Here is a 285660-nt window from a genome sequence, read left to right on the forward strand (position 1 = left end):
ACCCCGCGATGAGAGGCCAGCTGCACCAGGGGGCACGACTCCCAGCGGGGCGCCTGACCAGTGATCGCAGTCAGCGGTAATCCCGCCACTCTCAGATGTCCACTGTGCCCGTCGCCCGCAGAAGCCCAGGCAGAAGCCCAGGCGGCGGATGGAGCATATGTTTCCAGTGTCCGGACGTTGCAATGCCCCCCCTCGTGGGTGACGTTCTCTGCTCGTGGCGCCTGAATGTCAGCTTTCCCAGGGGAAATGTAGCCTCAGCTGGGCTCCGTGGAGAGTTCCGCCGCTCACGCGGTCAGTGCAGGAGTCAGGCTGTCACCAACACTACTTCCCCCAGTGCATTGCCCATTATTCCAACTCTCCTTGCGCCAGCCTTTTTTTTTTTTTTTTTTTTTTTTTTAAGACATTTATTGTGCAAAGGAAAGGTTACACTGCGTCACGCCAACAACCCGGAGGCAGGCCGCGATATCAACAAATGTTTTCAATTAAGGTGTACCATATTAGGAGTCATAAACAATGTCAGTATCCTACCATTCAGGGAGATACACACCCTTAACCCTGGTGAGGAGTACAAAGGTATAACCAGTGCAGAGTGGATGGTCTTACATTTTTGGGTGTCGTGGACTGGAAACGAATCCTAGGCTCACGGTCTCATCCAGTCACTCCGGCGAGTACTAGGACCGCAGCTCATGGAAAAGGTAATGCATAGGTAAATCGTCCACTACCACCTTTTCGCCCAACCCCCCCGCAACAATCGGAGGGAAACAACAAACTTCGGTGCAGAGCTATTTCAAAAAACCAACAGACATCACATCTCACATACGCAGGGGCTCGCGTACAAGGACCCGTCCGTCATAGAGGGACGACTACAAGCAGCATTGGTGGCTGCAGGAGGATCGCAAGGCAGCAGCTATGGGGCAGGGGCGGAGGGGGGGGGGAGGGTATGCGGTCGGACAAAACAGCGGGGCGCCTGGACGGGAAGGGGGGCATCATGTCAAACCCGACAGGCACGCAGCAGGCATGGGATCCGACAATAGCAACACATTCCACAGCCCTCAGGCACATCAACCAAGCATGTATCCATCCATCCCAGCAAAATGCACACAGGGCTCAAAGGTCTTGCGCCAGCCTTTAGTTCGTACAGGAGTGTCCTCTGGGGCCTTTTCCGTGTGCACCCTCGCGGCAGCAGGCGCTCATACTCTCTCTGGCAGGCCGCAAAATGGCCGCAATGCGTACCCTCCAGGTTTTGCCCGTGCTGTCTGGTTTGGAGTGCTGTCTTTGCCCTCCACTAACCTCTCATTCGATGGCACCTCCACAACTCCTCTCCCCTGCTGCGGGCCGCCTCGTGGCACGGATCGCGGTCCCAGTCACCGCAATCACGCCGGGGGGACGGAGGGATATGTAGGCTCCCCTCTGTGTTTTTCTTCCGAAGATGGAGCTCTCTCGCTCGCGCCGTGGGGGCAGTCTCAGACCCCTCCTTGATCGGGCCGAAGCTTCGTCTGCGCCCCTGCAGGAACCCGCAGAGGGCCGGGCGAATCCAGTCTCCACAGCGCCGGGGACCGGCTTGTCTTTTCAGCGCACTCCCGCACGTAAGGCGACGCAGCTCCGCCTCGCGCCCACTCCAGCTTGGGGAGCCGCGGCCCAGCGCTTCGCTCACACTTAAGCCCCGTAACTCCAGACAGGGGGGGTCTAGGGAGATCGGAGCCTCGGTGCCGGGATGCGGAGGCTTTCCGACTCAGAAATATCAGTCCCAAAAGTCGGTTTTGGTTGAAGGGTGCTCGGATAAATCCAGGATTATTGGCCGGCGTGGAGGAGCTCGAGGCTCAGGCGGCCATGTTCGTCTAGAGCCAAGCTCCGCCCCTAAACCATTCTTAAAAGATAGATAGTCTGTTATAGCAGCGCTTTGACATGGCAGGCCAAATTGGGTCATTTCGGGTTCACACTACTGCTAGTTAGGATATTCCCAGCCCTCTGCAGCAGGCACCTTAACCTAACAAACTATCTGGTGCCTGCAAACAAAATAAAGATCTCTAGGCTGGAGTAATGCCAGTCAAGTGTAAGCCATGTGTGGCTTGTGATAACTTTGCCCCAGCATAGCAGGCTAATCAAAGCACCATGCCACATTGGAGATCTGGAGTTACTTGACTGGACATTTCTTATGAATGGTTGGTAGGTTAAGGTAGTGACAACCACTTATGTATCAGGAATAGGACAAGTCATAAAAGTTGCCAGCTTAAGAACAACATGACTCAATTTCCTGTACGGTTAAGCAATCTTTTCACACAGTAATATTTTTTTACATACCATATGTACAAGGTGAGAATGGAGTTCAGCTAATGCCCACTGAATTCTTTGCCTCTTAGCTGGGACTGGGAACTAGTGTTGGTACCACCTTTGTATCCACTCCTCACACACAACATTGTGGCGTCCATTAAATCCGATCTATTATTAAAAATCTACCTACACCCCTTAACAAACTTGATCAAATCATTCAACCTGACCTTTTTCAACTATGTGAATGACACCCAAATCATTTAAAAAATGGATGGTCGGGAAGGCCTCTACAACTCAAAGCTTGAGGAATGCCTTCGGGTCAGATACACGTGGATGATCAATAACCAGCTAAAGCCAAATACTGCAAAAACAGAGTTTATGTCCTACCGACAATGACAAAAATACCTGCCTACTCTCATAGGGCCTAAGGAACATGCGGCCCACCTGAAAATATCAGAAATCTAGAGTTAACCATGGATTCTGACCTATGCTTGGTACCTCATTTTAAAGTTAAGCAGAGTGCTTTCTACACAATGAAAACACTGTGTTGCAAATTCCCATACCTTTGACACCAACAGAAACTGCAAGCCATCCTCACACTCATAATCTCCAAGCTTGACTATGTCAACAGCTTATACCTTGGCGCACCCGCATTCATCATATGCAAAATACAACTCTTCCGAAATGCTGCTGTAAGACTTCTTCTTCACTTTAAACCAAGAGAACACATGACTCCAGTCTTGCAAACACTCCAGTGGGATCATAGTAAACGTGCACATCCCAGCAAATATCTCTACTTCTCTCTCCCTCTAACTATCTAGCCGCAGATTCCTTATTTTTGAATTCTCCCTAGGCACCAGAGTGGATATAGAAAACGTTTTCAGAAGTACCTCTGCGCTTCGGTAGAGGGCATCGTGCGACCAGCAGATATGACATCAACAGAGTCCATATATGCCCCTTCCCAATGCGCTGAAGTCCGTTTCTTTGGTGACTCTATTCCATGCCGAAAACATGGAGCCACTTACAGAAACGGTCAATGGAAACAGTCTGCCAATAAAAAGATATTTCCCTCTCACTGTCTGTCAATACAGATGTCCCTGCGAGGAGGAGTTTCCCAGTATCATGCAGGAGGAATAGCCCAATGTCAAGCAGGATATTGTAGGTAGGAATCAATCAGTTCGCAGAATGGGGAGGATGGGAGGGTCGGTAAGGAATCTGCAGCTAGATCCTTGAGTAACTTGTTCATATGATACAGACATCTAGCCGCAGATTCCTTACTACTGAATTCAATACCAAAGCAAAAATCTGTTTATTGCTGAAAAAACTTTCCAGATCGAGTCTGGTGCCTGGGGAGAACTGAAAGGTAAGGGATCTGCAGCTAGATCCTGTCTCTACCAGATAAGGTGTGACCGAAGGTAAGTAACTTGTTCTTTTCATCAGACTTTAGAATTAGAAATCAAAATGTGCTTTATTTGTGCTTTCGTAACTCCTGGTACATGTTGAAATATTTGTACAGTTCATTTACAGGTATATATATTTTTTTGTGCATTAGAAACAAACTCACATCCTACAATCTTTCCTTTCGCACCCCTTGTACGCAAGGCTACTGGAATAACATGATAACAGCACCTGCCTGGTCATCATGCACAACATGGAAACACTTCCCACATTCCCACATAGCGTCACAAAACAAAGACAACGCTCTTTCAACCACACACTATCCTACATGGACTAGCTTGATGCCCTTGTAGGTAAGCACTTCAGCACCACACATAGGGTAGTAAGTGCAAATACAAATGCTGCAGTATAATACAATACTATATTTATCATTTGTGCATCACTAAAAGTTGTTTTGATCCTATTAAAATCTTTGTTTCCATCACACTTCAGAATTACAAAACAAACTGTGCTTAATTTGTGCTACAATAACTGCTGGTATATGCTGAAATATTTATACAGTTCATTTACAAGTATTTACATTTTTGTGTATTAAAAACAAATTGCCATCCTACAGTCTTTCTTTTTCACTCCTTGAATGCATGACCATTAGAATAATGCAATTCTTAGGCTGCTGCATTTTCCGCATAGTTATGAATTTGCAGCATTTGCCACATAAGCCATCATCTACTGCATAATCTGCCGATTTTAACATAAAATGTTTGTATTTCTAGCTCAAATGGTTAAAAAATTACTAAAAACGCGGCAACCTATGCTGCCGCACAGTGGAAGGTCCTTCGCAAAGGGTTATTTTGTAACTTTAGTTACTTATGGCTGTATGTAAATGTGGAACTGGTACTAATGAAGCAAAACATTTGCCTACATGGTGCTAACGTGTAAAATTGTTAAATTAATGAAGTAATACTTTCGCAAACGTGTCACATTAATGTGTATTATTTGTGTTTTCTTGCCACATACTTTAGTTAACCTTGCAGCATAATTTGGGACTCCAAATTCCTGTGGCCCTACTTGTACTCCAGCAAGATTGTCACAAAGTTCACCTTACAAAATAATCTCACTTTGAAGTCAAAGGAAGAAAAGTAAACAACATCACCACCTTAAAAGAATAAGCATCAATTTATCAAAAGACATAGACTGACATTTAACCTGTCTTGGAACACCAGCTAGAAAAAAACAAAATTTAAAAGCATTATTGCTCATTCGTCTTCTGAACTCCAGCGTGGTTATTTTTGGGATGCTGCAGCAATCCCCACCCCTGCACCTCTAATTCCGGCACTTTTATTTTTTTCTGATTAGGCAAACATTGTGCCAGGTGCCTTGGTCATTTGAGTGGTCTGGACCCGCCCTCAAATGCTCTTCCATGGAGTGACATAGAGAGGAGTGGAGTAGCATGGAGTGGACTGTTGTAGGTTGGAGTGATATAAAGTGATGTGTCTTGGAGGGTCAAACAGTGGAGGGCCGTAGAGTGTAGTGGAGTGGCGTAGATTGTAGTGGAGTGGAGTAGAGTGCTGTAAAGTGGAGTAAAATGAAGTAGAGTGGAGGGGCATGGAGTGGAGGAGCACAGAGTGGAGTGACATGTCATAGAGTCGAATGGAGAGTAGTGGCATAGAGTAAAGTGGTATAGAGTGGAGTGATGTAAAGTGAAGCGGCGTAGCAAAGAGTGAAACAGAGTGGAGTTATGTAGCATATAGTGGAGGGAAGTCGCATAGAGTGAGAGGCGTAGCATGGACTAAAGTGGCGTGGAGTGGCGTAGAGTGGCAAAGAGTATTGTGGAGTGTTATAGTGACTGGTAGCCCAGTGGCAACTAGACGTCTGCCAGGACAGAGAGGACTTCGACGGACATCGACCCCTGTGGCAAGGACCACCTCATCCCGCTCGTGGACCGAGAAGTAGACTCCCATCAATGACATCCCACCCACAGCATCCTTGAGCGCCTTCAGCGTCCTGTATCCCTTGCATCAGGACCACTTCCATTCAAACCTATAACAAAAGGATAAAGGTGCCTGGAATTGCCTGAGGACTGCTTCTACCACTGAGATAAGTGTTTCTGAGGACCTTGCTGGCCTCCTTGACTGGCTCCCTGCTGGAGTTGGTCACCCAAAGTAACTTTTTTCTTTTATAAACTTTATTTTTCAGTTGACATGTTATAGAAACATAAAACACACAAACTGGCATCAGATCATTGTACACAGGCAAATCTATGAGATTGTGAACGGCACATAGGACTACAGGCAGCATCAGGGAGGGAACGGGACCATGGGGGGAGTAAAAGTAAATAATGTGCAAACAGAGCACCGTGAGGAAGGAACCGGGCACAGCACTTTGTCGCACTGTGGACTCTACTGGGGCCGACCCTCATGCTCCCCGTCAGGCCCAGACCCAATGGCTAGATCCAACCCACTTCCCTCACTGTCAGTCGTATCCTGTGGAGAGGGTTCCCCTTCTGCTAATCCAGTAGTACACATGACCCGCCAAGCCATTAGGTCGTTCTGCAGCTTCTCATCCCTTCGAGTGAGTTGCATGTGGGCTTCCTCGGCTAGGGACCACTCACGGAAATCTTTAAGCCAGATAGGCACATCCGGGGCCTTCTGCCCCATCCAAGTTATTGCCACCCTGCGCCTGGCTAGTACCAGCATTAATTGTAGGAGTTTATACGGGAGTTTCTTTTTCCCAAAGTAACTTTAACCAATAACTAGCCAAAGTTTTTCCTCAAAATATTTCTGCCAAATTTGTTGAATTTGCCAATGCTTGATCACGGTCGAGTGAAAACATATTTACTGTACCTTGTAAAATCTGTATCTCTGGAACCCTTTGGTGGATCTTTTTTGATTTGATGTCTAAAAGTACATAAAGTCTATGTTTATAAGTTGCTTTCAGATTTCTTACGTGTCTCAGGTGTTTCTTCACAATTGTTTTGGTGCTGTTTAAATGCTTTACACTTGTTTCTTTGTGTAAGCCTTGCTGCTCAGAGCCACAGCTACCCAGGATTGAGCTAAAATGTTTAACAAACAAAACCTAGCGGTCCTAAAGGGGTCGGTAAGTGTATTACACGGTGATGTTGCACAACACCCATTATAACACACCCCATTTCCTCTCGGCCATACAACCATCATAGCAGGCACAAGTGCAATTAAATTACAAAATTTAAACTATTAATGTTTCAGTGAGAAAATAAATACTTAAATGTCAGTAAAAAAACATTGAGGGTGGATGTAGAAATCTGTTTTGTTCCTTCATTGCTATGTTGTCTTTAAAAGCCTAAATTCAAGATACATGGGCTGGCGTTTCTCCGGTTTGATCATACTTAAGTAGGTCTCTATGCCAGGGTGAGTTTTTACGTTTGAATAGTTCTGAAGTAGTGTCCTGCCTTTGCAGTGCTCCTTCAGTATTCATTTACAGCACTTCGCCTTCATTGTCTGGGAGCTTTCTGTATGTCCAATGCCTATAAGTGTAAGATTTTTTCCAGGTGCCTTGAGACTTGGCACCATGCATACCTACTTCCCATCCCAATGGGACAGTGAGCGTTAAGGACTGAGATTGAAGAAGAGGCTACATTTCAGATACAGACCGGGCAGTTTTCAGGTCAAATATTTCTGCAGCAGAAGTTAAAGATACATTTTTTTCTGAATTTGAATTGCAACAAGCTTGTTTAGTTTATAAAAAGTGTGTATTTATCAAATCTACTTTTGACCAGGAAATACTTTCAAACTGTTTTTTTTGGGGGGGGAGGGGGAATAAAATGTAATGCCACAGCACTTTATCGTCTTTTGAACAGTAAGTTTATATATAAAACCCGGGGTCAACTCACAAGATTAATTTGTTTGAATCATGTAGGAACTATTATGTGACACAATTTCTCCACCGAATAGGTGATAACAATACCTGAATGTTGTGAATGGGAATATCGGAGGTCAGGTCTGCTTGCCTCAAACCCCTGTGTGAAATTTAAAAAAATAACATGACAACCATTTGTGCTCACTGGCCACAATTACCACCTGTGAGGACCTGAAAGTGTGGAATTAAATGTACCATTCTACAATATACCATCAAGCTGTTCTTCAGTGTAATTTGTTAAGTGTTGCCAATTATCAAAACGGGCTATTGGTGCATTCATGCCTTTAATATTCGCCAATCCTAGACACTTAGTCTGTTGGATGGTGTCATTTAGAAAAATCATTTGTGTTGGAACTAAACAGGCTTTCCTGTCCCCTGAACTTGCCAAGGTTTGCCACCCCATATGGACTTCATGTTGATTGTGTCTTTCCAATAATCATAGCCTTTCAGAGCTAATTGGGTGACAAATGAGTCTGGGTATATTAGCTTAGTTTGTGTAAGCATATATTTATTTGGTAGTGTAGGGACTCATTTGAAATGAATGGTTAGTTGAACACTAGCTCGGTGCCAATAGTGATGTCCATAATGGTGATAACAGAACATTTCACCATAATTAGCAGAATTTAAGTACAGATCCTCAGATTCAAAAAAATTATATGAACATCGAATTTACATTATTAACATCCCAATCATTAGAATGTAACCCAGGCAAAATGACATCACAGACAGAAACCCCAAATACATATGGGGAAGATTTACTCAAATCTTGCGCAGTAGGCAAAAAAGCTGTGCGGCATTTCGCGAGAAGAGAGCAGGAAGGTGCCATATTTACAGAAATATAGCACTCTCCTCCCCTTTCCCTAGCGCCAGCACTGAAATTAGCTGCTGTGCACCACGCACACATCTTTGCACCATAGTGCAAGGTATACGCTGTTTTGCACTACTTTCAAGAGATTTTGCAGAGCTCAGCAAGTTTACAGCTGGTACGAAAATAGGTAAAAAAGATTTTGCATCGATTCGCATCACTTTTGTGACTCAAGCACAGCATAAAATTGTAGTAAATAGATATGGTATCTGAAGAATCTCCGTAGGATCGAATATATCAAAGGAAACTTTTTCTCAAACAATTCCATTAGTCACTGGAATAGCTGAAATGTTCATGAGGGACAAGTCTCTTTTTAGCTTACGTGAAGATGAGTGGGTCGGGGGGCCAACACCCGGTTAACCAGTTCTGTAGTAGAGCGTTCTGGAAGATAGTGGTAATTAATCAGCAAATAAATAACAGGCATTAATCCAATCCACATGAATCAGAAAAGCATAGGCGAACATTCCTGTCCACTTCATGTGAGGAGCGTTCCCCCTAGAGTTGGCCTGAGGAAACCTGCTGGCAAACCTTTCGCACTGCTTGTTGTTTATGGTCGCGAAGAGATCCAGTTTCAGAGTACCCTAAAGTTGGAAATTTCATCGTAGCTGCTTCCAGTCTAATTTCCATTCATCACATTGGGAGTTGGTTCTGCTTAAAGAATCCAGCCACTCGTTGTCCACGCATGGAACATGTTCTATTTGCAACGTTATTTTGTGCTGAATTAGCCATTTCCAGATTTCCTGGGCTTGGTCTGATGACTTGCGAGACCTGGTGCCCCCTTGTTTGGCCAGACAGAACATCGTTGTGGTGTTGTCTGTTCTCACCAGAACAGAAGTACCTTGGATTCTTGGAGGGCGCACCTGTAGTCCCAAAAAAACTGCTCTGAGTTCCAAGAGATTGATGTGCATTTGCATTTCTTGAACAGATTATCTTCCATGGATTTGCAATTCTTGGAGATGTGCTCCCCAACCATCCATTGAGGCATCCGTAGTCATAACGTAAGTGGGCTGTGACGTCTGAAATGAAAGGCCCAGAGAGATATTGTGTTCTTCCTCCCACCGTGACAGTGCCTGCCTCATTGTCTGAGAGATGAGAATTATGTCATCGAAGGAGCTGTGCACCTGAATCCACTGCATGTCCAGCTGCTCTTGGAGTGGTCTCATGTGTAAATGACAAATTGGTATCAACGTGATGCATGATGACAGCATCACCAGCAAAGATTTGTACACTCTCTCAGAAGTGGACTCTTTTGCGCACCGAAGGGCTGCCAAGTGCATTATCTTGTGCTTTCGTTCTGGAGTGGGAAAAGCCTTCATTAATCTGGTGTCCAAAACCGCTCAGAGAAATATAAGTTTCTGGCTTGGGATCGTACATGCCTTCTCTACATTGAGTTGCAAGCATAGATACTTGAACAGCAATTGACAAGTCTGTGTAGATCTTCTTGCAGAGTGGAACGTGGACCCTTTTACCAGCCAATCATCCGGGTAGGGATAAACCTGGTGGCCCTGCCTTCTCAGAAAAGCCGCCACTGGAGCCATACATTTTGTGAAAACTCTGGGAGATGAGCAAAGGCCGAAAGGTAGAACTTTGAACTGATACGGACACCCTGCCACCTCGAACCTCAGGAATTGATGTTGCTTCGCATGAATGGGAATGTGGAAGTATGCATCCAAGAGATCGAGGGATGGTAAAAATTCCCCTTTGTTCACCAATAAGAGAACCTCTTGCAGGGACAACATTCTCACCCCCATATTGCGACCTATAATTTTGTTGGGAATAAGGCTGATATCTGTATGATTGATAGGACAGTCTTTGTTGAAACTGTCCTCATCCTCTTCCTCCATGAAAGGACTGAAAACGACTCTGCTGCAGGATAACTAACGCATGTGCTGTCTCCGTAACTTTCTTGATACCCTGTAATTCGTTGACATGTTTTCCAAACATGTTTACCGCACCGAAGGGCATATCTAAGATCTTCGATTTAACTTCAGGGTGGAAGGACATTGCCCTCAGCCAGCCCTACCTACGGAGAACAGCGGCTTCTGCCATCTGTATGAAAGCAATTGAAGACAGGTCCATTGCTTACTCAATAACTTTAGAAGAAGCTCTAGCACCTTCCAGCAGGATGTCTTTCGCCTCCTTCTTTTTATCCTCGGGAAGGTGTTCAAGAAGAGGTGCATGACCTGACCACAATTGTCGGTCGTACCGACCCAAGATCGCTAAGGCATTGAGGCCTTGGTGGAAGTAGCAGCCCTAGTAGCAAATAATCTGCTGATGCTATCTAGACGTTTACCCTCTCTGTCTGGAAGCACCAAACAAGGAGATGCCAGTTTCTTGGAGCGCCTCTGTGCCGCATTCATTATTACTGAATCCGGTCGAGAGCCCAATCAAGCACGGAGGAGCAGAATCGGGTGCTTTGTATTTCTTTTCCATCCTCAGCAATACAGTCGGAACGGAGGTCGGATTCTTCATAAGTTTCAAACCTTCTTTCCATATTTAATCCACTATTGGTATGAATCGAAACAAATTTTTTGCAGGATCTTTATAATCATAGAAGAAGCATTTGGTCTGTACTATGGGCACAGGAAAATCGAATCTTTTAGAGGCCCGTTCCAGTAACTCATGAAAGCCTCCAATTTCTCCTGGAGGCAAATGCGCTGGAGGGGGAGAAGGCGATAATTGAGCAACGTAATCATCCCATTCTCGACCAACCAAGTTCGGATCCTGAATGAGTTCACCCTCCTCTGGCTGATCGTCCGCTTCCCTCTCAATGTAGTCATCTTGTATTGTAATGCACCTGGGTGCTGGTCTCTCTTCTTGAAAAGCAGGTGGTGGAGTAACCACTGGTGGTGGTAAATGAATCTGAATACCCAGTCCACCGGGCATTAACAGAACTGGAGCGTGCGTGTCCGTAAATCGCTTGTAGTAATCATGGAGCATGAGCTTAAGGTCGGTTGTAGGAAAGTGGGTTTCTGTTGCAGTAACCCCCCCACTTTTTGCCAGACTACTGATGCACTTTCACTTGATGTGCCCTGGGTCCCTGCCAATCAGGTTCCCAGGGCCGGTGTTCTTCCCCCAAAACTAACCCAATTGGCATCTCTGGCCACAGGTAAGCCCCTGGTAAGTGGTACCACAGGTACCCAGGGCACTGTGACTAGGGAAGACACCTAAGGGCTGCAGCACTTATTGTGCCACCCTTAGAGGCCCTGTACCGTTACACACACACACACTGCCTTTGTAGGCTACGTGTTTTGGTGCAGAACAAAGTGAAGAGTCGACATGGCACACATCCCTGTGTGCAATGCCTACAACCACTGCCCTGGCATAGATCAGTCACCCTTCTAGCTGTGTACCCTATACCAGTGGTGAGGGTACTGGTGCATGAGCCCTATACTCCTACAGTGTCTAAGTCCATTCTTAGACATTGTAAGTGCAGTGGTCCCATTAAGAATATATGGTGCTGGAAGCTTGTCATTACGAACTCCACAGCACCATAATGGCTACACTGAAAACTGAGAAGTTTGGTATCAAACTTCTCAGCACATTAAACCCACACTGATGCCAGTGTGGGATTTATTGAATAATGCACACAGAGATGCCCCCTGAAAACGAACCTACCACTAGTGTCCAGGTTGAGTGGCTGCTTTCTTTTTGTGTTGCATTTTTACCCTAACTGGGGTGGCGTGGTGAGCAAAATAACGATGGATTAAACCCAGATCTGTGACTGGGTGTGAATGTTTGACAATGTTCAACATTCTGTCCATCATCGTTTTGTGTTGCATTTTTACCCTAAGTGGGAAGGGTATGCACAGACGTGGGTCCCGTGCTCCCGCCACTGGAGTCAAGCTATCCTGGATGATGAGGGCTGAAAGCCCGAAACCGGTCCTAGGATGCTTGATTCCTGTCCAGGGAAGACATGGCCTGGCAGTTCGGTCAAGACTGTTCCCATGAGGCACAGGGTCAAGACTGATTTGCATATGGCTATGTCTGAACTGGGGTGGCGTGGTGAGCAAAATAACGATGGATTAAACCCAGATCTGTGACTGGGGGTGAATGTTTGACAATGTTCAACATTCTGTCCATCATCTTTTTGTGTTGCTTTCAGCTGACACCACCAGACATGTTTCTGGATCCCTGGGTCGAGAGCCTGCTGCTCTCTGCGGCCTGACACAATGCACATCCTGGGATGAGGTGCCAAGCCTCCGTTCCCAGGATGGGCAGGGTTCCCGAAGGGGGAGCTTCAAAGGCTTGCCGCCTTTGTGAGCTTCCCCAGGCCACTTGCTGCTCTCAGCAACTGGTCCTCACTGGTTCTGACCTCCACTTTTGGCAGGAGAAAAGGCTAGAAAAACAAGTGAGGAAGAGAGGTGTGCCCACCTCTGCCAACTCCACCCCTCAGGTGGGGGAGGCGAGGTAAACCACAACTCTCAGTCCACGCCATATTGAAGATGGGGGGACTCAGCCAACCAGGGACAGGCTCATGCCCCTCTCCCACTGGAGGGTGGCATAATAGGGAGTGTACTCACCCCAGGGAAGGGACCCATTGGTCCCTGCCCTTTATCTACCTGTAACACCCCTGTCCATGTCCATTCAATGCTTCAGTCTTCTTTAGTTGACGTCAACACCAGAAACTCTTTGAGAGCCTGGCGAACTACTGACACTTCTGCTGTGCTAACCAAAAGAGCTACTGCCAAAGTCCTGTTGCGCAGAATTTTATGTCATTTCCAAGGCATGCCGTTTTGCTATACCAGCTACTTTCTTTTTTTTAAATGAGTTTTTGAGTCTGAACCTTTCTCCTCTTTCTTCCCACTAACTTCAACCCCATGCGCTGGTTTACTTTTCTGTCTGACGTGTATTTCCTTTCTACAATCAATCTACTCCTTTCTGTTCCAAGAATACTGCAAAGAACAGAAATAATGTTGATACCGGTCCAGCTTTCTAAATTTGTCTCGATCCCATAAATGATATTCACCCTGACTGAACTCAAGCTGTCACTGAAATCTAATCCCAGTTTTCTCTTTTTTGTTCTACCTTTTTTAAGCTCCGCTGAAGCTTTTTCCCAACCAGAAGCCTCAAACTCATTTTTTGTTTTATCTTGCATGTTTTTGCTCAAGAACCTAAGGTAACCCAGCCTACAGTGGTGTAAACTTCTCAATTAATTTTAAGAAGCTCCAGTTCATGATCTTGATTAGGTAGAGCAGCCAAATGCTGGTGCCCTGACAAAACTGAGTCTTCTTCGGAAATGTTACTCAGAACTATCAAGAAAATGGTTTAAAAAATCCCCTGTAAATGTAATTCCTATGTCAAGAGTCGGAGCAGCTCTGTGCTCATCTTGTATTTGCTTCCAAACCTTTGGTAAAACCTCTAATTGCAGGAGTGCCTTGGGAAGGGAAATAGTGTAAATACAGGCAACATTTGTTCTCCATGTAGCACACTCTTCTACAGGTGGAGCCATACCAAGTAGACCACACAGTCAGCATTCTTTGTTTATTCTGAGGTGTCGAATGAGAATAGACTGCTTCCAATTTGTTCGTTTTGATAGCAATCCTAAATGGAATCTCTTCTCACTTTGTGGGCACTTTGCCCATAATAGTGTTGCTCGAATATGAATGTACCTTGAAAAAACAAAGACAAAAAGCGTTTGGTAAAACAGGAACAGTTGGTTTAATCAAACACTTCGGCCGGGAGCACAGTTACAGAGTCAGGGTCTGAGGACTGTCTCAATGTACAATCGTCTGGAGCACCTTTATAAACATTTCTTGTAACATCATAAAACAATTCATACATCCTGTTTAGGGACCGGAATGTGGGTCTAGTCATGGAGCCATAAATTACTCCCACCCGATGACAAATGCAGGTGGGTCTCGACCTTGCGTGGGCACAATGAGGGCCAGTGAGTAACGTGTGCTGCGTCCTGATTGGCCGAGTGTTCCTAACATCATGTGGCATCTGACTTTATGATATTTTGGGAGCAAGCACTTCTCTGGCCAAGTAGGTTTAATTGGGGCCAATCTCCCTGGACCATTGTAGTGTTGCTGCCTATCTATGGAACTAATCTGGGTTTTTCCTGTTTGTGCGTTTGTTCTGCTGGTTACGTGGTACCCCACCTGTGATCTGTCAATCATTTGCCTCAGGTCTAAGCCTGCCTGACCACGTATTTCTGACTTTGGGTTGATGCAGAGGTCATCTCTGGTGATTTCGACATTGATTCGTTTTCGTTTTTATGCATTGCGTACATCGACATCAATATTAACAATTGTGTTAAAAGTCCGTGGATTAATTGCCTGCACTGCGGGACGCACTTGTTATGCTGGGCCGGGGCTGGGCACTATTGCCCCAGTCACGGTTGATTGTCAAAGTCACCTATAGAAAGCCATTAATTGATTTAATAAAGGTCTTAAATCTGGTGTAGGCAGATTTGCTGCCTCTGGATGTGGTGTATACCTAGGCAATACAGGTCGGGTACCCCTTTGATTGCTGAAGGGACCCATCCTGATATTCTGAACAGCATGAGGTCGTTGTCCACCGAACCATGCTTCGTGTTCTTGATATCCATTCAGAATTTCTAAATCACTATAAGGTTCTCTGGGGCACATCAGCGATAATTATCGCCAGTTGTTGCTAAGCGCACCTAGTGCTAGGATAATTATCGTCGGCTAGCGTGGATTTTTATTGCTGAGATAGCGTGCTATTAGCAACGCTTATCTCAAAAGCGATAAAATTCCTAGCGCTAACTGCCAAACATGAGATTATCGCTTGAAACCCAGCGATAATCCCACGAAGTTTGGCGATAGCTTGCTGATAGGGTCTCATATACTTAGCCATGATATCCACCTTCCATAGGATATCATGGCTAAGTCAGTTTCAAAGCAGGCGTAAGGAAAGTAGCGATAACAGAGGTTATCGCTACTTTTCTTGTCGCTATGCTGCTTTGCGTGAGGCTTGATAATAGGAGAAATGTCACTTAGCGACATTTCTCCCGTTATCCTGGGGAGGAACGCCCACTTTGCATCTCATTAGAGATGCAAAGACGGGCGTTAGGAATTCAGGCGCTAAGGCAAGGTTTCACGCGATAGCGTGACCTTGCTGATATAGCGGTAAAATTATCGCTGCTTTTCGGCCGAAAACGCCCGCAAAAGTGGCGATAATTTTATATCGCCGCCTTGTAGATATGCCCCAAAATTAGCAGGTAATAAAGAGGCTTTGTATGTATGAAAGTTTCCTGTGATGGGATCTACAGGCTCAAACGTAGTAAAATTGTTCTACGTTCTAAAGGGTATGCAACATGTGCATTTATGACAGTTACAATACCCTCAGAGTTAAGAAAACCCTCCTAGCCGCAAGGTGGTGTTTAAGTTGTTCGCTGTAATTTATTCCTATCAGAATAGGCTATGCCATTGCAAAACAGGTTCTAAACATGATATTCAAAATTTAAATTTAAATGGAGGAAGTGTCTGACAAACCACAGCAGAGAGGGACCACCTATCTGAATTGAGGGAGGAAATCAATAAAACGGATGTCTCCGCTATTAGTAAAAATTGGCAAAATCTTGCACGCGTCATTTAGGATTACTCAAAGGTCGGCCCAGTGTATGAGCACACATTATATGTTTTTTGGACTCTCTACAGAACACAACACAGGATTTGGATTCTCCAGACACTCTAGTACCGCAGCCTTAGTCAACACACAAACCTGGGACAGAGAACCCGATGACCTGTAAGCTATGCACCCCATTTAGCATTGCAATGCAAGGGTTCATATTAGGCAACGATTATTCCTGTGAGACTCACAGGGGTATTTGGTATTAGTGGACTCCAAACCTCTTTTCACCATCACTAGACACACTTAACAATTCACACTAGGAATACTAGGAATACTTTTAAGATTATTAAAATCAAAAACCTATTGTAGCATACTGTACTGCTGCTGCTATGAAGATGAACAAAATAGAGGCAAAATATTGGTACTAGACAGAAATGTAAAAAATATGGCAACATTATACAAGTGAGTGAGTTTCCCTGCATCTCCTCTCCAACCCCACCCTTCCCCTCTCTAGGGTAGCTAATCTTAGCACTGAAAAGGTGTTTACCTTTCAGCTATGCACCCCCTGTAAAGGAAGATTCCTCTCTTCCTAAACAGCATTCCAACACAGCTTATTTACTCGACTTTCAGAGTCTGTTCAATGTTATTGAACCAACCAATATAGAAGCTCCAATCTCCTTTCACCTACGTATGTTCCCATGAAACCTTGTTACTGTTAAGAATAAATAGCTAGAAAATTAAGTCAATAGGTTCCACTGAAGCAGATATTAAACAATATATTTAAGCAAAATGAATTATCACATTTCAATGAACTAATGGAATGATTCCAGCTATTGTGCGTTTACCATAATACAAAATAACATGCATTTGAATAAAGAAATATAAGAAACGCAATGGAGAGTACCTAAAATAGGAAACATATGAAGATTATATCAACAGAACCAGCAGGCTAGAGCTTTCTTTCCCCAAGGCACACACCCATCCTCCCTGAGTAAATGAATTGAGCCAAACCCTAGGAACACCAAGTTAAATAAACAGCATTACTCCCATTTGATGGTGTGCTGGTGTGTTCAATAGACAGTCTGTGTGTTTGAGAGCCAATGGTAAGTCACGGAAAATGGAACTGTGTTTTAATTACTGCAAAGACTGGAAATACCCAAGTGAGAAGGATTAGCATGTCTAATGACTGCTGGGTGCTGTCAGTGACCGTTCCCACTGCGCGTCTCCTGATTGTAACCTTCATACATGGAAGCGTAAAGAAGTCATTACTGCCCAATGGGAGTCTGCACACATGCACGGCATCATCTCTCATGTGCGGTTTTCCATTGCACGTTCAGTGAAGCCCCCGCTCGTTCTATACTCCCATTGCTACAGATAGCTGGAATTTGTAATGTCTCCAGTCCCATTTTGAAGTGGACTGATCTGCAAACGTTGCCTGCCCGATCCTGAGACAGCAGTTGTATCAGAAATTAGCATTATCCCATAGTGCTGCCTAGGGCTTCTGTGTTAAACTATTTAGAGATTATCTCAATGTACAGAAAATGATGGTATGATGTTTAAAATGCATTTCTAAGCATTTGGTACAGATTTATATCAACCTCCGCCCCTATTCCCCTTGCCCCGGCAGTGAGATGCCTTCCAAACTGGAAAGGATTGGTTCGGCCAAGACTATCTGAGGAAGATCTTTGCTCTCTAGAGGGTACGTTACCATGGGACATCAGTCAATGGGAGTCTTCTCCGGGCTGCTCCAATCAAGAAGATGATCCACTCGTAGCTCTATATAGTACTGTCCCCCGTCCTTTCATGTGGCAAGTCTTGGGTGAAGGAAGAGATAGCTAAGATGCTACTTCTTTTTCATTAAATACTTTTTATTGAGTCCATCAATCGCAATATCATACCAAGTACATATAATGGGTGTACAATTTAAGGAATAAATTCCAAATGTGCAACTAAAAAGTTCTAATGTTAATGACAAGAAAAGACACAACTGTATCACATAATATGTTCAGTACATATTAACAAAGATAACAAGGGGTGACATTGGGGAAGGAGTTGGCTGAAGTAATCTACATAAGACATCTTAGATATAGACATATGTATATACAAATACTGCATCAATGAAGGAAGAGTAGTTAACATACTAAGCCATTTAGAGGTAAGCACCATAAAAACAATCAGATGTCCTTCTACCGCCCTAAAACAGCAAGTACAAGTCTTGATGCATCTGGAAGGACATCCCAACCACCTCAGACCAGCAAGGAAGGACATCTCTTGATGCGCCTGGAAGGACATCCCTACCACCTCAGACCAGCAAGGAATGACATCTCTTGATGCGCCTGGAAGGACACCCCTACCACCTCAGACCAGCAAGGAAGGACATCTCTTGATGCGCCTGGAAGGACATCCCTACCACCGCAGACCAGCAAGGAAGGACATCTCTTGATGCGCCTGGAAGGACATCCCTACCACCTCAGACCAGCAAGGAAGGACATCTCTTGATGCGCCTGGAAGGACATCCCTACCACCTCAGACCAGCAAGGAAGGACATCTCTTGATGCGCCTGGAAGGACATCCCTACCACCTCAGACCAGCAAGGAAGGACATCTCTTGATGCGCCTGGAAGGACATCCCTACCACCTCAGACCAGCAAGGAAGGACATCTCTTGATGCGCCTGGAAGGACATCCCTACCACCTCAGACCAGCAAGGAAGGACATCTCTTGATGCGCCTGGAAGGACACCCCTACCACCTCAGACCAGCAAGGAAGGACATCTCTTGATGCGCCTGGAAGGACATCCCTACCACCTCAGACCAGCAAGGAAGGACATCTCTTGATGCGCCTGGAAGGACATCCCTACCACCTCAGACCAGCAAGGAAGGACATCTCTTGATGCGCCTGGAAGGACATCCCTACCACCTCAGACCAGCAAGGAAGGACATCTCTTGATGCGCCTGGAAGGACATCCCTACCACCTCAGACCAGCAAGGAAGGACATCTCTTGATGCGCCTGGAAGGACATCCCTACCACCTCAGACCAGCAAGGAAGGACATCTCTTGATGCGCCTGGAAGGACATTTCTACCACCCTTGGGACAGCAACAACTTTTCTTGGTGCATCGCAAAGGGCTTTTGTACCACCCGAGGCCAGCAATGGCATTTCAAGAAACATCTGGAAAAGCATTTCTACCACCCAGACCAGCAACAGCGTTTCTGCATGCAGCTGGAAAGACATTTCTACCACCCCAGGCTAGCAAGGACATTTCATGATACATCTGGAACGCCATTTCTGCAACTCCGGCCAGCAACGACTTTTCTTAGTGCATCGGGAAGGGCATTCCTTCCACCCGAGGCCAGCAAGGGCATTTCAAGATACATCTGGAAAGTATGTCTACCATCCCAGAGTAGCAAGGGGATTTCTTGATGCATCTGGAAGGACATTTCACTGGGCTGCAACGCTTGCTTTAACAGAAGGCAACTCTCAAACCCATGGCAAGAGACAAAGCGTTTTATGGCTTATCCTTAAGGAAGAACACTGGCAGCATTTGGCGTCTCAACATCTGGGAATTAGGTGTGATCACGCTGATGTAAAAGGCATGTCCCTTTGGGCGTCCAACCAATAGGCAAGCCTTGTTGAAGCCTTCTTTTTAGACCATGGCTGCTGAATGCAGACCCGTACTGACAGATTATCCTGTGCAGGTTCAAAGGGGATGCTAGGTCCTTTCAGCCGGAGCCAAATAATTATATTAAAAATGGGGAAAAATTATGGCTGAAGCAGTACATTTTCCGAATTTACTGTCGGGGAAAAAAAACATGAGTTTAACAAGTCTCTCTGACGAATATCTTATGAAATATTCCAAGTATGGAGAGGCTTTGAAATGGCCATATTCTGCCATGTGAATTTTTCTTTGGGGATACTAAAAGCTGTGAAGAGCTATCAGAAATCGGAACATGCTCCTACCAGAAGGTCATCCGCCTTCAAACGATATCTATGGGGGTTGCCAGGCGACAGAAAGATGCTACTAATGAGCACCAATGTCTTCTCAACTTTTTTATATGAAAAAGAACAACCTCAGGTGCAACCACTGTAAAAACTTAAAAACACATATGTGTATCAAATTTAAAACTCAACGAACAATGATTGATGCTTTGCAGACATACTGCAGATGTGGTCAACCCGGACGGTGATTGCCCCAACCCTCCTTTTAGAGGTATTCATGGATGTGGGGCAGCAGCCTGGAAAGAATTCATCACTACAAAGAACTGAGCAGTTAATGGAGCAAGGAAACCTCGAATCTATGGGGGAAGTTCAGAATGGGTTCCAGTTATCTCAAGTATCCCCAGATTAGAGACAACATTACATGAGAGAAAGATCTGGAACGCATTGGGCCACCAGAAGTTACTCTTTGACATCATGGCCTAAGATGCCCCGCATTTAACAATTTCATGCAACTTTTTAAGCAGACGATTAACGGATTAATTAGGCGCATCAGTATTAGTAAAGGAGCTTCAAAGCTCTGTCTAAAAATTGATAGAATACTCTGTGCTCCATCACAGCTTCATCACTACCTTTCTGCTTCCGAACTGCATTAAATGTGAAAACGATGTATGATGGGAAACACAAAGAAGATTCTATGGGGATTATTTAGTATATGTTATGCAGATACCTGTAAGGCACTGCGCAATTTTGCTCTGCACCTGCAGGCTTATATGTATATCGACGCAATTGCCTGCATCGCTTTCTGCCTCTTCAAACCTTGTGGAAAACCCTTCATAAATAATAGCCCAGGTATCTGTGAAATACGCAAGACGTGACGGAGTGGCCGCTCCAATACTTCTGTCAGAGATCGCTAAAGGTGGACCACTGTGCCTCCCGGAACGCAGTTTATGTTGCAGTTGTGGTTGGCCAGCTGATCATTTTTAAGTGATGTTAAGGTGTGTCATCCCTTGTGACGTCATGAAGTGAGATGATTTCTCAATGTGAGGATGTGATATAGAAGGAAGAGGAGGTGATACTCAAAAGAGGAGGAAAAAGGAAGTTGTGAGATTACGTGAGCTGTTGCGCGACAAATGATTACAAGATTAAGCTTCAATTGAGAAAACGTTTCTATTGGATGTAACGATTAATTATTCTTCAGTACTACAGCTGGACTGACACAAATCCTCAATACTTAACCAGAAGAACTGTTTTTCGGATTTTTTAGCATTGATTTAGTCTGTTAGTGACTGTTGGACGTGACTGAGCACTTTCAAGAGTTTGGAGCCTGTTCTATACATATTAGTTAGACTTTGTGTTAAACATTGTATTCATTTTTATGGAATGCATTTTCTGTACCTATTTAGGCAGGGTTTTGTAAACAGTTTAATTTTGCCACCACATAAATTAACAGCAAAAAATCCCCACTCTTACATTACCTTCTGTTTAGTTGATAATGATCTATAACCTTCATTGTAGCAGAGACATCCAGTAGAGATGTATATCATATGTCACAGAAAGCCATCACAAATACATTTGTAAAAGTAAATGTATGCGCAGTAAATGTTAACATTTCATTTTAAAACCAACTTTAAACACATACTTTTTAACATGCATTATTTTGTAAGAACTAGGACTTCCAGAAATGTTGAGATCTGTACTGGAGGACGATGGAGGAACCAAGCACAGAGCTGGAAGGTGTCTCTGGTCGTGCACCGCTCCCTGTCCACTTGCTGCCATTGCTTCACCTTTCTGGTGCCTTCAACCCTCTTCTTCTTCCTCCTCCTCCTCCGGCGCCTCTTCCTCCGGCTCCAGCTCCGCCTCTGACTCTGTCTCCTCCTCCTCCTCCCCCTCCTCCTCCTCCTCAGTCTCTGTCTCCTCATCATCTTTGCTTCCTCTCCCAATATTCCGTATGCTGCCAATAAAAGGAAACATTCGGTGAACTGGAATATGTGGGGTGCGGTCACCTAGAGAAGAGTCCATCATGTGTCTAGGCTTTCAATGCATACTGGTGACATGATGTGGTATTCTGAGCAGTGAAGTTTTAAGCACGTTGAGTTATGCGCCCCATCACACCTTTCACCGATGGGTTAGACACAAGACTTTTCTCCAAGAGTACACCTTCTCCCTCCCCTCACTTTTGTGGTCAATTACCTGGGGGGAGGGGCGGCATTCATAAAGTGCGGTGGTCTTTCACAGAGGTTTAGAGCTGAGGACCCATTCTACACGAGAAGAGTCATCATCAGTTTGAGGCCAGGTCTTTGGGTTCCTTGGCAATCAGTAGTTACCGGAAAGTATCTGCGGAGGGACTGTTTACCAGCGGCATCTATATGCTGGAGGTACAGTTGCTTGACTACTTCCTGTAAACACTTGACTCTCCAGGGGCAGCAATATCACACTGGTAAGACTTACTTTAGGAGGCCATAGCGGCTAGAACTCCTTCAGCATGTCACAGTAAATTACAAGCAACAAACTCAACGTTCAGTAAGGGAGGTCAATAAAAAAAAAGAAATGGTATTCATTCATAAATAGATAAGAAGGGCGGGTACAATTAAGATAAATATATTTGCAATTTGCTCTCACCCATGGGAATACCCACTTGTAGAAAGAAATTCAACATATAATCTTAGATGTCACACGCTGTCAAAATCTGACACTTGGTGGTGGTTGCAAGGTTTCGATCGATGCTATCCGGCATCCACTGCTTCCACCACTGCTAAATACGTCCCCAACAAATCCTAAAAGGCTTTGCAAAAGCTCACCGAAAACTGTGAGTCTCGCAAACATCTTGTACCTTTCCAACCCTGCCAAGCAGGAATTTACTTGATCTTCTAATCCACACAACTCCAAGATGAGACCAGCCTAATTCTTTTCTTTCCAACATCTTCTCCACACCATCCTAAAAACTCAAATAGGAGCAATCACCTTATCGCACCATGCTGCAGTCTCACCCACACTCGAGAATACATTCATTTGCAACACCAACCATAGATGATGAATGATCCATTCCCATTCTCTTTGAAGACTCAAAATTATGCAAACCTCAAAACCTTTACCGAAGCATTCTTCAACAACAGTTGAAAGTCAATCTGCACTGAAACGGCCAGGCGTGCAGATGATGGAATCCTAGAAGCTGAAATCATTGTCCCAGATGTTAAAAAGAAAGAAGCTGCAAAAGAATCCAAAACCCTACTGGAGAAGATAAAGGAACTTGAAAATCACTACAGATACACTCGAAGGAATTCGCGAGTGGATCTAGATTTTTTACAGATGAGGGGGGAGGAACTGGGAGGGGTGAATGGGCCCTCTCCAGTAATCACCCCCACAACACAGGTCACAACGCCTGACCCAAACGGTCTCACTAAAGACCAAATTCCCGCTTACTCTTGTAAAGAAAAAAAAGAGGTGGTAAGAGGTGGTAATTCTAGGAGTACAGCAGACCATTCGGTGGGGAAATTTAAATTACACCCTGTAGGAAAGTGGGTTTCTGTTGCAGTAACCCCCCCACTTTTGCCTGGCTACTGATGCACTTTTTCTTGGTGTGCTCTGGGTCCCTGACAATCAGGTTCCCAGGGCCTGTGTTCTTTCCCCCAAAAAACCCAATTGGCATCTCTGGTCACATGTCAGCCCCTGGTAAATGGTACCACAGGTACCCAGGGCGCTGTGACCAGAGAAGGCCTCCAAGGGGTGCAGGACTCACTGTGCACCCTTAGAGGTCCTGTACCCTGACACTCACACACTGCCTTTGCAGGCTGCGTGTCTTGGTACAGAACAAAGTGAAGAGTTGTGTGCCATGCTCACAAAACACTACCCTGGCATACATCAGTCACCCCTCTAGCTGGGTGCCCTAGGCCAGTGGTGAGGGTACAGTTGCATGAGTCCTGTACCCCTACAGTTCCCAAGTCCATTCTTGGACATTGTAAGTGCAGTGATGCCAATAAGAGTAAATGGTGCTGGAAATTTGTCATTACGAACTCCACAGCACCATAATGGCTACACTGAAGACTGGGATGTTTGGTATCAAACTACTCAGCACATTAAACCCACACTGATGCCAATGTGGGATTTAATGTAAAATGCACAACAGAGGGCATCTTAGAGATGCCCCCTGAAATTCGACCAACTACTAGTGACCTGACTGAGTGGCTGCTTAGGCTGCCACCACCAGACATGTTTCTGGACCCCTTGGTCGAGAGCCTGCTGCTCTATGGGGCCTGAAACAATGCACATCCTGGGACGATGTGCCAAGCCTCCTACCCCAGGAAAGGCAGGGTTCTGGTATGCCGCCTTTGTGAGCCTCTCCAGACCATTTGCTGCTTTCAGCAACTGGTCCCCACTGGTTCTACCCCCACTTTGGGCAGGAGAACCGGCGGGAAAAACAAGTGAGGAAGGGAGGTGTGCCCACCCCTGCCAACTCCACCCCTCAGGTTGGGGAGGCGAGGTGAAGCACAACCTCGAGTCTCCACAATCTTGAGGATGGGGGGACCCAGCCAACCAGGGACAGGCTCCTGCACCCCTCCCACTGGAGAGTGGCAGAATACGGGGTGTACCCACCCCAGGGAAGGGACTCACTGGTCCCTGCCCTTTACCTACCTGTAACACCCCTAAATCTAGTATTTAGGGGGCACCCTGAACCTTGCTTCCTGAGATTAAGAAACCACAAGAAAAGATAAAAAGAAGGACCGAAGAGCCGTGCAGAGATAACAAGAGGAGGACGCCCACTGACTTGGCCCCAGCCCTACCGGCCTGTCTCCCCTCGAACCTGCTCCAGCGAAACCCCGGTGTGTCCTGGAGCCAGCAACCTCGAAAACCCTGGAGGACCTGCCTGCTTTCACTTCCAAGACTGAAATCTCCTGTGAACACTGGACTTGTTCAAACTGCAGCTTCTGGCGCCAGGCAGAGACCGCGAATCCAGCCCACTCTGCACCCGCCGAATCCGGAGGTCACCCTGGCAATCCTGACCCGAGATCCGGCGACCCCTGACCTGCCTCAAGCCCCCAGACGACACCTGCAGCCTCAATCCAGAGGACCCCGCCTACCGCGACCAGAGTGGATAAGAAAATCTGACGTCCCAAGGCACCCCTGCACCCGACTCCCCACGGCCTTGAGTGCCCAACTCGACAGTGCCCAACCAACCCTCCACATCCCAACTTACCCCTCGAAGTGGTGGTCGCACCCAAAAGATCCTCGTCCCCGAGCCTACAGTGTTTCTTTGTCCTGGAGGTTCTCCATTGGAAATAACAGGGCACTGACCTGAAAACAGCACCCTGCACCCGGCCGCCCTAGTGCCGCTGAGGGTGTACCTTTGGTGCTACTTCGGTCCCCAACTTGACCTGAGCTCAACCCTAGGAGCTTTGCTCCCACAACCCCGTGGCCTGTCTGCTAGCAGCCACCAACAGGAGACCCTCTATCCTCCGTAGGATAACATTGGGCCTCAACACATTACATCCGGCCGCCTGGGTGCAATCTCAGTGCATCACTGACTCTGGGGGACCCGTGAGTCTAACCCCAGAACCTTAACTCCCACAGTCGTTTACTTACCTGCAAACCGATAACCTGTTTTCCCTCCATAGGATAACATGGACAATTTTTCTTCCAAAAAAACGACTAAGTGTGGAGTTTTGAAAACTAGAAATATTCTTTAAAAATCGTACAAATAACCAAAACGTGTTTTCTCACCTGTTTGCAGGAAATGTCCCAGTGCTGAATCTAGGTATCCAGCACTGGGTTAGAAAAAGTAACGTAAAAGTAACTTACCTGCAATTTGTTGAAAAGCCTATTCATTCCAATGTATTATATTAGTAACTTATTACTGCAAAGTATTTTATGCTTACCTGTACCAGGCTTGCTTGGTTCTAGAAATAAAACAACAGTATAATTTTATATACAAAAACAATTGGCCTAGAGTTCAGTTCTTGAGTGTGTGAATTCATTTGCTGACTGAGTGTGTACATCAAATGCTTAACAGTGTCCTCTGATACTGCCTTACTGCTCGACCAAGCTACCACAAATAGAGAGTAAGGTTCTATCTAACTTTAACCTCTGCCTACCTTTGGGGACTCTTGGACTCTATACACACTGTACCTCACTTTGGTGCAGTATATATAAAGCCAGTTTCTTACACACCCTCACTAAGATCATTCTTTAAAGTGCGGGAAATGGAAAAAATACCTAACAGTATAACCTCTGGCCCAGCCACTGGTACCAACAGTACGGACCACCCTGAGGTCGGGGCAATAAATGTCTTGCCTCTAGTAAATAGGTTTCAGGTCTTGTTGGAAGAGGTGTAAGCCACAAAAATATAATGGAGTCAGGGGCGACCCCACTCGAAGTAGTGGTGGGTACATCACCAAAGCCCATGAATCAGGAAGATATAGGGGGTCTCTTGCTCACGCTCTCAGAAGAGTTTAAAAATAATTAAATCAAGCTAAAATCTGTGAAGCCTGTGAGACCCTTGAACTTACATGAACGGACCTAACTGAAAGAATCAGTAATAAGGAAACATCCATAGAGGTTATGAAAGACGAAGTAGTCAGTAATAGCAGAGAGATTCAAAACCTTAAGGTGGGACAGAAAGTACTTAAAGAGAAGATAGAAGCTTTAGAGAACAATTCCAGGAGGAATAATCTAAGGGTCCTCAACATTCCAGAGGGCAAAGAAGGCGGAAACCTGAAGGAGTTCTTTGTAAATTTGATAAAAGAATACATACCGGCAGCTCACAAATTAGATCTCCAACCGGACATACAGCGAGTAAACAGGGATCCCTTTAAAAGAAACCCCAATAGAGACAAACCTAGAAAAATCCTCATAAATTTCAACACCAATTCATTCAAAGAACAAATATGTCGGAAGCATTGAAAGTAGGTTCATGCACAGAAGATTAATGGACTTTTCGCATTCATTCAGACATAGCGAAAGAAACACAAAAAAGACAATGGGAGCTAGGTAAACACATGCAAGTCTTTAGGAGCCACTGTCCAACTGAAATTTCCAGCCACATTAAGAATAATGTGGAATAATAAAATGTACAATATAAAAGCCAATGGAAGTTGAGAGTTTAATTAAGCAAATAAAAACGCATCATTAGGTCAAATGTCCATAGATAAATTAAGGATACACACATATTCCGGAGAAACGAGAGCTGATGGGTGTGCTGAACTGCCGAGTTTGGTGAAAGAGAGGGTTCCCCTGGGTGGGGGAGGGTAGGTTTAGGGGGGGTGAGGTGTTTCACATTAGATGTAAATAGTAGGAAAGGTGTGCACTGGGTGGGGAGCAAGTGGGAGGAAAGAAATACATACTCCTCATATGTGACAAATGAGTATAAGATGAAGGTGCTGGGAGTTGGATGGGCCAGGAAACAGTAGCTAAGACGCACAGCATGAGGATTTTAACATGGAACACAAATGGCTTACGAGCGCCAGGTAGAAGAAGGAGAATCCTCCAATTCTAAAAACAATCAAATAAGGACATCATGAGGGGCGTGGCTAGCAGCCAAGCAAGATGGCCGCAGCCTAACGGAGCTCCGAGGGTGAGGCCGACTCCCCTGCCATCCGTACACTGATCCGCCTCTTTAACTATCCCCAACTGCGCTGGGCTGGTAGCCTGCAAGAAGCGGCGCCGACTGAGCCGCCTCCGGGGCTCCTACGTGCTCGTGAGCCTGATCGGCGTCGACCCGCTAGTGGCGGCCTGCGCCGCCGGCCGCGACCGGGGCCTGGATTATACTGAGAGCCGACCGCGGTGTGAGGGAGCCTGGGCAGTGGCTGTACCCAGAAACGACCGGAACGACTGACGACGGCGGCGCTGGGGCGGACCGGGATCGCCCGCGCCCTGCGGCCAAGTGGAAGCGCCCCGGACTGTGCGGGGGGGAATATTGTCCCCGTGCTCCAGCGCGGGGGGGGCTCGCCCTGAGGAACTGTGTCCGGCGCCGTCACCAGCACAGCCCCGTGGAAGGCGTAAGTGGGGGCCTGCAGAGGAACGCTGTGGAGTGGCCCCCGGGCTGCTGCAGTGAGCCGGGGCCGGGGACTGTGGCCGCTCCTGAAGATGACCGAGGTGTGTCGCCGGACTGAGGGAGGCAGCGCTGGGGCAGACCGCGATTGTCCGCGCCCTGTGGCCTGGTGGGAGCGCCCCGCATTGGGTGCAGTCTGCGGCGGTCCCTGCGGTGGGAGTACCGCTGCCGTGATCCGCAAGAGGGAGGCTCGCCTTGCGAGGCTGGGACCGACGCTGTGATCCCCGGGGGGGCTGCCCCGTCATCTGCTGTGCGGCTGCCCCGGCGCGGCCCCGTGGAAAAGGTGTGTGAGGGCCTGAAGAGGAGGGCTGCGGCGTGGCCTCCGGGTTGCTGTGGTGGGCCGGTGGCCGTCCGGTTGTTTGGAGGCTTGATTGCCGCTCCCGAGCTGTGTGGTGACCTTGCCCCCCCCGGCCGGCTGGGTGACGAGAAGAAACGTCCCGGGACGGCTCCCGCCGGCCCCAAGATGTCCGGGAAGGGGAATCGCACGCACCAGCAGAGCAAGCTGGACAAATTTGCCTACAATAAAGACGCGGCCGCGGGGGCCGGGAGGACGGACGGGGCTGCTGCAGAGGCAGAAGCGCCTAAGGTAACACTGGAGGACATAATGCTTGCCCTTAACAAAGTGCAGACCACGGTGGGATCCATCTCCACGGATGTGTCCTTGCTCAGGGCGGACTTCCAAAAAATGTCGTCCAGGGTCACGGACGTGGAACGCACCACGGCGGCTTTGACGAGCGACACTACCCTCCTGCTCCAAAGGGTGTCCCAGTTGGAGGCTGAAACGAAACAAATGGCGGCGAAGATGGACGATCAGGAAGGGCGCTCCCGGCGTAATAACGTCCGAATAACGGGAATTCCCGAGAGTGAAGGGAAATCCGCCATGGACTTGTACATAGAGGACTTAATAAAAACCAGACTGCAGCCTCGGGGTCTCTCGTCGTTCTTCTCGGTGGAGCGCACCCACAGAGTGCCTGGGGGTAAGCCCAAGGTTGGGGCGCCCCCTCGACCGGTGCTGGCCCGCATCTTCAACTACCGCGACAGGGATGTCATCCTCCAGACGGCCCGGGTGGCGCCACCGTTACGGATTCAGAACTCGATGGTGTCGTTCTTCCCGGACTTCACGGCGGCGGTGGCGGCGCGGCGGAGAAGCTTCCTGGAGGTCAAGAAGACGCTGAGGGCCCGCGAACTGCCTTACTCCATGGTCTTTCCGGCGCGCCTCCGGGTGGTGGCGGAGGGCAAGACCCTGTTCTTCGAGACGCCGGAGGAGGCGCACGACTGGCTCGAGGGCTGGAGGCCGGCGGGCGGCCCTGGGAGATCGGACAGGCGGAGGCGGCGAACAGAGGGGACGGCGGACGCCGGCGACCTGGATCCGGGAGGGGAGACTTCAGACCGACCCTAGTAGGCAGTGAGACTCCGTGCTGAATGCTCGTTACTGCCTTCGGGGGTGCCTCGAACTGGAGGCCTTGTGGGACTAGACGGCGCCGGCTCACCGATATTTCATTGGGTGATCAGTTGAACTTCGTCCAAAGGGGAGTACTTGGTCTTCCTCGGACCGCCCGCTCCACTACACGCAAGTACTGTTTTGGGACTTGGGATCTGAGCACTCTGCTGAGTTGGGGTGGCGGGCAGTTTGGAGTCCGTATGGCAGGGAGGCAGGGAGGGGGTGGGGGGGTAAGGGAATGTTCGCAAGTTTTGTTTTACAGTTTTTGTTTATAATGTCACATATGTTTCAACACACAGTACACGCACCATGCAATGCAGGCACGGCCTGTGCCGCTCCGTTCATAGCATCAGCTCTGCGCTGCTCCTGCCGCGGGAATGGCTGACACAACGCTAGGGCGGTCCGCTGGGGTCCCCCTCATTCCGGCGCAGCCTCTCTCCCTCCTTACGTGGAACGTGCGCGGCTTAGGCGATAAGATTAAGAGGGGTTTGGTCCTCCAGAGTCTCAAGAGATGCTCCCCTGCGGTGGTCCTGTTGCAGGAGACCCACCTAATGGGCACTGCTAGTAAAGCGATGGATAGATGGGGGTACAAGATGGTGATACACTCTGACTTCTCCTCTGGTTCCCGCGGGGTGGGTATAATGGTAAAGAAACAGTCCCCATTAATCATACAAGGCACTCGGGCCGACGGATTGGGGAGATTTGCGGCGCTGCATGCCCAATGGGAGGGACGCCCCCTGAATATTGTTTCGGTTTACATTCCTCCTGCCCTGCATGCTGCGACTCTTCCCGCGCTGAGCAGCTTCTTGCTTGATCTACCGGAGGGAGAGCTCATAGTGGGCGGCGACTTTAACGCGGTGGTAGACGGCCTGCTTGACCGCCACCCGGAGCGGGCTGATGGAGGGGGAGCGTCTCGCCTCGGGAGTTTCTTCGAGGCACTCGGACTGACAGATATATGGAGGCTTCACCACCCAACACAACGCCACTACACATACTACTCGGGGGTGCATAAAAGTTTGACCAGAATAGACTACTTCCTGGGTTCGCAGGGCAGTCTCCAGTATGTAGACAGCGTGGAAATCAGGCCCAGGGGCATATCGGATCACTCACCGATACTTCTACAATACACGCGCTACCACCTGACTAGACGCCGTGTCCCCCCCTTGCACCCGTGTTATCTCCAGGTTCCCGACATCTGCAAAACACTCGGGAAGGCTACTAGTCTCTATTTCCAAGAAAACACCTCGTCGGTAGACTCTCCGGCTACCCTCTGGGAGGCGTACAAGGCGGTCCTGAGAGGACACGCGGTCGCCTCCATTGCGGCGCACCGGCGCGCGCGGCATCTTGAGCTACAGTCGCTAGAGGCGGATCTTGCCGCGGCAGAGGCACGCCAGGCCGCACATCCATCGCCTGCGACCTCCCGGGGATTACAGGTGGCGCAGGTGAAATATAAGGAGCACCTGGCGGACTGTACCAGGCGACGGTTAGAGGCCACACGACACAGAATCTACGATGTCGGGGACAAGACAGGGAAGCTGTTGGCATGGTTAGATAGAAGGGAGGGTGGCTCCAGGTGGATTGCGCAGCTCATTTCGGGGGAGGGTCAGAGGGCAACTGACCCGCGTGATATAGTGAACACCCTGGCGGGCCACTTCGCTGCGGTCTACTCCTCCGCTTCTTCCATGTCAGAGGAGGAGGCGATGTCGTATGTTCGAGATCTGGATATGCCCAGGTTAGCCCCTGCCGCGATGACGGCCCTGGAGGCCGATCTGACGGTAGACGAAATACAAGCTGCGGTGGGAGCGCTTCAGTCGGGTAAGACGTTGGGTCCCAACGGCATCCCGGTTGAGCTATACAAGAGGTTGATAGGGACGCTAGCTCCTCACCTGCTCACTATGTTTACCGATAGTCTGCGACGTGGCGAACTCCCGCCGGATCAGCGCACGGCAACCATTGTGGTCATCCCAAAGCCTGGCAAGCCGGCGGAGGAGTGCACCTCCTACCGCCCCATCTCGCTCCTTAACGCAGAGGCCAAGATTCTGGCCAAGCTGCTGGCGGCTAGGCTGACGCCGCACCTCGCCGACATTATACATCCGGACCAGTCTGGCTTTATGCCCGGCAGAAGTACGTCCCATAACTTGCGGCGTCTGCATGGTGTGTTGGCCCGGACGGGTCGGGTGGGTGAGCCGGCGGTGCTTCTGTCGTTGGACGCGCAAATGGCGTTCGACATGGTCGAATGGCCCTTCCTGTTCGCGGTCCTTCGCCATCTGGGATTCGGGCCCAAATTCTGCGCCTGGATTCGTCTCCTGTACACTAAGCCGTTGGCTCATGTTGCGGCCAACGGGCATATGTCCGGCGACTTCCCCCTGTCGCGGGGCACGCGCCAAGGTTGCCCCCTGTCGCCCCTATTGTTTGCCCTTGTGTTGGAGCCGCTGGCGGCGTGGATACGCTGGGAACCCTCGATAAGGGGACTCCGATGGTCAGATGGCTGGGAGGACAGGGTTTCTCTCTACGCAGATGACGTCCTATTGTACTTGGCCTCCCCGCGGCGCTCCATCCTCACGCTGCTCAATATATGCAGGGTCTTTGGCAAGGCGTCGGGGTACACGATAAATTGGTCCAAATCCGTCATGAACGTGCTGTGTGGCCCTCCACCGCAATTACCAGCGGATTGCCCCCTCAGGGTGGCGGAAGGGTCGTTCAAGTATTTGGGTATGCACATCACTGCGGACCCGGTAGTATTCTATCAGAAGAATCTTCAGCCCCCATTGGACCGTCTTCGTCGGGACGTCCGTCACTGGGGAGCGCTGCCGCTGACCCTACTGGGGAGGGCGGCGCTCTTTAAGATGATGTCCCTGCCTCGCTTCATATACGTGCTCGAAAACACGCCATATCCAGTGCCCCCGGCGTACTTCCGCTCAATTGCGGCGCAGGTGTCTAGTCTTCTGTGGCACAACCGACCGGCGCGTATTGCACAGTCCAAGCTTACCCGCGGCTGGTACGACGGGGGGATAGCGCTGCCCGACATCCAACTTTACTACTGGGCGACGCAACTCAAGGTCATCAATTATTGGCTCCATGCCCCGCACTCGGATCCGGCGTTTAAAGCGGATAGAGCCATATTGGGCACGAGAGGTATGTTGTCGCCCCTGTACGATGGGAGGCTCGGTCCAGAACTCATTGGCCCCCTGCGACAGACAGTGGCCGTGTGGCACGCGGCCCAGGCCCGGCTGGGATGGAGAGGAGTTTTGACCCAGCTCACACCCCTGTGGGATGCGAAACGGCTCGGGAGACTTAGGCATAGCAGGGGCTTCGATAAATGGGATGACATTGGGATCTCCACAGTGGGCGACATGTGGCACAAGGGTGCAGTGATCACCTTCGCGCGCCTACAGCAACAGTACGAGCTGGCGCCTATGGAATGGTTCCGATACACGCAAATTAAACACGCGCTGCTCGCCGCTTTGGGGCCTGGAGCCTCAGTTCCGGAGGTGTCGCCACTGGAGGATAGGCTGCTCACAGATTATATGCCCCAGCGGGCAACATCATTCACGTACCGGAAGCTGATAAATAATCTCCCGGACCCTATGGGCACCCTGCGGGAGAGGTGGTCCAGTGATGTCGGGGACTTTGATGACCCAGACTGGAGGGAGGCGTTGGCGTCCCCCCGGGAGGCAGGGATACCTTCCAGGCTTCGGTTGGTACAGCTCCGGATTCTGCATAGGTCCTACTACACCAGGTACACACTCCACAAAATAGGAAGAGCACCCCACCCATTCTGCCTGCGCGGCTGCGGGGAGGAGGGCACCTTCTACCACACCATCTGGGAGTGTCCTAAAATCCAAGAATACTGGAGGCGAGTGATGCGTACGCTGTCCCAGGCGGGGGGTGTGTCGCTTGCACCGGAACCCAGGCGCTGCCTGCTGAATGTATGGGAGCCTAACGACCTGGGCAGGCAGGCTCAGTGTTGGGCCACAGTGGGAATCGTGCTAGCTAAACGGAACATAGCGCAGAAGTGGGGGGTGGGAGAGGTGCCGCTGCTGTCTGTATGGGGGCGTGACATGGATAGGGCTATGATAGCCGAGCGCTCAGTGTACATAGGGAGGGGGTGTCCCCAAAAATGGTCTAAAATATGGGGGGCATGGAACACATATCGGGGAGATATATGCGAGCCACCACCAACGCTTGATGATGAAACCCTTGATGCGGACTGAGGTGCTGACCTCTATGGTACACATTTGGGGTGTGACTGTTGGGGATGGGCGCCTGTGTGGGGGGATTGCTGGGAGGTGGGGGGCTGCACCGTTTCAGACTTTGTTATATGCTGGACAACGACTAAATGATCGACAATTGCTGTACTGTACTGTGTTAAAAGAAAATAATAAAAATTGTTTTAAAAAAAAAAAAAATAAGGACATCATAATGCTACAAGAGGCACACATCAAGAAGAGTGGGAAGGGAAAATAAAGGGTCATAAATGAATCAATCAATTTGCATGCACAAATCAAAACTGTAATGAGAAAGGAGTGGCAATATTGTTAAAAAAATTCAGCCCAAGCTAAAATAGTAAAAGTGACCTCAGATCCCAAAGGGAGATGGTTAATCGTTACGGTTAGAATTAATAACATTATATATTCCCTTATAAGTTACTATGGTCCAAACATAGATGATACAATCCCGCTTCAAGAACTTTTCCAACAGTTATTAGACAACGGGAATGTTATCATAATGGGTGGAGATTTCCATGTTTTATTAGGCCCCGCACTGGATAAATCCTCCCCTAGACTGCTGGTTAATACACCCAAAATGAGGGAATTTATGCAGAATTTAATGAAGACCCTGGGTTTGATAGATCCCTGGCGACATAAGGCGGGTAAGAATAAGGACTTTACACACCACAACAAGAAATATGGCCACGCTTCACATATAGATGATTTTTTGATAGACACCAGACTGAAAAACAGGATTAAAGAAATTATCATCTTCCAGAGCACCTTTTAGACCACTCCACAGTAAAATTGAAGCTATCTTTGGATAGCGGCGTAACAGGGTCTAGATGGACGATGGATAGGTCCTGCTAGAGGAGCAGGAGGTAATAAGTAAACTGAAGCAGGATACCTTCGAATGTGTTTAGATAAATAGGGATTCTGACCCCTTAAGAGTAATATGAAATGCTTACAAAGCCTTTATTCAAGGGAGGCTGATCAAGTACCCAGCGCATAGGAGGAGAGGAAACAATAACAAAGGGAGAGAGAACGAGAGGAAAATGACTGTACGATATAGAGACCTAAATAAGACAGATAATGTCATTATAATAACTAATATACAAACGCAGATTGACGAAGTTAAAAACGAGCTAACTGAACACTTGGAGGAGATAGTAAAAAAAAAAATGGAATGCCAGCAAACTAGCATATTAAGAATATGACAAGGGTTGAAGCAAATTGTTGGCCTAGAAGACAAGGGGTGATATGGTTCGGAGTTCAATCAAAGAAGTAGTTTTGGAAGAGACTGGTGAACCATGCCAAGACGATCAGGACATTGGCATAGCTTTCACCTGTTTTTTTCAAAATTTAAATACAGAGGATTCTTTAGCAACAGATGAACAGATTAATGATTGGCTGCAAAAGGATCCCTTACCAAACCTAGCTCAAAATAAAGAGGAATATCTCAATAAACAAATCTGCTCTGAAGAAGTGTTTAAAGCAAATAAACTTTAAAAAAAGGAAAAGTTCCAGAGCCAGATGGAATTTCAAATGACTTATATAAAGGTTTGGCAGAGGAAATCACCCCGGTATTGACCACTCTATTTAACACTATATACACAGATGAAGTTCCCGTCCCAGAAACATGAAATGAAGCCATAACAACACTAATTTTAAAACCAAACTAAAATCCTAAAAAAATTGAATAATACAGGCCTATATCTTTACTTAATAATGACTATAAATTATACACAAATATTTTGGCCACAAGATTGGATAATGTAATGGGAGAACTGATTAATATATCTCAAAAAGGGTTTATGAAGAACAGACAGTTACATGACTTAGTCGATGATCTAGTGTGTGCTATAGATTTAGCCATAGCTAAAGATCTCCCATTAGCAATCATGACAGTTGACGCCACAAAGGCTTTTTACAGGGTGAGCAGGCATTTTTTATATGCAGTCATAGGACTAAATGGGCTTGGGAATAAATCTCAAAATGCAATTAAAAACATATATAGATGCCTCTCTGCGAGGATTTTAGTTAATGGCTCCCTCACTTCTCAACTCAAAATAGGCAGAGGTACCCGTCAAGGCTGTCCCTAACCCCCTTATTATTTAATTTATACATTGAACCTATGGCGAGAAGAATTAGGGGAGAGCAGAGAATTTTGCCATTCCAATATCAGGACTGGATTAAGAAAGAGGCTCTCTATGAAGATGACCTGCTGATTTACACAAAAGATCTGAAAAGTGCCTTCCCTATCATCTTGAACACTCTGAAAGACTTTGGGAATGTAGCCGGGTACCCGGTTAGTGAAGAAAAAACTGAGGTAATGTCTTGGAATATACCTGTAGCTCTCACCCTGGAAAAAAACGGAAAAAAGAAATCAGGTATCTAGGAGTTCAGGTGGTTAAAAAACTGGAAGATATGGCCCAAGTAAACTGCACAAGACTTATGAGGGCAACTAAGAGGCTACCAAAGCTATGGTCTCATCTCTCCTTATCCATTACAGGAAGAACAAACTTGATCAAACTGATGATTTTACCAAAGTTCACCTATATATTTAATGCATTAACTCTACACTTCGAGACTAAGCGGTTAAAGAAAATACAAGGGGATGTGAGTAGTTTTATATGGGCTAATTAAGGCGTACAAATGACCTGGAAAAAGTTATGTAAGAAAAAACTGGATGGTGGGATAGCTCTTCCAGATTTCCAGTTGTACTGTTGGGCCTTTCAATTAAAAAATTCTAGATTATTGCTAACGAAGAATTACCAACAGCTCCATCGCGGCTACAGTGCTTTAGCAAAAGATCTGGCAGAACAAGGAAACTACTTCCTCTTTAAATTTGGGCACCCTAAATATTTCAAAAAGGTACGATTAAGAGTGCTAACAGCAGCATGTAAGCTATGGATTCAGGTTAGGAGAATCCTAGGAATGCCATATTAAAGCCAAATGGCCCCAATTTGGAAATCCCCCGGTACTCCACTGTGCCTTCAAGATTAATTAGCCACCCCACAATTGGACGAGGGAATAGAGAAATGGGGTCAGATCACAGACAAGGACACGTTAATATCCTGGGACTATCTAACAAGAAAAACAAATAATAGGCTGTCCAGGTTTAAATATATGCAATTAGTGAGCTAGACTTGAGATCAATCGAATGTGGGACTTATAACGGACTGGGGGAATACATTTGTAGTAGTGACCAGCAAAAAAAGAGGTGGCCAAGTGTTACTGGATGTTGGTGCAAGAAGATGGTCCCAACACATTGTCATAAAAAAGGTGAAAATAAGACCTACCCGCAACAGATTTAATATCCCTCTGGCACGGATCCATGGCTACACTTTGGTCTTTTATTAGATATGCACCCTTAAGAAGAAATCATCTGTTCACTCTACACAAGGCTTACTAGTCCCCTAAGTAATTACCAAATTGGGAGAAAAAAAATTAAGTGTTGCCTGAAATGCAATTTGGAGAAAGCAAATGATGTACACAAGTTATGGCAATGCCGTGGAATCCAATCCAAGGAAGTGGGTAACGTCCTGACAGCGGTTATAACAAAAAAGGAATAGAGGTAAGTCTGTCTTTGATCTTATTTGGGGTTTTAGAGGGAGTCCGATTAAAAGGGAAGAAAAGGAAACTGCAAGATCAATTACTTCTCATCCTAATAATAATAGCACGCACGGAAATCTGCATTAACTGGGTTTCAAGGACTCTACCATCCTGTTCGAATTGGCTAAAGTTCGCAAAGCGTATTGGTAGATTGGGCTGTATAACCGGGTCCAAAAAGAGGGTTAGTACTTGGGAGCCCATCTTATCTTATTTTTCAAATCATGCTTGGTGATAGGAAGTCTAATGGTCCAAGGATTAAGACATTTTCAACCAAGTAGAGGTAGGGTGGGGTGACCCCACAACCTCTAAAATTAGTTGAAAGACGGTGTATCAGGAGGAGTTAATACCCAGCAGGCTGTGGGTGCACAACTCCAGTAGCTGATCATACATCTCTTATATATTTGTCACATATGAGGACCAAAAACAAAAGCATTCATAAAGACATCACAACTCTAGACACCAATGCGCAAACCTCAATATATGTGAATGGTGTGCTAGCAAAATGTTTGTCCATCACCAGAGGTACAAGGCAAGTAACTCAATTTTCCCACCTTCTCTTTAGCATCGCCTACGAACCACTCCTGGCAAAAGTCCGCCCAATTAAAATATAGATGGCGTAATCCAAATTTACAATCAGGTAATGAGTTACAAGATATAGAGGGTCATGTCAAAGATGGGATTGACGCTCTGCCTAATGCCAATCAGGGCCTGTCCCTTCAACCTGTATCACTGAGGTTGATTGACTGCCGGGGGATCGTCACTTTGGATATAAACTTGAGGGGTCGAGGTCTGAGAGTTAAGCCACTCAGCACAAACGGTGAACAGATTTTGAGGATTAAGAGAAATGCAGACACACCATCGATACATACCTTTAAGTCAGCTATCATTAATTAGGGTACTGTTAAGCCCAATGATGAGTGGAAGCTCTTAAAATTATTTTAGCCCGTGTATGGCACAGGTTATAATTGGCAAGAATGTAAATTATCACAAGGCGGGCTGCACAGTATATACGGTACAAATTCCAAAACTTAAATCATACATGAGAGAGAACTAGGGGTCTCTAAAATTAAAGTGTGCCACTGGATTAGATATTTGAGACACTGCCTCTTGTCAATTAGAGAGGATTTACAATGGGTGAAAGTTGCCCTTCTCCTCAAGAATCTTTTGATTATATTAAATTGACTTTATCTGATAGATCCTTGGCTGATGCCTTGATTGCATTAGACCAACACTCTCTCCCTGGTACGGATCATCTATAGTTTAAATTAAACTCACCCTACTTGTTGCAAGCAAAAGGGAATTTGTTTAAAGGGAGGTTGTCTGCCCCTCTTAATCACAGTGTGGCTGCAGCCACAATTCGTCCTGGTGCTAGTGGTAGTGGGACTGTGTCTAAAACCTATGAGATTGATTGACTCACAGTTGGTGGAGACAACTTTTTCCATGTCTGAAGGAAGTCTTTGTTGGTTCCCCAAGAGTGTTACACAACATGATCGGTGGCTCTTCAACATGGACCATCTTTGATTTTGGAGCCAGGACAGTTGGACCAGCTCCTAATATCCAATGTGTCATCCGCCCAAGCCTGAACTTTACCTCAAACCATACGTATACAGCTTCTATTCTTTCCGTATCCGGCCCTTTTAGGGATCGTGGGGAATGCAGATTATGGGCCTGACGTAGGTAAAACCGAAATACCGAGTCCTTAATAGCAAATTTTACCGATTCGCTATTAAGGACTCGCAAAATTGAATGTAGATAGGAATCGCTAAAATATTAGCGATTCCTTAACATTCCTTAATAACGAATCCCAAATTGAGATTAGCTAATAAGGAATACCTACCCATTCATTCCTATGGGCTAGGAGGCCCATATGAATGAATGGGAAGATATTCACTATTAGCGATTCGGTATTAAAGAATGGCAAATAGCGGGTGCTAGTTCAAGGGTGCCAGGGTGTCAAACGAACACCCTGTTGCACCCCTGAAATGTGCATGTGTGCACATGTGGCGCACATACATGCCCTAAGGGCATGAATGTGTGCCACATGGCACTTTAAAAAAAGCAAAAAAGTGTTTTTTTAAAGGAAATCGCTAATTACCACCAACTTGAAGTTGGTGGTAATTAGCGATTCCTTAAGGCTAAAGTGCACTTACTTTTGTGCTACTTACATTGCATTTAAGGAATCGCAATTACCGATTCCTTAAATGCAAGAGCAAAATAAGGAATCGCTATTTTACGATTCCTTATTTTGCTAGTAGGTTTAAACTCAACTACGTTGCTCGCAGCCAAATAGCGATCGGTAACGCTGGAATTCTGCTAATTTCAGCGTTACCGATCGCTATTTGGCCACCTACATCTGGCCCATTGTCTTGTAATGTCACAAGCCTACAAACACATTTGTCAGGTCCTAACTGGGAAGAGCTCGTATAGAACTATCGTGTTTTCATTTTCCCGGAGATCTGGGCATAGGAACAGATCTTTAGATCGGGGTTTGTTAATTTTGGTGTTGAAGCTAAACCTTCTGTTTTTGGAAAAGCCTCAGTTGGCCTTGCTCTCTGGGTCAAATTAACATTAGGTCGGAAACTGAAAATGTTAGCAATTCCATTGATGGATCTTTTAGGCCTTTTGATTGCATATCATTCAGGGGTTAGGCTTGGTTTAATATATGTGTACAACCGTAGCATGTCCAGGAACAAGGAATCCTGAATGTTTTGAAATTGATTGTCGATAAAGATCTGCCGTCTAGGGGTGCACTGCTTGCAGGCGACTATTAAAGTTACTGTGAACCCTGTGGCAGGCATGAACACAATGAACAGGAAGACAAGGTTTGGGCAATTTCTACTCTATGCTCCTATTAAACATTGCCCTGCTACAGCCATTCAGTTAATGCCTCTGGCCTTGGAGAAAGGTTTAAGAGCCTTAAATGGCCTTAGCACTTCTTTTTTTAACAATTTTATCTTTCATTTTGAGATGAAAACAGGTAAAGATGACACAGTGCACAGTCGCCAGAAATAATAAATCAGACTCATACATAACAGGAAGAACACATCATATACAGCCGCATACAAAGGAAATTGTTATCCGAAACAGCTGCCACTCCAATCCTTCGCACAGTGTTCACATTTCTACAGAACCGTCGTCAGGTTCAGAGGAAGACATGACGTGCATGCAGATGCGTACAGTCTCTTAGACATCGACATATGGAGGCCTCCTGTCCTGTGCAGTTGCTTCTGGGTGCACGTGCCCTTTACAAATACACGCTACGTTGTGTTATAGATAGACCAAACCTTCCACTACCACATATTTATCGAAGGAGAGAGTGTGTGTTTCTATAATTGCACCACACAGAGTCGTGCTGCCAGGAGTAGTTGGGGTATAAGGCGGCCCTGGTAGGTCATTGAGGGAAAAACTCTATCGACACCCAGATCGCCTAACAGAATTGATTAGGGTTTGAGTGGGAGGTGGACATTGGTGATGGTTTGCACTGTGCTCTGTATCTCCACCCGGAAAGACTGAATCATGAGGCAGGACCACCATGTATGTAAAAAGGTTAAACTCTCACCGCAGCCCTTCCAGCACAAACCAGAACCCCCAAACATCTTGGCCAAGCGAACAAGTGTTAGGTACCACTGACTACTTCCTCTTAGATATTGGGCTCTAGTGAACATGGAAGTCTTTGACGGCAGCAACCGTGTACATTATCCCATGCCACTTTCCTTAAATGGTTTTTTTATATGTTGATTTGGATAGGATTGATGTGAAGGAAGTAAGCATTCATATAACTTCCAGCAATCACAGAGGGGTTAAATGGACCACCTTAATTAATAGCCCTGCTGCTTTGGTGGAGATTTACGGGAATGTTTTAGAATCCATGGTGCCTTAAGTGGATCCTTCCCAGGAGACATTGCGATTTTTAATATTCACACTGCTGCTAGTTGCAATGACTGGGAACATGCAAACTGAAGGAACCTGCTGGAGGCTGTAGCCAGCAGGGATAACCATATTTTTTGTCATATAGTGACTTATGGGAATCGGTATGCTTCTTTTCAGGTCAAGTTTTAACTATCAATCAATCAATCAATCAATCAGGGGCTTCTAAAGCGTGCTACTCACCTGTGAGGGTCTCAAGGCGCGGGGTGCAGCTCCGGGTCAGTTGAAAAGTCAGGTCTTGAGGCTTTTCTTGAAGGTGTACAGGGTGGAGGAGTATCTGATGTTGACTGGGAGCTCGTTCCAGGCCTTGGCGGCGACGTAAAAGAAGGCTCTTCCACCTGCTCTGGTTCTGCGGGTGCGAGGGGTCTCTGCTTGGGCGAGGTCAGAAAAGCAGAGGTGTTTTTTGGGGTAAGTGCAAAGAGACTGTTTCGTTGAGGTATTTGGGTCCAATGTTGTGGAGGGATTTGTAGGCGTGGGTGAGTAGCTTGAAGGTTACTCTCTTCTCGACGGGGAGTCAGTGGAGGTCACGCAGGTGGTGGGTCATATGCTTATGTTGTGGGGTGCCGAGGACGAGTCTGGCTGTGGTGTTCTGGATGGTCTGGAGTTTGTGTAGCAGGGATATGTTGATTCCAGCATGAAGGGCATTTCCATAGTCCAGTCTGCTAGTTATGAGTGCGTAGGTGACGGTCTTTCTGGCTTCGGGGGGATCCACTTGAAGGTCTTGTGAAGGGAGTTGAAACAGGTGGAGGAGATGGCTTGATCTTGTGAGTCATGGTGAAGGAGGAGTCTAGAATGATGCAGAGGTTCCGCGTGTGGTCCGTCGGGGCGAGTGGGTTTCCGAGCGCAGAGGGCCACCAGGTGTTGTCCCAAACGGTGGGGGAGGGTCCAAGGACAAGGATCTCTGTCTTCTTCAAGTTGAAATTTAGGCAGCTGTTGGTCATTCAGGCTACGACATCTTTCATTCCTTCCTGGAAGCTGAGTCTGGTGTCTTCTGGGTACTTTGTGAGGGAGAGGATGAGCTGGGTGTCATCAATCTCACCAGGAGCATGGGAGCCGCACTTCTCGGAACTCCACTCACTAGCCGATTCCCATTCTTGTGCTCCTTCCTTAGTCGCCCCGCATCTTAAGGTCGACACACTAAAGGATACCAAAAAGATACTGTAAATTACTCGGGCTACATCCCAGTTCATCAATATTTTGCACAACATGCCACCTCAGCTTGGAGCTAGCCATAGGCAAGCAGTCTTGACCCTGCTCCAATGGGAACAGTCCAGACCAAACTGCCAGGCTAGATTCTCCCTGAATCTGAACAAAAGAAACCCAGGACCGGTCTCGCCTAGTTGGGGCTCATCAGCCAAGTATACCTTGGTTGCAGTGTGTAGTTAAAGAGCCACTCTTGTGGTTTGGCACCCTATGATAACCTATGATAACCTTCAACTACCACCATTTTAACTGACTTTAGTATGTTATTATACCCTAGCCTGGATATATGAGACGGTCCTGCATATGCCTGCTACTCTTCTGTCTTGTAATCTTGCTGTTTTTCAGAGGGAGCTGTCATGGAGTAAACTAGTCTTGCCAAGGGATGTGCATTTGAAAGCGTGAGAGGGAGAGAGAGGGAGAGAGGGAGAGAGAGGTGTGGAATGTACTCTTTGGTTTCGAAGTGCAGTGTTGTGGGCAGTAATGCACACATGTGCATTGTGTTGTACATTGGTGAGAATTATGAGCTCTTACTATTGGCTTTGACATGGCCTCATATCATCTTGTTTTCTGACTTTACCTTGCTTATGAGTTCTGACTATTGGCTCTGACATGGCCTCATGTCATCTTGTTTTCTGACTTAGCCTTGCTTATGAGTGCTTGCTATTGGCTTTGACATGGCCTCATGTCTGCCTTTGCCTTGCTGCTCGCACGTAGCTGCAAAGTGGGGAGGGCAGGTTTCTCCTCTTCACTTGTTTTTCGCTCCTCACTGACCAGAGTGAACTGGAATATGTTGTAGGAAGTGTCTGTGGAATGTACAACTCTGCCTCGGAGTCAAAATACAAGAGCTTGGCCAGCCTTCGTCTTGGCCTTGACGCAGACGGGTACAGCCAGCTCGTTATTTTTCTAATGAGAAGGGGGCGAGGTTTTCTAGAAGCTTCGACTCACATTGAGTAATTGTATTAAAGCTGGGAGCCTTCGGGGGAAAGGTGGAAGTTCACCACAGAATAGACGTATTGCTATGGAGAAGATGGAACTTGAGTCCTGATTGAAACTCCTTCCTGGGCTTTTGACGGGTTTCCCAAGCTTGAGTTGGCAAGGATGATGCAAATTCAGTCGGTGAGGTGTTCCCAACCATTTTGTATACATTTTCTACACCTTGCTATATTTGTATATACTGAATTTCATTTTACTTGTTCATTTAAAAGTGTTTGATACCTGAGAATCTGCATTTATTGATATATTTGGCTTACCTTTTTAAACATTGCATTAATAAACTTGTGTGTGTTATTTTAAAAAGCACCTGAATTTGTCTATTTGCCTCCAGAGTGGGAGTGCAGGGTTTGGGTGTGTCCTTTTAGAGAAAACCACACTCATTACATGCTCAAAAGTGTATATAATTTAAAGGTGCAGTGGTAAATTTGCCTCCCGGGTGGGTATGCAGGGTTTGGGTGTGTCCTTTGTGTGAAAAGCACATTCATTACATCTTGGCGTCACTTTCACAGGATTTGAACGTTGAATTATAAAAGGGGAAAATGCTTTCTAAAATGCTTATAGAGTCACAGATGCCAAATGAGTTATTTCAAAGGGAGCTGGTCTCTCTCAAAGTAGGAAAACAATTTGGTATTTCAGACAAAGACAGTGGTGAATGTGTTGTTTAGCATGTATCAAAAATTTGAACATTCAGAACAAGAATGTAGTGAGCCGAAAAGAGAGTTGGCTGATTTTCAATTTGAAAATAAGTTTTGGAAAACAGAATTAAACATGTACCAGGCTCTGAAGCCATTTGCTTTGACCAGCGATGAGTCATATGTGAAAAATGTGAACTTAGAGAACGTGCCAGTTAATCTGCAGGCTTCACAGACGGTCTTAATTAATTCTTTTGAGGAGGTTATTCAGGCAGAAAGGAAAGTGCAGGGAGATAGACAGTCCAGTCTGTTAGCGATCGCTGGTTCCAGGCATAAATCAGACATGGTAATGAATGATGAATCTTGCTTTACATGGAAAAATGCTATTTTGAAAAGAGAAATGTAGCGGTGTGCATTTGGATCTGCACAACAGACTGTGCAGAATGTTTCAAACATGTGGTCAGTTCTGAAGTGTGACAGTGTATCTTGTGTGCCAGTCCAAGAGCAGTGTGCTCTTTATAGTTACTGTGAAGAACAGGGAAAGAAAAGTATGCTTTTAAAGTTGTGGACTGTAACATTTCATAACGCTGAACAAATACAGATGCTTTTGCGCATTGAAAGATACTGAGCAGATGGCAATAGAACACAATGTGACTTATCAATGATCAATGGGAGGAAGCAATGGTTATGAAATGGCATATACAGACAGACTGCAGTTTTGCATGAACAGTTTGTGCAGGTCTCAATAGAAAGTCCAGGGGTGGAGATTGAAACACAGGATTCCCCAGTGAAGTGGCAGATTGTACTGCAAAGTGCATCTACTGTGCATGACAGAACATTTAATTCCCTTGCAGATGATAAGGCTAAAATCTTGGAGACAGAGCTGGTGACACTGGATTCAGATTTGGTGTGCATAACTAAATACGAACATCTAGGAGTTAAAGACCATACACACAGGTGGGCAGAAAATGAAGGAATGAATATCCCCTAGATTTACTCAGAACTGTGATTCTTATGTGTCAGAATGCACAAGCCAGACCAGTCTCACAGAAGGTGAAGAACGAGTTGAAGAAAGGAAAATTACCAGAGCAGACAGAGCAGCTGGATTGCCTTGGGCTTCTGCCAATTGATAAAGGGAGCACATATTCAGCAGTAAGTGGAGAAATAGTCAGGAAGGAGACTGCCTCAGCCCTTCTTACTGTGCAGGAAAAACAAAATAAGAGAGTTTCATCCCAATACCAAGAATTCAGAGGCTGAAGCGTGGGTAGAATTCTCAGACAATTCCCCAGAGCCAGCAGTGAACCGTGCAGACAGGAATGATAATATTGTGCCCTTAAAATTAAAACGGAGACAGGAAAAACGTGCCTTTTTGAAAAATGTTTCTTGCAAGAAGAGTGATGCCTGTTTCTTTTTCAGGTCATCATACTGCGACGTGTTGGTATGCCTGATGTCTCTGCCCGTGTCCCCGTATGGGTGGGACCCTTCCCATCCCCCCTTCCCCTCCCCTCAAGCCTGGAGTGATCACCGGACGAAGCAAGCTGACATCCTGTGGCTAAACGAACCAGATGGGGACTTACTTTGCCAAGACCGATGAACTGTTTAGGGGAGATGAAACAAAATTTGAGAAGGCTGTGTGTCTTTCACACAGAAGGACTGTGTATTTAAAGAGAAAACAGAACAGAAAACAGAACAACAAAAATGTGCTGCAATTGAAACTGTTTTATAAACATGAAGTTAAAACAAAATGCGAGAAGGCTGTGGGTCTTTCCCACAGAAGGACTGTTTATTTAAAAGAAAAAGAACAACAAAGTTGTTGTGAAATTTAGTTAAGATGAGAAGAACATAATAATGTTGCCTTTATTTTTTAGCACAAAATATATAAGTTTGGCTGCTTCAACAGTAGAAGTTCCAGTATTCGCCATTAGATACATTAGGAGCATTACCGAGTTCAAAAGCTTGATTCATTTATTTTGTGTATCCATCAAACATTTATTCCTGCTGAATATCCAGATATGCATGAGCTATTTCTACACACTTTGAATTGATTGTTACATGCTTTTATGATTTCACAGTATTATACTTGTATTTTCAGTTCAGCACATGTGTTTCTGCTTCAACATGTGCTTTATTAGTAGTTGTGCTTTTAGTTGTGAAATTAGGTTTTTCACTTGTAGTTGTGTTTTCAATTACAAAATGCAGTTCTTCAATCGTAGTTGTGTTTTTCAGTTAAGAAATGCATTGCTTTAATCATAGTTGTGTTTTTTCAGTTAAGACATGATCACTTGCTTTTATGATTTCAGTGTTTTTCAAACATAGTTGTGCCTTTAGTTAAGAGATTCAGTTTTTTGATATATGTGAATGGTGATAGTCGAAGGTCATGGGGTGGAATGTAGTGAAAGAGCCACTTTTGTGGTTTGGCACCCTATAATGACCTTCAACTACCACCATTTTAATTGACTTGAGTGTGTTATTATACCCTAGCCTGGATATATGAGACGGTCCGGCATATGCCTGCTTCTCTTCTGTCTTGTAATCTTGCTGTCTTTCAGTGGGAGCTGTAACAGAGTAGAATAGGCTTGCCAAGATTAGGAGGTGTGAGATGTGCATTTGAAAGTGTGAGAGGGAGAGAGAGGTGTGGAATGTACTCTTTGGTTTCGAAGTGCAGTGTTGTGGGCAGTAATGCACACATGTGCATTGTGTTGTACATTGGTGTGAATTATAAGCTCTTACTATTGGCTTTGACATAGCCTCATGTCAACTTGTTTTCTGAATATGACTATTGGCTTTTACATGGCCTCATGTCTGACTTTGCCTTGCTTCTGCGTACATAGCAGTGCTTGCAAGTTGTTAATTATAAGTGTTTATTATTGCCTTTGACATGGCCTCATGTCATCTTGTTTTCCGACTTTGCCATGCTTATGAGTTCTGACTATTAGCTTTGACATGGCCTCATGTCATCTTGTTTTCTGACTTTGCCTTGCTTACGAGTGCTTACTATTGGCTTTGACATGGCCTCATGTCTGGCTGTGCCTTGCTGCTCGCACGTAGCTGCAAAGTGGGGAGGGCAGGTTTCTGCTCTTCACTTGTTTTTCGCTCCTCACTGACCAGAGTGAACTGGAATATGGTGTGGGAAGTGCCTGTGGAATGTACAACTCTGCCTCGGAGTCAAAATACAAGAGCTTGGCCAGCCTCCGTCTTGGCCTTGACGCAGACGGGTGCAGCCAGCTCGTTTTTTTTCTAATGAGAAGGGGGCGAGGTTTTCTAGAAGCTTCGCCTCACATTGAGTAATGGTATTAAAGCTGGGAGCCTTCGGGGGCCAGGTGGAAGTTCACCACAGAATAGACATATTGTTGTGGAAGTGACGGAACTTGAGTCCTGATTGAAACTCCTTCCTGGGCTTTTGACGGGCTTCCCAAGCTTGAGTTGGAAAGGATGATGCAAATTCAGTTGGTAAGGTGTTCTTAACCATTTTGTATATATTTTCTACTCTTTGCTATTTGTGTATATACTGCATTTTATTTTACTTGTTCATTTAAAAGTGTTTGAGACCTGAGAATCTGTATTTACTGATATATTTGGCCTACTTTTTTAAACATTGCATTAATAAACTTGTGTGTGTAATTTAAAAAAGCACCTGAATTTGTCTATTTGCCTCCAGAGTGGGAGTGCAGGGTTTGGGTGTGTCCTTTTAGAGAAAAGCACACTCATTACAAGCTCAAAAGTGTATATAATTTAAAGGTGCAGTGGTAAATTTGCCTCCCAGGTGGGAGTGCATGGTTTGGGTGGGTCCCTTTTGTGAATAGCACATTCATTACACAGTGACACAGTGTGCACGGGACAAATGTCTGGGCATTCCCGTCCAACTTAGGGTGACACACTAAAGTATACAAAAAGGTGAGGGATGCCCAGAACTGGATCCAGTGAGCACTGCGTCACTAGAACCAAGATACACCTGGCTGATGAGCCCTAACTAGTGAGAAATCTAGCCTGAATTGCTTGTTTTCTGGTTCAGAGATGACCTGGTCTAGCCGTTCGGGATGAAATGTTCCCGTTACAGCAGGGTCAAAGCTGTTCTGCATATGGCTCGGTCCAAACTGAAGTGGCATGGTGTGTGAAATAACGATGGAATAGTATGCAGCCCGGGTAATTACCATCCATACCTTTTTGCATACTTCAGCCTTTGTTACGGTCATTACGTCCTTGCCCCATTTGATCCTCTCCTCCGATTGTATTCGCATTAAGTGACACCCTGTTAGCAATCCAGAGTCTGAGGCAGTGAAAACACTGGTTTCTGATCAAATTCCCTGTGGCCTATACAGAACAGAATCTATGATCTGGGCCCGGTACATTAATATTCTTTCAAATGCCATAATTGCAGGTGGTAATATTCCAGAGTTAAGGAGGGGCACAGAAATGATTTCCACATATATAAAAGGAAAAAAGGAGTGTCTTGCAAACTTCTGGTTGGCCCATAAGTCTGCTGGATAATCTTCAAAAAAGTATTTTGTAAGCAGTTATTGAGTAAGTTATCAGAATAGCTAGAAAAGTAATAGCCGATTATTAATCTGGAAGCAGGTTTTGACCCAGAGTGAGCACGACCAAGCAACTGTTCCGCTGTGCTCAAATGTATTAGAAGTACGCGTCTCTTAAACAGGAACATCTGAACATTGTAGTTATGGATCTTAGGGCCGCTTTTGACCTAGTTTCCCGTGCCACACTATGAGAAGTGCTTCGCTCACTAGGTGTCCTAGAGCCGGTGCAGGTGGACTCATATGGTTGCCTAAGGATAACTATATTTCAATCAGAAGTAGGGAAAAAGAAGAAGCTGTGATCCAAACGGCTTCCAGCTAGTCATTAATAATCAAAAGGAATGGATCACTTGTTGCTGGCACCAGTGGATTCATTATATGTCCACTCTGCAATTAGGTGTTTTTAACTTTTTCCCTGCACCTAATAGAATAAAAACATTTTTGAATATAGGTAGCGTGAGGAATTTTTTATTATAACCAATCACTTCACTTGAGCACTTCTCACTCCTTTATTTATTTTATTTTATTTTTTTCCCTGCTCACTACTGGAAGATCCAGTGGTTCCCTCCGGGTTGGAGGAAGCATGGGAAAAACCCAATGATAATGCTATCACGTATTTAAATATCAAGGCGGAGAACCAAGATATACCGCCCACGCATTGTCTTACGTGATTGAGGGTTTTTTACCTATATTGGAAACAGTCACCTGAACCCTGGTGCCAGCAACAAGTGATCCATTCCTTTTGATTATTAATGCCTAAGGATAACTACACACAGGTGAGATGGGGGAAATGGAATTCTCTGGGTATAATAGGGTACAAGGGGTATAAGGAAAGGTTACGTTGCTGCGTCTACAATGATATCATTAGACGTCTCAACAATTGTCATAATGATCACCCTACTCTTGCAGGGTGCAATCTTCCCACATTATTGTACACGGATGACACATCCTCTAGACCCCCCATGGGTTTAAAATGTATGTTGGTTGAATTTTCTAATTTGTGTAAAGAGCTTGGTCTTGAAATAAACACATCAAAAACAAAGGTTATGTTTTTCAATTAGCACAGGAACTTCAAAGGTCCCTAGATGATGAATGGCTCTGTACTATATAGAGCTACCGATTTTGATTAGCGGGGGGTCAAGATGTCATAGACCTTAAGCTGGGCCCCGCAGATTTGTAAAAGTGCCTTGTGCTTCAAGCATAAGGCTTGTGTTATTTAAAGTGTTCCAGTCTATGATATCAAGGGCTGGCTCTCCCCTGTTACAACTCAATCTAGCCCAATGTCTAGGGTCAGCTTTCTATGGAACCCAGACCTTGGGTCATTGTAATGTCTCATCTCTTTCGGTGCCTGAAAAGATTTGTTTTAGCCTCCTATTGAAATATCTCCTGATCCCCTCATTGTTAGACTTGGAGCCCAACAGAGATGTTGACACTTTTGCTTTGAGAATGTCAATGTACTGGACTCGCATATGTAAGCCTTTTAGTAACTCTTTAAAAGAATTGGCCTCTTAGATATAAGAGATCTATGGAACTCACCCCGAAATACAAGTGCGAGTCCCACCACGATCCTTAAGAATATATACTGGTCATACCTATGAGACAGATGTATTGTGCAGAACGTTTTTTAGACCATAAGTGAATACCTGTGTTTGACGTTTTGTAGATAAGATTTCACCACCCAGTGCTAAAAACATGTATATTCAGCTGCTTCTGGGTGGACTTCCACGTAATTATTTTATAAGAAATACTTCAGCAATACTGGAGGGGGATTGTGCGAGTCATGTCAGGAGGTTGAACCGAAAGCCCGATGGCATATACTATGCGTGACAGGGGAGGAACCGTGGCCGAAATACACACTAGTATGGCTAATAGTGGCAGAAATAGTGGCCAAAATAAATATTGCAAGGGCATGAGGTGCGATTCAACCTCCCGGAGTTACAAAGTGGAAGGCGAACCTTGATTGGTGCTCAGCAGCTGAAAAAATGGTATATCAAGGACGTGGATGCCCGAGGAATTGGGACAAGATATGGGGTCGGTGGGTTGAGTATAGAGGGACCTGAAATGTTTACACGGTGGACGATGCTACGGGTGGGAGGGTTGTATGGAGTCTCAAAAATTGTATTGAAATGTTGTGGGGACGGAACTTACTGGAGCTACGCTGTATTGAGATGACTATATTGATCACGAGCAATGTACCTGATGCCCTCACTGAAATTTGTCAAATGATTCTGTACACCAATGCGTGTTGTCAAGTATTTGGTCAATAGAAAAAAAAACATTTTTTTATAAGCACACGGGCATCCCAAGAACCTCGATCTCATCTCTGCCCGGTTTGCAAACTGTGTGCTGAAACAGAAGACCATTTATTGTTTTTTTGTAAGGTTGTATAAATGTAAGGAGGAGATGGATTGTTACAGTGGTTAAATCCTTGTGGCCCAGTCATTACCTTGTAACATTACAAATACTCAAATCAATCACCCAATACAACTTAATGTCGGCCTTAGGCCACAAAAGCGCATACCATAAAATACAATTTAAGGCAATAAAACAGCTCGACACATGAGCAGGGTCAAAAAAGCAGCAAATGGACATCGATCATCATTTTAAAACAAAACATAGGCAAAAAGCACAAGGATTAAAAAAGAAACTAAAATACAAGTCCATCAGGGAAACATGGTAATACAAAGATAGCAGCAAATTGACCGCCTTTAATCATGGTACATTACTATGAGATGTATAGATAAAAAATTTGCAAATGCAGTAACCTCTATCCCTAATGGAATAAAATAATCAATCATACAATGTCATCCATTTGCATATCACCTGCCTAAAAGACAAAAATACAAGTCACATGACCTCCACATGCATAATAAAGACCGGAGACTGCTAAAGCCAGTGGGCGAGTAGCGTTAGATCCTAAAATCAGAGCCCAGTGGTGTAATTATTTTGGCTCTAGCTAGGTTCTTACATAACGCTTGGTTTGTAAGGAACTGCTGCGCCACACAGAACAAGATTTGTCATAGGGATGAATCATTTTCATTTGTTTTTAAAGATAATTCTTTCATTGTTCTAACCAATGTATTTGTGGACGTTTATACAGGTATATGTTTTTATGGGAATTTATTAACATAAATAATCAATTTTTGATGAGGATGATTATGATGATAATGATAGAAGCCATCAAAATTCAGCCTCACAAGTTCAAACTACCTGCCTACACAAACAACATCCTTCTTTTTATTAATAACCATAAGACTCCATTACTAACTGTGTACGCTAGACCAAACATAACCTGTACCCTGCTATGTCAGGTCACAAGCTCAACTAGGATAAAACTGAAATGCTCGCCCTATCTAAGTTGTGCCTTAAATATCTTTCAGCCTGTTAGAAATTGGGGTCTCTAGTTGGCAGAGGTAGGTACCTTTGTCCAAATAGGGACCCTTGATTCTAGTCAGGGTAAGGAGGTACACTCCTAAAAAAAAACCCTGCTCACCCCCTTGGTAGCTTGGCACAAGCAGACAGGCTTATCTTAGTGTGTAAAGCATTTGTGAACCTACAGTAATACAGTGAAAACACTACAAATGGACACCACACCAGTTTATAAAAATAAGTAATCTTTATCTAAACCAATACAAGACCAAATGACAAAAATCCACAATACACTAATAAAAATATGACTTTCATATGGTAGAAATAGTTCAGTTCAAGCAAATTGTAGATGCAACATTTTTCTCACAAAGTACCTTGGATGCGTCACGCAAACGAACAAAATGGGCCGCAGGGAAGGTGATTCGTCAGTTCCTTACACTCAGGGAAGGTGATGCGTCTGTTCCTTGCTCCGGGGGAGGTGACGCGTCTGTTCCTTAATGCTGCGCTGGGGAGGTAATGCGTCGGTTCCTTACCGGAGAGGAGGTGATGCGTCGGTTTCTTACTGAGTGCCCCAGAGATGCAACAAACTTGGCACCTCGATGCGACGATCCGGAACGATGCGTGCCTTGCTCCGGGGGAGGTGATGCGTCTGTTCCTTACTACTGCGCTGGGGAGGTAATGCGTTGGTTCCTTACCGGAGAGGAGGTGATGCGTCGGTTTCTTACTGAGTGCCCCAGCGATGCAACAAACTTGCCACCTCGATGCGACGATCCTGAACGATGCGTGGATTCTTGCAGACGGACAACAAGGCTTGCGTCGGAATCCGTGCGGTGATCTCGGACTTTAGATATCGGTGCTCTCAATGCAGCGTGCAGCGAATTTTCGAGCTGCGGGCAGGCGCTGCAACAATTTCTTTGGCGATGCGTCGGAAAAAGGTGCGGATGCGTTTTGCTTCTCAAAGCTGCGTTACTTTCCCAGCTCCCAGCGGCAAACAGCCTGCAGAGGTCCAAAACAACAGCAGGCACCTCTGAGCAGGTCAGAACTCCCAGTAAGGAAGTTCCGGGGAGCTGCTGGTGAAGTCTTTGTGTCCCTGAGACTTCAGAACAGGAAGCAAGCCCAGTTTCAAGCCCTTGGAGATCTTCTTTAAGCAGGGGACACAGTAAACTGCAAAGTCCTTTTCTCCTTTCCTTGGCAGCAAGTAGCCACTGCAGGCCAACCCTGAACAGCTTCTCCGGCTCTTCTCCTTGGCAAAGGTTCCTCTTGATTCCCAGAAATGATCTAGAGTTCTGGGGTCTGGGCCCCAATATTTATACTACAAAATCATTTGTTCTCTGGTGGCAGAGAAGCCCTGTGCTTGGTCAAAACCGGTTCTGTCCTTTCTGGTGCAGCTTCCTGGCAGGAGGTGGAGACAGCATTGTGGAAGGCAGACCAGGCCCATTCAGGTGAAAGGAAATTCCTCCCCCTACTCCAAATGCAACCCAGGTCTATTCAGTCCAGCCCTGACTCATCAGGCTCTCTGGGGCCACTGCTCTTCCCCAGCCCAACACTCCAAACCCAGACAGTCAATCCACATCCTAGCAGAGGAACACTGGATGGCTGAGAAAGAAAATACCTACTTTCTAAAAGTGGTATTTTCGAAGAACAGAATGTAACAATCACCCTCAATATAAATGCATTTTAACATTCTGAGTTCAAGCATATCAAACTTTATTTTCCTACCTTGTTATGTTTATAAAGTGTTATAAGCAAACTTCCTATTCTATCATATGGAAACAGGTAGCCTTGCAATAGTGAAAAATGATATTGGCAGTAATTCACTATCAGGACATGCCACACACACCAGGGCATGTCCTACCTTTCACATACACTGCACGCTGCCCACAGGTGTACCTTGGGCCTACATTAGGGGTGACTAATATGTAAGAAAAGGGAAAGGGAAGGCCTGGCAAGTGGGTGCACTTGCCAGGTCGACATGGCAGTCCCAGACTGCACACAGGCACTGCAATGGCAGGCCAGAGTTAAATTTACAGGCTGCTTATATGGGTGGCACAATCAGTGCTGCAACCCACTAGCAGCATTTGATTTACAGGCACTGGGCACACACAGTGCACTGTACTAGGGACTGACTAGTAAATAAAATCAGCCAATCATGGAAACACCAATCCATAACAACAATTTAAAAAGGGAGCACTTGCACTTTGGCACTGAACAGCAGTAGCAAAGTGCCCAAAGCATCTAGACCAGCAAAACAGAGGCCAACACACAGCAAAAACACAGGAGGCAAAGGCGAAAAATGCAGGGGAGACCCACACCAATGGAGCCAGGTCCAACACTGCCCAAAGCATTTCTAACTGACAAGTATCCAGACAAGCCTTCTAAATATCCCTTTCTTTAATTACTTGGATCAATGTCTTTATCTTAAATGAAAATACAGTTATGGAAGATGTTGAAGACAATGTCTCTAATTAGCCTTTCTTAACTTATGATTGGGTGCACTGACACAATCAAAATGATGCTTATACCAATCATCTGATACACTTTAATAATGCTCCCTCTAAACTTCACTCCTTCCTTCTTTATGCAAAGGGCAAGCTACTCAATTCCTCTCTTTAGAAAAGGAATATACCAAGAATACACCTGTTTAAACTACATCTACCATAAGATATTAGACGTCACAAATTTGCAAGCTTCATAATCTACCCGGTAGCCATAGGATTATTGCAGTCACTTTCTCCAACAGACCCATTAAAGCCACCCTGGGTCCAACTTGAACACTATTCAATAAACCCAATCCTACTTTCATAATTTCATTCAACTATCAACAGAAGACCGTGACCTTCTGCTATATCCCCCTAACCACTAAGATTACCAATACCATCAGGTAACGGCTAATGACCAGTAAAGAGGAATGGCTAAAAACTCTCTGGATCAATGCTGAAATCTGAACCACCTTTCGAAACATTCTGGTACACCTGGATGGATCACTGTATCTACCTCTTATTTTTAAACAAACTTTATTGACATTTACAGACATGGTACAGACACAAGTGAAATAACAGTTGTGTCATTTCAGCGATGCATCACACTTGCCATGAACATACAAAGGAAACCCTGGTCTATTCACAAACTACCCTTTCTCCCTATGAGTTATGTTATAAGCTGCATATATTTAGTTACAGTTTGTCAGTGCTCACTACCACCTCCCTAGGATACATATCATACACACGGGAGGTTGTTGACTTCTGTGGAGGCAAACATTGTAGCGTGTATATGGTTGTGTGTCGTTTATCTGGAGTTCCCAGTTCTTATTGGGTTGCATTCACAGGTGATCCCATAGGAGATACTTTCGGCGATGGACGTTCCAGATTTTTAAGGCTATCCACTTAAGTCTCCCAGGCGTGGGCCTTGTCCAAGAACACAATCCCTCTCCTTGCTTCTCTCAGTAAGGCACCTCCTTCAAATCGCGCCCACTGTTCCAGTTCTCTGCACCACGTGGTCACTTGGGGTCCCCGAAGGGATCTCCGGTTTCTTGTGATTTCTCGTTTTGCTGGTATAAATTGCTAGATCCTGAAACTTGCTTGTGACCTTGGTTTTGGAGGTGTGAGGAAACCAGCTCAGTAGGCAGAGACCCGGAGTGCAAGGGACCTCCTTCTCCAATGCCTCTGCAACCGCCCACATAACCTCTCCCTAGAAGCAATGGAGTGAAAGGCAGGACCATAGCATATGCAGGAGCTCAGCGCCCAGCTCATCACATCTGAGACAAGCTACATCGGCTGCATGAAAGTGGCGGCTATTGCGTCCTGGGATGAAATAAATAGTAATTAATCACTTCAAATATGGCATTTCTGGAGATCTTGGGTACCCTGTCCAGAATGGAATCCCAGTCGATGTCGGGGATAGGGTTACCCAGGTCTACTGCCCAGAGTGCCCGCAAGTTCTCTAGGGGTCGAAGCATATCCTTCTGTATTGCCCTATATAGACATGTGACTGCTTTGAAGATGCCCGAAAAGAGGATCATGTACTGGCAGCTCTTGTGAAGGTGGGGTTCGGAGGTGCCAGTTTTCCAAAGTTTGCAAAATGCCATTGTTAATGTTGACCAAAAGTCCCCAAAAGAAAGCAATACCCTCTCTTTGAACAGGTAGCCCACCATCAGCCCCTCTCCCCCTTCGTGTCTGCCATGCTGTAGTTCGGCCAGCATGGAGACAGGTGAGTCAGGTGAGTATGGGATCCGCCTTCGTGTTTTCTGTAAGCATTTAGTTCAATTCTTGGGTATCTTCGGTTGAAGGGCGCCCCACTCTCAACAGTGCCTGGACCAAGCTGGGAAGCCCCAGCGTAAAGGGTCCTGGCTTACCATCTGGATTCTGCCTGTCCGCCAGCCAGCCTACCACCCACTGGAGTCGGGCTGCGATAAAATTTGTTTTAAAGTCAGGGACTGCCAGTCCTCCATTTGTCATCGGGCGCTGTAATGCGGCGAGTACCACGCTCCTGCAGCCCATTCCCCAAATAAAAACAGTAATTAGGTCATCCAACTCCCGGAACAGGGCGCGGGGGATCCATATCGGGTGTGTCACAAAGAAGTATAGGAGTCGTGGGAGTGCCACCATTTTCAGTAGGGCTACTCTTCCAGTAACCGATAGTGAAAATATTTTCCAAAAGTCCATAGATGACCGTAGTGACCTGAGAGCAGTCCCTATGTTTGCGCCCAGTCAGCTCGGCCATGACAGACCTTGACGCCCAGATAGGACAGGCAGCGGGGCTCTCACTGCAGCATGGTCAATACCTCCGGCGGTTTCCTGTCGGCAGTCATTGAGTACTAGTTGACGACTCACTTTTGAAGAAGTACAAGAAAATTATACAAAGCATCGTTCAGAAGATACCAGTAATAAAATGTCAAGGCCAAGTGATGCACAAACCCACATTTACAACCAAACATAAGAATAATCTAGCTCTCAATCTTTTGAAGCAAAAACTTCTCAAATGCTTACAGAAATTAAACAACTTGAATACAATTATTATCATTCAAATTCTGAATCTTCCTTAAAAAAACTTATTGACGCTAAATTCAAGTTTAATAAATCATCTACTGAAGCTGCTTCTTCCTATCTTTTAAAGAGCAGCGCTCGTTATTATGGAGGTCAAAATAAAATGGGGAAGTTACTGGCAAACTATTTGAAAATACGACGTGATCGGACTAAAATAGAATCCATAAGGAACAATACTGGTATCTCCTTATTTAAGGATAATGACATTTTAAACGAATTTGTTTCTTTTTATAAGAATTTATATACTCCTGAACAACAACCGACTTTAACTAATCTTTCTGCCTATTTTGAGTCTAATGAACATCTTCCTTCTCATGACACTGACTTTTCCTCTTTAGAATTGGATATCCCTCTCTCTGAAATTACTCATGCAATTTCAGTACTAAAAAGGGGGAAAGCTCCTGGCCCAGACGGTTTTACGATTGAATTTTATGCGCAATTCGCTAACTTACTTCTTCCTCATCTTCTTTTACTTTTTAATTCCTTTATTACAAACGGCGCTTCTTCTGGTACATTTCAGGAAGCTTTAATATGCTTAATTCCCAAGGACAGCAAGGATCCCACTCTTTGTAAAAATTACCGCCCGATTTCCCTAGTCAATCTTGATTATAAAATTTTTGCTAAACTCCTTGCTCTCCGCCTCGACCCCATCTTACCTAATTTGATTGGACCCGAGCAAGCCGGTTTTGTAAAAGGTCGTCTATCCTCCAACAACTCTAGAGTCTTTTTTAATATCCTTAGTAAAGCTTCTTCTCTTGAGTATCCCATCGCTGCCATAGCGCTCGTGCAGAGAAAGCATTTGACAGGATTGGATGGGATTTTATGTTCCACGCTCTTAAATGGATAGGGCTTTCTTCTAAATTAATCTCCTTTATTTCGTTATTGTATTCGGGTCCTAGAGCTTCCATATTTGTTAACGGTAAAATCTCAGAATATTTTCCCCTTCTGAGAGGAGTTCGTCAGGGCTGTCCCCTCTCTCCACTTTTATTTATAATTGCTTTGGAATCCTTCTTAACCAAAATTAGGCAAGATGCTCGAATTACCGGTTTTCAACTTGATACATCCCATGTTAAGATGTCTGTGTATGCGAATGATATTCTTTTATATTGTTCTAATCCTTCTACATCCATCCCGTCTTTTCTACAACAGGTTGATACGTTTTCCCACTTATCCGGCTACCGGCTTAACTCAAACAAATGTGAAGTTCTTCCTTTAAATATACTTTGCATTAAGCAAGATTTTATTTCTACTGGTTTCTCTTGGCGAACCTCTAAGATAAAATACCTAGGCCTGTGGTTTTCTTCAAACATACCGGAAACACTCAAACTAAATTTTGATCACATAACTAAAACTCTATCTGAATCTATCGATCGTTGGCATCCATTTTTTCTTTCTTGATGGGGACGACTAGATTCCATTAAAATGATGCTCTCTCCCATAGTGCTATGTATTATTTCCATGATTCCTGTACATATCCCTGGATTTTATTTTTAAAAAATTGATACTCTTCTCATGAAATTTCTTTGGAAAAACAAACCTCCTCGAATAGCTTTGTCCTCTCTAAAGAAGGTCAAATCTTCTGGCGGCCTTAAATTTCCTGACTTCAAACAATATCATTATGCGTTTTCATTAAAACAATCTTCTCGAGGGGCGTGGCTAGGCAGCCAGACATGGCGGACGTGTGCTGAGTGAGCTCCGTCCAGCCTACCGATAATCCGGCAGTTATCCTTCTTTCCCCATATGTGAAGATGCTGAGTAGCGGATAATTCACAGCTGCATCGTCACCGCGATCGCCCCGAGAATTGTTGGGGAGCCTGCGGTATCCGGAGGGAGCAGAGTGCGCGGCGCCCGGGAGCGGCCTAGTAGGGTGACGTGGAGCTGGGGCGCTATAGCTGGTTCAGCCGGAGCCGGCCGTGGGGCGCGCGGCCAGCAGGACCCGCCCATTGCCGCATGACAACGCGGAGTCGCCTGGACAGTAGCGGAGGCCCGGGTGGGCCGGAGCGTGAGCCAAGGGTGGCCCTGTGAGACGGCGACAGCCCGGGACACGGACGGCAGCAGGGCTTCGGCGGTCGGATCGGGCCGCGCGGGTAAGGAGCAGGCGGGGAGCTGCAACTGGGCCCTGTGACGGTGAGGGAGGCAGGCTTTGTTGGCGCTGGTCGCCCCGGCTTGCGGGCTCGGGACTGAAGGGGTGCTCTCCCCCCACCCCCTTAGCGGACATCGCTTCCTTGTGTAGGGGACCGGCGGAGCAGTCGGCCCGCGGGGGGGAGATAGCGCTTGAGTGACTTTGTGCCTGAATAGGGGCCCGGATGCACTGAGGCCTACCTCTCGGACTGGAGTCTGGTGGTGTGGGGGCCCCTCCTATATTCCCCCATCCCCTCGGAGCACCCAGTTGCGGGGGGGTCGGCGGTGCAGTCGGCCCGCGGGAGGAGGGACAGGTGCTTTCTTCCCCACACCAGGGCGGAGTGGGGGTCGCAGTGACCATCATATCGGCAGTCGGGCGGACCGCAGGGGACTCGCCTGCAGATTTGGTGACACCCTAGGCCTTCTGGTGACCGGGTGGGGGATCGGCGACTGAGGCGGGCCGCGGGAGCAGGGATCAGGCTGGTTGAGCTGCGAGGCAGCTTTCCCCCCCCCCCCCCACCCCCCCCCCCCAGCGCTGAGCAATACGAGGCATTTGTCAAGAATTCCTGTCATACAAGGGAAACACGCCCTTATGTAAACAGGAGAGCTGTTACATAACTCAAGGGAAACACGCCCTTATGTAAACAGGAGAGCTGTTACATAACTCAAGGGAAACACGCCCTTATGTAAACAGGAGAGCTGTTACATAACTCAAGGGAAACACGCCCTTATGTAAACAGGAGAGCTGTTACATAACTCAAGGAAAACACGCCCTATAAAGGGAGGAACCGGGAGGTACAAGGCGGTCGGATATTGTGTTTACACCGACGTACCTGCTTAGTGAAGAGCAGTGTTCCGGAGTGGTGCTCCAGTAAGGCAAGAACGGAGGTAGGTCGAGTCGTTACTCCCTGGGCCGTGTCTTGCCCCATCGTCACCTGTGAAGGACCCGGAAGCTCTACCGGATAACCATTGAGCTTCGCTTTTTGACTCGGCTGAGTCAAAGCGCAGTGGCGCTTTTGCTGGTTGGAGTCGTAACTCCCAGCCCGACCAGAGATACAGGGACTGCCAGCTGTAACGCACACCAGGAGGTGTTTGCCGCGTTACAGACTCGGAAGTCCACAGGATCGATCGAGCGGCTGCTCTCGGTTCAGTCTTCTTTGCTTGTGATTGGGGTATCGGTGACGCATCACCAGGAGGTGACTCCGCGTCCCGGTGCAGTCTGAGGAAGAGGTTGAGCGGCTGCTCCCTTCAGGTAGAGACCCCGGCTGGGTGTTTCCCTGACTCCTCGATTCTCCCCAACACTCTTCGTGCCCCTCACAGCCTACCGATTGGCATTGTCGGCCATTTCATTTCTGCCCTCTGTTGGCATACGCCGGGATCGGCGTATATGCAGAGGACGGTTAGGACCATCCGTGCTGTGGGCTGGTAACGTACTTAGCCTGGAGGATTCCAGTGACTATAACCTTTGTTTGTTCTTTGTATTTTATTTGCCTTCATTAAAAGAACTAACCCTTCACAAGTGGTTGCGTCCTCATTGTCGTGTCTGTTAAACGATTCTGAGACGTTCAGGGCGTTACAGCATTGATGGCCCTGGGCCCCTGTGTGATTCTGGAGGTGGAGGCCACGCTGAGAGGCACGGGGGTCTGCGGATTAATCATCGCCGTGGGTCCTCTATCCTCACTGGAAGGAAGCAGCGTGGACTCCGGTTGCGCCTCGGCGACGGTTGGGTGCCATATGGCGGAAATATCGGCGAGCCCCCTCCTACTGCTCACAGAGCCCGAGCACTGGTAGTGAATCCACAGCCATATAGCGGTGGGGGGCTACCGGAGAGGAGGAGGCCCTCAAGAGAGCGGTTGGGTAGGGGGGAGCAGACGCGGTTGTGGGCAGTTCCCTTTCGGCGGCACAGTCGGGCCGCGGGAGCTAGAGTTGTCCGTGCCTGTGTCCAGTCTGACTCCTCCTGGAGTGGAGAGGGACCTCGAGCGCCGCCTTGACGAGAGATAAAGGGGGGAGCGGATCGGGCAAGCAGGGCCCCATAGACAAGTTCACGGGCCCGGGGGCGGGGGTGTCCGTGGGCTCAGTCGGGGCCGTCCCGGATAATGCAGCCCTTCTGGCGGCCATCACCCAGTCAAGGGATATGCTGGACACAAAGATAGGGGCGGTTGGTACGGACGTTATGTTATTAAGGCAGGACCTGCGCTCGGCGGGAGGCTGAATCCCGGATCTCCAGGGTGGAGGACGATGTTACTACGTTGAAGCAGAGGGTCGCTAAACTGGAGACAGTCCAGAAGGGTCTTGCACTTCGCGTGGAGGATGCAGAAGGGAGGGCGCGACGCAACAACCTCCGGTTTGTTGGCTTTCCGGAGGGCAGCGAAGAGGGCAACACAGAACAATTTTTGTCGCAACGGCTGGAGAGCTGGTTCCCCCTGAGGCCCTGTCCCGATGTTTTGTGGTGGAGCGGGCTCATAGAGCGCTTGTGCAGAAACCGCCAGTGGGGGCTCATCCGCGGCCTATCATAGCCAAGCTATTGAATTACCTAGACCGGGACGCTATCCTGAAACACGCTAGGGCGCAGGACTCCTTACATTATAACAATGCCCGCATTCTGATTTTCGGACACGAGGCTGGTCCAGCAGCAGCGCCAATCCTTCACTGCGGCGAAAGCCCGCCTGCGGGAACTTAAGCTTCCATATGCCCTGCTTTATCCGGCGCGCCTCCGGGTGGTATTCCGCTCCCGCACCCATTTCTTTGACACCCCGGAGGAAGTGTTTAGATGGACAGATGAGACGGTGCGGGTGAGACCACATTCCCCGCCGGGAGGGGAGTCCGACTCGTCATCGAGCGGGAAGGCTAGGAAGGGCCCTCAGGGGCTACCCCAGAAACGCAACAGACGATCTAGATCCCGGAGGCGCTCCCGGTCCGGCGGTGTCGCCTCTCGGGGGGGCTCTGTATCGGGGAGCCAGGCTCCTGTACCCTAATATAGGATGTTGATGGGGCATTGCGGAGACGTGGTGGCTGTCTACATACGGGGAGACATGATATGGGTGGGTCTCCCAGCCACGACAATGGGGAGGGGGGACTTTCATTGTGGATATGAGCTGTGAGTTGGGGATTCATTGGTCGGGGCGGGCTACATTCCCCCGTTGGGGATGGGGCCCATTCCCGCCGCGACAGATACTTCATTGTTCTTTGAGGTATGGGGTGGGGGGATTGTTGGGGAGGGGTTGTTTTAGTTTTCAGATTGCACTTCCGATGGACTCTAGTACCTTACCATTGCACTGTCGCGATTCGCAGCTTGCTGGGCAGCGGTCTATGTATTATCATGACAGGCACGCCACAGGATAGCCACCTAACACCAGGATGTCTCAGGATTATCAGTTGGAATGTGCGGGGGCCCTGGATAAAATTAAGCGTGGGGCGATACTCCATCAGGCGAAAAGGGCAGGGGCGGATGTTTTACTGCTACAAGAAACGCATCTCCTGGGAACAAAGGCCCTATGCTTGCAGAGGTATGGCTTTCGGCATGTTTTCCATGCTGACTTCACAAGGGGCTCGAGAGGGGTGGCGATCCTGATACACCGCAGGGTTCCCTAAACACACATACGACAGTGGGGCGATCCACAGGGGCGGTATCTGTTTATCAGGGGTAGAATTGGGGAGGATCATCTAACCCTGGGTAGTGTCTATGCTCCCCCTCCGTTGCAGTGGAACCTGGTTGAGAAACTGCTCACCCTGCGTGCAGATTTGCCGGATGGAATATCCGTAGTGGGTGGGGACTGGAATGATGTGATGGTTATGGCCAAAGACAGGTCTAGAACAGGGGGTAACCTCGGGAGTGGTACTCCCACGAAACTACACTCGCTAGTTGTGGGAATGGATTGGATAGACGTATGGAGGCGAAAACATGGAGATCAGCGAGGCTATACATACCTCTCGGCGGTTCATCACTCGCTATCTCGGATCGACTACATTTTTGTCCCACGGGCGGAAGTGGATAGGGTGGTGGCAGCGGAAATTTTGCCTCGTGGTCTGTCGGATCACTCCCCGATATCCATTGAGATATGTATCGGTAGGGGGAGGCAACAGTTTCGCTGGAGATTATCCACATGGAACCTGCAAAATGCAGAATATGGGGCCCATATGAGTGAGGCGCTTGCTCGGTACTTGTCGGACAACGAGGGGTCGGTCACTAGTGCTGCGAGCATGTGGGAAGCTATGAAGCCCACCCTGCGGGGAATTGATATATCTTGGTGCGCGGCGGCTCGTAGGAAGCGTAGGGAGGAACTGGTTCAAGCAGAGGCGACAGTGGAGGCACTCGAGCGTCGGTGTCATGGGGATGGGAGGGAGCGACACGTGCGGCAATTGCTATATGCGCAGCAGAAATCGGCTGCCCTGTTGTTGGATGAGGCACGGCAGATCTGGCTGGCGACGCGCAGCCGAGTATATCAATGGGGGGACAAGTCCAGTAAAATGCTGCACCGTCTCTGTCAGGGCACCTTCCATGCCCAGGAACTTCCGGGCATTCGGGACTCGGCAGGGAGGCCGATTACAGATCCCCCGGCTCTAGCGGAGAGCTTCGCTACCTACTTTGCAGACTTATACGCCCTGCGGGAATGTTAACCGGGAATCACCATAGATAAGTTTCTTGCGGACTTGCCTCCCATCGGGGTGTCAGACGAGGTGAGGGACCAGTTGGAGGCCCCATTGACAGACGAGGAGCTGGGTGTGGCATTGGGGGAGCTTAATCCGAGCAAGGCACCGGGACCCAACGGGTTTCCTAGCGAATTCTTCCGCCGATATAGTACGCAAGTTGCCCTGTATTATCGGGCAGTAGTGGAGGAGGCCAGGGAAAGGGGGGTGCTCCCAGCGGACTGGAGGCACGCGGAAGTGGTGGTTTTCTATAAGCCGGGTCGACCCCCGGATCAACATGCCTCCTATCGCCCCATATCCCTATTAAACGTGGAGGCTAAAATATTGGCGAAAGCATTGGCAAATCGTCTTTTGCCACATATCACCACCTTAGTGCACCCAGACCAGGCGGGATTCATGCCCCAGCGGGCAACCAGACACAACATACAGAGGGCGCAGGTAGCAGTGGCAGCCATACAGAAGACGGGACAGCCGGCGGCCTTGCTACTAGCGGACATGGATAGGGCATTTGAATCTCTCAGCTGGGTCTACCTCTTCGCATTACTACGCAGAATTAACCTGGGTCCCCGCTTTCTTTCATACATAACGCTCCTCTACACGGAGCTCACGGCGGCGGTGCGAGTGCCGGGGGCGTCCTCTCTTACCTTCTCCTTGGGACGCGGTACGAGGCAGGGGTGCCCCTTATCTCCGTATCTTTTCGCTTTGGCTATGGAGCCGTTGGCTAGGTGGATACGCATGGATGCGCAGGTTCGGGGATTTGAATGGACCACGGGTCTGTCAGATCGGATTGCGCTATATGCAGACGATGTTCTGCTTTTTCTTACGGATGTGGACAGGACGGGGCTGCGGCTTCTGCGCATCATGCAAGTTTTCTGGGGAAACGTCAGGCCTGTATATGAATCCTCGCAAGTCCACCTTGTGGGCGCTGGGAGAGCGCACGAGAGTGGGTGCGTGGGCTTCCTCGGTTCAGTCGGCGGTGGGGGAACTGAAGTACTTGGGGGTGTTCTTGACGGATGTGCCGGCGGTCTCTTGGGAGCGGAATGTGGCTCCAGTGTGGGAGCACGTCCGCGCAGACATTAAAATCTGGTCTTGTATGCCTTTGACTCTGTATGGGAGATCGGCAATATTTAAGATGGTGGCGCTCCCTCGTCTCCTATATCAGCTGCAGAACCACCCATACAAGATCCAGCCCGGTTGGTTTCGACAGGTGAATTCGGTGCTAGGGCAATTCTTGTGGGACGGGGGTAGAGTGCGTGTGGCTATACGAACGTGCTTCCTGTCCACATATTGTGGAGGGCTGGCGACCTCGGACATTCTATCATATTACCAAGCTTCGCATCTTCTAGTCCTTAACGAATGGTGGTATGGGGACAGGGGAGATCCGGTGTATGCGCTGGAACGGCAGCTTATGGGGCGCCACAAGCTGCATACGCTCCTATACTCGGCGCCGTTGAGGGGTGCGCTGCCATCGGTCACACAGGTAGTGTTTCAAATCTGGAGGCAGGCTTTGCGCTGTATGGGATGGTGGCAAACCCTGATTCGGGAGACTCCCCTATGGCATAATGGGCGCCTACCTCATTTGGCGGCACTACAGGGCTTCAAGGGATGGGATGATATTGGTATCTCAACACTGGGTGATGTAACGAGAGGGACGACACTGAAATCTTTTCATGAGTTACAGAGGGAGTTCCATATGCCACGAGAGCAATTTTTTAGATATCTCCAGCTCCGGCACGCCCTATCGCCCGACTTGGTGGGACTGGAGTCGCTTCCCGATTTTAGCCCATTGGAGGCGAAAGTCTTCATGGGGGACCTACCGGATAAAAAGATCTCCAGGATCTATCAATCCCTGGTTATACACAGCTCCCCCACACTGAGCAAACTTCGGGGGGATTGGGAGGCAGACGTGGGCGCCCTAGAGGAGGAGGACTGGAGGGAGGCGCTGGCCGCCCCGCGAGTTGCAGCAATAGCTATGAGGCTCCGGTTGGTTCAATTTAAATGCCTAAACAGGGTGTATTTCACAAGAACGTGGTTGTGGCGGGCGGGACTGATTGTTTGAGGTGTGGCAGGGAGGAAGGCACATTCTTCCATACCATCTGGCAGTGCATATCGTTAGATAAGTTTTGGAGGGGAGTGTTGGCGTGCCTCTCGGAAGTGTTGGGGTGGGAGCTCCCCCGATCGCCGCGGCTGGCTATCCTTCACATCATGGAGGATATAGGGGGTAACATATACAAACGACATCTTCTGTTGCTGGGACTTACTCTGGCCAAGCGGGATATTGCAAGGGAGTGGAAGGCGTCACAAGCCCCTTCCATGACGGGATGGAAGAACGGTTTGGATTTTTGTATGGGGCTAGAGCAGCCCGTCTTTGTGGCCAGGGGGTGCCCACGCAAGCACTATAAGATCTGGAAACGGTGGGCAGACTTTCGTGGACTTTAGCTGGAGCCCCCCGTAGAGAGGGAGATCAATCCATAGGGATGGCTGTACATGGGAGTCAGTGGCCATGGGGGGGCAACGCGGGGCGCGAACGATGAAAGGGGAGAGCGCGATGGATGGAAGTGAGAGAGTAGGACTAGGTGGAGGAAGTGCGATCACAGGGTGTTGGGGGGAGGGGGGGGATTCGGGGAGGGAAGTTGAGGGCTTTTGAATATACAATTGTCTATTGCCTGTATGTACATGTATGCAGGATATGGCAGACGTCTCTGGATTACAGGGCTCTGCATGGTGATGGCTAATTTAACACAATAAAATTTGTTTTAAAAAAAAAAAACAATCTTCTCGATGGCTTTCCTTTGACCAGACTACAACTCCGCCCGTCTGGTTGAATATAGAAAATTCCTTTGTATCACCTTTTCAATTTCACGAATCTCTAACCTTTACAGACACTATCCCAGCCTTTCGAACTCCTGTCATCTCTCATACTCGTAAACTTCTTGTTCCATTACTTCCATCCTCTTATCCCTCGTTTTCCTCATTGAATCAACAGCCCATCTGGCATAATAATCTATTACGGATTAATAAGCGTACTTTTTACTGGAAGTCTTGGAGATCTAGAGGTCTGCTTTGGATTTCACAATTAGTACTTAATAACACCCCTCTATCCTTTTCGGATCTTCAGACACAATTTTCCTTACCATCTTCATGTAAAGCTCAATATGATCGTTTATATCCTTCGCTCTGCCAATATCTTCTTTCTTTACCGACTTCGTCTTCCACTTTCTCAAGTTGCTCCATGCTCTATCCCCTTCTCTTCAGTTCCTCTTCAGCATCTGCTCTCTATAATTGCTTGTCTCTTTCCTCTGATAGGAGCAAAACGAAAGTTGAATTGGCTTGGGAGAAAGATTTTCTCGAATGCTGGACAATCCCTCTCTGGGATAAGCTGTGGCTCAAAATTCATAAAACGTCCAGAGCTGCTAATACTTCTCAAACCCTTTATTATATTTACCAACGCCTCTTATTTACTCCCGCAAAGTTGGCCTCCTTCACTACAGATGCCTCTTCAACCTGTTGGTCATGCTCTGCCACAAATGCGGACTTACTACATATGCTTTTTTACTGTGCTTCTGTTAACCGTTTTTGGCATTTAGTTTGGTCTCAAATAAACAAAACTTTTAAAATAAATATTCCTTTTTCCCCCACTAATATCTTTCTAGGCTCTCTTTCACCACTTTGGCCCCAGTCGCCTTCCAATTTTAAGTTCATAGATTTGTTATTGGCAATAGCCCCTCATTTAATAACTTCTAACTGGAAGCAAGCGGATAAAGTTACCTTTAGAGCATGGTGGAACGCAGTTTGTTTTCACCATAGACTTGACACCAATTTCAATGCCCGTGTCTCTGTATCTATCAGAAGAAACCTTTTACGGTTACCTATCGCTACATATTTAACTTACATCGCCTCACACAACGCTCCAGTGGTTCAAAACTCTGATGAAGTTCGGAAACCTCAATGATTCTCTTGTTGTCTTTTGATTAGCTTATCAAATATTTTTTATTGATATTCCCTTTGATATTTTCTCTTACTGCAACTTGATTAACAACATTGTCTTTTTCCATTTACAGGAATTTTTCATGTATACTGTTTTTCTTGAAGTTTATAATAGTGTTACAGTCACAATGGTTTTTCTTCCCCTTGCTCCTTCCTTTCTTTTACCCTCTCCCTCCCCCCTTTCTTTTCCCTTTTTATTGCTTCATTGAATTATTTTTATTGTTTTTCATTATCACTTTCATGTATTATTTCTGATATACTTGCTGTTTTCTTGCCTTGTATTACATTGGAATTTTGATGAATAAACTTACTGTTAAACCTGAAAAAAAGCTGGGACATAGCCAATTTTCTTATCCTTATGGCCTTGCAAAAGATTTCTTTGGTCTAGTGGATATAATATCCCTGAGCCCAGGGATTTCAGTCAGTAAGTCCCAATGTTTTCTAAGAATTTTGTAAAGTTCTTTGCTGAACACTGTGTACTGGGTGATAAAGCCCAATGGATTTTGTTTTTTACTGTTTCAAGCTCGTTTGTGTACCTTTTTTAGTGAATCACCTTGTGCCAATTCTCTCCTCCGAATTACTAAGGATGGTCTCATCATAACCCCTATTCCTAAATCTCTGTTTTGTGTCAGAAATATTGGAGATGAAGGTATCTGCCGAGCTGCAGCTCCATCTTATGCATACCGTTTCCCCAAATGGTATAATGTCGAAGACAGATCGTGGGTGGGCACTAGAGGCATGAAGGGTGCTATTACAAGCAGTGATTTTTCAAAACACCGTGCTCTGTCTGGAATCATTTTCTACTTAGAACATTAAGTCCAAAAATGAAATCCTTTCCTTACTGTGATTGAGTGTCAAGGCTGTGACTTTGCCTGCCCGGAATATCTGTATAATGGCTGGTGCAGGCGACTGCATGCGCCTGTGTCTACCACCAGACAGATTCACTGCCATAGGCTGCAGCCTAAACCTCTCTCATAGGGGGCGGCATATTCTGTTATACCAATACCAATGTTTTATTATACCAATAGTGAAAAAAGGGACAGAAGACAAGGAGGACAGTGCCTCGATGTCCATGCGAGTGAACCTCCACTGCTCCCTTGGCTGTTGGTATACTTGGGGTGCAAAGTCCCCCTAACCTGTTAAGTCTACGCTCGATGGCCAAATGTACACCCAGAACAGGGAGCATCTTCAAGTCCATAGGGGAAAACTGTGAGAAGTTGGCCTGGTATATGCTGTCCACTGATTATAGTGGGCACCCTGTACCAGTCCAAACAACCCCTTATTGGTTAAAGACAACCTTTATTGAAAGCTATCCTAGTGGTACCTATGGAGAGCAGCCTTCAGGCTAAGTCTTGAAGGAATGTAAAGCAGCTTGTTTTACCAGTCTATAATCTCTTGAATGGCTACTAAATGAAAGACAATCACACCAGGTATATATATAAAATATATGTATTTATTTCTAAACACACCCTCCTAGTCTCTTTATGAGGCTAGAGGTCAAAACAGATAAGTTACACGTCAAATATGACAGTAAAATAGCACAAATACACGTCAGGCCCTAGGGGCGAGCCAAACCATATACTAAAATAGTGGTATAAGAACCACAACTTAACTAGACACAAGGCCTAGAGCCTGTAGAATCGCTGGGACCCCAAGGAACCACCCAAGGTAGTGACACAGGAGACCCACAGGGGCCGTGTGCAGTGTGAGAACACAGCCGTGAGCTCCCATTAGCTTCTATGGGGAAAGTCGTGGTTAGATTTTTAAAGATTAGGGACACTTAGAAATGAGTCAGGACCAAACCTTTTGGGACTTAAAAAGTTCTAGGGTCAACACCCACTCGAGCACCGGAGTACTCAAGTTACCTTACCCAGGGAAGCCGGGTGCATGGTGTCAAATGGAGTTGGGTCGCGTTGTCGTTTTCAATGGGAGTTGGCAAAGAAGTGCTGCTGCCGGGAAGATGCGAAGTGTCCGAAGAGATCCAAGCCTGGATCAAAGTCGAGAAGAACCTGAAAGCAGAGGGGACAGAGTGTGGGTCACTTGCCAGTGACCAGGAGGACAATAGGCGGATGCCCACCGATGTCGGTGATTTCAGGTGAAGAAGATGAAGCTTGACTATTCAGCCATGCGGACCAGGAGGCGTCGAGTACAACCAGGAGCTGGATTCGAGCTGTCCCACGAAGGATGTCGAGTGCTGCAACGTCGGTGCCCGGATTGGACACAACAAGCCTTGGCAACAGCAACCCACGCAGAAAAGAGAAAGATGCTTTCGTGCAGACCAGCAAGGTCTGAGGGACTCACCACTTGGTTGGGAGTCAGGGCACCTCTGGAGCAACCAGGGAAGCCCAAGGAAAATCAAAGTTGCCTTCACAAGGACCCACCAGTCGACAGACCAGGGATCGCGAAGGGACCTCGAGAGGAAACACAAAATGGCAGCCCACGTGTCACTCGGGTTGACTAGGCCGGCAATTTTCGGTGGATTTTCTGCTCGAGGTGGGGGCTACAAGTAACCCCAAGCACGACTTCAAGAGACATAGAGAAGTCAATGCACTTGCAAAAGTGCACGGTGACCAGGAGTTCCGGTTCCAAGCTACTCACGAGGCCTGCGGATCTCAGCTTTGCTGGGGACTTGGGTCGGCCTCTGAGATGTCTGGAAATCCTCTTCCTGGGCTGCAAATACTTCGGAGTCCGGCGGGAGCTTTGGAGATGCAGACCGGCAAATTGCTTTTTTGGTACCTGCCAAGCAGGGGAGTCACTCCTTGACACCAAGGGAGATTTCTTCAGTCCTCTAGTCTTTAGTAGAGTGTCGAAGTTCCAGGATTCAGCTTCAGAGTTTTGTCCAGGGATATCTAAAGTTCTGGTTACAGAGGTTCCTTAATTATACCTAAGGAAGGGGTTGGACTAACTCTGGGGACCCACCTATGGGAGGGTTTGGAAAGAGGGGTGGCTACACCCATTTCCTTTGTCCAGTTTTGTGCCAGAGCAGGGGCTGGAAGCCCCTGAACCGGTTTGAGCTGGACTATGCACAGGGACACCAAATGTGCCCACGGTGCAGGACTTCAAAGCACTCAGAGAGTGCTCCCACCCAGCCCCAATACACATAAGCCTGTCTGGGAGGTGGTTACACCTCCCTGTGACAGGAAACCTATTGTCCAGGCCCCCCCTGCCAGAGTTTCGGTCAGCAGCAGGAGGCCAGACCCATGTCTGTGGCTGCAGCATCCATTTTGTGATGCCAGGGCTCTATTAGATTTCTACCGGGTATACCAGTACTGCCATGTCTCTCCCTCTAGAAGGGTGAGATCATATCCTCACATCAAGGACTGATGTGGGGGTATGAATCCAAGGTGTTTGACACCAAACACAACATGTTTCCGCGCAGCCAGTCCAAAGTTAGCATTAACCGTTTTAGATATAATGCACTTAAGAGTATATGTTCAGGCTGAACCACTGACAACCCCGGAGAAGAGATTCCGAAGGCTGCAGAGGGGCTCAGCTCATGCCTGGGCACCCTCTCACATATCACCAAGCACCCTGCCTTCAGGATTGATAAGGCCTGCCACAGGGGTGACTGATAGGTTTCTATGTGCAGTGATAGGTGAGGTATAGTGAACCTATACCACAGTAAGGGGTGCAAGCACCACCTTACCCAGGCTGCAGTAGCAGACCTGTGGTGTCATTTTGAAGGGCTTGCCAAGGGTGGCACAATACATGCTTCAGCCCCTGGTAGGCCTCTGGGATACCTATGCCCTGGGTACATAGTATACCATATACTAGGGACACATAAGGGTATCCCAGAATCCAATCTGGAGTGTACCTAAAGTACATGCAATCAATTTAAAGAGGAAGCAGCTAGGCTGGGGACCTGAATAGCAGGGTCCCAACCAGACTAAAGTCGAAAAACAGTGAAACACCAGCAAAAAGTGGGGGTAAACATGTGAAGCAGATCCTACTCTCCTACAAACTAGAAATTATATTTGCACACACTGAACAGGGCAGAGTAGCAGCAACCCATGGCAGGACTTTGAACCAACCAGCCACCTGATAAAATATCTTAAATTAAGCGGATATTTATACAACACGTTGCAGAGCAATGATGGTATTTGGCCTCTCATATGTGCAGTCTAGATATTCTGCCCACAAGAAAAATGTGCCCTCTTCTGGACAAGAACACATCTTTGTAGGACTGTGAGTTCTTCTGTTGCGGTCTCGGGCTGTCTGTGCATACTGGAAAATATCCTGTGGGGACAGACTCCCAAGGTCACAATATTAATGAAATAATGCAAGGCGCTATGGTGTCACTTTTCACATCCTATAGCGAACCATCAACAGTGAATAGGTCAGCAACTCCATTCTAGTCTGCTAATCTGTATTTTTTCCTTTCATAAAAGCTTGCCCCACGCTGTTGCAGTTATTAGATTGCTTAGTAGAGGTATACGCATGGCCATAGTACTGGGGCCAGCAACCCCCCCCCCCTCCTTTGCATACAACAGAGTTGGTGTCATGAGTAGCAATCTGCACATTCTCTCCATCTCTGTGGCAGAATTCCCAATACACCTCTGAAACACTCTGGTGAAGCTGTGCTATATTTCAAGTGCCAAATCACTCACTCTTTTTGTTCAGCCTTTTTTCATACAATTTGTTAGAAAATACTTCTCTTACATTAATTTGCCTGTCGTGCTGCCCATCCTTAAGAGTTTTATGGCTTACCCTAAGTGTTTTCCTGCACTGAGCTCCACTGGATGTGCTCCTTGTCTTTTTTCTTAGTGTTACATGCTAAATGTACCCCCCTTTCTGAGTGAAGGCGTCCGAAGGGATGTTGCAACAGGTGAAGGTGGCAATGTGATTCTGGATTGTGGTACAGGCCTTTCTTTCCGTACCTTTATGGGTAGACTGCTTACTAACTCTCCAAAGTAAAGGTTGTCGAGTATACACAACTGTGTTTGTTGCCGTCATCATCTCTGGAACATGTCCGAGAACATGGAACATGCCCGAGAGCTACATTTTTTGTTTGTGTGATATGTGGGTCATGGGTGGAAAGGCAAAAGGGGGGACTACATGAACCTCATGTACCTGTTTCACAAGATGGTGGCCACCTTTGTGAAAGTTGGATATATTTATCTCATAAACGCCTATATCTACGTACCCCTGTCGTCAATTCCTCCTTGAAACTTGTGTAGCTGATGGGTGGGAGGGGTGGCTCTCGACATATTTTATGTATAGTTTCCTCTGCCTTGAGTGAAACTCATCCACCCCTGTTCTGTGGTCATATAGCTCAGCAACAGAATAGATGTGGCTGAAGTCTAAGGCTGGGATTCAAAGCTCAGAAGCTTGCAAAAATTTTCCAAATAACAGGGTCAGGGCTGGAGGATTCCCACACACACTTTAAATGGTGCAGACTCATCTTGAGCACCAGAAGGAGACAGGTTCTTGTGCCCTGAGCCAGTAATTGGTTCAATGTCTTGACACCAAGGAGGTCTGCACACCACTAACAGAAAAGGACCAAGTGTGAAACATCTCCTTAGTTGAAAATCTCTCTCCAGACTGGGCCCAAGTCTGTGAACCTTGAGGAGTTGCCTTGCTGTTGTTACCTGTGGATAGAGGGAGAGGCCACCTGTCTGTCAAGGACCTGGACTCAGATCCACAGGAAGTCTTGGCAAATTACTGAAGGACCTATGTGAAGCTAGAGAGAGTGAGAGAGAGTTCAAAACCAGTGAGAGTGCCATAGTCCAGCTGCAGGGGAAGAAGCTAGAATCAAGCGGAGCAACATTTGGGGTGAGGAGCAAACATCTTTGGAGATTAAAAGAGTGAGCTTACATCTTACACCATCCTGTGCAGAAGGACACCCTGTATCCTCTTCTAACAAAATCACCAGATGGCAGGCAGCCTTCACACCCATCACCTTGAATTCAGAACTCTGGCATTATTTTCCTTATACTTGCGGTTGCAGACAAACCAACATCTGAAATCCTGATTAGAGGAATACCTCTACTGAGTGTTTTCAGTATAAAAAAACATTGACTGCAAGAAGTGGGTTACTTGATACCAACCTCTACAAGGAAAAGTATCAAATTAGTAAATACTGGCTCACCACTCCATCTGTTACGACTTATGGAGAGTTAGCAGCTGAGCCGTTCACTAGTAGCTGGACTGCAGAAATTATGACTTTGTTCACCGTGTCCGACTTTGGACACTCAAGCACCGGACCTTTAGCAGCAGGAACATCGGAAAAATCTGAGACATTGCTTGTTGAAGTCCCACTTGTTTGGGTTGTGGGTTTTTGAGTGCATCTAGTATGAGGATAGACACCTTTTATTCTAGTCCTGGATTCTTTTCTGGGGTACTCAAGGATGGTGCTTGGGGTACCCAAGGCTAGTGCTTAGTCAAAGTCCCCACATCTGTATCCATTTCCCTCCTTCCCAACCCTTTGGAGAGAGTTTAGCTCTGCTAAAATCTTAAGACATTTTGAAGACCCCAGAGTGAACGCAAATCATGTCCCATTGGATAACAGCATAGGCCATAGAGGGTATACCCCCTCTATTTTATATATGTTATATTGAATGACAATAATATTGTATCCACAACATTGACCTAACACCTAAATGAGAAGGTAAGTAGATGTGAGGTAAAGACGACTAAGTATGTACTTATCCTGCGATGTAAGAGTTGGGCCAGTGTAATGTATGCAATAATATTAGAGGTCGTTAGTATCAACACGACATTGTCTTATACAACTGACATAGGGTTAGCGGAGCAGTGCCAGGAGAATAGGAGTGGATGTTTGCTCGCTAGGACTGCTATATTTGCATAACTATTAATTGCAAAAGAAAAGGCTTTGTTCATTTCAACCACTGTACACCATGAAGATCTCCTTCATGATAACACTTGCTAAGTTTTGATGACCGTCTTTGACAGTTCTAACGCTGCTAAACATAGTGTAAGGCCCATTCCAAACTGAGTATCTGATTCGACACTGGAGTGGTGTGATGATGTTAGGACCATTCACTGGTGAGCTTGACGGGAAAGCCAGAGTCTCTACCCATGGGACATGTGCCATCAAGGGAATGTGAATTCTGTTGCTAGACCCTGCTGACTTGTACAAAGGATCCATAGTTTATTTCAGAATCGTCATTACCAACCTCTGAATCTGGCTGCAAGTTTTGCGAAATCTCTCCCTTTGAAAACACATGCTGTCTCACTGATAAAAAGGAGAGGTGAGGTGGTGCAGCTGCATGCAGTTTCTACATTGAGGCTTGTCACAATTCAGTACAAGCAAGGGAAACATCTTGGACATGCAAGAGGGTTGCAATCCAGATGTGGAATGTAGATGACTATGCCTGAATCAAAAGTGCACTCCTATCTTGTCTTCCTCAAATCGGTCATTTATGATATTACCTTGAAAGGGACTTCAAAGACATGTAAGGTGGACAAGGCTTATCAAGTCAAAGGATGGGTGGCTAGCTCAAGGAACAGTGAGCTCCAGATTCTGGCTACAGTGCAGTATTTTAATCACCTCAAATAGGAATACACAAGCAGTTTCAACGTACCAGTAAAGAAATCCAATGACACAGCCGAGAAAGAAGATGACTATTAGGGTTATGGAGATCACCGCAATCGCCGTCAGTGGGATCTTAGTCCTTAGGTGGAACAACTGGAGATCTTGGGCCATTCGTACGAGAGCCGGGTCCAGCTCAACCGTACCAGTAGGCAAGGGTTCACTTGTTGTTTTCTTCGAGACCTCTGGGGCCTTCTCTTTTTCCTTATTCATTTTTGCTTTCGGCGTGGAAGGTGAGGTTTCCCCTTTGGGAGGAGCTTTTTGAATGTCTTCTGTTTGTGGCATGGGCTCTGGTTCCTCCGCTCCTTTATTAGTTTCCAGCTTGGACTGTGAATCTTCCCCAGTTGCTGCACTCTGCTTCTTGTCCTCCAGCTTGGACTGTGGACCTCCCCCAGTCGCGGCACTCTGCTTCTTTTCCTCCGGCTTGGACTGTACATATCCCCCCATCACGGCACTCTGCTTCTTTTTCTCCGGCTTGGACTGTGCATATCCCCCAATCACGCCACTCTGCTTCTTTTTCAGCAGCTTGGACAGTGAATCTCCCCCAATCGCAGGTTTACTCCCTAACGACCTTGCAGCGAAATGGTTCCTTCCTGAAGGCATCAAAACAGAAAACTGTAGTTAAGGTAGACATTTGTTAAGGGGGACAAATCACTGTCTGCTCTGATCAGACCCCATCTAGCACCATGGTCGGGCCATTGAGTGCGCCCTCTTAATCTGTGGCCCAAAGCATGCTTTCTCAAGTGAGTATGAGAATAGGAAACAACCCTGAAAAAATTTTCACCCTAATAGATGTGAAGGAAGGTAGTTCAGATCCACAGCTCATTACCACCTTCTTTTACTAAAGCGTGAATGTTCACAGAAGAACTAGCATAGACCAGTTTAATGGTCTGCGGACAACCCTTCACACCAATGCATTCACGTTCAAGTGGTTAGCAGTCTCTAGAAGTAATATACACACAATACTGGCAGGATTACAATTCTTCCATATTTCATCCTTCATATTTACACACTTTTCCTTATTGTTTCTTTATGTTTTTGTGTCTCAGATGATGTATTTCCTGATTTTGCAATCCCTCGTGTACTAATTCTAGTCGCCTACAAGGACTATCTAAAAAATAGCATAATATGTGCTTAAAAAATCCCCACTTGAGGCACTCGAAATATTTTCCCCTTATACACTTCAGGACAAACAGGAATGGTAACGAAAAAGTCCTCTGGCTAGTGGAGGAATTCTGTAATCATGTGTTGCTAGATTCCCTCTCGGTGGATAATCGCCCAGCTGAATTAAGTTCATAGTAAGAGTTGTATGGAAGAGGCATTTCTGCCCAGCTGAGGAGAACCATCTAACAGTGAATTTACCATATTATAAGCAAATTGGAGGATGTTTTGTTACCACTCAACGCTAAATCAGTCCCAGAGTAGTACACGGCTGTTACTTGTGCCCTGTTTTCTAACCACCCCCTGGGCTCCGGGTCTGGAATAAAAGGCACATAAGTCAGACGCTGTGTAGTCCTACCTCAGCTATTTGGAATGAGGTTGGGATTTGTATTGTGGAAGTCCACTGCTTTTCTAGGAATCCAAAAAGTGGCAAAAGCATAGCAGAAGCAGAAGTGACACGCCGTCTCGTTGGTAACTTACTATAGCACCATCCCAAAGATTCAATAGGAAATAAAAGCAAATACACTACTATTATCCTATTTCAAAAGTAATTGAAACCTTTAGCAGAAAGTGTGCTAACCTGATTTGAAAACATAACAAATAAAGATACAGCATCTTCTGGTTTTACCTCTTCTTGGGTCTCTCCTAATGACATGAATGTTGGTAGATGGAGAGTTGTCATAAGGTTGACCGTCAAGGAAGATCTTGACCTGGTAGGTACCGCTGTCATTCAGGAATATTGGGTTGATGAGAAGCGAACAGTTGCCGGAAGGTATAAGGGAGAGGAACATCTGAGCTCTTTCAGCGAAATAGTTGGGCTCTGGCAATGGTTCCACCAGCGAGTCTAGAGCCCGGATCACAGGAACGTGCAATCCATAGTCTTCTTTGATGACTTCCCAATCTACCCTCACCGCGCCAGGTGGGACAGCGTCATCTGCTTTATAGTGGCATGGGACGAGGAGTCTTTCTCCCTGTTCAGCAGTTATCTGGTCCTTATATAGGGTTAGGCTTTTAATTTTCAAAGCTGTAAAGGAAACAGAAAGTCTGTGTTCGTTCTTGGCTTTATCACTGAACTCATTGCACTACATGCCATTCTTAACATTTTAGGAATTTCACATTTTCTTTTTTAACTTTGCCTTCTAAGAGCTCATTTATTAATTGAGTTCCTTTCCAAAGAATTATGTTTGGAAGATTTCTTGAGCCTACCAGACAGTGTAAGACCTGTTGCGAACAAAGTCGGGCTGGTCACAGCAGGTATCGGACGTTTCCCCCCAGGAGGCTGTGTGGCCGGTTTTGCAGTGGTGGGGGCCGCTTTTGTTACTGGGGGCTGGTTTGGCAGCAGTGCTACAATATCAACCCCTATTAACAAAAGCAGCAATGCTTCACACTTCAGCCCTCCCCCGTCCCGGGGCTGGTCCGACAAAATTGGCAGGGCTGCTTTGAGTTACCAGTCTGGCCTGGATGGCGAACTTACGGCGGGCTTTGAGTCCGCTCATTGCTTACTATTTGTCGGCTTTATTGTTATTCTTATTAGCTTGTGTTTTTAATTGTTGCCTTCCTTACTATTCTTGTGTTTGTCCCATCCTCAGAGCATAGCCTCTTTATTTGTATCCTTCCCCTGCTCAATTTTAGGAAACTCAATGTTTTTCTTTTTTTCTTAAGCTCTCTATGATAGAGCATGTCTTTTCCAGTTTTCTCCCTCCTGTGCTTCTACACCCTGGCACTCATGTTGTTCTCTGGCATCTGTGTGCGTCCTTCCCCTTTGCTCCATGTTGCTCTCACTGGCTTGTGCGCCTGAACCCTGTGCTACTCTCCCTGTGCCGCTTTTCCCCTCCCTCTACCTACTACCCATTGTTTTCCTGCCTCTAACCTCTCAGATGTTGGCCCCATCTCACAGTCCAATTTTTAAATTATTTTGTAATAATGTATTATACTTGCAAAAAGTGAATTTGCTCTACTTGATGTCAAGTCAAGTCAAAGATAGCTTTATTTGATAAAAGGTATCTTAAAAGCAATAACATTCATACAATCATCAATAAAAATACGAGCTATCAGATAAACAACAATTAAAAGAAAATATGCAATCCATAATAACAATATATTCATATTTCCAGAAGATAGTGGGGGCATACTATTACTAATAAAAACTTGGTACAACAATAAAATTAATTTGATTCCAGCTTATATGCATAATGGTATATAAAGTGACAGTGCAATACAAATAAACAGACCAATTGGCCACAGGATAATAAAAGTATAGAAACATGATCATTCATTAAAATATCACACGTAGGGATTTAAACCTTACTATCCAAGCGCGCCCAAGGTACTGGGCCACGCCACAGGCAAAGAGGGTCCTTGCATCCAATTTCACAATGCGCAAAGCAACACTATGTTCATGGGTGCCCAGTTGGCTACAGATTGGTTTATGCCATCTTGTTCTAGCATTCTTATAAGCAGGGCGAGCAAACATGAGATGGTCCACACTTTCAGTTGGTACCTTACAGCAGGGACAGTCTGCTGTTGTCTGATGTGGGGCGCTCCACTTTACAGCTAGCTCTCGTACCGGGAGTGAGCCTATCCTAAACTGAATATAAAGTGCCCTGTCTCGCGGTGTCTGGATAAAATCTAAATAAGGTTCTAAAAGTATGCGCTGCTTGTGAAGATAAAATTCTTCTGTGAGCCTTCCTAATCTCAAATTGCTAAGCTCTTGGGCGTCTACCCATGTCCAATATCGCTTTTTGAGCTCAGACTTGCTAGGTGGGGTTTGGGTATCCCACGACTCCTTGAGGCCAAGCGCAAAAAGTGGTTTTTTTTTTAGATTAAGCAACCAACTGATTCTTTGGTTGCCATCTAGGGCCATCAATTCTGTGAGCGCGGAGGCATAGCTGGCAAGCTCGGGGGTCTGTCGCAGGTGGGCCCAAAATAACAAGGCCCGCAGCCTGGCTATGTCTTTAAAAGATCGCCTACCCATGTCGCTCATCAGGGGTTTTAGTGGTACCTTGCTGGGGAGCGTCACTAGATCTCTTAAGAATTTGTGTTCAGATCTGTTAATTCCATCTACGTTGTCGAAACTCCATAATTCGGCACCATAAAGGGCTGAACTAACTGCTTTGGCTGCATAGATCGTAAGAGCGGGAGCCACCTGCCTGCTTTGCGAGGAGAGATGTTCTCTAGCTAACGCTCCTGCCACACATTTGTGGCTCAGAAGCATTTTGTCGATGTGATGCCGCCAATGCATTTTCTCAGTGAGCCGGATGCCTAGATAATCGAACGTTGTGACTCGCTCTAAGCGGGTTCCATCTAAAGTAAAATTACCTCTATATGGCCCATAGGGGTTAAACACCATAAGCTTGGTTTTGGAGGTGTTAACAATTTTGGAGGTGTTAACAATCAGCCCCCTAGACTCACAGAAAAGATGGAATTTATCTAGGAGCTTTTGGAGCCCAGCCGGAGTCTTAGACATAAGGAGAGTGTCATCCGCGAAGAGCAGAGTAGGAACCCTGTCCCCTGCCAGGGAAGGGGCATCAATGGAAATTTCATGATGAAAGCTAACCACCCCGTTCATATATAAGGAGAACAGGGTGGGCACCATTACACAACCCTGGCGTACTCCTCTGTTTACAGGGATCCTATCTGTCTTCTTGTCCATTTCATATCGGTGAAAAGTTTTTTTTTATATAAAAAAGAGGCACTCAAATCATTTTTGAAGTAGCATGCATGGTCTCACACATATGCTTGATCATGCCTGTGTGTGTCGACAAAATGATGTAGCCACCAGTGGCTGCTTCACCGCATGTTTTTTCTCCTTTTGTTCATGCTGAACAGGCTACAGCAGGAGCAACAGGCATTGGCAGAGCCAAAGGGGCTCAAAGGCGAGACCTATTGGCTTTGCCAAGGCTTGTTGGTGGTGGTGGGGGAGAGTGTATATTAGTTATGATCGTATTTTACTAGGTTTTTCTATAACACTCTTCTGCCACTGAAATGGCCTTGTAGCAATCTTGTATGACTACGCCGTGGTGCATACTCTTGTTTTGATCTTCTAAATTAAGGGCCAGCTTGTTATCCTACAACCAGCAATATAAAGACTGCTCTCCCTGTGGACACTTCTTGAATATACAAATTGTGACTTTCAAACAAATGTGTATATTGGTATGACAACCACCCATTTATCACACCACAGTGCTACTGAAGTCTCGAGATATCTATATAATCATGCACACAGAACCATTCATTAGGTAAATGTACATGACAATGTAACAGCAATTTATAAAGCACAACTAATATCCAAGAAATGGGCTTATAGGTGCTGGAGATCCAACTACAAAGGTGAAACGGCCAACCACCGTGGCTCAATGGATGACATGTAATCACCTCAAGCTAAATGCTTCAAAAACTGAAATCGGGAATTGCAGTGAATGCAAAAAATATGATCCTTTAACTTTCTAGCCAGCCAAACTGGGACTTGCACTAAAAATTAGCAAAATAAGTAGGAAATATTGGCTTCTTCTGTGTCTCTATACTTTCCATGAGTACTCAAGTGGACAGACTGTCTCAATCAACGTTGTACACAATGAAAACTCTTAAACACATATTTCCACATCTTGGATTTCCTCAAGATATAAGCAACAACATCATCCATTTTCTCCAAACATGATATTGCTAACAGCATTCCACTCTAAACTAGCTTAAGGCTACAAAGAATTCAGCAACAAAACTACTTCTAAATGTAAATATACAAATCGCATCTTCCCAGGCCTAAATGCTCTACTCTGGCTCCCAACTTCAAGAAGATCCTCTTTCAAACTACTGTGCACCACACACAGAGCAATGACTGGCAAAGGACCAAAATTCATTTAAGCAAAAATCACCAAATACTCCCAACACAGGAAGTTTAGTTCCAGCACCAGCAATTCCAGTTTTAGGAATTATAAAGCACCATGATTAATAATTTATGCTTACAGGAAGACAAACAAGGGTGGCTCTACCTTCTCAGCTCAAACTGCAAAACTATTGAACTCCTTACTTACAAAGTATAGAACCACTGAGAATCACTTAGAGTTCAGAAGAATAGTTAGGATCTGGTTATTCCAATAGGGATCAACAGATAATCTACATGATTATAATCTCTGGCCTCTCATCCTACAGACAACTGCCCCTCCAGGACCCTCTAATACCAAGCAGGACCCACATCAGCAAAATACCTTTACAAACAACTCCTTACTAATTCCAGGGTTAACCACATGCCTCTAGAATCTAGCCATCCATCTCAAACTAAATCAAAACAGAATAATTCAATGAAAACTCCAGAGAAGGCCCAACCCTTCATATTTTACCAGACAAATGTTAAAGAACCAGCTATCCTGACATACCATATAACTCCATACCTCATCTTACAATAAGCCATGTATGAAATCAAAAGAAACTAAATAATCTTCCATATCAATGTAAGCAAAAACAGACTGTGTCAACACCACTAAAAGCCAAATGAAACAACCAAAGACGCAACAACATAAATCACTAGCCCACAGGTAACAACCCCTCAATCTTTCTTTTTATTCTTTATACATCCTCAGATTGATCTGCTCTCAAAATCCTACTCCCACTATATTCCTAAAATTCCGAACAAAATTCACCCAAATTTTTTAGCCAGTGATTATTCCCTCTCCATCGTTTCTATTGAATGATCCTCTAATTACAGTCTATCGTTTACATGTCTTAAAGCCTTTGAGTCTTGCCTTCTCTGCCGCATGCCTATCTGCCTTACTCTCACCTACACTTCAGCAAACTAAACATGCCTCTCCTCACAAAAATTCCAAACTTGCTTTCTGAGTAACCATCGCTCCTTGCAGTCTAGCAATATCTCCCCTTTTCTAGCCTAGTTAAGCTTCCCAGTTTAACTCATCGCTCATCTCAAAACACAAACTCACCCTCTGTGCAACCTCTTCCTGCAATCAAACATTATCCAACCTCCTGCCATCTACTCACCCTTTTCTCCACTTGCACAAATATTCACTAATAATCACCCTTAACTGCTACTAACTTAATCTACCACAAGAAGCTGGTAGAAATGTCTCTAGCAGTTTCCTAAGAGCACACATTTAACCCAATAACCAACAATCTAAAACAATAACTAATAACCACTGGACTAATCACTTAATCTGTGTTACGGAGTAGCGTGCTACTCACCATGAAGCATTTCAACACCTCGTCTGGGGTAGTACGCTCACTTACTAGAAAGTAAGGTGGCCCTACATCTCCTTCAGTAGCACTGCTCCACACCCATTAGATGCTGAAAAAAAAACAATTTGGATCAAAAAAAAATCTGAAATTAATGTCAAAAAGCAAGAAAAGCTAATAAAAAGCAAGACAATTAATTACTCAAACATTAATCTCCTGAAACGAATGTAAAATTAATAATAAATAGATGCAGAAAAATGATATGGAACCATTCTTAAGCAATGGAAGCATTTTGTTCCACTAGCGGTGGAGTGACAAGAGCGTTCTGATCTTTCGGATCCGTGGCTAATCTTGAATCTGTGATCTAGCAAACACCTTGAAGGGTGGAATAATATCACACGGCATAAAAGTATGTAAACAGGTATTCTGTTTCATGGAATTTCACAGATTACTGTAATTAATGATAAGCCATACCTAAAATCATCCCTCTCCTGTCCATCCAACACATACAATCACTGATCAGAGCAGTTGTCCTATCAAGGCTATTCTACTGCATGGCAATATACCTCAATCCCCCAAACAGAAACATTACAAAACTAGATGTCCAAAACTGACCCATACGGATCATCTTTGGTCTATAGAAAAATAACCATGTCTCCTTGTTCAGGTCACAGCTATGTTGGCCAAGTATTGAAGACCAAATTCAACCCAGGATCTTCTGTCATCAGTGCAAAAACATCCAGATATCTATAAAACCTCTTCAAGTTTCGACAAATATCAACTGTGCTAGGCTCCACCTTCATCCCACAATGAAGGCTAACAAGATTCCAAGACAACATCCTGAAAGCGTCTGGAAGAAAACTCTCTAGAACAACCTTTGCATACAAATCAAGTCAGTTCAGTTCAGTTCAAAATCTTTATTTCGATGGTTTAAAAATCATCATAAAAAGTACATATTAAAAATACAGCAACATATACAGTTATACATATCATCAATATAAAAATAACCATCAGCCGAACTGTTACAATTCATTTAGGTGCAAATAGTGAGTTAGTCTCTAGTGTTCCTTAATCTCACTGCAGCTTTCAAAAAGCTTATCACTGAACATAAAGTGTACATATCGCTTGCTTTTTGGAGAAACAACAAAGCTACCTTTGCATGTCGGAATTTTCCACGTTTTAAAATATCAATTAAAAACATTTGTCTAGGTAAACGGTAAAATGGACATAATAATACAAAATGAAGGGTGTCCTGCGGAGACAAGTTGTCGCAGCCGCAGGCACCCTTCTGCTCAATAGTTGCAGTAAAACCCGATGGATAAGATAAAATATTATGCAACAAATTGAGCCTAAAACGACACATTAAAAATCTATCCTGTTGTTTATGCAACAGGAATAGATATGGTTCCATGCCCCCTGTCTCCTTAACTAGACAATGGGCTACCACTGAGCGTTTTGATGTGAGTGCTTTAGTCTCCCTGAGGGCTTCCATTTTATCCACCAACAATCTTTTAATTTGTGTTTTACTATTTCTTGAAATTAGAGCAGGGGTGCTAAAGAGTGTGTGCTGGCCTACAGATTCTAGGGTTACTTTAACATATTTCAGCCATGGGATTGACATTCCTTTGTCTCTTTGTAAGCAGTCATTAAGAATTTCCTTGCTTAGTTCAGCATCCGGGTTTGCCCAGATGCTGAGCCAAGCCAAAACTGGTTTAGTTTTGACCAAGTCAGCAATGTATGGGATACCAAGTTCAGAGTGTGCGATTTCAGCTGGTATCGTGTGTGGGATCTTCAGTATTCTGCGAATAAATTTATCTTCTTCCATTTGCAGATATTTAACATCCCTGAAGCCCCACACCTCTGCTCCGTATACCGCTTTGGCTATACTTATTGAGTTGTATAAGGTCATTACTTGCTCGGGGGACCCGCAGCCTAATCTTTGTGCGAAATTCAGGATTGCACCACATGACGAAGCTAATTTAGAGCAGCGTTCCTCCACCAATTTATCAAATTGATTTTTTTGATCAAACAGTAGACCTAAATACGGGAAGGTATTTACTATATCCATGACATGGGTCCCAATATTGAACACTGGTTTTTTAATCGGTTTTTTGCCTGCGATCAACGCAAATGACTTGGTCAGGTTTACAGACAAATCTAATTTTTCCATAAAGTCTACAAAACCATTAATCAATATTTGGAGACTTCGCGGTGTCCGAGCAAGGAGGACTGCGTCATCCGCATATAAAAGAACAGGTATTTGACGCTTTCCTACCCTGGGACAATCGGCTGCCTTGGCTACGAGGGTTGCCTCTAAGTCATTTATATATAGTGAGAATAGGAAGGGGGCAAGAATGCACCCCTGCCTTACTCCACTTGAACACGGGAAGGTATCAGTTTGTCCCCCCTCCATGCTATAGCGCACCCTCGCCGTAGTGTTCCAGTGCAGCTCTCTCAGAATGTTTATCAATCCCTGATCAATCCCCAATGCAGTCATCATTTCCCAAAGCTTACTTCTGTTCACGTTGTCGAAAGCCGCTGCAAGGTCCATAAATCCCATGTAAATGGTCCCATTACTCGCACAGGTATATTTAGCGACCAGTAAGTATAAATTTAAACATTGATCACTGGTCGATCTTCCCGCTCTAAAACCATACTGGGTGTCAACTATTGTGTGCTGTTCTTCCGTCCAGGCCATTAGACGATTTAAAACCACCCGCCCCAAAATTTTTGCCGAAACATCAATTAGTGATATAGGTCTATAACATTGGGGATTGTCCTTATTTCCTTTTTTAAAAATAGGAACTATTAGGGCAGTGGACCATGACCTCGGGAGTCCTGTTTTAATGGCTGCGTTTAGCACTCTCATCAAAATAGGTGCCCACAGATCAACATTACTTTTATACAGATCTGGGGGAGTGCCATCTGGCCCAGGTGCTTTGTTTGAAGTTAATCCATTAATTGCTTGCGTTATCTCCGTGAGTGTGAAGTCCCGTGCCTCATTCCTGTTGCCAACCCATTCCCCTTCTTGTTTACAGGCCTTGGAATTATTATAGAGCTTCTCAAAGTGGGCTACCCATTGCTGTGGGAGTATATTTGTGCTGACGACCGGTGTGTTACAATCATACAGAGAGGGCCTATTTATGATCTTCCAGAATTCAGTAAAGTCTCTGTTTTCACCAGCCTCTCTTAAATCCGCCCATAATTCCGCTTTTAATGTGGCTTTTCTTTCTAGGATCGTTATTTTATAGATTTTCCTATGCTTTGCCACTTCCCCAATATTCCTCGGCTTTACCTTTAGGCTTGACTTTAGATTTCTTAGTGCACGTGCACAATTTACATCAAACCATCTTGGGTGACTCATTAATTTTCTGGAGCCTTTTGCCACCAAAAGTTTCCCAACGCGTTCCGTTAGCTCCCTAAAAGCGGCAACTAAGTCAGCTCCCTCAATGTGGAGGTCTAAACACTCCTCAAGCCACTTTCTCCCCTTTTGCACCAATGCAATATAAAATTCAGGGGCGTTGATTTTTGCCCATTTTAACCGCCTTCCCTGATCGGTGGGATGTAGAATAATATCCAGTTGTTTATTCATTTTAGTATGGTCTTTGTACAGTATATCTATAACCAAAGGGTTATGATCGCTGAAGGCACTCCATTTGGTATTTATCATCCCAATCAGGTGTTTAGCGAAGGTGGATATAAAAATATAGTCTATAATAGACGAACATCCCCTTCCTTTGAAGGTCGGTATCAGGGTGCCCTCAGGTTCTGGGATTACCAAGTCAATGGTATGTACTAATGAGTGTCTCCCTAATATTTTTGATATTAGTATACCCTCGACTGTGTGCTCCAAATGTGGGCCCTTTTCAAATGGGCATAGATCCCAATGGGTAGTTACCGGTGTCAAACGTGCGCAAAGATGACAATTTAGGTCCCCCATTAGGAGAACGAATAAATTATCTCCGCCTTTTCTTAGATCAGATTCCTGTTGTAGTCTAAGATCTAATTCTTCCAGCACGGCATTAGTGCCACTTCCCGGGCCGGGGTTATAGAAGTTAAATAATTGTACCCTCAGCCCATGTCCCTGGAAGGTAACTGCTTGCAAGTTATCTGAGGTCCAAGCAGGCACAGTCCATCTCCCCTTCAGGTTAACATCAGCGTATATTAATAGACCTCCCTTTGCTCTACCAGCCCTACTCTCTCGAGCTGGTACAAAGAAGGATTTATACCCCTCTAAATAATAATTATCGGGCTCAACTGCCCATGTCTCCTGCAGGGCTATTATATGGGAATCCCTTAATTGCTTCCTCCATTCTGTATTGCTTATTTTCCCAGCAAGGCCTGCAATATTCCAGGATGTTATTTTCACTATTGGGTCCTGTGTCCCGGAGAGCCTTAAGCCATGGGTAACCAATTCGTGTACCTCCCTCCCTTCTAATAGTGGATCTGTCCTCTCCCCAATCTGGTGTTGCGGGCCGATTTCTAAGTCATTGGATGTGTGCATTCCCTCTGATGTTAGTTCACTTATTTCCGTGGGCGTCTTTAATTCCTTCCCTACCAAACATACAACTGATTTAATCAGTCAATCATTTTCGTCCAATGATTGGAGGGGGCTGAATCTATTCTCCCACTGTGGGCCCAGCGAGTTTAAAGGTGGGAAATAACTGTATTCACTATTCCTTATCCAGCCTCCATCTGTACCTCCTCCTTTCCCACCTAGATTGTGAGTCAGAGGGGGCACAGGGCCATTTCTAGGATAAAAATAGGCCAGAGGCAAAGTTCGAATAGTACTAGTTGCATTTTTGTTGTAATTTCCCAGTATATACTCCACTAACTTTGGGTTCCTAAAATTTGCGATAATGCAATCCCCTTCAATGTCTTTTCCTCTGTTGCCCAACCATGGTACTCTTCTTACATGGATGATTTCTCCCCTTTCCCTCCCCTGGAGCGGTCTGTGTGCATTTAACCAGTATATAATTTTATTTTTTAGCTCTAGGTGTACCTCCCTTTGGCCCCCCCTGAGTTCAGGAACCCCAGCGAAAATCACAACATAGGGGCTTGCTTCAGGGGGTAAATTTACTCCAGGGGGGGAGGGGTAGATTTTTCCCTTGCTAATAGGTACTTTCTGCCATGCATCCGCCTGCTCATGGGACACAACCTGCCCTGACTTTACCTGCGGTCTACTAGACTGATCTTTATTTCTGAGTTGACAGTCTTCAGTGTTTTCAGGCCGACCTCTATCCTGTAACTGGTCTGCACTTATAGATGGAACATGAACCTGGGCAGTAATGCATAGCTCATTTCTAGTGCTAGTGTTATCCATGGGTGGTGGCCTTGATGGGGGATTTACAATTGGGGTTGAATTTCCAGCAGGGTTGGAGTTACTTTCCTTCAACTTAGCCTGTTTATGAAGCTCATTAGTGATTTTATCTAGTTTGCTAAAGAGTGGCTTTATTTGAGCAGTGATGAAGGATTCTAGATGTTTTTGCAAATCAGCTATAACTGGTTGTAGCCATCCTGGGGGATTTAGTGGAGTTGATGTATTTACATCTATAGGCTCGTCCTCAGTTAATTGCTTCTTCCTACACTTATTAGAAGGTTTTGACTTCTTTGCTTGCGTGAACTTGGGGCCTCTTTTAGGCAACATAGATTTATCAGAGTTGAGTTTTTTTGTTACCTTAGCAATTGGTGAATCGACCTCTATTAGTTGCTGGCCACAAGGTAAATTTTCAATTGAAATATCCGGGCTGTTACCTAACAGGCTATCACACAGATTTACTTGTGGGCCTTGCATAGGACTACTGTGTGTTTGAGTATGAGGGTTTTGCGTGGGGGTCATTGATAAGCGTCTCTGGGTGCGTTCAATTTCCCCGTTTACTGCCCCAATGACCTTCCGTAGCATTAAATCAATGGCCGTTGGGGGTGCAGAATACCCGACAAGAGTATCAGTGTTAGATGGGCCATTTGACGTAATCAGCGGGGTGCTCGCTTTACTTTTGGTAGATCTAGTTTTTGGTTTGGTAGCCATTGCCCTCTTTATGTAAACAACCCCCTTACACCCAATATGGTGAAAACTAAGTGACCAGATATTATTCAGCGTTTGTTAATCAGCAGTTACCTACTCAATACAACAATACACCTCATATATATCAGTTACTCTATTACCTGTAGCGCTACACAACCACCACACCAAGCAACATATTTAACCTAGACAGTCCGGATACCGCTACAATATTCACAGGTTTGCAACAGAAGCTCTCATATGTCATACGAGTCCAGTACCCAATAATCAATTGTGACTGGACGTGGCCCAGCCCGGCCTCCTAGTGCCTCTGAGGGCCACAGAGGGCCCGCCCTTTGCCCGGGCTTAGCCCGGCGCGTCCCGCGCGCGTCCTCGCGGGACGAGCAACCGCCCTCAGATTTAAATGCCTCCAGGCGCGGGAAAGCTCGGGAGCGGGAGCGTCACCTGGTCCCCCTGGAATGCTGGGAGATGCAGTCCCTATCGGCGGAACCCAGCCTGGCCGATCGTGGCGTTGAGGGGAAAAGCAGTGCAAGTGTGCTCAGCGGAGCACAAGCCCGGCCGCACACAAAGGATTCCAGCAACAGCCCACAGAGTCCTCGCCACCGCCCTCAGATTTAAATGCCTCCAGGCGCGGGAAAGCTCGGGAGCGGGAGCGTCACCTGGTCCCCCTGGAATGCTGGGAGATGCAGTCCCTATCGGCGGAACCCAGCCTGGCCGATCGTGGCGTTGAGGGGAAAAGCAGTGCAAGTGTGCTCAGCGGAGCACAAGCCCGGCCGCACACAAAGGATTCCAGCAACAGCCCACAGAGTCCTCGGCACCGCCCTCAGATTTAAATGCCTCCAGGCGCGGGAAAGCTCGTCAGCGGGAGCGGGAGCGTCACCTGGTCCCCCTGGAATGCTGGGAGATGCAGTCCCTATCGGCGGAACCCAGCCTGGCCGATCGTGGCGTTGAGGGGAAAAGCAGTGCAAGTGTGCTCAGCGGAGCACAAGCCCGGCCGCACACAAAGGATTCCAGCAACAGCCCACAGAGTCCTCGCCACCGCCCTCAGATTTAAATGCCTCCAGGCGCGGGAAAGCTCGTCAGCGGGAGCGGGAGCGTCACCTGGTCCCCCTGGAATGCTGGGAGATGCAGTCCCTATCGGCGGAACCCAGCCTGACCGATCGTGGCGTTGAGGGGAAAAGCAGTGCAAGTGTGCTCAGCGGAGCACAAGCCTGGCCGCACACAAAGGATTCCAGCAACAGCCCACAGAGTCCTCGCCACCGCCCTCAGATTTAAATGCCTCCAGGCGCGGAAAAGCTCGTCAGCGGGAGCGTCACCTGGTCCCCCTGGAATGCTGGGAGATGCAGTCCCTATCGGCGGAACCCAGCCTGGCCGATCGTGGCGTTGAGGGGAAAAGCAGTGCAAGTGTGCTCAGCGGAGCACAAGCCCGGCCGCACACAAAGGATTCCAGCAACAGCCCACAGAGTCCTCGCCACCGCCCTCAGATTTAAATGCCTCCAGGCGTGGGAAAGCTCGTCAGCGGGAGCGGGAGCGTCACCTGGTCCCCCTGGAATGCTGGGAGATGCAGTCCCTATCGGCGGAACCCAGCCTGGCCGATCGTGGCGTTGAGGGGAAAAGCAGTGCAAGTGTGCTCAGCGGAGCACAAGCCCGGCCGCACACAAAGGATTCCAGCAACAGCCCACAGAGTCCTCGCCACCGCCCTCAGATTTAAATGCCTCCAGGCGCGGGAAAGCTCGTCAGCGGGAGCGGGAGCGTCACCTGGTCCCCCTGGAATGCTGGGAGATGCAGTCCCTATCGGCGGAACCCAGCCTGGCCGATCGTGGCGTTGAGGGGAAAAGCAGTGCAAGTGTGCTCAGCGGAGCACAAGCCCGGCCGCACACAAAGGATTCCAGCAACAGCCCACAGAGTCCTCGCCACCGCCCTCAGATTTAAATGCCTCCAGGCGCGGGAAAGCTCGTCAGCGGGAGCGGGAGCGTCACCTGGTCCCCCTGGAATGCTGGGAGATGCAGTCCCTATCGGCGGAACCCAGCCTGGCCGATCGTGGCGTTGAGGGGAAAAGCAGTGCAAGTGTGCTCAGCGGAGCACAAGCCCGGCCGCACACAAAGGATTCCAGCAACAGCCCACAGAGTCCTCGCCACCGCCCTCAGATTTAAATGCCTCCAGGCGCGGGAAAGCTCGTCAGCGGGAGCGGGAGCGTCACCTGGTCCCCCTGGAATGCTGGGAGATGCAGTCCCTATCGGCGGAACCCAGCCTGGCCGATCGTGGCGTTGAGGGGAAAAGCAGTGCAAGTGTGCTCAGCGGAGCACAAGCCCGGCCGCACACAAAGGATTCCAGCAACAGCCCACAGAGTCCTCGCCACCGCCCTCAGATTTAAATGCCTCCAGGCGCGGGAAAGCTCGTCAGCGGGAGCGGGAGCGTCACCTGGTCCCCCTGGAATGCTGGGAGATGCAGTCCCTATCGGCGGAACCCAGCCTGGCCGATCGTGGCGTTGAGGGGAAAAGCAGTGCAAGTGTGCTCAGCGGAGCACAAGCCCGGCCGCACACAAAGGATTCCAGCAACAGCCCACAGAGTCCTCGGCACCGCCCTCAGATTTAAATGCCTCCAGGCGCGGGAAAGCTCGTCAGCGGGAGCGGGAGCGTCACCTGGTCCCCCTGGAATGCTGGGAGATGCAGTCCCTATCGGCGGAACCCAGCCTGGCCGATCGTGGCGTTGAGGGGAAAAGCAGTGCAAGTGTGCTCAGCGGAGCACAAGCCCGGCCGCACACAAAGGATTCCAGCAACAGCCCACAGAGTCCTCGCCACCGCCCTCAGATTTAAATGCCTCCAGGCGTGGGAAAGCTCGTCAGCGGGAGCGGGAGCGTCACCTGGTCCCCCTGGAATGCTGGGAGATGCAGTCCCTATCGGCGGAACCCAGCCTGGCCGATCGTGGCGTTGAGGGGAAAAGCAGTGCAAGTGTGCTCAGCGGAGCACAAGCCCGGCCGCACACAAAGGATTCCAGCAACAGCCCACCAAATCAAGTCATAGAGTGACTTCACTACCTTCAAAAATTCCCTAAAACAACTTCTACTCTGAAGACAATGCTACTTCAGAAAGCATATGTCTAACTATACCTCCTGCTTCCTTTCCTATGCTCTCATGCCCATGAGACCTCTACTGCATGACACTACGGTATCTCAAACGTTCTCCAAAAATAATAATATCCATCTACTGAACAAAAATATCTGGCAATCCCCTTTCTACTCTGTCTGCATGTCCGGACGCAACTTCCAATCTAGATCCATGCTTCCCATTTTTCCTCATCTAGCCACATTTTTCCCTTCGATAAATCGATTGATAGATTTATCTGTATCGGGTTCTCGTCTTACAATATACTGCACCGGGCAAGTGGATAGTCCCTTTCTGTCACTGTAAGTAATACTTTATTTGTTTCAATTAATTAAAATTGGTACGGAAATGTCATTGCACTTACAATATAAGTAAAAAAACAAAACATTTGTCACCCTTAAAAGATTTTGAGCGAGACGCGCGAGCGCGCAAATCAAAATGGCCGCCACCCGGTGAGCTCCTTCGCGTTTTCGCCCGTTTTTATAATAAAACGACGAAATTCTGTCAGTATATGGCTTAAAATGAGGTCGCTGCTATAATTATAAGTCAACCTGCATGGTGAGGAGGTTTCAAGCTTTTTTGGTCGTCGGAAGTGGTGTTTCTGGCTCCCTGGTTCCTGCTCCCAGCTCTGCACTGAGGTACTGCCTGGTTTGTCTGTCAAAAGGGCGGGGTATACTTCAGGAAAGGGCCTGGCTTGGGCCTAGCCACACCCCTAGTCCAGTTTAGCTGCTGCACCAGTCATTTTGAGGATTGCTTTGCATCTTTTGCTATATTTAATCATGAACTGTTCTTTTTTCTTCAAATTTCATTATTTTTTTCTCAGAAATGGATAATAAAAATCCTTTCAACAATAAAAGGAGACAGCAGGTTTCACCTCCTCCAATAAAATCAAAAGTAGTGTAGTCATCTGAACCTTCACTATCTTTAATTCTAGAGGAAATTCAGGCACTTCGTGCTAATACAGATACTATTGCGACTGAAATTAAAAATGTGCGAAAAGAAATGGCGAGTATGTCAATGAAAATATCAGATAACTCAATTAAAATACAGGATAATAAAGTCAAAGCCGATGCTTTTACCCCACTTGTGGCGAAAATATCTCCTATGTGCTCTCATCTTTTGGACATGGAAAATCGCAATAGACAATACAACCTTCGCATATTTAATTTACCAGAAGAGGTTGAGGGAAATAACTGTAGACTATACTTAGAGAGCTTAATTCCTGGTCTTTAAAATATCAAATTTCCGGAAAAATTTGAAATTGATAAGGCTCATAGAATTCCTTCACGTCGCAACCCTCAACATACCAAGCCTAGACAAATGATATTTAAAGTTCTTCGTCATCATCATTTGGTTCTGATCAGGAAAGCAGCCAGAGAAATTCCCTCATTGATGGTCAATGGTCATAAAATCTTTATTCATCAAGATTTTGCTGAGGAAACTGTTGCAATACGTAAGGGATTTACTGATCTTCGCCCTCAATTAAGAAGCCTTGGATACCAATACGGCCTTTTTGATCTTTCAACAATGCGCATTTGGAAAGATAATTTTTCAAAATCCTTTCAGCGTCCTGAAGAACTGCGACATTTTCTAGATCAACAATTACAGCATTCAATGGACACTCATGGCCCTACTACTTGACTTTTTTTTACAGTATAATCTTCTCTGACAGATTTATAAATAATTCATAGTATTTTGGGCTCTAACGGTTCCGGCCATGCTTGAAGAGCGTGTGTGCGTTTCAATGTTCATATTTGTGTATTTTGTTTGTCTTTTTTTCTATGTTTTATTTTCTCCTTTCCCTTTTTGCGTGTTCTGGAGCTACTTTCTTCTCAACATTTGTGCCTTTTTCTTACTTCCTCTTCCTAACCCTTCTCTCTTTTTTATTATGTAATGGCTAATATTAAAGTAGTGTCATTAAATGTTAAAGGTTTAGCCATTCAGTGAAGCGTACACAAATTTTAGATTATTTGGGTTGTTGCAAAGCTGACTTTTGTTTTTTACAAGAAACTCATATAGATGATAAAATCTTAAATTATATGAAGAAAAAATGGGTTGACAATATTGTTTCTTCTCCTGCTAATGTCAAAATTACAGATACGGATGGGAGATATTTAATTGTTAAAGTTAAAGTTCATGATTCTATCTTATTTCTATTAAATGTTTATGGCCCTACTGCAGATGATCCTGTTTTTTGGTCTAATCTTTCAACTGAGGTTTTAAAAATTGGTAATGTGCCTTTAATTGTTGCAGGTGATTTTAATGTCATATCTGATCCTTTATTAGATAGATTATCTCGTACTAAATTTCATCTTCCTAAGGTTTTTTTTGCTTTTAAATCATTTCTTCAAACCACTAAGTTAGTTGATATTTGGCGTCTACATTTCCCTACAGAAAAAAACGTTACATTTTTTTCAAACCCACACAACTCTCATTCTAGGATCGATTTTATATTAGTTACAAGACAGCTGATCAACTCTGTCACTACCCCTATGATTGGTAACATTAACGTCTCTGATCATGCTATGATTTCTTGTATTTTAAATTTTAATTCAACCTTTACTAAACAATCTAGTTGGAGAATGAATTCTAATATAGCTCTTAATGAACATAATAAACCAAAACTCTCCGCCATTCATGATTTTTTTCAGTTTAATCCTGAAGGTTCTACTTCAATGGTTAATAGATGGGATGCTTTTAAAGCTTATATTAGAGGGGTTACTATTTCTATTATGGCCCATGAAAATAAGACTTTTAATGCCAATATTAAAAAGTTAGAAAAACAAATAGCGAAATATGAACGACTTTTTATTACGTCTAATAATCCCCAATGTAGAGTTAAGCTGCAAAATCTTCGCTATGAATTTAATACAATTCTTAGTAAAAGAGCTGGCATTCAGATTTCTAAAGCCAAAGTTAAATTTAGTTTTAATGCAAATAGATCTGGAAGACTTTTAGCGAATTTCCTACGTATCAAAAAAGACAAAACTCAAATCATTTCTATTCATGGCTCCAATGGTAAAATTGCTTTATCTCATAATGATATTGTTAATTAATTTTTGGATTTTTACTCTAAGTTATATGATAAACCTGATTTTCATAATGATTCTTAAGTTGATTCTCTTTTATCCTCATGTGGTCTACCTAAGATTTCTCAATCAGATAAAATTGGGCTTGACTCTCCAATTACTAAGGATGACATTTTATCTGCTATAAAATCTCTTAAAAAAAATAAATCTCCGGGTCCTGATGGTATCCCGGCGGAGTTTTATAAAGAGTTTCAGTCCCATCTTTTACCTTATTTCAACTTTTTACAACGTTTGGCTCTTCAGGAATTACTTCAGGTTCTTTTACTGAGGCTTTAATTCTTCTTCTTCCCAAACCAGATAAAGACCCCACCCGTGTGTCTAATTATCGCCCTATAGCCTTAATCAAGATTGTAAATTATATGCTAAAATATTAGCCACACGATTATCCCCTGTATTAGATTCTATCATACATCCAGATCAATCAGGGTTTATGAAAAATAGACACTCTGCAAATAATACAAGAACTTTGTTACATGTCATTGAACAAGGTCATACGTTAACCATTCCTGCAGGAATTATGGCTTTGGAAGCCGAAAAAGCCTTTGATAAACTTCATTGGCAATTTTTGTTTCATGCTTTATCGTCATTTAATTTTGGTGACAATTTTATCCGCATGATTTCAGCTCTATATTTTGCTCCTACAGCTCGTTTATTTATTAATAGCCAAGTTTCAAATCAATTCTCCCTTTTTAGAGGTACTAGACAAGGGTGCCCCCTTTCCCCGCTATTATTTTTAATTGGTATTGAACCTTTTCTTGCCTCTATAAGAAAATGTGATAATATTAAAGGAATTAATATTAAGGAGGTTATTATTAAAACCTTAGCGTATGCTGACGATGTACTTTTATTTATCAGTGATCCCTTATCCTCATTTCCTTCTTTATTAGAGATTATAACAAAGTATTCTATGGTGTCTGGTTACAAATTAAAACACTAACAAAACAGAATTTTTTCCTTTAAACATTTATTGTACTCCTGATATGATTTCCATGAATGAAATTATTTGGCAAAATAATAAATTAAAATATCTTGGTATTTTATTTTCTTCATCCATAAAATCTACAATGACTTTAAACTGTAATTTTGTCTTAGATTATATGAAAGACAAAACGTCTAAATGGTCATCACTGCATCTTTCATGGTGGGGTAGAATGGAATCTATTAAAATGAATATTGTTCCTAAAATTTTTTACACCCTTGCCATGATTCCTACTCAATTTCCATTAAAATTTTATAAAGATGTTGATAAACTTCTCTCCAAATTTCTTTGGAATAACAAATCACCTCGTATTAGTTATAAAAAATTAAAAATGTCTAAATGTAATGCTGGGTTTGGTATCACAGATTTTTTTCTTTATCACAAAGCTTTTATTTTAAAACAAAGTGCTATATGGTTTAATCATTCCTTTTTACATAATCCACCTTCTTGGCTCCAAATTGAAAAATCTATTGTGAAGCCGTTTCCGTTACTCACTCTGTTAACTATGTCTAACAAATCATAATTTTTTCATAAATCTGTCATTCTCAAATCCACTAAAATGATTTTTAACGATCTAGATTCCATTTTTCTATATCCGATGTATAACACTGATGAATTATCATTATGGTATAGCAATGTTATTAAATTGAATAGAAATATTAGTTTTTGGTTTTCATGGATTAAGGCTGGTATTTTTTATCTTAAAGACGTTTATTCCAAAAAATACTTTTATACCGTTTGAGAATCTACAAACAAGGTTTGGTTTATCTCAATCTGAACTTATTAAATACGAATATTTAACTAATTCGATTTTAGATTTCTTTCCGCAAGCTATACCATCTAATGTTACAGCTGACTTATCCGTTTATATTCAAACTATATCATTGGCAGCTCATGGTGTTTCTAATTTATATAAAACATTATTTAACACTCTAGGAAGTAACATAAATATGATTGCAATGTTCTGGAATAATGAACTTTCACTTTCATTGTCTAGTGATACATGGGAAACTATATGGCTTAGTAATATATCTGGATGGTTACCTGTGTCACTTCATCAAACCAATTCCTATATTTTATTTAATTGTTTATGGACTCCATTACGTCTATTCCAAGCTAAACTTCTTCAATCCGGCACATGTTGGCATTGTAAATTACAGCCTGGCTCGTTACAACATATGCTTTATGATTGTCCTTTAACTTCAAGGTTTTGGACAGAAGTTTGGGACATTATTAAGAAGTTGTTAAATATACAGGAAGACATATCATATAAATTGCTAATATGCAAATCCGTTACTTTATCGCAGAATCTAAACAATCTTGAATGTAAACTTTTTTATTTTTTAATTTCTGTTGCGTTAAAATCCATTACCTTCTGTTGGAAAGATGTTTCAAAGTTATGAGTTCATGCTTGGTGGTCATGGGTTATTTTTACAAGAAGAGGTGCCCAGTTATCTTTTTCTGGGGTTAATCATAATTCTATTTCCTATCACTCTTTCTGGATTCCTGTTGATATTTATTTGTCATCTTAATGGTATATTTATTGCATGTTCCCCTTTTTGCATTTCTTATATTAATCGATATGTCATAGTAGCTCTATTTACAGCTCAAACAACAGTTTTGTTATTGGATGTTACCCCCCCCCCCTCCTTTTAGTTTTATAGGAATATGAATATTTTATTATCTATTGTAATGAATATGAGAATATGGTGTTGTAAGTATTGTATTGTATTAGATATTATAGCTTAATAATACTTTTTTGTATGTCTATGTTTATTGTTCATTAAGAAATTCCAATAAAAATTTTGAACACCCAAAAGATTTTGAGCAATGTCTTATGGATCATAAAATGTAGAACGATCGCTATAAAACACAAAAAATTTAATTCATATATGTAGTGTTTCTGGTCGGCCAACCTGCGGGAGCCCACTGGGCCTAGAGAGAATCCATAAAATGACTCAAGCTCCAAGAGAACTGTGGGCAAGAGGGATGTAACTATGCGACCTGATCTATCTCAGTGGACCCGTGCTTGTGGATCTTTCCGGCAGCCAGCAGGAAGCATGGAGTCAGTAAAGTGCAGGGTGCTGATGGTAAGTCGTAGTCTATGCTTATAGCTTAGCAGGCCGCCGACAAGGGGCACGGGGATGCTAAAGGACGAAAGTGTCTGGAGTGTCAAGCAAGATCAAGAGTAACCAATGGGACTCAACATACAGGTCCTATGCACAAAAGTGCGAAGTTCCAGTTGTAGATGGTTTGACTGTGCTTTTGGGTCTTACAGGCTGCCAGCAGGGGCCCCTAAAGTGCAAAGTATTGCTTGTGAAAACATGGTTTCTACTTTAAATTCAACTGCATGGGCAAAGGCCTGGATTCAATCATGATGTTGCTGCGTAGTAAATCCTTCAGGTTTGCGCCATATGCTAAAGTGCAAGGGACTGATTGTGCTTCAGAATGTCAGTTTGATGAGACCACCTGATCACTGAGAGTCAAAAAGGTGTTAAGTGCCAGTTGTAGAAGCGCAGGCTGTGCTTTTGGGAATTAGAGACAGCCACAATGGGGGGGTGGGGAGGGGTATGGGGTCACTAAAGTGCAAAGTGGTACTTGTAAAAACGTGATCACTAGTTTACATTCAGTTGCATGGGTTCAGTTATAATACTGCTGCATAGCCCTTCTGGTTTGCGCCATATGCTAGGGTACAAGGTACCGCTTGTGCTTAGAGTGTCAATTTGCAGAGACCACCTGGGTCAAACGTGTGCTACAAGACAAATGTCGCAAGCACTCAGAGTTCCACAAGAAATTAAGTGTCCCATCCTAGAGTCGTATTCTATCCATAGTATTTGAGTCCACCAATTCTCTCTTTCACGTTTATGTTTCTGTACATAAATCTGTGTACATCAATAATGCACTCTGCACAGCCAACATGTTTCGTCGTATGTCTAATAAGCCTTCGTCTTCATCAGGGCTGTGAATAATAAACAAACCACAGCATAAGTCAAAAAGTGGTACTCCAAAATGACGTACTATCATCAGCCAACATTTGGTGCACGGTCCTAAAAACTATATTGCATAAAGGTGTATGCCAAAAAAGTCAGAGTGTAAGATACTGTCCAAGGGTGGACACCACATGGAAGCCATTGTGCAGTATTATCCATTTTAAGTTACAGAAAATGAGGCTAAATTAAAGTTATGATTGCCAAATTTAAAATAATCCCATCAAACATAAACAGTATACACTGTGTGAGGCCCTGCAACATATATGTGATAAGAACGGCAAATAACTACACATGCAGCTACCCATTTCCTCGTGCTCGCCCCTCTGAGCCAAACCAGAAACCGAAAGTACAATCTTGATGATAAAAACCTGAATTGTAGTAAATGAAGTATCCTGTGTCCTAATGATGCAATACTGAGGTACAGTCAACATGCTGATGCGTTTGTAGAGCATAGGCCCTGAAATTAATGAAGAAAAAGAGACCATCAAAAGTGATAAAACGCAAATATCCACGAGCGAGGATCTGAACACGTGTGCGGGTATCCTGAAGAAGACCCCCTGCCAAAGAGACATTCAGTGTCTGCGCCCCTCACACAGGAAACGGGGGAAGGAATAGCGCGGCCCAAGAGTGAAACGTGACACGTACGTGGATAACACGTAAAGGCGTCATCCTACGTGCCGGGCGTGAGGTTTAATAACCAGCGGTGGCGAGTGGTTGGGGGGCACGCGACGCAGCACACACTGTTGTACAATAGATAGAAGGGAAAGCCCCTATTTTATGTTATTATAGGATAGATAGAAGGGAAAGCCCCCATTTTATGTTATTATAGGATAGATAGAAGGGAAATCCCCTATTTTATGTTATTATAGGATAGATATGTTATTATAGGATAGATAGAAGGGAAAGCCCCTATTTTTTATAAAAACCAAAGGCTGTTTAATATTCGTCGGGAATACAACAGAGGGGTGAGCACGAGGTATTGGGTAGCTGCATGTGTGTTTCTTTGCAGTTCCTGTCACATATATGATGCAGGTCCTCACACCTTGTATACTGTTTATGTTTGATAGGATTCTTTTGATTTGGAAATCATAACTGTAACTCAGCCTCATTTTCTGTAACAGATAAATGATAATACTGCACAATGGCTTCCAAGTGCTATCCACCCTTTGACAGTATCTCTCACTCGGACTGTTTTGGTATACACCTTTATGCAATACACTTTTTTGGACTTTGCACCAAATGGTGGGCGATGAATGGTACGTCATTTTGGAGTACCACTTTCTAACTTATGCTGCAGTTTGTTTATTATTCACAGCCCTGATGAAGGCGAAGGCTTATTAGACATATGATGAAGCATGTTGGCTGACAGAGTGCATTAGTGATGTATACAGATTGATGTACAGAAATATAAGCGTGAAAGAAAGAACTGATGGCCTTAAATAAAGACTATGGACAGCATACGACTCCAGGATGGGACAATTTCTTGGACGTTTGTCTTGTATTACAATAACCTTTGGGTCGAGGGTTATAGTTGGGGTTGTCTGGTAGCAACCCTTGTTCATGAGCACCAATTATTTTACCTTCCACGGATCTGTACGGTGAGTGCCCCAGTTTCCGCCTGGCTGTTGAAGTTTATTTGTAGCCAAGTGATTTGGCAGCTTTTTTTTTTTGTTTAAATTTGTTTATTGGTTTAACAACATCATTATATATCGTAGACTGAAGATAAGTTCTTTTCTGACCCCACTTTCATATGTACCAAGTCATTAACAAAATATACATTCCAATCAACCTGTTCTGTCTGCCTGTTGACGCATTTCCAGTTCCTCCATGGGGGATGCTACAGGTTCCCCTCGATATTTGTTCCACCTTTCCCACTTCCGATCCCATTTTTTTAAACATCCCCTAGCTACATAAACCTCCGTTTCCGCCAGCATACATCTGTCAAGCTCTGTCATCCAGCCGCTGGGCCGTGGCGCCCTACCACCCCCCCATCCCCTAGAAATCTCCCGTTTAACTAGCGTGTATCCTAACGTCGTGAATTGTTTCTCCGCTTCCGTTAGGTCAGTATCCTCCCAAATGTTTAATAGGCCCAATTTCGACGTCAAAACAAGCTCCTTATGGAGGGCTGTCTGCATATGCCTCGAGCCCTCCTCCCATATGGCACGAACCCCCGGGCAGCTCCAGAGGATGTGGTAGAACGTGGCCCTCTGGCCACACCCCCTCAAGCAGAGATCATCTGATCTGGAACCTATTTTTGCTAGCGTCTGTCCAGTCATATATGAGCGATGAAGTACCCTGAATTGGATCAGTCAGAATTTTTGCGTGATGGCTGCCTCCCGGGGGGACATAAGTGCCTCCTGCCAGTCCTCGTTATCCAACAACCCCAGGTCTTCCTGCCATTTCTCCCCGAGTCTCGCAAAATTATCGGGGAGGTTATTACACAGTTTCTTATACATGAGTGAGATTCTCTTCGAGGTTAGGGGCCCATCTAAGAGCCTATACTCCAGAGGCGTGGATTCCGGTATGTCCACCAGGGACGGAAAGGTCGCCCTTAGAGCATGTCGGATTTGCAAGTAACAAAAGGTTTCCCCACTCGCCAGGTGATATTGCCTCTGTAGTTCCTCAAATTCAATTGTAGCCCCCTGTTTAATCAAATCTTTAACCATTGATATGCCAATAAGATCCCATTTGTCGGAAACCAGGCTGATAACACAGTGTGAACATATACACAAGACTGGGTCTAAGAAGGTATATACACCATCAACTGCGGTTCAAATCCCTATATCTTTGGGTATTTTTTATACTCCCCTCTTTTCTTAGGTTGGGGTAGTCACCGACAGCCATTCACCTTCCATTTTTAATTTTTATAGTTTTATAAAAACTTAATACAGAGTTGTTACTTATGGCAATCCCCACTAATGATCCTCTCAGTGTAAGAACTCGCACGTCACATACACCGGGTGTTTTTAACAATTCTTTGAAAAAAACTTTTGAAAAAAATGTGAAGAGACAAGATGACACCTCACGTGCGCAACACCAATTGAGCTTGCCGATTGGTACTCACCAGCTCTGCCCACTTTTATCATCATCGGTTGTCATCTTGCCCAAAACAATAAATAAAGTGTCCACACAATTAACCCAAAATGTGAAGGTAACTAGTGAAATAATCACATACCAAAGTGCGACTGAAGTGTAAGAATAAAAAATGAACGGGATGCACTTTCAATAGGACCCACTTTGTTCCTCCTTATCTGTGCACCCAATTCAAAACTTAAAAAGGTTGCATGATATGCATACCATTGTATTTATGCCAACATGTTTCATCGCCAAATTATTTATAGCGATTTCTTCAGGGCAAATACAGTCGCTTGGCACCAGCCAGGGACACCTCTTAGCCTTTCATTTGGGGACCTTATTGAGCCATTGGTCTGCGTACCAGCTCCTTTTTATTTTTATTTTTTATTTTTATTTTTATAGGTCATAGCACGAGCTCCATATGTGAGTCCTCGTAGTGGATCGGCATTCAGCTGTAATGCAAATCACCCAAGGCCTCACGGAGCTCTTTATCTCCACCGGCCGGTCAGCCACAGTGCCCAACACAGTGTGCCCAATTTCTGCGTCTGCCATAGGGGCGTTGCCTTTGTGAGACTATCCGCCCAGCCCAAGCGAAAGTGTGCTTTACACCAAATCTCAAGGGTATGTAGCGTTGGTCCAAAGAATCGGCCCCTCTTTCTCCTGCCGCTGGCATACAATGCCCCCCAATACCCTGACCTATCCATTTGATAACGGTCCAAAGCGTATGCCGGGTCATCAGGAGGTTGGTAAATCCACTGATTGATGGTTGCTAGCTGCGCCGCCCAATAATACAGCTGCAGGTCCGGCAAAACGATGCCGCCATCATACCAGCTTTTACTCATTTTCTTTAGTGCCACCCTCGGGGCCTTCCCGTCCCACAACAGCGTACGGACCTCTCCATCAATTGCTCTGAAATATGAATCTGGAACCATGCGCGGACAATTTTGCAGGATATATAGGAAGCGGGGTAGAGCCAGCATCTTAAAAAGCGCCGCCCGTCCCAGCAATGACAGCGGTAGGGATCTCCATTGTTTCACATCTGCGCGTAATTTGGCCAGAGGGGGGGCCAGATTGGATTCATAAAAGAGATTTGGATCTGGCGTATGAAAGACCCCAAATATCGAAATCCCGTTGCCGCCACCTCAATCGAGCAACTCGCCGGGAGCTGGGGGACCTGACCTCTCAACATGTACAGCACGGACTTATGCCAATTAATCGAGTATCCTGAGTATTTCCCGAAATTCCTGAATATATCCAGCACCACCCTTATAGAGGTGTATGGGGAAGCCAAGTACAGCAGAATATCGTCTGCGTAGAGAGATATTCGGTCTTCCACTCCATCTGCCCATCTTAGCCCTCGGACCATTCCATCCCGGCGTACCCACGCCGCCAGGGGCTCCAGGAGGAGAGAAAATATCAGCGGGGACAAAGGGCATCCCTGCCGAGTGCCTCTTTGCAGCCTGAATATCCGGGACGTATACCCATTCACTCTCAACTGTCCCAAGACATCAGCATACAACAGCCGTACCCAGGCCATAAATTTGGGGCCGAAACCCATCTTTTCCAATACTGCAAACATGTATGGCCATTCTATTGAGTCAAAGGCCATCGAGGCGTCGAGTGACAACAGCGCAACATCCTCCTCAATGTAATCCCTTCGGGCCATTACATTATGCAGACGCCTGAGGTTAAGGGAGGTATTCCTTCCAGGCATAAACCTGGACTGATCTGGGTGCACCAATGAGGCGAGTACCGACACCAGCCTTTCGGCTAGGACCTTCGCCAATACCTTCACTTCGGTGTTAATTAGCGAGATTGGCCTGTAGGAGCCGCAAGCGTCCTTCGGTTTGCCCGATGATTTGGCAGCTTTTGAGATAAATCAATACATTTGGCAAATTTTGCCAGCTCCGTGGGGGTTCCCAGATTGAAGACCAACTTTTTTTGCCTCTCTGCATGAACGTGCACCATATTGTAGAAAGAGTGGCTTTATTAAAGTGCGGCTGTACATATGCAGATCAGGTGGACCAAAGATTTCTGCTGTGAATGACAGTGCATGCATCAGTATTTGCAAAACACTTCCAACTGCTATTTACGTCTTTGATTGGGAGAACCTTGAGTCTTGCAAAGAGGATCTGCTTGAGGATAGACTTTCTTAAGGCACTTTAAGAATGGCTGGCAGCACTTTTCTCTGTGTGAGTTCAGTATTACCGGGATGTTGCTTTTAGAGTCTTCGATGCATTTGAGGTCTTCCTGCCTGGATAAAATCTTGACTCGTTTTTCAGTGCAGTTTTTAGAGCAGTGGGGTGGTTTAGAGGGTTTTCCAAATTGTCCATGACCAGATTTAGTTTAGAGCAGGCTGTAGTCAGATACTCTGACCACAGTTTCTTCCCATTTATAAAAAAAGCCCTTCAAGATTTCTTTCATAGTATTTGGAGTTGATGCACAGACTTTACAGTAATATCGCACTATAGCTGCCTGGTTCTTCAGAGATTGATTGTTCAAACCAAAATCAAGGTGTACTAGGGAACTGCGGACATATGAGGGGCTTTGAAAGATGTGCTTGTAAGTGCGTCTTTGTGCCCGCTCTATGGTGTCCGCTAAGGCACCCGTAAAGGCTATTTGTCCATACTAGATGGAGGGTACAGTTTTGCTCTGATTGGATTCCGAATGGCTTCGGTGCTTAGCCTAAGAGATACTGAGTTCTGGACAATACCAAATTATATGGAGAACAGCTTCCATCTTTCCTTTGGTGAAAAAACCCTCCTTGGACCCTAAGCAGGTGGAAAGTTAGTGACCCATTTCCCATCTTCCGTTTCCTGCGAAGATTTTAGAGAAGGCTATGAATTAGGAAATACTATCCTTTTCAGATGCCAACCAGTTGCTTGATTCTTCTCAATATGGTTCTGGAGCAAACCATTGTACTGAATCAGCTCTGGTGGCCGCAACAGAGGAACTAAAAGGAGTAGTTGACAAGAGCGGCAGAGATGCAATAATTTTACTGGATCCCACCGCCGCCTTTGATACAGTTCATCACGCACTTCTCATCAAATTATTTCATTCAGCTGGTTTTAGGACCACTGCGCTAACATTGTGCTCGTTTCTCAACCAGGGGTGTAACACAGGCCCCGCAGCCACAGTGGTGCGGGGGGCCCCCGAGCTGCAGGGGGCCCCCTCAGCACAGTACTCAGGCCCAATAGGTCTGAATTCAATCCGAAGAGGGGGCCCCTCCTTGTGCGTGGCAGGGGGACCCCCTCAACTTTCGTTACGCCACAGTTCTCAACGATAGACAACAGTGGGTAGAGATCGGAGACGCAAGTTCCAGACCTTTTCTCTTCCCCGTGGGATGCCTCAGGGGTCTGCTCTTAGGCCCACTTTATTTCATGTGTATGTCACTCCCCTTGTTAATCTTATTCACAGTTTTGGCCTGGCTGTATTCTTTAACGCTGATGATACACAGATAGTGGTATCTATCTCATTGGATTTGGAAAAGGATGCACATAATTTCTGCAGCTGCATGGCTCAGGTTACAGGCTGGATGCAGAGAAACTGTCTCAAGCTGAACTTGGATAAAATGGAGGGTTTGCTTTTTGGAAAGGAGACCACCTTTTGGGATGCAGCTTGGTGACTTTCAGATCTAGGCGCTTTATCGAGGCCAGCGCAGAAGGCAAGAAATTTGGGGGTCATCTTTGACACCAAACTATGTTTCTCGGAACAAATCAATGCTGTGACCTCAGCAGGATTCTTCATGCTGAGGGTTCTCAAGAAAATTCTTCTGTTTATTCTGTTTGATCCACAGAAAACGGTGATGATGGCTCTCATCTTCTCAAAGATGGATTACTGCAATGCCTTATATTTAGCACTTCTAAATATCTGATAAAAAAAACTCCAGGCCTTGCAGAACGCAGCAGCAAGAACGTTACTGAAGGTCCCCAAATTTGGACCTATCTCTCATTTAATGCACGGCCTCCACTGGTTTACCAGTGGAAAAGAGGACTTCATTTAAGGCTCTGTGCATAATCCACAAGGCCCTGTACAAAGCCGGTTCGACCTTTTTTCAGGATCGGTTCTACTGGTATGTTCCATGTAGTAACCTTCGATCGATCTGTGAGCGAATGATCACTGTCCAAAGAATAAACAAAGCAAAATGGGGTGGAAGAATGCTCTTGTACTGTGAAGGGAAACTATGGAACTCCTTTCCTCTTACCTTACACTCGCAACCCACCATGCAGCAATTCATAAAACAGTTGAAGACCTGATTATTTTCTCAATAGGTCAATGAGCTACGCCAGAGGTGTGTCCTCAGGTAGGTTTTCCTGGTTATGATCCGTACAGCGCTAAGACACCTTTGGTATTCTGCAATCTATCAAATTATTTAATTCATTAATTTATGTAGGGTTGCGTGTTTTAGTTTGCACAAGGCATAGGTCGCTGCCTTGCCCTTTTCTTCTGTGCGGGTGATGTGCACCTTGGGCTTGCCTTTGCTCGCAAACCACCCCCCCAGATAGTTGTAGTTGGGAGCGGTCCTTATTTTCAGGTTTCCCAATCTCTACTGCAGCTTACGTTTATTGGGGTAGTGTTAGACCGGTCAGCCCTTTGGGTGGTCCCTCCTCATCATTATTTATTTTGTCCCACTTTTGCCTCAAACCCTGTTAGTATTTTTCCTTTTTGGGAACCACCAGACTTTTTCGTATTGATGCAGATTCAGGGAGCCATTTTATCTACCCCTGGAACTTCTGTCTGAGGGCCTGGAGCACAAAATGGTGGCCACCCATTGTCACCTGTGACATCACTGGAACCTACTAGAACCTTCTGCAACATTCTGGAACCCTGTGACAGTTGGAGGCGGTTTAGAATGTTGGGAAGCTAAGCCAGGGTTGACAGTTGGAGCTGGCAGTTGGCACCTGACTGGTGAAGAGAGAGCAGCAGAAACCTGAAGGAGGAAGGAGTGAGGCAGCAGGGGTGGAAACTTGTGCCTGGAGTGGGGTCCATAAACCCACCCTTGATACTAGTCCCTACTGACTGAGCCCAGCCTGGAGCCCTGTGTGGGAGAAAGCAAGAAAAACCATCTTAAGGACCTGGACAGCAGGAACAGGCCTTAAAAGCAAAGAACAGCAAGTTCCTGACCTGGTTACTGGTAATTACCTGAAGTCCGACGTCGAGAAGCCTGGAGACCTGGAGCCCGAGGTGGAGAAGCGGCGCTGACTGGAAAGCAGACGTCGTACCCGGAGCCGCCAGAGGTCGAGAGAGGGCGCCGACTGAGGTCGTAGAGAGTACCAGAGGTCGAGGAGGAAGTCACCTGAGGTCGAGTGTGCGGCGTCGACGGGGGAGTGAAGTCCGCCCTCCGGAGTCGCCGGAGACCGAGGTGAAGCGTGCCGGAGGTCGGGAGTGGAGATCGCACTCCGGAGTCGCCGGAACCTGAAGAGAATCGTGCCGGAGGTCGGGAGTGGAGGTCGCTTTCCGGAGTCGCCGGAACCCGAGGAGAGGAGCACCGGAGGTCGGGAGTGGAGATCGCACTCCGGAGCCGACGGAAGTCGACATCGAGCCAAGGCCGGCCGTCGTCATCGAACCGGAGCCGTACGAAGTCGACATCGAGCCAAGACTGCCCGACGTCATCGAACCGGAGGTCGACATCGAGCCGAGGCCGCCGACATCGAACCGGAACCGCCTACCGGCGTCGTCAAGAACTGACATCGAGCCGAGGCCGCCGACATCGAACCGGAACCGCCTACCGGCGTCGTCAAGAACTGTCATCGAGCCGAGGCCGCCGACATCGAACCGGAACCGCCTCACGGCGTCGACACGACTCCAGCGGCGTCGGAGCTTCATAAAAAGGGCAGTAAGTGGAATAGAGGGCGCCTAAGGCCCTGTGGAACTCTAAGAGACCATCCTAGGGGATAAAGAGGTGTTAGTACCAGCCTGGGAGTGCCAGGGGTGGACTGAGACTGATACAGTGACCTGTGTGAGGGGTTGTGTAGTTTGGGAGAGCCAGATTCCTAGATTACCCTTGATCTACCTCAGTTTTAGCCTCAGCCTTACCCAAGCTAGGTGAGACACCCTCAGGCCATCCACAAGCTGTGACTGGGCCAAATCAGCCCATAGTATTTTAAATGTGATCTGATTTTACAAATGTCATTGTTGGCTGATATTATTTATTGAGGGTACTGTATTTATTGTATTTATCTAAGTTATTCCTGTAATGTATTTATTGTCCTGAGCTAACTTATTCCTGCACAGTATTTATTCCCTCACAGTATTTATTTGACCTGATCCTATTTATTGCACCTGTAAAGTGTTATTATTTATTTGACCTGCACTTTCTAAGGAGAAGCTTGTGTACTGTGATTGTATTATTATTTATTTATTCAGTAACTAAGAGAAAAGAAGATAAACACAGAGATATTTTCATAATTTTTAAGGTGTAGTGTCGTTTTTGGAACGGATGCACGCATGGTTATTGTGTGGGTATGTCGTATGCTTAACACGGTGCCTTCCTTACCGCTCGAGCCAAGCTACCACAGCGTGTCTGGGAGAACACCACCACCACCCTTCCGGGGTGGGAGTGGGTTTTTCTAACAGGTAGTGACCGAAAATAACACATTTTTGTCTTCCTGCAGTTCGCCACTAGTTTGTTGGTGAGGTTACAGGCATTTGATGCATCCAGGGCTCTCAGCCTTTCCACTTTTGTGTGATCCATTAGTATCATATTGTCGACGTACTGCATCAAGAATAGATTCTCCTGCCTGATTTTAGGTCTAGCAGATTTGCAGTTTTTAAAGATTTTTCTAGGTCGGCGATGTACAGATTAAAGTGCATGGGCACAAGGACAAACCTTGTTTAAGGCCTTGGTCGGTGTACACTTTAGCAGTGGCCGTATTTTGACTGAGCTTGAGTCGAACACAGGTTTAGGAACAGAGTGCGATTATGGCATCCAGCAGCTTTTTTGGGATTCCCCAGCTTTTTAATTTATTCCAGAGGATTTTTCTATCCACACAGTCGAAAGCTGCAGAATAATTTGACAAAGCATGCGCATAGCGGATGGTCGTTCTGCTGGATAGCCTGCTCGGCCAGGTAGGCTAAGGCCATGATGTTATCTGTGGTAGAAGGCCTTTCCAAGAAGCCTGGTTGCTAGATGAGCAGAATGCCCAAGTCTCTGGCCCACATATCTAGATTGTTTAGTAATAGGCTTGTATAAGCCTTGGCTTCAATACCCAGCAGCGCAATCATTCTGTAATTTGTGGGGTCCATGTTATCCCCCTTTTTAGGTCTCGCCTGAGACAGCGCTTTAGCGCTGCTCTCGCAAGAGCTTTTGTAAATGGGGGATCTGGAAGTGCAAACGAGTGCTTTCAGGCCTCCAAATACAGTGCATGTGCGCCGGCCGGGCGCGCGCACCATTTGGAGGCCTGAAAGCACTCGTTTGCTCTCACTTTCGCGGCCGCACGGCAGTAAAGATCGGCAGTAAAGATTGCAATCTCTTTGTTCCCCGCATCAGTGAGATGCAAATGAACAAACAGCGTGCGGCCAAAGGTCTTATTTTTTTAAAAACAAATCAGGTCACTGCTACAGTGAAAGGAACAACAAGCATTTACAATGCAATAGGTCTCGCATTTACGCGAGTTTGAGCTATTCACATTGCAAATAACAATGCCTTTTATTTGTGTTTTCGTTTTTCAAACATAAATAAAAGGCATCGTCATTTACAATGCCAATGGCTTAAACTCGCGTAAATGCGAGACCTATTGCATTGCAAATGCTTGTTGTGTATTGGTCCTTAAATCAAACCCTTCAAAGATACCGGGACTGTGGTGAAAGCTGAGTGCTGGTAACGAGGAGTAGGAAGCAGGGGCGTAATACAGGCTCCCGCAGCGCGCGGGGGGGCCCCCCTCAGCATAGCACTCTGGCTGCAGGGCTCCTGATTGAGCCCGGAGGGTGCCCCCCAGGTGGCTTGCAGGGAGGCCCCCTGAAGGTTCGTTACGCCAGTGGTAAGAAGGGTAGAACAGACTGCGTAATCCTCCTGAAATAGGTGAGCTGCAGGCCCATTTGGGTCTTGGTCCCCATCCCTTATTATGTTCTTGAGAATTGTGGAAATGTGAATTTTCATGATCCATTATGTCCCCTATCTTAGACCCCAACGGTTCCATGTATAAGTTACAAGTACATGTATGTTCCTTCCAGTTCCAGTTATGAAGACGCAAACACATGTGCGTCCACCGTTAACATGTCAACTTTCAGATCCGCCATGAATGGGTCGGATATTCCATTCCTAAGTACAAAAGGCCACCGACTTTATATGGCTCAGTTACTCCATTTTTGCAGTTCAGGCGAGTAGGCCCTGATTCTGCCATCAAGCTTTCCCTGCTCTCTGCCTCTGACAGCTTCAGCTTGAGCTCGCATCTGTATCCATGAACTTTGTCCTACTCCCTGCGCAGCTAACGGTGCCTGACTTCGGCCTGTCTGCCTGCCAACAACTGTATTTCACCTTCAAAGATTATCTGTTTCGCTCCCTGCCCAATGCATTCCTGTCTAGTAGTTTAAGTAAACATTCTGCCAGTTACCGAGCAAAGGCCCGGCTTCTCTGTCTCTATGCAAGTAATTCATAGCCCTGTTACTATGGAAGATTCCTGCCCTCGCATTCAGTGTAGACACTTAGACGCTTGTACACGCACACACAGTCAGTATAGAATAAGATTCTATCCTAAGAAACCTTCCTTTAGGGATAACATAGTTCTTTAAACATAGGATGTTAGATATGATTTGGGATTAGGTTGACTTGACCCTCCAGACTTCTTGTCTCCACATGTAGAGCTAAATGTCAAGTCCCCTTCACCCCCTAGTTGCACGTCAATCACACGTCATGCTGCTGCGCGCGCATCTCTGCCAAGTATATCTGCTAATACTGCGAAATTATCTCATAGATCCACCTATTTTGTGACATCACAACTAATGACGTTTCTCTGTTACGCCCTATTACGCCTCTTTTCATTACGTATGTGTATTCTTATCTGTATTATCAGCTGTTACGCCTCCTGCATTTGTCTTAATGTAAATGCTTTTCATATATATATTGTTACCTGTCAATAATGTATTGTCCTTCACTTCCTGAACCTTCGTGGTGACGGAACATGAAATCCCAGATTCGAATCTGTAATGGAATAAAGCCCATTCCGAACCTCTAAATACCACGGATTCTGCCTCTTATTTTACTGAGCTATTTGTATTATGTTCCCGTATCAAATTAAGTCCCGGTAATTAAATTATTTACCACATGAATGGCGCCCGAATAGGGACACTTTCTCATCTCACGCGCCGGTGGTGCGTTGCAGGCCCGGTCTCCTGCCACAGCTGGACGGACAACAACGCGTACCAGCAGGATTTCCTGTATCTCCCTCCGGTCAAGCGGGGGCGACTGAGGCTGCGATCAACACCCAGACGAGGCGGTGAGAAGTGCGAAGTATCCCGACCAGAGCCTAGCTGAGAGAGCAAGATCCGAGGTATACAGAGGCCCACCAGTTTTCCCGAAGTCCCGAGTCGAGTCCAGTTTCCGCAGTGTTCGAGTCGAGTCCAGTCCGGTTCAAGTTCAAGTTCAGTTTCCGAGGCCTTCTGTTCCGAGCTACCCGGTGAGTACCATTACCGGGGAGGCGTTTCTGACGTGCACAAAGATTGTGCCGGTCATCAAGACGGGTTTGGGTACACAAATCCGGTCTGCACTGTTTCAGCAGTGTATCTGTACTGTTTAGCAGTATATCTAGTATGTCAAGTATGCCAAGTAACTAGTTTCCTAATGGCCATCATTATTGTTCGTTAACTGTTAAAAATGTTAAATGTTAAATGTTAAATGTTTTAGATACGTTCTGCATATTGTGGGGTGAATGACTGTTCATTATTGTTCATTATTTTTGTTTAGCTGTATTAAGTGTGTTTAAAATCAAGTATCAGATCAGTTCTCAATATGCCGCTCTTTTCAAAGTTAAGACAGATCAAGACTAGAAAAGGGGTACTCGAAGAAGCTGTTCCCATTCCTCCTAGGGACACTCCAGGGTACTTCATGTATCATAAACATGGCCTAGATGCCGTATTATTTCTCGACTTATGGGTAGACTATACCAAGGAATTGCCGGAAAAACAGAGATGGCCCGCCGCTGGGACCTGGGATGCAGATTGCATCATGAGAGTAGAGGAAGAGATATGGAAAAAGAAAGCTAGACAATCACAGAAAGATGCCATTGAATTATGGCGTAAAGAATCTCATAGACGTACAGAAAAAGCGCTCAGACTAGAAGAGAAGAGTAAGGAAAATTCAAATAAAACACAAGAGAATCTCTTAATTGACGAAGGTACACGAGTAAAGTCAGAACAAGTAAACAGACAAAGAAATGCCCTTATGAATGGTATGTATCCACTTTTGGCCGAAGGGTTACCTAAGGCTACTCCGGAAATACCAAAAGACTTGCCACCCCCATTGTTCCCGATAAAAGTACATCCCAAAGGGCATCCCCGAACCGCAGAAGATGTTTTTCTTTCTTCATATTTAGACGACGCAGTTCCCGAATATGCTAACCCCGCACCACACAGAGCGCCTGTTTTGGTGCAACGCCAAGACCCTGTGTCTGTACCTCAGCAATCACAAATTCCGACACACGTTCCGGCAAGCACATCTGTTTCTACATCTGTTCCCACAGCCGTTTCTACAGCTGTACCCACACCTATGGTTGCTGTATCAGGTTCAACGAATCCTTTTGCGTCTAGTACCCCAGATGGGGCTACTGGAGGTGCTACCAGCGTTTATTCTACACCACCCCGAATAAATAAATTTACTTTTCAAGAAGCAGCACATCCACATTCCCCACGTACCCCCAAACTTATAAACTCCCGCACGCTTAAGGAACTTCTTGTAGATTGTAGATATGACCCTGTGCCTGGTAAAGAGGACGAAATGATCTTGGCATCATTACGTATCAGACGAGCTGCAATGTATTTAGGGAAGCTACCAGGAATGACTATGCACCTAGATAATATATATCATTTTGTCCAAACAGGGCGAGATTCTGAATGTATTAACAGAGCTATGGAATATCAGAAAGTAGAGATACAAGGGGAACTGTTACGTTTCCTCATAAATTGTGTGATCAGAAATCAAGACCGACCGGGGGTAAATCCGGAAACAATGCAAATTCTTACGAGATGGAGCCAGAATATATCAGAAGGAAGACATGATAAGCAGTCATGTATAGTAGCCATGTGCCGGAAGATCCGTAAAGAAATAGAACGAATACACGAAGAGAGATTAGAGATAGACGAGCCTGAACAAGACAGAATAGAAGAGGAAGAGACAGGACCGCCAACAGGATACGTAGACACGGTGGCTTATGTAGGTAGAGGAAGATTTTCCAATAATACTAGATACTGTAATGATTCGATACGTCCGACACGTCCAGAAAGTAGCAGACATTACCAAACTCTTATAATAAATATAAGATCTCCTGAACACTTATTCCAAGCCGCTGACAACCTACTTCGAGAACGAAGAGGACATCATATACTTGATTCATTGGACGAACAAGAATTAGCCAGATCAGCAGTACTATGGGCTGACAGTCCCGGAAAATACAGTGATGATACACTAGCACGCACATTTTTAAATCTGACCCCAGACGAACAGCGTTTAGCTGGTATATACATGATTCAACATCTCCTTATTTTATATAAAAGCCAACACTCCGATCCTGGTCCTTTACCTGATATATTGACTGAATTACTCACGAATAAATGGAGAGGTTCAGGTACTGATTTAATCAAAGAAATACTAGAATTCAGAAACCAGTATATACTTTTTGTATGCCCAGAACATGTCTCACTACCCATCAAGGAAAGAACGACATATTATATGGATAGACAGAATCCCTTACGCGAAGTACACCCAATAAAGGGTGAAGACAACCTGTTTAAACGTGTATTTGTATACGCACCCATATCTAAAATAGAATTATTAGAAATGAAGAAGGTGGTACCCAGTCATGATAAAGACCCAGCGGGTTTCCACCGGGAAATTAAAGATATGTTACTCATGGGAGAGTATACCTACCCCGACATTATGAAAATATTAAAGGTTCTAATGCCAGCTGGCATTTACGAAAAACTCAAAGAAAAAGATTGGGAGGTGGGAGACCAAAAGATAGATTGGACAGCATTAGAAACTGAAGAGAGAGCCCGAGGTGCAGGTTCAGGGCTCGGGCCAAAGACTAAGGCATTACCAGGTTTACTAGTACAGGTATTGCCACGTTTATTAACTACGAAAAAGGAAGACTGGGGTGCAATCTCAGCCTGTAAACAAAAGCAAGATGAAGACACTAGTGATTACTATGCCCGATTTGAAAAATGTTTTGGTGTAAATAGTGGCATAAAAGCAAGTAGCGAATCATACCCACATCTGTTTGTGACAAAGTTAGTTGAAAACTCCCTGCCTCAAGTTAAGAATAGAATATTGAAATTTGAGAGTACCTGGCAAGGTAACACTCCGTCACAAATGTTACAAATGTTACAGTATCATCACAATAGAATTAGGGAGGAACAAGAACATGAACAAAGACGAATGAAAGACACGAAAATGAAAATGTTAGTCTCCCAGACAGTTCCAGCTGATGGTCATAAAAAGGGTATGACACAGTCCAGTGACTCAGCAGGTCCTGTGAAAGGGACATGCAACTATTGTAAACAACAAGGTCATTATGTACACAATTGTACAGTCTTAAAATACAATATTGCCAGAGGTGCTACAAAGGAAAGACCACGTCCGCTTAGACAGGATCAGAACCAACAAGGAGCCCTGCAGCATGCACAATCCATGCCAGCTCCGCAACAATCCATGCCAGCTCCGCCACAGTCTATACCGTTTGTGCCAGCTGCACCAGCGCAGCCTATTGCTACTACACAAGCTACGACACGACAGATGTATCAGACCGCACAGTATGATTACCCTGATTATCAACGATACTCATGAAACAGCCTAGAGAAGGAAGTTGACTTACCCCTTATCGAGGTTCCTGTAGATCAAGAAGGACCTTATATACACAGTGAATTATTAGGCAAGGACAGAAAATTTTTACTCGATACAGGGGCAAGCCGAACAACAATAAAACGAAGTGAAGTTCCAGGGGCACCCCTCTCAGGCTCACAGAATATTTCCCTTGGTTTTTCGGGAAAACCTATCATTAACGAAGTATCACAGCCTCTTCCACTTACGATTGGTCCCTTGACACGAACTACAGATTTATTGCTCACTAAATCATGTCCAGAAAACTTGTTAGGTATAAAAACTCTGAAAGCTCTAGGAGCTATAATATGCTGCTCTCCGGAAGGAGTACGATTGTTTTTACGTGATTTCAAAGGGCACTATGTGTCTCGAGATATGGATTCCCGACTGCAGAATTTACCTGTACACTTATGGGCACAAGGCCCTACTGATGTTGGTTGCATGAACATTACACCATATCAAGTCACACTAAAGACAGGAGTAGTATTACCACGAATACGACAATACAGGTTACCCCCAGATGCTGTAGTGGCTTTACTGCAAATCATTGACGAGCTTATTGCCCAAGGAGTGGTTGTGGAAACTGACTCCAATGTATGTAATTCTCCGATAATTCCAATTCTTAAACGAACTGATCCAAAGGCTCCGCCAGTATATCGATTAGTTATTGATCTGCGCGAATTAAATAAATGCATTGTGCCACAATTTCCTGTGGTCCCAGATATCTCGTCATTACTGACAGCCATTGATCCCGAAGCAACGTTCTTTACTGTAATTGATCTCAAAAATGCCTTTTTCAGCGTCCCAATAGATCCGGAAAGCCAATACTTGTTCGGATTTAGTTTAAATGGACGAAGTTTTAAATTCACACGCGCACCTCAAGGATTTACAGAAAGCCCCAGCATCTATAGCCAAGCACTGAAAAGAGAACTTGACAGTATACACATGCCAGTCAACACAGCACTGTTCCAATATGTTGATGATCTACTGATCACCGCTCGAAGTGAACCTGAATGTGAAAAAGCATCACTGACGGTTTTGCAATATCTGGCCGACAAGGGGCACAAGGTGTCCCCTTCTAAGCTGCAATTCTGTGTCCAGCGAGTAGTTTATCTTGGTCACTCGCTGTCCAAGGAGGGAAGGCAGCTTACACCCGACCGCATTCAGCTAATAGCTAACATGCCAATGCCCAAGACACAAAAGGAGGTGCGGGCTTTTATAGGCCTCACTTCATATTGTAGGCAGTGGATCCCTCAATATGCATTTCTAGCGAAACCACTCATTCAGTTGACAACACAGGAGGCAGCCACACCGACTGTCCTCCCTTGGACCCAGGAACACACACTAGCTTTTGAAAGCTTAAAGACAGTTTTATGTCAAGCACCAGTTTTAGCAACACCATGTTACAGCAAACATTTTACACTCTTTGTTACAGAACGCGAAGGTACTGCCTTGTCAGTACTCACACAGGAACAAGCAGGATCACACAAACCATGTGCTTATTTTTCTAGTACATTAGATCCCGTAGCTCAAGCTCTTCCTGCGTGCCTGAAATCAGTGGCAGCAACAGCTTTAGCAATCCGACAAAGTGATGCCATAGTGTTAGGACATCCATTGACAGTACAAGTACCACATGCAGTAGAGGTTCTTCTGAACCGAACGCAAACACAACACTTGACAATAGCAAGACTTACTGGGTATGAATTAACATTGTTTCAGCCACATATAGAGATTAGACGTTGCAAAACATTGAATCCTGCCACACTCCTGCCAGTAAACGGGACAGACCCACTAGCACATGACTGTATTGATGTTATTACTATTACGACGAAACCTAGACAAGACTTGACAGATGTCCCATTGTCAGATCCGGACCTAACATTGTATGTAGATGGTTCATGTATGAGAACAAGTACAGGAAATTTAGTGGCCGCGTATGCAGTCACAACAGAAACTGAAGTTATTGAAACAAATTGTATTAGCACTTTATCAGCTCAAGCAGCAGAGCTTATTGCTCTGACACAAGCCTGTATTCAAGCCACAAATAAGAAAGCCAACATATATACAGATTCACGTTATGCATTCGGAGTTGTTCATGACTTCGGCGTGCTGTGGCGAGAGAGAGGTTATTTAACTTCTCACGGTGCCCGCATTCAGCACGGACCCCTTATTCATGCTCTGTTAGACGCAATTCACCTACCCACTGCAATATCAATTATGAAATGCAAAGCTCATACGAAAGTTACTGATATCATTTCTCAAGGCAATGATCTAGCTGACAGAACAGCTAAACAGACTGCTCAAATTCACACATCGGATGTGACAAAGACTATAGTTCCGACACCAACACATTGCCTGACTGTTAAGGATCCCGCTCTTGATGTAATTGACATACAGACACATGCTACACCAGACGAGATAAAGAAATGGACTGAATCAGGAGGGATCCAAACGGACCAGGGATGGATGACGAAGGAAAAATCTGTATGGTTTCTTCCTGATTCAATGGTTCAAGTCGTTATAAATACCATACATAGTCCAGCGCATCTAGGAGAGAAAGCTATGCTAGATAGCATCCAACACATTTGGTTCAACACACATTTACGAGCAGCAGCTAAGCAAAAAGTCCGTACCTGTATGATATGTTGTCAGTTTAATCCAGGTAAAAGCATCCCCGTAGAGCAGGGTGGATTTCAGCCCCCTGATCACCCTTTTGAAGTCCTCCAGATGGATTATATCCAGATGGAACGTTGTCGAGGATTCAAATATGTTCTCGTAGTTGTATGCGCTCTTTCCCGTTGGACAGAGGCGTATCCCGTCTCAGATTACACTGCCCCGACTACTGCCAAACAGTTAGTTCGAGAAATCTTCCCACGGTACGGTTTACCACGTGTCGTCTACTCAGATAACGGCCAGCCGTTCTCATCCGAACTAATGAAACATGTTTCCCTTTTGCTAGGATATAAATGGAAGTTTCATTGTGTCCGACACCCCGAGGCAGCAGGTCTCGTGGAACGACATAATCAAACTCTGAAAATCAGATTGTCCAAAATATGTAGAGAGAAAGGTGTCGACTGGGTAGTAGCTCTACCAGTTGCACTCTTTTACATGAGAATGGTAGCGCACTCTCGAACAGGGCTATCCCCTTATGAGGTGATCTTTGGCAGACCACCAAATATGTGGGGGACGCCTATACCTCGTAAAATAACTGATGTTGACTGTAATATGCTGACCGATTACCTGGCTTCCTTGATGTCTGCACTACAATCTTGTCGTTCACAGGTAGCTGCAGCCTTTCCTGATAACACCGAGGTGAAACCCCATGACGTAGCTCCGGGGGATTTCGTTTTTGTGAGGAACTTTGACCGAAAGACTCAGCTGGAGCCTAGGTGGAGGACACCTCAACTCGTTCTGCTTACCACAAGGACAGCCGTGAAGATCGAGGGACGCAAGGGTTGGGTGCATTCAAGTCATATCAAGAAATTTCATGGACTATCCTCAGATATAGACATTGTGCCCTGCACTCCCTCACAGACTGATTCAAAACTTCCTTTGGTTGAAAAGACTAAAACTGAACTGTATAAAGTAAAATTGAGACCTAGAACGTCAGACAATTTGATTGTTTAAGTCCTCTCCAAGGTGAAGCGGTTGAATTTGTCTCTGACATGTATCCTCTAGACCTGAATAGGGAAACCAATGGAAAAATGTTGAAAAGACATACGTACTGCAAATCACTGCGTAGTCATTGTACAGTGACGTTATTAATTTTGTTTTTCTTAAGCCTTTTTATAATCATTGCAAGTATATTGTTGCACATATATTATCCTATTTCTAAACATGTCTACAATGTTACTGCCGAACATTCTTTTAGTGAATTACCACCGCATGAATTGTCTTATAGAGTTGCGCTGCGCAATAACACTTTCATTAGTATGTTACATCATTCCCATCAGACCAGCAATGCTACAAATTGTTGGATATGTGGCCAACTCCCTCCCTATCAGGATTATAAAGGAGTTTTGCCTCTCTTTCCATATCCATTCACACACAATGGCTCCTGTGGAGCATGGTTCAGTTTCATCAATTCCTTAGATTCAAACTCAGTAGTTCATCAAGACAATTGGGTATGGGGAAACCTGAACCCAGCTTTGCTTAAGGTCTGTTACCCTAACAAGGAGGGACTCCCCAAAAGAACAGGAACTGATCTAGAAAATGAAGTATATGGATTAGGTAATTTTACACTTAACCTCATGATCCTGAACGTTGAATCCGAATCTACACCAATCTTGCCCGCCATGTCAGTATTCCCAGTAAAAGGGGAATTATGTATAAGAAAGAATGGTTCCATACACCTGGGCCATAGTAAATGCACCACTGTGATACGATTCAGTGATCAAGGCAAATCTACATTTAGAGCTTCTCGTCATTCCTATTTTATATGTGGTCATATAGCATATATACGCTTACCTCTAGATTGGGATGGTACCTGTTACATAGCATTCCTTCTGCCACCTGTTTTTCTAGCCCCACCCGATTATCATAGGAATATCCGTTTAGTACACAATAGAGAACAGAGAGATCTCCCAATTGTCGATTACACTGAGACGGCATGGGAAAAATATACAGATTTCAATAAAGGTCTTTTTCCCTATATAGGTACAGTTACTAATAGTAAGCTGATACGTAGATTAACCAGGACCCTTGAAGCCGTAGTAAATGAGACTATTTCCGCCTTAGGCAACTTGACAGAGGAGCAGTCTGCGATGAGGATTGTTGTTCTTCAAAATCGTCTTGTCCTTGACGTCATCCTGGCTGATAGGGGTGGAGCTTGTAGGGTCATCGGATCAAGTTGTTGCATATTCATACCAGAAAATTCGCCATCTGTATATAAAGCTATAACTCGCCTTCATAAGATTGTAAGCCAGATACACCAGAATCCAGGAACCTGGACTTGGTCCAGTTGGTTTTGGAGCGTGTTGTCAGCCTGGGGATGGAGAATACTATCCTTCCTAGGTATTGGCTTTCTCGTACTATTCAGTTGCTGCTTATGTCTGCAATGTGGGCCAGCGATTTGTGGTCTGTGTGCCACATCGTGTATCCCACATTCAAGTTTTCGTTCAAACTCCCGGAAGAAGAAGAAAGAAGAACAAATGATGCTCTATGAGCAGATCAATGGATTAATGAAGATCGATATTTCTTGAGGTCAGTAGGGGACAAGGAGGGAATGTGGAAATGTGAATTTTCATGATCCATTATGTCCCCTATCTTAGACCCCAACGGTTCCATGTATAAGTTACAAGTACATGTATGTTCCTTCCAGTTCCAGTTATGAAGACGCAAACACATGTGCGTCCACCGTTAACATGTCAACTTTCAGATCCGCCATGAATGGGTCGGATATTCCATTCCTAAGTACAAAAGGCCACCGACTTTATATGGCTCAGTTACTCCATTTTTGCAGTTCAGGCGAGTAGGCCCTGATTCTGCCATCAAGCTTTCCCTGCTCTCTGCCTCTGACAGCTTCAGCTTGAGCTCGCATCTGTATCCATGAACTTTGTCCTACTCCCTGCGCAGCTAACGGTGCCTGACTTCGGCCTGTCTGCCTGCCAACAACTGTATTTCACCTTCAAAGATTATCTGTTTCGCTCCCTGCCCAATGCATTCCTGTCTAGTAGTTTAAGTAAACATTCTGCCAGTTACCGAGCAAAGGCCCGGCTTCTCTGTCTCTATGCAAGTAATTCATAGCCCTGTTACTATGGAAGATTCCTGCCCTCGCATTCAGTGTAGACACTTAGACGCTTGTACACGCACACACAGTCAGTATAGAATAAGATTCTATCCTAAGAAACCTTCCTTTAGGGATAACATAGTTCTTTAAACATAGGATGTTAGATATGATTTGGGATTAGGTTGACTTGACCCTCCAGACTTCTTGTCTCCACATGTAGAGCTAAATGTCAAGTCCCCTTCACCCCCTAGTTGCACGTCAATCACACGTCATGCTGCTGCGCGCGCATCTCTGCCAAGTATATCTGCTAATACTGCGAAATTATCTCATAGATCCACCTATTTTGTGACATCACAACTAATGACGTTTCTCTGTTACGCCCTATTACGCCTCTTTTCATTACGTATGTGTATTCTTATCTGTATTATCAGCTGTTACGCCTCCTGCATTTGTCTTAATGTAAATGCTTTTCATATATATATTGTTACCTGTCAATAATGTATTGTCCTTCACTTCCTGAACCTTCGTGGTGACGGAACATGAAATCCCAGATTCGAATCTGTAATGGAATAAAGCCCATTCCGAACCTCTAAATACCACGGATTCTGCCTCTTATTTTACTGAGCTATTTGTATTATGTTCCCGTATCAAATTAAGTCCCGGTAATTAAATTATTTACCACAGAATTTTAATCACACGGCAGCGGTTCCCTTGCGTGGGACTTGAAAGAGGGACTAGTTGTGTGCCGACACCTGTTTTTAGCGTGCGAGTGATAGGGTACTGTGCTCTCGAGTGGCAGTAGAGGACTGACGTTGCTGGCTCTGATGGGAGACATACAGTAGAGTGTTTGGACGTGCTTAATCCAAAACTCTACTAGGATCCCATTAGGTCTGTCATGACAGTGGCTGTTTAAGAGATTGACATACTGCCAGAATTCAGTCTGGTTATGTTGTTTCAAGAGGCTGTGGACATAAAGCCATTGCAGGTCTTCTTGTGCTTTTTTATGCTGCCATACCCTCTTGTTGTGTAGTTTTCTGGCTGTTGCACATTTGTGGCGTAGCTCCTCAGATCCCTTTCATTTGTAGAGGCGAGTGGCGGGAATCAGGGCTCTTTGACTCTCTGTCATCTTCACACTATGACATTGTCAGTAGCAGCGCTCCTTTTCTTTGGTCGCTTGGTGCACACTAGTAGTTCTTCCTTAGAGTAACTGCTACTATAGGCGGCCACTGTAAGAATGCATCCGCTCCAGAGCAGGTGGTGCTCTCCATCTGCCAGTTGCTGTTCCAGTCCGTCAGGCTCAAGGTGTCTATTTTATTACAATGTATTCCTCTGAGAAGTGTGTGAATTTCTTCCCCAGTGGGAGAGCCCGCGGTGTTTCAACTGTGAAGGCTGAGTGACTACAGAGATATAAAGACAGTTAGTGGAAGATGGTAGCCAGACTGCTGCTGCTTTATTGAAAAGTCCAAAAGTTGGCCGAGAGGGCATTACTCATAAACACGTAGTCTAGTGTTGAGATGTTTGTGAGAAGTTGGCCTGGCATATGCTGGTCACTAGTTATAGTGGCCACCTTGCACCAGTCCAATTCGACTCTTATGGTAGATAGGTTTAAGACAACCTTTTAAAGAAAGCTATCCTAGTGGTAGCTGTGGAGAGCAGCCTTCGGGCTAAGTCTCTGAGGAATGTAAAGCAGCTTGTTTTACCTTATAATCTCTTGAATTACCAAATGAAAAGGACACCACACAGGTATATATATCAAATATATATGTATTTATTTCTAGACACACTCTACTAATCTCTTTATGAGATTAGAAGTCAGGAACACATTCAAATATCAACGTTTCACAATAAGTTCAGCACAAATATGGCTGGGGCCCTAGAGGCGTACCAGACCATATACTAAAAAAGAGGTTTAGGAAAGTCGACTTGCAAGGGGACAAGGCCTAGGGCCTGTAGAATCGCTGGGGCTTCACTAATCCACCCAAGATAGGTAAGTAAAAGACCCACGGGAGACACGTGCAGTGTGAGAACACAGCAGCGGGTTCCCTATTGATTACAATGGAGCAAGTCGTGGTTGGATTTTTAACGTTTTAGGGTACTTCGAGGAAGTCTACAAGCAAGCCACTTACAAGGTAAGTAATTCGAGGGCCAACACACACTAGGGCACCGGAGTGCACGAGTTACCTCACCCAGGGAAGCCGGGTGCATAGGTGTCTTTTGGTGTCGGGTCGCGTCACTGTTTTCTATGGAAGCCAAAGAAGATTTGCTGCTTGCGAAGAAGTGTCCTGTGGAATCCAAGGCTGGATTCAAGATGAAGATGACCTGAAAGCAGAAGGGACAGTGTTCACAGTCACTTGCCAGTGACCCGGGGCCAGGAAGATGGATGCCCACGGAAGTCGGGTGATTTCAGGTGATCAAGGGAGTTTTGACTCTTCGAGCCATGAAACCTTCTGGTGACCGTGTGCTTTACAAATTCATATTAACATAACATAACATAACATAACAGCTCACGAGGACCAGGAGGCATCGACGATGACCAGCAGCTGGATTCGGAGTGTCCCACGACGTCTGCAGCTTACTGAGGTGTCGGCAACCAGATTGGAGCCAACAAGCCTTGGCAACAGCAAGTCTCGTGGAAAGTGAATAAAGTCAGTGGTGCAGACCAGCAAGGTCTGAGGGACTCACCCAGCGAGGGTAAGTGAGGGCAGGCCTGGAGCAACCAGGGAAGCCCTTTAGTTTGATCAGAAAGTCTTCAGGGGACCCACAAGCCAACGGGCAAGGGATCGCGAAGACGCCTTGTGAGGAAATGCTTCACAGGAGCCCACGGTCACTCGGGACGGGGTAGGCCTCTGATTTTCGGTGCACAACCTGCTGGAGGCTTGGGCCACAAATGGTCCAAAGCACAAGTTCGTAGAATGTCGTGAAGGGGTTGCACTCGACAATAATGCACGGTACCCGGGTATTGCTGTTCCTCGTCACTCATGGGGTCTACTCGCTTCAGCTCTGCTGGGGACTCACAATGGCCGTCGAGAAGTCAGGAAATCCACTTCCGGGGCTGCAGGGACTTCGGACTCCAGCGGGAGCGGAAAAGTTTGTGACCGTTGATTAGAGTTTTTGGTGCCTGCCAAGCAGGTGAGTCACTCCTTGACTCCAAGGGAGATTCTTCCGTCTTCCAAAGGTAGTGGAACGTCGAAGGACCAGGATTCTTCTTGTAAAGCGTCGTCCAGGGTTATCTAACTTGCAATGGCAAGGGTTCCCTATCTTATACTAAAAGAAAGGGAGGGACTAGCTTTATGACCACTCCTCTGGGAGGGTCAGGGTAGGGGTTTGGCGCCAGAGCAGGGACAGGTAGCCCCTGAACCAGTTTGATCTGGCATATGCACAGAGGAGCCTGCTGTTTCCCCAGTGCAGGACTTCAAAGCACTCTAGGAGTGCACCCACCCAGCCCCAATACACTAAATCCTGCCTGGAAGGTGGTGACACCTCCCTGTGACAAGATGCCTAATGTTGGGCCTCCTCCACTGCGAGTTTCAGTCAGCAGCAGGAGGGCAGCCCAGTGTGTGTGCTGGTGGCATCCATTTTGTGATGCCAGGGCTCTTTCAGATTTCTACCGTGTTTCCACAGTGGGTACATGTCGACCCCTCTAGAAGGGTGGGATCATACTCCCACACCAGTTACTGGTGTGGGGGTATGATTCCAAGTTGTTTGACACCAAACACGACATGTTTTGATGCAGTAATTCCAAAGTTAGCATTTACCGGTAGGTTATAATGCACTTAAGAGTATATGGTTTAACCGCATCCACAAACAGCCTCAGAGAATAGACTCTGCCAGCTGTGGAGGGGTCCTGCTCATGCAGAAGCACCCCTTCACATTGTAAACCAAGCACCCTGCCCTCAGGATTGATAGGGCCTGCCTTAGGGGTGACTGATAGGTTTATGTGTGTGTGTATGGTGAGATATAGGAACCTATACCTCAGAGAGGAGTGCTAACACTACCTCACCCAGGCTGCAGTAGCAGGCCTGTGGTGTCAGATTTAGTCTGCTTCCCAGGGGTGGCATAATACATGCTTCAGCCCCTGGTAGGCCTGTGAAGTACCTATGCCCTTGGTACCTAAGGTACCAAATACTAGGGGCTCATAAGGTACCACAGTATCCAATCACTAGTGCATCTAGTATGCACTCAAAGTTGTTTAGAGAGAACAGAGAGACTGGGGCCCTGATTAGCAGGGACCCAGCCAGACGATAGCCAGAAAACAGTGTTAACATCAGAAAAAAAGTGGGGGACAACATAAGTGCAGATCCTACTCTCCTACACAACCCCCCCCCCCGCGCAAACGCAGGGACACTAAACTAACCTTGGCCAGTTGAGTCTTCGTGATCTAAGTGGAAATACCTTGAGAGTCCATCTGCATTGGCATGTTGGGTCCCAGGTCTATGTTCCACTGTATAGTCCATCCCCTGTAGGGAAATGGACCACCTTAGCAGTTTAGGATTTTCACCTTTCATCTGTTTGAGCCATAGGAGGGGCTTGTGGTCAGTCTGAACTATGAAGTGAGTGCCAAACAAGTATGGCCTCAGCTTCTTCAGGGCCCACACCACAGCAAAGGCCTCCCTCTCTATAGCTGACCAACGTTTCTCTCTAGGGGTCAGCCTTCTGCTTATAAAAGCTACTGGCTGGTCTTGACCTTCATCATTCAGCTGAGACAGTACAGCTCCCACACCCAGCTCTGAAGCATCTGTTTGGACAATGACATTTTTTGTGTAGTCTGGACTCTGTAAAATGGGAGCAGTGCACATGCCCTGCTTCAGGTCATCAAATGCCTTTTAACAGTTAGCTGTCCACTGAACCTTTTTTGGCATTTTCTTTGAGGTAAGATCATTTAAGGGGGTCACTATAGATCCATATCCCTTAACAAACCTCCTATAGTACCCAGTCAGGCCTAAAAAGGCTCTAACCTGTGTCTGGGTTGTTTGAGCTACCCATCCCATTATGGTTTGGATTTTGCTCTGCAATGGTTGAACCTGGCCTCCACCTACAAGGTGGCCCAGGTACACAACCTGACTCTGCCCTATCTGGCACGTAGTGGCCTTGATAGTGAGGCCTGCTTTTTTCAGGGCCTCCAAAACATTTCTGAGGTGGACCAGGTGATCCTGCCGATGGAACTATAGACAGCAATATCATCTAGATAAGCTGAGCAATACGTTTCCATGCCTGTCAGAACTTTGTTCACCAACCTCTGAAAAGTGGCAGGTGCATTTTTCAAACCGAAGGGCATCACCACAAAGTGGTAGTGCCCACCAGGGGTTGAAAATGCTGTTTTGGCCTTGGCATCATCAGCTAACTTGATTTGCCAATAGCCAGCTGTTAGGTCAAATGTACTCAGATATTTGGCTGAGGCCAAAGTATCAATGAGCTCATCTGCCCTGGGAATTGGATAGGCATCAGTACTGGTGACTGCATTGAGGCCTCTGTAGTCAACACAAAACCTCATTTCTTTCTTACCACCCTGGGTATGAGGTTTAGGCACAAGGACTACTGGACTAGCCCAAGGGCTATCTGAAGGCTCAATTACATCTAGTTCCAACATTTTCTGGACTTCAGTCCTGATACAGTCCCTGACATGGTCAGGTTGCCTGTAGATTTTACTCTTGACAGGCAGACTGTCTCCAGTGTCCACCTCATGGGTGCACAGGGAAGTCTGACTAGGGGTCAGGCTAAACAGATATCTGAACTGCTGCAAAACTTGTCTGCATTCGGTTTGCTGATGGTCAGTGAGGCTGCTTGCCAAAGCAACACCATCTACTGACCCATCATCAGGGTTCTGTGAGAGCAGGTCAGGGAGAGGGTCCCTCTCCTCCTGTTCCTCATCAGTTGCCATGCTCAAACCCATGTCAGCCCTGTCCACATATGGTTTTAATCTGTTGACATGGAGCACCCTAAGGGGGCTCCTGGGAGTTCCAAGATCCACCAAGTAGGTGACTTCTCCCTTTTTCTCAACAATTGTATGGGGGCCACACCACTTGTCTTGGAGAGCTGCTGGGGCCACAAGCTCCAACACCCACACTTTCTGTCCTGGCTGATAGACAGTCAGTACAGCCTTTTGGTCATGCCAAGCTTTTTGCAGTTCTTGGCTAGCCTTCAGGTTTTTGGTTGCCTTCTTCATGTATTCAGCCATCCGGGAGCGGAGACCAAGTACATAGTCCATCACATCCTGTTTGGGAGGTTTGAGAGGTAACTCGCAGCCCTCCTTCACCAAACACAATGGACCTCTCACAGAGTGAAGTTCAAAAGGGCTGTAGCCAACCCCCTTCTGCGGGACCTCCCTGTATGCAAACAGAAGGCAGGGAAGTAAAAGGTCCCATTTTCGCCTAAGCTTTTCTGGGAGGCCTTTAATCATTCCCTTTAGGGTTTTGTTGAACCTTTCAACTAATCCATTGCATTGTGGGTGATAGGGGGTAGTGAACTTGTAGTTTACACCACACTCCTTCCACATTGCAGTTAGATACCCTGACATGAAGTTGGTACCTCTGCCAGATATAACCTCCTTAGGGAAACCCACTCTGGAGAAAACTCGAATGAGGGCTCTTGCCATCACAGGGGCTGTGGTGGTCCTGAGGGGAATTGCTTCTGGGTACCTGGTGGCATGATCCACTACCACCAGGATAAACCTGTGCCCAGATGCTGTTGGAGGGTCAAGGGGACCAACAATGTCAATCCCTACCCTTTCATAGGGAACCCCCACCACAGGTAGTGGTATCAGGGGGGCCTTTGTTGTGCCACCTGACTTGCCACTGGCTTGGCAAGTGACACAGGAGCGACAAAACTCCTTGGTGTCCTCTGACCTGTGTGGCCAATGAAAATGTGGAACAAGCCTGTCCCAGGTCTTGTTTTGGCCCAAGTGTCCTGTCAATGGGATATCATGTGCTAGGGTCAAGAGGAATCCCCTAAACTTCTGAGGTATTACCAACCTCCTGGTGGCTCCAGGGGTAGGATCTCTAGCCTCAGAATATAGGAGTCGCTCATCCCAATAAACTTTATGGGACCCACTAGCACTCCCAGCAGCCTGCTGTCTGAGGGGTTCAAGAGAGGGGCTGCACTGTTGCTCCTTACTCAGATCTTCCCTGGAAGGTCCCCCTGCCCCCAAGAAACTCAACCTGACCAGGCTCCAGTTCGTCTGGGGCAGTTCCTTCTTCAGGATCTGCTTCTCCTCCCTCAGGAGGGGAATCTGAGATCTGAGACAGAGTGGAAGGCACTGCCTTAACCCTACTGCTCCTCCTCTTGGGTAGCATCTGGTCCATAGTTTCAGGATCCCGAGCTGGTTCAGCTTTATGCATTTTGGCCTGTGACCTGGTCACAGCAAATACCTCTGCAGGTATGCCAAACATCTCAGCATGAGTCTATAACTCTATTTCAGACCAGGCTGAAGTCTCTAGATCATTGCCCAATAGACATTCGACAGGGAGGTCTGCACTGACTACCACTTTCTTGAGGTCAGTTACCCCTCCCCAGGAGAAATTCACAACTGCCAGACTATGGTTGGTCTTGACATTGCTTGCATTGGTAACCTGGTACATTTCACCCAGGATGATCTGTGCAGGGTCCACTAGATCCTCTGCCACCATGGTGACACTAGCACCTGTGTCCCTGAATGCCAAAGCCTGTTTGCCATTTATTACAGGCTGTTGTTTGTATTTGCCCAGATTACTGGGGCTCACTAGGAAGGACAAGTCAAGGTCTCCCTCACAAACCAGCAATGCCCGAGTTGGTACTCTGACTAGGCCAGAGTCCACATCAGAACCCAGGGTCAACCCTACTACACCCTTATTCTGTTACCACCTCCACCAGTAGCTGTACTAGGGGGAACAGTTGCCTTAGGGGCTTGAGTGGTGGTGGTTTGGTCTTTGGACTTGGTACAATCAGAAGTCCAGTGCCCTTTCTGTTTACAGAATTTGCACCAGGGCTTCTTTTGGCCTTTTCCCTTTGTAGACTGTGAATCCCCACCAGATGCAGATTTTTGGGGCCCTTGTGAAGACTTCTGGTCTTTTGACTTATCCCCACCTTTCACTGAGCCTTTAGGATCCTGCTTCTTTGTGTCACCCCCTTGGTTCTGGGTTTTCTGCCTCACCCTGGTTCTGACCCATTTGTCTGCCTTCTTTCCCAATTCTTTACCGGTAGGTTATAATGCACTTTATTGTATCTGGTTTAACCGCATCCACAAACAGCCACAGAGAATAGACTCTGCCAGCTGCGGAGGGGTCCTGCTCATGCAGAAGCACCCCCTCATATTGTAAAGCAAGCACCCTCCCCTCAGGATTGATAGGGCCTGCCTTAGGGGTGACTGATAGGTTTATATCTGTGTGTATGGTGAGATATAGGAACCTATACCTCAGTGAGGAGTGTTAACACTACCTCACCCAGGCTGCAGTAGCAGGCCTGTGGTGTCAGATTTAGTCTGCTTCCCAGGGGTGGCATAATACATGCGTCAGCCCCTGGTAGGCCTGTGAAGTACCTATGCCCTTGGTACCTAAGGTACCAAATACTAGGGGCTCATAAGGTACCACAGTATCCAATCACTAGTGCATCTAGTATGCACTCAAAGTTGTTTAGAGAGAACAGAGAGACTGGGGCCCTGATTAGCAGGGACCCAGCCAGACGATAGCCAGAAACCAGTGTTAACATCAGAAAAAAAGTGGGGGACAACATAAGTGCAGATCCTACTCTCCTACACAACCCCCCCCCCCGCAAACGCAGGGACACTAAACTAACCTTGGCCAGTTGAGTCTTCGTGATCTAAGTGGAAATACCTTGAGAGTCCATCTGCATTGGCATGTTGGGTCCCAGGTCTATGTTCCACTGTATAGTCCATCCCCTGTAGGGAAATGGACCACCTTAGCAGTTTAGGATTTTCACCTTTCATCTGTTTGAGCCATAGGAGGGGCTTGTGGTCAGTCTGAACTATGAAGTGAGTGCCAAACAAGTATGGCCTCAGCTTCTTCAGGGCCCACACCACAGCAAAGGCCTCCCTCTCTATAGCTGACCAACGTTTCTCTCTAGGGGTCAGCCTTCTGCTTATAAAAGCTACTGGCTGGTCTTGACCTTCATCATTCAGCTGAGACAGTACAGCTCCCACACCCAGCTCTGAAGCATCTGTTTGGACAATGACATTTTTTGTGTAGTCTGGACTCTGTAAAATGGGAGCAGTGCACATGCCCTGCTTCAGGTCATCAAATGCCTTTTAACAGTTAGCTGTCCACTGAACCTTTTTTGGCATTTTCTTTGAGGTAAGATCATTTAAGGGGGTCACTATAGATCCATATCCCTTAACAAACCTCCTATAGTACCCAGTCAGGCCTAAAAAGGCTCTAACCTCTGTCTGGGTTGTTTGAGCTACCCATCCCATTATGGTTTGGATTTTGCTCTGCAATGGTTGAACCTGGCCTCCACCTACAAGGTGGCCCAGGTACACAACCTGACTCTGCCCTATCTGGCACGTAGTGGCCTTGATAGTGAGGCCTGCTTTTTTCAGGGCCTCCAAAACATTTCTGAGGTGGACCAGGTGATCCTGCCGATGGAACTATAGACAGCAATATCATCTAGATAAGCTGAGCAATACGTTTCCATGCCTGTCAGAACTTTGTTCACCAACCTCTGAAAAGTGGCAGGTGCATTTTTCAAACCGAAGGGCATCACCACAAAGTGGTAGTGCCCACCAGGGGTTGAAAATGCTGTTTTGGCTTTGGCATCATCAGCTAACTTGATTTGCCAGTAGCCAGCTGTTAGGTCAAATGTACTCAGATATTTGGCTGAGGCCAAAGTATCAATGAGCTCATCTGCCCTGGGAATTGGATAGGCATCAGTCCTGGTGACTGCATTGAGGCCTCTGTAGTCAACACAAAACCTCATTTCTTTCTTACCACCCTGGGTATGAGGTTTAGGCACAAGGACTACTGGACTAGCCCAAGGGCTATCTGAAGGCTCAATTACATCTAGTTCCAACATTTTCTGGACTTCAGTCCTGATACAGTCCCTGACATGGTCAGGTTGCCTGTAGATTTTACTCTTGACAGGCAGACTGTCTCCAGTGTCCACCTCATGGGTGCACAGGGAAGTCTGACTAGGGGTCAGGCTAAACAGATATCTGAACTGCTGCAAAACTTGTCTGCATTCGGTTTGCTGATGGTCAGTGAGGCTGCTTGCCAAAGCAACACCATCTACTGACCCATCATCAGGGTTCTGTGAGAGCAGGTCAGGGAGAGGGTCACTCTCCTCCTGTTCCTCATCAGTTGCCATGCTCAAACCCTTGTCAGCCCTGTCCACATATGGTTTTAATCTGTTGACATGGAGCACCCTAAGGGGGCTCCTGGGAGTTCCAAGATCCACCAAGTAGGTGACTTCTCCCTTTTTCTCAACAATTGTATGGGGGCCACACCACTTGTCTTGGAGAGCTGCTGGGGCCACAAGCTCCCACACTTTCTGTCCTGGCTGATAGACAGTCAGTACAGCCTTTTGGTCATGCCAAGCTTTTTGCAGTTCTTGGCTAGCCTTCAGGTTTTTGGTTGCCTTCTTCATGTATTCAGCCATCCGGGAGTGGAGACCAAGTACATAGTCCATCACATCCTGTTTGGGAGGTTTGAGAGGTAACTCGCAGTCCTCCTTCACCAAACACAATGGACCTCTCACAGAGTGAAGTTCAAAAGGGCTGTAGCCAACCCCCTTCTGCGGGACCTCCCTGTATGCAAACAGAAGGCAGGGAAGTAAAAGGTCCCATTTTCGCCTAAGCTTTTCTGGGACGCCTTTAATCATTCCCTTTAGGGTTTTGTTGAACCTTTCAACTAATCCATTGCATTGTGGGTGATAGGGGGTAGTGAACTTGTAGTTTACACCACACTCCTTCCACATTGCAGTTAGATACCCTGACATGAAGTTGGTACCTCTGCCAGATATAACCTCCTTAGGGAAACCCACTCTGGAGAAAACTCGAATGAGGGCTCTTGCCACCACAGGGGCTGTGGTGGTCCTGAGGGGAATTGCTTCTGGGTACCTGGTGGCATGATCCACTACCACCAGGATAAACCTGTGCCCAGATGCTGTTGGAGGGTCAAGGGGACCAACAATGTCAATCCCTACCCTTTCAAAGGGAACCCCCACCACAGGTAGTGGTATCAGGGGGGCCTTTGTTGTGCCACCTGACTTGCCACTGGCTTGGCAAGTGACACAGGAGCGACAAAACTCCTTGGTGTCCTCTGACCTGTGTGGCCAATGAAAATGTGGAACAAGCCTGTCCCAGGTCTTGTTTTGGCCCAAGTGTCCTGTCAATGGGATATCATGTGCTAGGGTCAAGAGGAATCCCCTAAACTTCTGAGGTATTACCAACCTCCTGGTGGCTCCAGGGGTAGGATCTCTAGCCTCAGAATATAGGAGTCGCTCATCCCAATAAACTTTATGGGACCCACTAGCACTCCCAGCAGCCTGCTGTCTGAGGGGTTCAAGAGAGGGGCTGCACTGTTGCTCCTTACTCAGATCTTCCCTGGAAGGTCCCCCTGCCCCCAAGAAACTCAACCTGACCAGGCTCCAGTTCCTCTGGGGCAGTTCCTTCTTCAGGATCTGCTTCTCCTCCCTCAGGAGGGGAATCTGAGATCTGAGACAGAGTGGAAGGCACTGCCTTAACCCTACTGCTCCTCCTCTTGGGTAGCATCTGGTCCATAGTTTCAGGATCCCGAGCTGGTTCAGCTTTATGCATTTTGGCCTGTGACCTGGTCACAGCAAATACCTCTGCAGGTATGCCAAACATCTCAGCATGAGTCTATAACTCTATTTCAGACCAGGCTGAAGTCTCTAGATCATTGCCCAATAGACATTCGACAGGGAGGTCTGCACTGACTACCACTTTCTTGAGGTCAGTTACCCCTCCCCAGGAGAAATTCACAACTGCCAGACTATGGTTGGTCTTGACATTGCTTGCATTGGTAACCTGGTACATTTCACCCAGGATGATCTGTGCAGGGTCCACTAGATCCTCTGCCACCATGGTGACACTAGCACCTGTGTCCCTGAATGCCAAAGCCTGTTTGCCATTTATTACAGGCTGTTGTTTGTATTTGCCCAGATTACTGGGGCTCACTAGGAAGGACAAGTCAAGGTCTCCCTCACAAACCAGCAATGCCTGAGTTGGTACTCTGACTAGGCCAGAGTCCACATCAGAACCCAGGGTCAACCCTACTACACCCTTATTCTGTTACCACCTCCACCAGTAGCTGTACTAGGGGGAACAGTTGCCTTAGGGGCTTGAGTGGTGGTGGTTTGGTCTTTGGACTTGGTACAATCAGAAGTCCAGTGCCCTTTCTGTTTACAGAATTTGCACCAGGGCTTCTTTTGGCCTTTTCCCTTTGTAGACTGTGAATCCCCACCAGATGCAGATTTTTGGGGCCCTTGTGAAGACTTCTGGTCTTTTGACTTATCCCCACCTTTCACTGAGCCTTTAGGATCCTGCTTCTTTGTGTCACCCCCTTGGTTCTGGGTTTTCTGCCTCACCCTGGTTCTGACCCATTTGTCTGCCTTCTTTCCCAATTCTTTACCGGTAGGTTATAATGCACTTTATTGTATCTGGTTTAACCGCATCCACAAACAGCCACAGAGAATAGACTCTGCCAGCTGCGGAGGGGTCCTGCTCATGCAGAAGCACCCCCTCATATTGTAAAGCAAGCACCCTCCCCTCAGGATTGATAGGGCCTGCCTTAGGGGTGACTGATAGGTTTATATCTGTGTGTATGGTGAGATATAGGAACCTATACCTCAGTGAGGAGTGCTAACACTACCTCACCCAGGCTGCAGTAGCAGGCCTGTGGTGTCAGATTTAGTCTGCTTCCCAGGGGTGGCATAATACATGCTTCAGCCCCTGGTAGGCCTGTGAAGTACCTATGCCCTTGGTACCTAAGGTACCAAATACTAGGGGCTCATAAGGTACCACAGTATCCAATCACTAGTGCATCTAGTATGCACTCAAAGTTGTTTAGAGAGAACAGAGAGACTGGGGCCCTGATTAGCAGGGACCCAGCCAGACGATAGCCAGAAACCAGTGTTAACATCAGAAAAAAAGTGGGGGACAACATAAGTGCAGATCCTACTCTCCTACACAACCCCCCCCGCAAATGCAGGGACACTAAACTAACCTTGGCCAGTTGAGTCTTCGTGATCTAAGTGGAAATACCTTGAGAGTCCATCTGCATTGGCATGTTGGGTCCCAGGTCTATGTTCCACTGTATAGTCCATCCCCTGTAGGGAAATGGACCACCTTAGTAGTTTAGGATTTTCACCTTTCATCTGTTTGAGCCATAGGAGGGGCTTGTGGTCAGTCTGAACTATGAAGTGAGTGCCAAACAAGTATGGCCTCAGCTTCTTCAGGGCCCACACCACAGCAAAGGCCTCCCTCTCTATAGCTGACCAACGTTTCTCTCTAGGGGTCAGCCTACTGCTTATAAAAGCTACTGGCTGGTCTTGACCTTCATCATTCAGCTGAGACAGTACAGCTCCCACACCCAGCTCTGAAGCATCTGTTTGGACAATGACATTTTTTGTGTAGTCTGGACTCTGTAAAATGGGAGCAGTGCACATGCCCTGCTTCAGGTCATCAAATGCCTTTTAACAGTTAGCTGTCTACTGAACCTGTTTTGGCATTTTCTTTGAGGTAAGATCATTTAAGGGGGTCACTATAGATCCATATCTCTTAACAAACCTCCTATAGTACCCAGTCAGGCCTAAAAAGGCTCTAACCTGTGTCTGGGTTGTTTGAGCTACCCATCCCATTATGGTTTGGATTTTGCTCTGCAATGGTTGAACCTGGCCTCCACCTACAAGGTGGCCCAGGTACACAACCTGACTCTGCCCTATCTGGCACGTAGTGGCCTTGATAGTGAGGCCTGCTTTTTTCAGGGCCTCCAAAACATTTCTGAGGTGGACCAGGTGATCCTGCCAGATGGAACTATAGACAGCAATATCATCTAGATAAGCTGAGCAATACGTTTCCATGCCTGTCAGAACTTTGTTCACCAACCTCTGAAAAGTGGCAGGTGCATTTTTCAAACCGAAGGGCATCACCACAAAGTGGTAGTGCCCACCAGGGGTTGAAAATGCTGTTTTGGCCTTGGCATCATCAGCTAACTTGATTTGCCAGTAGCCAGCTGTTAGGTCAAATGTACTCAGATATTTGGCTGAGGCCAAAGTATCAATGAGCTCATCTGCCCTGGGAATTGGATAGGCATCAGTCCTGGTGACTGCATTGAGGCCTCTGTAGTCAACACAAAACCTCATTTCTTTCTTACCACCCTGGGTATGAGGTTTAGGCACAAGGACTACTGGACTAGCCCAAGGGCTATCTGAAGGCTCAATTACATCTAGTTCCAACATTTTCTGGACTTCAGTCCTGATACAGTCCCTGACATGGTCAGGTTGCCTGTAGATTTTACTCTTGACAGGCAGACTGTCTCCAGTGTCCACCTCATGGGTGCACAGGGAAGTCTGACTAGGGGTCAGGCTAAACAGATATCTGAACTGCTGCAAAACTTGTCTGCATTCGGTTTGCTGATGGTCAGTGAGGCTGCTTGCCAAAGCAACACCATCTACTGACCCATCATCAGGGTTCTGTGAGAGCAGGTCAGGGAGAGGGTCACTCTCCTCCTGTTCCTCATCAGTTGCCATGCTCAAACCCATGTCAGCCCTGTCCACATATGGTTTTAATCTGTTGACATGGAGCACCCTAAGGGGGCTCCTGGGAGTTCCAAGATCCACCAAGTAGGTGACTTCTCCCTTTTTCTAAACAATTGTATGGGGGCCACACCACTTGTCTTGGAGAGCTGCTGGGGCCACAAGCTCCAACACCCACACTTTCTGTCCTGGCTGATAGACAGTCAGTACAGCCTTTTGGTCATGCCAAGCTTTTTGCAGTTCTTGGCTAGCCTTCAGGTTTTTGGTTGCCTTCTTCATGTATTCAGCCATCCGGGAGCGGAGACCAAGTACATAGTCCATCACATCCTGTTTGGGAGGTTTGAGAGGTAACTCGCAGCCCTCCTTCACCAAACACAATGGACCTCTCACAGAGTGAAGTTCAAAAGGGCTGTAGCCAACCCCCTTCTGCGGGACCTCCCTGTATGCAAACAGAAGGCAGGGAAGTAAAAGGTCCCATTTTCGCCTAAGCTTTTCTGGGAGGCCTTTAATCATTCCCTTTAGGGTTTTGTTAAACCTTTCAACTAATCCATTGCATTGTGGGTGATAGGGGGTAGTGAACTTGTAGTTTACACCACACTCCTTCCACATTGCAGTTAGATACCCTGACATGAAGTTGGTACCTCTGCCAGATATAACCTCCTTAGGGAAACCCACTCTGGAGAAAACTCGAATGAGGGCTCTTGCCACCACAGGGGCTGTGGTGGTCCTGAGGGGAATTGCTTCTGGGTACCTGGTGGCATGATCCACTACCACCAGGATAAACCTGTGCCCAGATGCTGTTGGAGGGTCAAGGGGACCAACAATGTCAATCCCTACCCTTTCAAAGGGAACCCCCACCACAGGTAGTGGTATCAGGGGGGCCTTTGTTGGGCCACCTGACTTGCCACTGGCTTGGCAAGTGACACAGGAGCGACAAAACTCCTTGGTGTCCTCTGACCTGTGTGGCCAATGAAAATGTGGAACAAGCCTGTCCCAGGTCTTGTTTTGGCCCAAGTGTCCTGTCAATGGGACATCATGTGCTAGGGTCAAGAGGAATCCCCTAAACTTCTGAGGTATTACCAACCTCCTGGTGGCTCCAGGGGTAGGATCTCTAGCCTCAGAATATAGGAGTCGCTCATCCCAATAAACTTTATGGGACCCACTAGCACTCCCAGCAGCCTGCTGTCTGAGGGGTTCAAGAGAGGGGCTGCACTGTTGCTCCTTACTCAGATCTTCCCTGGAAGGTCCCCCTGCCCCCAAGAAACTCAACCTGACCAGGCTCCAGTTCCTCTGGGGCAGTTCCTTCTTCAGGATCTGCTTCTCCTCCCTCAGGAGGGGAATCTGAGACAGAGTGGAAGGCACTGCCTTAACCCTACTGCTCCTCCTCTTGGGTAGCATCTGGTCCATAGTTTCAGGATCCCGAGCTGGTTCAGCTTTATGCATTTTGGCCTGTGACCTGGTCACAGCAAATACCTCTGCAGGTATGCCAAACATCTCAGCATGAGTCTATAACTCTATTTCAGACCAGGCTGAAGTCTCTAGATCATTGCCCAATAGACATTCGACAGGGAGGTCTGCACTGACTACCACTTTCTTGAGGTCAGTTACCCCTCCCCAGGAGAAATTCACAACTGCCAGACTATGGTTGGTCTTGACATTGCTTGCATTGGTAACCTGGTACATTTCACCCAGGATGATCTGTGCAGGGTCCACTAGATCCTCTGCCACCATGGTGACACTAGCACCTGTGTCCCTGAATGCCAAAGCCTGTTTGCCATTTATTACAGGCTGTTGTTTGTATTTGCCCAGATTACTGGGGCTCACTAGGAAGGACAAGTCAAGGTCTCCCTCACAAACCAGCAATGCCTGAGTTGGTACTCTGACTAGGCCAGAGTCCACATCAGAACCCAGGGTCAACCCTACTACACCCTTATTCTGTTACCACCTCCACCAGTAGCTGTACTAGGGGGAACAGTTGCCTTAGGGGCTTGAGTGGTGGTGGTTTGGTCTTTGGACTTGGTACAATCAGAAGTCCAGTGCCCTTTCTGTTTACAGAATTTGCACCAGGGCTTCTTTTGGCCTTTTCCCTTTGTAGACTGTGAATCCCCACCAGATGCAGATTTTTGGGGCCCTTGTGAAGACTTCTGGTCTTTTGACTTATCCCCACCTTTCACTGAGCCTTTAGGATCCTGCTTCTTTGTGTCACCCCCTTGGTTCTGGGTTTTCTGCCTCACCCTGGTTCTGACCCATTTGTCTGCCTTCTTTCCCAATTCTTTACCGGTAGGTTATAATGCACTTTATTGTATCTGGTTTAACCGCATCCACAAACAGCCACAGAGAATAGACTCTGCCAGCTGCGGAGGGGTCCTGCTCATGCAGAAGCACCCCCTCATATTGTAAAGCAAGCACCCTCCCCTCAGGATTGATAGGGCCTGCCTTAGGGGTGACGGATAGGTTTATATCTGTGTGTATGGTGAGATATAGGAACCTATACCTCAGTGAAGAGTGCTAACACTACCTCACCCAGGCTGCAGTAGCAGGCCTGTGGTGTCAGATTTAGTCTGCTTCCCAGGGGTGGCATAATACATACTTCAGCCCATGGTTGGCCTGTGAAGTACCTATGCCATTGGTACCTAAGGTACCTTATAGTAGGGGCTCATAAGGTACCACAGTATCCAATCACTAGTGCATCTAGTATACACTCAAAGTTGTTTAGAGAGAACAGAGAGACTGGGGTCATGATTAGCAAGGACCCAGCCAGACTATAGCCAGAAACCAGTGTTAACATCAGAAACATAGTGGGGGCAACATAACTGCAGATTCTACTCTCCTACACAGTTGTATGATTTGGCCCTTTTTGTGAGTACCAGTCCATCTTGTGCAGTCTTCAGCTGATGTATTTTAAGGAACATACTTAAAGTACTGCATGCAGGATCAACAATGAGTTTGTCTGTGAGCTTGTCCCCTATGCTGCGGCTGTTAAAATCACCAGTTATTATCTCGCTGATGGGGTGGGCATGAATTAGGTCTTCCAGTGCCCACAGGTTCTCTTATTTTGTAAAGCCTTGGTCGGTCTTTGCAGTTGAAGGACACATTTATTAATAGTATTGATGTCATAAGCCCCTTTAGCTTCAGACTAGCCAGATTAACATAGATGGATAGACCTCGGAGGGTCTGCCGAATAAGTTGATCTTTTTGTCAGGGTGTTAGAATTCTGCAATGTGGGGATTAGTAGCAGGGACAATAAACAAGTTTCTTGTAGGCATAGCAAGTCCCCACTCTGCAGAACGTTTAATGCATCATTGCAGTTTATGGTAGACTTGAGCCTGGATATGTTCCAGGATTGAATTAATGGGGGCTTTGCCACTGCTTTATTGTGAGGTGTCATACGGTTTGCTCTTTGAATTCTAGGAATGGGTTAAAGACTTTCTTGCCAAGTTGGCTACTAGCCACCCCACCCACTTGTGCACTGTCGGGCTTGTGAGTCTGCTGTGATTCTACATGCTGCCATTGGCCTCTACGGAAAGACAGCACATCATATTCTCAGGTTAGGAAAGGTGGTACTGGATGGAACTGAATAGACACCTCCTAATATGCACTTCACTTGCTGCTGCTCCGGCTTTGTGTTGGTGCTTCCCATGGGCATGTGCTGGTACCTGCCCCAGCTGGCAAATATGAGTCACTTCTGCTATTACCTTTTTGGCAAAGGTGCTGTTTCACTAAGTGGCTATTGTTGAATCTTTTACCGCTCAGGGATTTGAATTGTACCCATGTCAGATCGTCTGATGTGTGGTGTGCCTTCTGTGAAATGTGTTGCAGGGCTAGCAGGATATTTTACCTATTTAGAGTGTCCATACTCCCTCATGAGGTGTACTCTGGGATAAACATGCTGATGATATTGACAGTTTGTAGGTTCTCTGGTATGGACTGGGCCTGAATTCGTGGTCGAAGATGTTCTATTTATGATGGTTGGGCTGGTACACACATTGGGGGGTGGAGGGATGTTCTCCCTTGGGACAATGTCCGGTGTAAGCAATGTCCTTGCCAATGTTGCATTCGAGTAATGTAGTGTTACAAGTTGCTGGCCTGGGCTTAAAGGGGGGGCATTGGCGCTTGCCTCCATGTTCTCTGCAGAACTTGTAATCGCACATGGTCTTGTCCCAGATGATGGGTGGACTGAGCCGGTTGCTTCTGCACGTGCGGGAGTACTAGGTTTTGCACTTTGCTTTTGCGCGCCTGTATTTCGTGCTTCATGAGCAACACACGGGTTGTTGGCAGTCAGCTTATTCTGAAAAATTGGAACAACTTCCGTCCTGTTTTTGTGACGGGTGAGACAGGGGCTCTGTCTTTCTTATTAAATGCCCTTGGGTGGGCGAGGCGGAGTACGTTTTGGGGCCTGTTGAAAGGCAGTAGTGCTGGTTTTTGAAGTTTTTCGCGTACAGTTTCTTTGCTCTTCTAGACAGTGGCTTGTCAGGCTTTGGTTTCAACTGGGATATCTGTGGAAGGAGTAGTCGCTGGGTTTGATTGACTGGAGCATGTATGTTGATTTGGACTTCGGTTGCATTTTCACAGACCGACCAGATGCATTGAGGCAGTATCAGTGTTGCCACAGTTGGTAGGTTCAAGTGTCCCATCTGGAGGGGCTTGCAGGTGTTCTTACACCCTACACGAGAGGCCGACTGGTTTGGCTTGAGGGACTTTTGGTGTGCCTGCCAGATCTTCAGCTCAGTGACTAAAGAAGAAAAAACTCCCGGAAGTGTGCTGAGTTTAGCTACGATTGGGAGGCATGAGCAGTTGTCGCCTTGGGAGCCATGTCTAGCCTCTAATTTGTCAATCATTTGGGCCATTTGGGATATTATAGTGGCAATAGCCTGCATGTTGTCCATCTGATGCTCCAGCTTGTGTGACTGCCATGTGGCAGCATTGATTGCAGAGGCCAATGTCGTATTTATTGATGCTAATAGTGAACCTTATTAGAGTCCTGGATGGTTAGTTTGGGACTGAATTTTACTGCAGCTAAATGATTGTTCTATGTCTCTCGCCAGGCTATTGACTCCCTGAACTTGAGTATGGTAGTTTTGCCTGCTTGCAGTTAGCAGGGTGGGTGGTCTGACCATGAATGAGTCGCCACAGCCTTCCATTTGATTGGGATGAGAGTGTGTAGGCTTCCGTGTCGTTGCTTCTTCTATCGCCTCCTCAGTCGCTGCTCAATGGAATTGCACCCCGGCTGTGCTTAGAGCCTTACATTGCGGTAGTTTAAGGGTAGAGGCGTAACTCTGTGAAGATTGGGGCGTGCGTGCGTTGAACAGATCTCCACTGAAACAACTGTCCTGATGTGATGGGTGTTCTCCGAGATCTCCACCTCCACCATTGTTACTATTAGCTGGCGTTGATGTAAGCACTGAAGATAACTCAATGAACTCCATTACCTCTTCGTCTGTAGGAAGCAGCCTGAGCTTGGTACCTGGTATGGTGCATTCACTCAATGGAGGTGTCTCCAGCCGCCCAGGCTGTTCCATGCTGTGGTGCTTTTATTCCGGCGATTGAACCGGGGGTTGTGCTGCTGAGCCAACCTGTTTGTGCTGTGTCTTCCTTTCCGTTTCCCCTTTGTATGGAAAGTATTTAGCTCTGTTCGGGGTTCGAAGGAGAGCGCCGGGCCCCTGAAGGATTCCGGAATTTTATCTCCAATTCACGGCTCGGTTCACAATCTGGAAGACGTAACACCATTGCGCCTTGTGCTGCAACTCACTGTCTCAATACTCTGCCAATTTCCCTGCCTTTCACTTACCCCTTTTCCTTTCTTAATTTTGCCCAGTTTCTTGCCGCCTGTGTGCCACAGTTCCAGGACTTCTGTCTGCCCTGCTTCCCTGTGTATCCTCTGCTTCCCTGTCTCTCCTCTGCTTCCCCGTCTCTCCTCTGCTTCTCTGTCTCCTCTGCTTCCCTGTCTCTCCTCTGCTTCCATGTCTCTCCTCTGCTTCCCTGTCTCTCATGTGCTTCTATGTTTCTCCTCTGCTTTCCTGTCTCTCCTCTGCTTCCCCGTCTCTCCTCTGCTTCTCTGTCTCCTCTGCTTCCCTGTCTCTCCTCTGCTTCCATGTCTCTCCTCTGCTTCCCTGTCTCTCATGTGCTTCTATGTTTCTCCTCTGCTTTCCTGTCTCTCCTGTGCTTTCCTGCCTCCTCACCTTCTCTGTGTCCTCTGCTTCCCTGTCTCCTCTGCTTCTGTCTCTTTTGCTTCCCTGTCTTCTCCGCTTCCCTGTCTCTCCTCTGCTTCTCTGCCTCTCCTCTGCTGCCATGTCTCTCCTTCTCTGTCTCCTCTGCTTCCCTGTCATCCCTGCTTCCCTGTCTCTTCTGCTTCCCTGTCTCCTCTGTTTCCTGTGTCTCTTCTACCTCTTGGTTTCCTCTGCTTCCCTGTCTCTCCTGTTTCCCTGTCTGTCCTCTGCTTCCCTATCTCTCCTCTGCTTCTCTGTCTGCTCTGCTTCCGTCTCTTATGTGCTTGCATGTTTCTCCTCTGCTTTCCTGTCTCTCCTCTGCTTTCCTGCCTCCTCAGCTTCTCTGTCTCCTCTGCTTCCCTGTCTCTCCTCTGCTTCCCTGTCTCTCCTCTGCTGCCCTGTTTCTCCTTCTCTGTCTCATCTGCTTCCATGTCATCCCTGATTCCCTGACTCATCTGCTTCTGCCTCCTCTGTTTCCTGTGTCTCCTCTGCTTCCCTGTCTCCTCTGCTTCTCTGTCTCCTCTGCTTCTCTGTCTCCTCTGCTTCCGTCTCTCCTCTACTTCCCTGTCTCTCCTCTACTTCCGTCTCTCCTCTCATTCCCTGTCTCTCCTCTGCCTCCTCTGCTTCCCTGTCTCTCCTCTGCTTCTGTCTCCTCTGCTTCCCTGTCTCTCATGTGCTTCCATGTTTCTCCTCTGCTTTCCTGTCTCTCTTCTGCTTTCCTGCCTCTTTAGTTTCTCTGTGTCCTCTGCCTCTCCGTCTCCTCTGCTTCCCTATCTCGCCTCTGATTCTCTGTCTCTCCTCTGCTGCCCTGTCTCTCCTTCTCTGTCTCCTCTGCTTCCCTGTCATCCCTGCTTCCCTCTTAGGGGGTAGCACAGAGAGGACTACTGAAGGCTCCGAGCTTAATAATTGTCGCTAGCAATGGTAAAATTACATTGTAGGTCAAGGAGAGGAAGTGGCTAGAGCGGCCGAGTTTGAAGTTGGAGAACCAACCAGGTTCGAGTGTCGGCGTCAGCTCAAGCACCCTGTGATTCTGGGCAAATCACTTAATATCCCCTTTACCTAACAAAATGAATGTGTCCATCCGTAATGCAACTTATGCTCATGTAAAGCGCTCTGATACTTTATGGTCGAGTTCGCGCTATATACAAGTCTAACAAAAACAAGCATTGGCATTGCCAATAGGTCTCGCTTTTGGGACCTTATAAGTATTTAGTTATGCAGCACAATATCCTTGGTGCAACAACATCAACTGTTGCATGGCTAAACACTTATAAGGTACAAGGTTTAGCCATGCAATAGCTGATGTTGTTGCACCAAGGATATTGTGCTGCATACCTAAATACTTATAAGGTCCCAAAAGCGAGACCTATTGGCAATGCCAATGCTTGTTCTAAAATGTAACCCCTTCAAGCCCAACATGAGCCTCTTTTCAGCACTAATTTCTCAAAAGCTTACAAACTGATTTACACCAAAATACAAGATCAGTCATTGAGTAAAGCTCTAACTGTCACATTTGGTGTAAATCAGCTCAGCCTTTTTTCTGTATCAGAATGCATAACAACCTATGGGAATTAAAATGGAAAATCACACTTTTTTGACCCCACATTTTTATTTCCCCTGCTTGATGAATCAGGAGAAAACTTTCCAGAAATGAACAAATATGTAGAAACCTTTTTGGAAAGGTATTTGCCGATTCATCAGAAGACACCAAAGGTATTAAAAAAATAAAAAAATGCATTCTCTATGGAAACTCTGACCTAATCATAAGAGCACTTTTATCATGGAGGCAGAGATAGCTCCTCTGTAGTTGGGGGGGGGGGGATAGTGAGACCTCCTCTGTAGTTATGGTTACGTCAGAGTTTCCAATGAAAGGGCATTTTTATTTTCTTAATAATTTTGGTGCCAATCTACGAATCTGCTTGAAATTTTCCCCAAAAAGTACATCTACTTTGTGTTCTTTATAGAATGCTTTGCACGGATCTGTCAAGTGGGGGCCTAAAAACAGAGGGATGGGCGGGCCGATGTTTATACCAATAAATATCAACACCTAAAAGCAAAATATAATCTAACACCAACACTACCTCAAACTAATAAATTATACTGCATGTATAGTTGTTTCTGTTAAAAAGGTAAGGATAATGTGGTATCTAATCTCATCTTCAAGATGTTTTACAACATTTGTGTTTACATTTGTTTAATTGAGGATGAGGTCATCAGCATTGCAGTTGATGTGCGAGTTCTCCTTTGCATGGCTGCTGTCCAAGTTATGGACTGGGTTCCTAGCCAAAACATGGTGAATTTCAGTCACTTTAAAGTAGATGGAAACATGTAGTACTACAACATATCGTACTACAACTACTAGGAATTATTTTTTTTTAAACGTAGGCAGTCCAAAAATTTAACAAAGGCAATGTAAGGAAGGTGAGAACGTTGTTGATTATAGAGTGAATCACAGTTATTTTTCTGGAATCTGTGAGGCTGATAAAATCACAGTGCCAGGAAAGTCAAATATTACTCAATGTACTGTTGCGAAGATTTAAATGTTCAACCTGTGAAGCAAGTACAACACTCAGCTCTAGTAATGTCTGTGTAATGCTTACAAATCTTACACATACGTCAAGTATTTAATTCAATTTTTGGAACAAAAGGCATGATTTTTTTAAATTAGAGCGCATATAAATCTGTTCAGAGAGGCATCCATTGGGGATAAAGAACAGTCTCAACATAGTGCTGTTAACACAATGTTTGTGTTTTGTGTATGTGCGCTTTTTGTATGGCAGTGTGTGTATCACACACAATGGGGACTGTGTGTGCGTGTGTGCCTGTGTGTGTGTGGCAGTAGCCCTCTACATCTTTCTTTTGTATTGAAAAGCCCTTCCAGTTTCTCTACATTTAAGAGGTATAAGAATATTACAGTTGCACTTCTATTACAACAGTTCAGACAAAGATGTTTGGCCAGAGTAGCTGACTTGCCAGTGAACAAGCACTACCAGACTGCCTCCCTACCATAACTTCTTGTGTTTGTCAGTTCCATCTTCATTGTACTCCACCAACAACAAAGTTATCATTTTACCATTGTCTGTCTTTATTCATTGCTACCTTTGTATTTCTCTTGCCTCATTCAATGCAGCACTCCCTCTCTCTGTGTCCTTCATAGATTCACTTCTTATTGTGTCTTGCTTTCACATGTGTATGCAGGAAACAAGTCAGGTGTCATCATGCGGACTCCTATTGAGAGCGAACTTACTGTAGGCCTGCAGGTGTAAGAGCGCAGTTGTGTTTTGGGGCTCCATCCCATGCATGCATGTGGAGCCAAAGGTCTGTTGGGTAATAACAGACTGTAGCCCTGTCAATACCAAAGTGAAATAGCAAGCTAAGACATCTACAAAACAATGTACACGCGACACACTTCCCCAAAAATACAAATCCCCCACAAGAGTCCAATGGGTCGAGTATTATACTCATGCGGTGTGCACCTCCACCACTCCCGCTGTTTACAGAGAGCAGTCACCAAGACCAATGTTATATCAATCGCAAATGTGGATTGCACCACCAGTTCTAAGATCCAAAGTGATTAAGTCCATCCAATATTTGTATCACAAAGTTGCTTTATTCTTAACTTCGACATTTTAGTTAAAACCGCCAAACAGCCAACGCGTTTCGTCCAACTTCCGTGGACTTTCTCAGGGCGTATTATTTAGGTGTATTGTTCAAAGAACCGATTATATTTAAAGCAATACTGTATGGTTCCTGTACCACAGTGTATATCTTTTAATTAGAACTGATCCCTCCTGTATCCAGGGTATGTTTTAGTATTACCCGGCTCCTGTGCCGCACCCTTCAAAGTAAGGCCGCCATTGTCCGCGTCCCTGTTCGTGTACGAATTCTAATTTCTGGAATGAAGGAGTGAGAAAGGATGGGTAGGCAGTGAATGAGTGTATGGAGTATGTCTGACAAAAATGTAGGCTAAACAACTGAGTAAGGGACATATGGTTGAAGGCTTGAAAGAAATGCAGGCGGAAATAAAAGCAAGTCACGAAACTTGTGACATGGGGTGCTTGTGATGATTGACAGTGAGTGTGATCTAAAGGGAAATATGAGAAATATGTATAGTGAATCAGACAGTCAGGAGGAATAAATAGTTGAAGTGCAGTTGCAATGTTACCAATGTGAATGTGGATAATGGACGTGTGTAGTAACATTAAGCTGATCTTAGAGAATCTAGAGGATCCATTGCAGAATGTCACTTCAGTCCAGGAAATAATATAGCCGTATAGCGGGCTATACCGGCTATTAAAGGCCCGCTGCATCGTTAAAGGCCCGAGCCGAAGGTGAAGGACTTTAACAAGGCAGTGGGACTTTAATAGCCGGCATAGCCCTGCTACTAGAGCTATAAGCCTATTGGAACATTCTGCCACTAGAGGGCAGAATGTTCCAACAAATAAAACAAAGGCTTCAGGGAGCGCGAGGAGATTCAAATCCCCTCAGGCTCCCTGAAGCCTTTGTTCACAGCCACAGCTGTGAATAAAGAAACATTGGATTGTTGGAGCTACGGGCTTATACCAGCCATTATAAGCCCGGAGCACTCCATTGTTTTCAATGGAGCTTCCAGCATTCCAATATTCTAATTCGGATTAGAGAACCTGCCTTTGATGTGGAGCATGGAATCAGCCAGGCACACAGTAATTTTTTTCTGCACATATTCGCAATTTAAAGCACAGTGAAAAAAGCAAAAAGTCCAGTATCACACGATTTTGGATCAATCGCTGAGGCATGCTTTGGAACCTCGGTCTTCAAGTTTCCAATTAATACCTCTGATACTAGACCACAACTATAATCTGAGGCCTTCTTGATTGGCACAGCAAGCCTTGTCCTAAACCAGAGAATCACCTCCCTACCAATGATCATTCCCGTCTAGGGCGCTGAGAACTCATAAAGCCACAATATCCAAGGCGAAGTTCAGCGATGAGCGGCCTCACGTCCACGCAATGCCCTCTGAGCGGCCTCACGTCCACGCAATGCCCTCTGAGCGGCCTCACGTCCACGCAATGCCCTCTGAGAGGCCTCACGTCCACGCAAGGCCCTCTGAGTGGCCTCACGTCCACGCAATGCCCTCTGAGCGGCCCTCACGTCCACGCAATGCCCTCTGAGCGGCCTCACGTCCATGCAATGCCCTCTGAGAGGCCTCACGTCCCCGCAATGCCCTCTGAGCGGCCTCACGTCCACGCAATGCCCTCCGAGCGGCCTCACGTCCCCGCAATGCCCTCTGAGCGGCCTCACGTCCATGCAATGCCCTCCGAGAGGCCTCACATCCACGCAAGGCCCTCTGAGTGGCCTCACGTCCACGCAATGCCCTCTGAGCAGCCCTCACGTCCACGCAATGCCCTCTGAGCAGCCCTCACATCCACGCAATGCCCTCTTAGCGGACATCACACTGTGGAGAGGCCGTGGGCTCCTAAAGGAACAAATTCTTCCTGTTGTCTGCTTTAAAAAATAAGCATTTGCAATGCAATAGCTTAAACCCGCGGAAATGCAAGACCTATTGCATTGCAAATGTTTGTTAACAGGCAACATGGCGATGTACGATCTCTACAATGAAAGGAAAAACCTTAGAATCCTGGAGAAACATTGGAGAAAATCTCCTTCTACCTTCAATCTCTCTCTGCTACGTTCAGAAAGATCCAAATACCACAACCACATCTTCCATGAAAAAGCATCCCATTTCAGATCCCTCCTTGACTCAGCCAAAAACAGACCCAGAAAACTCTTTGACCTCATCAAAAAACCAAACTGTTCTCCCCTAACTACTAAGCCAGAGGACTCCACAAAGAAAGCAGCCGATTTCGCCATTTTCTTTGATGAAAAGGTCAAAGCACTGGTGGATCAAGTCGCCCACTCCACCCCCTTTGAGGAGCGGAAATCCTTAGTCACCTGGCAATACTTTGACGTCATCTCGGAAGATGACCTCCTCAAATGCATCCTTGAAACCAAACCATCCAACCACTCTTCTGACCCCATTCCTAGCATCATCGCCATCGATTTCTACACCCATACTCTCTCTTACTGGACCGGGCTAGTTAATCTCTTCCTCAGTCAAGGCTCCCTCCCTGTTGCCCTTAAATCAGGACAGGTTACCCCTCTTCTAAAAAAACCCTTCGCTGATGCAACCGACCTCAACAACTTCCGCCCTATCACCAACCTCCCTTTTCTTTCGAAAATCACTGAAAAATGTGTTGCGAAACAACTTTCCCTACATATTATGGACAATAATCTCCTCGATGTTTTCCAATCTGGCTTCATCCAAAATTGCAGCACTGAAACAGCCCTGCTGCAAGTGATTGATGATGCGTTGCATATACTCGACTCCGGGGAATTGTGTCTTCAGATTCTTCTAGACCTCTCTGCAGACTTTGACACTGTTAATCATAGCACCCTCCTCAACACTCTTCAACAGAGAATGGGATTGGATGGCACAGTGCTTAAATGGTTTGCCTCTTTCCTCTCAGACAGATCCCAAATGATTAAGATAGCGAACAGTCTTCCATCTCCATTGGCTGTAGTTCAAGGCATTCCTCAAGGCTCTATCCTGGCACCCACTCTGTTTAATCTCTACCTGGAACCATTTGGGAACCTCCTAAGCAAACCTGGGATCCATTACCATCTTTATGCGGATGACACTCAAATCTACCTCAAGGTGTCTTCCGCACACGATCTCTCTTTACTCGACTCTACTCTCAACTCCATCCACAACTGGATGTTAGCTCACCAACTCATTCTAAATCCCGCCAAAACTGAATTCCTCCTCCTTTCAACCTCTCTCTCACCTCCTCCTGTTCAATCGTGGATGGATCAGCTGAACCTGCTCAACAACAAACCCACCATTGTCGACAGCGCTAAATCTCTAGGTGTCATTCTTGACAAAAGACTCAACTTAATCTCCCACATCAACTCTATTGCCAAGAATGCACGGTACCAGTTGAGCCTTCTATGGGGGATCTGTCGGTTCTTCCTGGAGAAAGACTTAAAGCCTTGGTACAATCGCTGGTTCTCTCAAGACTGGATTATTGCAATTCTCTTCTGACGGGCCTACCCAAATCCCACCTCTCCCCTCTCAAATCCATCCTCCATTCAGCAGCTCGCTTCATTTCAGGGTCTAAACGAAGCGACCACATCACTCCTATCCTGTCCTCTCTTCGATGGCTTCCGATTGAGGCAAGATCTATTTACAAAACTGCCTGCATCACACACAAAGCCTTGCACACGTCCTCCCCTCGTTACCTGGCAAATAAATTGAAATTGTCCGGAGGCTCTCGACTCTCTCGTAATGCGGAAAAGCTTCTGCTTGAGCCCCTTGTCTTCAAAAGGGAAAGATCGATGGCGCAATCCTTCTCAGGCAATGCGGTGAGAACTTGGAACTCACTTCCCCCATTGCTCCGTGCCACCTCCTCTACCCGGATCTTCAAAGCTGAACTCAAAACTCTTCTCTTCCAAAGACACTTTCAGAACTAATACTTTCATACTCCGCCCCTCTTGGAAATTCGCTCTTCGTTGTAATTTTGTATTTTTTCCTGTGCATCCCTCACCCCTGCGTGCTGTGTTGGATTTTGTGTTTGTGTACCCTTCATTCTCAGGCCCCTCTTGGAAGTTCGCTCTTCGTTGTCAATTTGTATTTTTTCCTGTACATTCCTCGCCCCTGTGTGCTGTGTTGGATTTTGTGTTTGTGTACCCCTCATTTTTAGTCTGTGTAATGTTATATTCTGTACCACTTTTCTCTTGTAACGTAACTAGCTCTATTGTACAGCGCTCTGACACCTTTGGGTAATGTCCGCGCTTTATAAAAATGCACTAAATAAATAAATAAAAATGTGATCACTGTGCTGCTGCCTGACATTAAAGGCCGCCCCCTACAGGCGACCAATTGCTGTTGATCTCCCTGCGCAGTCTGGTGTGCCTGATCGCCCCTCGCAACAGCCTCTCGATGCCCAGCAGCATCATGACTTTGCCCATATGTGGACCACTGCACCTTAGTGGATAAGGGCACTGGCTATAAACGGAAGGAATCTTTCTGCCTTTCAATGCTCCCGGTTCATGCATGCTGTCTCCAAGAGCTGTTGTAAAATAAGGCCGTCGCATCAAAGCTAGTCTGCGTCACAAACTGAAAAGGCTCAGGCGAGGCACCATTTTTTTTTACTTTCAATTATAATAAATAAAAGTATTTACCATTCTCGACAAGCCTTCCTCTTATTTGACTACTGCCCTGTACGAGAAGATGGGACAATCCCTTCAATCAAAGAAACACTTTCTGCTGCCCGATGACGGCCTTCTTTGAATGGGAGACATCCTCAGCTCTCTCCATCATACATGAAGACTAATCTAACTCGGAGCTCAAAAGGCATTAATTATAATACATCCCTCACTTTTAAAACAATGAAGTACCCAAGACATAAGTGCCAAAACGATTAGCCGTTTGTAGTAATCACATAGGAAAAATGATAAATAACATTTGTGATCGTTTTTAAGTTTCATGTTTGGACACAGAACACATAGCAAAGATCAGACCTGACTGTCAACATTTCTAGACAAAACTTATGGATCACAACTGTGTAGACTGCAAGCACTTTTTTGTGGAAGCACACAACTTCTGCCCATTCGAAACGCATTTTCGTCCCATGTAGGCGTAGCCAAAGCTCCTCTCTACTAGTGATGGTCACATAGCAAGTTTTCCATGACACTCTATTCAACTCCACAAAAATCCATTCCTCACCAGATAATTCAACACCAAAACACATTATTCCACTCCTCAACACAATTCCACTACATACCACATAGATCCAATTTACAATACATAATTCAACATCATACATCAAAATTCAACAGCACACCACATAATTGAACTACACTACATAATACTCCATAACACAAAATACTATTCCAAATAATTACACTCCATTTCAAACAATCCCACTTCACCAAATTACAATACACTGAAAAACACATAATTACTATCCACATAATACAACTGCACACCATGCCACATAATTCCACAACACAAATTGACTCCGTACCACACAATGCCACATCTAACAATTCCAATCCAACCCACATAATTCCACTACCCACCACATACATCTACTCCAATCTATAACACATAGGTAAAATACATTTATTTGTACAGCGCCAATAACTTTTTTTTTTTTAAACACCCAAGCACACAGATGTGGGGCTTAGCTCCTACCGATTTGTTCTTTTTCATCAACAAATATGCAAAGCTATCCACACTCTTCCACGCCACACAATTCAACTCCACACATTTCCAATCGACACCACATAATTCCACACCAAACCACATAATACAATTCAACAACACACCACATACATCCAAACCACATCACACATTTACACATCAAGCCACAAAATTCAACTGCACACCACATAATTAAACTTCACTACATACGACTCCACAAAATACCATTCCACATAATTTAATTCCACAACACACAATCTCACTCCACATAATTCTTGTACACTCCCTAATGAGCCGGCCGAAAAATACAAGTGCTGCAATATGGAGACAATACGGTGCTAATGGACCAGACCCCATTGGCCTGTAGAGATTGCTCAATATTCTGGCCCATTACTGTGAGCTAAATAACATTTCTATTAGTATAGCCAAGACCAAGGTCTTGATCTTTGGCAGCAACTTATTCAAAACTGGCTCTTGGCCCTTACATAATGGAAAGATTGAGAAGGTGCCATTCTAAAAAAATCTAGGACTGTGGCTGGATGAAAGATGCTAAACCACATCAGATATCAAGGCTCAAGTCCTTGCTATGCGCCTTTGGCAAAGTGTATAGGAACTTGATTTGAACAGACCGAAGGGCCCTTATGAAGGTGGCCCAACGTCAAGCTAATGCCATCAGTGGCCAGTGGCATGATGGCCTACAAAGATCGGTCGGGCGACTGACTGGATAAAGTCCAAAGCAACTGCTTCAGAAAGCCTTTCTCTCTACCAGACTGTTCCTCCCAAGCCCAAATACGGCTAGAGTACACTCTGCAAGGCATTGCCTGTTACTCAATGCAAGGTCCCCGTCATATTGTTTAAAATTGAAAAGGGCCTCCAGTGGCACCTTAAAACATCTTTTTGGGCCAGTAATGATACAGGCGAATCTTGCATGGTCACAGTATCTAGATACCTCAGTAAACAACTTAGAGGCTCACAACACATGGTCTACCAATCTCTTGTCGAAACAGATCTCGAAACTTCTACTAAGCAAGCAGAAATAACCTTGGCAGATCTCGACAGGAAGGCACAGAACGAGAAATGTCATGGAAGCTCGGCAGCTAACCTATATGACGCCCAGTTGATGCCGACGTGGTCCCTGTAGAAGAGTCAGAAGAAACAACTGTTCCAAGACTTGGTTTGATCCCGTTGAAAGCGTGTCGGTATGGCAGGGGGAGCAGTGATATGAACACATGGTGTAGACTCTGTAATATGGGGTCTGAATCCAAGATCCATGTGATCTGCGCTTGCAAAAAACCATTACCTCCAAGAACATTTTGGTTGCGTTCAATCTTCAATCTTTAAATGCACCTGCAACGAGCCCGCAGAATGCCGCTTAAAGGGGGAATCCACCCAGTTATCCACCCATTTCCTCACATTTTTTAAAGCAGCCATTATAGCCCTAAAGGATGTGCCAGAGAGTTCGAGCTCTTCAGGAGCCTGATAATTGCCCCTGTCCTTTACTCCCTGAGAAAGTTTGAAACGGGGGGAATCGGTGGGGACCCTAAGCCCCCTACCCTAAGGCAGCTGTTTGATCAGTCACTTAGCCCCCGGGCACAGGGTCCGCACTCACAGCTCCTTAACTGGCATCATCTTTTAAAGCAGTCTCTTTTTGTGGGCCGCCTGCAGCCGCAGTTCTCAGTTTACGATTAGTAAATTACAGCCTCCTGCAGTGTATTGCATGTACAGCACTTTAAAATGCTTTACCTGTTCAATGTGAGCTCTCCCCCCCTCACCACCTTTATTTCTGAATTGCACTAACCGCATGTAGTAACCAAGCTACTAATAAAGAAGTAACCTACATGTACATATGGACTCTGTATCTTCCTTTACAACACCGCACTTTAAACTACTGCCCTTTTAAAGCTTAATAGGAGTGTCTGCATTTTTTTTTTCTATGGCTTGAACGTGGCCTTCCTCTTTGTCACCGTAAGTTTTGACTCTTTCCCTTCCCTGTCGTTGATTTTATCTATGGTTATTATTTAGAAGGAGTAAGTACCCAGTTGTATGAACTTTGGGGGACAGTACTAAAGCACAATGTGACATGTCAATAAAGGTTCAATTTTTTACAAATCTTTTAGGTGACTATGAATGATCAATTGCATGCGTTACGTCCCTGTGATTTGTAATCAAATTATACTGCACTGTATTTGTATGCTGAATTTTAGCGCAAGCACCTGTGATCTGATATTGTAAAGATTTTTAATAATTCTACAATTGCCATAATCTAAATCTACCAGTGCAATAGAAAGGCGTGTTTTTGTTTCAAATATGGCATTGTTGCAAAGTTTGAGGTGAGATGAGCATATCTGAGGCATGCAGCAGGCTCACAGTAAACAAAGGTGTTGCCCAAAGCAAGATGGCCCCCATGCCAGGTTTAAAGGCGTATTTCAAACATAGTAGGGATGCAAAAGTTTTGCGAGGTGAAAAAAGCTTATCTTTGGTATGCAAGCAGTGGAGTGGAGGAAGGGACAGAGAAGGATAGGCTACAAAGTTCACACCCTATTGACTTGTAAGACTAAGTTAAAGTTCTTCGTATTGGCAGTACAGCACGTTACTGCTAACAGGTTGCTTTCAGCACATCCAGCTATTTATAGCCATCATCATTCTTGCCAATGAGGAAGTGATTGTTTTTCCACCATATCGCAGTGTCATTTAAAGGACAAATTTACTTCAGTCCTACTCCGCACCAATCACTGTCCTCCCTTCCAATGCCTCCCACCACCAAAGAAGGGCCCACACAATATGGCGTTCCTAGGGTGTTTTTGTCTGCGTACATCTTAAACGCCACGCACCCTTTCCGTGGCGATTGCGGTGAACCTGTCGGGCCGGGTGGCTCAACGTACAGCAAAGAATCGAAAGCAGGTCCAGGAGCCATTCTTGCGTCTCATGTGGCAGTGCTTTGCTGACGTGTTGCCTAACCCGTTTATCTAATATGGCGCAGAACAACGTGTCATACCACCCCGGCCGATTACACAGTACATTAAACAAAATAAACCACATAAAGAGCAGCTCTACGCTGTTACTGAGGCTACTAGGAATGAGGAAACTGGCACTTAACTAAATGATCGATCATCGCGGCATGCGCGCCCTCTTGTACAAGCCTCGCTGGAAGAGGGGGAAAGTTAGTTCACTGTGTGATAAGACGGCCACTCCATGCGCCTGAATGCGCCCCGAGCTGGGCTGTGGTGGACAGAGCGGAAAGCTGTATTCTAGTTACTGGCGGCAGTGACTTTAGAATTAGCATATGTGAGCGCTTGCTCACGTCAAATTCTGAGTAACTTGCTCCTAACTTTGAAACCTGCTCCCCTGACGACTCTACTTTTTTTTCTCTCAGTACTGTAGGTCCAACACGTGCTATTCTGCATGCTTTGGTGTTTCTTCGCACCGCCAGGACTTAAATTTGTCGCTTTCTGTGAAAACCATGATTACAGCGCATTAATCCAGCCGGGCCACTCATGATGGCTCTTTCCCCACAGATGCCTTTTTCCATAGAAGTCATGTTGACACTCACAGGGTCCACAACCTAGCAGGAAACACCCAGGTACTGCTGCATTATTCTGAAAAGTGAACACGAAGGTCGCTTTTGGGGCTGTGCAAATGTTTTTACAGTCGGTCTTCTGTCCTCTGCTAACACCCGAGTGGTGTTTTGTTGTTTCTGTTACTATTTAGAATCATAATTCCTCTCTGGGCCTGTGCAAATATTTACTGCTGATGGCCTGTTGCCCTTGTTTGTCTGCAATAATGTGTGTTGTAATCAAAACCTGGAGGTGACACTGGTTGCGTTCATCAGTTCCTGCCTGTTCGGATTCAAAACAAGCACGCGCGGCAGCAGGGGGAGGGGAGAGAGGAGGGGGCCTGCACGATTCACTTGCGGGAGCGAGCGAGCGGCGCCACGATAATTGCTACCATATGGCGCCAGCCGCTCGCTCCCGCAAGGTATTCGCCAGACGTGCACGCGTTGCCATTGAAGGCAATGGAACGCGTGCACGTTTTTGGGCGAAAAAGGGAACCGATGGCTTAAGGTCTCTTTCCTATGCAGCGCATGCGCGCTGCGTAGGCGAGACCAAAAAAGCATAGTGCAGTAAAGATAAACCGTGCATACCCACCGGTGCGATGTAAAACAGCTTAACTTAATGTTTTATATACATAACCGTTTAGATTGTATATCTAACTAATGAATGCGTATCGGGTTGGCCTTTTGCTCCAAAAGATGCCTTTCCTAAAAAGTAACGCCTTATCCTACACGACTGCATGTTCCCGGTAAACTGCTTTCGCAACTTCTGTTACCCTCGTTATACCATAGTTTTCAATACCAGACGAAATGTAAGGGTGCTATTGTACAGTATGCTTTGAGTTCATAAATACCAGCTTGTGTGGGAGTCAGAGTTCATTTTATGTCAGATATTATTGTCAGTTTGATAATTAAAAGTTTTACAATTCAGACTTGTTCAGAAATGGAGGAGCAGAAGAAGGAGCCAGATCTGCTATGTAAACGGCGCCTACTAAAGTTGCATAGCATAATGTGTATTTGTAAAGCACATGTTCACCCAACCTTAGTGCTGAATAACAGATGTTTTTTACCCAACGGTACTCATTTTATCGACCTCAGAAGGATTAATGTACCCGCCGGGATTTGAACCTGTGACCAGAAGGTTGAGCACAGGCCAGCCACTACCGTGATGGTATTAATCCACCAGACACAGCCAACGGTGTACCCGGAGACAAAGGAATCCATTAGGATATTTAATTCCTATAAACATAGTAACGCTACTGTTTTATCAATGTGTTGCAGATCACATCTCTAAACGTATATCCGGCAGGTAGTGGTCTATTGAGGGGTCTGTACCAAGTCCGGTTTGTGGGAGGAATAAGGACACATTTCTCATCTCGTTGGATAATTATCCGGGTTCAGGAGTTTCACATAGACATCATTATCTTTATCCTACATCGAATAGTGATCTCTGCCCTTACTCTCTTTTTATTCTGTGCAGCTAGTTATACCGTTTCAATTTTGTTTTAAAAAGGACACATGTCATATGTATCTAACAACTTGTCCTCCTAGCTCCGCACAAGGGAGGATAAACTTGTTCATTTTTGTAAGCAGCACAAGATAGAATAGGCCCTTTCTGTCTCTTAAAGCATGGAATACCCTGTGTTTAGAAGTCTTTCCTGTTTCAGCAAGCAACACAAAGGTCATTTGTTCTCCACCATTTAGTCCTGATAAAATGGTTCATGTCATTTTATGCTGTGACAGGATGCCGCTGAGGCTCGACATACACTTCACAAAATCCTTTTAAACTGGCTTTGAGTGTATTCACAAGCTTATGGTCGAGGACAGCTATTCTCCTTGTGCTAGTTTCACAGGGCAAAGAAAGCATAAACATGTTGATAAAGGGGGCAATTTCGTCTCATAACGACCTGCTATTTGGTATTGCTGAAAACACCCACATGTCCCTTTTTATCTGGCATATCCTGGCTTTTTCCTGGTTTTTATCTGCACAATTCTCCTGCTGTTCTTCTTTAACTCAGGCATGACTTTAGGACGGCAAGCAACTTGCATTTCAATTACATCGCTCATGTTTCAGAGAATTGTGGTCTTGCTTTCAAGAATATGAGATGTGTCTAGGAGCACAAAGGTGAGAGAATGACCTACAGCCGGTCACTTAAAATGGGGGCAGTAAATGTACAGCGATGAAAAGTTGCTTTGTGAACATAGGTACCAGCAGGCCATTTGTTCATAAGCGAGGGGTGTCCGTGTGCACACATGAGAGAAAGTTCAGTGTGCACATAGTTCACACAAGCGAGATGTGACTAGGTGCACCCCAATTGAAAATTAACCATTAGGCAAATCAGTTTGTGGCACGTGTTAAGTATATGACTTAAATAATTAGTGTACAGCGTCCAACAAAAGTTCAGGAACTCTGGGACCATACCGTAGATTTTTATGGTAGCCAAATAAAACACATTCAATTAAAATTAACCTAAAGGCAACTTATTTACTCAGTCAGTGATTAATCTGAAGATCCGGCATAAATCAAGGCCTCATGGAGCTATGATGGCTATTCCTGATGTATATAAAATAAAGCTGTATGAATTATTACCATTGACAGGCTAAATATATACCACACAAATCAATTAATAAACTATACATTCTCCTCCCGGAATTGGCATTTAGGTTTTCTGTGTACACAGGCAGCGATGACAGGAGAAAGGGAAATAATTCAGAATTGTGTGCGACTTGAGTATATGCATATTTTGTTGGGCCATTTTAACCTGGGACTGGGTGTGTGGAGCCTGGGAGCAGACTGGCTGTGATAAGGTGACCCTACACGTGTTTTATCCAAGGCTAGCTTCTGTTTAATGATAAGGCTGTTCTGAGTCATCATTTAGCCGGGGATGCCTGGACATATTTTAGATTTGTCTTGGCATGTGGGCATTCTGTCTTTGATTTTGAGGCAGTATTTAGGATTTTGAAGCTATGTTTCGGAATATGATGACTGTAGTTGACCTGTGATGTCTTTTCGCCTGGCGCATGATGACTGTGGTCCTCACGTTTTGTGGTTGCGCCACTTGCCTTTCATGAGTCTGTATATGGATGATATCTAAAATGCGTTTGAGCTAATTTTCTGATTATCAGTTATTGTGCATTTTTTTTTTATACTTTAGCGATATACTTTCCTGCAACACCAACAGGTTCAAAGATCACAACATCTATTATTTTGATGTCTCTAAGGTCAAAGGTTATGTGACGTCACTTCCTGCGATGTCATTGGGGGAGGGTGGACATGTGATGGCTTTTCCACTATCTGAAGCATTTTGGTGAATCGACGTCAATAACTTCAAATCATTTTCGTAACAGATGCAATGTCGTTCAGATCCAGCACTATACATTTTATAAAATAGCCTTTCTTTTTAGAGCTCATCCCACTAAACCATGACAATTTGGCCTTCCATCATAAGTGGATGCCCTTCTCATTCAAAGCTTAAACAAAGTTCACTTAGTCCTGGGTTTTAGAGTATATTTTAACAAGAAACCTTACTTCTGATTTAAAATCATTAAACAGATAATGATGGGTTTTACATGTAAATCATAATGCGACTTATAGAACACAAATTATATTATTAGTTTAAGGTTATAAACATCAGTAATACTTTGGTTAATTACAAATTAATATATACTTTTGGATTCTTTTTGTCTTGTTTGTAAATAACGATTACAAGCTCATATTGATAGTTTTACCTTTTTTAGTGAGACAAAGGTCCCTAGAGAAATTAAAAGGTGCCTACATGGTTTGAGAGACCATTATAATGTGAGAAGTGGGTCTGTTATGCGCAGCGTGCTGCCTCCGGCAGGGAAGGCTGTTTTTAGGACTGGCATGTCTGTTACCATTTCTTTCCAATAGACAAACAGTGAGCTCTGGCTTCGTGTTAATCTTTGGGCATTTTTGCTTTCTTTAACTCTCTTTTTCATCATTCTGTCTTTATTGTGCCATTTCCATTTTCACCGTTATTTTATTTTCACTCCAGTTGTTCTCTTTCCACATATTCGTTCCATCTCCGTTTCATTTTCCTCCTTTCTCTACCATCCTTTCTGTTTCCATATTCTTTCCTCTTTCATTTATTTGGTAGGTAAAAGACATTGTCATTTACAACGCCAATACCTCTAACTCTCATAAATGCGAGACCAATTTGCATTGCAAATTCTTGTTTATTTTTTAATTGGAAGGAAATGCCTGTCATGTTTAGGTATTGTCATGTTTTCTTTTTTCTACTTGTATTCTTTTAATGTATATACTATATGCTTGTGGGAGTGTGTGTGTCTGTTTTATTTGAGATGAGTAAGTGGGTGAATGTAAGAATAAGTCAGTGTGTTGATGTATGAGTGCAAGGATGAGGCACAAAGTGAAAGTGGGATGACTTATTGAGTGCCTCAACTAATTAGTGACTGAAGAGGCACGTTCCGTTACAAGCCTATTGGCATGGACATTGCTTGATCATCTTTGCGCACTCACACACACAAGAACAGACACATGTGGGTACATATGTGGTCTTACATTGGAGATTTGCACTCATTGCTTTTAGCATGAAAATCCCAACTTTGGGTGAGTTGGGACCTTCAGTACAATGCCATGACTGGTCACAAATGTGGGCCTTTAATGAATGAGCTTCATGGCTCTTAGTTAGAGAGAAGTAAAAATGTTCTTTTAGCAGCATCAGCACTTGGTATTCTAAGCACGTGGACCTTGTATCACTTGGACATCCCATTCAGTGGGTAGTAACAAAAGGAAGAGGGGTATAAGGAAGAAGCGGCACTACAGGAGCTTCCTGCAACATCACCTGCTCTGTCAAAATGCTGTGCCTTTGGTTCATAGCCCACGTGTTGGTGGGGTGTGCAGCAAGAACACAGGCTGGGTGGAAGGGATGGACGAGACGGCATCCTCGCAGAGCAGAAGCCAGCCTACGAGCACTTCCCTTGCCTTGCATGAAGATCATGGACCATCACCCACTGCTCCCACAGATGATACCGAGCAGCTCCCCACAGCCCCTTGCCACCAGTCAACTCCATGGATTGACTGGATGGCAACGTGCATATTGAAAGGTTAGGTAACAAACAATCCACTATACCCATAGTCTATCTGTAACAACTCTGTTCCCGCGGCAAACAATTTCATTCCTAAAGTCACACTTACCACCCTCACCTGAGATGAGATGAACGCAGAGAAGACAGCATCCCCAGAGGGTACAGGGCATGTTGTTTGGCCTTCATGGCATGTTACGGCTGGTTACTGCAATTAGTCCAATACCATGACTCAGAGGAAATAAGGCAAGGTCTAAGCGTGCCTTCTGGTCACTGTGGTGAAAACAGTACAGAGTACAGCAAGCAATCCATGTCCCCATCAAATCGACCAGTGTGAACACACACCTCTACTTAGCATGAGTTTTTAAGTGTTGGTATGATGTTTATCCATGCTGGCAGGTGCTGCCCAGCCATCACTGATGATGCTGTTCTGGTTACTAGGCTATGATTGCTCAACTGATGTCATAATACATTTCAAGGAATGGTACCTCTAAGCAGAAATGGATATTCAGACACACCAACCAGTATGCGGACAATGTTCACTTGTTTTTGTTGATATCTCCGCAGAAGGTTTTCCGTAAGGTATGGTCTTGTCTCTAGGGATTCAGTGGTAGAGCATCACCTTAACTTCTATCCTACAAACACTGATGGCTTGATTTAGAGTTTAGTAAATGGGTTACTCTGCCACAAATGTGACGGATATCCTATCCACTGTATTACAATTGCCACTGGGTATAATGAACTTTTAGTAAGGTGGATGGGATACCTATCATATTTGTGATGGAGTAAACCATCCATCGAACACTGGCTCAGGCCCAAAGCTTGCATTGTTTACTCCTCAGGTTTGTTCCAGGACAACAGTGCTGGCTCCAGCTGTGGACGGTAGCATCCTCCAGACTGAGCCACTTTTGCATAACTTTGTTCTTGATTTCAAAGTGCATCTTCTATGAACACTAAAACTGTACATCCCTCCTGGTGCCTTTAGGACTTTGCTTCAGACCTCTGATCTGTCCAGGATTGATGGGAGGTGTCTGGGCTTGGTGATTTGTCCACAAATGGATTCTTGACCCTCGGAAGCACTTAGTTTAGGATTGGCTCTTCAGTTCCTCACTTTAAAAGCCTTTTAAATGCAGCCAAGCAGCTGACAATTATCCAGGAATAGTGAAACTCCCAAAGCCAATCCAACCTTGATTGGATGGACTCAATCTTCTATATAAGACAAAGGAATAGTATTGCACTGGGATAGCTCCTTCCTGCCGGAATCCATTTTGTTCTGCACTGTGCACCAATACTCCCCCCCGCCCCCTGCCTGGTGTACGAAGATGTTCAAAAACTTGAAGGTCTTGTAATTGCCGGCACAGCTGTTAAAAAGAGTTATTGATTATAATATACATACAACAGGCTTTCGGTTTAGAGTCTGCCCCTTTCAACCAATAGCTTTCTACAGCCAACCTCTTTCTGCCAATGGCTTGAGTTACTCAATCACCTCTTGTGTCTGCCGAGTGGAGTATTCATTTCTCACCTAATGTTCCTGGATCTTTGGATGTATCCTTCCAACTCCACTGAAGTGCTTGCATTACATTTCATGAGGGACTAATTTACAGCTTCAGTCCTTATTCTGTTGACTCCCTCTCATATGTCACAGCATATTAAAGCCAGACCTATGGGCTTTCCCAATGCCTTTCGTATCTGTGCCTAAGTCAATGGTGGTGGAAAGGTTTTACCGTCTGCCCCTTCTTTTAAGTTTACTGACATTTCTTAAAATGCTGCTTTTATGTGCTTCTACTTAAAAGCATTCCGATGTTTCTCTTCCTTTCGCTATTTAATTAATATGCGGAAATGTATTAAATATAAATGAGTAAGGATAAAATAGTGCCTTTGGTTGCACTGGGTACTTCCAGCACTGCAACCGGGAGGTGCATGCTGCCTAAGTATTTCTTCCCTCTGAGTGGAGTGTGCAAATGTAGTACCACTCATCCCACTCAAATTTATGAATTAGGAGACGTTACGGCCAGTTGGGTTATGTTATGTTGTTATGATATGCAGATCTTTTGCGTGCACTATCAGCCAGGAGGATATCCTGTCACTGAGCAGACGGGAGCCTAGCCAAACCAAGGGCCTAGTGGGACTACTTGAAAAGCCAGGTCTTCAGCAGCCTGCCAAATTCAAGAAGTGAGAAGGAGACTCTTATGTGTAGTGGCAGATCATTCTGCACTGTAGGAGTAATGTAGGAAAAGGCTGGACCACTGAATTTGGTATTCCTTATGCATGGAATGTATGTAAGCGGAGCCTGGACGAGCTCAGCCGTCTGGAAGGTTTGTGACAGCTGATGTGATTTTTGAGGTATGATGGACACCTGTTATGTAGTGCCTTGAAAGCGTGGGCGAGGAGTATGAATTGTGCTAGTTTGTGTATGGGGAGCCAGTGGAGCTCCTCCATGTGAAGTGAGATGTAAGTGGGGTGTGTGCGGTTGACAGTGATTCTGGCTACCAAGTTCTGAATGGTCTGCAGCCTTCTGGCGAGTTTTTTGTTGATCCCGGCATACAAGGCGTTTCGGTCGTCCAGCTTGCTTGTGATCAAGGTGTGTGCGAGGGTTTTCCTGGTGCTGGCTTGGAGCCATTTGAAAGTCTCCCTCAGCATCTTCAATTTATGTAAGCATGAAGCAGTGACAGCGTTGACTTGGGCAGTCATGTTGAGTTTGCTGTCAAAGAGGGATCATGTATGCGTTGAAGAGGGTCGGGCTCAGGAAGGAGCCTTGCTGAACTCTGCACCTAAGGTCCCGGAAATCAGAGGTGTATGGGTCCAGGCTGACAGACTGGGTCCTTCCACTCAGGAAGGAGCAGATCCATCGGAGTGTGAGTCCTAGGATTCTGATGTTGAGTAGGCATTGGATGAGGATGGGGTGGAAGACTGTCAAATCCTGCAGAGCGGTCCAGGAGAGATGGGACTGCCAAGTCTCCTCTATCCAGAGTCATGTGGATGTTATCCGTGGCGGCAACAAGGGCAGTTTCCGTGCTGTGGTTGGATCTATAACCAGAGTGAGTGGTGTCGAGGAGTTGGTGGTTGTTGAAGTATTCAATGACCCGTCTATTGATGATTTTTCTGAAAAGCCTTGGTCAGGAATGGTAGCAGGGAGATCGTTCTGTAGTTGGTGAATGTTGAGGGGTCCGTAGAAGGTTTCTTCAGCAATGTTTTTAAGCATTTGGGAATGTCGCAAAAGAGGTGGATTCATTCAGAATCAGTTGCGGCTCGCATGTCTCGTGGGTGGGGGGCATGTGGGGGCGTTGTGCGCGGCAAGAGGGGGAGATGGGGTTTAAAAATAAAATGTATAAAACTTACCTGACCGGGTACCACGCCGCCTCTGCTCATGGCCGGGTCCCTCGTTTGGAGTTTTCCTGCTGCTTTGCGTTCTAGGAACAGGAACAGGCATCCTCCCTCCTCTCCCCTAAGCCAATCACAAACGCTGCAATGGCAGCGTTGTGATTAGTGCGGACAGTGCCCAGCTGGGCGCCTGTAGGGAAGCCATTTTCTCTATGTAGGCTGCTTGCAGCCTACATAGAGAAAATGTAGAGTGCGCATGACTGGTTTGGTCTGACCCAGAGAGCCGACCAAAGAGTCAGGGTCCACAATAGTGGACAAGCCACTCCTCCCCGACCCGCCCACCTACCTGCCCCCAACCAGGCATAGTTTCCCACCCGTCCCCAACCAGGCATACCCTGCCTTCTGCTTTCTCGCAGCGCTAGAAGCAGAAACATAAAATGGTATTTAAAATACCATTTTATGTTTCTGCTTCTCGCACTACGAGAAAGCAGTGGGGCGATGCTCCTCTGCCCTAATGGAGGAGCTGCCCCTGTTCAGAATAGCTGTGAGCATGGCGATGATGGATTACAGGCCTCTGGAGTAGGCGTGATGGAATTCGATAACGATGGAATATGCATCAGAAGGGTCCTGCTATCATATTAGGCAACTATAAAGTAGTTAGGTAACTATAAAGTTAAAAAAAAACATTGGCTCTGAAGGGAACTAGCTTGTGTGCAGATGCAATCCTTGTGAGAAAGCAAAATGCAGTCACTCAAAGTGAAGTTAACCAGTGACTTAAGTAGGATGACCTATTGCCCCATGCTACATGCTGTAGTGGGCGGAAGCAAAACGTGAAAGGCACAAACTAATGGTTGAGAGTGATGAATGAAAGCCCCTATATTTAAGTACATTATACATTTTTTAATACAGTCAAAAGGTTGTGGCAAACCCCAGACCTAACAAGGAAAAGAACAGGTGGTAGGATCTGGTAAATGTTGAAAATAGGAGTTTGCATAAGTGCTAACCTATTGGGTCTATGCCCATTTGCACTGATAAAAACAGGTAGTGGATTCTACTAAGGTACATCACTTTATCTAGAATAACAATATCAACCTACAAAAATATTGCACCCACTACATCGCTTTCCACTACTTTGAGGTTAATATACTTAACTACACATCTATGTACCTAGATATACCATACAATATAGCGCTCTGGTCGATGAAGTGGATCCAAAATGTTTGTCATCCATTATAACACATGTGATATAGTGAGTATATAGTAGTATACCATAAATATAGCTATAAATCCGGAAGAATGCTATACTATGTTGTAGCTCATCTGTGGCGCACACTCCCTGATCAATTCAGGGCCATTAATGACAATTTGTTCTTCTAGCAATAACGCTGAGGATGTTTCCCTATCTAAATTCCTAAACATTTTTTCCAGACAAGCCTGAGCCCAAAAGAGTCATGCCTGTTCCACACTATTAAGATATACTTAGGATCCCCGGACCTGACTGCACTGCTCAAGCGAATCAATGCCCCTCTTCCTACCAGCTCATTCCCTCAAGTCTTCAAACATGCTTTTGTTACTATACACAACTATGAAATGCACTACCATAAAGTAGCTGTCAAAATGATGTAGTCCATCCGGTCAGTTAGTATCCAGAATATTCTTTAATCTTCACAAGATTTTTTTTAAACCAGCCAACGCTTTTCGTTCAACCTCTGTGGACTTCGTCAGGACGTATTTGTTAGTAGTGTTCCTCTGTGGTTAACAGTATCATTTCCAACACTGTTATTATTCAGATCAATGACATTGCTTTCGCGTGCCCAATCCCTCCAAAATACAGGGTCAAGTTCCAAGGCACTTAGTATGGTAATGCTGCAACGGTGCCTTGATAAACACAGGTTACTGTTACGGTGCTCAGCGTCTCTTCTATGTCAAAAGCTACGGAACTTGACCATGTATTTTGGAGGGATTGGGCATGCAAAAGTAATGCCATTGATCTGAATAATAACAGTGTTGGAAATGATACTGTTAACCACAGAGGAACACTACTAACAAATATGCCCTGACTGGGTCCACAGAGGTTGGACAAAACGCGTTGGCTGGTTTTAGAAAATTCTTGTGAAGATTAAAGAATATTCTGGATACTAACTGACCGGATGGACTAAATCATTTTGGAAGCTACTTTATGGTGGTGCATTTCACAGTTGTATATAAATTAACTTTGGTTATTTTGATCACTCTCTGGAAACAGGGGGAGTAGTGAATGTGCACGCCAAATAATTGGAAACTTTCAGATTACGGACTAACAGTGGGGGAATATTGAGGGAGGTGCGGTTGCTCTATAGGCTTGCTGTTCCATTTTTGTTGTTTATGCTTTTGTTACTACCCTACAGAAATCCTCAGCGTACTCTGTTAATCTTTCCAAGTGCCGACCTATCTGCGGCTTCACCTGTGCTGCAAATACACTTGAAAAAGTTGTAACTTTATTTACACTTGGAATCAAATTTCCTTCATTGGGACTTTCCATTGGGTTTTTGTACAGATACTGAGTGAATACATCTAAACTTTATAGATGAAATGCTCAACACTTGGAAGCAGTGCTTATCCTATGCCCTTAATTTTCTTAGATTTCTGAGTTGTGTTTGACCATCTGATGCTCCTTGACGGCCTGTCACAATCAGTAAGTATCAGTGGAACAGCATTATTGTGGTTCAGCTCTTTCTTAGAAAAACCACACCGACCAGGCCAAACTGGATTCCTCTCCAGATCCAACACCATCACATGTGTGGTCTCCCAGTGGATCAGAATTATCGTCAACTCTAGTCAACAGTTACATGACCTTGTTGGCCACTGTTGTAGAATCCCCATAGAAGAGCTATCAAATGTATGCTGATGGCACAAAGCTTCATTTTAAACTTGAAGATGGCTCTTGTGACCTTTCAAATATGGTACATGCCTATCACATGTTCATCAATGGATGAAGAAAAATTGTCTTCGTTTGAATGGTAAGAAAACAGAAATCTTGCTATTATCGCCTGTTAACCCTACACCACTGCATTTGTCTTTGTTTGATTCTACCGCAGCCCCTCCTCACACTCAGTGATCAAATTCCAGAACCTTGGCTCTTCGTTTGCTTTACAATTGTCCACTATTCAACATTCACAACATACATTCTTTCTCATAAACAGCCTTTCGTCACCTATGTCTCCTCAAAGTAGTCTTAACATTCTACTCTACACCGCTCTCTGAAAATCCCATATCTCTCTCTGTGGTTATATTGTACCTTGAGTACTGCAATGGACGCTATGCTGACCTCCACCCCAATCAGCCTCCAAACTCAAAGATTTCATTACCATGCTGCACACCTCCTGTTTGGCCTGAAAAAGCATGATGCCTGCCCCTGCAGCAGTGGTCCAGTAAAGGAAAGTCTGAACTTCAAATCCACCTGTGTCTTATTCACAAACATTTTCATGGCCGAACCTGTAACTACCCGGCTCAGTTATACATCAATACCTGGCTCTTCTCTGTGGACCTCTTTGCCACCGATTAGTTGACTGGAAAGTGACTTTCTTCAATTCAGAAGGTTGACAGAAAACCATCTCTTCAAGCAGTAATACAGTTAGATCTCCATGCACTAGCCTATTCCTCCGGCTTGTCTAATGGGCCTTTCAGATGCCCTAACCTAATTAGCACCCCTACTATTCTGTTTGTTTCAGACTTTCTTCGCTCTTCTCCAAGCCTTTAAAACCTTTTTATCACCATAGGTGCTCACTGGATACATCAGCTCATTAAACATTACGGACCAATGGACTACTACTATTAAGAACTTGACTCATTCACGCTCTTCCTTGTACATGATGCAAAGCTCCCTGAGACTACTGCATTGTGGGTTGTACTAAACCACTCAAGGTTCTGATTTCAATGAATGAGAAGCTCATCCAGCCCAGGAATATTCTGTGCATTCTGGTAATTGTAGTCCTAAATTGTCAAAGGGATGAACAGAAACTACTGCCATGTGCCAGAGTTAGGCCTGGTAGGAAATGGTGCCAATTTACATGTACAGGATTCTTTCCTGAAGTTGCCTTCCCTTTGTTACATAGACTTTTGACACACATTTGCATTAATGACGCCTTGGGTTAAGCTTCTAAGAAACACTGACATTGCTGACACACAAAAAACTTAGTGAGAACACTATCATACTGCCTTGGCATTATGTGCAAGATCTTCAAATGCGTTATACAAATGTGTTTAATATTACACCCATATGGCGACACAGCTATTTGTGGAATACAAACAATGGCAGCCTGATCACAATCTCGGCCCATGGCTAGGATGCCTTTTTCTATATAGATCCTTTTGTTTCCAAATACAGTCAGAGGAGACACTTCTGCTGACTTCGAGGGGTCTCTGTATGCTGAAGCTTTTGCTTACCAGATGACTGACATCTCCATGAGGGGTGACCAGTTCGTGACCAAGACAGGGTCCTACATTCTTACCCACCAGGTAGGTAAAGAGTTAGATTATCTGGAAGTGGGTTTCTTGGCAGAACACACATCTACACCCTAGACACGTAGGTTAGAGTTTGCATCGTAGAAGGATGCTAGATTGTTCTAATATTGTATATATATGCTTATATAAGTTTTCTCAAAAAGATGGTGGAACTCTTTGTTTTATTCACTGTTTTGACACTACTGATAACTTTTGTCTGCTTCCGTCTATTAATCATTGCAGCACATATCTTCTATACAAGAATCACTACGGCTCAATAATTATTAAAACATTTCTCTGAGCGTAAGAGAGCACAAGGGACTGCGCAAAAAGTTCTAGTTTTGTCACCACGATTCATGAGGAAACAGGGTTGTTATGTTCAGTGGTTGCCAGAACTGTTCGCTTCCTGCCTAGGTTTACGGGGGGTTAACTGTGGCACTGTGAGCTAGCTGGTCAAATGGACAACATATCTTGCGGGGTGCATGAAATCAGTCTGGCACCATCCTAAGCTTCTGACGTCCACAAACGTGTAGTTCCTACTGATTTGTGGAAACGACACAACAATACAAGGACCGAAATACCAAGTAAAAAGTGAACTGCATAAGCAACACAGGGCCACGAGTAAGAACTAGATGACTTACTAAAGCATGGAACTTAGAAACTTGAGAGTTATATATTTATGCCCATGTAGAAATTAAGGTCTCATGTTATATCAGCAATAGGAAAGGGTTTCTCTGAAGACCTAGAGAGACTCTTTGGAAAAAAACACAGAAAGTTAGACTTCTTGATTAAAATAAAAATGTGAAAGATCCAGAAGTATATTTAGAGGTAAGAGTGATGCATAAACATAACCCTTTGAAACTTAGCATGGAGATTGGCTGCTGAGTAAGCAAAGAGCTTGGTGATCCTTGGGGCGGATGTTCAGGACTATAACAAGGATTTCACAATTTTCTCACGTTGTGTTTTTATGAGCACTGTAAGCATCAGGATAGGGTCCCAATGGTGTAGGATCTACCACAATGAGGGAACATGTACATGCCACTATCACAGTAGGGATAGCCCTATAAATAGATTGGAGAATAGTCATCGGGAGCACATTAACAATTATCCTGCATAGCAAGCCGGTAGTTTTTGCAAGAGTCCACCTGGGGTCAGCATCACATGTGTGATTTAGGACTTGTAAAGAGCTGGAAGTACAAAGCACTTACTCAATAGCTATCCTAGTATAGCCCTGTAGCCTGTCAATGTTAACAGTCAATGCCTGTTGGCATACAAAAAGACAGCAGGATGGTATAGAGGGCATTCTCATGTTGCAGACCGTTGGAGTTGCTCAAGACACAAGGGTAAGGAACATTCTTGCACAAGAGGAGGGATCTAAAAAAGAAATGCCATTGGAGGAGTTTTTCACGCAGGCTCTTGGCAAGCCCATTAGGCTTCCAATGAATAGGCATGAGGGGGCCTACAGGAAGCGTGTAAAAGACAGACATTGACAACAGCACATGGAATTCAATGTCTGAACCACTTACTGATTCAGAGTGAAATATTCCTCGCAGCAGAATAGACCTGTATAATGACTCATAAGAGGTCCGCGAAGGGGGAGCGCTAGTAATGCAGATACCAAGCCTTTAAACAGAGAGATTGGCCAAAAGTATTGGGCACTTCTGTCAAGGGTGTGTTGATTCAAAAGAAGCCAAAGATCAGAGTTAGGAGCTCAAGACCCAGAAGTGGCTTTTACAAGTTGGTTATATAATAAAGGAAGAGATGTTGCAGTCATCACCAGCCTGCTTTTGAAGTGAGTGGGTCTGAGAAAACGCACACTTACCTGAATACAAGCCTCCTGTCCTCTCTATAGTACTTTATAGCCCTGTTGAGGCCATGAAGTGCTCTTATTAGTACTGGTTCCTGGGTGCCCTTTTTGGGCGCATGGCTGACAGGATGTTGTTTGTAGTTCAGCCTCTAAGACGATACTGGGTTCGGTGAGTAGCTTGGAAGACTTACCCTAATCGTGGTGCAGCAGACGACAAGCTGTGCGTAAGCATGAGGTGCTGCAGAGAGGGTGACAATGTATGTGGTGAACAGGTGGGTACCTTCCATCTTTCTAGTAGTTATCTGTATCTTACAATTTGAACCACTCTTCAATGTGGCTCAGTGGAATCTACCCTGTTGCAAAAGAGTAGCAGCCCATAGGAAAGTGCATCTTGCAAACAGGCAGCTATGTGCTCTGCGTGAGCTGTAGGGAGACCACCCAGGAATGACAAAAGGGCAACCTACAAAAAGGCAAAACTCATCAATACCCTTCTATAACACCCCCCCCCCCCGCCCCCCCCCGCCCACCCAGTCGTGAGCAAAGCCAAATCCACTGGGCACAGAGAATAGTGCCCAAAGCAGTAACCAAAAGGGAAGGTGCAGCATCTAACTACCTGGATGCCTCGGCTGGATGCCCAGGGAGCATTGGTTAAGACAAGGGAGAGGAGAGGAGAGGCACCTAGTTACTAAAACTAAAAGGGGACCATGAACTTGCAGCTGATAGAAACATCAAGGGCAGCAGAACAAAGTCATAAGTGTAGAAAGCACTGCACATATTTCAATCTTTAGAAGCAACACAATAGAACGAATCAGTTGATTTCCCTAATTCTAGGCATTTGGAGGTAAACTAGAGCCTTCGCTCACTGCGGTTTACCTAGATCAAGCTTGAATTCTCATCTGCATTTAATGGCATGATTGAGACGCCTCCAGACATATAGTGCTCCTGCAAAGATGCACTGTGATAAACTAGGTTGATTCTCCATTAGACACTTGGTACCAGGAAGCAGAAGACAAAGTTAACAAAACTGCCTCCACAAGCCTGTGGAATGACAATGTGCAGGGCTGCATCATTGTCTTTTTTGTAAGCAGCATCATACAGGAACGAGAAGTTCTTACAGAGCCACAGGAAGAAGACTTGGTTTTTAGCCAAAGCAATAATGAAACGAGTAAGTATACAAAAATGGAGATTCATATTGAAGGTAGAATGATGAAAATGGACTGAAACACAAGATCATTAATCACTAAACACTAACTGAAGCTGCTGAGTGTTATCTGCTGCTTGCTAACTCTAACCATGAACCTAAGTTTACTCAACTCACAAGTGGTGGATTTAGAAGTAAATGTAAAAAATAAAAAAGACTGTGGAAAATGCTGATATATTCTCACAATGTATCACAGAGGACCAATGGGCATTCCAGGCGGACAGATTGCCACAGAGATGGACATATGCACACTGATTCCAATGAAAAACCTACCCAATGCTAGAGCGTGTTTTTGGAAGCCAACACCCTCTATTGGAAAACCAAACACAGGTATATAGACAAGAGCTACACTTAACTCACAGTGAAAGGCTCACTTTGAAAGAATGTCGGAACCACCCAAACCAGGCTCTACAGAAATAGGAAATTAGAAACACAGAAGTAATTGAAGTCAAGGGTGTTAGGTTTAAGCTGAACCAAAAGGTGCTCTGAAGGCAAAGGCTTGTACACCCACACCTCATGTTATAGTGCTACAGAGCAAGAGAGAAAAGAACACCCTCTAAAACAGGATTGTCCTCTGGGTTCCATGTTGGATTGGGATAATTGCTTGCTCCTTGCTGTTTTCAGATTTGAAACCTTCCACACTGAATTCGAGGACCCTGTCCAACAATCACAGATTGGGAAATTTCTATATTTATTATTTATTTATTCAATTTGTAGGGCACAACAGCTATCCAAAAAGGGTTTCCCGGCGCATGGACGGAACTAGATGCAGCGAACAGTGCAAGAAAAAGATTACTGGTTAAATAACCAAGTTTTAAAAGATCTACGAAAATGGGTGTAGATTGTTTCCTTGCGAATAGCAAGAGGGAGGGTATTACAAAGGGTAGGACCAAGAAACGAAAAAGATCTGCCACCCATTCTGGCAAGTTTAAACCTGGGCACCTATCATTTTTCAAGAGTGGCAGAGCGGAGATGGCGAGTGAGGACATTTGGGCAGACGAGAGAGTGCAAATATTGAGGTGCTGAGCCCCACTTAACCTTAAACATGTTGCTCAGCGCTTTGAATTTTATACGATTTTCCACTCTGAGCCAGTGTAGATCTCGAAGGTAAGTCTTGCTGCAGAGTTCTGTACCAGTTGCAGTCTACGAGTCACAGCCTTGTTGGCACCCAGAAAGAGGACATTCCCGTAGTCCAGCCGTGAGGTGATAAGGGCGTGGACTACTGTTTTCTGGGTGGCGTTAGGTAGCATCCAAAGGATCTTCCTAAGCCATTTTAGAATGGTAAAACAGATGGCTGTGACCTTGACTGCTTGATGGTGCATCGTCAGAGATTGATCAATATAGATGCCCAGGTTACGGACATGATTTGCAGGCCGTGGAAGAGCACCCATCTTGACAGGCCAATGGAGCGGGCCCCAAATATCTTTCTCCTTACCAAGGATTAAGACCTCGGTTTTATTGCCGTTAAGCTTCAGATAGTTCTGGCTCATCCATATTGCAATTTGCCTGAGACCCATCTGAAGACTGGAGGTGGAACATAAATCAGAATTTGAAAGTGAGAAGATGATCTGAGAGTCGTCTGCATATGTGAAGAGGGTCAGACCAGCCTGATCGGCAATGTCTGCTAAAGGCCTGACGTAAAATTAAAAAGCATAGGACTTAGTACGGAACCTTGTGCGAAGAGTGGACGTTAGAACTGTCCGTGGCAGAGAAAGTCTGAAAGGTACGATCATCGAAGAAGGAGACATGCGGTTGGAACAAGAAATATACCTTGTTTAAGCTCCTGTTGTCTGTTGGACCTGACCATTGTTATTGATGTACACGAGCAGCTCACAACCTTCATAGGGTACAGAGCTATATGGCTGAATTGGCGTAGAGGTTAGAAGGTCGAGCATGACAAAAAGTACAAGAGGAGTCCCCTTCAATCAATCAAGGATTTATAAAGCGCGGTAAATCACCCATGAGGGGCTCAAAGTGCTTAAGCTGCTAACTGCTGCGTGGTGATCTGTTCAAACAATGAAAACTTGAAAACAATGAGAAGGCACTCAAATACAGGGGAAAAAGCAAGGAGAAAACTGTGAAAACTAGGAAAAAGCAAGGAGAAGGCTCTCAAAAAAGGGAAAAAAGCAAGGCGAAAGCAATGAGAATGAGGGAGAAGCAAGGAGAAAGCACTCAAAAAACTGGGGAAAATGAAGGAGAAAGCAGGAAAAAATGAGGGGGAAACAAGGAGAAAGCACTAAGAAAATGTGGGAAAAGGAAGAAGAAAGCACTCAGAAAACAAAGAAAAAGCAAGGAGGAAGCACTCAGAAAACAAAGAAAAAGCAAGGAGGAAGCACTCAGAAAACGGGGAAGGAGAAAGCAGTGGAAAATGAGGGAAAAGCAAAGAGTAAGCACTCAATAAAAGGGGGAAAGATAGGAATAAGTAGTGAAAAATGAGGGAAAAGCAAGGAGAAATTACTCAATAGAAAGGGGGGAAAGGAAGGAGAAAGCAGCGAAAAATGAGGGAAAAACAAGCAGAAAGCACTCAAAAAATGGAGAAGAAGCAAGGGGAAGACAGGAGCAAGAGCAATGCAGCAGCACCGAGAGAACTGGGCCTGGGACCTGCTTCCACATGATGTACAGGTACCGCTGAGGCCCTATTCCCCTTCTGAGGAGTCTTTTTTTTACAAAGGGACATTTTGAAGCCCAATTCATCTACACTGACCACTACAATGTGCACGAGGGACATGACAAATCTGCCCATGCAAAGGAGCATGCTCATGCTTTTTGGCAATCGTACTGCAAAATTCTTTGCAAAATGGGCTAGACATTTTTCCTCAAAATGGCCTTGCATACAACTAACAGTATGTGCTATCTCTGATTGTATACTTGGTTGCCACCCAACAGAAACGTGTTAGAAAATGTGTTACGAAGGTCACAAAGGAGAAAGAAAGATAAAGTAGGGCAAATAAAGGTGGTGACACATTCTGAATCTCTAAAGGTGAAGTGACATAGGAGAAATAATGTGCATATTTCCCTAAGGTCTTTGACGCAATCGTTTGCGCACACACTCACACCCCCAGCTGCCACCAACGCCCAATAAGTGGATAGGAACCAGGAAAGTAATTCTGTATTTACTGTTTAGGAACAGGAACCTGACAAACTCAAGTAAATGTGGATACAACCAGTGAAGCTGTTTCATCATTCACCAATCGAAAGCCCATGCATAGGCATGCTCTCCGGGTATGCCCACAGCTGCAGACCCAGCACTGGGAGTGGACACCATCCAAGGGAAGGTGAGGACAAGGAAGTGGAGCAATTAACCATGCACGATCAAGAGGGGACCACTGGCGTATCAGGAACACGTAAAGGCACAGGTTGTGCATTTACGTCTTCGTGGTACGCCAGTGGGTTCCTCTGATGAAGGGGAAATGTCATAAGTTTCAATAACTGCACCACATATTACGAAACATACGTGATTCAATTGCCTGCCTAACCCAGACACACCCATCTACACCATCTCAACCATAACGCTCCCTCACTGGTCCCAGCACCCTTAACTGACAATCCCAACCAAGCATCCCTCTCCCTCAATCAAAGACCTCATCTGCACCTGGCGGCTCTACATTGTTTTCTTGCTGCTGCGACTGAACACACACAGATTGTTATGAAGGAGTGGGCTACTGTGATTCATGATCCGTGGATGTCTAAAGCACTGCAAATGAGGTGCAGTTTTCCCTACCACAGAGGAGAGCACCTGGTATACTAAGAGGATTGGCAAGGAAGCCAGAGTGTCCTGAATGCCAGTATTGCCATGTGCAGTGTAAAGGAGAAATCGGTGCCAACAAACCGATTAAAGCAAGTCATATTGGGTGGCAGTTGTTGGTGAACTTTTTTCTGTCCACTGTCATCTCCAATGCCAGACATCCTTGTTGCTCACATCACTGGACTACAGCTGTATTGTGCCCTCTCCAATGCCACACATCACTGTTAATTCCATCACTGGACTACAGTTGTATTGTGCCCTCTCCAGTGCCAGACATCACTGTTGCTCACATCACTGGACTACAGGCTGCCAGTGCCCACTCCAATGCCAGACATCCTTGTTGCTCACATTACTGGACTACAGATTGCCAGTGCCCTCTTCAGTGCCAGACATCACTGCTGTTCACATCACTGGACTACAGGCTGCCAGTGCCCTCTCCACTGCCCTCTCCAGTACCAGACATCCTTGTTGCTCACATTTTTGGACTACAGGCTGCCAGCGCCCTCTCCAATTCCAGACATCACTGTTGCTCACATCACTGGACTACAGACTGTCAGTGCCGTCTCCAATGCCAGACAACCTTGTTACTCACATCACTGGACTACAGCTTTATTGTGCCCTCTCTAGTGCCAGATATCCTTGTTGCTCACATCACTGGACTACAGCTTTATTGTGCCCTCTCCAGTGCCAGACATCATTGTTGCTCACATAACTGGATTACAGGCTGCCAGTGCCCTTTCCAATGCCAAACATCCTTGTTGCTCACATCACTGGACTACAGCTTGCCAGTGCCCTTTCCAGTGCCAGACACTTTTGTTGCTCACATCACTGGGCTACAGCTTGCCAGTGCCTCCACCAATGCCAGGCATCCTTGTTGCTCACATCAAATGCCAGACATCACTGTTGCTCACATCACTGGACTACAGGCTGCCAGTGCCCTCTCCACTGCCCTCTCCAGTACCAGACATCCTTGTTGCTCACATTTTTGGACTACAGGCTGCCAGCGCCCTCTCCAATGCCAGACATCACTGTTGCTCACATCACTGGACTACAGACTGTCAGTGCCGTCTCCAATGCCAGACAACCTTGTTACTCACATCACTGGACTACAGCTTTATTGTGCCCTCTCCATTGCCAGATATCCTTGTTGCTCACATCACTGGACTACAGCTTTATTGTGCCCTCTCCAGTGCCAGACATCATTGTTGCTCACATAACTGGATTACAGGCTGCCAGTGCCCTTTCCAATGCCAAACATCCTTGTTGCTCACATCACTGGACTACAGCTTGCCAGTGCCCTTTCCAGTGCCAGGAACTCTTGTTGCTCACATCACTGGGCTACAGCTTGCCAGTGCCTCCACCAATGCCAGGCATCCTTGTTGCTCACATCAAATGCCAGACATCACTGTTGCTCACATCACTGGACTACAGGCTGCCAGTGCTGTCTCCAATGCCAGTCATCCTTGTTGCTCACATCAATGGACTACAGATCGCCAGTGCCCTCTCCAGTGCCAGCCATCCATGCTGCTCACATCACTGGACTACAGGCTGCCAGTGCTCTCTCCAATGCCAGACATCCTTGTTGTTCACATCACTGGACTACAGGCTGACAGCACCGTGTCCAATGCCAGACATCACTGTTGCTCACATCACTGGACTACAGACTGCCAGCGCCGTCTCCAATGCCAGACATCCTTGTTGCTCACTTCACTGGACTGCAGGCTGCCAGCGCCGGCTCCAATGCCAGACATCCTTGTTGCTCACTTCACTGGACTGCAGGCTGCCAGTGCCCTCTCCACTGCCCTCTCCTGTGCCAGACATCCGTGTTGCTCACATCACTGGACTACAGGCTGCCAGCGCCGTCCCCAATGCCAGACATCCTTGTTGATCACATCACTGGACTACAGGCTGCCAGCGCCGTCCCCAATGCCAGACATCCTTGTTGCTCACATCACTGGACTACAGCTTGCCAGTGCCCTCTCGAGTGCCAGACATCCTTGTTGCTCACATCACTGGACCACAGGCTGCCAGCGCCGTCTCCAATGCCAGACATCCTTGTTGCAAATACCCGTGCCAAGGCCTCCCCAGCGGAGTGCGCATTTCCGCTTTTGTCCCGTATTTCCGCCACCCAACTCCTTTCTCTGTCTCTGTCTCGTTTTTCTAGCCAGGCGATCATTTTATTAGCCTTATCGCTCAGATCGTATACTCTTTTCTGTGTTGCCAGTGCCACCGATCTTGTTGCATTATTTGCCAACTCTTATAACTCATGTCTTCGAAGACCTAGCTGATGGGCAAGGTCCTTATCTTTCCTCCCACCCTCCAGAAAGGCGGCTTCCATCTCCATTATTTCTCCATTATTGTCGCCTCCAATCTTTCCCATCGCAGTTTCTTTTCTTTATTTTCTCCACCTATGCAGGCTTGGACGTGCCCCTCATAACCGGCATAAACGCTTCTCAGAGAGTACAGGCCTCCTCCACCGACCCCCTCACTTTCCTGGAAATAAAGTTGAGCTTGTTCTCGGACCTTTTGCGCATTATCTTTGTTCTGAAAGAACCATGCGTTCAGTCTGGGTGGCAGAGTATATTGACGAACCGGACCTCTCACCATTACCTCAAGTGGGGAATGGTCCGAGATACCCCGTGGACCTGTTTGTGCGTTGGAAAACCACCCCTCCCCTCCTCTATGTGTCAATATATGATCTAGCCACGAGTAACTGCCGTGGGAAGCTGAGTAGAATGTATATTGGCTCATGTCCGGATTATGCAACCGCCAAAGGTCTATCAAGCCCAACGCCTCGGTGAATGCGCAGAGCCCTCTTTCCCTCGCTGACGCAGAGTCTCTATCTAGTAGAGTTCATGTCGCCACCCAGCACCAATAGGCCCGGTGGAAGATCAACCAGCAAGGTTCCTGGCGCTGTAAATGCCTCGGAGCGTGCCACTGGTGGAATGTAACAGGAGACCATATTGACTGCTTGCCCCTCCCAGTTCCCTGCGAGGGCTATAAACTTACCCAGAAGGATAATGCCAAATCTTGTCAATCACCAGGGGGAGACTCGACTTAACCAAAATACCCACAGCCCGGGAACCGGATGTATAACCAGCATGGGCAATCAGTTTATAACCATACCTATCTAGTGCTTGGTATCTATGGCCCTTGAGATGCATTTCCCGAAGAAGCACAATACCTGGGGAGTGTTGATGCAGATATTGTAGCACTATGCTCCGCATAATACGGCTCCCTAGGCCATTTACATTCCAGGATAGAATTCGTAGTCTAGTAGCCCCTTGTTGTCCTGCCCGCGGCCCTCCAGGTGATATCAGTCCTGTTCCCTGCAGTGTTAATCACTCGTGTGATGCCATTCCCGTACTAAGTAACCCATTCTGTATCCGCCCTGTTGTATCGACCAATTGCCCTGGCTGGCTGGTGTGGAAAAACTGACACTAAAACTGTAAAAACATACAAAACCTAATATTCCCTGTAATGCTCTCACCCCCCTCCCTGCTGCCCTGCTGGTGGGTAAAACAGCTCTCACCACCCCAACTCGCAGAGTGCCTGTCGCCCTTAACCAATAATCAAAAATGAGGTTGGTCGATGCTGAGCTCCAATGGCCCCTACCCTGGGTCCTCACCCTCCCTCCCCGTAACAATATGTTGTCTCAGTCCAATAGCAACCTTGATAACTTTCTCTGAAACCGAGGGCCTCCTAATCAGAGAGTCCATAGTCACATTTACTAATCCCACCCCCACCCAGAGTCCATACCATATGACCTTATCTCCACAGTTCGCAATTTGACGTGTCACTGTGATCCCGATTTCCACACCCTCCATCTGCCCCTGCTCAGGCGGTCTTGTCACTCCGAGTCTTCTCCTGCCATCCTACGTTTCTCTTGCCATTTTCCTTGTTGAGAGTTTGGGCCCACATTACGCCAGCCCTCCAGCCACTCCTTGGCCTCTTCCGGGGTACCAAAGAACCACGCTTTCCCTTCGGCCTCTAATTTCGCAGGATACATCGTAGAGTACTTGAGCGCTTTGGCCCACAGCTCCTTTTTCACAGTTTCAAAGGCATGCCTTTGCCATTGCACATTTAGCGTGAAGGCCGGGAAGAATCCGATCACAGCATTCTCATGCATCATGTCTCCATGTTGCTGTGCTACTTGCAAAATAGCATCCCTATCACGACAAATTAGAATCCTGGCGATGATTGTCCATGGTAGAGCTCCGGGTTTGGGCTTAGGGATGGGAGCCCTGTGCGCCAGCTCAATAGTGAAGTGGACGGGGAGGCGTTTCGGCTTAAGATGATTCAGGATCAAATCCTCTAAGAAGAGGTCGATGCTAGGTCCTTTCATGCCTTCCGGCACCCTCACCACTCTTATGCTGTTTCTTCGTGCCCACCCTTCCTGATCTTATAGCTTAGCTGCCATGAGTTCTTGTTGTTTCGTGAGAGCCTGGACCCCCTCTTCCAGACTCTTTGTGCTGGTTTGCAGGGGTGCCACTTAGTGTTCGGCGGCGGCGACTTTGTCCGACAGTTCCCTGGAGTCTGCTCTAAGGAGATTAACAACCACTGTCACAGCGTAAACTTTTAGGGTCGATGGTACCCTCAAGGTCCGCAATGGCCGCCATGATTGCACTCATTGAGGGTTCTACCTATTCTTCTGGTTATGCGGACTGCGATGACGCTGTCTGGAGCGGCACCGCATACTTGTCCATTTTGTTCGTCTGCACCCCCGCTTTTCCTTTGGGCTTTATTCGGGTGGGCACACTGGTACCGTGGCGATCGTGCAGGAGGGAGTCAATAGGGCTTGTACCACGTCTAGGTTTTGTCACTGAACCTCGTTCGACCGAGTCAGATGGGTATGATCACTCCTACTTCAGGCTGAGTCCTCCGGTGCTCACTCTTGTCCTGTGAGTGCTACCACTGGTGTGGGTCAGACCCCGACTGTTTGACACACCCTTTGTGGCCCTCGCGGAGCATCCAGTGTGTTCCTGCCAATGGGGCAGAGAATACCCGTGCGGTCGCTCGCTGCCTGCCGCACGGGTCTCTGACCTGCACAGGCAATTCTTGACTTGAATCCCTAGGATCACTCTTTGCTGGCACCCAGTGACTGCTCGGCTTCCCCCAGTCACGGCATGCATCTTCCAACGATCCCTCAAGCCCACAGACTTTGTGGGGGTCAATGACGCATCTCGTGACTCAGCGCTGCTTCCTCTCTCTATGGACTTGTGAATGACCCAGCCTCCACAGGTCTCACATCAACGGCTATCATGCAGGTAGCTGCCCCCTGCTCACAGACCATCTGCCACCCCACTCCAAAATTGCCTGCAACGCCCACTGTGCACCAAGAGTTCGTCACTGCCCAGGGGTATCGTGCTGACTTGCCTCCTCCCTGGCGGGTAGTAATGGTCACACTGCGCTCCCTCCGGGTAGGGTGACCAACCGTCCGTAAATTTCACGGACAGTCCGTAATTTCGTCCGTCTGTCCGTGTCCGTGAAGGATTCTTTAACGGACGCCATTTGTCCGTAATTTTAACCAGGCACCGGTCGCACCACCCTAAAGCCGGCATGGCTTCCACCCACCTCCCTGCTTGACTCCGGTGCTGCTGAGGTCGGTGTAACAGACTCCGATGCAGCACCCAAGCTCAGATCCCCAGCAGCATTGGAGAGGCACAGCGGGATGGCAACCCTCACACCTTCAGCCCGTGATGAGCTGATAAGAGGTGCTTGAAGGTGACTGAGAGGGAGGGGCTGCAGCTTCAGGCGCAGGGGCATCTATTCAGATGCAAACAGCCCTGAATGCGTCATGTCTCTGCAATTTAGAGGGGCCTCACACATTCCCTTTCTGCCCAGGGCCCCAAACATCATAGAACCGGCCCTGATTACACCGAGGCAGAACGTGGTTCTCTTCACAGAGCTTAATTACTGTTACTAAATTGTAAGCAAACCTTGGTTCTTCAAACATGCAGTCTATAATGTAATAAAATAAAGAAATGGCACTATCGCACCCACAATGATTAACAAAGTATGGAGAACAATCAGTTAAATAAATTCTCTTGGAGTATCTCCTTTAAGTACCATACATCACAGTGGGGGATGGCAAAACTGACATTTTGGGAAAGAGAGCCTGACTTCTCCTTGTCTTGTCCAGAAGCGGGTGAGGAGCCCTACCCCACCCTGGCAGAGACCAAGATGATACTAGAATACTGCATACCCACCCCTGTGCTCACCCTGGTGGATCCTGTTCCCCCTCCTGTGATGGCTCCTACCCCATCCCCCCCCCCCCTGATGGCTCCTCTCCCCCCTGTGGTGCATCCTGTCTCCGCCCTGGGTGGCTTCTGTCCCAGTCCTGGAATGGCTCCTGCAGCGAGGGTGAAGTTCTTGATGGGCCTATTCTCAAAGGCTCAGCTCAAAATTATTATGAAAATGTGGGCAAGTGAGTAAGTGAAGGGATGGGTGGATGGCTGGATGAATTAGTGAAAGGGTGAATGGATGAATGAAAGATTGAATAGATGGATAATGAGATCCTGAGTGGATTGATGAGTGAGTGGAAGGATGGATGAGAGAAAATATAAATAGCTGGGTGGAAGGGTAGCTGGATGGGTAAAAGGGTGGATGGATGAGTGAAAGGATGGATGAGTGAAAAGGTGGATGATGAGTGAGTGGATGGATGAGTGAAATGATGGCTGGATTGATGAATTGATAAGTGCAAGGGTGAATGGATGGACGGATGAGTGAAAGGGTGGATGTAAGGATGGATGAGTGAGTGAAAGGGAGGGTATATGGACAAAAGGATGAATAGAGGAGTAAAAGGATAGATGGATGAGAGAAAGGATGGATGAGTGATAGGGTCAATGGATGAATTCATGAGTAGATGGATGGATGGAAGGAAGGATGGCTAAGTGTAAGGGTCGATGGAGAGAAAGGGAGGATGGATGACTGAAAGGGTGGATGGGTGGAAGGATGAGTGACTGGATGGATGAGTAAGTTAAAGGATGGCTGGATGGGTGAAAGGGTAAATGGCTGGATGGATGAGTGAATGGCTGGATGGGTAGAATAGTGGATGGATAAGTGTACAGATGGATAGGGTGAAAGGGTGGATGGATGGATAAGTGAAAGGATGGATGAAGGGATGGATGAGTGAAATGATAGATGGAAGGATACATGATGGATAGGTTTGCAAATGGTTGAATATGTTTGGATATGGCTGGGCTTACTTATATACAAAGTCAAAGTCAAAGCTTTATTTCGATAAAAAGTCATTATCATAAAAGCAGCTCAGTGTATAAAAAGTTACAGTTAAGAACAACAGTAATAAATTTAAAAAGATTTTATATCTCTGTTCCAACATTTAGGAAGGGCAATAGTTTCAAAAAATGTTTGTTCAGTTAAACTAGCCAACTAGTTGGTTAAATTTTAGAGGTTAAACAATTATGGCAGCATTTTCAGTTTAAGAAATTTTTCTAACAAAGAATTAAACAGATTGTTTTAGCTTTTTGGCTCGGATAGCCCAAGCCCAGGATAGAAACTTGGCTAGGGCGCAAGCATAGGGTACGCTACTGTCCGAAATAAGTATCCTGATTGCCACATCATGACTCCTAGTCCCCAGCTGACGGCATAGGTTTTTGAGCCAGACCCTCCTTGGAGTAGCATATTCGCCGCACACAAACATAAAATGTGCTAATGTTTCCGGTTTAAAAAGACACGATGGGCATAGCTCAGACATTTCCATACAGGATTTCCATCTTTTAGTAAAGGTATTAAGTGGTAAGGTTCCCATTCTAAATCTAAAATACAAGGCCCTATCAAAGGGTTTTCCAATTGCATCCAGGTACAGTTCCCGCCTGGGGCAGTCTTTGAACCTCAGAAAGTCCTCTGTTAGCCTGCCCAGGGAGGTGCTAGAGTTTCTTTGAGAACAAATCCAGTCCCAATAAAGCTTTTTAAGTGTTTGCTTTGGGGGTGAAGTTCTACTTAGCCATGATTCAAGTTGACCCAACTTAATTAATAAGTTTTTCATGTCTTTTAGCCATTTGATTTTATACCAGCTTGGTGATGACATGATTTCCTTGAGGCCTCTGGCATATCCGCTTAGTTCTTCTACCCGCCAAATACGGGCCCATAATAATAAAGGGCGAAATTTCGCGATTTCGCCAATCTGGGTACAGCCAAGGTCCATGAATAAAGGAAGTGTCGGGGTGCCTTGTGGAAGGGACATTATTTCTCTGCAGAATTTGTTCTCAGATCTCTGCAGAGCGTCAGTGGACGAAAAGCCCCAGAGTTCCGCCCCATAAAGGGCAGAGCTAACTCCTTTAGCTGTGTAAATCTCAAGGACTGTTCCTATAGGCCTTGTTGTACTGGAACGTTGCTCTCTTAATAGGGCACCTGTAATCCTTTTGTGGCTCAACAGCATTTTATCTAGGTGTGGCGTCCAGTCCATTTTATCCGAAAGGCGTATCCCAAGGTAATCAAAGACCTTTACCCTTTCCAGAAGCTCAGCGTTTAGGGTGGGGGAACGCACATGTTGTTTCGGTGGATTGAGGACAAGGTACTTCGTTTTGTTAGTATTTATTACCAGACCTCGTTTGGTACAAAATGATTGGAAATTGTCCAAAAGTCTCTGGAGTCCCATTGGGGTTTTGGAGATTAAAAGCGTATCATCCGCGAAGAGGAGGGTCGGTATGCGTTCGCCAGCCAGGGATGGCTCGTCAGATGGATGTTTGAGGAGATGCTCAACCACCCCATTGATGTAGAGAGAGAAAAGGGTGGGAGCCAGAACACATCCCTGGCGGACTCCTCTCTCGACCGGAATACTGCCCGTTTTCTCTCCTCCAGGGCCCCACCTGACCTGGGCAAAGCTGTCCTGGTGTAGTCTGACTAATAGGGATAGTAGATAATGTGGCAGCCCCATGTCAGCAAGTACTTTCCATAATAGGTCCCTAGGTACGAGGTCAAAGGCAGTCTTTAAATCGATAAACACGAGATAAAGACTGCCCTTGCCTATAACCACAACCTTCCAATATACCATCATGAGCCTGAATGCCTGCTCAATCGTTCCAGTACCCACTCTAAAACCTGCCTGGAAGTCGGAAAGGATTTTATTTTCTTCTACCCAATTTAGGATTCTAAGTAACAGGACTTTACCGACAACTTTTTGGCTGGAATCTAACAAGCTGATTGGCCTATAGTTAGATGGGTCATCCCTCGAACCTTTCTTATGGATGGGGACCACCTCCGCCCCTTTCCACGATGAGGGAATAGGGGCACCCCTACAGATGGCAACAAGAAGGGAGTGGATCAATTTGCCCCATTTGGTGCTATCGGATTTTAGCAGGTCCCCGGGAATCCCATCAGGTCCGGCCGCTTTTTGTGGGATGATAGAGCTTATTGCGTATTCCACTTCCTTTAGCGTAAAATCAAAGTCAGTGGGGCAGAGTGCATAGTTTGTGGTAGGCAGGGATATAGCAGACCCTCTCCCGTTGGAGCCGTCATGGCAGGAGTAGAGTTTGGAGAAGTGGTCCTCCCACACCTGGCTTGAGATGTTGCAGGTTAGCAGATCACTGTCTGGTCTGTTACGTGCCCTTATAGTGTCCCAAAAATATTTAGAGTCTTTTTTCAGGCTGGCTTCTTTAAGGGTTAACCAGTAGGCATCTTCCCACTCCCTTTTGGCCAACCACAAGACCTTTTTATATTCCCTTCTAGCTATTTGAATAGATAAGGGGGACTTCCCTTTAACTGCCTCAATTAGACATGTCTTGGCCTTTCTGCATGATGCAGAATACCAGTCGTGTCTGCCTTTGGGTTTGGTTAGAGGTTTGGTTTTCCCTATAATCCGTTTTACCCAGAAAAGGTCCCCTATAGTTTTTATGGCTACTTCGTAGATAGTTGTTACCTTATCTGCTGCCATAAATAAATCTATGGAGCTGATTACATCTTGTGTGCCATTAATCACCTCTTCAATAGTGGACAATTTATTAGTATTACACAAGATCTTATTCCACTTAAGGCGTCTTCCACAAGAGGAGACAGTAATCTCCTGTGGACAGCTCGGTGGTGCTAGCGGCGCTCTGGTAGACCAAGAATTCATTAGGGTTAGGGAAAGTGAGTTATGATCACTCTCTATGGTAGGAATAACAACCATATCGATGACCGAACTCCAGAGCCCCCGGTCCAGCAGAATATAGTCTATCCTTGTGGAGTGACCAACTCTGTTGAACGTTGGGGCACCCATCTGATCAGAACGTGTGCGGCCATTGGCTGCTCTTAATCCAAACTCTAATGTAAGTGCGTTAAGCTGTATTGCACTGCGAGTCCAGCGCTTAATGGGTGGGATAGAGAGGATGGGAATACCCCACCTACTGTCCTCTTCTCCTAAATCGGGTATTCCTTCTAGGGGGAGTGGCTCATATGTGCAGTTGAAATCTCCTGCTATTATGATATGGCCAGGTTCGTTATGGTCCCCTAATTGGGCCTCAAGTTCCGCTACTGTTGGTGAGATGCACCCATTTTTGGAGCCTCTAACGTAGACATCGTAGAGATCTACAAGTAGTCCCCCACGTTGGCCCGATAGAGAGATACCAAGGATGTCTGGGTTTCCTGCCTTTTTTATGGTTATCCGACAGTTGAGCGAAATGCTTACCCAGATGATAAGCCCCCCTGATGGCCGCCCCTTCCCTGCCTTAGGTTTTACAGCTGGTGTATAAAATGTGACAAACCCGACACGGTGCAGTGGCTCAGTGATCCAGGTCTCTTGGAATACACAAATCTTGTGGGCGTCAATCAGGACGTTCCACTCCGGGAGGCCTAATTTCCTAGAGATCCCCGCAAGGTTCCAACTAAGAATTTTTATCTCGCCATGTGTTGGATCACCGTCGGGGATGGTAATAATTTTAGAATTTGGTGGGTCTACACTGTCCCTAGTAAATATGTGGGCAAGTGGTATTAGGGGTGCCTCTGTTGGGAATTCGGAACATATAGGGAGAGATGTGGCTGGCGGAACATCCTCCATATCGTTATCGGTGATAGTGAGATTTATATCTGGACCTTCCATGAAGTTGAGTCAGTCTACCTCATCTAGCACACAGTATCTATTTGGATGAGCGAATTGTGAATACGAGGGGTCGAAAGAAGGGGGCAAGTCCTGCCATGGCTGTTGCCAATGATGGTTAGCGAATTGTGGAGGCTGAAGGGGTTGCTGCCACTGCTGAGCAGCCTGATATAGGGGTGGTAGATGTTGAAAAGGTTGTTGCCACTGAAGACTAGCATGATGTGGGAATAAAGATGAGAATTGTGGTGGTTGTTGCCAGTGTTTAGTGGTATGTTGCGGGGGATACACAGACCCTCTGTTAGTTGGAAAAGTAGGCCGATGGGGATTTAGTCTTGGCGGCATGGGAAGGAAATAAGACAAAGGGAGTGGATTGATTTGGGTAGCAGGACCTCTATAGGGTGTATTGCATATGTAGCTGGCTGCCCCTATATCCCTAAAGTTAACTGTAATTACATCCCCTGCTATTGTTTTCTTACTCCTGCCCACCCAATCCCCTCTACGCACTGTAAGAATTTCACCACTCATATTGCTAGGTAAAGGTTTGTGTAGTTGAAGCCACTGAGCACATTTGTTTTTTAGCTCTACAAAGGTTTCTTTTACTCCCTCCTTCAGTGGGGGGAACGGCTGTCAGCACAACCACAAAAGGAGAGACTTCCGGTGGCAGGCTAATTGACTTAAAGCGCGCCTGCTTTGGCTTAGAGCCTTCGGGCTTGTTTGTAGAATGAGGAGCTGCAGGGTTAGTAGACTTTCCTGTGAGATCTTTTGCTTGTAAGTTGGTAGTTTTATTTCCACCAGCAGATTGTTGCAAAGCCGAAGTAGGACCCACCGCCTTCGGAGTAGATAGGGGTGGGGATTGAGCAGAAGTATTCCCTGTTTGGAACAGGTGTAATACAGCTGAATCCTTGGTAGCTGATGGTATTTTTGCCTTGTTAGATGCCTTGTTAGATGCATCTTTAGGGGGCTTGACGCAAGGTGAAGGTTTGGGAAGCGTTTCTTTAATCCCTTGTGACTGAATAGACCCAGGCCCATTCATCTTATTAGGCCATTTCGAAGTTATTAGCGACGTGAGTCTGTCAAGTTTGGAGAATAAAGGCTTTATTTGCGCTGCTATTGTGGCCTCAAGGTCCAGTTTAAGATCTGTTACCATGTTTTCAACCCAGCAGGGTATGCCTGACGCCAGGTGCGGGGTAGGCGATATCAAGTTGTGATTCCTTGCTTTAGCTTTAGGTTTTTCCTTAGACTTGGTCTTGGACGCCACCTTTGTAGGAATAGTAACCCTGCCCCCAGTGTCGATAGGTACAGAAAGTGTTCCTTTGTCCATTTGCCCATCTAGGCTTGGCTTCGTCTTACTTATATACTATTGTGCGACCTCCTCTGATGTGTCTGTAAAACGTACCTATTGTCCTGAAGTTTTGTCCTGAATTTTGACCTCCTGTCCTGAATTTTGACCCTTTGTCCTGAATTTTTACACTCACCGTCCTGAATTTGCATCAATGATAGTTGGTCACCCTACCTCCGGGATTTCCCAGCCGTGCCCCCGTCTCACGTCTTGTATGGTCGCAAGGCCTAGTTTTCGCCAATGTAGCGGCACTGCTGAACCGCCGGTCCGCGGGAGCAATCAGGCCCCGCCCAGGTCCACCAGGTCTTTGTCGGTGTCTCACGCGGTGGCGGCTCACCTCCACAAGCTCGCCTCCTCCAAGGACACGGGGCCTCCAACCGCTCCCTCTGTAATCGCTCTAAACAGGAAGGCCAGGGGGAGGAGCTTGGCTCCATCTACAACCGCCGGGCTCGGCCGCACCTCTCGTGCTCCACCGAGGTCTACTCTTAGAGCAATACCTCCTTGCTGTGGCAGTCGCTCGAGCCTCTGTGCCGTGGCCTCAGGCGCCACAGCGCCATGGGACGGATCTGGTCCAGCCATCTCCTGTCCTGCTCCGCACCTCCGATCGCCTCCGAGGGCTGCTGATGACTCGGTGAGTGGAGCTGCGTCACACGGGCCAGCGACCCGCCGCTTGCACCGATTCCTGAATTGCTGCTATTCTCTTGTGCCCCCGGTATTCCGCATGCAAGCGCTATAGTACCCCCAGGGGCACCCCGCTGTCCCCCCTCCCCCATAATAGGTACCCAAATGACACACACAAGACAGTTAGGTGGGAAACAATGCTGCAGGTTTACTACATAATTCCAGAATATGGAATGAGTGGGTTATCTTACGGGCGATCCAAGGGCAGGCAACCAACTGGGTCGCCCGCCCGCCTGATGAGCCGGGCAGCGCAGGAGCGATGCCCGCCGTTGCTGCCCTCCCGGTGATTCTTTCTACGATCACGTGCCGTTGGTAATTCTACTCAGGCCCCCCCCTCTCGGGGCGGAGCGTCGCATAGCAAGCCCCCAGTTGTTCAGGCCCACAACCGCCCGCAGGACTAGCGGGGCGCCGACACGGCTTCCGGGACCTCCCTTGAGGCTCCTCGGTTTTGGCTCAGGCACCCCCTATGGTGCCGCGCAGAGGTACCCTTTGTACCGGCCTGCTTCCAAATCGCCCTGTAACTGCACCTGCAACGAAAAAGAAAACATTACAACGCTCAGTAAACCCCCCACCCAACGCCTACGCCGGGTAAGCGGTAGGGAGGGAAATGGCGAGGTGGGCGACAAAGAGGTCGCCAGGTGGGTGGGGGAAGGCTAAATAGCCTCCCCCTCACACCAGGGCCACAAAGTGACACGCATTCCAGCCAGCCCGAGGAGGGGGGCTCCGGTCTGCGTCCACGCCCCCCCCCCCAGTGGGAGGGGTTGTGGAGGGGTGACCGGTGCCCCAGGGGGCACTAAGGCGCCGACCGCCGATTGGCCCCCTGGAGGGGGGACAGCGGGGTGCCCCTGGGGGTACTATGCCACTGACCGCAGCCCCCGCAGGGGGCCAAGCGGCGGTCGGCGCCTTAGTGCTCCCGGGGCACCGGTCACCCCTCCACACCCCCTCCCACTGGGGGGGGCGTGGACGCAGACCGGAGCCCCCCTCCTCGGGCTGGCCGGAAGTGACGCGCAATGCGTGTCACTTCCTGGCCCTGGTGTGAGGGGGAGGCTATTTAGCCTTCCCCCACCCACCTGGCGACCTTTGTCGCCCACCTCGCCATTTCCCTCCCTACCGCTTACCAGGCGTAGGCGTTGGGTGGGGGGGTTTACTGAGCGTTGTAATGTTTTCTTTCTCGTTGCAGGCGGAGTTACAGGGCGATCTGGAAGCAGGCCGGTACAAAGGGTACCTCTGCGCGGCACCATAGGGGGTGCCTGAGCCAAAACCGAGGAGCCTCAAGGGAGGTCCTGGAAGAAGGCTATATAGCCTCCCCTTCACACCAGGGCCAGGAAGTGACACGCATTGCGCGTCACTTCCAGCCAGCCCGAGGAGGGGGGCTCCGGTCTGCGTCCACGCCCCCCCCCCCAGTGGGAGGGGGTGTGGAGGGGTGACCGGTGCCCCGCGGGCACTAAGGCACCGACCGCCGATTGGCCCCCTGCGGGGGCCGCGGTCAGCGGCATTGATTTGGTTGCTTTGAGGTGGCTGGGTGTTCGGATAAATCGGGTTTTAGGGACCTGTAAGATGGAGCTCTCTCATTGCCGTCGGCTCCGAAGCCACGCCCCCCAGTGCCGGACATTCTTGTTGCTCACATCACTGGACTACAGCTTGCCAGTGCCAGACATCTTTGTTGCTCACATAAGTGGATTACAGCCCGCCAGTGCCCTCTCCAATGCCAAACATCCTTGTTGCTCACACTACTGGACTACAGCTTGCCAGTGCCCTCTCCTGTGCCAGACATCCCTTTTGCTCACATCACTGGACTACAGACTGCCAGCGCCCTCTCCAATGCCAGACATCCTTGTTGCTCACATCACTGGATTACAGGCTGCCAGAACCCTCACCAATGCCAAACATCCTTGCTGCTCACAACTACAGCTTGCCAGTGCCCTGTCCAATGCCAGGCATCCTTGTTGCTCACAACACTGGACTACAGATTGCATGGTTCGGATCTAAGAACTGCTTTTGTCCAGCATGACTGTTAGAAATTGGGGTCTCTAGTTGGCAGGTTGTTTGCCCGTCCAAGTAAGGACCCTTCCTCCTAGTCAGGAGTGCATTTGCACATAACAAACAGTACTACAGTGAAAACACTACAAAAGGACACCACACCAGTTTTAGAAAAATAGCCAATATTTATCCAAGTAAAACAAGACCAAAACGATAAGGATCCAACATACAGTTATTAAAAATACTTATAAAGCAAAAATAGACTTTAAAACAGTTCCTTGAAGTCGATAGCTCCGTCCAGGGCTATCATGGCATTGTGAACAAACAAATCCAACAGTTTCGTCGCGGGCCAACTATGGTGTCTGGAAGACCCACAAAACAGTACCTTTAGAAATGCAGGGCGTCTGGAACCTAGCGGTGAGCTCCGAAGAGCCGACTTCGGCAGGCCTCGGTTCTGGAGGTCGGTGCAGGAGTCGTCTAGCCCTTGAAGTACCATGCATTGCAGGTCGAACTCCGTGTGGATGAAGTCGGGAGTGCCGGCATTGGGGGCGTCCAGGCTGCGGTGCGAAGTGCAGTGGTGCGGCATGTGGTGACCTCAGTGGCAGTGCAGGCAGCGGCTCGTGTAGGCATCCAGCGGCGTCAATGAGACCAGGGCTGCGGTGTGCAGTGGGGCGGTGTCCGTTGAGGTGCTTCCAGGTCACGATGCAGGCAGCGGTGTCATCGTTGCTAAAGCGCTGTCGTTGGCTGACGAATTGGAGCCGATGGCGTCAATGTTGGTGGGCCAAGTCTGGGATGTGGGACAGGGTGGTGCATTGTGTAACATACGAGCAGTGCCCCCAAACCACGGTGCAGGCAGCCGCGTCAACATCAGCTTGGAGCAGCGTTAGTGAGACCAGGGCTGGGGTGCGAAGCGGAAAGGTGCTACGTGTTCTCCACAAGCGGTGTACACAGGTCACGGTGCAGGCAGCAGCATGGGTGACAGCATTACAGCATCACTGGGGATACCAGGGCGGCCGAGTGAATTAAGGAGGTGCGGAGTGCGGTGCCCACAGGTCATGGTGCAAGCAGCAGCTGGGTGGTGGCATTGAATGACATCGTTGGTGTGACCAGGGTTGTGGCGCGAAGTGTGGCGGTACCCTCTGCGGTCCCTTTGGGTCACGGAGCCAGCACCGGCGTCGTTGACGGCATCGGGCTGATTTTTCTTCTGTTGCAGCACAAAGCAGAGTTCCCAGTGCTGGCAGCAGATGAACTTGAAGGCTTTGTTGTTCCTGAGACTTCTTGAACAGGAAGCAAGCTCTACCTCAAGCCCTTGACCAGAAAGAAGATTGAAGAAAGTTCAGTCAAGTCCTTTCTCTGTCCAAGACAGAAGCAGCTACTACAGGCCAACACAGAAAAGCACACAGCAAAGTTCTCTCCTCACAGCTTCTCTAGCTCTTCTTCTTGCAGGTTTCTTGATCCAAATGAGTTCCCAAGTTCTGGGATCATGGTCCCAACATTTATACCACTTTTACCCTTTGAAGTTGGTAACAACAAAGTTCCACTGGCATATATAAACCAGTTCCACCTGGCCTAGGCCAGGTTCACTCCAGGAGGTGGAGACAGCTTTGTGAGAGGCAGCCATAGTCCAACCAGGTGCAAGCAACAACTCATTCCACTACTCTAACTGCATCCAGGTCTATTCAGCTTGGCTATGAGTCACCCAGGGAAGGCAGAACACACCTCAACTCCCCCTTTGTGTCTGTCTATTGTGGGTGCACAATCCATCCCCTGTCAGTCACAAAACAAGCAGAGGTACATGGATGGTCAAACAAGAAAAAAAAACGCTTTCTAAAAGTGCTCATATAATCCATGCCCTAGCTGTCTGGCACTCCCTACATGTTTAGTACACTCGGCCTACGGCATCACCTGTAGCAAGCTCTCTGGCACTCTCTGCATGTTTAGTACACTCTGCCTACCCCATCACCTGTGGCAAGCTCTCTGTGGGGCTGTCAAGAGGAGTTCTGAGGTCTGGGAGTGAACCTTGGGATTACTAGCTCTGCGATAACCAAGATGGTGCTGGCCATCTTTGATTTAAGGATTGGGTGGGGGTCCTGGTGCAGGGTGCTGCAAGGATTCATAGCCTCATCACCCGCAGGGCCAGTGATTCCATGTGTGTCCCCGTTATTTCCAGTGCTTTTTGTATATCCATGCAGCTATATACCTTATAGAACATGAGACTCTGACCGCACCTCACCTGTTTCTTCGCAGTCTGTTATGCCAGTCTCTCCACCTTGAGGTTCCACAACTAATGATGTGCCTCTTTTGGAGTATACACCTTCCTCCCAGGGTCGAAGCCGAAGCCACCTTCTATGAACAGAAAGGTAAGGGAGGGAAAGGATCAACATGCATCGTAAAGCAGAGCAAATCAAAGGATGCTAGTGTTAGCAGAGATAGGAATGGGGACCTTGTAGCAAAGAGAGAACTGAAGTATTCAGGAAAGATCTCAAGAAACCTAACGATCTGAAACTGACCGCAAAGAGTCACCTTTCAAAGTTTGAGTTCCAGTGTGTAGAGAGCACTGCGGTGCTATTTTTCGGTGAAGTGGAGCTATACAAAGATGCTGAGGTGCATAGGAAAAGAGTGAACAGCATGATAATCACCGTAATTTCCAAGTGGACCCTTGTCTCTCAAATTAGGGTGAAATGATACTTACTTTAAGCCTTGAGAAGGTCCCTTGGATGAGACCACTGTCACCTGCAAGCTGATGGTGTTTGTCAGAGAGTGGGCAGGAGGTACCGATTGCCGCTTAGTGTGGCTCATGCTCGTGAAAGCAGTGCTCTAAATCCACTCATGGTAGGCTTCTTTCGGTGAAGGACATGCTGGCCGTCATCACAGTGTGCTGGTTCTGGTTGGAGTGCAGAAGACACACTGCAAGGCACCATGCGGGCAAAGAACTACAGTTTCCAGCAGGCCATGCACGCCCATGTTTTCTAGAGATGCTTCAGCCATCTTGGATTGTCAGCTCTCTAGTGGTACACAGTGTCCTTAGCTAGACACTCGTGCTACAATGTTACCTCAGGCAGGACCTCACTAGATGAATTTCAGATTTCCTTATAGAAACTCATTGTTTTCTAACAGATTGTTTGAATGGACAAATGGATTAGAGAATTATCTCGAAATTGTGTTGATGCTGAACACAAACTCTGACCTATTCCCTTTAATATTTATCTGAACCATTAGGACTGAGATTTATATTCTGCAGAGGTTACCCTGTGAAGTAACACGAAGGAGTCTTAGAGTAGCTAATGCATATGTATGTTTATAGGATCGTCGTACAAGGTGTTAGATTTTATGTACTCACACACAATTTCTAAGATTAAGAAAATATAGAAGGATCCACCCTATCTCCTATACTCTTCAACTTGTTCTTGGAACCGTTAGCTAATGCATTATACTCCTCGAATACTCTCTTCCATATGTATGCAGATGATACGCAACTTTACCTGAAAATCTCCTCCCCGGATAACCTCATATCACTCAACACCATTCTAACGGCTACTCAAAACTGGTTAACTGAGAACCACCTCCTGCTCAACACATCCAAAACAGAATTCCTTCTCATTTATCCTCCGAAACACATCCCTAAGTTAGACCATTGGATTAATCACCTCACTGCCTTCAACTGCCCCCCCCCCTCATTATTGACTCAGCCAAATCTCTTGGAGTCACCCTGGACAAACATCTGAACATGGAGGACCATATCAGCAATGTTTGCAAGGGAGCTAATCACCTGATAAGGACACTCAGGAATATCAAACCTTTCCTTCCTCCAGATGATTTCAAGTAGGTAGTCCAAGCGCTTGTTTTGCAGAGACTAGATTATGGCAGTGCTACGCTCTGTGGCCTCCCCAAATATACCTTGGCCCCACTAAGGGCATCATTGAACGCTGCTGCTAGATTGGTTACGGGTACCAAAAGAAATGCGCACATAACGCCAGTCCTAAAATCCCTTAAGTGGTTGCCCTACGAAGCACGAATTCAGCTAAAGATTGCCTGTCTGTCTCACAAAGCTCTCCATCTCAATACCCCAAGCTATCTAGCGCAGAAGCTAGAACTATCAGGAGGTGGTAGACCCTCAAGAAGTGCTAACTCTTTCCTCTTCTAACCACAGATCTTTCGCTAAAAGAGGACGTGTCACCGTGCATTCTCCGGCTCTGCCCCGAAGATCTGAAACTCTCTTCCACCAGAAGCACTGGGTGCAACTTTTATTTTGTCTATCATTTGCTCCCCGCTTGCTCACTATGTACCATTTATTGTATTACTATCTATTGAACACCTTGTTTTGTAATTGTTATGTTGATTACTACTATTAAAGCCGGCACTGCATTGTATTACCATCCTTCCCTCTTACTATAAAGCGCTCTGATATCCTTCGGGATCTTGTTAGCACTATATAAAAGTTTATAAATAAATAAATAAAATAAATAGAATGTTGGCAGTATTGGTTAGCTAGGAATTTAACTCAAGTCAAGTAGAAACGAAAACTTGTCTTTCACAGGATTGTTTAGTGACAAGGTCTGAAGTATGTATTCAAAACACAGGGAGAAATATGAGTGTGCACATATATGTGAGAAACTTACTTTTGTATGTTTAGTTTAGAGGGATTACCTGCTCCATATTGAAGTACAGAAAGGTGGTTACACTAAGATGGTGCTCAAGTGGCTCCATTTTCAATCACGGTTACACTTGGCAATAACATTTCTCTGTCTTGCAGAGATTTACTACATCCCAATTCACCTTTCTTTCTTCTTTCGGAGTTTTATATAGTGCAAACTTGACCCGAAGGTATAAGTCTAACACAGTCTCTCATATCCCTGTGTATGTGGTAAGTGCTGGTACGGTGAAAGATGGAAAAGAGTACTGATGTTCACAAGGTTAGAGAAACTGGACAACGTTTGCACAGAAATACAAAAATAAAGAAAATAATAAAACATTAACCCAATGCACTGACTCTTATTGTGTAGACCTTAACCTCCGGTCTAGGCCAGCACTCTCCCCAGCAGTTCCGCATCACCGCTGCAGTGCAGAGTCCTTCACTGAGAAGGGTTCTCATCGGCAGCCTGTTTCAGCCTCAGAGGTGATCCAGTCCTGACCTGCCTTGTGTCCCCCTCGCCCTCTGCTTACTTGCTTTTTCCATGTTACCCGCTAACTAATTATTACAGATTATTTTATTTCTCCTTATTCCGCCTAAGATTTTATTAATTTAATTTAGCTTAAATTAGTTTCCCACCGCTGCTGCCCCTCCCCCCGACACGGCCCCTGCTCCAGCCTCCCTACCTCTAGTACCGCCCCCTCCCCTACTTATTGGCGGCCACGCCGCTGACGCGCCTAAGGTAAGCCTGTCTGCGCCCGTCCGCGACCCGAGCGCAACCAGCGCCAGGAACCCTGGATCCACTTCCTCCCACTTCTACGACTCCGCCGCCCTCCTCGCACTTAACCCCGGAAGACTCAGACTGCCAACAGGCCTTGCTGAACTGGACCCACGGCCAGTTCTTCTGTCTCCACTGCCGTCAGACCTTCACCACCACCCCGACCTCCGGCACCGCCGACACCTGCACCAACCACACCATAAGATGCATCCTCTTCAACGTGCGCTCCGTTTACAAACACGCCATAGAAATCTGGAACCTACTCGACGCTCTATTGCCCGACATCACCTTCTTCACAGAGACATGGACCAACGCCTCCTCCGCCCCCGACATCAACACCACCATCCCGGACGGATACAAGATCCAGAGGAAGGACCGCCCCAATCAACCAGGAGGGGGCCTCGCCATCGCACACAAGAGCACCATCCGTCTCGCCACCTACAGCGAAACCTTAACCTCCGCCTAACACCTGCACTTCCAGATCCAGACTAGCCCTAATACCACACTCTGAAAAACCCTCGTCTACAGACCCCCCCCCCCCGGCCCCGGACACCCTTCGCCACCACCATCACAGACTTCATCGCACCCCATGCCATTGCATCTATGAACTACATACTCATGGTAGACCTCAACTTCCACCTCGACAACCCCAGCTAACCCAACTCCACCATCCGCTGGGACAACCTCGCCAACATCGGACTCAACCAACTAGTCACCACACCTACACACAGAGCGGGACACATCCTCGACCCCATTTTCGCTGCAGGCAACAGCATTCACTTCAGCCACACAACACAACCACCATCACCATGGACCGACCACCACTGCGTTCACTTCACCGTTGACAAACCCAAGGCACCAAAACCACCCCCCCCGCCCACCACGAAGGAACTGGAGCAAGGTTACAGATGAGCAACTGAACTCCACACTCACCCGAGACAAGCCCACCTGGGCATCCGACACAAACATCACAGCCACAGGACTCCACACTTGGATCGCCAACTGCGCGGACGAGCTTGCCCCGCTACGCAACCGCGGCAAACAGCGCCCCAGGAAAGCCGCCTGGTTCACCACCAATCTGCAAAAAGCCAGGCGCACCTGCAGACGTCTCGAGAAGAACTGGAGGAACACCAAGACAACGGATAACTACTCCACCGTTTTTTTTTTTTTTAGCGCACGATTACCCGAAGGTGTCGTGGCGCTAAGCACTGATTACCTGAGAAGCATAGATCTAAAACTGGGAAAAGAACCACGTCTTAAGGTCTTTCCTGAAAGAGATGAGATCAGAAGCCTTTCACAAGGTGAAAGGCAGTTCTTTCCAAGCTTTAGAGGCACAATACACAAAGATTCTGCCTCCCCAGTTTGTTTTCTTGAAAGAGGGAGTTTTCACTTGTTTGGAACCTGTAGACCGTAGAGTTCTATTTGGGATATACCATGAAAACTTAGTTTTAAGAAACTCAGGACCTGTTCCATTCACAGCTTTAAAAATAATACACAGTGCCTTGAAGCGAGATCTCAGATGGATTTGGAGTCAATGCAATTTCTTAAGTTCTCCCTTAACTGAGACGAACCTGGGTGTCCCGGTCAGCAATCTTCAGTTATTGTTTTTGAACATTAAGATATAAACTGTTGCAGTAGTCGAGTCGCAACATTATAAGTGCCGTCACCACCGTCCTCAAACACCCTTCAGACAGGAAGAACCTGATTTTCCTAATTATTCTGAGAACCATGAAGCATGCGGAAGTCACCATGCTCACATGGTCCCCCATGGTGAGTTTATCATCTACCACCATAACTAGGTTCTTGGTTTTTCTAGATGGTGAAGGACGCCATGACAGAGTACCACAACCAAATCAGAACAACCAAAAGGAACTTCATCCACAACAAAATCCTCGCCAACTCCAAGGAACTCTTCAGTGTCATTCAAGATTTCACCAAACCATGCAGCGAAGCTACCGTCATCACCCAGTCCCAAGACCTCTGAAACAAGCTTGGAACCTTTTTCCACCTCAAGATAGAACACTCTACGACAACTTGGTCGACCTCCCACAAGACGCCACAGCAGGCCCCCCACCCGCCAGAGACACCAGCCAGCCCACCATCTCGAACTGGACACCAATCATGACCGAGGACACCGCCACGACCTTGAAAGGCATCCACTCGGGGGCCCCCACCGACCCCTACCTCCCCACATCTACCACTGGCCGCAGACACCATTGCACCCGAACAGCAACTGACCATCAACACCACCTTCACAGGAGGGCGTGGCTTGGCGCCGATAGCGATGGCCGCTTAACGCGACAGCTCCGCCGTAGCCGGGGCCTTTACCCCCGTAAAATCCTCCAAAATCCGGCTGAGCGGGAGTAGAGCGGCGCCCTAGGTGTCGGAAGAGGCACCGACCCCGGAAACCCCAGGAAGGACCGCCACGTACAGCTGACGAAGCCCGGGAGAGCCGGGGGAGAACGCCGTCGGCGCCGTCTCTGAGTGGCTGCGCCCGCGCTCACTGCGGGCGGGCGCGAGAACCACGCGAGGACCCGGCGGCAGGGCGCGAGAGGCCGACGGGAGTGCCGGTGTCGTGGAGCTCCCCTGGACGTTCCCTGCTGCTACCTCGGGCAAGGTGGGCGATGGAAGACACCTCGACGAGGGATCCCGGGACCTGCTCTGACGGCTGGCTGACTGGGGAGACGGAGATCGTATAGGTCCCGGTGAGAGGCGTGCAACGTACGGCGGCACATTGGGCCTGTGGGATGACGATGGTGACAGGCGCGCTGTGAGGCGGATCTCCCGTGTGCTGTGAGAGGTGCCTGGAGCTGGACCTGCGGTGCCAGGGAGGTGAGCGGCTGAGTGGAGATCCAGGGAGGTGCGTGCCCGCTGTGGGCCCGCCTTGGCGCCGCGGCGAGCTGTGTGCGAAGACGGCGCCTGGGCTGATTATTGCAGCGGCAGGGGTCCGGCCTGGACCTGCATAGCCCGACCCATACCACGACAGGAGCCAGACCAGAGGGCACCGCTACCGGGAGAGTTGGGGCCTAATGAGGTGAGTATTACTTGATCTGGGACGGCGCGGGAGCAGATACCGGGCCTCGGGGGCTGCTCTGTGGTGAAAGCGGCGACTCCTCCGGGAGGGGACTGGCGGAGTCAACGCGCGGGTCTGGGTGACCGAGCACGGTGGGCGCAACCTGATGTGGAGCCAGAGGGACCCGCATGAACAGGCTTGGGTCGAGACGAACAGCACCCCCCCCCCTCAAGCGCAACAGTGACCGCAGCCGTGTCTGGGGGAGAGGCTGCGGCAACAACCGCACTGACCACGTGGGCACCAGGGGAGAACCAGAGCTCAGGTTGCTAATCGCCCCACACGTCTAGATCTCCGCCGGGGGACGGCGGGTGCGGGCCACAGGAGGCGTTTGCGACGGCGGAAGCGCGGCAGCGATGAGACCCAAAAATGGCGCCGCGGTGCAGTCCAACAAGCTCGACAAATATGCCATTCCCGGGCCGGCGACGCAACCCGACGATGCGCAGGAAGAGCTGCCAGGGGAGACTGAGCCGTCCTTGCAATCCATCATGGCGGCCATAAAAGGACTGGGGACAACCCTTGAAACGAAAATGGACAAAAGAGACTGAGATACATGTCACGGACCTCCAGACAACCACGAAACGATTGGAGGAAAGAATAAACGCCATGACTCACCAACACCGTCAGATGGCGATGAAGCTCGAGGACCAAGAAGGGAGGGCCCGACGCAGTAACGTTAGAGTGGTAGGGGTCCCGGAGGGACGGGAGGGCCCTAGCGTTGATCTCTTCCTGGAAGACCTCATCCTAAACCACCTCAGGCCTGCCAGATTATCGTCGCTCTTCACGGTGGAAAGGGCACATAGGGCGCCAGTCCCCAAACCAAGGCCAGGGGCACCTCCCAGAACTATTATCGCAAAGATCCTGAACTACAGAGACCGGGATGCCATCTTGCAGGCAGCCAGTACCCGGGGGGACGTTAAATTGGACAACGCAACCATTCGGTTCTTCCCGGACTTCACGTTGAAGGTACAGCAGGAGAAGTGCTCATTTGAAGAGTTGAAAGCAGCCTTGCGACAGCGCGGGATCAAATATATGATGTTTTTCCCGGCGAAGTTAAAAATCCTCGTGGATGGGAAGTCACTCTTCTTCACCGATCCCCAGGAGGTCCAGAACTGGCTAGAGGGGAAGTCGGACCAGAGGAAGGGCTCCAGAGCCACTGTGAAGCGCACGGACCCAGAGACTTGAGGAGAAGCGACTGTGGGAGAACGTATGGACCAGGAACACCGCACTGGGCGCGCATGGAGATCGAGGTCCAGCAGCCCGGGCCCAACGACGAGATGACGGAACCGGTGGGAGCAACGCTTCCGTAACCCGCCAAGGACAGATGGCGAAACACTGTAATGTATAATCTGGGTATGCTGCCCCGGGGGGCGGCGGGGAAGGGGCTTGCCGATCTGTGGGCGGGTCACATCCCTTTGGTGCTGCACTTTGGGGGCGCCTGGGGGTTGCATGGTCACACATGGGACCCGCTTCAATATTGGTGGGTGAGGTGCCTCACGTACTATCACAGTCAGTTACACCAGGGAGCGGATGAGCCGTTCTACTACCCATGACTGGCAGCTTTGCTACTGCAAACCAGGGCATACGGTCCTGGGCGGCTGGGGTCGGCCACTGACCACTGCCCCAAGGCACAGTTGTTCATCTGTTGGGGCGATAGGCACTCTGCTGAATGGGGATGTGGGTAGTTTGGAACCTACGTGGCAGGGAAGCAGGGTTGGGTGTTGGAGTTACTAAGTTTGCTGTTGAGATATGGTGGGTGGTGGGCGAGGGGGGAGTGGGCGGAGGGGGGAGTTCACATTTGTCATGCAAATTCAGAGTGTTCATACGTCGAAGGGTGGGCAGGGTAAATGAATGGCACGGGGCAGGCCCCTTTCACACCAACCATGCACTGGGATAAAAGTCTTAAACTTATAAGTTGGAACGTCAACGGGTTGGGGGACACAATCAAAAGAAGTATAGTGCTACAGCACCTTAAACGCCACTCCCCGATGTTGCATTGCTGCAAGAAACACACCTAATAGGTAACTCCTGTAGAGCACTCAACAGGTGGGTCTACAAACTAGTCGCCCATGCAGGGTTCACTACTGGGTCTAGGGAAGTAGGAGTCCTGTTACGCCACAGCTTCCCCTTCGAGGCTCAGCGAACCTGGGCAGACCCGCTTGGGCGGTTTATGGCGGTTGTGGGGAGATGGGAGGGGCGCGTGCTCGTGGCGGTATACATTCCACCTGGCTTGCAAGTCCAATCATATAGAGACCTCGGCACCTTTCTACTCGGGCTCCCGGAGGGGCGCCTGGTGATTGGGGGTGACTTCAACGCCGTCCTTTCGGGGGCGCTGGACAGACACCCACCCCGGGACATAGTGCCGGGACAGCAGTGGCTTCCTACATTTCTTGACGCCTTTGGCTTTGTAGATCTCTGGAGGAGGAGACACCCGGATAGCAGAGAATATACATTCTTGTCAGGAGCTCATCATACGCTCTCGAGAATAGACTATATACTATCTCCTGTGCAGGCAGACTTGCTAACAACAGACATCAAACACCTGCCTAGAGGCATCTCTGACCATTCACCACTATGGGCTCACCTTACGGTCGGGGACATAAGAGTTGAGGGTATACCGCATATCAATCTTTGGTATTTGAAAGGTCCGGAAACTAGAGCAGCCCTGGGCAGAGTCATCGACCAATATTTCCTCGATAACGAGAGTACTGTGGATTCCCCCGCTATTCTGTGGGAGGCATTCAAGACAGTGCTCAGGGGCCAGGCCATCTCAGTGGTCGCAGGTAGACGGAAAGATAAAGAAAAACAGCTGAGGGAGATCGAAGATGAAATTGCTAGACTGGAGGAAAGAACAGGGGGCGGTCTAGATGATGACCTCACCCACCAGTTGCAGCTGAGAACGGCCGAATACAAATCTATAGCCACAGACGCGGCACAAACTTTGGCGCGTGACGGGGACGGACGCATATACGATCAGGGTGATAAGGCGGGTAAGCTTATAGCCTGGCTCGATAAAAAAGAGAAGGCGCAGAGGGTTGCCTCCGAGCTTAAGAGTGCATCGGGAATTATCCTCACTGAACCACACGACATAGCTAGGGAATTCGCTCGACATTTTGAAGGGGTGTATCGGAGGGACTCTGAGCTCACGGAGACCGACTCGTCTGAGTTTTTGGCAGATATTAAACTACCCACTCTCTCTGACCAAGATCGCGAGATGCTGGAGGGGGACCTTACTACGGAAGAACTGGCTAAGGCGATAGGGGATCTTGAGGTAGGCAAAGCACTAGGGCCCAATGGTCTTCCTATTATTGAACTGTACAAACTCAAGCCGGATAAAATAGTGCCCCATTTGAAAGCTATGTTCTATGATAGTAAAAAACTCGGTAAGCTGCCAAGGGATCAACGCATAGCAACGCTAGTCACCATTCCAAAGCCTGGGAAGCCCAGAGACGAGTGTGCTTCCTATAGACCAATATCCCTTCTAAATGCAGAGCCCAAAATACTGGCAAAGCTGTTGTTATTATTATTATAATATTTATTAAGCGCGCAGCTACTTCCAACGGAAGTGTCCCGGCGCTAGCATCCATCCGGAGAGAAGAGAGAGGGGAAAGGTAGTGCGGTATAAACCAGAGTTAATTAAGGTAGTCTAAACAGCCAAGTTTTCAGAGCCTTTCTAAAAGGAAGTTCCGTCTCTATCTGGCGAAGATCATTTGGCAAAGAATTCCATAGCAAGGCGGTTTTGGTGGAAAAAGCACGACCACCCATCCTTGCCTTCTTAAAGCGCGGGGTGACCAAAAGATTGCAGCTATTTGATCTTAAAGTTCTTGCTTGATAATATTTCTGAAGTCTTCGTCTTAAATAAAGAGGGCCTACTCCTCTAGTGGCTTTATGGGCCAGCACCAGTGTTTTGAACTGGACTCTTTTTCTCATAGGGAGCCAGTGCAGGCTACGCAAATGAGGAGTAATATGATAACGAAGAGGCACATTTCTAATGAGCCAAGCCGCAGAATTTTGGATGCGCTGCAGTCTCCTTATCAGATAATCAGGGATGCCCACATACAGGCTGTTCGCATAATCTAGTTGAGACGTAATGAGAGCATATACCACTGATTTCCTGCATTCCATAGGAAGAAGGTGAAGAAATCTACGAAGTGCTTTTAGTCTCCAGAAGCATTGAGAGGAAACATGCATAATTTGCGCCTTACTTGTGAGCTGAGCATTGAATCTAAAACCCAAATTCCTAGCTGAGGTTACTGGAATTGGTGGCGGATTTAGCTCAGCTGGCCACCATAACTCAGAGCTAGGGGGAGTAGGTTGATTGAAAAATAGAACCTCCGTTTTATCCGTATTCAATTTTAAGCAACTGTTTGTCATCCAAGAGGAGATATTTAGGAGACATTGCCTGAAGTTAGCAAATGCTGACTCGCTTTGTTCGTTAAACGAAAAGACAAGTTGCGTGTCATCCGCATATGAGACAACACGCACACCCCATTTTTCCCCAATTTCCGCCAACGGAGCAAGATAAACATTGAAGAGCGAGGGGCTGAGTGCCGAGCCCTGTGGCACCCCCTGTGACAGAGACTTTGAGCTAGAAACATGGGGGTGTAGCTAACAGACTCCGACTTATCATCACTAAATTAGTGCACCCGGATCAATCGGGATTTATACCGCATCGGAATACGGCCCTCAACCTACGGCGCCTGCACGAGTCCTCGGGCGCTGCCCTGGAATTCAAGAGGATGCAGTGGTGGTCTCGTTAGACGCAACCATGGCATTTGACACCTTAGAATGGGCATACCTCTTTGCAGTGCTTCAGAAGATGGGATTCGGGCCCGGCTTTATAGGGTGGGTCCGCCTTCTGTATGCAGACCCACTGGCACAAGTAGCGGTGAACAATAAAAGGTCGGAGGTGTTCGCCCTGGGCAGGGGTACCAGACAGGGGTGCCCTCTCTCGCCGCTGTTGTTTGCCCTCTCCCTGGAACCGCTCGCGGCGTGGATCCGGAGTGATGTCTCTGTCCGCGGACTTCGCTGGACCGAGGGGTGGGAGGATAGAATTTCGCTATATGTTGATGACATCCTTCTCTACCTCTCTTCCCCTGCACGTTCACTGAGGGTAGTGCTAGACATCTTTGCCAGTTTCGGACGAAACTCGGGTTTCCGCATCAACTGGAGCAAATCGACACTCTATGCCCTCCACGGGGTCGCCCCCCCCCCCCCACCTCCCTAGAGACTGCACGATACAGGTTGCGTCTGACGGCTTTCAGTATCTCGGAATATATATAACCACGGATGCCAGAGCTCGATACGAGAAGAATTTGATCCCTCCCCTGCGGAGGCTACGACGGGATGTTGAGGTCTGGAAAAAGCTGCCTCTGTCCCTGCTCGGGAGAGCAGCATTGTTTAAAATGATGGCCCTGCCTAGATTCTTATATGCTCTACAGAACTATCCAGATGTGGTACCACGTGGATTCTTTCAAGAGGTCGAGTCCCTGCAGAGAGATTTGCTATGGGATGGCAGGCCACGGATAGCGCTCGGTAAGCTTACGCTCGGCTGGTACGATGGAGGTATCGCCCTCCCTGACATCAAAAAGTACTACTGGGCAGCGCATCTGGCTGCAATCAACCAATGTCAGTATGGTAATGGGGACGACCCGGCATACGGTATGGACAGGTGGTTGTTGCCTGGTGGTGACTTCACAAGAGCACTTTACTCCAAATCAACTAGGTTCACACTTACTGGACCCACGAAGCACGCTGTGCAGCTGTGGCACATAGTCACCAAAGCGTTAGGATGGGCTAACAGGCTCACTATGGCCACCCCTCTCTGGGATGCTGAACAGCTGGGAACATTGGGGCACACAAAAGGTTTTGACAGGTGGGACCTAATAGGTATCTCGCACATTAGAGACCTCTGGGAGAGGGCGGGAGTGATACCCTTCTCAACATTACAGTAGACATACGAAATGGCTGACTCGGAGCGCTTCCGATATGCACAGATTAAACACTCCCTACAGGCTAATATCCTGTCTGGTACGGTGTTGCCTGAGTCGTCCCCACTCGAGGACCGGCTGCTCGACGGGCACCTACCGGAAAAAAGTATATCGCTCACATATGAGAAACTCATTAATAATACCCCTGATCCCCTCACTGCACTTCGGGAGAAATGGGTGAGAGATGGCCTTGAAATGGACGATGAGGAATGGCAGGAGGCAATCTCGTCGCCAAAGGAAGTAGCCATATCCGCTAAACTTAGGCTAGTCCAAATCAAGATTCTGCACAGGGCGTACCTCTCAGAGAAGCAATTAATGATGATGGGAAAAAGTGCAGACGGGCAGTGTAGGAGACGATGTGGGATGGAAGGCGGGTTCACGCATATTCTCTGGGAATGCCCGTTAATTCAAGGCTACTGGGGAAATGTTTTTAAATGTATTAGTGAGATTTGGGGAGTCCCTCTTATTCCCGACGCCAAAAGATGCCTGTTGAACGTCTGGGAGCCCACAAATCTTGATGTGAAGGGAAGAATATGGGCCACTCTGGGGCAGATGATTGCTAAACGTAACATAGCGCAGGCATGGAGGGCCACCATGCCGCCGAAACTGAAGAAATGGAAAGAGGACATGGACTGGTGTATGTTGAGAGAGAAAACGGTCTATGTGGCTCGGGGATGCCCCAAAAAATGGATTGCAAAATGGACTAAATGGAATGTGTACAGGGGAGGTCTGTGCGAACCCCCGGATGTCCCAACACCCGAAGACCATTGTATGATATAAATACCGCTGCGTGGAATGGTAGGATGCCCGTCATAGCCGGGAAAATGTATGTCAGCCTTTAAACTATGTTTACCACTGTGACGTATGACACATGTACCTGTAAAGCATGACTGTGTTGCTTAAGTTCAATAAACAGAGTTATAAAAAAAAAACACCACCTTCACAACAGGCACTTTCCCAGACGACTGGAAGCGTGCGAAAGTCAGGCCCCTGCTCAAGAAGCCCATGGCCGACCCCTCTGACCTTAAGAACTACCTGCCCATTTTGCTCCTGCCCTTTGCAGCCAAGGTGGCAGAGAAGACCCATCCCAATCCGGATTACGAAGCAACGACAGCACCCAGACCGCCCTACTTGCCGCCACAGACGACATCCGCACCCTCCTGGACCAAGGCCACTCCGCATCCCTCATCCGCCTCGACCTGTCTGCAGCCTTTGACACCGTCTCCCACCACACACTAGTCGACAGACTACACGAGGCTGGCATACAAGGAACTGCCCTGGACTGGATCCGATCGTTCCTCATCGGAAGAAGCTAAAGGGTCAGACTACCACCCTTCCTCTCCGCCCCCACGGAAATCACCTTCGGAGTCCCAAAGGGTCATCACTGAGCCCGACCCTCTTCAACATCTACATGGCCCACCTCGCAGCCATCGTCTGTCAACATGGCCTCAACATCGTATCCTACGCCGACAACACCCAGCTCATCCTCTCCCTCACCAGAGACCCCACCACTGCAAAGCTCAACTTCCAGAGAGGAATGCAAGATGTCGCAGTCTGGATGACCAACAGCTGCCTAAAACTCAACGCCGAAAAGACAGAAGTGCTAGTCCTTGGAACCACCCCTTCAGCATGGGACAACACCTAGTGACCAACCGCCTTCAGAAGCCCACCTACCCGCTCAGACCACGCCAAAAACCTCGGAATCATACTCGATTCAGCACTCGCAATGAACCAACAGGTCAACGCCGTCACCTCCAGCTGCTTCAACACCCTCCGTATCCTTCGAAAGACCTTCAAATGGATCCCCCGGAGTCGAGAAAAACAGTCACCCACGCACTCATCACCAGCAAGCTGGACTATGGAAACGCTCTCTACGCCGTAATCACCAAGTCCCTACTCCGCAAACTCCAGACAATACAGAACACCGCGGCCAGACTCGTCCTCGGCATTCCCTGGCACGAACACATCAGCCAACACCTGCGGAGACTCCACTGGCTCCCTGTGGAGAAGCGAGTCACTTTCAAAATCCTCACTTACGCCTACAAATGCCTACACAACAATGGACCCAAATACCTCAAGATTAGAATAAACTTACACATACCCAAAAGAAACCTCCGATCTGCCAACCTCGCACTAGTTGAAACCATGCGCATCCATAGAACCAGAACAGGCGGAAGATCGTTCTCACATTGCAGCCAAAACCTGGAACGAGCTACCAACAGACATCAGACGCGCCCCCTCCCTAAACACCTTCAGGAAGACCCTCAAGATCTGGCTCTTTGGCTGAATGGATCTGTGGACCCCTCCCTACCCCTCCCTCAGCGCCTTGTGACCCTCACGGGTGAGTAGCGCACTCACAATACTCGGATTGATTCATTGATTGATTGAGTGTTGAGGCCCAGCCGCAGTCATTTGTTGGGCCTGCAATCTGCCCTTCAAGAAGTTAATGGGCTATTAGCCCCACTCACTGTTGTTATCAAGTTTTAGCTCTACCCACTGGCAATTACATGGCTTTAGCCCCGCCCTCACAAGTGGAGGCCTTAGTACCCCGAGTGATAATGCCCATCAAGCACAAGTCGTAGGGCTTGATTACGACCATGGCAGACAGGTTACTCCATCACAACGGTGACGGATATCCCATCCGCTGGGATATAAATCCTATTATATCCTATGAGATTTATATTTCAGTGGACGGAAGATCCGTCACCATTGAGACACAGTAACCCGTCCGTCAAGATTGTCATCAGGCCCATAGTGTCCTATCCCACTAGGAATTATCACACATGCCTTAAACAGCCTTGTAAATGGAAAGGTTTTTCTGTGCATGAGGTGCTGCAATACCCAGTGTCTTGCAAAGGTGGGTTATGTTGCCCCTTAGGAAAAGATTTACACCAGTACTCCTGCACCTCCAGTTTGTTTGGGGAACAAAGAAACAGATACAGCATTGCATAGTAAATCCTGACTCAGGAACAGCTTGAGTACAAATTACTTTATTCTGTGGACATACAGTAGACACGATTGTTATCCTTCTATGAATTGGACAGATATCTTGCAGGCGGAATGATTTACACCAGGGTCCTGTCACACCACCATTGTTTGGGGTCACCCCTTGTTGTATAGGTGAGGGTAACAAAAGTTCGACGGGAGCGAAGACAACTTCACCCTCACCCTCTGAAAGCAGATTCTAGCGGAACTGAGAACCCCGTCACAGAACACTGCTCCCAAAAGGTGAGGAGAATTAACCAGAGTGAACGCCACTCTTCTCCTCTTGATGTGTCAGGCCGCCCCAGATGAATGGACAAGGGGATTCAAGAAGTTGTAAAATGAAATAAAAGCCTAGTTATTCCAATAAATAGGAGGCAATTAATTTTATGAGAAGGCACGTGAACAAGTCAAGAAACAGGAGGCTGCCCACTTACCAACCAATGAGCTTGCTGGAGCAATTACTAGGTCTTGGAGGGAAGGAGTTGCGTCACTCCTTAATTGACACTGTCGCAAAACAGTGTAATCTCCAGGACAGGGCCCAAATAATATGAAGACTCCTTCAGGAACTTAAAGGGACAGTTGCCAGGTTAGTGCAGCGGAAGTCCAAAAAGTAAAACCTGACTTGTTAGAAATGGGATTTCTGGTTGGCTAGGGCTTGCGCCAAAGCCAGGCAGAAACCACCACTCTAGTCAGGGCAAGGAAGGTACACGCCAAAGATAACCCCTGCTCACCCCCTTGGTAGCTTGGCACGAGCAGTCAGGCTTATCTCTGAGGCGATGTGTAAAGCGTTTGCGCGCGCACCCAGCAACAACACCCAAGGCCCACCACAAAGGAAACTCCACACAAGGTATTATATAAAAATAGCCTTTGTATTATACCAAAACACATTAGATAAAACACACACCTTACAATGTGCCAACAGGCACGGGCAGAATTTACAAGGGATTATATATACAGGGGACAGGGCCACATGGACCACTGTCAGGAATTTAGCAATGGTAGAAATTAGCACTTAGAACATAAGAATAATACTTTAGAACATAGCACATACAATCACTGTAGCACTAAAAATAGAACATGTAGCACACAACCAGTAACTACTGGTAACAGGTAAGTACCACCTACGCAACCCTAACCACCTTAGTAAAATATCGCGTAGGGAACCAGGACCTTACTAGCACCACCTGTACTAGGGGAAAACAACCACCTAAGTATCACAATACCTGTAGGGGTAATAGCACGTTACACATGATGCATCACATTCAGAGGTGTAGGGAAGGAAAACACACGATGCATAAAATACATTCAGAGGTGCAGGACAAGAAACAATAGCGCATAACTCACATTAGCCACCACTGTGGCAGTCCCTAGGCCAACTGGCCTTGAAGGGGCCAGAAAAGTCAGGGCACGGCTGCGCAAGCCAAAACACAGAGGCCACAACCTAAACGTTGCAGCTGCCCACTAAGTGCTGGGCAGCGGTAGGACAATGATGGGGCCAACGCTGGAGCCTGGCAGGCTCTGTCCACGGACTGTCCCCTGAGCCCCTCTGGGCTCTGAACGATAAAGAAATGCCCCCGTTAGAGCCTCACAGGCTCAATAAACAAATGTGCCCCTAAAACGTGGTGGGAGCCTCGTGGGCTCTAGGCAACCAATGCGCCATCGTTGGAGTCCCTCTGGACTCGGAAATACTGCCCCCAACCGTTGGAGTCCCACGCGGGGGACTCGTGAGCCTCGCAGGCTCTGGCAAACAATGTGCCCACGTGTTGGAGCCTCACAGGCTCTATCAAAATGCCCCCGGTCGTTGGAGCCTTCCCGGCTCTGAAACAAAATGCCCCCGGTTGTTGGAGCCTTCACTGGGCTCACGAACAGGGATGCCCCCGGTGGAGCGCACTCGCTCCGTACACAACACGAGGATGCCCCCACTCACCGGGACTCCGTCGGCGCAGACGACACGCGGGGCTCTCGTCTCCGGGACCGGGACGTCACTCACGACGCAGATGCAGCGGGGCTCTCACCGGCCACGGGAGCCCCGCTTCTCCCTCGCTACCGTCCGCTTCCTTTCTTGTCCGCTTCCTGTCTTCCGGAAGAGGGCCCCGGGGCGCAGAGTAGGCTCCTGCCTGCTCCGGGGCTCAGACCAGCCGCGATTCTCTGGAAGGAGGCGGGGTAGGCTCCCGCCCTCCTAGTTCTGGCTGCGGTTGTCCCGGAGTCCCGCCCCCGGCCTGCCTGACTTCCCTCGAGCCCGGCCGCGGCGGTGATCTTCTCCTTACACCGAAGCGCGGGGTGGGCTCCCGCCTTCGTACTAACGTCCAAGATGAGGAGATAAGCGGGGTGGGCACCAGCTATAAATTAAAGCACCAAAAGCGGGGGAATCCCCTTTTCAAAATGCGCGCAGCCCCAGGCTGCAGGGAAACAGAAGCGCTACCCCTCAAAGGTTACCAAAAAGCGCTCCCAGGCGCTAGGTCCCACAAATCAAGCGCTCCCAGTGCTTTAGGGACAAAGAATCCCAAAGTCCAGCAAAGTTCTTCCCTGCATGCAGCAGGGCAGGGGTGGGGGGCAAGGCTGGACCCAGAGCCAGCTCACTGGGCCTCCAGGCAGGGAGGTAGTCCAAGTGGCGGTCCTCTGGTCCAGCAGCAGCAGCAGCTCCCCTCAGGTAAGATCCTGGCAGAGAACAAATTGTAAGGGGACACAGCCCCTTTTTATACAGTAAAAGTCTTTGTCTGAAGGTGCAGGGAAGGGGCGAACCAGTTACAACAGGTTCCTGAGCACTTTGTTTTGCTCAGCCCCTCTCCCTATTCACTGGGCAGGCCAGGGTCATCAGACGCACCACAGGGGCCGGAGCCAGCATTGTGTGGGGAAAGCCCTGTCCTATTCAGGACCCAGGTGTACTCCTCCCCAGCCATCAGTATGCTAAACTCCCCATTCACCACTGGGTGGCTCCTCCTGACCCTGGGAATTTCCCTAGTCCGTCACATGACCTCCACCAGCCAATCGCCAGACAAGCCACACATTTTACACTGCACACCGAAGTGCCCACTTCTAGAAGTGGCACTTCCGCACTAGGTACATGCACGCCGCACACATAATCGCGCAGCATTCAATCACAGGAGTCCGCACATACCAAACTCGGGCCTGCACACCCCACGCATCAGGAACTACTAGGGACACTTACATTCCCCATGCATTCATATGGGAGGGCAGGCCTATCTCACCACATGCACTCAGAGTGCGCACGCACGTTACCCTGGGATACAGGGAAAGTGCGCAGAAACCAAAAAGTATTATCACCAAGTCACCAATAAAAGCAAAAAAAGTTCAGGGGTGAACCTGCCAGAAGGGCCAAGTCCAACACAACCCCCTTCCAGCCAAAACGCAGGGCAGACCAATCACCACCGTGATGGACTTCCCTGCTTGGGGCGATAGAACACGGACGCGGGCCCGCAACTGCAGGGACACCCTCCGGTTCTACGCCACGGTGAACCCATGGAATTCTTTCTAACACCACTGTCTGGACCAACTGGGCTACCCCACTGGTACTCCCAAGCTGTCCGCGGCCAAGACCAGGCCCTAGGCCACCCAGGTGCCACCGGTCTTTGCCTAACCATAGAGTGGGGGGTAGGAACCCCTGGCACATAGCGTCCATTCTCCACTCTTCCTGTCTGCAAGACAGGACTAGACTGCCACTGGTTCTCCAGCCTAGGGCCTACACCCTCAGGCGGACCAGGAGTCTCAGGGAAGGCTCTCCTCCCCCTACCTATTCTCCTAGGGTTCCTCCTCCTCTGGCGAGGGGTACACCTAGAACGCCATTCCAACCCAGGGTTTAACCCCTCAGATTGTACCGGGGCCAGAGGTGGGCTCTCCCACCCTCTGCACCCCCTTCCAGAGCCCTGCTCCCTACCAACTGGGGCGGTACCTCTGGAAGAAGAACCGGTCGGGACGCTGGTTACAGACGTCCCACCCTTCAGGTCAGGCTGATCCTGAACCTGGCCTTCCAACCTCCGGCCTAGAACCTTTGGTGGAATAATCCCCTGGCACTCCAGGACTTTGGGGGATTTACGCTCCATCCCCCTGAGGCTAACAAACGACACATACGCCGCGTGACTGTCTGTCTGGCGCGGATCTCCCGTCCCCTGTCCATCTGACAGTGCGCAGAGATCCCCCAGAACAGAAGTGGTGTCACCCTGGTCACTACACGGGATCCTAGCCCAACTGGGTAGTCCCTGACCCACTGGCTCTTCCACTGGGCAACTCATCCCCCAATCACTCCTCACGCTGGACTCCTGTACCCTTCCTACCGGAGCGGTACTGCCAGCCTCTAGAACCACAGGAGCCCTGGTTACAGGTGCTCCAGGTCCTCTACTCACTAAGAGTTCTTCCTCAAATGGGCTAACAGGACAGCCTAGGTCCCCAACTTGGTGTTCCCTCATGAAACCATCCAAGTCCTGAGGCAGGGTTTCGTACGCCTGGGGACCCTCGGTCACCCACTTACTCCCGTTCCACTGAGCCAGGCCGTAAGCCCCTACACCCTCCTCGCTATCCTGGGACCTAGCTGGGCTACACTGAGCTTCTTCCACCACGCTGGGCTGGAAGATACCTGACCCACTACTTTTGGAGTCACTCCCTAATGACTCTAGAGAACCTCTAGCACTTTCCCAGCGCTCTGCTTCATCCGCAAGCTCAAATGGACAAAAAGAGTTATACCTCAACAGGTGTTGGCGCAACCCCGGCACACAACAACTGAGCAGGTGTTCTTTGAGAACCAGATTACACAGTTTATCAAAATCAGATTCTGCGGAAACTTTTATCCAATCCAACAGTGCATCCTCACATTCATCCACAAACTCCTCCCAAGACTGGTGAGACAGTTTCCTACTGCCCCTGAACTTCAACCTTAACTCCTCCTCCTGGGGAACAGGTACCAGACTGGGGGAACTGGGATTGGGATTTCCTACACTGGAATCTATATGGCTGCCACCACTGGACTCAACCCTCCCTGGGGAGCCCAGAAAATTAAAACTGCGCGCAGGGGATAGTCCACCCTCCAGAGCTGATTTCTCCCTGGTGAAGGCCCTCTCAGCCTCCGCTATCCTCTCCTGCGCTAAGACCCTCTCGGTCTCCAACTTTTTCTCCTCCACATCCAGCTGTTGCTTCTCGACCTCCAGCTGCGCCATAGCCTGGGCATGCTCTAACCTGAGCTTTTCTAACGTCAGCTGGTGCTCCCTTTCTTTCCTCCTATGTTCCCACTCCTCTGGGGACAGGGAAAGGGATGAGGCGCTGCCTCCTACGCTGGACCCAGCAAGGGACTCCCTACCTATGGGGTCTGCACTCTCTACTGGCGTCCAGGTACTGTCATCCTCTTCCTCCTCTTCTGAATCTTCAGGGCTCCCCACAGACCCACCACCCTCCAGGTGTGAGGCCCGGGCCCTTTCCATACTGTGCTCAAGATCCCATGGACCCTTTTGCCATAGGACCAGGTGGTCCTGAAGTTCGTACAGAGTGTCGGACTCTCTCCCTGTACAGGACCTTTCTAACTCCTGCCTCTGGCGCCAAGCTAGCTCATAGGGATCACAAGCAGGCTCCATTCTGGCGGACGTTATGGTGAAAAGATTACACAGGGAACCTAGGGGTCTGAGCTTAACAGGAGTACACAATTCACAAAAAAAAGGGTTCAGCAAGCTCTCTATCCCAGAGAACTCACACTCACTCGTCTAGTGCCACACACCATTCATCCACACACAACCCTCCCCTCGGACTGGTAAGGCAGTTCCTACCACCCCTGATTCCTCAACCTGACCACAAGTGACACAGGTAACAACTCTGGGCGCAGGGCGGGGGACAAATGTACTGTACACTATTACGCTGCCACCACTGGATCCCACCCTCTGGTGAATCCAGAAAACACAATGCACTTAGGGGGATGATCTACCCTCCCGAGCTAGGGACACCTACCAATTAAGTCCCCACTGTAGGCCAACCCAAGAAATAGCAAACAGCACAGGGGCAGTTACCTCCTCCAGCTTCTACTGCAGGCCAACCCCAGAAATAACAAACAGCACAGGGGCAGTTACCTCCTGCAGCTTCTACTGCAGGCCAACCCCAGAAATAAACAGCACAGGGGCAGTTACCTCCTACAGTTTCTGGTTTCTGTCCTTGGCAGGACACTCAACTCAAAGTGCACAAGCAACACATTTCCACAGAAATGACATTTAAGAACAATAATCCCTATACCATGTGACTATCTAAATGCAGAGTTTTGTGGTGCAGCCAGTTGCCGCTGCGGTACAGCGCAAACGCAAGTCCAAATCCCACCGCTGATCACCAATGTTAGAAATGGGATTTCTGGTTGGCTAGGGCTTGCGCCAAAGCCAGGCAGAAAGGGTAAGTTACTTACCTGTAATCCTAGTTCTCTTCCAGGGGTATCCTCATCAAAGTCATAAGCACTGAATATTCCCGCCCATGTGCGGGGACCCCGGAAATAATAAAATTATATATGTAAAAAACATACATATATACAGCTCTGTATATGTATAAACATATATCATTTTTTCCAAGCAAATGCAGCCCCTATAAAAGAAGGCTAGGCAATGTATAAATACACATCCAATAATACATATAGGTATAATAAAACACCTAAATCTCTTTTTTTTTTTTTAATGAGGTAAACACTCATGAGAAAGCAAAAAAAAAAAGAGAAAACTGTGGGAAACACAGATCTACAACACATTGCTAGCCTGCAGGCTGCATTGCAATACAATACCATAGAGACTGAAAAGCCCTGTATAGGTAAAAACTGGCACCGTGCCTTTAAGGCAGCCCTGGCTTCCATATCCCATCATGCCTCAGGGGTGACAGTTAGGTCAGTTGTTCTTTGCGGGACCGTAGTCCTAAACACAAAGATATATCCTTTCCATAATGAATAATACACTTCTTCTCATTTGCCTGGGGAGGTGGGTGGGTTGCTTATGACTTTGATGAGGATACCCCTGGAAGAGAACTAGGATTACAGGTAAGTAACTTACCCTTCTCTTCCAGGGGATCCTCATCAATAGTCATAAGCACTGAATAGAGTAGCAAGCTCACCTTCCACCAGCAGGCAAATGAAAAAAAGATTGTACCACCCATGGAGAAAAAAGAATCATGAAAATGATTACGTTTGGAACAGATTCCTCAAGGAGGCTTGTCCTACTTGAGTGTCTGCTCTGGTGTCCGAATCCAGACAATAGTGTCTGGTAAAGGTGTGGACAGATCTCCAAGTGGCTGCCTTGCAGATCTCGGAGAGTGGGACATTATTGAGAAAAGCAGCGGTAGCCGCTTTTCCTCTTGTAGAATGCGCTCTAGTGCGCGCCCCAAATGGTTTCTGAGCCAGTTGGTAGGCCAATGTAATACTTGAAACAATCCACCTAGCTATGGAACGCTTGGATGCAGCAAAGCCCATGCGGACAACCCCATAGTTCACAAACAATTGATCAGATTTCCTGACATTCTTAGTCCTATCTAGATAGAATTTTAGGACCCTTTGACATCTAGAGAATGTAACGCCCTCTCTGCCGGAGAGGAGGGGTTGGGAAAAAAGGTTGGTAAGGAGATGGCTTGGTTTACATGAAACTCCGATACCACCTTAGGTAGGAACGAAGGGTGCGTTCTCATCACCACCCTATTCAGATGAAACATAGTGTAGGGTTCTTTAGAACAGAGGGCCTGTATCTCACTGACCCTCCGTGCTGAAGTGATGGCTATTAAAAATGCTGTCTTCCATGTGAGGTGCTGTAGGGTAGCCTTATGAATCGGCTCAAAAGGAGAACCCATGAGCCTTGACAGCACCAAGTTTAGCTCCCAGGAAGGAGAGGGAGGTCTAACAGGGGGATAGACTTTCTTGAGTCCTTGCAAGAAATCCTTCACTACCTGCACTTTAAAAAATGACTGCTGTGAAGGCGAACGCCTGTATGCTGTTATGGCTGCTAGGTGAACCTTTATGGATGAAAATTTCAACCCTGCCCTCGCTAAATGTAGAAGATAGGGCAAAATTACATCCTCCTGGCATTTAGTTGGATCATAATGATGCTGAGCACACCATATATAAAACCTTTTCCACTTACAGAAGTAGGAGTGTCTTGTCGAAGGCCTCCTGGCTTCCTTCAGTATGGACATACACTCTTGAGGGAGGTTCAGATGGCCATACTGGAGGACTTCAGGAGCCATGCTGTTAAGCTCAGCGAGGGAAGGCTGGGATGGTAAATCTTCCCCCGCATCTTGGACAACAAGTCCGGCCTGCACGGCAGCCGCTTGTGGGGGCGGATCGACATGTGTAGGAGATCCGTGTACCACCACTGCCTCGGCCAGTCCGGTGCTATGAGGATCATCTTGGCAGATGAATTCTGCAATTTGGTCACCACCTTGGGGATTAGTGGGAGAGGCGGAAAAGCGTACACAAATGTCATTGACCAATTGATCAAAAGGGCATTCCCTAGGGATCCTGGTCGATGGTATCTTGAGGCGAAGCCTCGGCATTTTGTGTTTTGCTCGTCCGCGAAGAGGTCCACTTGCGGACGCCCCCATTCCCCGAAGATGTCTTCTAACACCTCGTCGTTTATTACCCAGTCCTCTGGTTCTTGAAAATGCCGACTGAGTAAGTCCGCTTGCACGTTGAGTTCTCCTGGTAGGTGCACCGCTTTCAATGAGATGTTCCTTGCTAGGATCCAGTGCCACAGGGACTGAGCTTCCAGCGAGAGCGTTCTGGATCGAGTACCCCCCTGCTTGTTCAGGTAGTACATTGTGGTGGTATTGTCCGTCTGCACTAGAATGGTACTCGTCGTGATCGCAGGCAGGAACGCTTTGAGGGCTAGGTGGACTGCCCTGAGCTCCAGCATGTTGATGTGGTACAACTGCTCGCTGCTGGACCACTGTCCCTGAGTTTGCAGAGATCCAAAATGCGCACCCCATCCCTGAAGGGATGCGTCGGTGATTAAGGTCTGAGTTGGGGGCTCTTGATGGAAGGGGATCCCCACTTGTAGATTCCTTGGCTTCAGCCACCACTTGACTGACTGCTTGGCTGCAGAGGAGAGGCAAACTTTTTCTTCCCACAGGGAGTTCCTTTGATCCCATTTGTCCTCGAGATCTTGCTGGAGAGGACGCATCCTTAGCCTGGCATTGGGCACTAGGAAAATGCAGGATGCCATGGCCCCTAGCAGAGATGAGATCTGCCTTGCCGACGACAGATCGTTGGTTATAATCTGCCTGCCTTTTAGAATAATGGATGACTGTCTTTCCTCCGAAGGAAACACTTTTCCTACTCCGGAGTCTATAGTTGCACCCAGGTAGTGGATCCTCTGTGTTGGTGAAAAATTGGACTTTTTGGCATTCACTCTGAGACCCAACTTGCGACATAAGTTCAGGCATAGCGACAGCTGTGACCGCACATTCTGAGGCGATGAGCCCTTTATTAGCCAGTCGTCTAGGTAGGGATAGACGAAGACTCCTGCGCGCCTCAGAGCAGGCGCTACTACTGCCACACATTTTGTGAATACTCGAGGAGCTGACTTCAGGCCAAATGGGAGGACTTTGAACTGCTAGTGAGAGTTGCCTACCACAAACCTGAGAAATTTTCGATGATTCCGTAGGATGGGAATATGAAAATATGCGTCCTGAAGGTCCAGCGAACACATCCAATCGCCCTTCCGGAGAAGAGGATATATTTGGTGGAGCGCCAGCATGCGAAATTTTTCCTTTCTTATGTGTTTGTTCAGTATCCGTTGGTCTAAAATGGGTTTGAACTCTGCCTTCACACTCCTCTTTTGAATGAGAAAGTATCTGGAGTAAACTCCCTTTCCTCTTTGGTTTTTGGGCACCTTTTCTATTGCAGATTTGAGTAGAAGCGTCGCTACCTCTTCTCTGAGCTGCTTCAGATGCTGGGATGAATTGACAGGAGGAATTGATGGGGGGTGACTTCTGAAACGAAGTGAGTACCCATGACGCAGTATATTCAGGACCCACTTGTCCCTTGTGATGGACTGCCACTCTGGAAGATGATGTGCAACACTTCCTCCCACCGGAGCGGTGGACAGCATCGGAGGAAGCGGCTTCTCATTGCTTCCCCGGAGCTTTGTTTCCAGCATTAGACTGCCTGTTGTTACCCCGTCCCCTGGATGGTTTGCGGGACTGGTATTGCTGTTTCTTTTGACCTTGCTGGTCCTGGTTCTTTTGCCAATGAGGGGTTTGAACCCTCTGTTGGTAATTGCGCCTGTCATTTCCCTTTCGGCGTCGAAACTCTTTTCTCTTTTCAAGCCCGACGGCTTTCATGGTCTTCAGCTCTGCCTTCATACGGGCCATTTCTTCGTCTGCATGGGACCCAAAAAGAGAACTACCGGAGAAAGGCAGGTTTAGTATTCTTGCCTGCGCTTCCGGTTTCAAGGCCGTCAATCTAAGCCAAGATTATCTTCTGGCTGTGATTCCGTGTGCATATTCATGCGCTGCCAGTGTTGCCCCGTCCGCCGCTGCACTTATGACCTGGTTAGAAACCAGACTTCCCTCATGCAAAATTTCTTCAAAGTCCCGTCTGTCCTCTGATGGAACTTTGTCAATGAACCTCTGAAGAGAGTCCCATAAGGATCTATCATAGCGCCCCAGAAGCGCTGAGGCACTGGCCACCTTTAAACTTGAGGATGCTGAGCCGCAAACTTTCCTCCCCCAGGAATCTTGCGTCTTACTGTCCTTATCTGGTGGCACCGTTGAAGACCCCGCTACTGCATGTGTCTTCCTGGCAGCGGCGGTGTCGACAGAGTCCGGTGGAGGATCTGATTTTAGAAATAGAGGATCCTCCGGAGCTGGACGGTACTTTTTTAGAATCCTCGCCGGCGCGTTTTGGTGGTTGCTGGCGTGAGAAAAATATCCATTACTGGTTGCAACAAACCAGGGACTAACGGCAATAACGGGCGTGACACCGTGCGTTCATGAAGAGTTTCAAAGATTATGGATGAAGTGGTCTCCTGAACCGGCATAGGGATATTTAATTTTGTAGCTCCTCTACACAACACTTCCTGAAACGTAGAAATATCATCCACCGGAGATACCCGAGAGGGTGGCGTCTCCGAGAGTGTCGGTGAATAATCCCTTCTGGATGATCTAGAAGAAGGGGAGGTAGAAGGGGTCCTACGGCGCGTTTTCTCTGATCTGGTCGACTCTCTTCTGCGGGAGGAAGACCTGGATCGCCTTCTTGGTGTTCGAGAGTGACCTCGAGATTCTCTTCCCCGAGAACCTGGTCTGATCGGTCTCGCTGGGAATTCCATGCCCCTTAATCCTGTTAGTGATGCCCTTACTGCGTCAGGCATAGCAGAGTCCTGGGGCATCTCCCTTACGGGACTTTGAGGTACCGCATTGTCCTCTTCCTGCGAACTTTCCTCTCTTGCAGGTACTGGAGATTGATGCACAAGCTCTGGTGATTCGGATCTTGAACTTGAGCCCTCTGATCCTGAAGGCGAGATAGATATAGGACGCGGTGACTCAGGAGTTGTATATATCAGTCTATGAGGGGATTTGCGCCTTGAGACTGGCCGAATCGTAAGGCGAACATGTGACACCTCCTGCGTACCCTCAGCAGAGGGCTGCCTCGACGGTGATAGGCCTATCACCGGAGATCTTGGACTCGAATCCTCGAGGCTCAGAGTTTCTTGTCTCGACGTCGAGATTATCTTCGACGGAGGCTTTATGTACCTCTCCAAAGCTTTGGAGACCTGTGAGGACGGAGGCACCTGCCTCGACGTCAACTCCGACGGAGGCATCTGCCTCGACGTCGACTCCGACGGAGGCCCCTGCCTCGACGTCGGTCTTGACGGAGGCATCTGCCTCGACGTCGACTCCGACGGAGGCCCCTGCCTCGACGTCGGCCTTGACGGAGGCGCCTGCCTCGACGTCGACTCCGACGGAGTCGCCTTTCTCGACCTCATTCTTGACGGATACTTCTGCCTCGACGTCGAATGCTCCGACGACGTCGAAAACCTCTTCGCCGACGAACGATGTTTCCTCGACGGCGATCTTGTTCTTGACGGCGATCTTGGTCTCGACGTTGACTGTTGCGACGTCGACTGATGTCTCGCCGACCTCGACGTCGAACGATGTCTTTCCTTCGACGGCGAACGATATCTCTGTGCAGACGTCGATCGATCCTCTCTTGACGTCGACAGATGCTTTTTCGACGTTGAACTGTGGCGCCGAGTCCTCGACGCCGATCTTTTAGACGCCGTCGACGTCGAACGCATCCGCTTCGACGCTGAATCTAAAGTCGACGATGATTTTCTCTTTGTAGCATGACTTCCCCTTGACTCCTCACCTCTCAGCGACGATCCCGCCGCTGGAGTCTTCGACGCCGAGCCCGACGTCGATGGGGAGCAAACAGGGACCAACTGCTTCGACGTCGACCGTTCTGCTAAGCCGTACAGTCTAATCCTCTCCCTCTCCTTTAAAGTCCTTTTGGAAAGGTCTTTACAATGATGGCATGTTGCTGGAGAGTGAGAGTCCGGCAGACAGATAATACACACCTCATGTGTGTCTGAAGCAGCCTTCTTTTTTCCACAAGATGGACATGGAATAAATAAAGAAGGCATTGTTCTGACAAAACAGCAAAAAAATCAGTCAGAAAACACAGGATACCAACTTCCTCTCAGATGTTATAAGAAGAAGTCCAAAAAATCTTTAAGTTGTAATATTTCTTGACTAAAGAGTCAAAAAAGAAGAGAGCTGAATTCCAGGGTCCTGACTGAAGGCGCCGGAAAGAACAACTGACCTAACTGTCACCCCTGAGGCATGATGGGATATGGAAGCCAGGGCTGCCTTAAAGGCACGGTGCCAGTTTTTACCTATACAGGGCTTTTCAGTCTCTATGGTATTGTATTGCAATGCAGCCTGCAGGCTAGCAATGTGTTGTAGATCTGTGTTTCCCACAGTTTTCTCTTTTTTTTTTTGCTTTCTCATGAGTGTTTACCTCATTAAAAAAACAAAGAGATTTAGGTGTTTTTTTATACCTATATGTATTATTGGATGTGTATTTATACATTGCCTAGCCTTCTTTTATAGGGGCTGCATTTGCTTGGAAAAAATGATATATGTTTATACATATACAGAGCTGTATATATGTATGTTTTTTACATATATAACATATATAATTTTATTATTTCCAGGGTCCCCGCACATGGGCGGGAATATTCAGTGCTTATGACTATTGATGAGGATCCCCTGGAAGAGAACCACCACTCTAGTCAGGGCAAGGAAGGTACACGCCAAAGATAACCCCTGCTCACCCCCTTGGTAGCTTGGCACGAGCAGTCAGGCTTATCTCTGAGGCGATGTGTAAAGCGTTTGCGCGCGCACCCAGCAACAACACCCAAGGCCCACCACAAAGGAAACTCAACACAAGGTATTATATAAAAATAGCCTTTGTATTATACCAAAACACATTAGATAAAACACACACTTTACAATGTGCCAACAGGCACGGGCAGAATTTACAAGGGATTATATATACAGGGGACAGGGCCACATGGACCACTGTCAGGAATTAGCACTTGGCAGAAATTAGCACTTAGAACATAAGAATAATACTTTAGAACATAGCACATACAATCACTGTAGCACTAAAAATAGAACATGTAGCACACAACCAGTAACTACTGGTAACAGTCAAGTACCACCTACGCAACCCTAACCACCTTAGGAAAATATCGCGCAGGGAACCAGGACCTTACTAGCACCACCTGTACTAGGGGAAAACAACCACCTAAGTATCACAATACCTGTAGGGGTAATAGCACGTTACACATGATGCATCACATTCAGAGGTGTAGGAAAGGAAAACACATGATGCATAAAATACATTCAGAGGTGCAGGACAAGAAACAATAGCGCATAACTCACATTAGCCACCACTATGGCAGTCCCTAGGCCAACTGGCCTTGAAGGGGCAAGGACGCCCTGTGTCCAGAAAAGTCAGGGCACGGCTGCGCAAGCTGCGCAAGCCAAAACACAGAGGCCACAACCTAAACGTTGCAGCTGCCCACTAAGTGCTGGGCAGCGGTAGGACAATGATGGGGCCAACGCTGGAGCCTGGCAGGCTCTGTCCACGGACTGTCCCCTGAGCCCCTCTGGGCTCTGAACGATAAAGAAATGCCCCGTTAGAGCCTCACAGGCTCAATAAACAAATGTGCCCCTAAAACGTGGTGGGAGCCTCGTGGGCTCTAGGCAACCAATGCGCCATCGTTGGAGTCCCTCTGGACTCGGAAATACTGCCCCCAACCGTTGGAGTCCCACGCGGGGGACTCGTGAGCCTCGCAGGCTCTGGCAAACAATGTGCCCACGTGTTGGAGCCTCACAGGCTCTATCAAAATGCCCCCGGTCGTTGGAGCCTTCCCGGCTCTGAAACAAAATGCCCCCGGTTGTTGGAGCCTTCACTGGGCTCACGAACAGGGATGCCCCCGGTGGAGCGCACTCGCTCCGTACACAACACGAGGATGCCCCCACTCACCGGGACTCCGTCGGCGCAGACGACACGCGGGGCTCTCGTCTCCGGGACGTCACTCACGAGGCAGATGCAGCGGGGCTCTCACCGGCCACGGGAGCCCCGCTTCTCCCTCGCTACCGTCCGCTTCCTTTCTTGTCCGCTTCCTGTCTTCCGGACGAGGGCCCGGGGCACAGAATAGGCTCCTGCCTGCTCCGGGGCTCAGACCAGCCGCGATTCTCTGGAAGGAGGCGGGGTAGGCTCCCGCCCTCCTAGTTCCGGCTCCGGTTTTCCCGGAGTCCCGCCCCCGGCCTGCCTGACTTCCCTCGAGCCCGGCCGCTGCGGTGATCTTCTCCTTACACCGAAGCGCGGGGTGGGCTCCCACCTTCGTATTAACGTCCAAGATGAGGAGATAAGCGGGGTGGGCACCAGCTATAAATTAAAGCACCAAAAGCGGGGGAATCCCCTTTTCAAAATGCGCGCAGCCCCAGGCTGCAGGGAAACAGAAGCGCTACCCCTCAAAGGTTGCCAAAAAGCGCTCCCAGGCGCTAGGTCCCACAAATCAAGAGCTCCCAGTGGTTTAGGGACAAAGAACCCCAATGTCCAGCAAAGTTCTTCCCTGCATGCAGCAGGGCAGGGGTGGGGGGCAAGGCTGGACCCAGAGCCAGCTCACTGGGCCTCCAGGCAGGGAGGTAGTCCAAGTGGCAGTCCTCTGGTCCAGCAGCAGCAGCAGCCCCCCTCAGGTAAGATCCTGGCAGAGAACAAATTGTAAGGGGACACAGCCCCTTTTTATACAGTAAAAGTCTTTGTCTGAAGGTGCAGGGAAGGGGCGAACCAGTTACAACAGGTTCCTGAGCACTTTGTTTTGCTCAGCCCCTCTCCCTATTCACTGGGCAGGCCAGGGTCATCAGAAGCACCACAGGGGCCGGAGCCAGCATTGTGTGGGGAAAGCCCTGTCCTATTCAGGACCCAGGTGTACTCCTCCCCAGCCATCAGTATGCTAAACTCCCCATTCACCACTGGGTGACTCCTCCTGACCCTGGGGATTTCCCTAGTCCGTCACATGACCTCCACCAGCCAATCGCCAGACAAGCCACACATTTTACACTGCACACCGAAGTGCCCACTTCTAGAAGTGGCACTTCCACACTAGGTACATGCACGCCGCACACATCATCGCGCAGCATTCAATCACACGAGTCCGCACATACCAAACTCGGGCCTGCACACCCCACGCATCAGGAACTACTAGGGACACTTACATTCCCCATGCATTCCTATGGGAGGGCTGGCCTATCTCACCACATGCACTCAGAGTGCGCACGCACTTTACCCTGGGACACAGGGAAAGTGCGCAGAAACCAAAAAGTACTATCACCAAGTCACCAATAAAAGCAAAAAAAGTTCAGGGGTGAACCTGCCAGAAGGGCCAAGTCCAACATGACTTAAACAAAAAAATATAATGGCATCGAAATAGAGTCTGTCCCAAAACTGATGTCCACAAATTAAGCACGGAATCTGCGTTGCTGAGAGCTGCCAAAAATAAATCTCAATGTACAAAATTAAATACTCCGGTAATGATATGAGTAAAAGGAGCAGGGGAATGGTTACTAGCGATAGCGCTGAGGCGTGGAGGAGCAGCTACTTCTGGAAGGTAGGGACTACGGAGCTAAGACAACATGGGCATCGTAGGCAGCAAACAAAATACTTTAAAAAACCACAAAGGCTAATACGGGTATTGACCCAATCAAAAAACAAAGGAAGATGCAGGGCACAGGAAACCAGCCGGAGGAGATGAAAGCAAAAAAGGGAGGGGAGTGGCTCAGAAAACCAGCCAGGAGACGAGACAACGAGGACGCACAAGGTAGAGGGCGCAAAAGCCTCGTAACTCACAGATTCCAGGCGAGATTCAGAACTGGGCGAGGACGAAGGATCCAAGGGTTTCAGGAACGGAGACTCGAAAGGGAAATTTCGAAGATACTCGAGCACAGCGGAAAGCCAAGCGCTCTCTTCTTCCAGATGCGTTATTTCACGTGCTCTAGGGATCGTGTAAAAAGTATCTATCTGGGTCACCTCTCGGAAGGTAAGGGGCTGTCTATAAGTCTCCGACTCCTACGTATTTAGGTGCCTTTTCATAATTGAAATCCTGTGACTATACATGTAGCCAGATTCCTGACAGTTCTCCCACCCAAAGGTCGATTCACAGGACGAGGTTTAGTAGGATGAAGGGCATGAAACCTGCGAACTAAGCGAGGTGCATGTACGTTATCAGCAGGTTCCCATGATCGATCATGGTATCCTACCCAGTCAATGAAATACTGCAACTTCCCCTTGTATCTATGAGAATCCAAAATTATTTTTACTTCATATTCTCTTTCTCCATTAACCAGTACAGGAGGAGGGGGTTTTTCTGGTTATAGGGAGGGAGTATACTTCTTGATCAAAGAGCTGTGGAATACGGGATGTATTTTCATTTCAGGGGGAAGTTCTAATTTTAGAGTGACAGGGGTTAGAACCTTTTACACTGTATAAGGTCCTATAAATCAAGGTTGTAATTTTCTAGGGCCTTCTAATCGTAGATTTCTAGTGGATAACCAGACTTTCTCACCTGATTCATATTGGGGTTCTAGGCTACGCTGTTTATCCGCCTGTTCTTTCATGTCTTCTTTAACTCGTTGCAATTCTTTCTTTGCAACATCCCAAGTGGCTAGAAGAGACTTTTGATGATTGTTAACTGCAGAGATATTAGTCAATACCGAGGGCAGTATACAGGGAAGGAAACGTGGATGATGTGCGTGTGAAAAGTAAAAGGGTGAGATCCCAGTAGAGGAGTGTGTAGTGTTATTATATGCAAACTCTGCTAAAGGAAGTGCCTGCACCCATTCACTAGTTATGGTGGTTGGAAGACAACGCAAATATTGTTCCACGGTTTGGTTGGTGCGTTCTGTTTGTCCATCTGTCTGGGGGTGAGATGATGTAAATAATTTATGATCGATCCCTAAAGCTGTGCACATGCCTTTCCAAAACCTCGACACAAATTGTGTACCTCTATCAGATATATTAATGGACGGGAGTCCATGTAAACACACTATATGCGTAAGGAACACCTGTACTAATTCACTAGATGAAGGTCATTTTTTAAGTGGGACAAAATGGGCCATTTTTGAAAGCATGCCTACCACTACAAATATCGTTTTGTGCCCCTGACAGCGAGGAAGATCTGTAATAAAATCCATGCTGATGGAGTGCCATGGTATGGGGGGAATAGATGTGGGTCGGAGTAAGCGAACAGGAGAACCATACAGAGACGTTTGTCTTGCACAAACAGGGCAAGCTTTAACAAAGGCAGTTTCATCTTTACTAATCCCTTCCCACCAAAACCATCTAAGACAGGTCTGTAGGGTTTTATCGCCACCAGGATGTCCCGCAAGGGCACTGTTATGGCACCATTTCATGACTTGCAGCTGCAACGAAGGGCGTAGGTACGTATAGTTTATTTTCATGATAATATAACCTCTGATTCACATGATTTGCAGGATTTTCTTTCCACTGAGATGGTGATGCAGGCTTTCATCAATTTGTCTACAAACGTTTTCTCAGGTTCTCTTCTAATCTCCCCAAGTCCAACAATCCTGTCGGAGGGTATTATGGGGGGAGGGACATTAAGAACAATTGTTGTATCCGAACCCAACCTAGATAAGGCATCTGCTTTGCCGTGTTGGGGTCCCGGTCGGTAAGTGATCAGAAAATCATACGTGCTAAAAAATGAGACCCATCTCATTTGGCGAGGGGTGAGAGCTTGGGCAGATCAAAAAACTAAGTTTCGGTGGTCGGAGTAGATGGTGATGGTATGTGGGGAACCTACTAAAAAATGTCTCCATTCCTCAAATACCAAATTGATTGCTAGGAGTTCTCGCTCTCCAATAGTTTAATTTTGCTCTGCTGGTAACAAGGTTTTTGAGAAATATTTAGAGGATGCAGCCGTCCAGTTACTGGATTTCATTGGGATAACACCCCTCCCACGACGTGTTGTGATGCATCAGCTTCCACGTAGAAGGGCAGTGTGTTGTCAGCCTGTTGTACAATAGGCGCTGTAGTGAATTTTTCTTTAAGTGTTGTGAATGCTCGTTCAGCTTCTTCAGATCATACGAACGACACACCTTTACGTAGAAGTTTTGTGATGGGAGTCAGAAGATCAGAGAAATGATCGATGAACCGACAATAAAAGTTGACTAACCCAATAAAAGAATGCACTTCTTTTACAGATTTGGGACTGGGCCATTTCACAATCACATCAATCTTCTTGGAGTCCATATGAACACCTTGTGGAGTAATTACAAATCCAAGAAAGTCTACCTGCGTCGTATGAAAGAAGCTCTTATCGAGCTTGGCAAACAAGTGATTCTTTCAACTTCTGCAATATTTTTGTCACATGTTCCACAAGTTCATCTTCTGTTTTAGAATATACCAAGATATCATCGATATACACAATGACGAAAATATCCGGGTATCTGCGTAGTATCTTATTCACAAAGAATTGGAATGCCGCAGGGGCATTGCATAAGCCGAACGACATCACGCAATATTCGAAGAGACCAAATTTTGTGCGGAATGCTGTCTTTCATTCATCTCCCTCCTTGATTCTGATCAGATGATAAGCACCACGTAAGTCAATCTGGGTGAAGATTTTTGCTCCACGTACTTGATCCAATAATACAGAAATAAGGGGAAGGGGATATTTGTTCTTCACAGTTACTTTATTTAAAGCGCGATAGTCTAGACAAGCACACAATCCTCCTTCTATCTTAGGGATAAAAAATAGGGGCGAGGAGACCGGAGAGCAAGAATGTCTAATAAACCCCTTAGACAGCATTTTATCCAGATAGGCTTTTAAATATTCGGTTTCAGGTGCTGTTATATATGCGGCTAACCGGTAGTTTGGCTCCTGGGATAAGGTCAATCCGGCAGTCATAGCTGCGATGAGGAGGGAGTGCTGTGGCCTTGACTTCATCGAATACTTCTCTGAAGCTGAGGTAATAGGATGGTAGGGAAGACAAGTCAGACGCCGTGTTCAGAGCGCAACCTACTGGTTGATTCCAATCACACGCATACTTATAACAATGTAACAGGCATTGTTGTGACTTCAATGTCACTGTCCTGGTCACCCAATCAATGATCGGGTTGTGTTTTTGTAGCTTTGGCATGCCTAGTATGGCACCAAAGGTAGGGGTATCAATCAGATCAAAAGTGATGAATTCGGAGTGTCCATTACTACACACCATGAACAGCGGAGGTGTTTGATACTTGATTAATCCTGATGATAGTTCTGTGCCGTCTACAGCTCTCACTGGTTCAGGTCACATTTTCTGCTCAAATTGGATTCCTAATGCCCGAGCCAGTTTAAGATCAAGAAAGTTCCCCTTGGCACCGGAATCCAGAAGGATGGATAGTTGTTGTCTATTTTGCAATGATATGATCAATGAGACGGTCAAGGTAAAATACTTGGGTAGAGGTGAATCATTGATGGTTCTGGCTTTCGAGACCTTAACATTCGCAACACTTGAAGAAGCAGTCTCTCTTTTGTCCAAGTGATCTAGTTTCCCGACAAGGCTGCACCAGATCCGCTGCTAGCATAACTTTTCATAGACGCACGAGGTTTGACTGGGCATTCTCTGGCAAAGTGACCTCCCTTGCCACAATAAAGACAAAAATTATTTTTCTTCTCTTGTCTTTTTCTTCCGCAGTGAGAGGTCCTCTGATCCCCTCTATTTGCATGGATTCACATATTTCTTTGCTGTTCTTAACCTCCTTTTTCTCAGTGCGGACGAATAGAAGTCTAGCAGGAACACTCTGATTCTTTTCTCCTTTTCTCTCACTTAGTCTGTGATCCGACTTGACCACTAAATCGATAAATGCTGGACAATCTTCAGGAGGATCCACTATTTGGGATAACTGGTCTTTGAGCACATCACACAGCCCCTATAAAAAAGAGAGGTTCTTCTTTCTTCTGGCCAATGTGTTTCGGCTACTAATCTATTGAAGCTGGTAAAGTACGAAAGCAGATCCTTGGACCCCTGTCTTAGATTTAGTAAAGCATTGTCGCTAGCTTGCATGAAAGTGTGTTTTGAGAAAAGGCTTTTCATTTCGTCTTGAAACTGAGGGAAATCATACAATAATGGATTGTTGTTCTCTACTAAAGGAACAGCCCAATCTGCGGCGTTACCAACTAGATAGGAAATGACAAAGGCGATTTTGACAGCATCGTCTGGGAAGGCGGCAGCTTTACATAAGAATTGCAGATGGCACTGGTTCATGAAGATACTATATTTAGCGCTATCACCGTTGAATCGTTCAGGCATTGCTAGGGGGACTGGGCTAGGTGTATGCACCGTGAAATGCACTGGAGGGATATTCACTTCATCTCTCGCAGAGGCCCCACTACTAGGGGAAGGAATAAAAAAACGAGCAGGCTGGATATAACTCTTCCTACTTTTTGGAATGGTTCCTGGATTTTGGGCTTTCAACTGATCTACCTCTTCATGGAGGCGTTGATTCTCAGTCCGTAGTCTCCCTACCTCTGATTGCAGGTCTACCAATGCTGCTGTGAGTTCTTCCATAGAAGGACTTTGCAGAGTGGTATGGTATTCGGTGTCTAAGGTAGTCCTAGCGCCGTCTAGGTTCATCTTTGCTCAGGTGGAACACAATTCTTGGGCTTGGCTTTCTGTTAGGGGTCACCCCTTGTTCAATAGGTGAGGGTGACAAAAGTTCCACCCTCACCCTCTGAAAGCAGATTCTAGTGGAACTGAGAACCCGTCACAGAACACTGCTCCCAAAAGGTGAGGAGAATTAAACAGAGTGAACCCCACTCTTCTCTTGATGTGACAGGCCGCCCCAGATGAATGGACAAGGAGATTCAAGAAGCTGTAAAATGAAATATAAGCCTAGTTCTTCCAATAAATAAGAGGCAATTCATTTTATGAGAAGGCACGTGAACAAGTCAAGAAACAGGAGGCTGCCCACTTACCAACCACGCTTGCTGGAGCAATCACTGGGTCTGGGAGGGAAGGAGTTGCGTCACTCCTTAACTGACACTGTCGCAAAACAGTGTCATCTCCAGGACAGGGCCCAAATAATATGAAGACTCCTTCAGGAACTTAAATGAACAGTTGCCAGGTTAGTGCAGCGGAAGTCCAAAAAGTAAAACCTGACTTAAACAAAAAATATATAATGGCATCGAAATAGTCTGTACCAAAACTGATGTCTACAAATTAAGCAGGGAATTTGCGTCGCTGAGAGCAGCCCAAAATAAATCTAAACGTGCAAAATTAAATACTTCGGTAATGATATGAGTAAAAGGAGCGGGAGAATGGTTACTAGCGATAGCGCTGAGGTGTGGAGGAGCAGCTGCTTCTGGAAGGTAGGGACTACTGAGCTAAGACACCAGAGGCGTCGTAGGCAGCAAACAAAATACTTCAAAAAACCACAAAGGCTGATACAAGTATTGATCCGATCAAAAAACAAAGGACGATGCGGGGCACAGGAAACCAGCCGGAGGAGATGAAAGCAAAAAAGGGAGGGGAATGGCTCAGAAAACCAGCCGGGGGACGAGACAACGAGGACGCGCAAGGTAGAGGGCGCAGAAGCCTCGTAACTCACAGATTCCAGGCGATTTTTAGAACTGGGCGAGGACGAAGGATCCAAGGGTTTGAGGAACAGAGACTCCAAAGGGAAATTTAGAAGATACTCGAGCACAGCGGAAATCCAAGCGCCCTCTCCTTCCGGATGCGTAATTTTACGTGCTCTAGGGATCGTGTAAAAAGTATCTATCTGGGTTCACCTCTCGGAAGGTAAAGGGCCGTCTATAAGTCTACGACTCCTACGTATTCAGGTGCCTTTTCATAATCGCAATCCTGTGACTATACATGTAGCCTGATTCCTGACAACCATCTATGCTGAGGAATTGTTCTTGCATTAGATCTATTCCAGGCTAGCGTGACCCCTTACAACAACATTTTCACAATGGGCACATCTCGACTATCCTCAAATTAAATCAAACAAAAGTATGCCATTCTCTAGCTCTAGTCAACTGGATCACATCTGCAGTGGTATGAAAGTCTCAGCCCATAGGTTACTCATAGGGATCACCCTTCTGCTCCCTAATTGTGGGAGCACCAGTGCCTAATTTGTAAAAACACTTAAAAAATGAGGGCTGGTGCCCAAAGTTGCACTCCGGCAGTACCATTAAAAACTGGCATACTGAATACCAATTGCTCCTTAGTGTTGAATCCCTTTGGCCTCTGTAATCCATTACAAGGCACTGCCGTCCCTTTATATCACTCTTGCCAGTCCCTGCTTTTTCCCTTTTTGACCATTATTACATCTTTCTCTTCCTCCTTCTTTCCCCCTTGTATGTTTTTCCCTCTTTTACCTTGCGGTCAATATTTGGTGATGTAAATTAAGTGCTGGTCCCCAAAAATGAGCGGCAGTGTGACCCACCGGCGACCACTGGCTCAAATTAGGCACTGAGAAGCACCCACAAAATTGTTTGCAAATGCCTCACTATGCATTGCCTCTTCATTCAGCCTGAATATAGGCAGTCCTGGGCCACCTAGATCCCAGGAAGGGGCCTGCCCCAATACTATAACCAACCCAAAAGGGTGGTGGCCCTTCGTAGTTGCCAAAGCACGCTGCCGATCATGGTCCTCTTCTCGGTCTCCTGACCATGGTGTCTACAGAGTGAAAGGCCATTTTACTTCAAAGGAATGGGACCGGAAGAGAATCTCTCAATGGTCATCGCAAGTGACATAGGAAGTCCTTGTAGCACGTTTACTTCTAGGGGGCTTTTCTCCAATTTCCTAACAGGATGACTTCCTCCTCTGCAACATTCACTCTTCAAGTAGACATCAGGCATCTTGGCCACTTACAGTCTTACACCATCCTGACGGCTAATCCCTTCCATTCAGTCCCAGCAGCACCCTTCTGGCGCCCCCTCTATGTAGTGCCACCGCACTGCAACCTAGCGGAGTCAAGCATACAGGACAATCTCACTCTCCCAATACCGACGGGTTCCACGTGTAACCTGCTAAAGAATTCATTAACTCAGCCTGGGGGCGGGGTCATCACAGAAGAATTTCTAAAATCAACACACTCCTTGGATAAAGGGATTTCCAATCAGGTGTGGTGCAATCTGATGTTGAACTTTTCTAGTCTCTATGTGGTCACATCTCTCTCCGAGTACTTTAGAGTCTCCAACTTTTGTTCTTCCGTTTCATCATTTATTTACATTTACCTCAATCGCCATGCCAGGCACCCCCTTCAGAAGTGACGTGCACCCCGCTGCCGGAAGCCAAACTATGTCTGCAACACCAGCTGCAAAGATTGCAAAGTAACTTTCCACAAATCCTCCAAGCATGTATTATTTTATCATACTTAACACTTTAAAAATGTCAGCAGTCCTCTTATAAAATCACTCAAGAGGGAACCTCTAGCACGCAGATCGTGCCAAGTCCTTCCCTGGTTCTGTCGCTTTTCTTGTATTCCTCTGTCCAGCTGCCATGTTACTTCCATCCGAGCTCTTAAGACCTTTCACTGTGATGTAAAATATGCTAGAAAGGTAAGATTAGAAGAACAGGGACAATTAGTACAGTGCTATTTCCATGGCGGGAAAGGATGCGTTTAAACATCAATCCTTCTGTTGTTGATATGGGGTCATAAAATGTGCTGTGCATGCAGTTAATTCCCAGCCAATATTTGACACATGAAGGACTGTACTTTGAAGATATAATGCTGCAGGTGATTTTTCCTGTAGCTTCACCTATGCTGTAGGGGTTCACCAAAAGACAAGGAGGCACATTGTTAAGACATACTGAGGCTGGGGGAAAAATGATAACACTCTAACCAATACCTTGCAGTTTGCATGCAGCTCTTCGATGAGTTTATAGTTCTCAGTTGTATATTAGGATTTAAACATATAAACTACAAGTAACAAAAGGATCTCTCTGACAAAAGCAGTAACCACTGATCTATTTACATATTATAGACTTTTGTGATCTGCATGCTGCATGTTCTTTGAAGAAAGCAAATTAACCCTCTGTGACGGAGACTCCCTCCCTCAGGTCTTGCCACCCCTACTCACCCTGTCCGGGGTATCCCTTCCGCACAATCCTCCCTTCCCGGGCGCTCAATCCAGGGTTCCAACCACAGCATCCGTGACCACAGGAACCCCGCCCCTCTCTCTATTACAGGAGCCTATCCCGAACGACGACCCACCGGAAGGACAACCTCTTGCTCCCGGAAGTCCCTCCTCCCCGTTCCCCGCCGGAGACAGAAAAGCAGGAAGACGGGAGGCAGAAGACGTCGGAGGATCGTGGCAGGAGATTTCAGCAGGAGACACGACAAAAGGAGAGGACGAGAGCGGCGAACCAGAAGAGTGGTCCGAAGACTGGTGGAGTCCCCCGGAGGAGGCTGAAGAGCGGCCGTAACTCGGATGAGAGTTACGGCGGAGCCCGTGAGTACCAGCTTTCCTTCGGTATAGCACCCTAAGTGCCCGTATGTACCATAGTCTCTCTGTAGATAGATGTATATAGTCTCTCTCCTTTAGGCACCCCCTGCACCCTGGTAGGACCTATCAGTATCCGTTGTACAGCATCTCACACTTTGTAAATAATACCCCGCACAACCCCTTTTACGAACACCCCTCTTTTCTTCAGCTCATCTCTCTTCCTCCCCGTCCCTTTTCCTCACGCTCCCTTCCTCCTTTACCACTCCCGGTGACGGTTACGGCAGCGACATAGAGCGCCAGCAGGACTAACGGCTCCTTCTGTGTTTTGTCTTACTGCCCTCCGAGGTGCCCATCCACCCTCCTACCTGTGATCGACGTCGGCGGCCTGGATGGCAGAAGAGCTTCGGCGACGACGACCGCAACAGACGGGCCCATCATCGACTCTAAGTTATCCTCCTGCTCGGACCTGTGTACTTTCCTATTGCACGACGTGCCCTGGGCACAATAAAGTAGACTATTGCACACTATATACGGCCTCCTTGCCTGCTTTTCCAGCCCGCCGAATCCCCACGCTCACAGGTGGTGTGAGAAGTGGGATCAGCTGGAAGCATGGAGGCCGTAATAAAGAAAATGGCGGAGTCCCAGGAGCAGTTGGGGATACTGATGGAGCGGTTTTTGAAGACGGCCGAAGACGATCGAGGCCAACTCCGCGATGCGTTACGGGGACAGGGGGACACCCATGAGCAGGCCATGGGGAAACTGACCTCTGTGTTGGAGCACCAGAGGCCAACGACCTCCCTACCGTCAGTTGTACTCCAAAAGTACGTGCCCGGGGAGGACCCCAACTTTTTCTTTACCAATTTTGAGAGATTGGCACAGGCTGCATCGTGGCCTGCCGACCGCTGGGGTCACTACCTGGGTCCCTTATTGACCGGCGATTTACAAGCGGCGTATCAACAGGCTAACGTACAGGGTACCACACCATATGGGGACATAAAGAAATGCATCCTTGAACGGTTGGGCATCGACGACGAAACCTATCGCAGGAAACTACGCCAAATCAAGGAGGGGCCACAGGAAACCCCGAGAGCCCTATCGTTCAGAATTAAGGACCTGGCCAATAGGTGGTTGAGACCGGAATCCTCCACCATGGAGGACGTCTTACAAAAAATATATTTGGAACAATTTCTGATGTCGTTGTTGCCCGGCACCCAAAGGTGGGTACGACAACATGCCCACCTTACCCTGGACACCGCGGTGGAAATCGTGAGTGCCTATAGTCGGGCACAGGAGACACAACGAAGTAAGGAGGATCCGCCCCACAAACTACATCCCTCCATAAGCCTCCGACCCCCCCGTCCTTCTTTCCAGAGGCGACCGGAACCACTCCCCATGATTCCATACCCCATACCACCCCGACCTAATAACCCCGGACCCCAGTGTTACAGTTGTGGGGGTTTTGGTCATATTGCTCGGGTATGCCCCCACAAGGAGGAACCCATGGAGGTGGGACTCGCCAGGAACTATGTGTGTTCGGTCCCAGGCATGTCGCCTCCGTCGTTCCGCTGCCCTGTAAACATCGATGGACAACCGCTTATGGCCTTGGCTGACTCGGGGTGTCGACAGAGCGTTCTCCGGCCCCAGCTCTTGTCTAAACCTGTGGGCCCTACGTCTGGTACGGTCGCCATTCAATGCGTCCATGGAGACACAAAACAGTACCCCACTACCCAAGTACGGGTCCAACACCCCAAAGATCCCGGAACCACCCTCTCCGTTGGTCTTGTCCCTACTCTGCCGGAACAGGCTATTCTGGGAAGCGACTATCTGGGACTACCAGGACTTCTGCAAGAAACAACAGATTCCCTGACCCGTTGGTGGGGAGAAGCCCCGTACCCTCAGGGACCTTCCTCCCCTAGGATTGAACCCAAACCACCGAAACCCCTGTCACCTACGAAGTACAACTGGACCCCGCACGGGGTACCACCCAGATTTATCATGTCAACTTACTAAAAAAATGGGAAGGTCCTCGTCCCGTCCTAGCCTGCTCTATGGGTCTGGAACCCCTTTCTTTCTCCCCTTGCATAGACCCCGTCCTACCTACGCCCCTGAGTGTAGAGCTCGAGCATCGTCTCTATCCCTTACAACAGGTGTTTTCATCTTCGCCTGGTCATACCTCCATCACAGAAAACGCCATACAAACGAGTCCGGGGAAGGTGGTCCGGCAAAGGCCTTATAGGGTCCCTGAAGCCCGTAGGGCGATCATACACCAAGAAATAGAACAGATGTTAAAAATGGGCATTATAGAACCCTCTGTAAGCGACTGGAATTCTCCAATAGTGCTTGTACCCAAACCCGACGGGTCTGTTAGATTTTGCATCGATTTCCGGGAAGTCAATAAGATATCTTCCTTTGACACGTACCCATTGCCCCGCGTAGACGAGATGGTCGAGCGTATAGGGAAAGCCCAGTACATATCCACTCTGGACCTTTGTAAGGGGTACTGGCAGATACCCCTCAGAAAAGAAGATCGAAAGAAAACGGCATTTTCGACCCCCGAAGGATTATATCAGTTCCTCGTCCTCCCATTTGGCCTCCATGGCACACCCGCCACATTTCAACGGGCCATGAATCATATCTTACGACCTCACACTCAGTATGCGGGGGCATACCTCGATGATATAGTCATCTACAGCGACACCTGGCCACAACACTTGGAACATCTCCACAACGTCATTTCCTCCTTGGGCTCCTACGGGTTTACGATTAACCCTGCCAAAACCACCCTAGCAGCTCAAACCGTTAAATATCTAGGATACCTCCTGGGTGAGGGCCTCATCCGGCCCCAGAGAAGCAAAACAGAAGCGATCCATTCCCTCCCATTTCCCCAGACCAGAAAAGACTTGCGTGCCTTTCTGGGCCTTCTTGGATACTATCGAAGGTTTGTGCCTAATTTCTCCCAAAGGGCCGCCCCGCTCACTGACCTATTGAAGAAATCCACGAAAACAGAGGCCATCCTGAAAAACCCGACGCCCTTATTGTGGCATGCTTTTACAGATCTGAAGAACGCCTTGACCTCCGATCCCGTATTAGTTAGTCCGGATTATACACAACCCTTCTTACTCCAGACAGACGCTTCAGAACAGGGATTAGGGGCAGTACTTTCGCAGAAAGACCCCGAGGGGAACGAAAAACCCATTCTCTACCTCAGCAGGAAACTGTTCCCTCGAGAAAAGAATTACGCCGTCGTGGAGAAAGAAGCCTTGGCGATTAAATGGGCGGTGGACAGCCTCCGTTACTACCTAGAAGGGCGCGACTTTACCATCTTCACAGATCACGCCCCCCTTGAGTGGATGGCCCGGAACAAAGGGCACAATGACCGTGTCCTGCGGTGGTTCCTGGCCCTCCAACCATACCGCTTCAAAACGATACATCGAAAAGGCATAGAACAGGGTAACGCGGACTTTCTCTCTCGCTATCCACTGTCCACACCAGATACAAGAAAGACAGCTAGGGAAAGGGTATGTGACGGAGACTCCCTCCCTCAGGTCTTGCCACCCCTACTCACCCTGTCCGGGGTATCCCTTGCGCTCAATCCAGGGTTCCAACCACAGCATCCGTGACCACAGGAACCCCGCCCCTCTCTCTATTACAGGAGCCTATCCCGAACAACGACCCACCGGAAGGACAACCTCTTGCTCCCGGAAGTCCCTCCTTCCCGTTCCCCGCCGGAGACAGAAAAGCAGGAAGACGGGAGGCAGAAGACGTCGGAGGATCGTGGCAGGAGATTTCGGCAGGAGACACGACGAAAGGAGAGGACGAGAGCGGCGAACCAGAAGAGTGGTCCCAAGACTGGTGGAGTCCCCCGGAGGAGGCTGAAGAGCGGCCGTAACTCGGATGAGAGTTACGGCGGAGCCCGTGAGTACCAGCTTTCCTTCGGTATAGCACCCTAAGTGCCCGTATGTACCATAGTCTCTCTGTAGATAGATGTATATAGTCTCTCTCCTTTAGGCACCCTGGTAGGACCTATCAGTATCCGTTGTACAGCATCTCACACTTTGTAAATAATACCCCGCACAACCCCTTTTACGAACACCCCTCTTTTCTTCAGCTTATCCCTCTTCCTCCCCGTCCCTTTTCCTCACGCTCCCTTCCTCCTTTACCACTCCCGGTGACGGTTACGGCAGCGACATAGAGCGCCAGCAGGACTAACGGCTCCTTCTGTGTTTTGTCTTACTGCCCTCCGAGGTGCCCATCCACCCTCCTACCTGTGATCGACGTCGGCGGCCTGGACGGCAGAAGAGCTTCGGCGACGACGACCGCAACAGACGGGCCCATCATCGACTCTAAGTTATCCTCCTGCTCGGACCTGTGTACTTTCCTACTGCACGACGTGCCCTGGGCACAATAAAGTAGACTATTGCACACTATATACGGCCTCCTTGCCTGCTTTTCCAGCCCGCCGAATCCCCACGCTCACACCCTCTGTGGTACTTTATGAGTCAAGACTTCCACTAGACAAAACTCCGATCTCTCTGCAGCAAAACCATTTATCTGGACATTTTAATTTTTCCCTGGAAATTTCTGGAGGCAAGGAACACTGCAGCAGGTGCTTTAAATATGTAATGTATTTGAAAACACAACGCCACCTTAAGTCGGCGCCTGGTGCGGTGACTTAACGGTCGCACCCCCCCAGAGCCAGCCCTGTCCCCAGATACACAATACTTTCTGATATTCATAGTGGGCCCGTCTTGTCTGATTTAGGGAATTGTCCCACCTTGTCCTTCTCCTCCTTATTTGTCTGGTTCTTAGCAACAACTCTTTGAATCAGTTACTGTGGATCTCACATCTGATCTCGATTTCATCCTGCTCTTTAATTCTATTCATCTGGTATTCTGGGCTCCCAGTTCTGAGAGAAATGGAGAGTCCCGGAAGCATACTCTAGTGCTGTGAGACTACAGACAAGGTGTGGGTACCTCATATCCTGACATTAAGTGTTAGGCTGTCGCTCATACAATCTTCTGTGCCACATTCATATTTTTTAGGTTTAATGTTGACTGGAGGTAGAGGTGAGCCTAGATGTTTTTGTTTAACTTGTCTAAACTAGTATACGTTCTCTCACCATAATGTTTTCCAAACTGTTTGCCACAGGTTGCTTTCGCTCCATGAAAATTTGGGTAAATCTGGATATTGGTGATGCCCTTGACACCATGCTCAAGGACACTATTTTAACTTTTAAATTGGGAGATAATGTGCCACCTGAATATAGCATACCTAAAGGCAATCACATAAAGACCATTGTGAATAAATAGTGCTATGTAGAAAATAGTAAATAAATGCACTCATTTTGTCCTGTATTTTGACCCTTTGTTCTGAATTTTTGTCCTGAATTTGGACTCTTTGCCCTGAGTTTACCTCCATGTCAGGTGGTCACCCTATACTCAGGCTTGACTTGTGATAACTATACCTACCTCCAATCCTTCACAGGAGCAGCCGTGTCTCTCTAGATACCCCCAACCTCCCAGATGAAGTGGGATGCCAAGTAGACTTTCTTCCACCCCAAAAATGATTAAACTTTTTCATTGTGAGGCAAGAAAACAAGTTACTTACCTGTAACTACAATTATCCAGATTGGTATCTTTCATAGATTCACATACCTAAATGATTCCCCGTCGTCGAGATGGGAGCCCGACAGTAAAATGCAAAAGCAGTGCCATAAATAATAAATATGCTAAAAAAGGCACCAAGACCATCTATTAGTAGCCTATCTATGTCCTTTTTCAAAAAAGGACCAAAAGATGGCTCCAGCCAATCAGCTGTTCGCACCCTCTAGAACACTCCCAGCAGAGGCAAGTTCTCTTCAGATTTTCCAAGCACAAGTGTGAAGTAAGCATACCCAAAATCAATGAGAACTGACTCCACGGGGAGGAGGGTGGGGTGCATGTGAATCTATGAAAGACCCCAATACTGGATATCTGTAGTTACAGGTAAGTAACTTGATTTCTTATCCAGTATTGGGGTATCTTTCATGGATTCACATGCCTGAATCGGAATAGCAAGCAGTACCCTAATCGTACTGTCGTTAGCAGAAGGTGGGAGACATGTAGTTTTAAACTCCCAATAGTTATCCACTATCTTTCACACAATGCATGTGCCACGAATTATAATATATTGAAATATTAAAACAGTGAACGTTGACGTAACCATCCAAATATACATCACAAATCATCTTAAGGTACAAATTGCCATATACAGTTACTTGATCCCTTATTCTAATTAAGATTAGAGAAAGAAAAAACAAGGAAAGCATTCCTTTATGAAAATTAAAGAATCTGACCGTAGTTAAAAAGATGATGTAACACAGCTTGCCCAACCGCTGCATCCTCCTGTTGTGCAGATTGGAGGCAGTAGTGTCTCGTGAACGTGTGGACATTCTTCCATGTCGCAGCACGGCATATTTTGTCTAATGTCACTCCAGCAAACAAGGCTGTAGATGCAGCGACTGTCCTCGTGGAGTGTGCGTTAGCCCTCACAGTTAAAGGTTTGTTTGCTTTTTCGTGGAAGAACTGTATTGCAAATGTGACCCATCTGTCGATCGTGGCTTTCGTTACTGCAGTTCCGTGTTTTCCTTGACAGTAGGCCATCAGAAGTTGATCTGTTTTCCTTATTTCCTTTGTTTTGTGAAGATAGAATTTCAAACATCTTTTGACATCCAATGTATGCAAAGGCGGATCAGCTGGGCTAGATGGATTTGGAAAGAAAGCTTGTAATATCACTGGTTCATTTAGGTGAAATTGGGTTGGTACTTTCGGAATGAACTTAGGATTTGTCCTAAGAGCTATGTAATTCTCTGTAAAGCATAGGAAAGGTTCTTTGATTGTAAACGCCTGTATCTCACTCACTCTTCTTGCAGAGGTAAGAGCTAGCAAGAGGGATACCTTCCATGTGAGAAATTTAAGTTCTGCTGTATGAATTGGTTCAAATGGTCGTCTCATCATTGTGCTAGGACCACATTGAGTTTCCACTCTGGAGGAGGTGCGCACACTAGAGGAAAAGTGCGGAACAGTCCTCTCAAGAATTGTTTTATGAGAGGAAATGAACAGAGAGAAGTAATCTGAGAATTCCTACACCGGGTAATTGCAGCCAGGTGAACTTTTAATGAAGAGAAGGTGAGACCTGACTTAGCTAGTGAGAGTAAGTAAGGTAAGATCTGCTCAGCAGGGGCTGGCAGTGGATGAACTTTGTTCCTTCCGCACCAGCAACAGAATCTTTTCCATTTTATATGATATGCGTTGATAGTGCTTTCAGCATGGGATTTAGCAAATATTTCTCTACAGTCCTGTGAAATATTGAGATCCTTAAATTCTAGGAATTCAGGAGCCATGCGTGCAAGTGAAGAGAACGTGGATACGGATGAATCACTTGACCCTTGTTCCTCAATAACATCGTTGGTGACGGATAAAGATGAATGGGTCTGTCTTGTGACAATAGAAGTAGCTCCGGGAACCAGTACTGCCTGGGCCAACGTGGTGCTATCAAAATTAGGCGACAGCCTTCAGACTTCACTTTGATTAGTACCTTGGGGATCAATGGGATGGGGGAACAGCGTAGGCATATCCTTGATCATTGCATTAAAAGGGCTTTCCCCCTTGACCCCGGTAGTGGGAACCTGCTGGCATAATACTGGCATTTTGCGTTCTCCTTCGTTTCAAACAGGTCCAGAGCTGGTTTCCCCCATCTTTGAAAAATCCTGTCCAACTGTGCTTGCTCTAGCTCCCACTCAAGGCAGCTGGACTGAGACCTGCCCAGTGTATCTGCTAGGGTATTGTGTGGACCCCTGACATGCTCGGCCCTCAACGAGATTCCATGGAGGGTCGTCCATTCCCATAGATCCTGCTCTTCTTGAGATAGCGTCATGGATTTCGTTCCTCCTTGTTTGTTTATATAGTACATGCTGGTCGTATTGTCCGTACGGACCAGCACTGTGGAACCTGTTATTCTTGGCCTGAAGAGATAGGAATATGGCTTTGAGTTCCAATTTTTTGATGTGTTGTTTTTTCTGCATCGAAGACCACTTGGAGGCGTCTGTTGTCAGAATGAAATCTGGGGTACTTTGTAGAAAGGTTAGACCTTGAAAAAGATTTGTTGTTTGAGACCACCATTGAAGTGTTCCCACCATCCTTGTTGTGATTCGAATTACATCGTCGAAGGATCCTGAAGCTTGTTGCTACTGTTTCTGTAGTTCCTCTTGAAGAGGTCTCATTTTTAGCCTTGCTAAAGGAATTACATTGATTGCTGACGAGCACATCCCTATAAGCGATTTGAACATTCATACAGAAACTGACTTTTTTCCTGAAATGGTCCTTGCCAACCTTTGGAGTCGCATCTGTCCCACTTTAAACAAAAATGCTTTGCATTGGACAGTGTCCAGGGATGCTCCCAGAAACGATATTACCTGTGTTGGACGTAAATTTGATTTTTCTCTGTTTAGAGTGAGTCCCAATGTATTGAATAGATGGAGATTAGCTGTTCGTTGTCTGATCGTCTTCCTGCGCTGTTGCAGCTTTGAGCAGCCAATTGTCGTGGTATGGAAAAACTTGAAACCCCTGAGATCGCAAGCCTGCTGCTGCTGGTGCTAGGCACTAGGTGAAAATCCGTGGTGTTGACTTTAGACCAAACGGGAGCACTTTGAATTGATAGTGGGTACCAGCCACTGTGAACCGTGGAGATTTCCGGTGCTTTGGGTGGATTGGGATATGAAAATATGCGTCTTCCATGTCGAGAGAAGTCATGAAATCTCCTTTGTTTAAGCATCCCAGAATATCGGAGATTGTTACCATCCTTGAATGTCTGTTTTTTGAGAAACTTGTTGAGTTTCCTTAGGTCCAGAATCGGTCGCCATTCTCCTGACTTTTTTTTTATTAGAAAGAAACGAGAATAGAAACCTCTTCCTCTCTGAGTGAATGGTACTTCCTCTATAGCTTGCTTGAGGAGCATGATCAAGACCAGAACCAACACCCAGCGATCTGATGTTATCTCGTGCCACCACTGTGCAGAAGCAGAAATTTTTGCACCCACAGCCAGGGAGGGAAATTTGACTGGTACCCTGACATACTCATTGTTTTCTGCCAGAGTCACGGCCCTGTTGCGGTGTTCACTTGCGGCCTTCCTGGCGAGCGGAACCAGCTGTCGATGATTAACGATACGATTGCGGGTTGTAAGATTGGCGATATTGAGGTTGGTATTGTTGAGCTCTTTGATATCCTCGTTTGTAGGTGGTGAATCCTTGCCCTCTGGTGCCTCTAAAAGGTACTCTTCTATACTGTAGAGCACCCAAGAACTTTGCGGTATCTGTATCATTCTTTATCGCCAAAAGAGCTTCGTCAATATGTTTTCCAAAAAGCGACTCTCCATAATACGCCATGTCAAGAATCTTAGCCTGAACCTCAGGTCTGAAGGTAGTAGCTTTCAGCCACCCCTGGCGTTGAAGTACTGCCGCTCCCGCCAATTGTCTGAAACTTGTGTTTACTATATCTAGGGCACAATCAATTGTTTCAGAGGCAGACAGTTCACCCTCCAATAGGATCTTTTTGGCATCCTGTCTGCTTTCCTCCGGAACGTGGTCTATCAGCCCTGCCATATCGGACCACATTTGACAGTCATAGCGGCCAATAATAGCCAAAGCATTTGCTGTTCGGATTGTTGCAGCTGCCATCGACGAAAATGTCTTACCCAGAAGGTCCACGCGACGTCCCTCTCTGTCTGGGGGAGTAGTCATTGGCGTCGCCGGATTCTTCTGACATCTCTGTGCAGCCTGGGAGATGACAGAATCTGGCTTTAGGTGTCCAATACAGCAAGATGGGGAGTTCTCCGGAGTTCTATATTTCTTCTCTGAACGAGGCAGTACCGCTGGTATGGATGCCGGCGTCTTCATAATTTTCATAAACACCCTCCTGCCATACATGGTCGATAATAGGAATCAAACGTACCACCTTCCTTGTGTCCTCTTTAAAATCGTATAGAAAACATTCTGTTTGCTTTACAGTAATGAGTAAGTGGAACCTATTGGCTGCCCTCTGCACCAAATTGTGAAACCCCCGATGTCTTCTGGAGGAGAATCTGAAGATAAGTGTGGAGGAGGGGATGGTTTAGGGGTTATATAATCATCCCAAGGATCAGGAACAGATGACGGATCAGGTAATTCCCCTTCTTCAACCTCATCCTCCGAAGAGGAAATGTTTTGATCTCCAGGGTCAGTTGGAACTGGACCCGTTGCATTTGCCGGTGAACTAGGCACTTGAGGTTCTGGTACTGTTGTTGGTACTTCCACCTGAGGAACCTGGTTTTCTGGTTGACTTTGTTGAGGAAGGAATCTTTGTCTGTAATCTGCTAACATGGCTTGCAGATCCTGTATCAATGTTGATGGTAGATGAGTCATTTCTCTATGGCGTGGTTCCTGTCGGAGAATAAATTGATAGCTATGACATGGAGCCATATATTGTTCCTGATAATAATGTGCCTCGTGGTAATCTTCCTCCTCCTCATTATCGTCATCCTGGCATTTTACATGGAGCTCAGATGGACTGTGAGCTACCCCATATAGGCCGTCATCATCCTCATCCTCTTCCTCCTCAATATAACCTTCGAAAAGGTGCGATGGGAGTAAAGGTGATACTTTAATATAGTCGTGCACAGACGGGTGTAGAAATGTCTTTGTAACAGTCATGACTTGAGTCATCCTCGGCGACGGGGGGGGGGCGTCGACGGTCCAGAAATCGTTATCGAAGGAATTTCCTTTGTCGACAGTGTTGTCGTCTGTAATATTATAGAGGGTGGCGTCGTTGACGATGTTATCCTCGTTGTTGGGGATGTTGTTGTTGATGGAGTCTTTGTCGACGGTGTCTTCGTCTACGGTGTCTTCGTCGACGGTGGCGTCATCTGTGATGTCGTTGACGGCGATGCTGTCGTCGATGGTGTCTTCGTCAACGATGTCTTCGTTGGCGGTTTCTTCATTGAGGGTGTCTCCGCTGTCGACGATGGGTCGTCGACGGGTTTCAACGACGAAGGTCTTGTCACTATAGAAATCCTTGTAGATGAAACAGAAAACTGTATAGCCGTCGTCGTGACGGTTGCCATCGACGATGGTGTCGATGATGATGATGCACATATCGTTGACGATGAGAGAGAAATCGTTGTCCACACTGACTATCTGCTTTCTACTCACAGAATCAGTAGAAGATGATCTCGGACACTCTTTTTCTTTCTTGACAGGCATAGAGGGAACAGACAACGTTGGCTCAGAGGAATGTTTGGAACTTCTCTCTTTACTTACAGGCTTTTCTTGGGAAGATTTAAGATGTTTTCTTCCCTCACCTGAAGATCTTTCCTGTGATCTAGCCCTTTTGTGAGATGTTGAAGCCAGTTCTTCCTCATCTAAGGAGCAAGACTGTTGTTTTGTGCACTGAAGCCACAAAAGTAATCTTCCCTCTCTGTCCTTGTGGGTTTTGTTAGAAAAGGTGCAACAGATTTTACCGTCTTTCACCTCATGCCTTGGATAATAAAGCCAATAAATACAATCTTTATGTAGGTCATCTACATGGACCCTCTTCTTCCCACAGGTCTTGCAAGGGCGAAAGAGGCCTTTTTTGTCAGACAATGTCTAAAATAGCTGAATGGAAGAAAAACTGAGTAGCCCTTAGGGAGACTCCCTTCCACACGACATGTGGTGAAAATCGGAAGAGAACTTGCCTCTGCTGGGAGTGTTCTAGAGGGTGCTAACAGCTGATTGGCTGGAGCCAACTTTTGGTCCTTTTTTGATAAAGGAAATAGATAGGCTACTAATAGATGGCCTTGGGCCCTTTTTCAGCCTATTTATTATTTATGGCACTGCTTTTGTATTTTACCGAGGGACTCTCATCTCGACGACGACGGGGAATGATTCAGGCATGTGAATCTATGAAAGATAACCCAAAACTGGATAAATTACCTTGTACCTTGTATAATAATAACATTTACCAACTGCAGCCCTATTGCAAGATGTACGGAGAAGTATCCCTCAATCGGTACCACTGCATTAATTGTAGATGGCCCAGTGTTCCACCATAATGATTTTACGGGTGCTGAAACATCATACCCAATTGTACTGGACGGAAAATCCACATCGTAGAATCACTTTATGATTGGCATACAGGTACAGCCCAGGCTGTTCCCTGGCTCCTTCCCCACCACGTCCTAGGGTATGGAGGGGTCATGCAATGCTCATTCCATCTGCAGTGTGCTTTGAAGCAAAGCTCGATCCATGAGAGTAAAGGGCTGAGAGTGTAGTGTGCTTTTCAGCAAAGCTTGATGCATAATGTTAAGCTATGATATGGGCACTTTGGACTCTCTCTATCTGTCTGTCACACAGTGGCGGCTGCAGCCAATAACACTTGGTGAGGCAGCATGTGGGGGGAAATAAAAAAAAATGACTTACCTGTAGCACGCCCCCTCGATGCTCCTCTGCTCCCCTCCCCACCCAATCAAGATGCTGATCTCATACTATTACCCAGCACGAAAGAAGCGCCGGAAATGGTCTGAATAGGCTGAAATGTTGCTCAGTTAGGGCCTGGGAGATTGCACTGGTTCTCCACCCGCTCTGCAAAATAGCTCGGGTGTAGAGATCTAAGTCCGCATTTCAGTTTGGCCACCCTAAGACGGCTGGCCAAACCGACATGCACACTTACAGTGCACCTACCACTCCTACGCCATAGCTGCTGCGGATGCTGAGACGCAGAGGATGGCCTGACTCGCCCTAGACTTGGCAGTTGCCATGCACAGGATGGCCCGACCCGCCCTAGACTCAGCGGACTAGTTAAGTGAAAAATAAAGTGATTATAAAATAGTAGGACATTTTGACATACGCGGATGTATATGTTGGACCTGGAAGTATGGTTGTAATTGCTGCCATATTGGTGGTAATTCTTCACCTATTGAATGTATCTATGACACAATGGTTCTCACACCTGGTTTGATGCTGGTCCCTACACCATGGTGCTAAATTGTGGCCTCTTATGTGCTTTCATGACATAATGGTGCTCATCTTCGTACACACACCTGGTTTGATGCTAGTCCCTACATTGTGGTGCTCATTTGTGGCCTACTAGGTACATAATGATGCCCATGTTGGTACAAAACTGGTGACAAGGGCGGAGTGGGACAGAAAAAAGTGTTCCATGTTTGCATATTGGGGCAGTTCCAAACTTGTACAGACACACTTTATAAGTGTTTTGCAAAGTATGAAAGACTGCATGTATTTATGCTTGGTGCAGGTGATATTTGTTTTAATTTCAGAGAAATCAACTGTAAAAACCGGCTTAGCAGACTATAAAACAGGTCCACAAACAACCAGGCAGGTTGTGCTTCTCAGTTTGTAGGCACTGTCCTTCCTACAGTATCAGCAGCATCAGTATCACAGACTGTGGCAATCTACCAGGCGACCCAAGTAGATGATCAGATGCCATCTTTTGCAGCTTACACTGAAGCAGAGCAGAAGGACAAGGGATATCCCTCCACGATACAGGTTACTCCTGGCTTTGCGCTCTGGGAAACTTGGTTCTCTCTAGGTGCTCCTCACAGTAGGAACATGCTGGCCTTCTGTTACTGGAAAGTCTCATGTACTGCAGGGCCAGGCAGGCTCCTTTCATCTCTCAATAGGCAGCCCAGTTTCTGGGCATTTCAGGCAGTCCCTCAGTTCCTCCAGCAAAAAGTGCAAATTTCAGGTGATAATCCTTCACCTGTGGGAGACTGGCTGGCATGCAGACACCAGCCCTGGTTACAAAGCAGCTCTTTGCGCATTCAATGGATTACTCCCCCAGGAAGAACTTGGGACTTGAACAATGTGGATGGTTAGAATCACACTTTATACACATTTTCCAGACATGGGATGTGGACCCACTATCTATAGCTTCAGAACCGGTTTGCTGTGTTCTCTTTCAAATTTCATTTCCAGGCTTCTTTCCAGGTACAGCCTTTAGCTAAGGTATGCCTCTCATGGCAGGTAGCACTGGGGCTGGCTACAAGCAGGAGCATCCAAGACAAGAGCACAATAAAGTGTGAGTTCTCAGCACCTCGCTGTTATCAGCCTCCTGAGGCAGCAATCATGGACAGGCAAAAAGGTAACCCCTGCCTAAAAGTGTCCTCGCATTGAACTATAGAAACTGGTAACTCGCTCCCTTCCCCTACCACCCACCAAATGTCAGAGCTCGGAAGAACTAATCAGTACTCCTTTGTTAACAAGGACCGCATAGAATTTCTAAAGGTAGCCTCGTCTACTTCCTCCTCACTTCAGTGTTTGGGTCTCTACCCACCAACCACAAGAATGCAGGTACTAAACTATTACTGTCCGGAGCAGCTATTCTTACCTTCTATCTTGCGGTACGATAAACCAGGAACATCAAAAATAAACCTCACTGACCCCACTATTCAGACTCACCCACACCGAGAGCTCTTTTTTCCTGAACATGCTATAAACACACAAAGCATACACATGCACTCAACACGTACACAGGATTTTAGCACAAAGTTTTGGGTTTCACATCACAGCCCTCTCACTGACTCATCAGGCTGGATAGAGCGGACAGACCTAGTGGAGGTATCACCTGTATATACCAGAATAACCTCATTGTGCAACAGGCACACACAGATGTCCCCTCGTGCGAATCCCTGTGCAGTGACATCACTAGCAACAGCAGGCCACTATGCAAACAATACATGTTTTACTGCCCTTTGTGGAGCAAATCCTGGAAATCATTTCTTCCAATGTGGGGCAACATTGTCCCCCAAATCTTTCTCGGAGACTTCAACCTTCACTGGAATGATTTGACGGGACCGGCAGTGAAAAATCTCAAAACATTCCTTAGTTGACCTTAGCCTAATGCAAATCTGTGATAGGCTCGATCCTGGACCCGATTATAGCTAAACCCCATGCTATTCAACTGGACTCGATCGCCCCATGTCTTCTTCCACATCATTCAACCTTGGTCTAAGAAAAGATCACAAGCCAAGAATCCCAGGCACTGGAAACGATCTCTTCATAACACAAACATAAATGAACTGATATCCCTCAGCAAGAATACCTTACTACCACCTACTGGCATGTCTGGGGTACAGAACCTCACAGAGCATTATAACAACTCTATATTGAGTATTTTAGACTCATGTGTCCCCTTACAACTGTAAAGAAAGTCCTCCAAAGACTCCAAACCTTGGTTCAACGATAGTTTAAATTCAGAGAGATGCTATCTGAGACTAGCTAAATGATCCTGAAGAAGCTCCCTGTCCCTTCATGTTCCTAAAATCTTGAAGAAGCTCGTACAGCAAACATATCAGGAGGGCGAAATCGAACTTCTTCAAAAGCCAACTAGATAATGCCAGAAATAGACCTAAAACTATTTTTGAATGAATCAAACTCCAATCCAACTATCTTCCTGCTCTACCGCCATCAAAGTTCATTGCACAGCCAACTTGTGAAAAGTTGCCTCCTTCTTCCTTGAAAAGGCAATTAGGATTGAAACTGATCTCCGAACAATTCAATGCAACCAACTGAGTGCCCCAGTCCCTACTAAACTTACAGACCCACCGCCGCTTCAGCCTCCGCCAGCTTCAGGTTTCTCATCCAAAAGTAATGCCTTGTGGAGCCAATTCACTCCCTTTGACGAAATGTCTATTCTCAACCTGCTTACTACTTTGAAAGCCTCAAACCACTTCAATTACCCCTTACCCTCTTGTTTCATCAATGAGATGAAATCGTCCTTAGTCTCTCTCTGGACTAAAATAGTAAATGCCTCCTTACATCAAGGTATGATCCCTGATTGTCTAAAATCAGGGCAGGTTTTGCCCATTCTCAAAAAACCCAACAGGGACCAAGAGGACCTTAATAACGTCCATTCAATCACTAGCATTCCAACGCTAACGACACTCCTAGAGATATGTGTAAATGTCCAACTATGTAACCACATTGATCAATTCCAACTTTTAGACCAATTCCAATCCTGTTTTCGTCAGGGCCATAGTACTGAAACGGCTCTTACTCACACAGTAGATAACGCCCTAAGAATTCTAGATTGGAACAGAACCTGCCTTCTTATCCTCCTTGACCTTTCTTCAGCCTTCGATACGGTCAAACATGACAACTTCCTGGACTTACTGGAAGGAAGGTTGGGTCTGTCAGGCTCAGTGCTAAACTGGTTTGCCTCCTTTCTTAATAACAGAACACAAAGATTTAAAGTCAATCAAACCCTCTCCAACTCTATGCCATCCACACTGGGGGTCCCCCAGGGATATGCATTCTCACCCACGATCTTCAACTTGTTCATGGAGCCTCTAACCGAAATGCTCAATTCTTCCAACAGTCAATATCACATGTATGCGGATGACATCGAACTTAACCTGAAAATCACCTCCCTGGAAGACATCAGATCACTCAACCCTACTCAAAAAACAACACTGGCTGACCACTCAACATCTCAAGCTAAATTCATCCAAAATGGAATTCCTCCTTTTCGCGCCAACCAAACTGGCTTCCATCACTGTTGAGTACTTGAAACACCTAATAGCTCTCAATTGTCCTCCACACATCATTGACTCTGCAAGGTCTCTTGGAATAATACTTGATAAGACCTTGCGTATGCAGGAGCACAATAGCGCAGCCACCAAAGGAGCTAACTTCCACATGAGTATACTAAGAAAGATAAAACCCTTCCTCCCTCTGGATGGCTAAGTCTGCTGTTAACCTCTTATAATGGCCACCACATCATGGGTAGAAACTTTCATGGAGTGGGGGTCAATCACGTGTTCTTACTGTCCCTCACTGGTCAAACAGCAAGAAAAAAAACTCATATATTATGTACACTCTATATCGGTCGGATTATGTGATATGTGGCTCTGTTGCGGCCCATACTCTGTTAGGCTGTTGAAGGCGTATGTCAGTGATGGAGATGGAGTAGTTTCCTCACTCCCAAGGTGGCAGAACGATGAGTGGTTCGACCACTAACCTCGCTCGCATCTTTCTGTACCTGGCACGCAAGAGCGTTCATCTCTGCCATTCATGATTGGGGTTCAGGTGTCCCCACAACTAGTCATTTATAACCTGAAGGTATACTGCATATTAATGTGATAATTTGAAGGGTACGGCATAACTCACAGATAATTATCACTGACCCCTAAACGAGTAAATTAGCACATTGGTCATGAGGAATTGCCATGATAATTTTGACAGTAATGAGGCAGGAAACAATTTAACCTTCTTTTGAACATCACCTTGTGCTTGATTGGACCATTGTATCCATTTCGAGCCAGCTTCGGTTTTTAACCATAACAAGGGAAGCCAGTTATTAATATTGCCTTGAGTTTGCCTAATTATTTTTACCTCACTTCTAGACCAGTCTATTCACCCTATCACACCTACACCACACCTCATTCTCCACATCAGCAAAAAATCTGAAGAACTCCAGCAAAGAGCCCCCCTGTGGGGCACGTTGGGCATTGCAGCACCGGCCCAACGAGGAGCTGCCCGACGATGAAGCATGACACCCCTTGGGGTGTGTGAGGGCCCTTGCTCCTGAGGGAGCAGATCCCCTGATCTGCCTCAACAGGTAGCTTCAGACCCTTTCCATCTGTTCTCTTCTCCCCTCTGCTAGGAACTGCATACCTTTCTTTGGATATAGACTGGGGCAGTGTTGGCTGGAACTTTATTCGCCTCTAGCCCCCACCCCTTATATTGTTCACATCGTTTCCTCACTGACATACTGAAGGTCGGTCTGTCTGTCTGTAAACCAGGTGGGTGGACCGTCAGTTTGGCAGAAAAGGTACTCCATTGCAACACAGTACCCTCTCTGCCAAACTCTAAATCAGCCACATGGTTGCTTTCGAGACACATGAAATATTTTGTCACCGGACTACAGAAAACTCACAAAAAAGTAATATTTATACTGCACAGTTTGAGTAGATGTATAATCAAGCACAGCCAAACCTAAAAATACTTGTGCTCCCTGGGAATCCACTCACGGACAGTCTGGCAAAGCAGTCAAATTCTGGTTCCCATTTCAGACAAAGCAGTCAACCACCCACGTTTCCTGGAGACAAATAAAATCTAATTTGTCTGAAGCACGCAATGTTTCAAAACAGTAAATACCATTTTTATTTTGTCTGCTCTGGAGGTTCATTATTAAGTTTTATCATCTAAATTTCGTTATTTTTAATTTTATAATAGTTTTGTAACATCTATGTAAAGTAACCAAAATGTTGATTCTGAGTTCTGGTGGCAGCATTAGATGAAACCACCTTCCCCAGGTACTGCAATCTCTTTTGCATTGTTTCACACTGAAATAAACCCACTGAATATGAGGAGAGTTATCCTTTGCAGTCTCATTCTATCATGGAATTGGCCTTTTGACCAAAATTCACACTTTGGCCATTAATGTATTGTATTGTAATTGCATTTATATAGCGCTTACTACCCCTGACGAGGCGTCAAAGAGCTTTTTCTGCAAATAGCACGCTACTCTGTAACCTATAAGGATTAGTGGTGAATTAGTATAGTGAAATATGAAAGTAATTTGAGTTGTGGAAATTAGTCAGTGATTTGGATTGAGAAGGATAGAGGAGGGATAGAAGAGGGAAAAAAGGTTAGCATTTATGTAGCGCTTGTTACCCCTAATGGGGTATTGAAGCACTTTTTTGGCGAGTAGCAGGCTACTCCGGAACCCATAAGGATTCGTGGTGAATTAGTATAGTGAAATATGAAAGCAATTTGAGTGGTGGATATTAATCAGTTATTTGGATTGCGAGGGATAGCAGAGGGATAAAAGTGGGAAAACGTTTGCAATTATATAACGCTTGTTACCCCTGATGGGATGTTGAAGCGCTTTTTTGGGGGGCGAGTAGCAATGTAGAATAGCCTGGTTGCGTCACTCAGTCAATACGGACATGCTCAAGAATGCTTAACTTACTAGCTCACGGCTGGAGTTAAGCAGACCTTGTACATGCACTGAAACTCTGCATTTGTCAATTCAAAGGTGCAAGTGTCTATTGGTCTCTTTCCTTTGAATTACATAGGGGGTCTCTTATGTTTCAGCAGGAAGCCCGACAGTGCCGCGGAGGCCCCTTGCCTCCTATGTGGCGCTAATCTACACAGAATTTAGAGCTCTGCATGCTTGACAGGATTGGTTTGCCAAAAGAGCTTCTGCAGACATGGCAGAAGAAGTTTTAGCAAAAATGATTGACGAACAGGCCGCCATTTCATGGTTGCCCAATTGGCATGTTTTTTGGTCTGCTGAAAGAAACAAGTTCTGCAGAACTAAAAAGAAATGTCTGTGACGCACAGTGAGATTTTCTCCACACATCAGGGACATTGTTGTTAATTTCTTACCCAGCTCCACTCTGACTCAGACAGAAGTCAGGTTTGGAAGCCAAATGGCTGGCACATGTCTGAAGTTTCCTCTCATTGAATTAATGAGTGCGCTTATTCACTTACAGTATCTTTAATCAGAAATCAATTTTTAATGTACAGATTCGGATGATCCAATATTTTATCAAATGTATTGTCCTTGCTGTTTAATCAGATTTTAATCGAGTCCATGTTCGTTGTACTTATATGAACCATTTTATACTATTTTTAAAATTATTGCATCTAAATTTTATTACCAAAAATGAGTTTCTATTATGTGTGACATGCTTTTATGACATGATTTATCGAATAAAGCTTATTGGATTGGAAGCCATGGCTTAAAAGGAGGAAGCTTCCGACACTGTGATCCTGGCAGCCCTGTGGCAGATGAGCAGCTGGGTCAAGGTGTTTGATGTTAGTGCTGTATGAGGCACCCACAGCAGGACACCAGGTGCTTCCTCTACCTGTAAATGAGGTAAAAGCAAGTTTGATGGAATGGGTGAGCCTCCAATTTATGGAGGTTCTCATATTCTGCTAACCTCTAAACGATGCAGCTTGTGATAAGTCCCCGAAATAATAATGCAAACTGGTCAGTGACTGTGCCCATCGATACCACTGTCTCCATTGCCTTCTGTGCAAAAGACTCCAAGAGAATGTTAAGCTATTATTCCAAGAAAACATTTCCCAATTTTATTAGAAAACAGAGGCTCCCATTATGCAGTGTCTTTTCTCAGTTTATTACACAGCCATTTAAGGTACTTTATATGCACTAATGCCTTTCTTTTAACAGGAAATTACAAAATCAAACTTACGCAGATCCACAGTATATAAGGGTTATGAGTGTCACACACTAGCTGCACCTCTTTTAAGTTTGGAGCTCGTGGGGCTGGGTGCTTGGCTGAGCGTTTGGAGTAAGGAGGGAGAACGTGTTTCTGTGAGGAAACGGGCCCTGAGGCGCCTACCTAGCATCTAAAACTACAAATCCCAGCAACCCTGTACCCAGGAAATGGGCGTCCTTATAAGGACGTCACGCACGTCAGAAGACGTGCGTTATTTTGAATCAGAGGAACCCGTTCGTCGATTCGGAGTTGGCGTTCCGGCGAGCTTAAGGATTCCAAAAGCACCAAAGGAGATATTTCCTGAGGATTCCGCGCCCCCGTCCCTCGGAGCTTGGCGACCAGGCGGGGAGCGGCTGGGGAACTACGGAGTACGCCGAGGAGGCAGGTGAGACGTGGCGGTGTTCGGCTGAGCACGCTGCGGTGTACAAGGGGTGGACCCTGACTTTCCGTATTAGTCCCTGTTTTCTGGACACATCGGCTTGGACAAGCCGGATTATTCCCGCGCTATAAGAGCGCGTCCCCGTTTCAGGACTCGCTATAGAGCATTGACCGGCTCGGAGGAGCAAGCGGTCAGACCAGCATTCAGCGCGGTTAAAGCGCTATTTGACTTCCTCGTAACCTCGCCAGCCGATTATCGGTGGCGGTGATTACGCTTCCTGATTAGTTGTACCGGCTCGGAGGAGCCGTAATACTCGAGACTTCCTGCGCTGAAAGAGCGCCTATCCCCTGTCGGAGGGAGAATAGGATGTACAGAGTACACGTTTCCTAAGTGATGTAGTGAGACCGAATGAGTGTAGAGTTTACTGTCAACACGTTTTTGCCTACAGTGCTTTAGTGAGAACGTATGAGTGTAGAGTGTACTGCTTACACGTTTCCTAGTGCTATAGCGAGAACGCATGAGTGTAGAGTGTACTGCTTATACGTGTCCTAGTGCTATAGCGAGAACGCAGGAGTGTAGAGTGTCCTGCGTACACGTTTCCTAGTGCTGTAGTGAGACTGCATGGGTGTAGAGATACTGCTAGCTCGTTTCTAGCTTAAATACTTAGCGAGACCAAATGAGTGTAGACTGTACTAATGATAGAATATGGTGTTTTGTCATTTCAGAGCCTAAATCCCTGCTGACCCCTTCCCCTATCCTTCCCTCGCCTGATCCCCTCTGGGCTCTGTAAACCTTTGGTTGGAGTCCGGGGTGGTCGGGAGGTGGACCCCTATATCATCGTCCGGATCCTGAGGAGTTCTGAGCGTGACAGAATAACGCACCCACGATAGGTGCTCCTCCCGGTCCGGGGGTGTTTATATGGGATGGCCTCCTTGGAGGAAGTAGTCCAGGCATTAGCTTTGATCCAACAGGAACTGGTGGCATCACGGGGGGAAACAGCTGCATTGAAAGATAGGTTGGATAGAGTAACCCGTAACCCTTTTGATGCACTGTCGCCTATGGGACAACAGATACAGGTAACGGTTCCACCGCCTATCCCTTTGGCCAGTCCCGAGAGATACGCGGGAGACCCGCAAAAGATTCAGATTTTCCTAACGCAGGTGTTATTACATTTTTCGTGTAAGCCTTCGTCCTTTCCGACTAACCACTCCCGAGTGGCCTTTGCCATCTCATACTTGGTGGGAGACGCGGCTTCATGGGCGGTTCCGTTGGTCCGGAACAATGACGCGATCCTGTCGGACTGGGAAGCCTTTCGAGCCGCGTTTGAGGGGGTGTTTGATAGACGAACAACCACCTTCAGTACGGACAAGGAGCTACTAACGTTGAGACAAGGAAAGAGTGACTTGGTGTCTTATCTCACTGCTTTCACGCGGTTAGTTGCGGAAGCGGCTTGGCCGGAAGAAAAGCGCATGTCCCTGTTTTATCAAGGGCTTTGTGACGAATTAAAGGACGTCGTGGCACAGATAGACCCCCAACCCACCAGTTGCGAGGCGCTCATGAGTTTGGTTTTGCGACTAGACGGTCGCATGTCCGAACGAGGGGGGGATAGACAGAAAGGGAGCGGAAATACTGCTAGGTACGCTAAAAGTGAACCCCACCCTGGTGCAGCTACCACTGAACCTATGGAGGTAGGGGCAGTGAGACCCCCTTTATCAAAGACTGAGAGAGAAAGCCGACGCACTCTGGGGCTTTGTATGTATTGCGGGAAACGGGGGCACTTCGTTCGGGAATGCCCATCCAAGCCTAAAAGCCAGGGGGGGCCCTATAGAGGCAAGAAGGCCGCGGTATCCACCCTCGTAAGGGAACCGCATCCCGCGGAAGTCGCCTCGCCAGTGCTACGCGAGGATACGGTGTGGAGAATACCGTCTCTTGCCAACACGAGGTCTACCGCCACAGAATCCCACATAGTGTTAACGGCAGGTTTAGAAGTAGGGGAACAAGAACATCAGGTCCTAGTAATGTTAGATTCAGGCGCAACAGGGAACTTCATTGACAGCGGTCTGGTACGGTTGTTATCCATGACAGCAGTACCGAGAGACTCCCCGGAGGAGGTGTTGGCCGTGGACGGTGAACCACTAAAATCCGGAAGGATCACTCTCCACACGGGGGACGTGAAAATGACCCTTCAGGATGGAGATCAACAGCACCAGGAAGTCATTGAGTTTAACATCATAGCCGCACCTCAATACGAAGTGATCCTGGGGATGCCATGGTTTGTACGCCACAATCCTACGGTGAACTGGCGGGACAAGACTGTACGTTTTTTGTCTAAAGGGTGTGCCGAACAATGCCTACAAAGGCCTTGCTCCCAGGCTAGGGCTCTAGCTGGTCCCTTCCGCCTGGCTACGGCCGCCGAAAAAGAAGTAGAATTGCCAAGGGAGTATGAGGGTTATGCGGACGTTTTTAATAAAACACAGGCGGAACAGCTGCCCCCGCATCGACCTTTTGATTGTCGTATCGATCTGATCGACGGGGCAATCATACCTTCTTGTAGGGTTTACGCGTTGTCAGACCCGGAGACGCGTCATCTAAGAGAGTACCTCGACACATATCTTGCTCTGGGATTCATTAGACCATCCCGCTCCCCTGCGGCCTCTCCGCTTTTTTTTATAGCGAAGGCCAATGGGGATTTGAGAGCATGTTGTGATTACAGAATGCTAAATAAAAATACGGTCAAAAACAGATACCCGTTGCCACTAATCAGTGTCCTGCTGGATCAAGTCAAAGAGGCAGTAGTGTATACTCGCCTAGATCTTAGGGGAGCATATCATTTAGTGCGCGTCAGACAGGGGGATGAGTGGAAAACGGCGTTTAAAACGAGATTTGGGCTGTATGAGTACTTGGTGATGCCGTTTGGGCTCTGCAATGCCCCTGCGGCTTTCCAGTTTTTCTTAAACGAAGTCCTCAGAGAGTATATGGACATCTTTGTAGTAGTCTACATTGATGATATTTTGATCTACTCCACAGAGGTGGGAGCGCACGCCGGACATGTTCGGCTGGTTTTGGAAAAATTGAGGGCTAATCACTTGTATTGCAAACTCAGCAAGTGCGAGTTTGGGGTATCCACGGTAGAATTCCTGGGGGTAATTCTGACGCCGGAAGGGTTGTGCATGTCAGAAAGAAAGATTCAGGCAATACGAGACTGGCCTCTTCCTCATAATGTTCGAGAGGTACAGTGTTTTTTAGGGTTTTCAAACTATTACCGCCGATTTATACAGGACTATTCCTTAATAGCAGTACCCATTACCAGACTCCTACGGAAAGGTGTCCCCTTCCAGTGGACGACCGAAGCCACGAAGGCATTTGAAGCGTTAAAATCTATGTTTACGTCAGAACCAATTTTGCGGCATCCCCAGACAGACCTTCAGTTCGTAGTGGAGGCGGACGCATCCGAAGAAGCCATCGGGGCAGTGCTGTCCCAAAGAGATAAGGTCACAGGACGGCTGCATCCAGTCGCATACCTTTCGAAAAAACTGGACAAAGCAGAGCGCAACTATACGATCGCCGAGAAAGAACTATTGTCCATAAAAAAGGCGTTCCAAGAGTGGCGACATTACCTGTGGGGGGCTCAGCATCCAGTTCTAGTTTACTCCGACCATCGGAATCTCTTGTATATGAAGACGGCGCGTCACTTAACACCGAGACAAATGCGATGGTCTCTTTTTTTTGCCGAGTTCGACTTCAGCATTACCTTTAGACCGGGCACGGAAAACCGGAAAGCGGATGCCCTATCACGACAAAACACAGCAGAAGGGAGTGCAACCCCGGCTCCGCTAGCTATCATCACCCCAGCTAAAGTGATATGTGTCGTCCGAGCAGAGGAGTTTCTGGATGAAATAAGAGCTACTCGCTCCGCGGAGAAATGGCAAGAGTGGGGCCGCACGGCCACAGGACGGTGCTTAAAGCAGGGGCTGCCTTTTCAGGGACAACGGCTGTTCATCCCGACCAAGGCGCTCCGAATCCAGGCCTTTCGATGGTGCCATGACTCCCCTCTGGCGGGGCATCCGGGCATCCGAAAAACAACGGAGACAGTGGCCAGGCATTTTTGGTGGGAAAAGATGCATAAGGACATCCGCATCTGGGTGATGTCCTGTGAGGTATGCGCGAGGAACAAAAGCGACAGAGGGAGAAAGAAAGGGAAATTGCTCCCGTTGCCCACCCCACCACAACCATGGCAGAACATTAGTTTGGACTATATTACTGGACTGCCGAAGGATAGCGGTAATACAGCGATCCTGGTTGTGGTGGATAGCCTAACCAAAATGGGTCATTTCATCCCATGTCACAACCTCCCTACGGCTGGACAGACGGCTCAGCTGTTATTGACCAATGTGGTGCGGCTTCATGGATTACCGAAGGTGATCGTGTCTGACCGGGGCCCACAATTCATCGCCAACTTCTGGAAGACGTGGTGTAAGGCGCTCCGAATTGAATCCGCTACATCCACCAGTTTTCACCCGCAGACGGATGGGCAAACTGAACGCCTAAACCAAACATTAAAACAGTATTTACGGTGTTACGTGTCTCACTCGCAGGAGTCCTGGGTAGCGATGCTGTGGATGGCCGAACTGGCATACAATGGGGCTTGGCATAGCTCGATTAAGGTGTCTCCCTTTAAAGCCAATTATGGATATGAAGCAAGAACCTTACCGGTATCTCTGCCGGAGGACTTGGGGAATCAACCCGCAGTCCAGGCCAGGCTTGGGGAACTGCATAGCCTACATAAGAACGTACAGGAGGCTTTGCAGGCGGCGAAACGGAGGTACAAGATGTGGGAGGATCGGAAACGGAGTTCGGGTCCCACGTACGAAGTGGGCGATCGCGTTTGGCTGTCTACGCGGTACATCAGATTTAAGCTCCGTAGTGTTTTCCATCCGAGATTCATTGGCCCGTACCCTGTAGTGAAAAGGATCAATCCGGTGGCTTACAAACTCAAACTGCCGGGTTCCTTGCGGATTTACCCCGTTTTTCATTGCAGTTTGTTGAAACCGGCGAGGACTGCGTCGAGGAGACCCCCCCCTCCTGTATGGGTGGATGGGGGATTGGAATACCGGGTGCGAAGCATCCGCGACGCCCGCTATAGACGGGGCAAGTTGTGGTTCTTGGTTTCCTGGAAGGGTTACTCGGCGGAGGAGGATTCTTGGGAGCCCTCCGAGGCGGTGCACGCCCCGGCGGCTGTAAGGAGATTCTATGAGAACCATCCGGGGACGCCAGGCTCTAGGAGGCGCTTGGGGAGGGGACCTACTGTGAGGAAACGGGCCCTGAGGCGCCTACCTAGCATCTAAAACTACAAATCCCAGCAACCCTGTACCCAGGAAATGGGCGTCCTTATAAGGACGTCACGCACGTCAGAAGACGTGCGTTATTTTGAATCAGAGGAACCCGTTCGTCGATTCGGAGTTGGCGTTCCGGCGAGCTTAAGGATTCCAAAAGCACCAAAGGAGATATTTCCTGAGGATTCCGCGCCCCCGTCCCTCGGAGCTTGGCGACCAGGCGGGGAGCGGCTGGGGAACTACGGAGTACGCCGAGGAGGCAGGTGAGACGTGGCGGTGTTCGGCTGAGCACGCTGCGGTGTACAAGGGGTGGACCCTGACTTTCCGTATTAGTCCCTGTTTTCTGGACACATCGGCTTGGACAAGCCGGATTATTCCCGCGCTATAAGAGCGCGTCCCCGTTTCAGGACTCGCTATAGAGCATTGACCGGCTCGGAGGAGCAAGCGGTCAGACCAGCATTCAGCGCGGTTAAAGCGCTATTTGACTTCCTCGTAACCTCGCCAGCCGATTATCGGTGGCGGTGATTACGCTTCCTGATTAGTTGTACCGGCTCGGAGGAGCCGTAATACTCGAGACTTCCTGCGCTGAAAGAGCGCCTATCCCCTGTCGGAGGGAGAATAGGATGTACAGAGTACACGTTTCCTAAGTGATGTAGTGAGACCGAATGAGTGTAGAGTTTACTGTCAACACGTTTTTGCCTACAGTGCTTTAGTGAGAACGTATGAGTGTAGAGTGTACTGCTTACACGTTTCCTAGTGCTATAGCGAGAACGCATGAGTGTAGAGTGTACTGCTTATACGTGTCCTAGTGCTATAGCGAGAACGCAGGAGTGTAGAGTGTCCTGCGTACACGTTTCCTAGTGCTGTAGTGAGACTGCATGGGTGTAGAGATACTGCTAGCTCGTTTCTAGCTTAAATACTTAGCGAGACCAAATGAGTGTAGACTGTACTAATGATAGAATATGGTGTTTTGTCATTTCAGAGCCTAAATCCCTGCTGACCCCTTCCCCTATCCTTCCCTCGCCTGATCCCCTCTGGGCTCTGTAAACCTTTGGTTGGAGTCCGGGGTGGTCGGGAGGTGGACCCCTATATCATCGTCCGGATCCTGAGGAGTTCTGAGCGTGACAGTTTCCACCCGAGACTCTTTCTCTGAAACCTTCTGTTACCACATGTAGCGAGATGCCGAATGCTGGGCAAGGTTATTTTTAACTTGGACGAGACACTGCAGCAGGGTGAGCTTGCAAAGCCATCATTTTGATTTATTTGTGTTTCTTCAAGATAACTGCTTTAGACGGGACGCGTGGAAGAAACTGAAGAGCTCCTGAGGAGACTGCTTGTGCAACTTCTGTCTGTTTGTTGAGCTCGCCTCACAGAGGCTGGGTGTCAGCACTAAAGATTTATAGAATGAGTGCAATTTGTGGTGTCTATCGCTAAAGAATTTTAATTTTACTACTGCATTTTGGAGGGTAGATTAGTATTTACTCAAACAAGCCTGGCTTTATGAATATGTATATATGGGCCAGATGTAGGTGTCCAAATACCGAGCGCTAATGCTGAAATTCGCAGAATTTCAGCGTTAGCGACCGGTAAATAGCCATGTACAATGTAGGTAATGCCAAACACAATCGCAAAATAAGCACTCGCTAAAAATAAGGGAAACCAGTTAGCGATTCCTTAATTTGAGATTAGCACACACCGAATCCCTAAATAGTGAATCGCTAAATAAGAAATCCTTAAAATAAATCGCAAATCGATGTACCAAAAATCGCTATTACCGATTTTTCAAATTTTCGTTATTTAGGAGTCGCAAATTACCACTGACTCAAAGCAGGTGGTAATCAGGTGCACTGCATTTAAACAGCCCCAAAATGCAACAGTGTGAACACAATGGCGGCCCTCTATGTGATTGCAAGGCGGCTTTGGATGCAAGCAGCAGGACAGAGGATCTGGAGATGGGAGGAACGCGTGTACAGACTACGCGTTACATCATTCCAACTGACTGAGGCTGAAATCCATGAGAGGTACAGGCTTCACCCCCAAACCATCCTAGACCTGATACGTGACCTGCACCCACTCCTGGAGCATCAGACAACAAGGGCACACGCTATACCACCACATGTCCAGGTGCTTTGTAGCCTGCACCTACTTGCATCAGGTAGTTACCAGGGGGTGATAGCTGTGGCAGGTGGTGTGTCACAGAGTTGCCTGTCCAGTTTCTTCCACACTGTCCTGGATGCCATGATGCAAAGAATGCACCACTACATACGGTTCCCCAGCACACAGGTGGAACTGCATAAAACCAAGATGGATTTTTATCAAAAAGCAGTTCCCACATGTAATACGGTGCATTGATGGGATACACATACCAATCTGCCCACCTGCAGCTACAGAGTACATATATCGGAACCGCAAATCAACACATTCTATCAACGTGCAGGTAATTTGTGATGCGGACAACATCATCACCGACATCGTAGCCAAATTTCCAGGGAGCACCCATGACTCCTACATATTCTGGAACAGTGGGATCTACACACGTCTGGCTCGTGGCGAATTTGGGGAAGGATACCTGCTAGGTAAATCAATGTGAAACACCCTGATGTATACCTTGGATGAATGTGTTTGTGACTGTTATTAATGACTCTTCCTTTCTCACTCAGGTGATAGCGCATATGCCGTGCGGGCATTTATCCTGACACCTTATCTCAACCCATCTTCCCCAAGTGAGAGGAGATTCAATGTGGCACATAGATCTATTCGCAATGTTGTTGAGCGCACTTTTGGGCTCCTAAAAAGCTGGTTCCGCTGCCTCCACAAAAGTGGAGGTGCACGGCAGTACCGCCCTATCATCTGCTGTAAAATAATAGCAACATGTGCCATGCTGCATAACCTTGCCACAAAGAAAGGAACAGCAGTGGAACTAACCGACTCAGAGGATGAGGGTCAGGATTGTCCACAGCCAGAGCACAGCGCAGCAGGTGTGGCATTAGCACCAGATGGGAGACACAGACGGGCTGAGATCACACGCAACTATTTCTGAGTGAGTAATGAGACAAAGCCAGTAACTGTAATTGCGTGACGGTGTTTTATTAACCTTAACTCAGGCAGTAGTACAGCACACCGCCACACCATGAAGGCCTCAACATGCCATGCCAATATTCACTAAACATTCAAAAGGTGAAATGGGTTACATCACCCATCTCACAATGCCAGGTGATGGCTGTCATTATTTTCTGCGCCCACACGCAGCACTGCCGAGTTCCCTGGGCACACTGTCCTCCCTGGCGGTCTGTCCTGTGGCAGCTGCGTGCCTTTCACTGCGCCTCCTGGACTCAGTTATCGGGGGTGTGATGCTGCTGCGGCTAGTTGCCTCTTCACTGTCCCCCCCCCATCTCTGCACCTGTTACGGCTATTTGGACGGTCTGGAGCACTTCCAGAGCACTGGTAACTGTGACCAGCCCCCTTGCAATGTCACGGCTGCAGTGGGCCATCTCTTCCTGCATGGCCACCGAGCGCCTGCTGAGAACAGAGGTGGCAGTGGAGAGGCGGTCCACCGCCTTAGTGTAGCGGTCCAATTTCTGTCGGTCCCTGTGCCTCGCCACACGATCTTCATCCAGTTTGCTCCACAGCAGCCTCACAGCCTCTGATATGTCCCGCATTCCCTCTGGCACAGTGTTGTTCTGGCGATGGACTGATTTGATGGCTTTGCCTTGCAGGCGCTGTACCTTCAGCATATTCCCCTCCAGACCCTCGAATACGCTGGACTCCTCGCCCTGTGCAACAGGACTGGCTACCCTCGATCTGCGGCGTCTGACACCTGTGTGGGCGCGTTCGGTGGGGGACTGTGTCCCTGCACTGTTCTCATCTTCTACCAGCGTGGAATGTTGGCCTCCCATGCTATCCTCCTCTGACCCCTCCATCTCCTCAAGGCTAGCGGTGGTGGTGTGTGCTCAGCATGCGACAAGACCTCCTCATCCTGTGTGTTGGCTCTCCTGGGTACCTTTCCTGTGTCCCCTTAGCAGACATGCGCACTGCCTCGTGGTGGAGACAGAATGTACATTTACTCACTTGTCTGGCAGCATTGGCATAATAATAAATTTCATGTCTGCCAATCAAACTGACTGTCCTCCGCTTGCTAATTACTGATGTGTGTCACATGCCTTTGGGTTCAGTGGACTGACTTATGATATGTGTTACTTCTTACTACATCTCCCATAATGCATTGCTGTTTTTTTGGAAAACATGTACTGGAGTAGGAATCATACTGGCTCATTGTGGATTGGGGTTGGGAAGTGGGGAGCACAGCATGCTGTGCATGCATCTTACCTTGCCTGTTGCCAGCTCTGGCTGAGCTGTCTGCGTCTCCAATCCCACTCACGCTCTCCGGCTGGAGGGTGGACTCCACCAATAGTTCCAGGCGCCGTAGATGTCCCACCACCTGTCTGCGTAGCTTGCTTGAGCCTTTCAGCCACCCTCTCTTTGGCACGTTTTCTGAGGTCATACCAGCGCTTCTTTAGTTCATCTATTGAGCGCTGTGTTACGCCAATTGCATTTATCCTTTCCTGGATCACCAGCCATACCTTCCTCTTTTGGGATTCTGGGACGTGCAGGGAATGTTTGCCGAAGAGCTTGTCGTAGTCCTTTGCCACCTCCTCAATCAGCACCTCCAGCTTCGTCTCGCTGAATTTGTGCTTTCTTTTTCGCTCTCCTGCCTCCATTTCCTTCTCCTGGTTGTCCATTTTTGGTTTGGTGTGTCTGCAAGATGTTTGCAAAGCAGCTCCTGTGTTGTAAGGTCTGCTCCCTGCCTCTCCCACAGCTTCAGCCACAGTGTAGCACCAGTTGTCAGGCCACTTCCTGCTTGTGATGTCATCAGAATGCACCGGAATGGCAGTTTAAATAGTTAGCGATTTCTTAAAAATACCGATTCGTTAGTACCGGTTCGGTAATACAAAATCGCTATTTGCTAATCGGTAAATCGTAATCGGTGTTTCATTTTACCGATTTTTACCGATTCGCTATTTTTTAGCAAACTATTACCTACATCGGACTTTGCGAGTTCTTAATAGAAATTCGGTAAACATCGCTATTAAGAACTCGCTAATTGAATTTTACCTACATATGGCCTTATATTATTATTATTTACCGCGCTTGTTGTAAAAAGTTGTGTCTCCTTTAGTTGGATTGATAAACCCAGGTGTGGGTTGTGGTTCTGATCCCTTTAAAGATATCTGAAAAAGATATTGATATTTGAAAAGAAATTTACACTTAATTAAAATGACTTCTCAAGAAGACATGGCAAATAATGAAAATATCACAGAGTTGGAGGGGTAAATGTTTGGGCCCAATATCAGGACTTTCTAGTTATCTCGGTATCCAAATCAATTTCCAAAGTAGTAACCGCTTTAAGTTTGTTTTGTTTTAGGGAATTTTATATAGCGCATAGACCCAAAGAGCTTTACATGAGCACCAGTTGCATACATACAGACATTAATTTTTTTTGTTAGGCACGGGGAGATTAAGTGATTTGCTCAGAAAAACAGAATGTTGAGCGTCCCTGCCGAGACTCGAACCCAGTTCCCCAGCTTCGAGGTCAACCACCTTAGCCGATAGGCCCAGTAGCGCCTCCTACCGCAGGTGGGGGGAATGAAGAAAAATTGGGGACTGCCGCCTCTCCTCCGTCCTCTTCATCTTTCTGTCTCCAGTCCCACCGGCAGCAGGGAGCACACGGGCACACAGACTCCCCAGAGCCAATCACAACAATGCAATGCAGCATTGTTATTGGTCTGAGTGCCATGGATCGGCGCTCAGAAGGGGACAGGGAGCCTGTGCTTGTTTCTCACCAGGCTGTGCAATGCAGCCTGGTTGCAAAGATGCAAAGTGTGTATGTCTGTTTGGCCGGCCCATGTACACTTAGAGAGTGCAAACCACTCCTCCCCCTGCTCTGGCCAGCCCGCCCGCCACTGGCTACAATAGGAAAAATAAAATGATAATAACGATACGTTATCATTTTCTTTTTCCTTTTGAGCAGTGGAGCGACACTCCTCCACCTTAGCAGAGTTGCCGCCACTGGTTAGACCACATCCTCTCCCAAGTCTGTGGCCTCCACTATTGGCTGATCGGTGGCATCGGCAATTTGAACACCCTCTCTGTGCGTAGGAGGAAAGGATTGGCTAAAAACAAAACCATTTAGAAATGGAAACTGACATACAAGTGCATGGTGATGGTAGCAGTTCCGTTCCGCAGGATGGAATGAATATAAATTCAATGAGGTGTGGTTTACACATGAATCCAAAGGGAGGTCAGTTTAAAAAATCATTTGAACCCATGAAAGATGTACATATGGATGATGTATGAAAGTGACCTTGGGAACGATTACCCAGATTCCGAAGGGACATCCCGACCACAGACAGGAGACTCAACAGAGAGTGGATGAAGTTAAATGTCAGTGTTTAGGATTTTTTTATGTTTTTTTGTTCTTCAGGGGGGGGTCACATGAAGAAAAGAGGTGGAGCTTGTGAGCGATGATCCTTATATACTGTGGACATAATTAAGGTGGATTTTGTTATTTCATGTTAAAAGATATACATTATGAGATATTTAGCCTGTTAAATAGATGTGAAATAAACAGTGAGAAAAGAGACTGCGTAATATTCGCCACCCTGCCTCTAAGAGAATCAGGTCTCTCCTTCACAACTTGCTAGGAGAATCAGAAATTACAGGCCAGATGTAGAACAAGGACAGTGGGGGTGGGGGGTAGTAGGTAAGGGAGATGGTCCCGAAAGAGGGAAAATTTAGTTTATGGTGGAGAGCCCCTTCTTTTTTTCCACAGTCGTAGTGAATAGTGGGCACAATGGCAAGCACAGGGCAGATGGAAGGAGGTGGGTACCGTAGATTAGTGCAGACATTAGGTGGAGAAAGAGGTAGCGACAACAGCAGGAGGGAGGGGTCCAGTGAAAGAATGGGCAGGTAGTGGAAACAACCCACAGGGAGCAGCAAAGAATAACAGGTGGCATGAGACACTATACAGTGTCCAAAAATGACAGAGGGCTGAACTCATGCATTGGAAGGTACTCTCACATGTGATAATGAAGGTAAAAGAGGCTGAGTAAAATAAAATATTGCCTAGTGTAGGGAAATGCCTCTTTTGTTGCATGATCACCCCCAAAGATTTGTACTGGTGCTGCACATTTTTTGACTCCGCAGGTACAGTGAGGTCTGCCAACCAGACCTCAGTGCCAGTGCTTGGACCCTTACAAGTGTAACATTAAATTGGCTGGATCTAATTGCCATAACTTTACTTGCTTATAAGTCCCTAGCAATGGTACCAGAGGGACCCAGCGCCTGTAAGTTAAGTGTCCCATAAGGGCTGCAGCACTGATTATGCTACCCTGGCTCTGACAATTTGAAAACATGTCTCCCAGACTGTTACTGCAGACTGGCAGAGCAGTTGTAAACTACTAACTGGACTTTGGCATTAGTTTGAAAAACAGGATATGTATTTTCATACGTGCTAACAGTAAAACCCCCAAATTGTAGTTTTTACGGTGGAAAGGATAGTAAGTATCCCCATTGGCAAGTACAGGGTTACACATTGAACACTCAGCTGTTTAAACGTCTGGATGAGACTACTAAAGTTGGTACTTCAAAGTATCAAATTAATCATCACACTAAAGTTAACATAATGCCAAGTCAAATTCATTTAGAAAGTTGGCACTCTGTTGCCCCAGTTTACCAGTTGCCATTTGCAGATGCTGGCCACAAGGTAGCCTTCTTCCCTCCTTAGGAGAACTGTGAACAACTCCCAGGAGAAGAACAATAGAGGGCTGCTGTTGGAAGGGGTGTGACCTCTCCCTGGCAGGAATCCACACAGGGTGGGGTCCCAAAAGGTGAGCTTCAAAGGTAAAGCCGCCTTTGAAAGATAAATGGTGAACACACACACAAGGGGTTGCTCTTTTCTGGAGGTAGACAGGTTGACGTCAGGGACACAGAGGTGGAGACCAGTTGCTAAACCGGTTATTCCTTAGGCATGTAGCCCTCAGGTGGTCAAACTTCTAGGTTGGGCTCCCAAGCTCCACACCCCGAGAAAGGGGCTCTGTCATCGTGGGAGTAGCCAAATAGTGCTTTCTTGAATTGCCAGTACCACAATTGGAAGGAATTCATCATCAGGCAGGAATGCTCCAACTAGCCCAATGGCTAGTGACCACAACATCCCCTGAGGGCACTTTCTCGGCATAAATATGGCCGCCAGAGCTCAGATCACTTCTGCACTGGAAAGAGGACCAAAGAAGTACTACTCTGCTGTTCCCTGGACCTGTCAAGAGAGGCTGCAACAGCTTCTAGACTGCACCTGGTGATCCCTGGGCTAGGAAAGAAAGGACTGTGCCTATCTCGTAGAAGAGTCGCTCCAGACAGAAGAGGTGAACTCCAAGAGTAAGTTGCCTGAATTCCTGTTACAGCACTGAGCCACTAAAACTGAAGTAGTCTATTCTGGCATGTCAATAGCCACAATCACTTGACTTGTGATGTGCCACCCAGAAAACCAAGTCCTGACCCTCAGAAGTTGCACCTGAGTCTTCTGGATTTGAGAGAATCGCCAGAGTCCAGTTTGGTCGCCCAAGGAGGACACTAGCCTTCCCCAAAGGGAACCACAGGTTTCGCTGTGACTGGAGAACAGTAGTTCAGTGAGAACTGAACTTCTGCTGGACCTAAGAGGACTTTGAGGGACATCAATCCCTGTGGCCAAAGTCGCCACTCATGGACCAAGGAGTAGACCAAGAAGGAACCCTAGGAAGACCCCATCAACCGTACAGTATCCTCAGCATCTTGCAGGGTCTTCAGCATCATGTATACTCTGGCATTAGGACCATTCAAATAAAGTCTATGGCGGTTTTGCCCACAGAGCCTGAACTGGACTCGGGACTCCCTTTGTGATAAGGTAAGTGTCCTACTCTATGGTAGCCCCCTTGACATTCCCCCTATCGGAGCTGGTTGCCAAATGCAGGCCTGAGTAGTCAATCTCAACTCTTCAAACGTTTCTCAACTTTGCAGTTGCCAATGCTTGTTTGCATTTTCGAGTGAAAAGCTGAGATTTACATTTTACCTAAAAATCTGCCTCTCCGGAACGCTCTGGTCCATTTTGTTTGTTTTGGGGTCAAAAATTCATAAAAACAAGATCTATTTTTATAAAGTTCTGTCGGATTTTTTTCATGTTGTGTGACAGTCCTATTTAGTTGTTTTGGTACTTCTAAATGCTTTACACCTGTTACTCTGTTTAAGCCTGACTGCTTGAAGTCACAGCTACCCAGGTTTGAGCTAAGGTGTAGCAACCCAGTCCAACTGGTTTCAAGAGTGTATTCCATGGTGATGTCGCACAGCCACACCACATAATACACCACAAATCCTCACACCTAGTATCATACACTTTATTCATAGGGAAGCCAGGATTGGTCCCAGACTTTTTGGTTTCACATTATGCAATCTCCCCACTAGATGGCTACCTATTTCTCTCCTTTTTAACACCAAAGGTTTATGCTTTTTTTTTTTTAATTGATGGTGCATGTCGGTAAAGCATGGGTGGCAGGCAGAAGCCACATGAAGGCTCTGCTAGTTTTGGGCTTAAGGGTACAAGTGGACCTCTAACTGATTGAAGAAGATTTGAGGGCCTGGCGCCTAATGATTACAGATTTAACTAAAGATAAGGATTCCGGGGGGGGTGGGGGGGGGGGTGTAGCTGACTGCCTCATGCTTGACCCAGGAAGGGCTTAGCCCGTTATCTATTCCAGACACCTCTCATACGCAGGGGACTAACATAGGTAATGGAGACAATTGCTAGGACTGATGGACTCCAAGTTCTGGAAGGAATACTGCACCCATGACCGGGAGTGGGGGTAAAGTATATAGTTCTTATTACATTCTTACAACTGGACTTGAAATGACGACATTGAGACACAGCTCCAAAAGCTGTTCATCAATACTTTTGCTTAATTTCTGGCCCTAAACTCAACATGTGGTTTTATTTCAAAACACACATAGTGGCAGCACATGCGACGTTACAATTGCTTTGTTCTCAATTACGTGACAGTAAGTGACAGTAATTAGCCTTTGACCCGGATGATGGGTCACTATACATTTTTTAAAGCAATCTTCGCCATGGGATGGTAAGCAGTCCAGTCATGAGTTCCAAGCTCAATAGAAAGGTTGTACCCCTGGTAATCCTACTAGATGGTTCACATACCAACCAGTTGCTAACCCAAACCTTTCAGCAGACTTAAATTGCTCCATCCTTCGTTGAACTACACTCCTAAGATGGCGGCTGGGTCCGCCGTGCTGAAAAGGCTTCTCTGGGGCTCTCATTAAGGTGGAGCTGCAGCTAGTGCACGTCAATCTCTCCATGATCCTATGCTGAACAGCACAGCCAAGATGGTCACCGGGTCCTCCATGAAGCAAAAGTTTGAAAAGCTTCTCTGGGGCTCTCTCTGAGGTGGAGTGAGACCGTGTGACTTTTCCCAAACGAGACTAGACCCCCCCCCACTACTCTCCATTCACCCGCATCGATCCTGGCTGATTCGGCAGAGGGTGCTGCAGCGATCTACATTTCCTCCAGGGAAAGAGCGCCACCTTTGGAGATTCCAACTACCACTCTGCTTCCACCACCCCGGCCAGAGGGGCTCAGCAACTGCTGACCCGAGCCTGGTATGAGCTGCACACCTCAAGATGGAGGCCGGGCCCTCCGCACTACAAAATCCTCCCGAGGCCCTCACTAAGGTAGAGCATGCCCCACTGTGTCTCTCCTTGATCACGTCTCCCTACTGCCACCTATCTCCCCGCATCCCCTTCGATTTTAGGCTGGATCTACTGCGGTTCTGCGAGGATCTGCCTCTCTGCTTGGGAAACAGCGTCGACCAATGGAGTAGCCGTCCACCTTCCCGCTTGCACTGCGCAGACCCCGCCAGGGGACAAACAAGCTCTTCTAGAAAAAAAAGGAAACATAAACAAATATATTAAACCTATTCCTCATTCACACCAGAATTGTACCAAAGCACCTGAGGATTTGTTGCGTGATTTGTCTCCTTCATATATACATACTGTGCAAGGCCAAAAGTATTGTCTCTGAGCCCGGCTATTTCTACATTTCACTCTTACTGCTGTGAGTCTGCCAATACAATAAAAGGGGCCGGGCGCACGTGCCCTTGGCCAGTTCTACTAAGTAACCAACTGTATCTGTATTATTCATGCATGAGGGCCGAGGGCCCCCCAACAGTATATTGGCGGCGAGCGGGCTGAGCCCGCCTGTGCAGCCGCCTTGTTTGGTGGGTGAAGGGGGAGAGTGCTGCCTGTGTCGAGGGCACCCCCTGCAAGCAGGCGCAGGATATGCCAGATGGCCCATGGGGCATGTGAAGAGCCCCGTGGGTGTGTCGTACATTAGAATTTGGGACCGCGTAGGAGGCAGGGCCCTACCCCTGTCTATCCCAGTATTAGTGAACCGCGAATGGTTAATGCGGTATGTACAAGTGCTTTGTGTAACGTTTTAGCTATGAATGCACTGTGTATACGCTAATATACATCACCACGTGGGTTCCATTTTAGAGCGGTGGCCATCTTATGGTTGCCCTCACATAGGCTACATAGCATGAAGCGAATACGGGCCTTTTAGAGCACATGTGCTTTTCTTTGACTTTTCTGTGACCTGGGCAGCTTGGCTCCGCTGCCCCAGGTCAAACTGGTCCCACGAGTTCCCCGTCCTCTGGCCACCTGTGATTAGCATCAGGGTTTGACACACCATAAAGTCTTTTCATCCTACACGAGCCTCCACCTAATCTCTTTTTCACCTGACTGTTCCTGCTTTATGGCTTGTTTTCCAAACAGGAGATGCTCATGTTTATTGGGGCCTATCGATATCTGATGTGGGATCTGAGCCTTGCTGTGTAAATAATTGCGGGCTGGCTTAGCTGGAATGTGGGATGGTCATCATGACTCTGCCTTTTCGTTTGTAATGTACACATGTAATGGCCATATCGTAAACTAAGGAATGTATGCCTGAAGCAGGATATTCTGTATTTAAGAAGAAGCCCGTTTCTGTGATTTTCAGCATTCTCCTGAGAACATACACGTTGTTGTACTTCTAGGATACCTGTAATTGGTCTGCAGCCAATAAACTGATCTTTGACTTCACCCAGAAGACTCTGTGTTTCTGTAGGTCTGAAACAGGAAGAACCCGAAGTCATAGGGTGTGTTCCCCTGCACCGCTGGGCTTAAAATTCCCAGTACTTCAGTTGGCGCCCAACTCGGCGCGATTTCAGCGGTACCGGTCCAAGCCAGAGGTTCGTGAGGAGCTTCGTGTGGAAATTCTGGAGGAAGGCCGCCACTTCATCGACCCCTGCATGTCGACGTGGTCCGAAAGTCTTTTCTGCGAGGTTCTCCGCGTCCCGACGGCTACGAAGGACTGCTGCCCTGATTAAGCGCCCTGTTTTGGACCCTTGACGATTTTGGTAGAGCGAAACAATCGAGAGAGTCTTCTGGTGACGCCATTGATCATCAATATTCAGTTAAGTATAAGTGGAGCGTCTCCTAGTTTGAATTTGGTATCCTTCGGGATCATTTTGATTTGGTGCTTGCAAGTCCCAAAGCCAGAGGACTCGTGTATTCACGAGACTATCGTATTCGATAATCCTTTGACGTTTGAAACTAGACTAGTGAGCAAAGATGCCTGGTTCTAGTGTATTTTGTAGATTGTTTTGTTTGGGTTGTGGAAGGGATTTCCAGTTAGAGGATTCATGTCCGGTTCCTCCAATTGGAACTCCAACTTATGAGCTTTATGTAAAACATGGCGTGGGCCCCATTGCATATAATGAAATATGGATCCGATACACCAGAAAGGACGGTGTTTTAAAATGGCCCCAAAATGGTAGTTTCGATACAGATATCTTAGATAATTTGGAAGTTAAATTGTTTAAAAAGAAAGCCCGGCCGGCGATGTTTGATTCTTTCCGCCTATGGCGAAAGGAAGCCAAACAGAAGGAAATTAAGCTAGCGAAAAGAAATAAGAGAGAGAGAGGTATGTCAGTGATGCAAGCAGCTGTGCAATTTAAAGATAATGAGGAGGAACAAATGAAGGAACAGTTACATAGACAGCGCAAACTAGGGATTGATAAATGTTACCCTGTTTTGTCACCCCTTGTGCAAGATGAGACAAAAGAGAATGAGAAAGATTCCCTAATGTCCCATTTGTTAAGTTCGCCACCCCCATATGCGCAAAATGCCACCGCACCTCCACAGCTTGTAAATGCGCAACCTCCAGTAAATATGCCGCAAGCCTTCCCACAGGCGCCAGCTCCTCCTCAGCCGGCTCCTATCCCTGCAGTGCAGCCCTCTCAAGGGCCGCCAGTTTTGCTACCTGTTGCCCCTGCGCTTCCTGCGACTTTGCCTAGCACGCCAGCGGCCTCCTCTGGCGCTCCTTCTTGCACTACCCCGGTACCTGTATCTGAATCCGTTATTCTTCCCTCTGTCTATCCCCCTGTTTTCGCCTCAACTTCTCCTTCAGCACGACAACGACTAGCTAATGTAGTTACTAGTTTAATGTCGCCTCTCTTTGGGTCATCTAGTGCGACTCCTGATTTACAGCGTAAGCAATTGCGCAGTCAGCTGCCTGATCCTGAAGAGAAAAAGACATTAGATCATATGGCGCGTAGGTGGATTATTTTTTCATCACTCTATGATGTGGAATCAGTTGTTGACGTGTTTAATCAATGGGATGCCCCGAAACAGAGGTATGTGTTCGAGAAAATGTGTGATATCCTCTGTGAGGAATTGGATGATCATGGTAGAGATCCGAGCCCGCAGGAGTTGTGTCGAGTGAGATTCGATTTTGGAAAAGGTACGATTGTGGGCCCCGATGTCAATAGAGCAGTTGCGATCTTATTATCCTTGAGGAATGATGATTGTCAACAGTCGTTGTTTACACAAGATTTCCCTGTGGGGAGAAAGGAAAAGCGCGACAATACCCTATGAGAGAAGTCCCTCCGGTATGGAAGGAAGCTGTTGCGGCTGATGCCGCTCATGGTATTGCTGCTATGCCAGCACATTTTCAGCGTGTTTGGGTGCATGTCCCTTGGAAACGATCTGAAGTAATAGCGCTTAAACAGACATTGCCTGATCCCCGTAAAAACCCTGCAGGATATTATAGGGAGTTATCACAAACTGCAGGATCATGTATCATGAATTTAGCTGACATTGATATGTTGTTTGGAAATGTTGTTCCACAGCCTTTGTGGGGGTCAATTCGCAATGTAGATCACGATGCAGAACTAGGTGCTACATGGGCTAATATTATTGCCGCAGACACTAGACAAATTGGTGGTGCAAAACCTGAGCCTTTGGTAGCAGAGCTCCCTGGTCGAATTATTACCTACATGAAAACTATAATGCCCGCGATGCACGTAAATTGGGATAAACTATCCGCATGTAAGCAGAAGAAAGATGAGACAGTGTCTGATTTCTTTACCAGGTTTGAAGAAACGTTTATCAACCACAGTGGTCAAGACATGAGCACTGAAGGCGGCCAACGGTTATTTGTTGATAAATTTGTGCAGAATCTACTTCCTGAGTTGTGTAAGAAATTAAAAGACTCAGAAAGTTCTTGGGCTGTTTCCTCTTCAGCGCAAATACTGGCTACTGCACAGTATTATGAGAATAGAGACAAAGATGAGAAGGATAGAACAGATAAGAAAACGAAAGAACTAAAGACAAAGGTCCTTTTGCAGCAGGCCTATCCGCCACGTGGAGGACAGAATAATTATAGGCAAACACAAGGTATCTATCAGCAGCCCCAACAGTTTCAGAGTAATCAGCAAATGAATGGGTATTATCAACCACGAATCCCTGTAGGTCCCAACCAATGTTCATATTGCAAAGAGGAAGGTCATTTTAAATATAGTTGCCCTAAATTAATGCAGCGTAACAGTAATGCGTATGGCGCAAGAGGTAGAGGTGGTCAGCAAGCTCCTAGGGGTAGAGGGCGTGGAAATGCTCCCCAGAACGCGCGTCCTCTTCCACCTCAGAATACAATAAATAGCTTTGATCAGCAAGCCAACGCGACTGGTAATACAGCTCAGTACTACAATAACGATTATTATGCGGAAGACGACCATGTAGAAGATGATGATTACTAGGACAGCCGTAGACAGAGAGAGGGAGTTGTTTCAGTGCCAGTGGATCAGAGCGGACCCTATGTTAAAGTAACTACAGCAAATGTAACGGAGCCCTTTCTGCTGGATACTGGTGCTGCAAAGAGTTCAATCATGCATTCAAAACTCCCTGGCGCGCCTTTGTCTGGCGAAATGAATGTCTCAGTAGGTTTTTCTGGCGCCCCAGTTAGGAACCCGATTTCTAGTCCTATGTCACTTTCTGTTGGACCTTGTGAGCTAAAAGCACCCCTCATCCTAACAACAGGTTGTGGTGAAAATTTGCTAGGCTTAGATTTGCTAAAAAGATTGCATGCGACGCTATATTGTTCTCCCTCAGGAGTACAACTTACATTAGGCAAGAAAGTGATTTCCCCAATGTATTTGTCTAAAAATGCAATGCCACCTGAATTGTCATCCCTTCCGGATGTCCTTTGGGCTACTGGTCCCAATGATGTGGGTCTTTTGGAAATACCGCCATATGTGGTCACTTTAAAAGCCAATGTCAGATTGCCACGCATTCCCCAGTACAAGATCTCCAATGAAGGTCAGAAAGCATTGTTAGCAATTGTCAGTGATTTGATTAAAAAGGATGTAATTGAAGAGACAAGAGGCAACGTTTGCAATAGTCCTGTTTTACCTGTCTTAAAACGAACGGACCCTTCACAGCCACCTGTTTAGAGATTTGTGATTGATCTTAGAGAGGTTAATAAGATTGCTGTACCACAGTTTCCAGTTGTCCCTGATATAACTGCCTTGTTAACCATGATTCCAGCCTCCGCTGCATGGTTCTCAGTGATTGATCTAAAGAATGCTTTCTTTAGCATCCCAATTGCAGAGGAGAGCAGAGACATTTTTGGCTTTAGTTTAGGAGGCCGAAGCTTCCGCTTTAAACGCGCTCCCCAGGGCTACTGTGAGAGTCCATCAATATACAGTCAGGCTTTAAAAGCGCAGCTTGATGCACTTGTTTTACCTAGTGGCGCTATCCTCATTCAGTACGTCGACGATTTACTAATCGCCGCGGATACTGAAAAGATTTGCAAAAACGCTACCTTGTCATTGTTGCGTCATTTGTCTGCCTTCCATCACAAAGTGTCTCTCTCAAAGCTGCAATATTGTCGACAAGAAGTGACCTACTTAGGTCATCTCTTATCGAAGGAGGGAAGGAAACTGACCCCATAAAGAATTCAAGCCATTGCACAGTTGAGTGTGCCAAGAACACAGAGAGAAGTGCGTGCTTTCTTGGGCATTACTTCATACTGTAGGCATTGGATTCCCAATTTTTCCTTGTTGGCAAAACCTTTGTTAGCATTAACATGCAAAGACACACCGAATCCTATCCCATGGTCTGAAGAGTGTCAGAAAAGTTTTTTGGAATTGCGTAAAGCATTGTGTTCAGCTCCTGTGTTGGGTACCCCTGACTACAGCAAGCCTTTTACATTGTATGTTCATGAGAAAGATGGTTGCGCATTATCAGTGTTAACACAGCCTTTTGGCGACAGATCGCGTCCGTGCACGTATTTTTCGTCAACCTTGGACCCGGTAGCGAGGGCATTGCCAAGTTGTCTGAGAGCCACAGCCGCTGCAGCTATGTCTATTCGACAGTCTGCTGGACTAGTAATGGATAATACATTGATTGTTATGGTTCCACATGCTGTGGACACATTGTTAAACAGGACCAAGACACAGCACTTAACTAGTGCGCGATTATCTGGTTATGAGCTGACACTGTTAGCAAACCATATACACATAAAGAGATGCAACACGTTGAATCCAGCGACACTATTACCAATCCCAGCAGACCTAGATGAGATTGAGCAACATGATTGTCTGTTCAGAACAGAAGAAGAGACGAAAGGGAGAGTAGATCTTAAAGATACTCCCCTGACTGAGTGTGATGGAACTTTATGGGTGGATGGTTCGTGTTTCAAGCTTCGGAATGGTGATACGACTGCTGCATATGCTATCACGACTTTGCACACAATTGTTGAAACTGCACGTGTGCCACAAAATTCGGCTCAAGCAGCAGAATTGATTGCCTTTACGAGAGCATGCGTGTTGTCTGAAGGAATGAAAGTGAACCTATATACGGATAGCCAGTACGCCTTTGGCGTGGCTCATAGTTTTGGGCGATTGTGGAAGGAACGTGGGTTCCTGACTTCGCATGGAGCTAAGATTCAGAATGGCAAGTTGGTGAATGATCTCCTTGAGTCACTGACCCTACCGTCACAAGTTGCGATTATGAAATGCAGTGCGCACAAGAAAATCACTGCTGATGTTGGTCGTGGTAATGCGTTTGCTGATGAAGTCGCGAAAGAAACAGCAAAAGATGTAAAGACTCGAATGTATGTTGCAGGCCCTGCCAGATGGGTTGGTGATGTTGGAATGTGTGAAAACACAATAGAAAGTGTAAAGTCCCTTCAAGCTGAAGCCACAGAGAAAGAGTTAAGCAAGTGGAGAGAAAGTATGGGTAAGTTGGATGAGAATGGTTGTTGGACTGATTTGTCAGAACATAGGCGATGGTTGTTACTTGATGCATATGTGCTTCCAGTGGTTACTATGGCACATGGAATGGCACATATCAGTACGAAAGGAATCTGTAAGTTGTTGGCTCCAGTATGGCAGAATGCTGGAATTCCTAAGTGTGCAGAGAATGTGGTCAAGAATTGTATGGTATGCTTGAAGTACAACCCTGGTAGGGGAACCCCAACTCCAGCTGGTCATTTTGCGCCTCCATCATATCCATTTGAAGTTTTGCAGCTAGATTTTATCCACATGGAAAGATGCAACAACCTGAAATATGTATTGGTGGTTGTTTGCGCTTTCTCAAAATGGATAGAGGCCTATCCTCTAAAAGATAACACTGCTCTGTCCACAGCCAAAGCCCTTGTGAAGGAATTTTTCCCTAGGTTTGGAATGCCAAGAATGGTGTGGAGTGATAATGGGAGTGAGTTTGTGGGCCAAGTGATGAAGAATGTGTGTGAGGGACTAGGTATAAAGCAGAAATTTCACGCTGCAAATCACCCCCAATCAGCTGGATTAGTAGAGCGCTACAATGGCGCTCTAAAACTCAAACTGGCCAAAATCCAATCGAGTTCAGGTCTTAAATGGCCTGACGCTCTGCCTCTAGCACTCCTGTCCACCAGAATGACCGTGCATTCACGAGTGGGACTTAGTCCCTACGAGGTCGTTTTTGGCCGCTCGGCTAATGTATGGGGTGTGCCAAGACCGACGAAATTCAGTGAAATCGAGCATCCAGTACTGCTTGATTACTTGTATGATTTGACGGTTAAACTGCGTGTTTTACACCAACAGGTGCACGATACTCTTCCCCAGGCCTCTGAGGCTCCAGGACACCCTATCGACCCAGGCACGTGGGTCTTGGTGAAAAATTTTCAGCGCAAGAGCAATGATGAGCCTCGTTGGATCGGCCCTCATCTCGTGCTCCTATCCACAAGATCAGCTGTTCGAGTAAAGGGGAAAAAGAACTGGATCCACGGCGCCCACGTGAAGAGGATCCCTTTGCCTCTGCCGTATGACCAGTGGGTCCAGGAGGGTATCGCTGACTCTGAAACAGACACTGTACCTCGTTTTGTGCCGTTCAGTGATGCAGGCATAAAAGGCACAACTTCAGCACAGGAAAGTGACGATATCTTGCAAGAAGCTGTGCCACCGTCAATTCGATTGGACACCACAGAGCCTGAACTCTTGTTCCAAGATCAAACAGTACCTGGCCGTCTCCATTACAATCTAAGACCAAGGCCTATGGACAAATAAATATTCTTTTTCTTTTACCTTTTTATTTTTTGATAACCAGAGCTTTCCCATCTGAAGGACTTTCTTGATTTTTGTTTTTCGAACCACCATCCGGGTTCAGCCGCAGGGTCGCGGTGCCAAGACTTTGGGGTACAGGCCGAAGACGTTAGGTCGACGGTTCTGGTTGGTCTAGGGCGTTCCCTGGACTGACAGGCGTACTCCTTAGCAGAAGATACTCACCCTCCGCGAGCGGCACGATTAGAGGATGGAGTTTTTTAAGATGGAGAGACTCACTGAGGAAATGAACTTTAAAGCAAGAATATGTAAAATAATGAAGAGCAAACGTTTTGTATTTTTATGCCTGTTTGTATTATGTAGTATGGTAGTGTTTACTGTAGGATTTGTATTCTTCTCCTCTCAAGAGCCCATTGCACCCACTGTACAGCCTATACCTCCTCCTACTATCTCCTCACACTCTTTTCACCCTCTGCCTGAACATGAACAAGCTAGACGGTCTGAATTTGTGAATAACTCGTTTATTCAGCTCCTGCACCAGCACCAACTAGTCATGAATACAACCAATTGCTGGGTGTGTGGTTTAATGCCACATACCATTAATAAGGGTATTCCCTATCTAGTGCTGCCGTATAGTTACAATGGATCGTCATGGGCATTCCAGACCATGTTTCTCTATGCACTAGATGCGTACTCCCCGCGACAACCGCGTTCCATCAGACCTAGCACCAATAATAAAGCTTTAATGAAAGGAGTTGCCGATATGAGCAGAGATATCGATGCATACTCATCTATTCCCAAAGAAGAGTTGAGAGCTTATGTAGGGTGGAACGCGACGGGGTATAGTATTAGTCTGGGTGAAAGACAGCGAAAAATCTCATCCCCAATTTGGGTCGTACCCCACATAGGTCGGTTCTGTTTGCAAGGTAATGGTCAGAATCCTAGAGCTCAACTGGGAAGAAGTGACTGTACTGAAACGTACACTTTTCCGTCACAGTTTTCCCCTGCGTTTTTGGCTGCCAAGGGTACATATTGTATCTGCAATGACCGAGCATATACATGGTTGCCCCCTGACTTCTCGGGCACATGTTATATTGCAAATCTGCTACCGCCAACATTTACTGCCGCCTCTGACTATCACAAGACCAGAGTTGTGAGAGGTGTGATTAGTAAGGAGGATACTGCCGGTCAGGAAGCGGGATATTTCTTTTTGGGTTTCCTGCCATTTTGGGGACCTATGGTTAATAGTAGGAACCTGAGACAGCTGACTCGTGTGGTTGAATCCACTGTTAATGTTACGGCTGGTGCCCTTGGTAATTTGACAGCTGAGCTCCAAGCGGATCGCCTCATGACTTTGCAGAACCGCATGGTTCTAGACGTCATACTTGCAGACCGCGGTGGGGTATGTAAGGTTATCCAATCCAGTTGTTGCATTTTCATACCAGACAATGCTCCAACAGTTTATCAAGCCATCTCCAAACTACATAAAATATCTGAGTCCATACACGTGGACAAAGGAGATTGGTCACTGGTGGGGTGGTTCTGGGAACTGATATCTGCCTGGGGTTGGAAAGTTCTGATGGTCATTGGAATGATCTTAGCCATCCTTTTCCTGTTCTGTCTGTGTGTACAGTGTGCTCCTGCGATATGTGGCCTCTGTGCTACATTATGTGTAAGGAAACCTGTATCGAGGGACGAGCTAAGTAATAGGATGATGCTACAGCAAAATCTCCATGACTTCATGAATATTGACCTAGACTCGGATTGAAATGAGTATAGTTATTGCCTATGTAAGGGCAAAAGGAGGGTCTGTCGTACTTTAGAGTTTGGGACCGCGTAGGAGGCAGGGCCCTACCCCTGTCTATCCCAGTATTAGTGAACCGCGAATGGTTAATGCGGTATGTACAAGTGCTTTGTGTAACGTTTTAGCTATGAATGCACTGTGTATACGCTAATATACATCACTACGTGGGTTCCATTTTAGAGCGGTGGCCATCTTATGGTTGCCCTCACATAGGCTACATAGCATGAAGCGAATACGGGCCTTTTAGAGCACATGTGCCTTTCTTTGACTTTTCTGTGACCTGGGCAGCTTGGCTCCGCTGCCCCAGGTCAAACTGGTCCCACGAGTTCCCCGTCCTCTGGCCACCTGTGATTAGCATCAGGGTTTGACACACCATAAAGTCTTTTCATCCTACACGAGCCTCCAGCTAATCTCTTTTTCACCTGACTGGTCCTGCTTTATGGCTTGTTTTCCAAACAGGAGATGCTCATGTTTATTGGGGCCTATCGATATCTGATGTGGGATCTGAGCCTTGCTGTGTAAATAATTGCGGGCTGGCTTAACTGGAATGTGGGATGGTCATCATGACTCTGCCTTTTCGTTTGTAATGTATACATGTAATGGCCATATCGTAAACTAAGGAATGTATGCCTGAAGCAGGATATTCTGTATTTAAGAAGAAGCCCGTTTCTGTGATTTTCAGCAGTCTCCTGAGAACATACACGCTGTTGTACTTCTAGGATACCTGTAATTGGTCTGCAGCCAATAAACTGATCTTTGACTTCACCCAGAAGACTCTGTGCTTCTGTAGGTCTGAAACAGGAAGAACCCGAAGTCATAGGGTGTGTTCCCCTGCACCGCTGGGCTTAAAATTCCCAGTACTTCAGGTGAAAGGGGTGATCAGGAGCCCACCCTAAACCTGATATGCCGGTGAACACTTGGAAGCACCCGACGGCAGTGAGACGTGGGTGGGGAAAGTAAGTGCACATGCGGCGAAGTGAGGGAGCCCATGGCATGAACCCCGGCCTGCGGAGATGTCAGCGAGAGCGGCACCGGCCTGCTGAGGCCCCAACTGAAGTGGGATCAGAGAGGGAGTCCACCCGCATCAAAAGAGCCCGCTGCATCCTGGGTCGGAGTTGAGCCCTGAGTTTAGGAAACAGGGCAGCAAAGAGACTGAAGCAGCTGCCTACTCCTCCCTGCCCCCGTGAAGAGGAACGCTACCCCGTAGTGAAGCACCGGGTCCTAGCGAGGGGACCGCCAGCGAGAAGAGGTGGTGTTGGTCTAGGTCCAGGACCACGGTCTGACCTGAGGCAAGCTGCGGGCAGCTCCAGCCCCGCACAGCTCGTGAAGAGAGAGGTTGCGGGAGAGGGACTGGAGCGAATCAAGGGATCGGTGCTCAGCGATGCAGGCAGAGCAAAGGCCTGGTAGTGCTCATGCTGCAGACGGATGGATGCTGTGCCGAGACGGACGAAGCCGCGGGGCATAGGGTGAGGCACCGCGCGGCCCGTAACCGAAAGAGAATGCTGTTGCCTAAGTGAGGGGCACAGCCTAAAGAAGGAAGAATGAGGCGCAGTGCTGCCAAGAACTAAAATGAGAAGTTTGGAGGTTGAAGTGGTGTCCCTCCCTTATATGCGGAAGATGCTTTTCTTTCTGCTGCATGACCCCAATAAAGAAAAAAAAAAACTTACTGAGGAGAAGAGGAAACCCCTCTGCAAAGTCCTGCTGCTGGTAGGTGTCCCGCAGAGGAGATTAGGGCGGCGGCTGTCAGGGAAGATGCTCCGCCCATGAGGCTGGAGAATGCGTGGCCGGGGGAGGTGCTCGCTATCAGCCGGCAATGGAGACCACCGGTGAGGCCAGGTATTGCCAATGCTGCGAGATGCCAGCAGCAGCAGGCCAAGCTTCACGCGACCTGTGAAGGCCCAACTTGGAAAGAAAGTAGCAGGGCGAATGCTGGCTCACACACCACCCCACAACCACCCAGCACAGGCGTCACAGGACATGTGACCCTACCAATAAAAGGGGCCGGGCGCTCGTGCCCTGGGCCAGTTCTACTAAGTAACCAACTGTGTCTTTGTCCTTATTATTCATGCATGAGGGGCAAGGGTCCCACAACATTACAACTGCCAGGGCCCTAGGAGCAGAGTGATCGACGCATGGGCAGGATCTGTGGCGGGTGCTAGGCAATCTGTCCCGTCCGGAGTGAAAGCATCAGCCACTGGAGACTTCAGTCTTCATCCATGACTGAGTGTTATAGTCTACAGCACCACAAGTTCTTTTACAAGTGTTTATACAGGTGAGTAGCAAGCCTTTTTTTCTGCAGAGTTGCTAAAGAGTCTTATTAAAGGGCTCCCTTTTCATACCGCTACATCCCCCGATTGAACCAACCTCGCTGGGCCTCCCAGCGCCGTTACCCCCACTCTACTGCAGGGCAGTTGAGACCTACTACGTCCCACACCCTGTTCCCTTGGGGTCCTAGAGAGATGCACCCTGTTCCCTCGCTGTCCTAGAGAGATCGGAGCTGTAGTGGAGGTGGAAGGTGCTAACCTGTGCAAAGAGTAGGTCTAATGTTTGACATAAATAGTTTATTTGTATTTTTTAGGACCTGGCATGTGTAATGTTTTTATCTGTTAACTTCCTTTTTAAACAATCTTTTACATCCCTAAAACAAACTTCACGCTGCCACCACCGCTTTTCCTTTTTGGGTCCTCAAGGCCGCCTACGTTATGGTTGGGGCTAGTTGCTGTTTGCAAAATTCTCATATATTTTAGAGGCTCAAAGAATTGACAATATTTTGGCATGTTACATTGTGGTTCATCTCCATATATCTGCTGTTTGGGTCCATTATTGGCAGTCTGGGCTGTCTCAGGGCCCTGGGCTTCATTATTTCAGCATTTATTGATCGTTTGTACTTTGCCCTGGAGGGTAAACATCCCTGGGTGATCTCGGCATGTCCCTTGTCGGCATGCCTGGAGTATCCAAATATAAGATATTTTCAGCATCTGTCATATGGCCCTACACTTCTTAAGTCAAAATTATGGACTACTAATTCTGGTCCAGCTGTGTAACCAACCCCCTGTTATCTGGACATCCCTTCTCGTAATGTTTGCCTATATCACCCTTTATTGAATAACTAGACTTTTGATTCACTCCCTTCCTCTCAATAGTGTTCCCTTCTTCCCCCAATAGGGCAAACTACCTATAGAGGCACCTGCCTATTTTACTCAGCTCTCCCTTGCCCACATCACCCAACATGGACCTCACTGATACCAGAATGCTTAAATACCTACTATGCCTTGCAGGTAATGACTCGTTCTTAATAAGCTACCATCCCAACCTATCCAAAAACGCCATGAGAAATCTCAAACATAAAATCCTCAACATTAACAAAGAAACTCTTAACACTGACCCCTATTTCTCCAACACTAGGGGTATCCTACTGAATGACCTCATCTATTCCCCGAATCGGCGTGCAAAATGGAGGAAACTCCTATCTTCCTCCCTTAACACCATCATCACCAAGAAAATTCCTTATGGCCATAAACTTACTATTATGCCCTCTAAACTCTACAATGCTGATGCCACCATCTCTATCTAAAACAACGGCACTGTGCTCATCCAATCCTCAGACCGCAATCTGGAACTCTTCATCGATCTCTTCGCTCACTTCAAGAACAAACTTCACACTGCCACTCCCCTGCCTACCCTTTCACAACTCCCCAGTGACTCCTCCCCTCACGATTCACACGCCTCCCCCACCTTCTGCCCTCTCCCTGGTCATCTGCCCATTCAAGGGCACTACTGCAGTCCTTCACCCCCCAGCCCCTAGTAACTATATTAGCACCCCCTCACTTCTATACCACTGCAACATTATTCTTTCCCACTCTTCCAAAGCCACTACACCCACTCTCCCACCTACAGTACTAATCCATCTAATGCCTTCTCTCAATCAGTCACTACGAAGACTCTGTTTATGAACCCCACTGGCACCCCCATTTACCCTCTCTCGGCCAGTTCCCTACACCGCAGTGCTCTCCCTAACCTGGATCCTCCTAGGATTTCCTTCAATAACTCAACACTGGACAGTATAAAATCTGAATTGCAACTGATTAGGGCAGACATCCTCAAACTAGTTCATCTCACTCCCAACCTCAAACACAAGTGGTCTTCACATTTGTACCGACCCCAGACTAACAACACACCAACTTTCTTATCACCTTCTCTCTCTATCCCTGCCTACACATGGGCCACATATGCTTGTTGGCGAGCCACATCTAACCATAACCACTCCTTCCGACCTAAGAGGCTAGCCAGATTATCAGATAACAATATACTTTCACTCCTTGACACCTATAATCATGCCCCCGCCGATCACGCCAAACCAGCTAAAAAAAATCAAGCCTATCATTACTCACCCTTTCATGAAATCGGTCCTTAGCACTAGGCATATTAATAAAATGAACCTCCAGCAAGTTTCCATCTCACATACGCTTACAATCTCCTCCAAAACGTCCCTGAAATGCGCTCTACCTAACTGCTGCCCAGCTGTTAAACAAGCTGCTGACATATACGCTCTTATACTTAAGTATGACCTGAACATCCTCATTCTCACAGAAACCTGGGTGAATGATTCTTCAGCTCCCACCCTTGACTTATTAGTTCCCCCAGCCACATCATCATCAGACTTGACCTCGTTCTGGAGGCCGCCTAGCCTGCATACACAGGTCCTCACTCTCGATGAAACGATCACACACTCTGTCACTCCCCTTCTGCGAATACCCCAGGGTCAACAACACCATCAATGATAATTCAAGTTGCTCTCTTCAAACGTTCTACCATCCGCCTGGACATACCCACATGTTCATCGAAGAAATCATGGGGGTTATCTCTTCCAACAATGAAGGCCTTAACAACCAGATCTTTCTTGGTGACTTCAACATCAACTGGAACAATCCTAACAATCCTATCGTGAACAGTTTTAAATCCTTTCTCCAGGAACTCAACATTATCCAAGCATGCAACAGCCGGACCCACAACAAAGGGGACACTCTAGACTTTGTCACTGCCAAAGACTATAAAGTACAAACCAAATCCATTGTTCCCTGTGACTCGACTCGACATCATCTCTTCACCTTCCTTCTCTCAGAACAAACAACTATATCTAATGGCCAACCTGTGAAAGCCAAACATTGGGTCCGTGACACCTGTAACATCCAATTCACTCTCCTTGTCGGCTCTTAGTAACAACATCCTGCTACTGTCCCTCTGTATGCAAGATGCTCAAGACCTCACTGATCATTACATTAATTTCATGTCTAATATCATGGACAGCTTTGCCCCCAAACAACTTAAGAGAATCCCGTCAAAAAGATCCAACTCCTGGTTCAATTGTAACTTTAGTGAAGAACATCAACACTTCAGACTCGCAGAAAGAGCTTGGAGACATACCCCCTCTATGCCAAACTTTAAACTCTCAAGACAAAGACGCAGCGCCTACAATAGTCACATTAGGATATCCATAGCAACTTTCTTCAAAAATAAATTAGACAAGGCAACAAACAGACACAAACAAAAGTTTGAGATCATCAAAAACCACTTGGTCCTCAGACAGCAAAACCCCACCTAGCTGTGAAACCTTTGCCTACTTTTTTGCAGAGAAAATCACACTAATCACCAACAATATCTAGAACAACTTGAAACTCTTACCACACAAACCAAACCTATTCCCCACCTCTCTCGATCAGGATGTATGCCCGAGAACCCCCATGCCTAAAAATATAGCCATCTGGTCCAGCTTTAAAACCTTTGATGAAAACAACATATTTAATCTTCTGACCACTGAAATACTCCAACCACTTCAACGATCCCCTTCCTCGAATTCCTCAACAAGTCCACCCACCTACTTCTCCCTTTATGGACCATGATAATGAATGCCTCACTCACCTATGGTTCCTCATCCTCCTACCTAAAAAGTAGCCAGGTTTCTCCTATCCTAAAAAAAAACCAACTCGGACCAGTCTGATACCAATGATAACCACCCTATCACCAACATCCCAACTTTGACCAAACTCTTAGAAAAACGTGTACACTTACAGCTTCAAACTCACATCATGCAATTCCAACTACTTGACCAATGCCAATCAGGTTTTCGACCAGGCCATAGCATCAAAACCGCCATGATACACATTGTCGACGATGCCCTACATTCACTTGACCAGAATAAATTGTGCCTCCTAATTCTACTTGACCTGTCAACGGCGTTTGACATATCAATCATGATTCCCTCTTAAACCTTCTGGAACACAGGATGGGTCTCTCCGGCACTGCTCTTAAATGGTTCTCCTCTTTCCTACATAACAGATTTCAGTGCCTCCAACTCAACCACGTGCTCTCTGACCAGTCGCCAGTGACGCTGGGTATACCCCCAAGGCTCTACTCTCTCGCCGACACTTTTTAACCTATACAAGGACCGCTAACGGAAATCCCCAATCTTGCCCACATTTCCTACCATATGTAAGCAGATGATACGCAACTCTACAGGAAAATGAATTCACCCGAAGACATCAATACCCTCAATCTCACCTAGACAAAAATACAACACCTCAAACTCAATGCCCTAAAAAACTGAATTCGTATTGGTTTTGCTGCCCTTCATCACCCCGGATATCGAAGACTGGCTTTCACATCTTGCTCCTTGTAACTGCACCCCACACATTGTTGACTCTGCATAATCCATACGTAGAACCTAGGACAAAGGGCTCTACATGCAGAAACACATCAGTGCAGCACCCAGGGGTGCTAACCATCAGTTGCATCGTCTTAGGAAACTTAAACCTTTCCTTTCCCAGGCAGAACTCAAACCAGCGGTTTAAGCTCTTGTACTACCGAAACTAGACTACTGTAACTCTACCCTTGCACACCTCCCGAAAACATCACTTGTACCGCTGAAAGCCACACTGAATCCAGCAGCTAGGCTCATCAAAGGAAAAAAAAAAGATTACATCATCCCGGACCTTCAATCTCTGCATTGGCTCCCCTATGGGACTAGGATCCAATTCGAAATTGCATGTATGACTCAAAGTGTTGCACCACAATACCCCATTCTACCTGGAGCAGAAACTGACCCTCTTGGGTGAAAACAGATCTTCCAGAAGTACAAGCTCCCTAGTACTCAACCTGCAAACATTCAAGAAAAAGAAAAATACAACTGATCCTTCTCCAGAATTGCTCCCAGAAATTGGAACGCTCTCCCTCCAGAGATCCGATGCAACCCTTCCACATCCCTCTTCAAGAAAGAAGTAAAGATTCTGTTATCCATCAATTTCACCACGCACTGAGGACTTACCCCCTTCTCTTCTTGATCGCAACACCCACCCCGAGTCTTGCATTGTTCTCTCTCCTAAGTCATTTTTTCATTCACACTACTTTCCCCCACCTAGGAATTAGTTTATACTACATTACCCATCTGTGCATGTAAATATTGTTTTCCATGATGTATGTCATGTTAACTATAATGGATCAGTCTGTTTGCTTGTCCTGTAAAGCTCTCTTTCTCCCAAAAGGGTCATGTTCGGTCTATATAAAACTCTAAAATAAATA

At 46.9% G+C, this 285660-nt stretch overlaps 1 protein-coding gene across 1 annotated transcript; it reads right to left on the minus strand.

Moving 5' to 3' along the window:
* Positions 1–75121: 75121 nt before the first annotated feature.
* Positions 75122–228646, minus strand: LOC146783199 (uncharacterized). The gene is made up of 4 exons (XM_085632813.1): positions 228516–228646; positions 82565–82667; positions 77004–77399; positions 75122–75807 (listed from the first exon to the last, which is right to left on the minus strand). Exons 2-4 carry the CDS (start codon positions 82572–82574, stop codon positions 75122–75124), a joined length of 1092 nt encoding a protein of 363 aa, XP_085488939.1. The 5' UTR covers positions 82575–82667; positions 228516–228646.
* Between the last annotated feature and the right edge of the window lie 57014 nt (positions 228647–285660).

Source organism: Triturus cristatus, chromosome 11 (assembly GCF_964204655.1).
Source record: "Triturus cristatus chromosome 11, aTriCri1.1, whole genome shotgun sequence".
NCBI classification, from domain to species: domain Eukaryota; kingdom Metazoa; phylum Chordata; class Amphibia; order Caudata; family Salamandridae; genus Triturus; species Triturus cristatus.

What these genes read in the sequence shown, in the direction of transcription:
- LOC146783199 (XM_085632813.1), bottom strand. An exon ending in TAGGAGAGACCCAAGAAGAG is followed by an intron (nt 75,808 to 77,003) that starts GTAAAACCAGAA and finishes TGATGCCTTCAG; the next exon opens with GAAGGAACCATTTCGCTGCA.